This window comes from Anomaloglossus baeobatrachus, chromosome 1 (assembly GCF_048569485.1).
Source record: "Anomaloglossus baeobatrachus isolate aAnoBae1 chromosome 1, aAnoBae1.hap1, whole genome shotgun sequence".
Classification (NCBI taxonomy): domain Eukaryota; kingdom Metazoa; phylum Chordata; class Amphibia; order Anura; family Aromobatidae; genus Anomaloglossus; species Anomaloglossus baeobatrachus.
The window spans coordinates 255,703,801-255,992,158 of record NC_134353.1 but is presented as its reverse complement, the minus strand read 5'-3'; the positions used below and the strand labels follow the sequence as shown (position 1 = coordinate 255,992,158).

General features: G+C 45.9%; 1 protein-coding gene and 1 pseudogene across 1 annotated transcript; both read right to left on the bottom strand.

The window, feature by feature from the left end:
* Positions 1-168,810: 168,810 nt before the first annotated feature.
* Positions 168,811-169,379, bottom strand: LOC142296091 (iron-sulfur cluster co-chaperone protein HscB-like; the record flags this gene model as incomplete). Its single annotated transcript, XM_075339362.1, has 1 exon — positions 168,811-169,379. A coding segment is annotated over one exon (444 nt), but the record flags the coding sequence as incomplete, so codon positions are not given.
* Positions 169,380-169,381: 2 nt separating this feature from the next.
* Positions 169,382-171,027, bottom strand: LOC142296018 (heat shock cognate 71 kDa protein pseudogene; annotated as a pseudogene).
* Between the last annotated feature and the right edge of the window lie 117,331 nt (positions 171,028-288,358).

Here is a 288,358-nt window from a genome sequence, read left to right as displayed (position 1 = left end):
CCACCGCGCTGCTGTACACCGGACGGAGAAAGTGACTCGGGTCTCTATCAAGGCAGGTAAGTATATGGGACCCTGTGGAGAAATCCGCAACAATAATTGACATGCTGCAGATTTTTCCGCACGAAAATCCGCACGATTTCCGCTGCAGAAAAATCCGCAGCGTGGGCACAGTATTTCCCAAATGCCATAGAAATGGCTGGGAAGTAGCTGTGCTGCAGATTTTCGGGAAATCCGCGGCTTTTCCTCAGCGTGGGCACATAGCCTTATACTCCTGCATCACTCATTGGCCAACACAGAGTAATTATTCAGTAGCCCCATTTTGTTCCTGGGACTTGGGTGTGTGTTCAGTCATGAATCTATGGGTATAAATTATTTTAGATTGCATTTATTCCTGCCATCAGCACTATGGAATGGGTAGAGGGTTGGGGGTTTGCTATTTAAACTTCAGAGAAACAATTCCTATTGCCTTTTTTTTGCCACCTGACTTATATCTGTATTCTGTGCACCTGTTTGGTTCATCCTGATTTATCCCATTCTTTGACCTTGGCTAGTATACTGATGTTTCTCCAAACAATTTTGTATCTCCCACACTTCCTGGTTCTGATCTGGCTACCTAACTATTCTTATTGCCAGCCTGCACACTTAAACAGCAGCTGACTCTGTGGCCCAGCCTAGGGCACTGTGTGTTAGTACAAATCCCTGTACAGGGGTTAAAATATGAAGGTCAGGGAAACCACTGGGTTTTGGAAATGGAGTAACTGGCGCAAACACTGTTTTTGGTAGCCATTTTGAAGCTTCCACAAACATTGTTCGTGTAATACTCTGCTCATGATTAACTGGGCTAGTGAAACATTACCTGTGAATGCCTGCCATAAAGATGATATAATGTCATGCTGGCAAATCAAATGCCGCACCAGGGAACCCAAAAATTCAGAAAATTCATAAAGGTCCTGTCACAGCTGGAAAGCCCTGACATTGACCATGGATCTGGATTTCAAGAAACAATCCACTTATCTATGCAAGCAAAGATAAATGGAGACAGCCGGGCACTGCAGCCGCAGGTAGGTACACACAGATAGTAGTTCTACTGAATAACGGACTTCCAGCTGTCCACGGTGGTACTCAGCCAATGTTGCAGGAGAAGTCAGGTGACTCCAAAGAAGGAAGGAAGGCGGCGCTTCACAGTGGGGTTCTGCAGGTGCGCCGGACGATGGCTGTTTCGCACTGAGGCTAAGTGCTTCCACGGGTCCAAGCTTGGACCCGTGGAAGCACTTAGCCTCAGTGTGAAACGGCGCACCTGCACTCCTACCTCCCCACCTATGTATGGTAACTTTCATATGATTGCACATTAAAAATTGCAGAACCCCACTGTGAAGTGCCACCTTCCTTCTTTCTTTGGATTCAATCCACTTATCTATATTTACACATAATGTTTGGAGGGGAAAAACAGTTGAACAGTAATACAGTCTTTTGAATAAACGGACCAACTTATCAGTCAAGTTAACAGTCTGTTAAATTTATTCTCTATACTGTACTTTAATGAAGAAAATGTTTATCTCGTGCTTCAACCTCTCTGAAATATCTAACAGGAAATCCTCTTCATTTAAGCTAACAACCATATAATGTATGTCACTGTAGGATTTATGTTTAATGTGTACATCTATAGATATAGTTCACTTTAATGTCATTTCTATTTAAGCTGATAGAAAAAAAAATATTTTAGCTTATATAAAACAATACAAGGTATATAAGAACAGAAATATAATATCTAGGGCAACCGGCAACTGGTGAAGGCTTATTCATGATGAGTGCTTTCAACACCTTTCTATTGATACAAGTGGCATAAGAGTAACCTATTATGAACAAAGTTTTCAACACGGTGTTCCCTATGGATTGCCAAATAATATATTTCTATGTAAAAACGACTATGAGCTGCAGTGATATAACTTGCTCAGTCCAAGTGTTCTTAATTGAATATACAAAATAATAGAGATGAGCGAATCAATTCAATGTGAATCGAATTTTTGTCTAATTTTAAGAAATTTTATTGACATTTTACACATTGCAGAAGATTGAGCCAGAAAAGACTCACATAACCTCAGGCGCAGCCAAGTGGACTTTCTCATCATATCTTGCCGCTATCAAATGACATAGTATAGTACAGTCAATCATTAGAAATTCCTATAGCCTGTATACAAGCTGAGGCAGGAAATACAGCATCCATTTTAGGATGGTTTATATATATGAGTATTAGTGGGGAAGAAGTAGAGGATGTTGTGGAAAATATAGCATATCACTTTTCTTAGCCACATTAAGATGTTATCTCTGCCAGAGACACTGACAGTTTGAGTAAATGTTCTGTATAGTCCATATCTTCCACCATAACAATTATTGTTTTACAATTATTTTAATTCTGCTAATGACACCTGAATTTTGCCCCTTGGTCCCAGACTACAGCACTTTGAGGGCTAAGGAAGATATCTTATAACTGCTTCTTCCAGTTAATTTCTTGGATGAGGTGGACAACCAGCCTTTATACTTGGATTACATGGGGCAAGATGGGATGGTGGACATTTTTCAAATAGCCAAGCTTTGTTGATTACTGCATCAGCCATAGAGAGTAGGGGAATTGGTAATGTCAGCTGAGATGGAAGTGGTACTTTGAGTCTGGGACAATCAAAATATGGTAAGTAGGTAAGCGAGGAAGCCAGGTTCTCAGAATCTTTCTCACACCGAGGTAGCTATCAGCTGAGTCGGGGATGATGATTATGATTGTATGGTGGACAGAACCTGGGAACCATATTTAGATGATACAAAGTTAATACACAGTGGAACTGACGTCCAATCAAAAGACCTTCCAAGGGCAGATCTGTGTTTGTAGTCAGTTTAGCAGCAGAGGATGTCACAAGTGATATTGGTGGAGGAGGTTCAACAGCACTTGAAAGCTCTGGTAATGATGGTGGCGAGTAGTATGTCCAGTAATCTATGAAATATGTATTATTTACACATTGTGTGTATAGGTTCTGCAGTTAAAAAATAAGCAACGGACATCTGTCAGCGCATGGAATACCATCATTTGTTCATGTGGTTAAAGCAAGCTGGCCAGCAATATTAGAACGGTTCAAGCTTTTCTCCTACCCTTTCTGCTCCTGCTCATCTGTCTGGTAATCAAGCTGCAACCTCGTCATGTTTGGTTATTGTAATCAACACAATCATCATCTACTATTCTCCATTCTATTTCTTCTCATCTTCTATTGCATCATCAGATAGCCACATGTGTCTGCAGGAATTATGTGTCCAGTGACATGTTTGTGCGGAAACTCAACTCCAATATACAGTATCTAAAATCAGCAAGTGAAATGCATGCTCAATTGGGTTAAGATCTGGTGATTGACTTGGCCATTGCAGAATGTTCCACTTTTTTGCACTCATGAACTCCTGGGTAGCTTTGGCTGTATGCTTGGGGTCATTGTCCATCTGTACTATGAAGTACCGTCCGATCAACTTATCGGCATTTGGCTGAATCTGGGCTGAAAGTATATCCCTGTACACTTCAGAATTCATCCGGCTACTCTTGTCTGCTGTTATGTCATCAATAAACACAAGTGACCCAGTGCCATTGAAAGCCATGCATGCCCATGCCATCACGTTGCCTCCACCATGTTTTACAGAGGATGGGGTGTGCCTTGGATCATGTGCCGTTCCCTTTCTTCTCTAAACTTTTTTCTTCCCATCATTCTGGTACAGGTTGATCTTTGTCTCATCTGTCCATAGAATACTTTTCCAGAACTGAGCTGGCTTCATGAGGTGTTTTTCAGCAAATTTAACTCTGGCCTGTCTATTTTTGGAATTGATGAATGGTTTGCATCTAGATGTGAACCCTTTGTATTTACTTTCATGGAGTCTTCTCTTTACTGTTGACTTAGAGACAGATACACCTACTTCACTGAGAGTGTTCTGGACTTCAGTTGATGTTGTGAACGGGTTCTTCTTGACCAAAGAAAGTATGCGGCGATCATCCACCACTGTTGTCATCCGTGGACGCCCAGGCCTTTTTGAGTTCCCAAGCTCACCAGTCAATTCCTTTTTTCTCAGAATATACCCGACTGTTGATTTTGCTACTCCAAGCATGTCTGCTATCTCTCTGATGGATTTTTTCTTTTTTTTCAGCCTCAGGATGTTCTGCTTCACCTCAATTGAGAGTTCCTTAGACCGCATGTTGTCTGGTCACAGTAACAGCTTCCAAATGCAAAACCACACACCTGTAATCAACCCCAGACCTTTTAACTACTTCATTGATTACAGGTTAACGAGGGAGACGCCTTCAGAGTTAATTGCAGCCCTTAGAGTCCCTTGTCCAAATACTTTTGGTCGCTTGAAAAAGAGAAGGCTATGCATTACAGAGCTATGATTCCTAAACCCTTTCTCCGATTTGGATGTGAAAACTCTCATATTGCAGCTGGGAGTGTGCACTTTCAGCCCATATTATATATATAATTGTATTTCTGAACATGTTTTTGTAAACAGCTAAAATAACAAAACTTGTGTCACTGTCCAAATATTTCTGGACCTAACTGTATGCACCTCCACCCCATTCTACTCAATTGACACCTCATCATCCCCAATGGCAAATAAGCAGAGCTTCTTATCAAATATCACATTAGATGGCTCCTCGTCAAATACAACAATTCAACTTAGTAAGTGATAATACCAGAAACATAGCTGCCATGCATTTGGGAAAAGTTTACATATGCTCACTGCAAGGCATGTCCTCAATTTTATGCAGAAAAGGTGAAAAATGTGTTTAAATTAAAATTCACAGGGTTCCATTAATGTTCTTTACCATCATCATTTTAGTGATTACAAGCAATTTTGGGGATCAACTAGTGTTAATTTTCCTGGTAGAAAACTAAGTAGAATTGGTTCCCTGCACAGCAGTGAATATAAAAGGCAAGAACATTGTTTCCAAAGAAAAAGTTAATGGATTTCCATGGCTACAATTTTTCTTAACCATCATTCAAATATTTTGCAAAAATAAGGATTTTCTTTTTTTTGTAGGCCGCTTTACACGCGGCGAATTATCGTGCAATCACATGTGCGATCGCACCCGCCCCCATCGTTTGTGCAACACGGGCAATTTGTTGGCCGTGTCGCACAAAGTCAATAACCCCCGTCACACGTACTTACCTTCCAAATGACGTCGCTGTGGGCGGCGAACATCCTCTTCTTGAAAGGGGAGGGACGTTCGGCGTCACAGCAACGTCACTCAGCGGCCGCCCAATAGAAGCGGAGGGGCGGAGATGAGCGGGACGTAACATCCCGCCCACCTCCTTCCTTCCGCATTGCTGGCGGGACACAGGTAAGCTGCAGTTCATCATTCCCAGGGTGTCACACGGAGCGATGTGTGCTGCCTCAGGAACAATGAACAACCGGCGCGCAGAAGGACGTTCGATTTTTTGAAAATGAGCGACGTGTCAACGAGCAATGATAAGGTGAGTATTTTTGCTCGATCACAGTCGCTCGTAGCTGTCACACGCTACGATATGTCAAACGATACCGGATGTGCGTCACTAACAACGTGACCCCGACAACATATTGTTAGATATATCGTGGCGTGTAATGGGCCCTTTACTCCTGTCAAGAACTCTGCCCAATGCTGGGCACAAAAGCCAGATGTTTTTGCAAGAATAACATTCATGTATAGCTGTATTTGAATATTTCACAGCAAAGGACATAAATTCCGAAAAAAAAGCTCACCAGGAACAGCCATTAGCCAATAAGTGTCAAATTTCAAATGCACTCGCATAATGCAGTGAGTCCCTATGATAAAGGTTGGGGTAATGCAGGTGCAGAATACTGATGAGACAACCACTCACAGCCTACCAACTCATGGAGGGGGTGGTTGCTGGTATTAAACATGCACACTAATGAGGATTACATAGGTCGCCAGTCACACAGGTAACGTGCAATCCACAGTGTCTGGCTTACAGCCTATTGATGACACCCACACTATTAGATCAGTCGGGCTTCCCAGCACTATACCTGTGCATCCCACAGGACAGAACCCCAAAGGGCCTGGCTGTATTTTTCCAACAAAATGTACAAATCCATTTTTTTAGGGACCAGATCACATTTCAAGTGACTTTTGAGGGGCCTATATGACAGAAATTATAAAAATGACACAATTCTAAAAGCTGCATCCCTCACACTGCTCAAAATCACATTTCAGAAGTTCATTAACCCCTTATGTGGTTCACAGGAACTAAAGCAATGTGGAAGGATCCAAACTAATTTTTCTTACAAAATTATTATTTTAGCCCCAAATTTTGCATTTTCTCAAGGGTAGCAAGAGAAAATACACCATAAATTAATTTGCTGTGCAAATTCTCCAAAGTACACAGATATCCCATATGTGGTGGAAATCTACTGTTTTGGGGCACAGTAGGGCTAAGAATGGAAGAAGCACCATTTGAATTTTAGAGCACCTGAAATAGATAGCAGTCACCATATTGCTTTTGGAGATCCTCTGATGTGCCTAAACAATAGAACCATTCCACAAGTAGCTATATTTTGGGAACTAGACCCCTCAAGGAATTTATCTAGATGTTTGATGAGCACCTTGATCTCACAAGTATTTTACAGAATTTTATCACGTTAAGCCATTTTTATCACAAAATTGTTGCTTTAACCCCAAAGATTTTATTTTCACAAAGGTAACAGGAGATTATGCACCATAAAATTTGTTGTGAAATTTCTCCTGAGTATGCTGAAACCCCATATGTAATAGACTTGAGTGGTAACTTGTGTTTTCGTGGGTTGAGCGCATCAAGGTCCTGTGGCGGAACACACACACATGCGCGCGCACACAAACACACACACACACAGACTACAAATCGCATCCACACACTCACAACACCCAGCGATATCTCTTGCTTCTCGGCGGCGATACTGTGTGTACAGTGATCTTCCAGGACCTGCCGAGGATCACATGGCGGGAAGCATGTGGTATCTCCGGATGTTGTGAGTGTGTGAGCGCTTATGTGCGATATTGTGAGTGTGTGAGTGTATGCGATTGGATGTGTGCATGTGTGCTGTCTGGTGTGTGTGTGTGTGAGAATGTATGCTATCGGATCTGTGAGTGTCGGCAGGAGGCACAGGAGGACGGCGTGCAGCACAGCTTCTGGGACCACCCACAGGAGGGCACAGGGAGAAGTGGTATGTGTGTCTCTGTGTGTGTGTGTGTTTGTGGTCTGACGTGACTGTTCTGATGTGTTTCGGACAGACACAGGGGAGCACAGCTGCAGGGAGATCACAGGGATGAATGATGTGGAATGTGATGTGTGTGTGTGTGTGTGTGTGTGTGTGTGTGGTGTCAGCCAGACGCAGGGGAAGCATGCAGCGTACCTGTTGGGAGATCACAGGAAGATCTGGGAGCCATACAGACGCCCTGGGCTGGTAAGTATGACGATCCTGGGATGGGGGGGGGGTCTGTTTTTTGTTGGGGGTAAACTTACCCCCGACCAAGTCTCCTCGAGAATAAGACACCCCTTGAAAAAAGACCTAGCGCTTTTTTCAGGGCAAAAAAAAATATAAGACAGTGTCTTATTTTTGGGGAAACAGGGTACAATAAGGCAGCAAAGTTACTGTGGCCTCTGATTAGTGGTGTCCATCTTTTCAAATGTACACAAACTGTTGTGTACGGATTTCTGTGTACATCTTTTGATTCATAAAAAGATGGTTACCGCCAGACGGAAGGTCAAAGTAACTCCCAGTACCAAATTACTGTGAATTTTCAGTTGGGAATTTTGTCTGAATCATGTTTTTCAGTGATCTATACTTAATCCCTGGTGTAAACACGTAGAGCACAGAATAAATGTTAACCGCGCCTTACTGCGATCTTTGGGAGGCAGAATTAACAAATCAACAGCAGTTGAAGAATTGGCTTTATTACTATTTTCTACACTGCTCACTTTGAAGTAAAAGTGATAAGGCGCCTTATTTCCTCACGTCAATACAGTTAGAGCAATATAAGTTTGATATATTTTTTAGGTTTAGCTACTATCACACTGAAATATGCTTTTTAACAACATAAAAGTTTTTTGCATAACTGTAATTTGAAAGCTATACCATAGTTCTTTTTTATTTTCTGCTGACAGTCATGTGAGGGCTTGTTTTTTGCGGAATGAGTCAGAGTTTTTATTAATAGCATTTTGGTCCACATTAGTGATGAGCGAGTACTAAAAAGCTCGGGTGCTCGAAGCTCGGGCCGAGCCTCCCAAGATACTCGTGTACTCGGCCCGAGCAACGAGCCCAATGTTATCCTATGGGAGACCCGAGTATTTTTGTGAAATGACCCCCCGGCAGCATGGAGAAACCCTAAAAATGTCACAAAAGTCTCAGAAGAGTGCTCAAATGACATGGCAACAGCATGGGGAAGACCCCTTGAAGCATTTATCACTGAAAAGTCACAGCTGTGAACAATTTTGTCCGCGTTTTACGCCATTTTTACGGACTCACCAGAAAACCTTCCAAAATGACCCCAAAATGATTTTTCATGGCGGAAATGTTAAGGGCACATACCCAATAGTGAGATAGAGCTGGTGTATGTTACTTTTTGAGATTAATACATGAAAGATTTTACGTGAAAACATTGTGTGGCACTCCGATGTCCCTGAGAAGAGACGTACATGAAGGCCTCTTGAGTCTAATGTGCCCATTTTGAGGAAGTGAGTCTTTGTAGTATTTTCCTTTGCCAGGGCAGTCCAAAATTGTGAGGTTCACCAATGCCCCTGCATACAGACGTGCATGAGGGCCTGTAAACCTGAAGTGCCCATTGTAAGGAAGTGGGTCTATTGTAGTATAGCCCTTAGGCAGGGCAGCCAAAAATTGGGAGGCTCCACGTTGTCCCTGGGTAGGGACGTGCATGAGGGCCTGTAAACCTGAAGTGTCCATTGTCAGGAAGTGGGTGTATTATAGTATAGCCCTTAGGCAGGGCAGCCAAAAATTGGGAGGCTCCACGTTGTCCCTGGGTAGAGACGTGCATGAGGGCCTCAAAACATTAAGTGTCCATTGTCAGGAAGTGGGTGTATTATAGTATAGCCCTTAGGCAGGGCAGCCAAAAATTGGGAGGCTCCACGTTGTCCCTGGGTAGAGACGTGCATGAGGGCCTGTAAACCTGAAGTGCCCATTGGAAGGAAGTGGGTCTATTGTAGTATAGCCCTTTGGCAGGGCAGCCAAAAATTGGGAGGCTCCACGTTGTCCCTGGATAGAGACGTGCATGAGGGCCTCAAAACATTAAGTGTCCATTGTCAGGAAGTGGGTGTATTATAGTATAGCCCTTAGGCAGGGCAGCCAAAAATTGGGAGGCTCCACGTTGTCCCTGGGTAGAGACGTGCATGAGGGCCTCAAAACATTAAGTGTCCATTGTCAGGAAGTGGGTGTATTATAGTATAGCCCTTAGGCAGGGCAGCCAAAAATTGGGAGGCTCCACGTTGTCCCTGGGTAGAGACGTGCATGAGGGCCTGTAAACCTGAAGTGCCCATTGGAAGGAAGTGGGTCTATTGTAGTATAGCCCTTTGGCAGGGCAGCCAAAAATTGGGAGGCTCCACGTTGTCCCTGGATAGAGACGTGCATGAGGGCCTCAAAACATTAAGTGTCCATTGTCAGGAAGTGGGTGTATTATAGTATAGCCCTTAGGCAGGGCAGCCAAAAATTGGGAGGCTCCACGTTGTACCTGGGTAGAGACGTGCATGAGGGCCTCAAAACATTAAGTGTCCATTGTCAGGAAGTGGGTGTATTATAGTATAGCCCTTAGGCAGGGCAGCCAAAAATTGGGAGGCTCCACGTTGTCCCTGGGTAGAGACGTGCATGAGGGCCTGTAAACCTGAAGTGCCCATTGGAAGGAAGTGGGTCTATTGTAGTATAGCCCTTTGGCAGGGCAGCCAAAAATTGGGAGGCTCCACGTTGTCCCTGGATAGAGACGTGCATGAGGGCCTCAAGACATTAAGTGTCCATTGTCAGGAAGTGGGTGTATTATAGTATAGCCCTTAGGCAGGGCAGCCAAAAATTGGGAGGCTCCACGTTGTCCCTGGGTAGAGACGTGCATGAGGGCCTGTAAACCTGAAGTGCCCATTGGAAGGAAGTGGGTCTATTGTAGTATAGCCCTTTGGCAGGGCAGCCAAAAATTGGGAGGCTCCACGTTGTCCCTGGGTAGAGACGTGCATGAGGGCCTCAAAACATTGTTCCCATTGCAAACGAGCGGGTCTCCTGTCGTTGTAATTTTCATTCTGCAAAGAATGGGCGAAAAAATTTACCACTGGGGGTATACCTGAAACAAAGGCCTAAGTATTGCAATTTGTAACGGTCATCATGGTGGCGCATGAGGAGAAGGAGGAGCAGTCCAGCGATTATCCAAAGTCCAGAAGTGTGTACCCATGGGTGAGTGGAGGTACATGGCAAACTTTAAATTCCGCTCTCATTTGCTGGTGGTGTGGTGAAGTCTGGCCCAATCCAACCCTTGTTCATCTTGATCAGAGTCAGCCTGTCAGCATTTTCAGTTGACAGGCGGGTGCGTTTATCTGTAATGATTCCACCTGCGGCACTAAAAACACGCTCTGACAAAACGCTAGCGGCAGGGCAGGCCAGGACTTCCAAGGCGTAGAGAGCCAATTCATGCCACATGTCCAGCTTGGATACCCAATAATTGTAAGGCACAGAGGAATGTCGGAGTACAGTTGTTCGATCTGCAAGGTACTCCTTCAGCATCTGGGCAAACTTAGGATTTCTTGTGGCACTACCCCGCACCTCAGGGGCTGTGGTACGTGAGGGGCTGAGAAAACTGTCCCACATCTTAAAGACTGTTCCCCTACCTCTGGCGGATTGGACTTGTGCCTCTCTCGGCTGTACGCCTCGGTTGTCCAATGATTCCTGACCTATGCCGCTAGCGTTTTGTGAGGGGAATGCTTTGCCTACTTCCGTGACTATGGCCTTCCGGAACTGCTGCATTTTGGTTGACCTCTCCTCCACGGGAATAAGAGACAAAAAGTTCTCCTTGTAGCGTGGGTCTAACAGTGTTACCAACCAGTAATGATTGTCGGCCAAGATGTTCTTAACGCGAGGGTCACGAGACAGGCAGCTTACCATAAAGTCAGCCATGTGCGCCAGACTCTTAACAGCCAGGACTTCAGTAGCCTGACCAACAAGATGACTGAACATGCTGTCCTCCTCCTCCTCCTCCTCCTCATCTACCCTGTCTTCTGGCCAGCCACGCTGAACCGAGGATATGACTGGTGTGCATGTCATATCCTCAATTTGGCCGGATAGTTGCTCCATGTCTTCATCCTCCTCCTCGTCATAGTCCTCCACTGCACGTTGTGATGAGACGAGGCTGGGCTGTGTGTTATCACCCACACCCACTACTGTTTCTTGCTGCAACTCATCGCGCTCCGCCTGCAATGCATCATGTTTGTTTTTCAGCAGAGACCGTTTTAGAAGGCAGAGTAGCGGTATGGTGACGCTAATAATGGCGTCATCACCACTCACCATCTTGGTGGAGTCCTCAAAGTTTTGGAGGATGGTACATAGGTCTGACATCCATCTCCACTCCTCAGGTGTTATGTGTGGAATTTGAACCATTTCCCGACGGCTTAGGTGATGCAGGTACTCAACAACTGCCCTCTTCTGCTCACATATCCTGACCAACATGTGCAGAGTTGAATTCCAACGCGTGGGGACATCACACACCAGTCTGTGAGCCGGAAGATGCAAACTGCGCTGAAAGCCGGCAAGGCCGGCTGAAGCAGTAGGTGACTTTCGAAAATGTGCAGACAGGCGGCGAACTTTTACCAGCAGATCAGACAGCTCTGGGTATGACTTTAGAAACCGCTGAACCACGAGGTTGAGCACATGGGCCACGCATGGAACATGTGTCAGCTGGCCTCGCCTCAAAGCCGCCACCAGGTTCCGGCCATTGTCACACACGACCTTTCCTGGCTTTAGGTTCAGAGGTGTGAGCCAGTGATCTGCCTGCTGTTTCAGAGCTGTCCACAGCTCTTCTGCATTGTGGGGTTTGTCACCTATGCAGATTAGCTTCAGCACAGCCTGTTGCCGCTGTCCACGTGTCTGTGGTTAGGTGGACCTTGGGTGAAACAGCGTTGTTCAGGGCACGTGTAATGTTTTGTGACACGTGGTTATGCAACGCGGGGACGGCACACCGGGAGAAATAGTGGCGGCTGGGGACCGAGTAACGTGGGACAGCTGCCGCCATCAGGTCACGGAATGCTTCTGTCTCCACCAGCCTAAAAGGCAACATTTCCAGCGCAAGCAGTCGCGAAATGTTAGCATTTAGAACTGTGGCATGTGGGGTGTTGGCAGTGTATTTGCGCCTGCGTTCAAAGGTTTGCTGAATGGATAACTGAACGCTGCGCTGGGACAAGGACGTGCTTGATGATGGTGTTCTTTCTGCGTAGGCAACTGCAGGTGCAGGAGTGGAGGAGGCTTGTTCGCAGGCAGCATGGACAGGGGATTGGCTCGCATGCACAACCAGCGAAGACGTAGCAGTGACATCAGCAAGCACTGCTCCTCGACTCTGTTGTACTTCCCACAAAGTCGGGTGCTTGGCTGACATGTGCCTGATCATGCTGGTGGTGGTCAGGCTGCTAGTTTTGGTACCCCTGCTGATGCTGGCACGGCAGGTGTTGCAAATGGCCTTTTTAGAATCATCTGGATCCAACTTAAAAAACTGCCAGACTCGGGAAGACCTAACATTTGTACAGGCACCTTGTGTCGTCGTGTTGTTCCGGGGAACGGTTGCCTGACTTCTGCCTGGGGCCACCACCCTGCTTCTTACTGCCTGTTGTGATGCTACGCCTCCCTCCCCCTGTGCACTGCTGTCCTCGCTCTGCATATCCTCCTGCCAGGTTGGGTCAGTTACTGGATCATCCACCACGTCGTCTTCCTCTTCCGCACCCTGCTCCTCCTCCTGACTTCCTGACAATTGTGTCTCATCATCGTCCACCACTTGTTGAGACACATTGCCAACTTCGTGAGAACGTGGCTGCTCAAATATTTGGCCATCTGTACAGACGATCTCCTCATGACCCACTTCAATATGAGCTGGCGAGAGGCCAGAATGTGTGAATGGAAACGTGAACAGCTCTTCCGAGTGTCCAAGTGTGGGATCATTAATGTCCGAGGAGGACGTGTACTCAGCCTGGTGGTAGGAAGGAGGATCAGGTTCAGAAATGTGCGGTGCAGTATCACGGCTACTGACACTTGACCGTGTGGAAGACAGAGTGTTTGTGGTGGTGCCAATCTGACTGGAAGCATTATCTGCTATCCAACTAACAACCTGTTGACACTGGTCTTGGTTCAAGAGCGGTGTACTGCTGCGGTCCCCAAGAATTTGGGACAGGACGTGCGAGCGACTAGATGTGGCCCTTTGTTGTGGCGAAATTAGAGCTTGCCCACGACCTCGGCCTCTGCCTGCACCACCATCACGTCCACTTCCTTGTTCCTTGCCAATGCCCTTGCGCATTTTGCAATGCTGTGCTGACGTGTATTCACTACTTGTGCGTTATATCAAAGTTTGTGGAAATTGCACACAAGTGCACCTGTACACTGCCACCGACAGGCACACACGTGCGGTTTTAAAAACCAAGCACGGACGCAATAAGAACCTAACAGGTTTTTTTGGGGAGCGACAATTACAGACAAGTCAGACACTATCTGGACTGTTTTAGACTGTGTACACCAGCCCCAGATATGATGAAGGCTGGTATACGGTCACCACTAGGAATGGCTATATATACCCTGCCTGCCTGCCTGCCTGTATACTGGTACAATAGTCCTGACAAGGACTCTTCTGGTCACTAGCCTGTATTCAGACCTGGCTATACCCTGCCTGTATATAGCAACAATAGTCCTGAGAAGGACTCTGCTACTGTACTCCGACCTGGCTATACCCTGCCTGCCTGTATACAACTAGAATAGTCCTGAGAAGGACTTTTGGTCACACTGTTTGCAGCCCTGCAACTGAAAAAGCTATAAAGGGCCGCAAAGCTTTCCCTGAATCAGCGACACTCTCCCTGCACTCACTGTCTGGATAGCTGTGAGCAGAGCACAGCGCGCCGGCCGGTATAAAGGCTCGGTCACGCTGTGCAGGCCGGCCAATCACTGCAATTCCACAACTAACAGGGCTGTGGCATTGCAGTGGTCTGCCAGCCAATCCCTGCATGAGGGCTGGCTCTCAAAAGAGCACCAACATGCAGAAATGAAGACCACGAGTACAGCACGAGTATCGCGAGATTACTCGGTCCCCGCCGAGCAGCCCGAGTACAGCGATACTCGTGCGAGTACCGAGTAGTTACAAGCATGCTCGCTCATCACTAGTCCACATAATATTTTTTGATTGCTTTCTATTCTGCTTTTTGTGAGGAAGAATCAAGAAGAAACAGCAATTCAGGAATAGTTTTTTTATGCCATTTATCAAGTCATAAAAGTGCAGCTTTATTTTTTAGGTCAGTACGAACACAGCAATACAACATTTATTTTTTTTTACGTTTAATCGCTTTTACACCATAAAACTATTTTATAGAAAAATAAATAGTGTTGCTTTGCTGTAGTCTGAGAGCTATAGCTTTTTTATTTTTGTCACTGACGGACAGAGCTATATCATAGTTTGTTTGTTTTGCTGAACAAGATGACGTTTGATATAGAAGAGGTAATAGTTTCAGTATTTCTAGATTTTAAGTACTTTATTATTCCATTAGTAAATCTTCTTTAAGTTCATAGCCACTGTTAGTTTATCTAAAAATTCAAGGTTTTATTATTGTCTAGAATATTTTCTTATCTTATATGCAAGACTCTACATTTCTGTTTTTCTCAGACTTAAAGGTCATATGATCAACTGGTAAATTTCCACTAGAAGCATGTATGCAATATCATGTTGGTCTGTAAATGGTATAATTTATCTGTGCATTGGCTAATAAACAGAAACTGATCATGTTTTCATGAATGCAGGTCTTTTCTCCGAGCCGTCGATATTGAAGAGGCCTAAAGAAGTCTAATTCAGTTAGGACCTCACAGGTGATCCCATAAGCTGACTTTTGAGTCAGAGCAGAACAGCAACGTTCAATAATGATACCATTTTTATTTACAAGTGCCATTTCGATCATATTTTATGCCACTTTTTTGTCACCTGTATGATGAAAAGACAGTCTTTGTTATGTAGGGGTTAACTAGTTTACAGTTTTGAGGATCTGGTTGTTCTGTATGCAGCGATACTAAATATGTGTGGGGTTTTTTTTCTTAAGCATGCATACTTATTGGTATAATTCTTTTTTTCTTTTTTTTTGTTCTTTATTTTTTGAGTTTTTAAAAATATTTTTAGAATTTTGTTTCACTTTTTTACTTAGTTCCTGTATGTTACACTAACTTTTATTGCTCTGATTGCTGATATAATGCATTGCAATGCTGGTGCATTGCAATACATTATATCTGTCAGTGCTGCATTGACACAAGTCTCTAACATTATGCTCCTGGCATGATCTCTAAGGATCTTAGTAGCTCAGTGACCCAAAGGTCGTCATGATGACCTCAGGTGATCATGGCAATCAACAGACCCTCGCGATGACGTTGTAGGGGCACTGATGGTAGATGGGAGCGGGAGTGCACTTCTTCTCCCAGCCCCCTAAATGCTGCGATCGATATCTATTGGGGCATTTAGGGGGTTAAACAGCCAGTAACCACACAGGTACTATCCATAGCTGAGAGAGCCCAGGCTCGGCTGTCATTTAAGGTGAGCTCACGGCGGTGATCGCGTGTTTACAGCTTCTGCATGGTCACCAGGATGCACTGGTACGTCCACGGTTGGAAAGCCAGCCCCAAATTGGATAACTATGTCTAGGGTGATGGAGGGGTTAATGGACTTTCAATAAACGAAAATATAATATGGATGGTGAGTGCCACATTTTTCTTCATTGAATTTATAACTGTTTCTATTATTCAAAAGTGGAAAAGAAAGGCGACAAGCACACAGGGTGACGCTGAGCAGCATGTTAGTGCCAGGGGGTGAGATATTGCTCACCTGATGGAGTTATGATTGTCACAACTTCACTAACTCCTTCACGACCTATGACATACAGCTACATCATAGGTCCTTCCTTTGACGCAGGCTAGCACACCAAGCTCACATCTTTCCCAGCATGTCAACTAATCTGATTAGCCAACATGTGCCTGTAACAGCAGTGGGCAGATCAGAGATCACCCCTGCCGCTGTTAACTAGTTAAATCCCACTGTCAATCTCTGACAGCAAGATGTAATGCATGCCGGTGGGGAGTGCATCATTCCCTGCTCCCATGAAGCATAAAATGATTGTGGAGTGACGATGGGTTGTCATGACAGCCAGGGGTCAGCTGATGACTATGTCACTGTCATGATAACCTTCCTGTGAACACAGGATGCAAAGCCTGTGTTCATAGGAAGTCATCATTTCAGCATGACAGAGCAGTGCTAATGCATTGTCTGTACAGCACGAGATAGGAAGATCGCAGCTTCAAGTCCTCTAAGGCTATGTCCGCACGTTGCTTTTTACCTGCTTTTTTGCTGCTTTTTCAACTGCAGCGTTTAATGCCAAAATGGTTGTGTTCTGCTTTTCAAGCAAAGTCTATGGGAATTTGGGTTTCTTGTCCGCACTATGCAGTTCAAACTGCAGCCTTTTTGTTGCAGAACTTTGGTCAAAAACTCAGCTTTGCAGGGCAAAACCCAAATGGCAAAAACAATTGACATGTCAATTGTTTTTGCCATTTGGGTTTTGCACTGCAAAGCTGAGTTTTTGACCAAAGTTCTGCCACAAAAAGGCTGCAGTTTGAACTGCATAGTGCGGACAAGAAACCCAAATTCCCATAGACTTTGCTTGAAAAGCAGAACACAACCATTTTGGCATTAAACGCTGCAGTTGAAAAAGCAGCAAAAAAGCAGGTAAAAAGCAGGTAAAAAGCAACGTGCGCACATACCCTAAGGGGACTAGTAAATACAATAAAAAGTGGAAATTTAAAAAAAAATAATACAATACAAAAGTTCAAATCTCCCTCCCCTTTTGACCCATTGAAAATAAAACTATGAAAAAAGAAAATTACAGATATATGACCAGAATTGAGATTTTTGGCTGCTGCAACATTGCAATAAAATGCAGTGAGAGGCGATCAAAACATCACATCTACCAAAAAATGGTATTTGTTTAAAATTTCAGCTCAGGGTGCAAAAAATTAGCCATCACACAGCCACAGATCCTGAAAAATGAGAATTTATGGGTCTTGGAGAATGTGGACAAAATTGTCTCTTTTTTTGTTCACCAATTCAATAAAAAAAAAATGTTCGAGTTTAGTATCTACAGTATTGTCTGGTACTGACCTGGTGAATGATATTGCCAGGTTAGTTTTACCATATAGTGAATACAAATATTAAATAAAAAACAATTGTGGAATTGCCTTTTGTTTTTCAATTTTACCACACTTTGAATTTTTTCCATTTTCCAGTACACTGCATGGTAAAATTAATGGTCTATTACAAAAGTGCAACTTGTCTCACAAAAATAAGCCCTCATATGACTATATTGAAGGAAAAATAGAAAAAATGGCTCTTGGAAGAAAGGGAGAAAAAACTAAAAAGAGGAACAAAAAATCACCAGGTGGTGAAAGTTAAAAGCCTGTGTTAGGCCTGTTTCAGATGTTAGTTATTCTGGTACGTTTGTCCGTTTTTTTCTGGCATCACTGATGTCTCACTATGGTGTGATCCGTGAAACACGTGCCAGAAAAAAACGTGCATATAAAATAAAAATAATTTTTTCTCACCCGGCTCCAGCGACGCTCTGTGCAGCCTGTGCTGCCTGCTGCTTCTGATCCGGCTCATTACTGTCGTGCATATTCATGAATGCATGACACAGCCGACCCGGAAGCAGCTGTTGCGGGGGTCAGGGCCGGCCGGATGCTGCACCGCGGGAGCGTTCAGCACCAAGGAGTGCGGGAGCGGGCACAGGTGAGTTGATCTCTATGTGCAATCATGGACCATGGAGAACGGACCTCGGATTGCACTTAGACAACCCACGTGTGCCGTGAATCATGGCACATGGAGTGACACGCGTGTTTTACACGTCAGTGAAGAATGTCTGTTTTTCACTGACATGTGAAATCGGCCTGAAAATCAGCCACTGCAGTCATGCCAGCAGGTAGAAAATCCCCTTCTTCTGCATACAATTGATATAGGATAGAGGATAGGCGATTGGAGAAAACCGCACTGCTGTAGATGATGAGAGCTTCACACTCAAAGATTCAACTACAGAATTATAGTAATTTTGAAAAAGTGTTCCGTTCAAACCAGAAATACACAGATAAATCCAACTGCTTGAATCTACCCTGGAGTGTGGAACTTTCATCATCTACAACAGCGCGGTTATCTCCAAATGCGTATCCTATACCCTATATCTATTATTCAGAAGCAGAGTGCAACAAGATTAATTTGGCTACATCGGATGTTTACATTTTGTCATGACTGTAGCTGGACACTGACGGGGTTAAGTCTGATGGGAGGGGGTCTGCTCAGTTGTGCCTCGTTCTGGGGCTCACACTGCTTTATCATGGTGTGGATTCCTCCGGAACACTGCCAGTAATAGTTCCTGCTCTGCAGCATGCACAACTGGTTCTTGCGAGCTAGCCCTGATCCGTCCCGCTACCCAGCATTCCTCTTCCTGGCCTCCGTTTCTCTTGTACTATTTGTCTGCCGTGTCTACCTGACCCTGGTCCCGTTCTGTGTCTTGGTCTCCTCCCCCTCCTTGTACTCACTTGCTCTCCCTTGTTACACTTAAGTTTGCTGACTTCTCTTTCTGATGCTTGCGCCCTCTGGTGGGCTTTTGTCTAACTGCTCTTTTGAGTTCCATCTCTATTCAGCTTCTGCGCACCCTGGTGGAAGCCTGACACATTTTTGTCCTACTCAAGGCATTCGGATTGTGCCAAGCGATATTTTATTTACCTTGGTCTTTAGGATGGTCATATATTCTCATATATACATGAGAATATTCTTGCCCATGTAACACTAGAACAAAATAAGAGTTTTATTTGTAGTAGTCATGTGGAATAACCAGATATAGTCAGCCGTCAGACGTATTGTGTTCCAGTCTGCTATGCAGATGGCATGATGTCACATCTGTTCTTCACATCCAACTTTGCTGTATTAAATCAATGTATTTGAAGGTTTAGACAGGTGTTATTTAATAAGTCTCCTAATTGAAAAGCTATTTGGAAAAGTCCCTTTTTATTAACATGTGAATAAAGTACACCTTGGATATACCTTTGCATACTCATAAGCTAATGTTATTTTTACAAGATGTAAGTGTGCCATGCATGACTTAATAGCTCAACTTCAAATATCTTGGCATTATATCAAAGTAAAACAAATCTAAATGTAACCAAACAAGAATTCAGGGAAAACGACAAGTGATACATAGAAATATTCATGGCTTTTTAAGTCACGATTTACACATACACAGTGTTAAACCCAATAGCATTTATATTAATTTGGCACCTCTAATACCATGTTTCCCTGAAAATAAGACAGGGTCTTATATTATTTTGGCTCTGAAATATGCGCTTTTGATTAATTTCGGGGATGTCCTATATTTTTATTGCTGTACATTTCTCTATTTTCTTGCTGTAATCCCCAGAAAATGTATAATTGTGCGCTGGCTAGTTAAATGTATGCTAATGCAAAATGAATATTCACCCCTTCTCCCTCCCACCCTCTGTGTCAGCTTTAGTTATTGGGTGCAGTTATATTACATCCAATCACTGATGCCGCTGCAGAGGTATGGGCGGGGGAAGGGGAGAATATTAATCTTGCATTAACATAATTTTAACTAGCCAGTGTGTACGACTATAACCTTTCCATGGCTTACAGCAACACAATGGGCAATGGGGCAACATACAGCAATAAAAGTTACATATCCTGAAAGGGCTCCTAAACAATATTTAAGGATACTACTAGCGTGATGAACCGCAACTAGGGCTTATTTTTGGAGAAGGGCCTAGATTTAAAGGATACTCCAAAAAGGACAAAATATCCTGCTAGCATCTATTTTGGGGGTAAGTATTATTTTCTGGGAAACATAGTATGAGTCACTTTAAGTAAAAAAGGGAAAAAAATATCCATTTGAAATAAGATATTTTAGCAAGTTACTATAAATGTGTATTGTGGGAGTGATAAGATCAAAAGACGCTGCCTACTAGTGGAGAAGGCTGTGTTTATTGGCAATCAAGAAGATTAAATAACTAGCGGTAGAGCATGCAGGATAGGTGTCAGCATAAAAGCTAAATGGATACATACAAATTATAGAATCAATGATGTAGTGTTGTAAAGAAACATGAATTAATAGCATAGATGTCACAATGAGGAAATGTGTGGGTAATAACTGTTGAAGTCTAATCTGGCCGATGGTTTTTCAGGTCCTTGACAGTTGATAAAATGGGATGCATGCAGATGATCTCTACGTTAATCGCCCGCCAAATTCAATTTAATAGATTTCTCTCCTGGACCAATGGTAGTTGAATGAAATTTCCACCAACGTGATTTGAAAAGTTGTGCTTTTGTTCATCAGAGGATCCAACTTTTTAAAAGAATTTGGATTTCAGTTTGTCCACATTGGACCTCTGTAGCCAAAAGTGACGTTCACTATGCACTTATTGACTGCAAAGAATTGGAACCGGCTGAATCACTCTCTATTCATTTTGATTATTTGGATTATTATGAGAAAGGATACATTTCATCCAACAATAATTGGAGTTTTTTACGCTCATGTTTCCTCATTGTCACTTCTATATCAGTTACTAATAAGGGCTTGTGCGCACGTTGCGTAATTACATGTATTTTACATGCATTTACACTGCATATTGCACTGCAGTGTAAATGCATGCATCCTGCGTTCCCTGCACAATCTATGTAGATTGTGCATGATACGTGAGCACATTGCTTTTTTGAACGCAGCGATTTGGATGCTCAAATTTTGACCTAAATCCGTGCGTTCATAAAAGCAGCATATCAATTCTTAGTGCGCTTTGAATGCAGCTCCCACTCTGTTTATGGTGGAGGCAGCAGCCATAGCGCATGAAATCGGCTTTTTTTCTTCTGAAAAACTGCATCCATTATGCAGTGTTTCTGCAGCGATTTGAAGCTCACATGTGTTGTCAAATCCCTGCAGAATATTCAGCAGTTACATGCGAACAAGCCCTAATATTCCTTCTTCATTGCACTACGTCATCATTATTACTATTATTTGTGTATCCATTTAGGTTTTATGCTAGCACCTGTTCTGCTAGTTTTCATTATATCCTCATATATATGAATGAAGGAGGTATTCATTTTTATAATCAGCTTTTTTTGTTTGTGTTTTTGGCAGGGCACAGTGGAGCAGCTCGACATTTTTCATGAGGCAATTTAATTCTAATAGATTTGATATCAAATTAACACAATTTTTTGGACATAGACATTGAAGTATATACCAATCAATTTATTCAAATCGATGTGTTCCGTAAGCACACATTGGTAAACCCACTGTTGCATGCATCATCAAACAATAAGCCATCCACTGACCGGACAGTTCTTGAGGATGAAACAGATCTGTTAATCCGAACACAAATTCGAAGTTACATGCATTGATCTTAGAGGGTGCTTTCAGGATTGCGGTTATAGTAACTGATATATTAAAAGGAGGTACTTGAAGATTAAAAACACCCCCAGGGCACAGCAGCTTAAATATACCCCTAGAGTCAATAAACTAGATTTAAAAATAAGATTCATAGGGACATACAACCATGAATCGGAGACCATGAGACAGATTCTTATCAAACATTGGCCTGGGTTAATGATGGACTCCATTCTTGCTAACGTTCTACCAGACACTTCGCTCATGACCTCCAGACGTACCAGAAATCTTAGAGACATCCTTGTTAGAATCCACTATGTGCCCCACATACAATATCCCTTCACAACTAGGGGCCCTGTAGATTAATGCTTCCCATGTAGTCACTGCCTTGCCCGCACTAATGTCCTTCAAAGTGCCGCATTTTATTCTACTGATGGCAAAACAATATATCAAATTAAACATTACATATCATGTGGCACTTCATATGGGATTTACTTCGTCACCTGCTCATGTCCCCTGACCTATATTTGTCTCACATCACAGGAGCTCCGTATCAGGGTCCCTGAGCATGTTAGGGACATTAGCGCCAACAAGACAGTGGATCACACCCCGTTGCTAAAGACTATAGCATGTACTTTTAAGTCACATCACAGGTGTGACCCTATGTCTCTGAAAATTTTTGCCATTGAAATAATCCATGATGGGGTTAGGTGTGATAACTTGAAGAAAGGACTTGCTTAATGCAAGACAAGATAGCTTGCCACTCAGGGGAAAACGGTAACAAGACACTTAGTTTCATTTCATTCTTATAACTATTAGCATCATCAATAGCTACAATTTTATCTTCATCTATTTAAACATTTTAGCATTTGCTTTCTTTTGTGTTCCATTGACATCATCGCAATCAGCTTATTTTCCAAGATTTTTGTATTTATTAGATGCCTATTATCTGTGAATAGATGCAACTTGTGTTCCAGATACAGCCTGATGTGGAACAATGATTGAATTCTGGAGGCCCGACAAACAAGGACTATGTTCATTACCTTTGGAGCCGATAAAGAGCCATCCTTTGCTCATCATTTACTGTGATGGTCCATAAGTGCCGTGAAATTTGTAGCATTATGGTTAAATACGTCAACAAATATGGGTAATTCACTACTTATAGCATTTTGTTCCCTATTCCATGTCTATTACATGCCACTCATAGATTTGTGTCTTCATACAGGCATCTATACAACCATGTGCATGGCCGTGCAGACAATCCATCCCCCTCCAATAGTCTCACCATCTATACAGCTCGGCGTGTGCCCGGGAGCCATGTTTATGAGTCCCGCACATGGGCTGTTAGCCCTGATGGCCTGACTAACTATTGGGGAAGTTGTCAATCCTTCAGAGATGCGCCACCTGTGGTGGCACATGGCTACTTAAAGATTTTGTCACATGACCTGCCCGACGGCCTGTTTGTTGGTGAGGCGATGATTGCACACTCATGCGACGCCTGTGGTGACACATTGGCTAATTAAAATTCTGGTCACATGACCCACCTGACGGGTATTAAATTGCTGCATACCAAAAGGAGCAACAGCAACTTCTTCCCCCGATGAAGTGTATAGAAGAACTTGCAAAACATGCATCGGGGCTTGCTTTCTCCATGCTGGGACTATGCGCCTTGCCCTGCACTGAACTCTAACATGAACTCTAACATAGGTACACTCCTTACACTTAGGCGGGCTTTGCACACTACGACATCGCAGGTGCGATGTCGGTGGGGTCAAATTGAAAATGACATACTTCCGGCATTGCATGCGACGTCGTAGTGTGTAAAGGTTCGATGATACGATTAACGAGCGCAAAAGCGTCGTAATCGTATCATCGGTGCAGCGTCGGCGTAATCCATAATTACGCTGACGCGACGGTCCGATGTTGTTCCTCGCTCCTGCGGCAGCACACATCGCTGTGTGTGAAGCCGCAGGAGCGAGGAACATCTCCTACCGGCGTCACTGCGGCTTCCGTAGAATATGCGGAAGGAAGGAGGTGGGCGGGATGTTTACATCCCACTCATCTCCGCCCCTCCGCTCCGATTGGCCGCCTGCCGTGTGACATCGCAGTGACGCCGCACGACCCGCCCCCTTAATATGGAGGCGGGTTGCCGGCCAGAGCGACGGTCGCAGAGCAGGTGAGTGCATGTGAAGCCGGCGTAGCGATAATTTTCGCTACGCCAGCTTTCACAAGATATTGTACCTGCGACGGGGGCGGGGACTATCGCGTGCGACATCGCAGCATCGGCTTGTGATGTCGCAACATGCAAAGCCCGCCTTAAGCTATGGCTCTATTGGAGTATAAAGACATGTACCTACTCACTATTATCAGTGCGGGACTTAAGGGCGCTTTACACGCTACGATATCGTTAATGTTTTGTCGTTGGGGTCAAGTTGTTAGTGACGCACATCCGGCGTCATTAACGATATCGCAGCATGTGACACTGACCAGCGACCTTAAGTGACCTCAAAAATGGTGAAAATCGTTCACCATGGAGAGGTCGTCCCAAACTCAAAAATCGGTAAGGGTTGTTTATCCAGGTGGTTCATCGCTCATGCGGCAGCACACATCGCTAAGTGTGACACCGCAGGAGCGAGGAACGTCTCCTTACCTGCCGCCGGCCACAATGAGGAAGGAAGGAGGTGGGCGGGATGTTACGTCCTGCTCATCTCCGCCCCTCCGCTTTGATTGGCCGGCCGCTTAGTAACATTGCAGTGACTTCGCTGTGATGCCGAACGTCCCTCCCCCCTGAAGGAGGATTGTTCGGCAGTCACAGCGACGCCGCCGACCAGGTAAGTATGTGTGACGCTGCCATAGCGATAATGTTCGCTACGGCAGCGATCACAAACGCATGCGCGACGGGGGCGGGTACTTACACGCTCGCTATCGCTACAAATTGCTAGCGATATTGCTACCGTGTAAAGCCCCCTTTAGTTTGCATCATATATGTTAAAGGTTGTTGCATATTTGCATTGTATAACAGCTTTTGTGCACTTTTGCACTATTTATTTTTACAACTGTACTATCTAGTTTATGCATATTTATCTTTGGGATCAGGGTGTTATGCTCGCAGGATGAGCAGAGGATATAGCGGACCCACTGGGCCACAACACACATAATACCCAGAGGGGCTTGACTACAAACCCACACCAGGTTTCCACCAGATCCTCTAATGGTGAGGGTGTTACGCTGCAGGTGTGAGTCCGGGTAACACTTGGGAAGACTGATGCTGAGATGGCTGGCCCCAGGGTTATGGGAAAGACAGTCTCTGATGGTGGATAACAGTGGCCATGTGCACACTCATTTTTATACTCAGCTTTTAGTATTATATTCAGGTGGTATCAGATACTCCTATCCTGCTTCGGTGTCATTATTAGTAGCAGCCCAAGAATTTATACATATCAATATAACAATTCTCCTAACTGTCCATTCATGTATTCTCTGTTCATAAAACATAGAGTAAAGTGTTTAGAGGTAGTACAAAAAAAGAGAATTTAGGGTATCTAGTTAATAATAAATCAGAAATGTGTTCTCTTGTTTCTCCTTTTGGCAAATCTTAAAAAAAGATTCACACAAATGAATCAGCTATAATATTTCCACCAATCATATGAAAACATGAAGGTAGAAATCATTCTTATCTTTGAACAGAGGACCTTTTTTACTTTTATTTCTGAGTGGAGCTACAATGAGAGGAGAATGATAATGTCAGTGGTCAGAAGGCATATTCTTGTACAGAAACAAAAAAAGATCATTCTACAGTGCAAAAGGTTAAAGGGAAGGTGTCACTTTTTTATTTTTGTATTAATAATAGTGATTATGGAATCAAGTATTTTTAATACAAAAATTAAATTTCCTGTTTATTTAGTTTTTATTTAATTTTAGTTCTACTGAAGCACTAGCGACTGTCATGTTGGATTTGCTGTGAGTAATGACAGTTACTCACCTCATTTATAGTAAAAAAAAACTCCGGCACTCATTTATAGTGAAAAAAGAATTTTTGTTTATTTATTCCACATTCAGAATTTTATTTTTATGTTTCAGCTGATGCCTTCTTCATAAACTAGATGATGTACAAAAAAGTTCTAGGAATAACGTCAGACGTGCTTGATATCAATTTATATCTAATTGGAGCTCAATATAGTGACAAGCTCCGTATTATTAAAGGCTCAGGTAATCTGGTAAATTTCAGATTATAGATATCTCAGTTAGAGGCGATAGTTAAAACAATGTGCTGATATTTCCCAAGGGGAAGGTGATAATAATGCAGTATCGCTATGATGGTGGCTGTATAGCTGGTGGTCAGCGGTGAAGTGTCACTTCACACTTCACCGCTGACCACCGGCTATACAGCCACCATCAATGCGATACTGCATTATTATAACCTTCCCCTTGGAAAATATCAGCACATTGTTTTCACTATCGCCTCTAACTGAGATATCTATAATCTGAAATTTACCAGATTACCTGAGCCTTTAATAATACGGAGCCTGTCACTATATTGAGCTCCAATTAGATATAAATTGATATCAAGCACGTCTGACGTTCTTCCTAGAAACTTTTTTGTACATCATCTAGTTTATTTTGAACAAAGAGGAGGGAAGAAAAAACGGCACCAAAATTGTATACAAAAAGTGTTAAATTTTATTCACATAAAATATATGAGAATGCAACATTTGTCATAAGAATAATTTAATATCAAATAGAACAGAAAATAGAAAAAATGAGGAAACCTGGGGATGAGGAATGCAGGTGTGGGTAGAACACAAAAAGGGGAGAGGAGATGTAAAGTCCTACCCGTTGCCGTAACGGAACCCTGGGGGGGTGGTGTATCACTGAAGTGTATGAGTCCAAAAAATGGACCCCAGCCCCCCAAGGTAGTAAATAACCCAGATGACCCTCCACAGAGGATGTATAGTCAAAGATTGAAGTACATGACCAAAAAACAGGTAGACAAAGTACTTAGAAGAAGTATAAAGAGATAGTATCCACCAGAGTAGTCGTGAGGCAATAGAGAGGAGGCTGAAGCGTTGTGTGTAATGAATGATTATAGTCGTGAAGCCGAGAGGTGCCCAATAGCATATAAACGGCTAATAAAAAATACACACACACAATCAGGTCCTTTATGCCCGGACTAGTCGTGGAGCTGGAGAGGAAGGAAAATACACACACACAATCAGGTCCTTTATGCCCGGACTAGTCGTGGAGCTGGAGAGGAAGAAAAGAAAAATGTGGAAGGTCCCGTTAAGGGACATAAAAAAGAGGGCAGATATAAACAGTTAGAAGGGTGTGCAGCCCTTTTCACTTTTCCTCTGTTTTCACTCTCTTTTGACTCACATAACTACTGTGGGTCCAGAGACTTGCTTTTCCTCTCCCTCCTTGTTTTACCTTGGCCGTCATTGTGCTGTATTGCACCTCTCGGCTTCACGACTACTCCCTTTCTTGTACCTACTTGCCTCCTCTCTCTGCCACACGACCAGTCCACTTCTTGAGCTGGGCTGCACACCCTTCTAACTGTTTATATCTGCCCTCTTTTTTATGTCCCTTAACGGGACCTTCCACATTTTTCTTTTCTTCCTCTCCAGCTCCACGACTAGTCCGGGCATAAAGGACCTGATTGTGTGTGTGTATTTTCCTTCCTCTCCAGCTCCACGACTAGTCCGGGCATAAAGGACCTGATTGTGTGTGTGTATTTTTTATTAGCCGTTTATATGCTATTGGGCACCTCTCGGCTTCACGACTATAATCATTCATTACACACAACGCTTCAGCCTCCTCTCTATTGCCTCACGACTACTCTGGTGGATACTATCTCTTTATACTTCTTCTAAGTACTTTGTCTACCTGTTTTTTGGTCATGTACTTCAATCTTTGACTATACATCCTCTGTGGAGGGTCATCTGGGTTATTTACTACCTTGGGGGGCTGGGGTCCATTTTTTGGACTCATACACTTCAGTGATACACCACCCCCCCAGGGTTCCGTTACGGCAACGGGTAGGACTTTACATCTCCTCTCCCCTTTTTGTGTTCTACCCACACCTGCATTCCTCATCCCCAGGTTTCCTCATTTTTTCTATTTTCTGTTCTATTTGATATTAAATTATTCTTATGACAAATGTTGCATTCTCATATATTTTATGTGAATAAAATTTAACACTTTTTGTATACAATTTTGGTGCCGTTTTTTCTTCCCTCCTCTTTGTTCAAAATGCTCTTTGAAGTAGGCACCCCCCCCTGTGGGAACTCCAGGTTGTGTTTCCCCCAGTGATTATTGAATTAAGCCATGTATATGTTGTTTATAATCATCTAGTTTATGAAGAAGGCATCAGCCGAAATGTAAAAATAAAATTCTGAATGTGGAATAAACAAAAATTATTTTTTCACTATAAATAAGTGCCGGAGTTTTTTTACTATATGATGCTTGTTTCTCCTGAGCACCACTGACTCAGTGAGCCAGACCATTACTTGGACTACTCACCTCATTTATGGCAGCCACTGTGCATAAGAGATAGTTGCCGGAATGCGACCCTATACGTAACACAGAAACAGTGTCTGTTGTCATCTGGACAAGCCCCATGGGCTGTGCAGATCACAGCAGAGGGAGGAGATCAGTGCCATCTTTGTAGAGCTCACAGCATATGCTATGTGCTCCACTTCCCCCTGTCACCCGCCGAAATAGATGGGGTGAGTACCGGTGCCAGCTGAGTATATAGGGGGGCGGGATACAGTGAGGCATTGGGATACAGTCAATGGGGCATTGGGAAACAGTCAGGGGGGCATTGGGAAACAGGGGGGCATTGGAAAATAGTCAGTGGGAAACAGTCAGTGGGTCATTGGGATACAGTCAGTGGGGCTTTGGTAAACAGCCAGTGGGTCATTGGGATACCATGCAGCACGGGATATAGTGGAGCACTATGCAGCTGACCTTAGTGCCACTTTAGACATATTAGGATCACTTTGCAGCCACCAACAAAATGGCTCCGCACTGTGATCCTAAACTTCGTCTTCCTTATCCTTTGGAAACACCCAGATTGGGAGGGGGAGGTGACATCACACACAGGAGAGCAGATTGCACCCACTTTTACTGCTTTTGTAATGTGAGCTATTCCTACAGCAGGATTTCACCAGCTGCTCCCCCTAGTGTTTAAGAGTGGAAAATATCAAACTTAATTGTTTTTGTTTATATTTTTCTCAATTAAAACCAAATAATATTATTTAAACATAGCATTAAAACTTTAATACTTTACATTTTTCAGTTATTGATTTTTTTTTTTTAATGACACCTAAGAAGATCTAAGAATGCAATTAACCCTAGAACACAAACCTGGGGCCTCGCAAGCCTGCTAGGTTACTTATTTTCAATTGTAGATTTCTATGGTTCTAGGGTTAGGTTTTGCAACAATTAAGCATGCTAATTAGTTATTAATTATTTCAGAATATAGTTGTTCAGTGATTATCAGTGACCTTTCTGCATTGGGAACTATATCCATTCTAGGACAGCATCTTCGTGGAATCTGCTTACATGTCCTTCAGCTGCTCTGGTTTCCTCCCACACTCCAAAGACTTTATTATAGGTTGTAATGATGAAAAACTGCAGTTTGAGTAGGATATAAGATATGGAAATAAACAATAAATCAATCAATAAATAAATAAAACTTGGTTCTTGTACTAAACTAGGGGTGGGGAACCTCCGGCCCACGGGCCGCATGCCTATGACCTTTTCTGCGGCCTGCGGGCAGATTTCCGGGGGCGACAGTACTACGGCCACCGTCGCGGTATTACCGGCCCTTTAAATCTCCACATGCGCTGCTTGCGCACACCAATGAGCGCTCTCAGTGGCAAGTGCCACCATGCTCAGGACTTACTTTGTGGGCGGGTTTTACTTTGCGATTCCGTCCCACATCACCTTCACCACCTCCAGCATTGTGCCGCCCACTCTCCAGCGCTTGTGTGACATCCGTTGCACGGTGCTGTGTGCCGCCCGTTCCATGGCGCTGTGTGCCGCCCACTCCACGGCGCTCTGTGCTGCCTGCTGCATGGCGCTGTGTGCCGCCCGCTGTACGGCGCTGTGTGCCGCCTGCTGCACGGCGCTGTGTGCCGCCTGCTCCACGGCGCTGTGTGCCGCCCGCTCCCCACCCCTTCTCCGGGGCAGCATGCCCCCTCCACTGCTGTGTGCAGCCTCCCCAGTCTCCTCCTAGTGATGTCTGTGCCCTCCTAGTGATGTCTGTGCCCCCTTAGTGATGTCTGTGCCCCCCTTAGTGATATCTGTGTGCCACCCCCTCAGTGATATCTGTGTGCCCCCCCTCAATGATGTCTGTGTGCCCCCCCTCAGTGATGTCTGTGTGCCCCCCTCAGTGATGTCTGTGTGCCCCCCTCAGTGATGTCTGTGTGCCCCCCCTCAGTGAGGTCTGTGTGCCCCCCCTCAGTGAGGTCTGTGTGCCCCCCCTTAGTCATGTCTATGTGCCCCCCATTCGTGATGCCTGTGCCCCCCTAGTGATGCTTGTGCCCCCCCAGTGCTATCTGTGCCGCACAGCATGCTTATGCCTCCCAGTGAACTAGTAATGTCTGTACCCCAGCCCCTCTTGTCATGTATATGCCCCCAGCATCTCTTGTCATGTATATGCTCCCAGACCCTCTTGTCTTGGATATGCCCCTGCATCTCCTGTGATGTGTATGTCCCAACCCCTCCTGTGATATATACATCACATTGGAGATGCTAGGAGCATATACACATCACAAGAGGGGATGGAGCATATACATCACAGTGGAGACGCTGGGGGCATATACATCACACTGGAAATATTGGGGCCATACATATAACAGGAGAGGCTGGGGGCATATACATCACAGAAAGGGCTGGGGAATATACATCACAGAAGGAGCTGGGCACATAGATCTCACAGGAGGGGCTGGGCACATATACATCAAAGGAGAGGCTGAAAGCATATACATCACAGGAGGGGGCTGGGGGCATATACATGTCCTCAGCCCCTCGTGTGATGTATGTGCCCCCAGTGTCTCTAGTGATGTAGGTGTCTCCTGTGATGTACAGTATATACAGGAGTCCCAGCGTCTCCTATGTGATGTATATACAGCAGTCCCAGAGTCTCCTATGTGATGTACATACAGCAGTCCCAGCGTCTCCTATGTGATGTATATACAGCAGTCCCAGGGTATGTGATGTATATGCCAACAGCCCCTTCAGTCATCTATGTGTCTCCTGTGATTTATATACACCAGTCCCTCTGTCTGTTGTGTAATGTATATAGTCTACCAATCTTATTATCACAAATAGTTGCCTGCGCTCCAGACCGTGACAAACCTGGAAAAGAGAGAAGCAACATAAGTATCACCGAACATCACAGCCGCACAAAAGAGAAGCTGCTCCGGCCACCACAATAGAGGTGAGTTAATTAATTGTTTGACCAAATATAGCCGGTTCATTTTCACACTGATAATTTTGTGCTGCCTCCGAAGGTTGGCAGTAAAAAGATTCCCCTCCCCTGTATTAAACAATTTGCTGCTATCAGGTTTTCACTATTAGAGAACAAGCTAATCATGCTATGACCCAGAATTTATTTCTTTACTGTGTAGTTTGAGGAGTTTTCAGTTTTACAATTGAAACTCTAAAAGGCTCCTTAACATGGAGAGAAGTATGAGTTAACAATATGTCAAGCATATAGGGATATGTTTCCATTTTTTTATTTCACCTAAGTTTTTTGTGTTGCACCGATGCAATCTCTTTACCAAAGGCATAACTAGTGACCAGGCACTGGAACCTAATAGTCAGCAAGCCTTTGTCCATTACACAGGTATGTAAAATTTGGATTCATGATTTTCTTTTTTTAATTCAATGACTGACTTTCATTTTTTCTTATGCCATAATTTCAAAAAACACTTCTATAGTTAACCATCAAAAATGGATTTTGCACAAAAAGTGCATGAAGTTATGTGCAAGCGAGATGAACAAGAAAAATCTTTAATTTTAGCCAAAAATGTACACAATATTTTATTAACTTTTTGAACATTCATTCTGCAGTGTTATTGCAAATTAATTCTTGCACCTTTTCCTTTTCTCTTCAAAGCTTTTCTTGATACCTTTTCTCTTATTGAAAGCCTGCAGATCTTCTCTGTGAAGTATCCAGCAGTCCTCCATCATGTTCACGCTTCATCTAACTTTGTATCGTGGCTCCATCTCCTTGATATCCTGATGAAATCTTTCTCCTTGCTCTTTGCTAATGTGTCGCCCTGGGCAAGCCAGGGGACACAGGTCACACACCACCACACCCCACACTCCAGGTAGGCACATCTGCTAACCAGAAATCCTTGTTACCTTCCTCCAGGAGTCTGTTGATGCACACCAGGGGGTGGGCCAGGCGGTTGGCTCCGCCCACCGAGGAGCTCACAACTCTGGAGGCGGGAAAACCAGGCAGTCAGCTCAGGGACGAGCTTGAGTAAACAGTGAGATAGCCCCGGGCAGGGGAAGAGTGAAGCCCAGGGAGGGCAAGTGTAAACAACGAAGTGAAAGTAAGGAGAGAAGGAGGAGTAAAGGAGGAAAGCAAGTGAGGTGACAAGAAGGAAGGAAAGCCTGAGAGCCCAGCTTTGTGAAGGGCTAGAACAGCAAGGTCAGTGACTGTCCGGAGGGGGACCGTTTGGAAGTTCCTGGAAGGACCCCGTTGGCTGTGTGCCCGGTGGTCTGGAGCAGTGTTCCGAAAGACAGTCAGCACCAGGGCAGGGGCCTCTCGGACCCCGGCAAGGCTAGGAGTCGCCAAATTTGCCGAATCCGTCAGTGAAGGGGACGTAGATTCCCCCAACAACCAAGTCCCGATTGAAGGCAACAGTCCAACCTGTACAACAGAGGCACCGCCACCGCCAGGGCACCAGTCTCTGAGGGCCAGCGCCTGCGGGCAAAGTGTAGTGCTCCTCCGGCCCAGCTTGAAGCCGGGGAGCGGGTTACCGGTGGGGACCCATCGCAACCATCCGTACATACAGGTGCAAGGAAGAGGGACATCACCGTCACCTACCGGGGAAGCAAAGCAGCCGTCTGTGGGACCGTCCTACCAGCCGTTTGGTTTACCGTACAAACTGTGTCCAAGTCTCAGGCTGAGTGAGTACCATAGTGCCGCAAGGCACAGCGCTGCCCCCGCGTCCCTGCGCCCACCAGGCCCTGCACCTCACAAGCCATCACCGGGTCCCGGGATCACCAACCCCTACCCACGGAGGGGCAACACAACACCTGGCTGCTCCCCATCACCATCCCCGGGATCCCCGCATAGAGCAGCGGTGGTGCTACACATCACCACAACCGTGGGTGGCGTCACGGACATTATCCCAACACCCCAAACAACCCCCCTTTCACTCACGGGCGAGGAGTGTCGCTCGAGAAACCCCGGGATCCGGCCCACCGCTCGAGCCACCACTGAGCAGCTGCCGGACCCGAGCAGAAGGGGTGAGCGCGGTGTGCTGACACCCTCCTCCCCGCCCGCGACAACTTGGCGTCACGAACAGGATCTTACCGCTCTGCCGTCTGGTAGAGGTGCGCCTTGTTACCGCCGGAGGTATCCGGCAGAAAAATTTCAGAAGCCGCCATCTTTGGCGCGAAAAGTTCCCGCTCGAGCGTCTTCTCGAGCAGTAGAGGCGCGAAGGCCAGAACCCCGCCCCGAGAGAGGAGGGGCCGGAAAGAGCTAAGGGGGACGGAAACAAGATGTCTGCGCCTGACGGAGCCGCTGGAGGAGTGGTGGTCGCAGCCGCAGCGGCACCCGCGGATGGGAATGGGCCTGCCCAGGTCCCGGCCGTACCGGCGGGAGGTGCCGCGGCCCCCGCGCTTGCTCAGGTCATGCCGTTTTCCTTGCCCTATGCGCCCGGAGCTGCCTGGCTACCGCAGTATGACGGGAAACCGGATGCCTTACAGGCCTTCCGGAAAAAGCTTAACCCGTTGCTAGAGCTGTACCCCCTGACTGATAAGCAACGTGCAGCGATAGTGCTAGGCCAGTTAACTGGTGCGGCGGAGCAGGAAGCGGAGACCTGGGCCGAGGGGGACCGGCTCTCTGTAGCCACCATCTTCGAGAAGCTACAGACTGCCTTCGAGACCCGGACTGAAGCTGAGCTGAGGATGCAGTTTTACCAGTGCCGGCAACGAGCTGGGGATAGCATTCGGGACTATGCTCTACGTCTGCAGACCGCCCTCCGCACGCTGAAGCGGGTGAACTCTATTAATGAGGCGGATAGCAACAAGATGTTAGTGGAGCAATTTGCGCAGGGGATCAGATCCCCTGAGGATCGTAAACAACTCCGGCTGTGGGCCCTGGAACACCCTGATGTGGACTTTGCTGTGTTAAAGGAGCGGGCTATCAAAGCACTACAGCCCCCAGCTGCTGAAGTTCTGGAACCCGTCCCGTGGCCCGTCGAGACAGCTCCCGTTGTGGCGGCCCCAGCCAAGCCAACCTCCTTAATACCTGCAGCCTCGAGCAGCACAGTGGAAGAACTGGCAGCCCAGGTCCGTCGCCTGGACGGAGACCTTGCCAAGATCCTTGCTGCGCTACAACCTCTGACCAGATCTCAGCCTCCAGCACAGATACAGCTTGCTGACAGTCCCGAAGATGTTCCCTGGATGCAGCGGAGAAGCGCTAACAACCCGCGGAGCAGACCTCCAATCTGCTACAAGTGCCGTAAGCCGGGCCATTATTACCGACAGTGCCCGTTAAACGAGCAACCCCTGGGGCCCCGGGCCAATCCTCAGGAGTAGAACACCGTGGCCCCCCGGACTGGCGAGACCGATATGTCGGGGCCCGCCCTATCATCCCCGTGGCTGTGGACGGCATACCAGTGATGGCTCTCTTGGACACTGGATCACAGGTAACTACCATACCGTACACGTTGTATCAGCGATATTGGGCCACAGACGAGCTGGCGCCTCCAGACAATAGTATAAATTTGATTGCCGCTAATGGACTTCCATTGACCCAGGTGGGGTATAAACAGGTGGCTATGACAGTGGGGCAAGCTGAACTGCAACACCAGGGTATGATTGTGATCATGAATGAACCTAGTGATCATAACCCGAAAATAGTGCTGGGAACCAATGTGATGGAACACTGCATGGCTGATGTGTTGAACCTATTGCAACAGCTAGCCGCCACGGCGGCGGGGAGCCGGCAGAGGGCTGTGCAGCGTGAGATCCGCGCCCTGATGTACCGCCAGCATGTAAGCTCAACCGGAGGGGAGATTGGTGGAGTGCGAGTGATGGATGTTGCTCCATTGACTGTGCCCCCTAGGAGTGAGATGATGATCTGGTGTAGGGCAGCAGTAGGGCCTCAGGGGCGTGACTACCCTGCGATGATGGAGCCCATGCCTTCCGAGCACTGGCCCACTGTAGTAGCCGCCCGAGGGGTGGTAGATGTGAAGAAAGGGAGAGTGCCTGTGAGAGTGTTGAACTGTGGGGAGGAAGAAGTCAGGCTCCCCCGGTATGCCACCATTGCCAAGCTGCTCACCCTGGACCCTCACACTATCCAGGAAGCCAGTCCATCCACACTCCCACCTACCACCAGCACTTCCCCACCCCAGGGGGACACAAAGGAGTGGCACCAACAGCTACATGTGGGCACTGATGATACCCCTACACATCACAGGGCAGGGGTACACAGGGTGGTGCAGGAGTACGAACAGGTTTTCAGTAAGCACCCCCTAGACTTTGGGCAGATCAAGGGGGTCCAACACCACATTCCTACGGGTGAACATCCCCCCATCAAAGAGAGGTATAGACCTATTCCCCCTGCACATTACCAGTGTGCCAAAGATATGTTGAGGAATATGAAGGAGGCAGGGGTTATTCGGGACAGTTGTAGTCCCTGGGCCGCTCCGTTGGTACTGGTCAAGAAAAAGGATGGTACCATGCGGATGTGTGTGGACTACCGGAAGATCAACCAGATAACCCATAAAGATGCCTATCCATTGCCTCGTATTGAAGAATCTTTGGCTGCACTAAGAACTGCAAACTACTTCTCGACCCTTGACCTCACCAGCGGATACTGGCAAGTGGCCGTGGCCCCAGAGGACCGGGAGAAGACCGCCTTCACCACCCCGATGGGGCTCTGCGAATTCAATAGCATGCCGTTTGGGCTGTGCAATGCCCCCGGGACCTTCCAACGGCTGATGGAGTGCTGTCTGGGACATTTAAACTTCGAGACCGTCCTGCTGTATTTGGATGATGTGTTTGTTTATTCCCAGACGTATGAAGCCCATCTGGAGCACCTGGCCGAGGTGTTCGCGTCCCTTGCCAAGTACGGGATGAAGTTGAAGCCCTCAAAATGCCACCTGCTGAAACCCAGGGTGCAATATCTAGGGCATGTGGTGAGTGCGGATGGTGTCGCCCCCGACCCTGAGAAGATCACTGCCATCCAAAGCTGGCCGAGGCCCACTACAGTGAGGGAAGTAAGGCAGTTTCTGGGTCTGGTGGGGTACTATCGGCGCTTTATAAAGGGGTACACGAAGATGGCCGCCCCCATGCAAGATCTCCTCGTGGGACAGACCAAAGGTGGTAAACCCGTCGGAGCCCCACTGTTGTGGGAGGACAAGCATGAGGAGTCCTTTGGCCAGCTGAAGGCGGCCCTGACCGGAGAAGAGGTCCTGGCGTACCCTGACTACGGGCGCCCATTCATCCTCCACACGGACGCCAGTAACGTGGGGCTAGGAGCGGTCCTCTCCCAGGTCCAGGATGGAAAGGAGAAGGTGATTGCCTACGCCAGCCGAAAACTCCGGCCGACCGAAAGGAACCCTGAGAACTATAGCTCTTTCAAGCTCGAGCTACTGGCGTTGGTGTGGGCTATCACGGAGCGGTTCCGGCACTATTTGGCGGCAGCAAAGTTCACCGCATTCACGGACAACAATCCGCTGACTCACCTGAACACGGCCAAGTTGGGCGCGCTGGAGCAGCGGTGGGTAGCCCGGTTAGCCAACTATGATTTCACCATAAAGTACCGAGCTGGTCGTGTCAACATCAATGCAGATGCACTCTCCCGGATGCCCCATTTGTCAGAAGAGGGGTGTGAGGATGACGACCTCGAGGAGATTGAGTTGCCTGCGTTTCACCAGCCGCCTACTGAGAGGGTACAAGTATGTCAGCAAAGGGTGGATCTGGACCCGCGGCCCAGTCAAGAGTGGCAGGACGCCCAGGACCAAGCGCCGGCTGTCCGCCTTGTCAAGACTCTGGTGGAACAAGGCGCCATGGGAATGGACCCTAGCGCTCCAGCCGAAGCCCAACGCTTGTGGAAAGAGCGAAAACGGCTCTACCTACACCAAGGGAGGCTGTGCCGTGAGCTGATCAACCCAAAAACCCATGAGAAAATATGCCAGTTGATCGTTCCTCAAGCTGAGGTCGCTACTGTCCTGCGGGCATACCATGATGGTGCTGGCCACTTCGGGTGGAAAAAGCTGGAGATGCTGTTGAGGGAGCGGTTCTATTGGAGTGGGATGCGGGAATCGGTGTAAGCCTGGTGCCGAGAGTGCGGTCCTTGTACACTGAGGAGAAAGGACGAGGCTAGCCAGAGGGCACCATTACATCCCATCGTTACCCATCAGCCGCTGGAGCTGGTCGCCCTGGACCATGTCAAGCTCACCCCTAGCCGAAGTGGGTACACCTATGCATTGACCATGGTAGACCACTATTCAAGATTTATGGTGGTAGTCCCCGTTAAGGACCTAACTGGTCGAACCGCTGCTCGAGCGTTCCAGGCTTATTTCTGCCGACCCCATGGGTACCCCGAGAAGGTGCTGACAGACCAAGGCCCGGCTTTTGAAGCAGAAGTGTTTCACGAATTCTGCCAGTTGTACGGCTGCAAGAAGATTCGGACCACCCCGTACCACGCTCAAACCAACGGCATGTGCGAGAAAATGAACCACTTGGTCCTGGGACTCCTCAAGACGTTACCGCTGGAAGAACGGAACATATGGCCGGAAAAGCTACCTGACTTGGTCGACATGTACAATAACATTCCGTCCAGCTCAACGAAATGCACCCCAGCGTATTTGATGAGGGCTCGGCCTGGCCGCCTGCCGGTGGACCTGGAGATGGGGTTGGAAGCTCCGGAGGCACTCCCTTCAACGGCGGAGTGGGAAACTCGAAGGAGAGCACAGTACCGGCAAATCCAGGAGTATGTGGAGAAAAACCTCAGTTTAAGTCGAGAGCAGCAAGAGCACCGGTTCAACCAGAAGGCGCCCGCAGGTCCTTTCCAGCCAGGAGATGTGGTGCTGAAACGGAAGAGAAAAGCCCACAAGCTGGATGATCAGTGGGAGCAGGTCCCTTACGTCATACAACCCACAGAATGGGGAGATGGGAAGACCTACCAGATCAGTCATGACCAAGGGGGCACCCTGGCCACAGTTTCCCGGGACCATCTAAAGAAATGCCCCCCAGCGTTGAAGGCAGAGGCTGAAGTACCGGTTCCCCCACCAGTGGAAAAGGCGGCAGAGGTAATCCACACTGTGATGGGTGACTTCCCAGCAAACTGGCCTACACAGAACGGCGCGGTGATACTTCCAGTGATACTGTTCCCACAACCCGTGGATGAAGAAGTAGTGGAAGCGGTTAACCGTGAGCCAGAACCAGTGCCAGTGCCCAGGGATGAACCTGTACCCAACCCCCCTACACCTCCGCCTGCTCCACACTATAGCAGGGAGGAGGAACCGATTGTTCCCTCTACCCCACTGTCTAGCAACACTGACACCGGGCTCCGAAGGTCCACCCGTTCCAACCTAGGTAGACCCCCACTTAGGTACAGGGAGACCGTTCTATGAGTAAAAGGGGTCCGCAAATGTAAAAGAGTGTTGTTGTTTGGTTGAAAAGTTTGAAAGTTTGCAAAAGTTGAAAGATGATGAAAAATGATTACCGAGTTTTCACCTGATTCACCGTGTGATTAGCAACCGGCTGGAGCCGGCACCGTTGTCCCTGTGGGGACCGTTTAAAGTTTAAAAATGCATGGGAACTATCCATGGACAAGCCCGTGAACTTTGCAGGGCAACCACAAACGTTAGTGGATTGTAAATATGTTGGGTACCGTTACCGTTTCCGCATGCCGCCTCCGGAGAGGCAGGTTGGAGGGAGGGCCCTGAGCAGAGCAGGCCAGGGCCCAGCCACCAAAGGAACCGGTGGCTACCCTCTGGAGGGAAGGACAGATCCCGCTCGGGTACCGTATGCTGGACTGTGGGTCAAGGGGTGCTGCCTGGGTTTTAGGGGCAGCATCAGGGCCAGGTTACTTGGGTGGGAGAGAGCGGAAACCGTGACCGTATACCGTTGCAACGTTAAAAGTAAAATGTGCCTCCCGTCTTGGGAAGAATTTATTAAAAATGTTATGTATGTTATGTTTAACCCTGTTATCCCCTTTTTACAGAAAATAAAACCGGTGTAGGACGGCAGCCCGCGGACGGTCTGCGTTTTGCTAAGGGGGAATGTGTCGCCCTGGGCAAGCCAGGGGACACAGGTCACACACCACCACACCCCACACTCCAGGTAGGCACATCTGCTAACCAGAAATCCTTGTTGCCTTCCTCCAGGAGTCTGTTGATGCACACCAGGGGGTGGGCCAGGCGGTTGGCTCCACCCACCGAGGAGCTCACAACTCTGGAGGCGGGAAAACCAGGCAGTCAGCTCAGGGACGAGCTTGAGTAAACAGTGAGATAGCCCCGGGCAGGGGAAGAGTGAAGCCCAGGGAGGGCAAGTGTAAACAACGAAGTGAAAGTAAGGAGAGAAGGAGGAGTAAAGGAGGAAAGCAAGTGAGGTGACAAGAAGGAAGGAAAGCCTGAGAGCCCAGCTTTGTGAAGGGCTAGAACAGCAAGGTCAGTGACTGTCCGGAGGGGGACCGTTTGGAAGTTCCTGGAAGGACCCCGTTGGCTGTGTGCCCGGTGGTCTGGAGCAGTGTTCCGAAAGACAGTCAGCACCAGGGCAGGGGCCTCTCGGACCCCGGCAAGGCTAGGAGTCGCCAAATTTGCCGAATCCGTCAGTGAAGGGGACGTAGATTCCCCCAACAACCAAGTCCCGATTGAAGGCAACAGTCCAACCTGTACAACAGAGGCACCGCCACCGCCAGGGCACCAGTCTCTGAGGGCCAGCGCCTGCGGGCAAAGTGTAGTGCTCCTCCGGCCCAGCTTGAAGCCGGGGAGCGGGTTACCGGTGGGGACCCATCGCAACCATCCGTACATACAGGTGCAAGGAAGAGGGACATCACCGTCACCTACCGGGGAAGCAAAGCAGCCGTCTGTGGGACCGTCCTACCAGCCGTTTGGTTTACCGTACAAACTGTGTCCAAGTCTCAGGCTGAGTGAGTACCATAGTGCCGCAAGGCACAGCGCTGCCCCCGCGTCCCTGCGCCCACCAGGCCCTGCACCTCACAAGCCATCACCGGGTCCCGGGATCACCAACCCCTACCCACGGAGGGGCAACACAACACCTGGCTGCTCCCCATCACCATCCCCGGGATCCCCGCATAGAGCAGCGGTGGTGCTACACATCACCACAACCGTGGGTGGCGTCACGGACATTATCCCAACACCCCAAACAACCCCCCTTTCACTCACGGGCGAGGAGTGTCGCTCGAGAAACCCCTGGATCCGGCCCACCGCTCGAGCCACCACTGAGCAGCTGCCGGACCCGAGCAGAAGGGGTGAGCGCGGTATGCTGACACCCTCCTCCCCGCCCGCGACACTAACAGCACCAAGCTTTTCAGAAACCCAAAGGGGAATGTAAAAAATGTATCTTAAAATTCTTCAGACAATTCAACGCTTTGAAACATTTTAGCATGTTCTCCGCAATGGATTCACATTGTTGTTCCCTAGAAATTTCAGGACAACTACTATAACCCCTTCACGACCGCGGGCAGTAAAATTACGTCCTATTTTAACGTGACTTAACGACCAGGGACGTAATTTTACGGTCTAAACTTCATTTGATTGCCGTGGCCATAGCAACGGCATTCAAATGATGTCCCCTGCTGTTTCTTACAGCAGGGGACCTTTGCTTGACCCCAGAGGGGCTGGCATCGCCAACCCCCATCGACGATCGATGTGATTGGCTGTTCAAATCTGAACTGCCAACCACAACATTCGCACTGATTTCGGCAAAAATAATGCCCGAATTAGTGCGATACTGTGAGATCCGGCTATGAGATGCCGTAGCAGGTACAGCAGATCATAGGTGGATCTCAAACATGCCGCCCCAAGCCCCTGCAGCACTGATTGGAGCGATCGTGCTATGACGCGCAATCGCTCCAATCAGTGTGCAGTGGGGCGGTCTGATCTGCAGGTGGCCGCCCTCCCCAGGCCTGTGCTGGTCTGGGGAGCCTCCCCCAACATGTCTGCAGCGTGGAGTGGCTGGTACTTGTGGTACCACGCCACCACTGCCGCCGCTTTTGTCACCGCTTCTGCGCCTGCTCCACGTGAGTATTCCACTCCCTTTGCAGCCCGTGCGCGCTCCCGTTATGGCCCCTGCGCGCTCCCGTTATGGCCCCTGCGCGCTCCCGTGATGGCCCCTGCCCGTGCCCCCCACCGTCTGCCCCCCCACGCCCTGATCTGCCCCCCGACATCCCGATCTGCTCCCCCTGCGATCTGCCTGCCTCCTCTGTCATCTCTATTCTGCTTCCTTCCTTCCTTCCTTCTTTGCTTCTCCGGTATCCCCCTCTGCTCTCCCGCGCCCCCCTCTGCTCTCCCACTCCCCTTGACGTCCACTTACCTGCCTTCACCGGGTCGTCCGATTTCTTCACTGGCCCGATCACATCTGCCTCCATCTCTGGGTCCTTCTTCCTGGGTCTTCTGCTGATCTGTCCAACATCCTGCCTGCTGCTCCTGTACAGATGTCTATCTCGCTTGCCATCTGTTCCTCCTGCTACTCCTCTGGGTACTGTGAGTATAACTTTTTTTTTTCCCCTGTATCCTGTCCATTTTTGACCTCATCTGTCCGTGCGTCCCACCGAGCACTGATCACGGATGCAGATAACGGATCTGCATCCGTGGTCAATTTTTGGCGTGACTTTTTTTTTTTCCGCATCCCCAACGCGTTTTGTATCACGTCTGTCCGTGCGTCCCGCCAATCGCTGATCAGGGATGCAGATAACGGATCTGCATCCCTGCTCAATTTTTGGTGTGACTTTTTTCCGTATCCCCAACGCGTTTTGTATCGCATCCATCCGTGCGTCTCGCCGAGCGCTGATCAGGGATGCAGATAACGGATCTGCATCCCTGTTCAATTTTTGGCGTGACTGTTTCTTTTTTTCCGTATCGCCGACGCTTTTTGTATCTCATTCGAATGTGCGTCCTGCAGCGGCCGATCAGTGCACCGCGTCTGTGCGTTTGAAAAGTCAAATGGCGTTCCTTCTCTTCTGAGCCCCACCATGCGCCCAAACAATTTATTTCCACCACATATGAGGTATCTGCGTACTCAGGAAAAATTGTACAATACGTTTTATGGTGCAGTTTTTCCTGATACCGCTGTAAAAAAAAAAAAAAAAGCTACCTGGTTGATGCAAAAATTTTGCGGTAAAAAAAAAAAAAAAAAAAAAATTTCAAGGTTCAACGTTATCAACTTCTGTGGAGCCCCTGGGGGTGCAAAGGGCTCACCAAACATCTAGATAATTTCCTTGAGGGGATGGGGTCACTTGTGAGGGAGCTCCACTGTTTAGGCACCATAGGGGGTCTCCAAACATGACATGGCGTCCGCTAATGATTCCAACCAATTTTGCTGCCAAATGATGCGCTTTCTCTTCTGAGCCCTGCCATGCACCCAAACAATTACTTTCCACCACATATGAGGTATCGTCGTACTCAGGAGAAATTGCACAATACGTTTTATGGTACATTTTTTCCTGATACCCTTGTGAAAAAAAAGCTACGTGGTTCAAGTAACAGTTTTGTGGTGAAAAAAAAAAAATTGTATTCATGGCTCAACATTATCAACTTGTGTGGAGCCCCTTGGGGCTCGCAAAACATCTAGATAAATTCCTTGAGGGGTCTAGTTTCCAAAATGGGGTCACTTGTGGGGGAGCTCCATTGTTTAGGCACCTCAGGGGGTCTCCAAATGCAACATTACGTCAGCTAATGATTCCAACCAAATTTGCTGTCAAATGGTGCTCTTTCTCTTCTGAGCCCCGCCATGCGCCCAAACAATTACTTTCCACCACATATGAGGTATCGTCGTACTCAGGAAAAAATGCACTATGAATTTCATGGTGCATTTTTTACTGATACCCTTGTGAAAAAAAGCTACCTAGTTGAAGCAACAGTTTAGTGATAATTTTATTTTTTTCTTTTCACGGCTCAACGTTATAAACTTCTGTGAAGCCCCCAGGTGTTTAAAGTGCACACCAAACATCTAGAAAAATTATTTGAGGGCTCTAGTTTCCAAAATGAGGTCACTTTTGGGGGAGCTCCATTGTTTAGGTACCTCATTAGGTCTTCAAACCCGACATGGCGTCCGCTAATGAGTGCAGCTTATTTTGCACTCAAAAATTCAAATACCGCTCTTTGCCTTCCTAGTCCTCCCGTGTGCCCAAACATTTGATTTCCACCACATATGAGGTATCTGCATACTCAGAAGAAAATGCACAATACATTTTATGGTGCATTTTTTACTGATACCCTTGTGAAAAAAAAGCTACCTAGTTGAAGCAACAGTTTTGTGGTAAAAACTTTTTTTTTTCTTTTCACGGCTCAACGTTATAAACTTCTGTGAAGCCCCCAGGGGTTCAAAGTGCTCACCAAACATCTAGAAAAATTATTTGAGGGCTCTAGTTTCCAAAATGGGGTCACTTGTGGGGTAGCTCCATTGTTTAGGCACCTCAGGGGGTCTTCAAACCCGACATGACGTCCGCTAATGAGTGCAGCTAATTTTGTGTTCAAAAATTCAAATGGCGCTCCTTGCCTTCCGAGCTCCGCTGTGCGCCCAAACAATTGATTTTTACCACGTATGGGGTATCAGCGTACTCAGGAGAAAATGCACAATAAATTGTATGGTGCACTTTCTCTTTTCTCTTTTGTGAATATTTAAAATTTTATGGCTAAAGTAACATTTTTGTGTTAAAAAGTAAAATTTTCATTTTTTCCTTCCACATTGCTTTGGTTGCTGTGAAGCACTGAAAGGGTTAATAAACTTCTTGGATGTGGTTTTGAGCAGAGTGAGGGGTGCAGATTTTAGAATGGGGTCACTTTTGGTATTTTCTGTCACCTCGGCCTCTCAAAGTCACCTCAAATGTGATGTGGTCCCTAAAAAAAAATTCTTTTGTAAATTTTGTTGGAAAAATGAGAAATTGCTGATTAACTTTGACCCCTTCTAACTTTCTAACAAAAAAAAATTTTGTTTCGAAAATTGCGCTGATGTAAAGTAGACATGTGGGAAATGTTACTTAGTAACTATTTTGTGTGACATATTTCTCAGATTTATAGGCATACATTTTCAAAATTTGAAAATTGCAAAATTTTCAAAATTTTTGCAAAATTTCCTAAATTTTCACAAATAAACGCAAAAAATATCAGCCTAAATTTACCACTGACATGAAGTACAATATGTCACGAAAAAAAAAATTCAGAATCGCCAGAATCCGTTGAAGCGTTCCAGAGTTATAACCTGTCAAAGTGACACTGGTCAGAATTGCAAAAAATGGCCCGGTCATTAGGGTGTTTTAGTGGCCGGGGGTGAAGGGGTTAAAAAAAATCCTAAGCTGTTTTCTCAATATTTTGATTGTGTCATCCTTCATGAGTTTCTGAATATTCGGACCCAAAAAAAATGCCTTCTTTCATTTTTCCATCAGACAGTCCATGAAACCTGGTACACAGGTACCTAAAAGTCTCTCCTTTCTTTCACAAACTGCTTCATCAGTTCAAGCTTAATGTGGAGTGGTGGCAGGAGAATGTTAGTGGGAGTCACTAAACTTTCCACAACTACTTATTTGAGTCCAGGTTGCAAAGATGTTTTTGTTGGCCAACTTTTTGATAATTACTATCCTGGTTGTCCCATTGACAAAAAAGCATGGGTACTTTGAGTATCCTCCTTGCTGCCCAAGAAGCAGAGAGAACTTTCACATCACCATGTCTTGACCATCCTTTATCCTCATAGTTAATTTATTTGAGAATAAAGTCTAAACTCCTATCTTTCCTTCAAGTGCACGGCATGCCCTACAGGCACTGAAGCATACTTGCTGCCATTGTGCAGTATCACAGCTTTCAGACATTTTTTTTTTAAATGAATCAATAAAAAGTCTCCACTTGCTTACTTTATACTCAATAGTAAATTGTTCCTTCAGTCCAGGAACATCACTGCAATACACTACAGCATCATCTTGAGAAAAGTATGGAAGGAATTTCTTTTCTCTCCTTCTATACCATGAAGAACAGGTACCAGGAGCTAGTAGTTTCTTTTCCTTTAGTATAGAGCCTAAAAAGTCTGCAGAATGTTTAGGAAGGTCCAAGTCCCTGACTAAATCATTTAGTTGAAGCTGTGAAGATAGCTGTGGCTCGTTGAGCCTATAGAGTCAGTGTCCGTGGAAAAACTGTAACTGATTGAATTTTTTTCAATATTTATACTGAGTTCAATGATTGAAAATATATAAAAATCCCCTCTTACTTTTTAAACAATTGTAGACCTGTGTGATCAGAATAACAGAGCTTTCACTGACATATGATACTGGTTGGACCATGTTACAGATTTTGCATCTGAATCCAGAAGATTCAATTATACCAAAGATAATTAAAATGAAGGGTTCTTTATTTTTCACTACAGATCTCGTAAATTGCTAATTTCAATATATTTCTGTTAATATAAACTTTCCAAATAAATGAGTCTAGAAGTCATTGAATAAGACCACCATTCTTCAACAGCTGCTTTCTTTAGGCTCATTTAATGTTATGGAAAGTCTGAACACTCAGCTATATTTAACTGGTTTTATGTGCAAAATTCCATTCTACAGCTCGGAACGTGATGGAGACTAGGAGCACTTGCCTGTAAAACACTACACACTCCATGTTTGCATAAAACTTGTCACCAGCAATAAATTATAAAACTAACAAGAAAGGTGCTGAAAACACATAATCTGTGTCAAGCTGCAAGTTATAGCCTCCATACTGCTTGTGTTTATAAAGCAAATTAAATGCACTTAAATACATAGGTATGCAGAAAAAGTGTACGAATGTGGAATTGAGAGAAGCTGAAATCGAGAAGATTTCATTATTGAAGGCAATGAAACAGTTTAATTTAAGGACTGAAGATTTATTTATGTAATGTATGCACAAGGAGGAAGTGATGTTTTACAGGTCCCAGCGAAGAAAAGACAAGAAGCAGGGAAGATACTTCTATGAGAGCACCCATTACATGCACTGAAATAAGGACAGTGTTTGGTATTAAATAATAGTAACTCCTATTAGTTTGACTGGGTCGCATAAATTGCTTTTAGTCTTATTTGTCTATTAAAGGTCATGGGGCAATAATCTGCAATAGAGAGTTCTTAAAGGGAATCTGTCAGCAGATTTTACTACCTCATTGAGGGAAGCATGATATAGGCAAAGATAGCCTGAATTCAACAATGTATCACTTAGATTAGTGGCTGCAGCCATTCTGACATGGTGAAAGATTTGAGATTTTGCATGTAGCTGAGCTGAGATCTGCTCCCACCCACACCAGGATTTCAGTGTACATTTCCATAGACAGAAGCTGTTAATCACAGAAGGGTCTGAGTTGGACTACAACTTATGAGCTACTGAGACCCACTAATAATAAAGATAAGAGGCTTCAGCTAAACCTGGAGTCACACGAGTAACTTATGTATAACTCGTGTGAGTCTCGCATCGCATCACCTGACATGGCCTGCCACCCTCTGGACAGGAGGGGGTCAGTTGCATATATTTTTATGCAGCTGAGACTATTCTGTCCGGAAAGTGGAAGGTCGTGCCAGGTGATGGGATGCGAGACTCGCAACTGTGACTTCGGCCTACCATTGCAGGTAAACAAAAAATAAAGACTGAGATAACTCTGGGCTGTGCTGAATTTTCTCTTTTAATTCTTGCAGCATGTTGTCTTTAGATTACATTGCAGAAAACTGCTGAGAGTGTCCTTTTAAGAATGTTACCAGTGATCGGTTAGTGCTATCACAGCGTCTATCAGTCGACAAACAAGAAAAATGCAAATGCAATATTGGCTGATTGGATTGATTATGTGACTCATTAAATTATTGTTGATAACACATTGCCACATCTAAGCATAGAATTTAATTTATTAAACAAAATTAATAAATAGTGTAAATAGGGCATTAAGTCAAGCATCAACTACAACTAGGACATTGTGTTGGGTTTTTAATGATTCTGAGAGTTTAAGTAGATTGTCTTTGAATGTACCTTAAATCTAAAGAAGTGCCTGATGCACGCTGCCCATGGATTGGACAGCATGTATCAGATGTCAGGTTCCCTTTAAAGATATGTATCCATGTATTGGATTTGCATCTTAAAAATCCAACACATATTTTCATACAAAGTCCACAGCAAAAATCCTTCAGAACACCTCACTCAGTGTAATGTATCTGCGCAAGAATTATCCCCATCCAATGAGGCTAATCCATGCAAGGTCTTTTCAGTGCAGAATACATAGGAATAAATAGGATGTTACTTTTTCCCATGGATTTTATTTTTAGTGGATATGAATATGTGACGCCCTGGCAAAACCAGGTAGTCACAAAAGTTGTCCACGTGTTACCACCAAAAACCCACACCCAGGTACAACACACAACCATTAAAGCCTAGCCACCCCCTCATGATAATAAGGACACACTAGTGGGCGGGATCAGGCGGATGAGAATGCCCACCTAGGGGTCCTGAGGTGTTAGAGGCGGGAACACAACAGTTTAGTGGAGGAGGTGAAGGAGGAGAGAGTCTAGTTTACACCACAGTCAAGTGCAGACCGTGGAAGTGTGAGTTCAAGTCTGACAGCAGTGGAGTCAGGGGTAGGGGCCCTTGGACTACCCAGCTAGGTGGCAGACAGTGAACAGGGCCACAGGCGATGGAGATCCGGTCACGGGAGACATTAAGTGGACCGGGGCAGGGTCGTAGCCCACCGCTGCCGACAGCGGGAATCCGGTCCAGAGGCCATGCACAGACGGGGTGCCTGGACCCTAGGACGAGGAAGGTTGCATGCCCCTTATTAATCAACCAGCAGAGGACGAGGTTTCAGGCCTTGTTCTCCCGGAGCCCAGAGAGCAAAACGGAAGTCCAGTGCGGGGGATAGGGGTGTCCATCAGAACCCACAGAAATCCCAAGGGTCAGATTTCGCCGGCCACAGCTCCCAAACATACACAGTACCGAGAGTGGACTTCTCCCTTCCATGCAAAGTCGTCCGACAGAAGAGATAAAAGACAGAGTGCAGGAGGAAGGGACACCTGTTCACTAACCCAGGTGTGGGACCCGAATACACCCTCCAACGGCAGCCAGTCACTGGCAACTTGGTTTACCACTAGACTTGTGTGACATTACTGAACTGTGAGTACACCATTGACCCCCGTCCAACTCGGCACGCCACCTCGAGCAGTCATTACTCTCGTGTACCGACCACGGGCCCCGGGACTACGCGTCCCCTACCCATGGAGGGAATCACATCTTGCTGCCCTGCTACACCAGCCCCGGGCGCCCCATCACCAGGCAGCAGCGGTATCACCATCCCTCACCGCAACCCACGGGTGGTGTCACCCTCACAACAAACTCCCTGTAAATATTCCCCTTTACGACGGTTGTGAGAACGGGCGGTCGTGCGAGTCCGGGTCCGGTCACCACTCGAGCCGCAGCAGCGAACCCGGATCCGAGAGTGCCCAGAGAAGCGGCAGCGACCCCCGCCCGAAACAAATAGAGTAATGAAAACCCCATTCACCTGCAATAGCTGCAGATTTCATGAAGATTTCTTGCAGCATATTTAGCTGAAAAAAGTGTAAAAATCCAACATGTGTGAACTTGATCTAAAAGGGATGTCTGTCTATACAACTACTGTTTATGTTACAACATTAGCTAAAACTAAGCCGATTTGTAAAAGCAGCTCTTCTCGCAGACCTAGATCATTACATACAAATATTTTTTTTAATTCTAAAATGAAAATGAATATTTTTTTAAATATACTTTCAGCATCAAGTCCTCTTCTATTTACCTATCTCTGGTTGTAGTAATAAGGATGTTTAAGGTGGGCGTCCAGAATGTACAGTAAAATCTTATTACAGGTACAGTAGTTACCGAAGGTGCGTCCCTTAAAGAGCCATTTAACAGGGTGTTATTCATACGACCAGGAGAGGTTCTCATGGTAATTATTAAAGTTCCACAATGGATGACTGATAACAGAGAGCTTGAAAACTGTAAGGAACACAGAGTCTGCATAGTGGTGTTCAGAGTACCCACAGGGCCTTGTAAAAGTATTCATACCCTGTGAACTTTCCCACATTTTTCCACGTTACACCCACAAACATAAATGTGTTTTATTGAGATTTTATGTGATATCTACCTAAAGCAGCAAGTATTTGTGAAGTTTAAAGAAAATCTGTGAATTTTTACTTATTTAAAACATTTTAATCTGAAAATTGTGACATGACATTGTATTTAGCCCCCTGTAGTGTGATATCCCTAAGTAAAATCCTGACTGACCAATTGTCTCTAGTAGTCACCTAAGGCCCCTTTCACACATAATTTTTTGCCGTCAGCCACAATCCGTTGGCTCGACGATCAACGGATCCGTTGCAGATTGTGGAAAAAAGTATGCGATGGATCCGTTTTTCAATGCATCCGACTGGCTGGCTATTTCATACTAAATAAAATAAATTGGAGCATGCTCAGTTAAAAAAAAATGGAATCCGTCGCCGGATTCTGTAATTTAACGGATTAGGATGGATCCTGCACCCATAGACTTCCATTCTACCAAACAACGGACCGCGACAGATCCGTCGCTGTATTGTTTTTCGACGTAGATAAAAAACGTTACTTTGTCCGTTGTCTCCATCTGCCGGACAAACAATTTTCAACGGATCTTTCGACGGATGAAACGTGAGGCCGTCTGTCATAATCCGTCGCAAATACAAGTCAATAAGAAAAAAACGAATCCAGTGGCATCAGTCGCCGGATCCGTTTTTTTTTTCAAAATTTGACGTATTGTGACTGATGGCAAAAAACTAATGTGTGAAAGGGACCTAATTAGTAAATTGCGTCCAAATGTGTATAAATTATTCTCAGTATAACTACAGATATTCTGTGTCGGTCTCAGCGGTTTGTTTCAGTTGTTTCAAGACATTGTGGATCAAACAGCATCATAAAAACAAAGGAACACACCAGACAGGTCAGGGATAAAACTATGAAAAAGAATGAAGCAGGGTTTGATTTTAAATACAAATAGCTCATGCTCTGAACATCACATGCAGCAATCCATCATGCAAAAGTGGAAGGAGTATTGCACAACCACAGCTGTATTTGGCATTCATACTTCCCTAGGTACTGTAAGTGGTCATGTCCATTACTGACGAGTCAAACTATAAGTATGTGCACACAATATCTATTTAAGGCAGATCTACTCCGTAACATTCTTGACAGAGCACTCATTAAAGAATAAAAGATTGAACATTTGCACTTGATACACATAGGTTCGGTCTTTTGAGCTTCTTTTCGGTCTTTTGAACTTCTCTTCACAGCTTCAGGTTTTCAAAGCCACCAAGCGGTTAAAATAACTAACCTAACCATTTTTTTAGTCTGCTACCACTGTTGCTGACTTAATCTTAAAACAATTTCAATAAAAAATACAGCAGAAAAGAGACAAAAAAAAGTTGCTTTAGAACAAAAGATAAAGAAAAAAAAGATACCAGTGTGTCCTAAACTGTCTTTGGCCTGAAAATGTATAGGAATTTGCAGATGTCTAAAAGACATTGTGCACACATACCCTAAGGGGTACTTTGCACACTACGACATCGCAGGTGCGATGTCGGTGGGGTCATGTCGAAAGTGACGCACTTCCTGCATCGCTCTCGACGTCGTAGTGTGTAAATCCTAGATGATACGATCAACGAGCGCAAAATCGTCGTAATCGTATCATCGGTGTAGTGTCGGCGAATTCCATAATTATGCTGACGCGACGGTCCGATGTTGTTCCTCGTTCCTGCGGCAGCACACATTGCTGTGTGTAAAGTCGCAGGAGCGAGGAACATCTCCTACCTGCGTCACCGCGGCTCCCGTCGGCTATGCGGAAGGAAGGAGGTGGGCGGGATGTTTACATCCCACTCACCTCCGCCCCTCCGCTCCTATTGGCCGCCTGCCGTGTGACATCGCAGTGATGCCGCACGACTGGCCCCCTTAATAAGGAGGCGGTTTGCCGACCAGAGCGACGTCGCACGACAGTTGAGTGTATGTGAAGCAGCCGTAGCGATAATATTCGCTACAGCAGCTATCACAATGATATCGCAGCTGCGACGGGGGCGGGGACTATCGCGCTCGGCATCGCAGCATCGGCTTGCGATGTCGTAGTGTGCAAAGTACCCCAAAAGGGTACTTTGCACACTACGACATCGCAGGTGCGATGTCGGTGGGGTCAAATCGAAAGTGACGCACATCCGGCATCGCTGTCGACATTGAGGTATGTGAATCCTTTTTACTACGATTAACGAGTGCAAAAGCGTCGAAATTGTATGATCGGTGTAGCATCTGTCATTTCCATAATTTCAGAAGGACCGATGTTACAATGTTGTTCCTCATTCCTGCGGCAGCACACATCGCTGTGTTGAAGCCACAGGAACGAGAAACATCTCCTTACCTGCGTCCCGGCTGCAATGAGGAAGGAAGGAGGTGGGCGGGATGTTTACGTCTCGCTCATCTCCCCCCCCTGCTTCTATTGGCCGCCTGCTGTGTGACATCGCTGTGACGCCGCACGACCCGACCCCTTAGGAAGGAGGCGATTCGCCGGCCAGAGCGACGTTGCAGGTCAGGTAAGTGCATGTGAAGCTGCCGTAGCGATAATGTTCGCTACGGCAGCTATCACAAGATATCGCAGCTGGGACGGAGCCGGGGACTATCGCGCTCGGCATCGCTACCATCGGTTTGCGATGTTGTAGTGTGCAAAGTACCCCTTAGGCTATATCCGTATGTCTGCGTTCTGGCTTGACAACTTAATTGCAACATTTTGACAAATGTAAACACTGCGTTTGACAAAAAAACCCAGTCAAAACGCATTGCATTTTCGATGCGTTTTTGCCGCGTTTTAAACAGTGCGTTTTGAGATTGAGAAGTGGAAAATGCAACCAAAATACAATGAAGAAGTGACATGCTGCTTTTTTTAGGCAAGGATTTTGACAACTATTTGTCAAACAAAACGCTGCCTAAACAAAGCAATTTGCGGATGAAAATTCTGATTTCTCATAGACTATGCTGGGGAAGCAAAATGCATGCATTTTGTTATTGACACAATGCAGTTTAAAAAGCAACCAAAAAGCAACAAAAAAGCACACATGCGCACAGACCCTTATAGTTCACATACCGTTTAGACAGTGGTTAAGCTACACCTACACAGATTAAAGTTTGCCTAAGGCCGGCGTCACACTTGCGATTCGAAAATCGGACCGATTCTCATGCTAGAAAGTAGCATGAGCTCTGTCCGAGTGTTGATCCGTGTGCAATGCAACTGCAATGCGATTCTGTGATTTTTCTCTAGATTGTAGTCCGTGTGCAATCCGTGTGTGATCCATATGTGATCCATTTTTATTCTCAGCAGCTATGTCATCTGCCATTCAGCTCTGCTACATGGCCGCTGACAGCAGACACAGACAGAGCCGAGCAATCAGAATGAACTCGGATGAACTTCACCCGACTTCATTGTCATCCCGCGGCTTTGTCTGTATGTCATGGCCTGATTTTCGGTCACCAGTAAAGGTCTCACAGGTGACCACAAATCCCCTGAGTGAGTGAAGTTATTGCGTTATCAGTGGTGCCGTCACTGAGGTTACCCGCGGCCACAGCTGAAGTCCTCCACCTGAGATCTGTGGCCGCGGGTAACCTGAGTGACGTCATCGCTGATAGCGCGACTCACTTCAGTTGCTGCGGGGAGCTCACAGAGAGCGGTCGTGGTCTAAGGCGGGCTTTGCATGCTGCGACATCGGTAACAATGTGTTACCGACGCTGCAGCGATAGTCCCCGCCCCCGTTGCAGGTGTGATATCTTGTGATTGCTGCCGTAGCGAACATTATCGCTACGTCAGCTTCACATGCACTCACCTGCCCTGTGACGTTGCTCTGGCCAGCGAACCGCCTCCTTACCAAGGGGGCGGGTCGTGCGGCGTCATAGCGACGTCACATGGCAGGCAGCCAATGTAAGCGGAGAGGCGGAGATGAGTGGGACGTAAACATCCCGCCCACCTCCTTCCTTCCGCATAGCCGGCCGGGACGCAGGTAGGAAGTGTTCCTCGCTCCAGCGGCTTCACACACAGCGATGTGTGCTGCCTGCTGGAACGAGTAACAACATCGTACCTGTTAATGCAGCAGCATAATGGAAATGTCGGACCCTACACCGATGATACAATAACGACGCTTTTGCGCTCGTTAATCGTATGTAAAAGGCTTTACACACTACGATGTCGACAGTGACACCGGATGTGCGTCACTTTCGATTTGACCCCACCGACATCGCACCTGCGATATCGTAGTGTGCAAAGCCCGCCTAAGACCGCTCTCTGTCAGCTTCTGATGTAGCAGAGCTGAAAGCGTCGTGGGACCTCTGTGGATTACGTTGGACCTGGACGGGTATTTGGGGACTTGAATAAAGTGGTGAAAGAGGGTGGGGTTTTTTTTGTCATTTATTTCAAATAAAGGATTTTTGGGTGTATGTGTTAATTTTCTTTAACTTACAGGTTAATCATGGAAGGTATCTCGGGGAGACGCCTGCCATGATTAACCTAGGACTTAGTGGCAGCTATGGGCTGCTGCCATTAACTCCTTATTACCTCGATTGCCACCGCACCAGGGCAATTCGGGATGAGCCAGGTACAGTCCCGGGACTGTCGCATCTAATGGATGCAGCAATTCCGGGCGGCTGCTGGCTGATATTTTTAGGGTGGGGAGCTCCCCATAACATGGGGCTCCCCATCCTGACAATACCAGCATCCAGCCGTATGGCTTTACCTTGGCTGGTATGAAAATTGGGGGGGACTGCAAGCCGTTTTTTTTTAATTATTTATTTATTTAATTTACTGCACGATATGGACCCGCCTACCGGCAGCTGTGATTGGTTGCAGTGAGACAGCTGTCACTCAACGTGGGGGCTTCTCTGACTGCAGCCAATCATAGGTGCCGGTGGGTGGGGAAAGCAGTGAATACGTGATGGAATAATGAGCGGCCGGCTTTTTCAAAAGAGGAAAAGCCGCCGGAGCTTTGTGACAGCTGTGCAGCGCCGCGCAGGTGATCGGGGATCGGTCAGTATGAGAGAGGGGGTGGGAGAGACTGACAGAGAGAGAATAGAGACAGAGAGGGAGAGACCGGCTGACAGAGATTGACCGACATCGACATACCTCACTCATTTCCAGTGTTTTCTGCAACATGCGATAAATGTATTTAGAAAAACACATGTCAGTAGGATGGTGTGTGTTCCGTCCATGTGACATCCGTTTTTTTTCACGCACCCATAGACTTGCATTGTAGTGACTCGCGCGAGAAACTCTACAAATCGCAGCATGCTGCGATTTTTTTCTCAGTCCGATTTGAGCTGAGAAAAAATTAGCAGATCGGAGCTGCCTCATTGATTAACATTGGTCCGAGTGCAATGCGAGATTTTCTCGTATTGTACTCGTGCGAGTTAATCACAAGTGTGACGCCGGCCTAACCCAGAGATAGACAGGTTCGAACAACAGCCTGATGATTATCAGGGAGAGGAGGACCAAGCATGTCTAATTTCGGATTGCGAAACCACCAGAGATGTCTAGTAGTGACTCTCTCACAGAGAACACAAGAACACTTAAAGTGAGCGCTCTTGTGTATGGGAGAGTCAGGCAAGGTATCAGGCAGCTGAATGATGGGACAGTTGTACTTAGTGTATGGGGGCGTTGGTCAAATACCTGTTCGGCTGACATATGGCCTCATTGAGATAGCTATATTTTGAGTCTTGCACATAGACCATATAATGATCTACTATCAAGTCTAATAAATTAAATATTGCTACATCTACATGGCTACACCACCAGAACTACTGTTGGTACACAACCATATCACCAGAACCACCATCAGTACATGACTACAACACCAGAACCAACCTCAATTCACGACTATATCACCAGAATCACTGTCAGTACATGACTATGTCAACAGAGCCAACATCAATCCATGAATACATTGCCTAAACCACTGCTAGTATACGTCTACATCACCCAAACCATTGACAGCCCAACATACAATTGTATAGCAAGAAACTGCAGCTCCTAGTAGGTCTTTACCAGTGGTAATGAGATGCTAAAGGTACCGTCACACTAAACAACTTACCAGCGATCCCAACAATGATACAACCTGATAAGGATCGCTGGTAAGTTGCTAGGAGGTTGCTGGTGAGAGGTCACACAGTCAGACGCTCCAGCGATCCAACCAGCAACCTGACCTGGCAGGGATCGCTGGAGCATCGCTACACGGATTGCTGGTGAGCTGTCACCAGCAACCAGTGACCAGCCCCCAGCCAGCAGCGACGCACTGAAGCGATGCTGCGCTTGGTAACTAAGGTAAATATAGGGTAACCAACCCGATATTTACCTTGGTTACCAGCGCACGCAGCTACACGTGCAGAGAGCAGCGCACACCGCTTAGCGCTGGCTCCCTGCTCTCCTAGTTCCAGCAAACATCGGGTTAATTACACGATGTGTGCTGCAGCTACATGTGCACAGAGCAGGAGCCACGCACACTGCTTAGCGCTGGCTCCCTGCTCTCCTAGCTACAGCACACATCGGGTTTATTACCCGATGTGTACTCTGCTACACGTGCAAGGAGCAGGAGCCGGCACTGGCAGCGAGAGCGGCGGAGGCTGGTAACGAAGGTAAATATCGGGTAACCAAGGACAGAGCTTCTTGGTTACTCGATGTTTACCGTGGTTACCAGTGTCCGCAGAAGCCAGCTCCTGCTGCCTGCACATTTAGTTGTTGCTGTCTCGCTGTCACACACAGCGATCTGTGCTGCACAGCGGGACAGCAACAACTAAAAAATGGTCCAGGCCATTCAGCAACAACCAGCAACCTCACAGCAGGGGCCAGGTTGTTGCTGGATGTCACACACAGCAACATCACTAGCAACATCGCTGCTACGTCACAAAAGTTGTCCAGATGTTGCTAGCGGTGTTGCTTAGTGTGACAGGGCCTTAAGAGTTGTTGATATCAGCCATCATCAGACTGTGGCCATACAGGAACCACAATACTGATGATGTGCATTTAATATCACTATTAAACATTTAAAAAATACCTTAACTTTTGTGAGATAGCTGATATATTTTAGCTCCAGTAATTCTGAACACATGATATGGGTCTGGGTCCTGAAACACCATAGATTGGTCAAAAGGCTTCTTAGAAGTGCACGGCTTAGGAGACAGGACTATCACTTTCAGCTGCATTCATGATGTGCTGTGTGAACTCTTCTAAAAAGACTTTTCAACTGTGGTTAGTGAAAACGATCATTGATCTAACTTAACAGGCTATGAAATCCCACCATACACAAGCCAAATGTATGTTTGTTGGATGAAATGATTTTTCAGCTTACCTAGTGGGAGTCTGTCACCCAAATTCCAATTATATTGCACAAACGTTTATATAGGGGGATGTAGCCCCTACAAAAACCATACAGTTTAGCTTAAAAGGGTTGTCTGGTCTAGAATAAAAGTCTGAAGTCACTCATTATGACTGCAGACTTGTGAATATTCCCAGGACACTCATTGTGCCCTGCGAGGATTCACTGGTGTCTGCTCTGGGAACAATGGTCAAGTATGCGATATGCATACTCCTGGTCAGAACTCATTTAGTGAATGTAGCCTCACTCAATACACTTGTAATGAGTGAGGCTGCACCCTCTAGACAGGTTTTTGCTAGAAATATGCATATCGCATACTTGACTGCCGTTCCCAGAACAGACACTTGCGAATCCTCGTAGTGCACAGAGTGTGCGCTGGGAGAATTCCCAAGTCTGCAGTAACACAGAGTGACTGCAGACTGGCCTAAAATGACAAGTCTTTAAAAATAAACCCCCTAATGTGCAGTCTACAGCATTAGCCTCCTCATCCCCCCAATCCGCAGTATAGCATTGGCCTCTCTCTCTTCCCCCTAAACCCTAGTCTATGCCATTAGCCTTCCCACCCAATCCCCAGTCTATAGCATAAGCCTCTCCCTCCTTCCTAATCCCCAGTCTATAGCATTAGCCTATCCCTCCCCAATTCTCAGTCTATAGAATTAGCCTCCCCTTCCCCTCCTAATCCCCAGTTTATAGCATTAGCCTCTTCCTCCCCTCTAGGTCACCAGTCTATAGTATTAGCACAACTGTAAATCTACTAAGACATGGCCATTCAGCTAAACCGACTTCTAAAGCTAAGAGAGCACTAATTAGAGAAGCATCCAAGAGACCCATTGTCACTCTGAATTAGTTACAGAGATCCACAGCTCAGGTGGGAGAATCTGGCAGTAAGACAACTATTAGTCATATACTTCTCAAATATGGCTTTTATGGAAGAGTAACAAGCAGAAAGTATTTTTTTTTGTAAAAGCAAGCCATAAGAAGTTCTGTTTGCAGTTTGCCAAAAAACATGTATGGGACACAGCTAGCATGTGAAGAAGGGTACTCTGGTCAGATGCGACCAGAGTAGAACTTTTTGAACTAAATGCAAAACGCAATATGTGGCAGAAATCTAACACTGCCCATCAACCAGAAAACACCATCCCCATCATCAAACACGGTGGTAGCAGCATCATGCTGAAGAGATGTTTTTCTTCAGCAAGGACAGGAAAGCTTCAATTGGATAGAGCTAAATATAGGGTAAAACTGGAGAAAAACCTGTTAGAGGCTGGAAAAGACTTGAAACTGGGGCATAGGATTACCTTCCACCAGGATAACAACTATAAATATACAGCCAAAGCTGCAAAGGAGTGGTTTAAATCAAAGCAGATTTATGTGTATGACTGGCCTAGTCAAATTTCAGATCTAAATACCATTAAGAATCTAAGGTAAGATTTGAAAATTGCTGTTTACAGACGCTCGGTTGTGTTGCTGTCTCTGGCATTTGGTTCATTGACTATGTGCAAGGCATCATGAAATCTGAAGATTAACAAAGCTGGGTTAGCAAGCTGGGTTTGTGCTCTAGGTCATGGGTCTTCCAGCAAGACAATAAGCCCAAAAATTTCAGAACCACCCAGAAATGGAAACAAAGTGCTAGAGATTGATTTCAAACTACTGCGCTAACTCATACTGTACATAACAGGAATTGGATATGAAAAATAGAGAAAAATTAATACCTGATGAATGGGAAGTACAAGTGAGATGTAGAATAGAAAATTAGACCAAAATGGCTATAAAAACTTGTGTAGAAGGAAAAAAAGGGATAAATATTAAGTGTAAAACTGGGTGAAAAGTAATTAAAATTTACAAAATCCTGACCTGATATTGAAAATGGAAAAAGACGTCCTAAGCTAGATGTAGGTTTATTGGGTGAAGATGGTGCTGTATGGTCACAAAATAATAAAGCTGGACCTAATTATAGATACATGATGGTGTCACCTAGCAAGAGGTTCAATGCAGCGAAAAGGTACTGGGGAGGCAGAAAACGTTAATAGTCTGGCTGTTGGCCATGTGGATGACGGCGGATGGAGAAGCGCTGGAGGAATCAGCTGCGGGCAGCGAGCTGATCTGACAGGTGCTGGTGGGAGCCTCGTGTGAGCTGCAGCACACACAGCAGCAGTGGTAACTAAGCAATGTATTTATATGTATAAATACATGTGTGGTCAATACAAAGGACTGGCACTTCTCTTATGCCTTTCAAAGACAATACTAAGGACCAAGGGGCACTCACTGAGTGGAAGAAAGATGATTCCTGCAACTAAATAAGAAACGGTTCTTTATAGTTAGGGTATGTGCGCACGTTGCTTTTTACCTGCTTTTTACCTGCTTTTTTGCTGCTTTTTCTTCTGCGCTGTTTAATGCCAAAATGGATGTGTTCTTCTATTCAAGCAAAGTCTATGGGAATTTGGGTTTCTTGTTCACACTATGTTGTTCAAAATGCTGCCTTTTTGTGGCAGAACTTTGGTCAAAAACTCAGCTTTTCAAAGAAGCAACATGTCAATTGTTTTTGCCATTTGGGTTTTGCACTGCAAAGCTGAGTTTTTGACCAAAGTTCTGCCACAAAAAGGCAGCATTTTGAACAACATAGTGTGAACAAGAAACCCAAATTCCCATAGACTTTGCTTGAATAGAAGAACACATCCATTTTGGCATTAAACAGCGCAGAAGAAAAAGCAGCAAAAAAGCAGGTAAAAAGCAGGTAAAAAGCAACGTGCGCACATACCCTTATAGTAGTCAGACTGTGGAATGCCCTACCACATGAAGTAGTAATGGCTGACACTATAACAACTTTTAAAAAAAGGGCTGGATGTGCGGGAACTATAGACCAATATCATTGATCAATATAGATATTAAAATGTATGCCAAGCTCATTTCAAATAGACTGCAGCCACTTCTTCCCTGTCTGATTAGCACTGATCAAGTAGGATTTGTTAGAGGACGAGAATCAAGAGATAACACAATACGTGCAATATCCCTGATTGATAGAGTGCGGAGGACTGGATTACCCACATGCATCCTGTCGGTGGACTCAGAAAAGGCCTTTGACAGGGTGCACTGGGAGTTCATGTTCCAGGTCCTTGAGGCGGCAGGTCTGCAGCAAACAATGCTACATAGGATCTCAGCTTTATATACGAACCCCTCTGCTCAGATTAAGGTTAACGGGTATTTCCCATTCCTTTGACATCAAGAACGGAACGCTGCAGGGGTGCCCGTTGTCCCCCCTGCTCTATGTTCTCACAATGGAACACTTGGCTGTGGCAATAAGGTCCAACCAATCAATTAAAGGGGTCCCGGCTCCATGCAGGGAGGATAAACTACCTCTCTTCGCCGACCACTTGATGCTGTTCATAACAAATCCAGTAACGAGCCTACCGAACATTATGTTGGAACTTCATAGATTTGGCTCTCTGAGCAATTTTAAAATGAACATGCACAAGTCGGAGGTGCTTAATATTTCCCTTATGCACCAGGTGATCGATGAGCTTCGAGCGTTGTTCCCCTTTAGGTGGCAACGGAAATCATTGTCATATCTTGGCATTGACTTGACTGCTGATGTCTCATCCTTGTATGGAGCTAATATCCTTAAAGTTTTGGGGAAGATAGAGGCGGAGCTCCTGAAATGGAATAAGCTGCCAATATCCTGGTTAGGCAGGAGAAATGCCATAAAGATGGATATTCTGCCTCGCCTGTTATATTTTTTCCAGGCAATTCCCATACCCTTGCCAGCTTCCTTTTTTTCACGATTAAAAACGGCCATAACCAGATTCGTCTGGGCACACAGACGCCCTCGGCTGGCCTATAGAGTCCTGAACAAGCCTAGACTTGCGGGGTGGGGGGGGTAGGCCTTCCAGACCTCTAAAAATATCACCTTGCTTCATTGGGAACATGCCTTCTGGATCTCTACCATAACAAAACCTCTAAGCGCTGGGTAGAGGTGGAGATATCTCAAACAAACTGCGCCCCTCTCGTAGCGTTGTGGTCATCAGCCCCTTCGCACCCGTGCACTCAGGCCAGGCCGTTCCTCGTAAAGAGCTTGTCCTCATTTCTCAGGAGTTCGAACGCACTCCTGGGCATTTCCACTATACGTGGACCACTGACACCTTTACATAATAATTCTCTATTCCCGACAGATTTAACAGGCAACATATTTCTTCACATGTCCAGAGGCATGGTGTCCATTATGAGGGATCTAGTGTCCAATGTGGGTATGAGGCCCCTTCATTCTTTCTTTCCTGACAACCGCACTCCCGCAGGAGCTTGGTTTGGTTATGAGCAATTGAAGAGCTTTATTAACTCCCTTTCACCACAAACTAACTTTTATAGGCCCTTGACGCCCTTTGAGTCTCTGTGTCAGGGGGGATAGCCTCTGGAACACACCATTGCCCTGCTATACAAAATGTTCCAGATTGAGTTGTCTGGACGGGAGGACGATGCCCCTTTCTTCTTGAAATGGGAGGTGGATTTGGGGAGACCCCTCACGCGTGAGGAACGCTCAAAAATATTACTCTTTACCCACAAGTCGTCACTGGATGTAGCGTCACAGGAACGGGGCTACAAAATAGTTTCTAGGTAGTATCACTGCCCCTCCAGAATTCATTCCATGTTCCCATCTGTCTCTGAAGAATGCTGGAGATGCTCAAACGATAGAGGCTCATACATCCACATGGGGTGGTCTTGTCCTCTCATACAATATTTTTGGCTAGACGTGTTTGCCCTTCTGAATAAAGTGTCATCCACTAGGTTTGAGCCGACGCCGGAACTGGCTCTTCTATCCTTAAGCAATATCTCGATCGCCAACTTCAAGAGAAGCCTGTTAAGGCATTTTTTGACGGGGGCAAGGAGATAAATCCCAAGGTACTGGAGACAGACCAAAGTGCCCTCGCGGGCTGAACTGGTGGCCGAGATGAACCAGATCTATAGGATGGAGGAGCTGGTCGGCCAGGCGTCTGAATCGAGGGAGCGAGTGTTCAGGCTGTGGGCGCCGTGGATTATGTATAGAGAGACACCAGACCTGGTACTATGGCTTCAAGCTTCAGTTGGGGGCGTGAGACCTCTGTGATTATCCATTCCACAAAAACAAAAGTGCCGCGGGCTGCACACGACCCAGACGAGACATCTTCTTCGTCCTTCTTTTCTTTTCCCTCTCCCCCTACATTTCCTCTTTTCTCATCTTTCTTTCCTCTTTGTACAATTTATGTTATGTTTACATTGTTAGAAAGGATTGTCATCTCAGGGACTTTGTGCATCTACGTTGCCTCCCGTTTTTAAACAAGGCTGCATAAATTTTTGTATGGGGGTCGGATTGTTGGTCACCCAGTGGGCATCATCTCCAAAGCAAAGCTATTACATGGGTGATGATGGTCTGACCTGAAGTGTGTAATCAAAGGAATTATTATGCAAGTAGAAAAGTGTTGTATTACTTATTACCTCCAAGATTTGAGTTATTCTACTGTATATCATATGTTGCCTATCCTATAACTTGTAAACATGTTCTTTATTCAAATAAAATCTGATTTACACAAAAAAAAGGGCTGGATAATTTCCACAGTGCACACAACATTGTCGGTTATAAATGCTTTAGTGACAAAATATCAATGTCAAATCCTCCAGGCTGTGTGCGCTCCCAAACAGGGTGTAATTATTTCCTGTACAATTTTTTATTATTTTTACAAGAACAAATAACGCGTTTCGACAAACAAATGTCTTCCTCAGGTATATTGTGACAATATAGAATAGCCACCAGGAGTCTTCAGCATACCGTTTGGGAAGGAGAACTCTCCATTGAGATCTGAGGTCCTAAAGGATCGATAAGCAAGTTAACAAGGCTTGCTAAAGGTGAGTGTATGAAAATATAACATTCACCTACAAACTATCTATACAGCTACATTTAGATGGGTGCGCTTTTTGTTTTCTTTTCCCTTTCTCTTTGGTGAACACTTAGTGACAAAATATGTAATTGGTGGAGGAAGGTTGAATTAGATGGAACTAGGTCTTTTTTCAACCTATATAACTATGTAACTGTATGCTTGGCATTATTGTTCTGCTGCAGAAAAAATGTATAGCCAATCAGATGCCTCCCTGATGGTAATGCATGTTGGATTAGTATTTGCAGTATTTCTCAGCATTGAGTACACCAGTAATCTTGACCAGATCCTAATTCCATTTCCTGAAATGCAACCGTACACTTACAAGCAACTCCCACCGTGCTTCATGCTGCTTGCAGACATTCATAAAACCTTCAGCAAAGTTCCGTCTGTTACAACCAAATATTTCATATGTTGACTCATCAGTCCAGAGCACAAGCAAGGAGAGTCATAGCTTTATTAACCCCTATCAGATCCATTTCACCTTCCACGCTCATCTCTTTCCTTCAAATTGAACAATTGAACTAAGGTTGTGTGGCGCCCCTGAGGCCTCCGTCGCCACAGGTCATTGCACCCCATCCAGCGGTGTGATGCCCATTCTGGGTGAGGAAGAGAGTGAACTGCAGTCCCCTGGTAAATCCACACTACACCCATTGCTAGGAACACACTGGGACCAGGGAAAGTGGCAGACAATCCTCCCATGCTGCATGCTGGGAGGGGTCGTAAGACCCATCCCTGCTCCTATAGGGTAGAACAGGGCAATTGGGGAGGTGGGAGGAGCCATCTGAGAGCAGACACAGAGAGGAAGGTCAAGTTTAGTCAGTCTACCTCAGGGAGTGAGAGAGTGAGGAGCCAGCATGTAGTTGAAGAAGGAGAACGAGAGAAAGTGGGGAAGGAGGAGGAGGCCTGCTGGAGGCAGGCAAGGAGGAGAAGAGAAAGGAAAGGAAGCTCCAAGTCAGACAGGAGCTGAAAGAAAGAAAGAGACGCTTCCTGGTGAAGATCCTGGGACTCGGAGGGTCCAGGTGACACCACGCAGAGAACAGAAGGAGTCGCAGGGCCACGGGTAGTCTGTAGAGCTGTCCAGGGCAGTTTAGAGCTGCGGTGGCCTGTTCCACAAGAACATCGGTGGAGGGATCAAGCTGCAACAGGGGACGGTCCCTAGAAACCGGAGGAGTGCAAAGATCATCTCCAAACAGTAAAAACCGAGGCCCAGGGAATGTTGTAAACTCCCCGGGCCAGAACCCATAGCAGACCTTCCAGAAAAGGGGTAATCAGCCGACAGGTGACCCCCCAGCCTGGAAGCTGTAGTGGAGGCCAAGCCAGGTTCATCCTATCAAAGGCAAGGCTAAGGAAGACAGCAGAAGATAGAGACACTAAAGAGAAGGGTACCGGCTTTTACTCTCAGAATCACCCAGAAACGGTGGAGGTCCCTGACAGTGGTCCCAGCAGTCCAAGGGTCCCCGGTACCCGACAAGAATTGTGAGTAAAGAACTTGAACTGCACCCTTGGAGTGGTCTCTGTTATTTCAGCTGCGTAGACATTCACAAGCACCAACTGTGCCCCGGGCATTGCTCCACCTGTGGGGAGCAGTACCACCATTGCTGCCATATCATCACCCCGGAGGCCTTACACAGCAGCGGTGGCTTCATAGCCGCATACCACAGGTGGCGTCACGAACACAAACTTTATTCACCTAGCCACATATTCTACTGACACCCACCAGGGCCACGGAGCCGGGCCCAGCCACCACTGACTACCACCGGACTAGTCCGGCCCGGCACCGGGTGTCCCATAGCCCTGGGGTGGGTGAGTCAACTTTGGCGTCACGAACAGGATTTCGTGCCCGGTCCCACCGGGTACTGTGCGCCTGAAGAATCGTGAAACAGAATGTGTATTACAGCGAGAAATCGCCGCCATTAGCGCTGCTGAGAGTGGGAAGAAGGGGGGCGTGTCAGAAGAAAGGGCGCGAAGAGAAGCCCCGCCCCCTTATCCAAGAAAAGAGCGCGAAGCGGTGCCCGCCATAGAAGGCGGAAGAAGAAGAAATGGCGACCAGATAAGCTGGCCGGCTGGCAGAGAGAGTCTAAATGCCAGACCAGCAGATAAAGAAAATGTACCTTATCGCAAACGGAGTGATGCCGGTCGTGATGGGCTGGGCGCCAGTCTGGCGCCAGATGCTAGTGCAGCCTCCGGCCCCGCCTCCGAGAAGGGAAAGGGAGCAGCCGAGTGGCGTGGTCGAGCACCCGAGCAGTGTTCCAGTCAGCATTCCCCAGGTCGGCAGCATGGCGGAGGAGCTGCAGCAAAGTGCACCAGGGACCGGAAGAATGGATCCTGAGCTGAACTTGCTCCGGGAGGAAATGCGAGTACTGGCCCGGAGGCTGAGCAGCGTGGAAGTAGAAGCGGACCGGCAGAAAGAAACGCCGAGGGTGCCGGAGGATCTGGAGCGGTGGATGGATGCCGCGGAGCGGAAGCAGGGTGAGCAACCAGAAACCCCGACCAGTCCGGACCCAGGGTCCCGCCACGCGCCCCCGCTTAGCCCCTTCACTGACCCCCTGGCCTTCCCAGCCTACCCCGCGGACGCCCGGTGGGGCACCGGAGGCCTGCCTGAGACCCCCACAGACGGAGCTTGGGGAGAGGTGGATCCTGAACAGCTAGCGGGCCCCCTGCTGAGTCCCCCTGTGAGCCTCCTGGGAATGGCATCCCCAGGGGTGAATTGGGACGCAGTGCCCATTGAAAGCGGGGGACTGCAGCGGCCGCTGCTCCCCAAGGAGACTCCCCTGGCCAACGAACTAACGTGCCGGAGGCTGGTGGTAGAGTACCAGAGGGAGCGGGAACTCCGGGAGGAGAAACGGAGGGCCAGAGAAGCCGCTAATCTGGCCTCCAAAGAAGAGGTCAGGAAGGCCCTGAAGGGATCCGAGGGCCCAGTGCGACGGGGCCTAGTAGTGGACTTCCGACAAGCTGGCGGCTGGGGCTTCATCAGGGAGCCCGGTCTGGGCAAGGACGTGTTTGTGGCCCGAAGAGACATCGAGGAGCACCTGCCCAGAGGCCACCCAGGGAGAGATGCGAAGCTGGGTGATGTGGTAGAGTACACACGGCTGATGGGGAACCGTGGGTGGTACGCGCTGCATGTGCGAATCCTGAAGGAAGAAGTGGCCCCAGAAGAACCAGAGTGGCGCTGCACAATGCAAGCGCGCAGCCTCTCCCCTAGCAGCAGCACTACCTCAAGGCAGACCCAGGCCACAGAACTGAGCAGAGGTCCTGCGACAGCCACGCAAGAAACGCAGACCCGAATCTCCATGGCGTGTGTGATGCAGGGAGCCCGGCCAAAACAGGGCCCTAAAGACCACAGCAACAGCCCCCTGCAGACGAGCAGCCCTCTGCAGCAACGCCGTGCAACACCTGCAAGCAGCCCCACTCCAATCCAGGCTGCAGAACAGCGCAGAAGGTCGGGCACCAGCGCCCAGGGGACCCAGACGATGATATCGTCGGCGTACCTGCTGCCAGGAGCAATGCCGGAGTGGGACCCCCGCATCTACCCTCGTGAGTAAAGATGAAGAGATGCTGAACTTTATATAGCCCCTGTCTGCCCCTCATTCTTTTTGAAGATGTCCCTTGTGTTCTGCCCTAATGTTCTTTTTGAAGATGACACCCTTTCCTGCTGTACTGCCCCTCATGCTTTTCGAAGATGTCACCCCCATGTTTATATGTACCGGGCCACGGAACTGGAATGTGGTCCCCGGTGAATGTTTTTGTGTCATGTCTTACCAGGCCACTGGACTTAGTGGATGGTATGTTGTTTATGTGCCTTGCATTTAAAATGAAGCTGAACGAACTGCCAGGCTACTGGACTTGCTGTAGCCAAGAAATGTATATAGTTGCACCCGTTGTGCCCCCTACCAGAATTATGGGGGATGTGCCCGAACCGTGCAATGGACTGGAAGTGCACACGTGTTGTTTTTCAGCCTGAGGACGTGCTGGGATTCGCTGTGGGGGAGTGTGGCGCCCCTGAGGCCTCCGTCGCCACAGGTCATTGCACCCCATCCAGCGGTGTGATGCCCATTCTGGGTGAGGAAGAGAGTGAACTCCAGTCCCCTGGTAAATCCACACTACACCCATTGCTAGGAACACACTGGGACCAGGGAAAGTGGCAGACAATCCTCCCATGCTGCATGCTGGGAGGGGTCGTAAGACCCATCCCTGCTCCTATAGGGTAGAACAGGGCAATTGGGCAGGTGGGAGGAGCCATCTGAGAGCAGACACAGAGAGGAAGGTCAAGTTTAGTCAGTCTACCTCAGGGAGTGAGAGAGTGAGGAGCCAGCATGTAGTTGAAGAAGGAGAACGAGAGAAAGTGGGGAAGGAGGAGGAGGCCTGCTGGAGGCAGGCAAGGAGGAGAAGAGAAAGGAAAGGAAGCTCCAAGTCAGACAGGAGCTGAAAGAAAGAAAGAGACGCTTCCTGGTGAAGATCCTGGGACTCGGAGGGTCCAGGTGACATCACGCAGAGAACAGAAGGAGTCGCAGGGCCACGGGTAGTCTGTAGAGCTGTCCAGGGCAGTTTAGAGCTGCGGTGGCCTGTTCCACAAGAACATCGGTGGAGGGATCAAGCTGCAACAGGGGACGGTCCCTAGAAACCGGAGGAGTGCAAAGATCATCTCCAAACAGTAAAAACCGAGGCCCAGGGAATGTTGTAAACTCCCCGGGCCAGAACCCATAGCAGACCTTCCAGAAAAGGGGTAATCAGCCGACAGGTGACCCCCCAGCCTGGAAGCTGTAGTGGAGGCCAAGCCAGGTTCATCCTATCAAAGGCAAGGCTAAGGAAGACAACAGAAGATAGAGACACTAAAGAGAAGGATACCGGCTTTTACTCTCAGAATCACCCAGAAACGGTGGAGGTCCCTGACAGTGGTCCCAGCAGTCCAAGGGTCCCTGGGACCCGACAAGAATTGTGAGTAAAGAACTTGAACTGCACCCTTGGAGTGGTCTCTGTTATTTCAGCTGCGTAGACATTCACAAGCACCAACTGTGCCCCGGGCATTGCTCCACCTGTGGGGAGCAGTACCACCATTGCTGCCATATCATCACCCCGGAGGCCTTACACAGCAGCGGTGGCTTAAAAGCCGCATAGCACAGGTGGCGTCACGAACACAAACTTTATTCACCTAGCCACATATTCTACTGACACCCACCAGGGCCACGGAGCCGGGCCCAGCCACCACTGACTACCATCGGACTAGTCTGGCCCGGCACCGGGTGTCCCATAGCCCTGGGGTGGGCGAGTCAGTTGCATTTGTGGTCTCTCTTCCGTCTCGTTGGGTCCTTGCTTGTGCAAATCTCATTTGGGAGTGAAGAGGTCCAGAAACTCATGACTTTTAGTGGTTTCTGGAGATGTCCTGAGCAGTGTTCGAGGCTTCAGGTCACACCTCCTCAGCCACTTTGTCCCTTTTGACTCTGAGGCAGGGTGCGGAGCCCATGGCACTGTATTATTTAGGTTTTCACAACCTGTCTGTGGACATGGCTTTGGCTAAAGGAGCCCTGGTGGTGACCATCTGGCAGTGCTTGTCCAATTGTATTGAGGATGAATTTGCATACAGGTATCTTCCATCTTCCCTGGATGACATTGTACACCTGGCTACTAGGATTGAGATCCCTTTACATAAGCAAACAGATTCAACAATCGTCTAGTGTTCAGCAACCACCCAGGCTAGCAGCTATCTTCCTGTACCTCTTGCTGCCACAGGCCGCACCTTCTGATATTGAGCCAATGCAAGTCTAGCAGGCCCAACGTTCTGTACAAAAGTGACATCTAAGGAATAGAGAAAATATGTGCATTTACTGTGGAGGCAAAAGGGCATTTTGTCCATCCTTTGATTCTGGTAAAACGACAGCACTTTGGGTTGGTTGGAGAAATGACCCTAGGTGAGAATGCTTGCTCTACAAAATAATTGAATGAGGTTACCCTGTGAGGAGAGATGTCTCTTTCCACTGCAGCATATTTAGACTCCAGATTTGCTTACAACTTCACCTTTCAGAATTTTGTTAGTTAACTTCAACTCCCTAATCAATGGATAGATTAACTCCTTGCTATTGGCTGCATAAATGGGCTGCTTCTGGCGGAGCCTATCCAAGTCATCATGCTGCCAATCACGTTGCAGGTTGGAGCCTGGCATTTCAAAATATTTTGTTCTTCGTGCTATGCAGATCCATCAATTTGGTTCTCCTGTTCTCCTTGGCTGTGTCTTCACACGCTGGGTCCTTGGGACCATATTGTGGTACCAGCTGCCTTACCAAGGTAACTTTCCATCTTTAGCTTTTAATCTACCCACTAATTGCCTTGCCTTTGCAGATGTCTTCTTTAAAAAGGGGCTGAGGTCTCCCCACCTCATAGACCGTACAACTGTTCCAATGATATTCTGCATGGTGCCTCACCACCTTGGGGCTAGGTGTGTCCCCTTCACTGTCAGAGACCATGCCATATTGGAGTGCATCCAAGAGAACTTAGCTGAGTCCCAGAGGAAGTCTAATGCAGATAATAAGAGAGGACCTCCTGCTCTACCTCTGTCACTGAGGAGCCTACTGATAACATCCGTGCCCCTACCATTCTTGAAGGGTATCTTCATCGGTCTGGCAAAACTAGACAGGACATAAGGGGAGGTACCATCATGCCTCTGTCTTGCGAGGCTGGTAAGTACCACCCTACTCACCGTAAGCAATACTCTGCTTCTCCCCATGTCAATTCAACATGTGAGCTGCCCATTGCAATGTATCTGACTCTGCTATATCTTCCTTTTGCTGGAGTCTCCACCCAGCTGCAGTGAGGCTTGTCTAGACTCTGCAGGAGTTTAATCCCCTACCTCCTGAGAGTGTTGCTGCTCTGGCCCATCTCCTACCAGTAGTGGATTTATATGGCAGCTTTGCCCTCCAAACTTGGCCTGAGCTATGGTTCAAATTAGTGTTTTGTCTTGTTTCCTGTCAGGCTGCATTTCCATTTGTCTCTATTGATACCGACCAGGCTTGTGTACCCATGCACAGTATATCATGATCTCTCCACTCCTGATCCCAGTTATGTCTTTTGATCCTGTGCTGCCTGCCTCAACCTCAGACTGTCTGACTCCATCTTTGCCTGTGCCCTCAGTACTTGGTACTCCTTCCTTGACCCATCAATCAGTTGTTTCAGGTGCGGGCATTACCCTGCAAGTGGTACATTGCGACTGTCTACAGCTTAGTCTTTCCTTACCATCAGAGGCTCTAGTGAATACCAGGTTGTCACTTAGTTATGTCCCTCAAGGGTAAACCTGGAGAGTGGTGCGGTTTGTCCACACCCAATAACCTTACAAGATCTATAAGCCACCAATACAGATGTCAATAGAGCATGAAAAAAACATCATTGCAGTTATTGAAAATGTTAATCAAAATGATGCTAGCGTCATATTGGAATAGTTATTTTTAGTCCTAGACATCAAGTAGATATGTATATAGGATTGAATTGCTTCATGTTCTATATATCCACATTTTCAGTAGTGATTTCAAATTAATTCTAAAGAATGCAATTAACCAAATTCTCCAATTATCTTTTCCATCAATTCTGTCAGTCTTTGACTTGGAATCATGCCTTAAATGTTTATTTTTTTTTCTCCCTATCCCCAGTATAATTGCAGTAATTTAGAGCTATATATGCATAGCAACAATCTGAATATGTCTGGACGCAAGATAGTATCATCATCCTGTTACACACTTTTGATGTTAAGTTGAAAACCGGTAAAATTATGATTTAGGTATGTGCCTGTTTCCCACATTTAATGCTTGTTAACTTACCCTTCTCACGGATCCATTTTATAAAATAACTATATCCATGTGTTCTGTATAATTTTACTTATATGTGTTTTTAAGACATACCTTAGATTTTAGATGAATATTTTTTTAATTAAAATATAGTAGAATGTGAAAATTCCATATGTAGAGCAGATACCGGCAGAAATATATTGTATAATTGCAAGAAAACAATGACTCATCGCTCAAGCAGATGTATATAGTTTATATAATCTCTTGCATATCTGCTACAGGAATGTAAAGATATTAATACATTTTGGGAAGCTGCAAATTCCATAGAATAATTCAAAGAGAAGCTCTTTTCTGGTGCTGGCAATGCCACCATATTTTTCCCCTTTTGGGGTAAATAGGCCTGTTAGTGGCTTCCTTGCAGGAATGTGGGACTTGACACTAGATTGGTCCCTCAACTAATAATTATTGTTATTTTACTGTGCTCAAAATAGCTGCAGAAAACTATCTAGTAGTACTAGCTGCTCACTTCACAATAACAGCTGATCAAGGGAATCTCTACTGCAACTCTTTGGAGAAATTAGGTTTTAATAAAGCAGCGGAAAGGGGCAAACTGACGAGTATGACTAGTTATGGAGTTATGTCCCTACAAAAGTTTACAATTATAAAATAAAAGGAGTATCTCCTTGATAATTTTATTAATAATTTAATAATAACAACGCCTTTCTTTTCTACTTCCCCTAGTCGGTAGCATTCTGCACCACAATACATTTCAACTCCACATGCATCCAAGGATTCAGTTGAAAGCCATGTTGTTACCAGGGGACCTACTCCACATACGCGATCAGTTGACCCTGCTTAGAGGCTCACTGAGGACCAGGGGTCCACCGGAGGATTCCCTGCTGGTCAGTCTGACCCTGTATAGGCAATAAGCATTGGTATCTAAATCATGCTATCAGTGGATTGCACAGCATGAATCATCTTGCAAGTTATCTTTATTGACATAATTTATACGACTGCATGGTAAGTTATGTCACTTGAGAATGAAACAAGAAATAAATGGCTGTTTAAGAATATTCAATAACAGGATTGTTTAGTTGTTATGGTGTTCTGATGTAATAGGTATATCTAATACTTGATCTCCATCTCCGAAAACAACATTCCTTCTGGAAGACCCAGTGGCCTACATGCAGTCATGGCTGAAAGTGTTTGACACCATTGAAATAACAACACAAAGAAAACAAAGAACAAAAAGCAAATATGACTTAATTTTACACAAAACCCCCAAAATGACCCAGACAAATTTACATACCCACACATTTTGCAGAGTAATATCTCCCAGCTTTTATAAACGAGAAGATGGACTTGTATTGCTGTGACACATACCCAGTAATTATATCCTTATTAAAACCCTTTAGTGTTCTCACCAGTGATACCATTTTTATGACCGTTTTAAAGTATGATGGTTTCAAAAATGCCTCTAACCACACACACTGAGTATCCCACACATATACACATACAGCATGATGAGCCACTTACATAGTATCATACCTGTACAGCATGATTCCCCTAAAGTGCCAACCATAGTATGATATCACCATAGTCAATCACAAATACACACAGTATCATGGCCACCACACTGTATCGTGGCCCCCGCACAATATGATGACCCCAACAGCCCCCACTCAGTATCATGGCTTCTGCAGCTTTGTACCCAGTATGATGGCCCCCACATGCTCCACATAATATGATAGCCCCACAGCCCCCCAAACAGAATGTGAGTCCCAGCAGGCCACACACTAGATGTCAGGCGCCACAGAGAATGAGATGCCTTACATAAATAGGTCCCCTGCTGCTCCCCATTTAGTATGGAAGCCTTCACAGCATCCCCCACAAAGTATGAGATCGTCCACAGCCCCCCATTCAGTATATTGGGCCACACAGCCAATAACGCAGTATAATGGCTCTCACAGCTCCTCACACAGTATGAAGGCCATCACAGAATGAGGATCCCCACAGCACACCACTCAGTATGATGGCCTTATAGTCCTTCATAGAGTATAATGTACCACATAACTCCTGACTCAGCATAAGGGCCCTCACAGCCCCTCATTTAGAATGATGGCCAGCAAAGTCACCTACACTGAATGAGTCATCTAACAATAAAATACTCAGTTAGGGAACCCCCACAGTCCCCTGATGTGAGTACTGATGCTTCACACTTACAGGTGTGATGTACCAAGTCATTGTGACTGCAAGACATCGAGTCTCAGATTTACAGCCACAAGCAGAATGGTGAATCAGGAAGCTTTCAACTTCCCGATATCCTATTCTATTCAATGGTATCTGTGTCCTAAAGATGGGGATATTGCTGAAATTGTGATGATGGGGAAGAGCGCACCATCTCCCTGACTCATGGGCTTCATAGTGGTCAAGTGAGCTCCCACTATAGACGGTGCACCTGTGGTAAAGCCCATCAAGCGCTACGATATATTGGCGCTATAGAAATAAAACTTATTATTAACTTATTATTATCACATTTGTAGGTAACAAGGCAATGCAGTTGATTTCAATGCATATATCACAATTTTTAATTTCCCAATGTGGGACATCTGTAGTCAGCTTACATTAGGAGAACCATTCTTCTCAAAATAAATTATTGAAAGCAATCCCCCCTTTTGAGATAAATTTGTCACGAATCAAAAAGTCACTAATTGAGAGGTATTCAAGCCATAAAACTGACGACAATGCAATAATGAATGGGGCCCTTGATATTTTAGTCAATTAAATACAGAGTGATTATAAGGACTTCATGCACTAATATAACTTTTTATCTCCAGATTTAAAAAAAAATGATATTTATAGTATATATATATATATATATATATATATATATATATATATATATATAAATATTACTTCTTACCAGTGGGAAATGGAATACTGTCATGGTATGTAACCAAGTTAAGCCAAGTACAGTATAAACCATATTACAAAAAGCCATAAATTTTCTGTTAAAACGCCAAGTTTGTGTTGGAGGGAATATAGTGCAACCTGACCCTACTGTACTTAAGTAGTTTATTCAGATGTGTAACATTTTACTTTTCTTGTAAAATAAGGGAGATTGTCTTAAATGTCTGTTAACGTGGTCTTTATGGATCACTTCTATAATAGGTTCTGTCTATGTTTTCTTTTGATTAAGAAAGAAAAGCACACAACAGATTATAGAAAAACATTTACATGAGGGTGACATAAAATGATGATTTGCAATAAAATAAAACTACGACAGAAGACGTATTAATGGAAACTGTACAGCTGTTCTTGCAATTAGTTGCGTGAGCCTTAAAGGTTATTGGTTTTCTGAAAATGCACAGTAAGGTTTTTATTTTGCTTTACTTAAAGGTATTATTTTTAATTATATGAAAGTAGTTCAAGGGCAGGAGAAGGTCAGGTAAAAATATCTGTTTCCTTACAGTTTCCCACAGACATTACCTTATGTTTTCCTGCAGACGCTTCAAGAAGCCTTACGATTTTCTAACTTCCTGTTAAAGTCTCTTACAATTACGGTTTCTAAAAGAACAGGCGCATAAGGTATGTGCAAATGTCAGATTACATAATTCCATTAATGGTTACACATGATTCCATGCAAATATGGACAATTTAGCCTAGTAGACATTTGTATCCAGGTAGAAATGGTGGAATATAAGAATCTATTGACTATTGGATGAAGATTTGGGCTCTAGCCACCTAGTAAATGGAGGGTCATCACTATAGGTTGTAAAAAGATAGCAGTAGTACATGAGGCCTAATGTCTAAGCGGCCAAAAAACACTTCTGCATCAGTAGAAGATAAAAACCATATAAGACCATTTTACAGATGTTGTATTGGGTCTCAGGAGCTTTAAATAATACCTCTGCCCAAATAGATAGATTAGTCCTCACATCTGGTAAACCTTAATGTAAATCAGACAAAAGCAACTAGATAATTTTAAATAGAAAAATCTGGATTATTTAGCTTTGTTAAGTTGATAGACAATTCCAAAATGTAATTTTGATAAAGATTGATTGGAAGAGGAAATAAAATTCGGGAAAAACTGTAAACTACTAAATAAAAAAAAGATAAAGACAATCAAACATTGTCATCATATCTTTCAATAACAGAGTCCCAAACTTCATTAAATGTTTTTTTACACTTAAAAGAAGGGAATTTTGTTACTTACCGTAAATTCCTTTTCTTCTAGCTCTTATTGGGAGACCCAGACGATTGGGGTATAGCTACTGCCCTCCGGAGGCCACACAAAGCACTACACTAAAAAGTGCAAGGCCCCTCCCCTTCTGGCTATACCCCCCCGTGGTATCACGGGTTCTCCAGTTTTAGTGCCAAAGCAAGAAGGAGGAAGCCAATAACTGGTTTAAACAAATTAACTCCGAATAACGTCGGAGAACTGAAAAACCGTTCAACATGAACAACATGTGTACCCGCAAACAACCAAGAAATCCCGAAGGACAACAGGGCGGGTGCTGGGTCTCCCAATAAGAGCTAGAAGAAAAGGAATTTACGGTAAGTAACAAAATTCCCTTCTTCTTCAGCGCTCTATTGGGAGACCCAGACGATTGGGACGTCCAAAAGCTGTCCCTGGGTGGGTAAAGAGATACCTCATGTTAGAGCTGCAAAACAGCCCTCCCCTACGGGGATGTCACTGCCGCCTGCAGGACTCTTCTACCTAAGCTGGCATCCGCCGAAGCATAGGTATGCACCTGATAATGTTTGGTGAAAGTGTGCAGACTCGACCAGGTAGCTGCCTGGCACACCTGTTGAGCCGAAGCCTGGTGTCGTAGCGCCCAGGACGCACCCACGGCTCTGGTTGAATGGGCTTTCAGCCCTGAGAGAACCGGAAGCCCTGCAGAACGGTAGGCTTCCAGAATTGGTTCTTTGATCCATCGAGCCAGGGTGGCTTTAGAAGCCTGCAACCTCTTGCGCGTACCAGCGACAAGGGCATCGGAACGGCGTATGGGCGCCGTGCGGGAAATGTAGATTCTGAGTGCTCTCACCAGATCTAGCAAACGTAAACATTCTCATACCGGTGAACCGGATGAGTGCAAAAAGACGGTAAGGAGATATCCTGATTAAGATGAAACGAGGATACGACCTTAGGGAGAAACTCCGGAATGATGCGCAGCACTACCTTGTCCTGGTGAAAACACCAGGAAGGGAGCCTTGGATGACAGAGCTGCCAGCTCAGACACTCGCCGAAGCGATGTGATCGCAACGAGAAACGCCACCTTCTGTGACAGGCGAGAAAAGGAAACTTCCTTCAGAGGCTCGAAAGGCGGCTTCTGGAGAGCAACTAGAACCCTGTTCAGATCCCATGGATCTAACGGCCGCTTGTACGGGAGTACGATATGACAAACCCCCTGCGGGAACGTGCGCACCTTAGAAAGACGTGCTAGACGCTTCTGAAAAAACACGGATAGTGCTGAGACTTGCCCTTTGAGGGAGTCTAGCGACAAGCCCTTTTCTAACTCCTATTGTAGGAAGGAAAGAAAAGTAGGCAATGCAAATGGCCAGGGAGACACTCCCTGAGTAGAGCACCAGATTAAGAAAATCTTCCACGTTCTGTGGTAGATCTTAGCAGACGTGGGCTTCCTAGCCTGTCTCATGGTGGCAACGACCCCTTGGGATAATCCTGAAGACGCTAGGATCCAGGACACAAAGGCCACACAGTCAGGTTCAGGGCCGCAGAATTCCGATGGAGAAAACGGCCCTTGAGACAGTAAGTCTGGTCGGTCTGGTAGTGACCCCGGTCGGCCGACCGTGAGATGCCACAGATCCGGGTACCACGATCTCCTCGGCCAGTCTGGTGCGACGAGTATGACGCGGCTGCAATCGGATCTGATTTTTGCGCAGTACTCTGGGCAAGAGTGCCAGAGGTGGAAACACATATGTGAGCCGGAACTGCGACCAATCTTGCACTAAGGCGTCTGCCGCCAGAGCTCTGTGATCGCGCGATCGTGCCATAAATGCCGGGACCTTGTTGGTGTGCCGAGACGCCATTAGGTCGACGTCCGGCACCCCCCAGCGGCAACAGATTTCCTGAAACACGTCCGGGTGAAGGGACCATTCCCCCGCGTCCATGCCCTGGCGACTGAGGAAGTCTGCTTCCCAGTTTTCTACGCCCGGGATGTGAACTGCGGATATGGTGGATGCTGTGTCCTCCACCCACATGAGGATTCGCCGGACTTCCTGGAAGGCTGCTGACTGCGTGTCCCTCCTTGGTGGTTGATGTATGCCACCGCTGTGGAGATGTCCGACTGGATTCGGATCTGCTCTCTTTCTAGCCACTTCTGGAAAGCTAATAGGGTAAGATACCCTGCCCCGATTTCCAGAACATCGACCTGAAGGGTGGACTCCTTGCTGAGTCCACGTCCCCTGAGCCATGTGGCGGAGACAAACTGCTCCCCACCCTGACAGACTCGTATCTGTCGTGACCACTGCCCAGGATGGGGGCTATGACAATGAGGTGGGAATAAGCCACTATTGCAGAGAGTCCTCGGCCGTCAGGGAAAGGGAGACTTCCCGTCCAGGGAGGTTGACTGCCCATCCCATTGGCGGAGAATGTCCCATTGCCGTTGGCGCAGATGAAACTGCGCAAAGAGAACTGCCTCGATGGCTGCCACCATCTTCCTTAGGAAGTGCATGAGGCGCCTTAAGGGGTGCGACTGGCCTTGAAGGAGAGACTGCACCTCTGTCTGCAGTGAACGCTGCTGGTTCAGCGGAAGCTTCACTATGGCTGATAGAGTATGAAACTCCATGCCGAGATACGTTAGTGATTGAGTCGGAGACAGATTTGACCTTGCCAAATTGATGATCCACCCGAAAGTCTGGAGAGTCTCCAGCGTAACATTCAGGCTGCGTTGGCATGCCTCGAGGGAGGGTGCTTTGACGAGTAGATCGTCCAAGTACGGGATCACCGGGTGTCCCTGAGAGTGCAAGACTGCTACCACTGCTGCCATGACCTTGGTGAACACCCGTGGGGCTGTCGCCAGACTGAATGGCAGAGCTACGAACTGAAGATGTTCGTCTCCTATCACAAAACGTAGAAAACGTTGGTGCTCCGTAGCAATTGGCACGTGGAGATAGGCATCTTTGATGTCTGTTGAGGCAAGGAAGTCTCCTCGAGACATTGAGGCAATGACGGATCGGAGGGATCCCATCCGGAACCGCCTGGCGTTCGCATGCTCGTTGAGCAGTTTCAGGACCAGAACAGGACGGAAGGAACCGTCCATTTTTGGAGCCACAAAGAGATTGGAGTACAAACCCTCGCCCTCGTTCCTGAGGGGGACAGGGATCACCACTCCTTCTGCTCTTAGCGCGTCCACCGCCTGCAGCAGGGCATCTGCTCGGTGGAGAGGTGGGGCCGTTCTGAAGAATGGAGTCGGAGGACGAGAACAGAACACTGTCCTGTGCACGTGAGCACAATGTCCGTCACCCACCGGTCTGTGACCTGTGGCAGCTAAATGTCGCCAAAGGCGGGGGAGTCTGCCATCAACCGCGGATGCGGAGAGAGAGAGAGAGAGAGCTGAGAGTCCTGAGGAGACCGCCTTGGTAGCGGTTCCTCCGACTGCCTTCCTTGGGCGAGATTGAGCCCGGCCGGAATCTGAGCCCATCTGAGGTTTTGTAGCCCTTTTGCACGAGGACAATTGGGACCTGCCCGAGCTTGGGAAGGACCGAAACCTCGACTGTACTTTTAGGACAGTATTAACAGGGTAAGTCGCAGTGCAGACATTGCGGGGTTACGGACGCCTCTGCGGTACAGATGTCCCTGCTCAAGGTCAGCTGCGCAAGAACAGCTGAAAAGGTTAGGTTGCCAATACGGCTGTGGATGCCGGAGCAACCGACACGCCGATAGCCTCCTAGACAGATTTCAACCAGAGTCCATCTGTCTGTGAATGGCATCTTTAAGTGAAGCCCCATCTCCAGTGCAACTATGGCTCTATATGCAAGCCTGGAGATTGGAGAATCCACCTTTGGACCCTGGGTCCAGCGCTGACCACGTCAGGGGAAAAGGGATAACGTGTATCCTAAAAACGTTTGGAGAAGACGCTTATCTGGTAAGCGTGGTGGTCCTGGACTGCTTCTCTGAAGTCAGCGTGGCCAGAAAAAAACTCAATATCTGCGTGAGATACTGAAAAGGAACTTCTCCTGTTCGTCTCCTATCTCCACTGGGGGAGCTGAGGGAGAAAGATCCAACCTTCCATTGATGGACGGTATAGGATCATTCCGTATGGCGTTACCACCCGGTGTATCCGGATTGAGAGCGATGTCAGGCATACAGGCATAAAGTACAAAAGACCACTGCAGCACAAGCAATACAAGCAGCATAGAAGCCTGTGCCCTGGCACCCCTGCTCTTCTGCTGCTGTATACTAGTCATCTAGGGGAATATAGCCCAGAAGAGTGACCCTACAGTGCAATGTATAGCATACAAGCACAAGTACAAATGAACACTGCAGCACATGCAATACAAGCAGCATAGAAGCCTGTGCCCTGGCACCCCAGCTCTTCTGCTGCTGTAGACTAGTCATCTCGGGGAATATGGCCCAGAAGAGTGACCATACAGTGCTATGTATAGCATACAAGCACAAGTACAAATGCACACTGCAGCCCATGCAATACAAGCAGCATAGAAAAAAACCTGTGCCCCAGCACCCTTGGTTTTCTGCTGCTGTAGTCTAGCCATTCCAGGAGAATATAGCTAAGACTAGCGACTGTACAGTGCAATGTATAGCATATAAGCATAAACACAAATGAACACCTCAGTCGTGCAATACAAGCAGCCTAGAAAGCCTGTGCCTTAGCACACCTGCTTTCCTGCTGCTGATGTGTCGCTCCCCAAGCGGGCATATAGCGACCTATGCAGTAAAAAACAACACATGTACACACTGCAGTTATATCGTGGTCAGCACTATGTGTGCCTCTTACCGCCCGCCTATAAGCGGGTGTATGATCGCCACCGTCCTGCCTTGGTGCCGAAAGTCCGAGCTCGGACTGCAGTAATGGCTGCCGGCTTCTTCCCCAGCTCATGTGAGGAGGGGCGGGCCGTGGGCGTGCCCCCAAGGCAGAGCGGGAATCCGGCGTCCGACAGTGTGCAGTGAGAGGGCTGGAGCATGTAAAAAGGCTCCAGCCCTCGGCGCTGCTGATTGCTCAGCGCCTGTCCCCTTCCCTGAGTGACAGGGAGGGGGCGGGAACGAAGCGGCACTAGGCCGCAGAAGCCGGGGACTGGATTTATAAGCGCCGCCGCCGTAAAAGCGCGGTCGGCGCCCAGTCCCCGGCGAACTACAAGTCCCAGCCGCGCCGCCGCTCCCGGAGCGTCCGGCGCGGTAGTTCCCAAAACACAAAGTCACTCAGCAAAGCTGCAGTGACTGTAACCCTTTACTGTCCCCGGCGCACTAGCACACCCAGCAAGTCTGGAGTGTGCTGTGCCTGTGTGTACGGGGACACAGAGTACCTGTAATGGTGCAGGGCCATGTCCCTGAACGGTACTCCAGCTCCGTATCCAGCAGGTTCAAATGGGTCTGTGGATGGAGCCCGGCGTCAGAGCTTTGAGGCCGGCAGGATCCCACTTCCTCAGAGCCCCTCAGGGGGATGTGGAAGGAAAGCAGCATGTGGGCTCCAGCCTCCGTACCAGCAATAGGTACCTCAACCTTACAACACCATCAACGGGTGAGAAGGGAGCATGCTGGGGGCCCTATATGGGCCCTCTTTTCTTCCATCCGAAATAGTCAGCAGCTACTGCTGACTAAAATCTGTGGAGCTATGCGTGGATGTCTGACCTCCTTCGCACAAAGCTTGAAAACTGGAGAACCCGTGATACCACGGGGGGGTATAGCCAGAAGGGGAGGGGCCTTGCACTTTTTAGTGTAGTGCTTTGTGTGGCCTCCGGAGGGCAGTAGCTATACCCCAATCGTCTGGGTCTCCCAATAGAGCGCTGAAGAAAAATGGTTTCTAAACATCTGCAGTAATGTAAATTAACAAAATTAGACAGTACTCATCCTTCACATTTCCAGTGCTGAGCCTTTGTTGTTACTAATATCTCCGTGTTTTGGTTGCATTATTGATGTGAAAAGTGACAGTGCATGTCACTGATAGAGCAAGTCATGGAGCCAGCAGCTTGTGCGGTTTACATGAGCAGAGTCCATAAACTCAATGTTGGCTGCAGTGTTGTTGTGCATTCTCAACACAAAATCTGCAGTGTTGCTGTGCACTCTCAACACATGAGCTGCAGTGTTGCTGTGCACTCTCACACATGAGCTGCAGTGTTGCTGTGCACTCTCACCACATGAGCTGCAGTGCTGCTGTGCACTCTCAACACATGAGCTGCAGTGCTGCTGTACACTCTCAACACATGAGCTGCAGTGTTGCTGTGCACTCTCACACATGAGCTGCAGTGTTGCTGTGCACTCTCAACACATGAGCTGCAGTGCTGCTGTACACTCTCACCACATGAGCTGCAGTGTTGTTGTGCACTCTCAACACATGAGCTGCAGTGTTGTTGTGCAGTTTTCTGAACTCTCAACACAGGGCCACACAGGCAGGTGTAAGGGTGGAAAGTCAGAGCTGGACCCAGGGAGAGTGAATGCGATCTGGTTTTGCTATTTTTTTCATCACTGCTCTTGTTTGGGGATCATGTAAGAGTGAAAAATCCTTTTATCTGTCCATGTAATAACCTTTAATCAGGCAGAATATATACGGGAGTTTCTCCATCTATACATTTTTTTTGCCTATGGCCTTGTCCTATGGGAAAATGATAATCTCATGATAATCTCAACTGTTATTCATTCTAATCTGCATCCTCTCCACAGCGGTGATGTCACAATTATTGCTAAGTCATGTCAGCAAAGCTGGGAATAGAGATGGAAAGGAATCACTGAAGTATGGAGAGATGATTAACAGCTGTTTATTTTCACCTGTAGCAAGCCAACTGGTATAAAAATAGAACATTCAAACTCCAGTACTGGAAAGACCGGACCCGCTAGATGTGTTTCACACAACTTTAAATTTATTTCTTCATTAAAACGTCAGACCATAAGAAAAGGAAACCAATGCGTTTCAGCTTCAGTCTTAACCAAGGTAACGTCTAGTGGGTTCGGTCCTTCCAGAGCTGGAGTTTCTTTGTTTGATGAGTTGTCTGCCTTGCCAAGGTGTCCGTGCTGTGGATTTGAAACTTGGACCTTGGACCAGAGTCCTGGAGGTGAGCTGACAACTCTTGGTTTTTGCTTGGATTGGCATAAAAAAAGCATTACACGTCATATGTTCAGTATGTAAATAACCTGACTTGTTACAACTTCTTGATATCTTGAAACTCGCAAACCCAATGCCTTACCTCAACCTTGTAAAAACACTTCTAATACTTTCTAATGTATGATGGGCTCTCCTTAGTAGCACCCACTATTTATGGGGGCTCCCTTAATAGCACTTACTATTTATGGGGGCCTCCGTTACAGCCCCCACAAGGCAGGGTTAGTAGATCTACTATTTTTGCAGGGCCCCCTCACATTATGGCCATAACTTAATCATACACTCACCTTACCCCAGCAAGTCCAATACTAGACAGTGGCAGGACCCAGGCAGAGGAATGCAGTGATATCATTGCACCAGGACTCGTGTCCTGTGCTTATCGTGGAGAGATGATGTCATCACATCACTCCTCTCTGGACTAAAGCAACCTACAACCTACAGAGCGGCAGTGCAGAAAAATCAAGTCTTCCTGCCCTGCCTCAGAGTTTAACTGTACGTGCGCACACCGATACTGTTAAAAGTAGCATAGCTTTGGATGGACCCCTTAGAGAGAAAGGCCAAGGGTGACTGCACCCCCGTTAGCTACACTACTCAGAACAACCCTTTAAAACCCCCTTCACAGGTACGTGTTTCTAGTACATGTGGCATCCATTTTTTTCATGGATACCATATGTACCCAATATGTCCTATAGTGGCGCTCAAAGCCCATGTTTTCACATGGACCATGTGTCTGTGTAAACCACAGGGAGATATGTCAGTTTTTTTCCGGCAGCACAGATGACAAGGGACAATACAAGTCTATGTGTCAATGTAAACACATACAACACACGGATTCAATCCATGTGACATCCGTGTGCTATGCATGTTTAACATTTAAAAGTATAGAAGAAGCTTTGTAATTTCATTTTCTACAAACAGACCAGAAAAACATGGATGGCACGATGATTGAACAAGGATGACACACATTTTTAAAAACATACACACAAAAGGGTGATAAAAATGAACCTAATTGTTTTTAAATTGATGTGTGAAGGGGGCCTAAAGATGTATTTTACAGAAGAACCACGATCAAGGCATAGGCTGAAACACATCGTTCCCCCCGCCCCTATATTTTATTTCTGTATGTCTTACCACCTGACATTTTTAATGTAGCAAATAAATGTAACGTTTTATGAAATATGTCTACCTGGTCCGATCATTCCAGCACTGGAAGTTTTTGTTCTGTGGAGTTTCTGTCATGCCAAAGCATTGGAGTGGCGGATTTGGAACTGGAATCTGTATCCAGGAGGTGGGATGACACAGTTTGTTTTTTCTTGCATGAAAAGATGTATTTTAGCTCAATCTGTCCAAGGCACTTACCTGAAAGGTAAGAACATATAAAAGGTAGAAGACACGAGAAGACTCGAAGAATGAAATATTGGGAAAAGCACAAAAATGAATCATAGTTTGGACTTTGGATTTATGAAGATTAGATGAGCTTAGAACAGATGATGAGAGATTGGGAGATGAGGTGGAATGTGTGAAGCAGGACATGATCTTAGAAATCACTCAAAATGTTATTTCAATAAATCTAAACTACTAACAGACCAAGGTTTCATGGATTTCCCAAAAGGTGTAAATTTTTACATGAAGTTAAAAAAGTTAATCCACATTCACAGCTCCCCTGGTAGAATAAGTCATACTATCCTGTAAAGATTTATGAAAGTAATGTTTATATAAGACATTCTTACCAGGTTTTCTCCAAGTAATAGTCACATATCATGTCCAATTTACAAAGTATCTCAACATGAAAATATGATTATTCAGATCGCATTGTTTCATCTTTCTGAAATATATATAACATTCCTACCATCTGCTTGGTGTTATTTGCAAACGTCCAATAACACTTTATTAACTGAATACTCTGCTTCAATGTTAAAATAGCAACCATTGAAAAATATGTCAGTGACTGTTTAACCCCATATAGCATATGGTATACATGTAGATCCAAATAGCGACATCACTTAAGACAGGTAGATGTTAATGTATGTCCTCCTTTTGCCTTTGGGAGTTAATATCATTTACAGAAAGTCCTCAGTAAAGATAAAAAAAGCATTGTCAAAGGTTGTCCTAACAAAGTGAAATATGCTTACATGTTCTTACAATAGTAAGTTATAGAAAGGACCAGTATGATCCAATTAGGATGCCCCAATCTCTAATTTCTAAAAAGTTTGGGTACGTTGTGGATAGTCTCATGGTTGTGCAGCACCATTATAAAAATCATATCCAGTAAGTCAACTAGTCGTTTACAAAATAAATGTTTAGCCATTTTTTAGGCATGTGACCATTGTTGTGATGAAAAAATGGTGTGAAATTCAGATTGCCATTTAGTCATCACTTTCAATTAGTAAAGTCTCCTTTAAAAGCAACTTATTTCCTTCAGTTTCAGTGTTACAAAATAAAAAAAAAAAATCTGTTAGTGTTCTTGGGAAATTCTATATAACTATTTTGAGGTAAGATCTTATTTGGAGATATTTCTGGAAAGAATGGAGAGTTAAATATATACAGGTTGTTTAAAGATTGGATACATTTACTCTATTTGGATGAGGTTAAGAAATCATGAATTACAAGTTCAAGAAATATGACAGTTGGCTATTGATCACTATAGCTGGTTTAGGGTCATTGATTCATTTTGAAGAGATGCCCATGTGACAATTGAATCTTAGACTTGTAACCTGTAAACTATAGACCAAAGGTGCAAGTAGGAGATCTCGTAATGTTGAACATGAATAGACATGTCAGAAAAACAAAATAAATAAATTTTATTATATATAAATACCGTATTGTTCGCTTTATAAGACACACTTTTGTTCCCCCAAATATTGGGGGAAAGTAGGGGGTGCGTCTTATAATCCGAATATACGGGAGGGGGGGTGTATATATATATATATATATATATATATATATATATACACACACACACACACAGAGTCCAGTGGAGGTGCGGGCAGCTCTGGAGCGGTGTTGGGGGCTGCTGGGGGCAGGAAAAGCTGGGAGCGGCAGCGTTTGATCTCCTGCTCCCGCTCATATAATATGCACAGCCGCTGTCCATCAGAAGCGTGGTGCTGAAACTGCACCGCGGCGATGGGCTGGGGGAACTGCACATATTATATCTGCCTGTGCTTACCTTTGATTGCACAGGATCCCCCCTCCACCTGTGTTAGCTATAGCCTCCCATGCTGCTGCCCATAGTAAAATAATAAACTCTTTACTCACCTCCTCCAGAGTCTGCCTGGTCTCCCTCCTGCTGCTGTGATTAGGCACGCAGAGATATCTCTCTGCTGTCCTGATCACATGACCTGCACTAGAACCAGGAAGTAGGAAGTGCAGGAGACAGGAGGAGCTCAACCCCGAGGAGGGAGACACAAGACAAGACAGTGCTGCAGAAGGTAAGGAAAGAGTTTTTTTTACTAAAAGCAGCAACATGGGGGCGATATGTAACAGAGGGTAATGTCTGCCTGCCCCAATGGGCCTGTCTGCCTGCCCCAATGGGCCTGTCTGCCTGCCCCAGTGGGCCTGTCTGCCTGCCCCAGTGGGCCTGTCTGCCTGCCCCAGTGGGCCTGTCTGCCTGCCCCAGTGGGCCTGTCTGCCTGCCACAGTGGGCCTGTCTGCCAGCCACAGTGGGCCTGTCTGCCAGCCACAGTGGGCCTGTCTGCCAGCCACAGTGGGCCTGTCTGCCTGCCACAGTGGGCCTGTCTGCCTGCCACAGTGGGCCTGTCTGCTTGCCACAGTGGCCCTGTCTGCCTGCTAGAGTGGGCCTGTGTGCCAGCCACAGTGGGCCTGTGTGCCAGCTACAGGGGGCCTGTGTGCCAGCCACAGTGGGCCTGTGTGCCAGCCAGAGTGGGCCTGTGTGCCAGCCACAGGGGCCATGTGCCAGCCATAGAGGATGTGTGCCAGCCATAGGGGAAATGTGGCATCACTGGGGGACGTGTTCAATATAAGGTGGCCATATCCAGATTAAGGGGGCTAATTTTAGGATGAGGGGGCTATGAGGGACATATACCCTATATTATTTGTTAGACGGACACTGGCATTATAAGACGGACCCCATTTATTAAAAAATTCTCTATTCCTTCACCAAATTTGGGGGTGCGTCTTATAATCAGGTGCGTCTTATAAAGCGAAAAATACGGTATATATATATATATATATATATACACATACATATATACTGTGTGCAGACTTATTAGGAAAATGAGTATTTTGATCACATCATAATTTTTATACATGTTGTCCTACTCCTAGCTGTATAGGCTTGCGAGCCAACTACCAATTAAGTAAATCGGGTGATGTTCATCTCTGTAATGAGGAGGGGTGCGGTGTAATGACATCAACATCCTATATAACGGGTGCATACTTATTAGGCAACTTCCTTTCCTTTGGCAAAATGGGTCAGAAGAGAGATTTGACGTGCTCTGAAAAGTCCAAAATTGTGAGATGTCTTGCAGAGGGATGCAGCAGTATTGAAATTGCCAAACTTTTGAAGCGTGAACTGAACAATCAAGCGTTTCATGGCAAATAGCCAAGAAGCGTGTTGGGCAAAAAGGCGCAAAATAACTGCCCATGAATTGAGGAAAATCAAGTATGAAGCTGCCAAGATGCCATTTGCCACCAGTTTGGCCATATTTCAGAGCTGCAACATTACTGGAGTATCAAAAAGCACAAGGTGTGCCATACTCAGGGACATGGCCAAGATAATGAAGGCTAAAAAACGACCACCTTTGAACAAGAAACATAAGATAAAATGTCAAGACTGGGCAAAGAAATATCTTACGAATGATTTTTCAAAGGTTTTATGGACTGATGAAATGAGAGTGACTGTTGATGGGCCAGATGGATGGGCCAGAGGCTGATCAGTAAAGGGCAGAGAGCTCCACTCTGGCTCAGACGCCAGCAAGTTGGAGGTGGGGTACTGGCATGGGCTGGCATCATGAAAGATGAACTTGTGGGACCTTTTCGGGTTGAGGATGGAGTAAAGCTCAACTCCCAGACCTACTACCAGTTTCTGAAAGACAGCTCCTTCAAGCAGTGGTACAGGAAGAAGTCGGTATCATTAAAAAAAAACATGATTTTCATGCAGGGCAATGCTCCATCACATGCATCCAACTACTCCACAGCGTGGCTGGCCAGTAAAGGTCTAAAAGATGAAAATATAATGACATTGGCCCCCTTGTTCACCTGATCTGAACCCCATAGAGAACCTGTGGTCCCTCATAAAATGTGAGATCCACAGGGAGGGAAACAGTACACTTCTCGGAACAGTGTCTGGGAGGCTGTGGTGGCTGCTGCATGCAATGTTAATCGTAAACAGATCAAGCAACTGACAGAATCTATGGATGGTAGGCTGTTGAGTGTCATCATAAAGAAAGGTGGCTATATTGGTCACTAATGTTTGGGGGTTTTGTGTTTGCATGTCAGAAATGTTTATTTCTAAATTGTGTGCAGTTATACAGTTATATTGGTTTACCTTGTGAAAACAAACAAGTGAGATGGGAATATATTTGGTTTTTATTAAGTTGCCTAATAATTCTGCACAGTAATAGTTGCCCGCACAAACAGATATCCTCCTAAGATAGCCAAATCTAAAAAAAAACACCACTCCAACTTCCAAAAATATTAAGCTTTGATATTTATGAGTCTTTTGGTTGATCATAGTTGAACATAGTTGTTGATCAATAATGAAAAAAATCCTCTAAAACACACACACACACACATACTATGGATATATATAGTTCTGTATCTGTAACTGGCATAATACAATGTTGAGTTTAGAGTCCTGATGAAGGACGCTTGATTTCAGAAATTCGTTGACTGAATAAACAATAGCACTATCTCTTTGTGGGGCTGAGGCAGCTGTTCTCTTCAACATGTGATACAGTAATTGTGACTTTTCAAAATCCAATAAGGTGAACCTTATTCTATTTTGATCCCCCTGTGTTTACAGGTAAGACCATATTGCGCTTTGTCTTCTCCAGCCCTTGCTTAGCTATATGAATCACTGCATAAGAGAAATTATTGTATTGAATGTAGTTAAAGGCTGCCTGTCAGCTGCACAGCTTTATGTATGGAAAAAGTAGTGTGGCTGTATAGTAACTTTTGCTCTAATAAAAATATCTTTTCTTTGATAGATCCACTATATTATTTATAAGAAATCAGCATCAAAGCCATTTGTCAGTTATCCTGGAAGCACACTGTGGACATGTCCATACAATTTGAAGAACCTGCTGAAGTATATTCAGTTGCAAGTGGTTTTTCTGCTCTTTACATCATTCAGTGCATTAATTCTGGTGGCAGAAGACATAGCAGAAATTCTTAGAGTAGATCTAAAAACAAAATTATGAAAAATAAATGAATTGCTAAAAGTATTGAATAGCTTTTTCCTGGAATGCCTTTTGGAAACAAAATGCTATAATCATTTTTAGTACTATGTATTATTTTTCAGTATGGCGTCAAGTCACTTGGTTTGGAAAAGTTAAGTTCTTAAATATTGTCTGATTTACAATTCATTGGTGTGGTCAATAGTAATGAAAAAAAATGCCAAATGGGTTTACCTAAACTATTGTAAAAACAATCTAATTACTGTTCACTATTCCAGTGCTTGTATCTGAGTAGTTTGATATTTTTATTAAGCTAGTTGAGTTTTCTGTAAAATTTCAGACAAGATGCAGAAGTTTTATTTTATTTGATCTAGTTGACATATTTCTTAGCAGTTCTGAAATTCTCTAAACTATATAATGCATATATTTGTGTTTCATATGATTGTCTGAGCTCTCACATATACATCTCTTTAGTCTATCGGAAAAGTCAGGTAATTGTAGCTCATTTCATAACTAGGTGTTTACTTTGGGATTTCCTCCTACTAGGAAGCTGCTAATGCTGTTTTTATCATAAGTAATCCTTTTCAACTGAATTTGCCTTTCATGTTCTATTGTTAATTAGGGGACAGGATTTTATCAGCTTTAGTGCGATACATGAAACCAGTGAAGACATCTGTGGACATCATTTCATATATATAATTGAAAACCTGATCATTGACGCATAATATTTATTACACAGGTCGCTGTGTCGAGCAGCGACCTGGCCCCTGCTGTGAAATTGCTGATCGTTACACACTGTTCTGGTTCATTTTTTGCTCGTTTGTCTCCCGCTGTGCAACACACATCGGCGTTTTTGACGGCGGGAGACCAACGAGCACCGACTCTGTGTAAGCAGCGTACGCTGGTAACCAGAGTAAATATCGGGTAACTAAGCAAAGCGCTTTGCTTGGTTACCCGATATTTACCCTGGTTACGAGCGTAGCCCACACCACTTAGCGCTGGCTCCCTACACACGTAGCCAGGGTAAATATCGGGTAACTAAGCAAAGCACTTTGCTTAGTAACCCGATGTGTACCATAGCTATATATACAGGGAGCCAGCGCTGGCAGCCTGTAAACGGTGTACGCTGGTAACCAGGGTAAATATTGGGTAACCAAGCAAAACGCTTTGCTTAGTTACCCGATATTTACCCTGGTTACCAAGCGCAGCATCATTACACGAGTCGCTGGTGGCTGGTCGCTGGGGAGATCTGCCTGATTGACAGCTCACCAGCGACCATGCAGCGACGCACCAGCAATCCTGACCAGGTCGTATTGTGGTCAGAATCGTTGGTACGTTGTTCAGAGAGACGGTACCCTTAGCAGGAACTGTAGTGATGTGTTAATTGCATTGTTCTGGTATCTCATAACAATATTGTGTTTTAGCTGCCGAAGGCTTCTTGTGACCATTTTTTTCTACTTTACATTGTAGTATCACATCAAATGAATAAGATCTTGTTCATAAAAAAAAGGTCCAGTGCATGTTTTCACCTTAAAGGGAACCAATCAACAGGATTTCCATATATAAGCTAAAGCCAGTGCTATACTGGCACTATCAGGCTAATTCTATACATACCTGTAGTGGGCAGCTCGGATGTATAGGTTTTGAAATCCAAGAAAGTAAAGTTTATAAAATCATCAGCTTCTTGAGTGACAGCAGCTGAGGATCAGATAATATCTGGGGGTATTCATACTTATCCCCTCCCCCTGTTAAAATTAGCATAAGCATTATAGAATCAACCTAGCAGGACCTGTGTGAGGTCATACCCGTGTGACCAGAATGGGTGGGGCCTCAGCCAACACAGCTTATACCAGCTGGTCACATGGGTATGACCTCACCACAGGTCCTGCAAGTAAAAGTTACATTGATTGTATAATACTTATGCTATTCTATCAGCGGTAGGGTATAACTATGAATTCCCCCCAGATATTATCTGCTCCTCAGCTGCTGTCACTCAAAAAGCTGATGATTTTACAAACTTTACTTTTTTGAATTTCAAAACCTATACATCTGAGCTGACCACTAACGGTATGTAGAGAATCAGCCTGATAGTGCTAGTATAGCACTGGCTTTAGGTTATATACAAAAATCCTGGTGATTGGTTCCCTTTAAATTAATTCTATATGCCCTAATAAGTTACAAGAACTAATGATGATACAATAAGGCCTGTTTCACACGTCCGTGATTTTGGTACGCATGTGCTAGTTTTTATATGTACCAGAATCACTGTCATATGCAGACTCATTATAATCAATGGGTCTGCACACAGATCAGTGATTTTTCACTGACCGTGTCTCCATGCAGCGTACACGCGTGTCCGTTATTGCCGCACGGAGGCAAGTCCGTTTTTTTCTGTCATCACTGATGTCCCACGGACCACACTATAATGTGATCCATGAAACATGTACCAGAAAAACACAAGCATTGAAATTAAAAAACATTTTTAACTCACCTTCTCCAGCACTGCTTGTCTCCGGCCTCTGCTTTCTCCATTAAAAGGGAAACAGATTATGCATTTCAGATCCAACAGATCCTTACTCATATCTTATATGAGTAAGGATCTGTTGGATCCGAAACGCATTATCTTGAGTTTTGGCTTAAACCGTGAGGAAGGCGGATAGTACCGCTAAACGCGTCGTCCGTTTCCACATGCGACTTGTATATACTACATGTCAGGAATTTATTGCTGGATCCACTACATTGTTTGTATATATATATATATATATATATATATATATACGCAGACCAAAAGTTTGGACACACCTTCTCATCTCTAGAACAACTGTTAAGAGGAGACTTTGTGCAGCAGGCCTTCATGGTAAAATAGCTGCTAGGAAACCACTGCTAAGGACAGGCAACAAGCAGAAGAGACTTGTTTGGGCTAAAGAACACAAGGAATGGACATTAGACCAGTGGATATCTGTGCTTTGATCTGATGAGTCCAAATTTGAGATCTTTGGATCCAACCACCATGTCTTTGTAGAAAAGGTGAACGGATGGACTCTACATGGCTGGTTCCCACCGTGAAGCATGGAGATGGAGGTGTGATGGTGTGGGAGTGCTTTGCTGGTGACACTGTTGGGGGATTTAATAAAAATTGAAGGCATACAGAACCAGCATACCTACCACAGCATCTTGCAGCGGCATGCTATTCCATCCGGTTTGCATTTAGTTGGACCATAATTTATTTTTCAACAGGACAATGACCCCAAACACACCTCCAGGCTGTGTAAGGGCTATTTGACTAAGAAGGAGAGTGATGGGGTGCTACGCCAGATGACCTGGTCTCCACAGTCACCAGACCTGAACCCAATCGAGATGGTTTGGGGTGAGCTGGACCGCAGAGTGAAGGCAAAAGGGTCAACAAGTGCTAAGCATCTGTGGGAACTCCTTCAAGACTGTTGGAAAACCATTTCCGGTGACTACCTCTTGAAGCTCATCAAGAGAATGCCAAGAGTGTGCAAAGTAGTAATGAAAGCAAAAGGTGGCTATTTTGAAGAACCTAGAATATAAGACATATTTTCAGTTGTTTCACACTTTTTTAAGTATTTCATTCAACATGTTTTAATTCATAGTTTTGATGCCTGCAATGTGAATCTACAATTTCCAGAGTCCTGAAAATAAAGAAAACTCTTTGAATGTCAAGGGGTGTCCAAACTTTTGGTCTGTATTGTATATATCTCTATATATAAGAGCCGTTGTGATTACTCACTAATCCCGCCCCACGCACATTACCATACATGGCTCCCCCGCAACCATTACCACACACGGCTCTGCCACCCCCACGCCCATTACCACATGGGGCTCCACCCCCCTCACATTACACACACAGCTCTGCTACATCCACACTCTAAAACCCTCCTGACCCCACACAAACTTGACCTCATCCAGCACCATGACAACCAGCACAGCAGAGTCCTGCATACACTGAGGAATTGATCATGTGACCCCCTGACTCCTCCCCTCCATGTGCAATGTAGTGTCACGGTGATTAACCTGTCACAATGTTTAACCCTTACACTGCCAGCTTTCTGGGAAAGCCGCCAATATTCAAGGCTGCAGTGGAGTGCCACAGTGATTAATCTCTTACACCCCCAGCTGTATACAGCTAGATGTATACAGATTGGGGGGCTGTATACCCTTTGGGGGAGCTATATACCCTTTGGGGGAGGACAGCTGGATACAATTGGGGGGAGGGTAGCTGTATACTCTTGGGGGAGAGCTGTATACTCTTGGGGGGAGAGCTGTATACCCTTGGGGGGAGAGCTGTATACCTTTGGTGAAACGAGCTGTATACCCTTGGGGAAAAGAGCTGTATACCCTTGGGGAGAAGAACTGTATGCCTTTGGTGAAAACAGCTATATACCCTTTGGGAAAAGAGCTGTATACCCTTGGGGAGAAGAGCTATATACCCTTGGGGAGAAGAGCTGTATTCCCTTGGAGGGAGGGAAGCTATATACCCTTGGAGGGAGGGGGGCTATATACTATTGGAGGGAGGGGAGCTATATACCCTTTGAGGGAGGGGAGCTGTATACCCTTGGAGGGAGATGAGCTGTATACCCTTGGGGGAGGAGAGCTGTACACCCTTGAGGGTTTGAGGGGGCAGCTGTATACCCACAACAGAGTTCTGCATACACTGAGGAGCTGATCATAATGGGCATGCCGAGCACTAGCTGGCTGGCAACAGCTAGTATATATATATATATATATATATATATATATATATATATATATGACTATTCTGTATATATATTTATTTTTAATTAGCCTCCTTAGAGTATTTGAACCTGTCAAGTAAAAAACTATTAACCTGCAGGTATGGAATTATTCTACAGGTTAATAGCGTTCTGAAGCTGGCTGATGCCCGCACTGAGAGCTCCGCTTTTGGGAGGAAACAAAATTCATTCCTCCTGGCAGCTACTAGTGTTGCTATGCTCTGTGCATAGTGAGCGGTAATTTTAACTACACCCTGGCACTGGCTGACAGCCAGCTCAGCATTAGAACTCCAAAAATGCTCAACTGTTTTCTAAACTCTCATATAAATACAAGGTTAGAGCCATGCATGTGTGGCCACCTTTCCATTTATAGAAGCTTGGGACAGGGGTCGTTTGGATATGTATATGCCATAAATATCTGAGATGGGAATATCACTTTAACTGCAGATTTGTCAAGAGTTAATACCAGCAAACAATAACACAACTTGTAACAAAGGCACACAAAGATAAGAATACAAGTATTAGTGCTAATATTCACTTGGTTGCATTGCTTGTTTAGTTTGAAATTTGGGCTTTTGTCATCCTTTAACAGTATAGGTAAAGCTATGACTTACCTACTTTGGACACATCATACGAAGAGAGCAATCACTGGAGAAGGACATAATGGTCAGAAGAATAGGAGGAACAAGGCAAAAAGGAAGGCTAGTAATCCAATGGCTTGATACCATCAAGATTATAGTTGAGAAGACTCTGGTGGACCTATCTAGGCTGCACAAGAACAATCTTCCTACAGAGTGTTCATCCATCAAGTCACCATGGCTTAAGATCAAGCTGAAAGCCATTAACCCCCCCGAAAAAAACTATAGGAATTCACATAATTGCTGTAAAGTGTAGCTAAGGCTATGATTACACAGCAACATAAAGGTTGAGATGTTGAATTGCAACATCACCTATAATGCTATTCTATGGCATCACGTTGCGATTTGTGACCTACCACGACCGCGATGTAGAATCTCTACAGTTTCCAAATGTTTTTGATTTTTCCTTGACAGTTGTTGGCGATTTGTCTGTTTTACTGCAAAATCTTAGCTCTAAAATAGTTGCACAACAGCAAAGTGCAGACAAGCCTCAGGATAGCTGTCGCAGGGCTCATTTTGCCATCTATTCCCATCCTAACTGAAATATTTTAAAGAAGTGAAGATGAATTTAAGATTAATAAAACTTTTTTTGACAATGTTTATGTAGAGAAAATGGTATACATGACGTTCTCCCCATCTGTTTGTCGGGTTCCCAGTATACACAAGTTAATGTGCTCATTTCCCAATCAGAAAGTACTTTAAAGAAAAGCAGAAAGCCCATGAAGCTGTCACACTTTTTTTGGCATTGGAACATTCATTTCATTTACAGCTTTTCTCAGGGGAGCTGAAAGATGAGCTGCAGATAAGAAGCAATAGAGGAAATGATGGAATGCCTTGGCTGTTTGTTTCCTCATTCTACAGCCCTCTGGGATTAACACTGACTGATTAACCTCTTGTAAATATGCAGTCCATGCTATACTGTCAAAAGGCACATGGTTTCAGATTTTCATTTGCCAGTAAAAGGAACAAAAAGGAGCGTAATGAAATGGATCTCATGTCCCCTTAAACACTTCTAGGGCGTGTGCTGGAGATTAAGTCACTTATTCCAATAAGGAGATTAAATATCTTGCTTTTCCTATAAGGAGGAAAACTTGGGTCTTGTGTAAATGTCGATAAATACTAGGCCAACAATGATAAATGATGACTTCGAAGCTGCTGTAACTCAATGTTCAAAGTGTAAATATTCAGCGGCGTTAGATGAAGAAACAGTAAAATACAATGTGATGTTTACTACTTATTTATTTATTATTGCTTATATAACGCCAACACATTCTGCAGTGGTGTACTAGGATTCTCACTTTGCTTTAGTTTGTGTCCTTTACATTTAGTACAAGTCCTTCACCTTTAGTACATGTCCTTTCCCTTTAATAGGTGTCCTTTACCTTTAGTACGTCTCCTTTACCTTTAGTACGTCTCCTTTACCTTTAGTACGTGTCCTCTACCTTTAGTACGTGTCCTCTACCTTTAGTACGTGTCCTCTACCTTTAGTACGTGTCCTCTACCTTTAGTACGTGTCCTCTACCTTTAGTACGTGTCCTCTACCTTTAGTACGTGTCCTCCACCTTTAGTAAGTGTCCTTTACCTTTAGTATGTGTCCTTTACCTTTAGTACATGTCCTTTACCTTTAAGTACGTGTTTTAATTAGACTCATCTAAATCAACCATCTTAATCGCAAATACATATTGGACCAGTTTCATAGGAAATTATTTACCATATGTTTTTGGAGTTTGAGACACCTACATGATCAATGTCAGCTCCTGGCATCCTAATAATATAGTTAATTTTGCTGAACAATGCCTTGTTTGACCGGACAATTTCCTTTTAGCAGCCACAGATCAATGGCCAACAATGGGCTGCTCATACAAAGGGGATCTCTGTTCAAGCTTATAGAGGAGGTCCAAGCAGAAGGCCCCTTTAATGATATCTATATGCCCATAGAGGGCATATAGAGATACAGTGGCATGTAAAAGTGTGGGCACCCCTGGTCAAAATTACTGTCATTGTGAACAGTTAAGCAAGTTGAAGATGAAATGATCTCTCAAAGGCATAAAGATAACACATTTCCTATTTATATTAGGCACAAAAAAAAAATATATTTTCATCTTTTACATTTTAAAATGACCAAAAAAGGAAAATTGGACGATTCAAAGGCTTGGGCACCTTGCATGACTTTTTATAGCCAGCTAAGAGTCTAATTTCTTATTTGATAACTCTTCCATGAAGGCCATATTTGTCCAGGTGTTTCTGAACAGTAGAACAATCTACCACAACCCCAGAATCTACTAAATCTTGCTGAAGCTCTTTTGCAGTAAGGCGGTGGTTCTGGTTTGCCTCTCCAGCAATCCTATGAGCTCACTCACTCACAGAAATTTTGGTTGGTCTTCCAGACCTTATCTTGACCTCCACTCTTTATCTTCTTCTCCTCTGTTAGACTCTACCATTTTAATTTCAGAGTTTGTTTTATTTTTATTTTTTCACTAGGCTTATTAGTCCCGCAAGGGGACATGAACAGGTGATGCTTTAAACGCATAAATAATGCACCTTACTACTTAGGTACTACAGTTCAGTATGGCAGCAGCTTGTGATTTGCTAAAGTGCTGAGATTCTAGCTTGCTCTTTTCACAGCTTATGGAAGCAAGTGCGTAGAGTATATAGTGTGTATAACCGCTCCTTCTGCAGGTGGTACTGGCACATCTCCTGTGTCCTTGCCATTCCAGCGAGATAAATGCATGCCTGATTGTGAAAGCAATGACAATCTGGATGTACAATTAAGTCCATTTGTGGAAAGAGGTTTAAGGGAATCTGTCAGTAGCTTTTTGCTATGCAATCTGAAGACAGCATGTTGTAAGAGTTAAAACACAGAATTCAGCGATGTGTTTCTTATTACACGGTATGGTGTTGTTTACTTTTAATGAAGGTTTTATCACTAGTTTATTAACACTGCTGGATTATAGTGCATGAGCTGTGTCCAACGATGCTCTCTCCTGTGATAAGCAGCTTGCCTTCAATAGCCTATATAAATAGATAGCTTGATGTGGGCAGAGTTAGCTTTCTCACCTGTGCTACAGCTAAGAACTGATTGTGTCACAACTGCTGTAACCAGTAAAATAAGTCACAAACCTTTTTCAATTCAGGGTCTCTTTTCTTACATGATGCTGCTCTTAGATGAGGCAGCAAAAACCTGGTGACATATTACCTTTAACCCCTTTATAACTTTGCATATACTGGTACATCCTAGGTTGTGTCTCTTACTTTGATGCAAGATTGAACGTCGAGCCCTCATCTTTCCCTGTACATGTCGGCTGATCTGCTCTCATCTGGTAACCAGTTAAGTCCTGCATTCATCTCTGACAGCGAGATTTAACACCATTCTCTGCTTTCATCGGCACTGCTGTGACGCCATTGCAGGGCTCCGAAGGGTTTTCATGACAGCTGGGGGGTCTGCTGATGACACCTGTGTCGGTCATGATCCTCTTCCTGTGAACGCTGGCTGTGAGCCGCATTCACAGGAGATTGTGATTTCTGCTGTGCAGAGCAGTGCGGATGCCCTACTCTGTACAACACAAGCAATAGGATGATAGCAGCATCAAGTCCCCTAAGAGGACTAGTGATAGGACTAGTAAGTACAATAAAAAGTTTAAAAAGACATTTTTAAAAATATGAAAAATATAAAAAAACAAAAGTTCAAATTTCCCCTCTTTTGTCCTTTGCAAAGATTAATTTGCCCAATTTCTCGATTAAGGTAATCTACTCTGATGAGTCTAATTTTCAACTTTGCCCAACACCTGGTCGTCTACTGGTTAGACGGAGACCTGGAGAGGCGTACAAGCCACAGTGTCTTGCACCCACTGTGAAATTCGGTGGAGGATCGGTGATGATCTGGGGATACTTCAGCAAGGCTGGAATTGGGCAGATTAAACTTTGCAAAGGACGTATGAATCAAGCTGCATACAAGGTTATCCTGGAAAAACATTTGCTTCTTTCTACTCAGGCAATGTTCCTCAACTCTGAGGACTGGTTTTTCCAGCAGGACAATGAACAATGCCACACAGTTAGGTCAATCAATGTGTGGATGAAGGACCATCACATCAAAACCCTGTCATGGCCAGCCCAATCTCCAGACCTGAACCCCATTGAAAACCTCTGGAATGTAATCAAGAGAAAGATGGATAGTGACAAGCCATCAAACAAAGAAGAACTGCTTACATTTTTGCACCAGGTTTGGCATAAGGTCATCCAAAAGAAGGGTGAAAGACTGGTGGAAAGCATGCCAAGACGCATGAAAGCTGTGATTAAAAATGATGGTTATTCCACAAAATATTGATTTCTGAACTCCTCCTGAGATAAAACATTAGTATTGTTGTTTCTAAATGATTTTGAACTTGTTTTCTTTGCATTATTTGAGGTCTGAAAACAATGCATTTTTTTGTTATTTTGACCTTTTCTCATTTTCAGAAAGTAAATACAAAATGTATTGCTTGGAAATTCGGAGACATGTTGTCAGTAGTTTATAGAATAAAAAAAAAACAACTTACATATTACTCAAAAATAAAGAGAAAAATCAGGAAAACTGAAAATGTTGCAGTGGTCTCTTAATTTTTGCCAGAGCTGTATATACCTCATAAACAATGAATTCTTTCATATTGTCGATTAAAAAAAAAACATTTTATTCTTATTAAAAAAAATTGTATTCTTATTTATTCCATGGAAATAAAATTGAGCTTTTATTGAACAATGTCTTTCTAAATGAAGTCCAAACCTTTATTATGATTCTGTATTAATAGCGTCACATGAGTTCTTCCCTGTTCGTAGTATTTTACATTTCTACCTCAGCCCCAATAAGCTTGAGATGCATGGTTAATACAGGACTTGAGTAACTGCATAATCAGTCCCGATCTTCTGCTTCTTGTCTTAGGACGGCGTCACACGCTACGATATATTGGGCGATATGTCGTCGGGGTCACGGATTCCGTGACGCACATCCGGCATCGTTAGAGATATTGTAGCGTGTGACAGCTACGAACGACTGAACGAGCATAAATACTCACCTTATCATTGCTTGTTGACACGTCATTCATTTTCATAATGTTGTTCCTCCTTCTGCGCGCCGGTTGTTCATCGTTCCCGAGGCAGCACACATCGCTCCGTGTGACACCCCGGGAACGACGAACACAGCTTACCTGCGTCCCGCCGGCAATGCGGAAGGAAGGAGGTGGGCGGGATGTTACGTCCCACTCATCTCTGCGCCTCCGCTTCTATTGGGTGGCCGCTGTGTGACGTCGCTGTGACGCCGAACGTCTCTCCCCCTTCAGGAAGAGGATGTTCGCCGCCCACAGCGACGTCGTTAGGGAGGTAAGTACGTGTGACGGAGGTTTAACGACTTTGTGCGACACGGGCAATGAATTGCCCGTGACGCACAAATGACGAGGCGGGTGCGATCGCTCATGCGATCGCACGATAAATCGGTGCGTGTAACGCTGCCCTTAGGGAATACATTGACCCTATATTTACAAATGTGGTTCCCTGATGCGGATATTTAAGACTTTGGCACTTTATAATGGATACTCTGTGATGCGGAAAGCCCGCAGGCTTTTGAAATACGTCGGATTTTTTGCCTCTGCGCTCCCTGTACAGGTGATCCCAGACTGTCATATAGTGACATTACTGCTTTCTCCCTGCTCGTGTTAGTTGACAGTAAGTTGCCGATTGGAACTTCTGTCACTTGCACACCAGTCACATACCTCTTCTCAGCTGTCTCAAAGCAACACCACTTTGAGCACCACGTGCGGTGACCGACTCTAGAGCAAAATCACCCATTCCCTGGCACCAGTATCCTAAAGGTATTTAAACACACTTAACACCCTTTGTATCTATTCACTCCATATATTGGTACAACCTTCAATCGTCTCTTACTCCCCACAGGGCTCAGCTAAGCATGAGATTGTTCTGACCCTTTCCTTGATCAGAAACCTCTCCTTGCCTGACTTACCCCAGGTGTTAGCCCCTTCAAAACCCTCCTGCATCATACAGTGTAGTTTAAATCCTTTAATGTATGAAGAACATATCTTTATTATTTATTAAATATTTTTTATTTATTATAATATTTGCAGCACCATCATTTAGGGTTACCTATTCTGCCTTACAGGAAGTACTTCTAAGACAATGCCCTTTAAGGCTTCCCTGTTTGACTACGTATCAAATACCATTTTAAACGGAAGTGTTGTTTTTTAACCTTCTTTGTCACTAACGGTCAGATTATTTCAAACTACCACGATTGTCTGTCTTCAAAAACATTTACCGTAGTTTTCGGACTATAAGACGCACCCTGGTTTTAGAGGAGGAAAATAGGAAAATAACATTTTAAGCAAAAAATGTGGTCATGACACACTTATGGGGCGAGGATCTGCTGCTGACACTGTTATGGGGGTAATGTCCCCAAATTCTCTGCTAAAGTACCCCATCCTGGTAATGATCCTCCTGCCTTGTATATGATCCCCATCCTTGTATATATGTGCCCCATCCTGGTATATATGTGCCCCATCCTGGTATTTATTCCTATCCTGCTATATACAGCCATCATGGTATATATTCCCATCCTGCTATAAACCACCATCATGCTATAGCCCCATCCTGTAACATAGCGCCATCCTGGTACATGCCCTTATCTAGCTATATACCCCCATCCATCCTGCTATATACCCCCATCCATCCTGTTATATACCCCCATCCATCCTGCTAAATACCTCCATCCTGCTATATTGCCTGTATTTGTGGCACACAACAAAAATAAACGTTTATACTCACCTTTCCTCACTCCATGCAGCATCGCTCCTCCTCCTGTCAGTGCCGGCAGCAGCAAAGCTGAAGTGTGGAGCCATGACCGTTGTCTGCAGCATCGCTCGTCCTCCTGTCTGCCTGTCAGCTGACCTGTGTAGAGACTAGCGGTGCACACAGCGATGATGTCATCGCTATGCTCACCATTTTCTACACAGATCAGCTGGCCGGCAGACAAGAGGAGATCGCGATGCTGCAGGGGAATGGTGACGGGTGAGTATACTTATTCACTGCCCCCGCGCTGATGATGATGCGCGGGGAGCAGTGAATACAGCCGCACATGATCACTCCAGGCTGTAGTTCCCAGGGGTGATCATGTGGGCCGGCTGTAAATTATGCAAGGAGGTGTGCCGCCCCCGTGCCATCAGCCGAGCTGCTCGGATCTGGATCCACAGTGTGGCTCGAGGGATTCTACCAGACCCGGGGGTCGCGCGGACACTTCAAATAAAAGGGGACGTATTTGTACGGGATGTGCCGTAAACTGTCTGTGATGCCACACACGGTGTGCGGTGAGGTGTGGCACCACCACTGCTGTCGTGGGGTACGCGGGGGCGATGGGATGGCAGCTGGATGTTAACCCCTCCGTGGGTAGGGATGGACGCCCCAGGGCCCAGTGTCTCTATGCCGAGGATGGTGACTGCAGGGGCTGGCGCACCCGGTCAGACCGGAGGATGTTAGTTTACTCACGATTAAATGAATCACACAAGTCAAATGGTAAACCAAGGTGCTGGTGGCCGGCCGCTGCGGTTGGGTTTATCTGGTCCCACACCCAGGCTGATGGTCTGTGTCACTTTCCTCTGCACTCTGTGTTTTTGTGTTGTGGACTTCCCGGTGTGAAACACGTGAGTCCGCTTCCGGTCCTTTGGTTGGGAGCCTTGCCCGCTGACGCTCGCCCGTGGGATCTACCAGGCCCTGGCGGATGCCCTATCCCCCGCGGTGGGCTGTTGTCTGCTTTTGCGACTTTGGTTGGGACAGGACCTATAATCCTGCCCTCATTTGGTTAATTAGCTAGGCTGTTGGTTCCGGTCCTGGCTTCAGGGTCCAAGTACCCCCTCAGTGTACGGTTTCCAGGTCGGTTCTCCGGTGTCGGTACCAGCGGGCTCCAACCCTGTCCCGGTTCACCTCGGATCTTCGGCAGCCGTCTTCCCATCTCCTGTCAGACACGGACCACCATCTGCCACCTAGTCAGTATGCCGGGGCTCCAACCCCAACGCCTTTACTTTCTGAACTTCAGCTTCACCTCCTCACTACTCCTCTCTACTTGAACTTCAGACTAAACTACTGCTTTTCCCACCCCGGGTTCTCCAGACCCCCTAGGTGGGCATTCTTCATCTGCCTGGTCCCGCCCACTAGTGTGCCTTTTCTACCCTGGGGGGGTGACTAGGGTAACCCTGTGTGGTATGGTGTTATGCGGGGGCCTATCTGTGTGACTACCTGGTTTTGCCAGGGCGTCACACCCCCCACCCATCATCCCGCCCACCTGTCAGCGCCGGCTTCAGCACTGAGAGATGATGGGCAGGAGGATGGACGTGCATATGAAATGAGCAGGCCCATGTGGTCACGGCAGGCTGCCACAGCCTGCTCGTGCCCCCAATGACTCGCGCCACCGCAGCACCCTCATTTCCCGCAGCCACATTCAGACTATAAGACGCACCCCCCACTTTCCCCCAACATTTGGGGAAAAAAAGTGCGTCTTATAGTCCGAAAAATACGGTAGTTTTATTTGTCTTATTTTCATTTTTATTTACACTAGGCATTTGTGTATACATATATTAGTAGAACGTAAACCACCCAAGATGCATCATTAAGGGCTACCAGGCAAGTCCACATTCCTACCCCTCCTCTCCATTTTAGCCCCTTAGTTTTGGAAGTGCGGTAGACCCCATATTCATTCAAATTATTATTATTTTTTTTGTTTACAAACTTCTGAGTTTTTATTCCCAGCAATTAAATAAAAAACTATATATGTGTGGTATCTATGTATCTGTACTCATACTGACCTGGGAAATCATATTGCCAGGTCAGTTTTACCATGTAATGAACATGGTAAATGGTAAAAAAAAAAAAAATAAAATAAAATAAACAATTGTGGACACTTTAAGGTGAAATGAATGTCTGTCAAAGATACAACTCGACCCACAAAAAAGAAGCCCTCATACGGCTATATTGACAGAAAATAAAAAAGATGGCTCTTGGAAGAAGGGGACAAAAAATGGAAAATCGCAAGGTGGTGAAGGTATTAAAGAATATAAGAAAGCTTCAAGAATAGTAAGTAAGCCAGATGATAAAAATGATAATGAGTAGAACCTGCCTCTGACCAAATATAGGTATGTGGCGCCCCTGCAGCTTCAGGCGCCACAGGGTACTGCACCTCACTTGAGGTGAAGTATTCATCGTGGATACGAAGGAGGTCGTCACCAGTAACAACCAGAACTACACTCAACCAACAAATAACACAGGGGTTCTGTCACTGGGACACAGGCTAGGGTAGCCATCACGAGGTATGGCACCTCATTCCCACTAGTACAGGAACCCAAGAGGCGGGGCACCCACAGGGGATGTTAGGAGCCATCTGACACACAATAGGCAGTCAGCACTGGACAGTGTCTGTGTGAGAGCGAATTCAGGAGGAGAGGATCAGGCAGAGATATGAACAGTTTGGGGCCCGTGGTCTAGAGCTTGGAGGTTCAACCCGGGATCTTAGGAAAAGAAGGGGAATTCTAGGTTTCACGGGGAGTGCAGAAAGCACCCATGACCCGTTCCATGGCCCAGGAGCTGGAGGTGGAGGGAAACCGTTGAAGGTGACGCACAGAGGGAAACACTGGCCTTGACCTCCGAAGTGTCCCAAATCGGCTGAGGCCCATCACAGCGTAGCCCGGTGCGCCAAGAGCAGTATGTGTCCAGTGAGTAAAACAACTTGAACTGCATTGCCTGTGTCGTCCCGTTACTGCCGGCACCCTCACCATCGCGCCACAGAGACTACTGTGACGCCCTGGGCAAGCCAGGGGTCACAGGTCATAACACCACACGCACCCCACATTCCCTGCAAGAACACCAAGGTCAGACCAGAAACCCTTGTTGCCTTCCTCTAGGGGCTGATGTCCACACCAGGGGGTGGAGCCAGGTGGTTGGTCTCCACCCACCGAGGAGTTCACAGCCCTGGAGGTGGGAAAACCAGGAAGATTAGAGTGAGAGCTTGAAGTAGAAGGAGTAAACAGTTGCAGTTAGCTCAGGGAAGAGCTTGAGAAAACAGTGGAGTTGTAGTGAGAGAAGGAGAAAGAGAGAAAAGTGACAGCAAGAAGCCTGAAGTTGGTCCGGGTGTGTGCCCCGGACTGAGACAGCAAGGTTGACAGACGGCGGTGACCGTCTGCAGGAGAGATTGCTCGGAGGTTGCCGAAAGGACCGTGGACGGGTGGTGGCCCGGCGGTACCGGAGCGGTATACAAAGAACAGTCAGCACCAGGGCAGGGGCCTTTCGGATCCCGGCAAGGCTAGGAGTCGCCATAATTTGCCAAATCCGTCAGTGAAGGGGACCACTGGGTCTCCCAACAATCAAGTCCCGATTGAAGGCAACAGTCCGACCGTTAAGGGGAGACACTGCCACCGCCAAGGCACCAGTTTCCCAGGGCCAGCGCCTGCGGGCAAGAGAGGGGCTCCTCTGGCCCATATCCAAGTCGGGGAGCGGGTTACCGGTGGGAATCCATCGCTACCAACATTGAACATAGGTGCAGGGAAGGGACTGTCACCGTTAACTGCAGGGAACATCACCACCGCAGCCGTCCGAGGGAACCGTCCAACCAGCCGTTTGTTTACCGAGAACTTTGTCATCATCTTTTGGCTGAGTGAGTACCTCCGTGCCGTGCGGCACAGCGCTGCCCCCTGCGCCCCTGCACCTCCACAGGCCCCATAGCCCGCCTGTCCACCATCCCAATCCCATCACTGGGCCCCGGGACAACCAACCCCCCTACCCACGGAGGGGAGAACTAACAACTTTGCTGCTCCCTGTCACCGCTCCTGGGATTCCCATACAGAGCAGCGGTGGTGCCCCTACAATCACCACAACCGTGGGTGGCGTCATGGACAATAAACTATCCCAACAACCAAACCCCCTTTCACTCACGGGCGAGGAGCGCTGCTCGAGTCCCCGGGATCCGGCCCATCGCTCGAGCCACTGAGCAGCAGCAGGCCGCAGCAGCAGCGGCAGCCGGACCCGAGCAGTGGGAGAGCGCAGCGTCCCCTCCTCCGCCCGCGACACTACTACCGCCAACGTTCTCCCTGGGGCCTAGCTTTACCTGTGGAGAACTGCAACACCCGAGCTGCATCATCATCCGCCCCAGCAGAGAAAGCCCCCGCAGCGGCAGCTAATAACTGGCCGCACACCACTGGTGGCGTCATGAACAATTACCCCCATCATCCCCATCATCCGGTCATGAAACCGGGCAATGCTACCACAGTGTCCCAGGAGAAGAACAGCGGCCTGGTAACAAGTAGCCCCTGACCCTGTGGGCGCATCAGGTATACTGCTCTTTGAATTCATCTTACATTGTACAGGTGCCGGAGTATGTACTTTTTATTGCTAATGTTCAGCGAATAGATCATTCTCAGATTTAAAGAGAACGTGTAAGATGATTCATGCTGCAGAAACCCAGGGCACTATGAATGGCAGCCTGGTTGCATAGTTACGACCACTAACAACTAACGGTCACTATAGATTAGGCACATACAGGTACACACACTACTCACATATTAGACACATGAAGGACATACCACTCACATACTGGCCACATGCAGAACATAGGCTGCTGAGAAATTAGATGCATACAGCACGCACAGCTTACACCTTCTACACATGCAGCACACACTGATCATGACACATTGAATACGCACACAGTGTTTACATATTAGACCCAAGCAGTACACATCACTAACGCATTAGACACATGCAGCACACATCATTTACACATTAGACACATGCAGTACACACCGATCACACATTAGACACATGCATCACACATCATTTACATATAGGACACATGTAGCGCTATGTTCACATACCCGTTTAAGAGTTTTGTTTGTCTGTTCTGTTTCAGGAACATTCTAAAAGAATTCAAGGCCAAGTGATTCATAACTTAGGCAAACAGAAGCAGCGGAGCCCCTTGTTAATTTTGGAATCCATCTGGTTTTTGTTTTGTGTCAGTTTTTAAAAAAGAAGAAAAAACACAGAATGCAGTACTTTTTTCCATTTTAAAGGACTGACACATAACGGAATCCAGTTGACCCCCACATTAATCAATGAGGTCCCTTTGCTTCCGTTTTCATCAATTATGCAATAGATCTGTTTTGGGCATGGATTAGGCTTGCTAGTTCCTCAAATTAAATAGAAATGATACTCACTAATGGACATGTGAACACAGGCAAAAGCATATTGATGCATATCAGTTAAATGCAGAAAACACATGCTAATTACAGGAGCATGTCATATTGTGCATATTATTGTTGATCACACCATGAACAAATGCTAGTTGAGTTCTCTACATGGGCATGGAGACAAAAGTGCTCTGGTCAGATGAGACCAAAATAGAACATTTTGGGATAAATTCAAAGCATCATGTCTGGGGGAGACTAACACTGCACATCACCCTGAAAACACCATCCCTACTATCATACAAGGTGGTGGCAGCATCATGTTGTGAGACTGCCTTTCTTCAGCATGAAAAGGAAAGCTGGTCAGAGTTGATGGGAAGAAGGATGGAGCTAAATCCAGGGCTATTCTGGAGGTGTGACGACATGGGCCCTGAGCGTATGGGGGACCACGTGTCAGGTAGCGGGATTAAAGCACGCCGTAGCAATTTGTCACTTTAACAGTCCATATGGTTTATTAACAGCTCCATAAACCATACCAGGTCACATAACACAAAAGATGCCGTTCCTTGGCTTTCTCAGCAAAGACTAACACATATCATACAGTCAAAACACTGTTGGATTTCCCACACAGGTCTTCCTGGCCTTGTCAGTATTCAGACAGACACTGGTTTCAACCCTGTTTATCTTTCTCTGAAGGTAGCTAGTGTCCTTACCAGGTCCCCCCTGGCTCCAGCCAGGCTTTACACATGGACTTTCCAGCCCATACCTTCTCCAGCATGTATCCTTAGCAGAGCTAACACCTTGCTTCTGCTCTCAGACTGCAGCACACACACTCTTCCTGTCTCAGAAACACAGGATTGCTTTAACCCTTGGAGCCACACTCACAGGTGGTAAGGAGTGTTCAAGGCCTCACACACCCTTCCCAGCAGACAACCATGAGGCTATGTGCGTACGTTGCGTACTGTCCCTGCAGAAATTTCTGCAGCAATTTGAACAGCACACGTGCGCTTCAAATCGCTGCAGAAAGAGTCCGTAACGAAAAAAAAAAGCCTATTTCATGCGCTCCGAGTGCAGCCAACGACTCTGCATGTAATGCAAATCCGTGGAACCACAGGTCCCAGCAATATTCACATTGCAGAGCACGAACACTTCTGCAAAACATACCGGCCATTTACAATGCAGTCGGTTGATGCCTCACAGAGGAAAACCTGTTAGAGGCTGAAAAGACTGGAGACTGGGGCATATGTTCATCTTCCAGCAGGACAATGTCCCTAAACACACTGCCAGAGCTACAACATAATTTCTTACAACAAAGCATATTCATGTGTTTGATTGGCTCAAAGTCAAGACTTAAATGCAATTGAGAATCTGTGGCAAGACATGAAAATTGCTGTTCACAGACACTGTCCATCCAATTACACTGAGCTAGAACTATTTTGTAAAGGAGCATGGACAAACATTTCAGCTTCTAGATGTGCAAAGGTGGTAGAGACATACCCCAAAAACTTGCAGCATTGATTGGCGTGAAAAGTAGTCCTATAAAGTATTGGGGTTGAATAGAAATGCAAGTCACAATTATCAGATTTATATTTTTAAGATATTTATAAAATCATGCATCAATTATTTTATGCTTCACAAATACTTTCTACTTTGTGTTGGTATATCACATAAAATCCCATAAAAATTAAGTTCAGTTTGTGGGTGTAATGTGACTAAAAGTGCAATAGTTCATAGGGTATGAACACTTTTATAAGGCACTATATTAATGCACTGTGCAAGTGCCCTAGAACACACCAGTCACATTTTGCCCCAGAAAAAATGCATTCTGTGTGCATCTTTGACAATCAAAATATTTTTCTAGTGCCCCTATAACAATAAGTGCTCACATTACATTTAATAATGTCTGCTGAGATCCCCCTGTGCAGTTTCCTTATATGCAGTATTACATCCTCAGTATTCTCCTACACATAGTATGTTGTCCTCATAGCTACCTTCAACATAGTTGTTACACACTTGGCAATACAGAGATCATTCAGAGATCCTCAATGAACTTCTGGAGTGAGTTTGCTGCACTGAAAGTAAAGGGGATGAATAATATTGCACGCCCCCCTTATCAGTTATTTATTTTTTTTAAAAAAGTTTAAAATAAACAATAAATATCGTTCACCTTTACATTTGTGTCCTACTGGTTGTTGATTCTTCACCATAACATTAACATTTTTATCTTTATGTTTGAAGCCTGAAATGTGGGAAAAGGTTGAAAAATTCAAGGGAGCCGAATACTTTCGCAAGGCACTGTAGTAACCATTACAGCCGAGACAGGTGTGTAGACCCAGTGGACCATGGATCCTGGGCCTAATCTGGAGGGGCATGACAAAGCGGCTACCTGGTCTTCTTTAGAGCCTCTGGTGATGAGGGTAGGCTTATGCTGCAAGTAGTCATCAGGTGCCTCTCCAAGGCAGTCTCTGAGTCTGCAGTAACTGATCTGAATAGCAGCTGGTGAGACAGAGTTGGCGCCACAAGCTAGAGTCTGGACTGGTAGCATGCGCAACAGAGTCGGAGGCACAGTTTTGAGTCTGGACTGGTAGCAAACAAGATTTAGTCAAAGTCAGAGGCTGGAGTCTAGACTGGTACACAGTATGATTGCCTCAACAGTCCTCTCACACACAGTATGACTGACCTCACAGTATGATCCCCCAATGCCACTCTTCATAGAATGATTGTCCCTACAGTCCCCCCATACACAGTATGTTGCCACTACAATCCCTTACAAATTCTGACTAAAATAATAAATTACTCAATTAGCCTAATTTCCCCTATACATTACTCCACTCAGTGCTAGCATGTGAAATATTTTACTGTCAAGTATTTCATGGAAGAGACTTCTAAAATAGGAATCACGAGCACAGGGGCACCATAGAACTCTGTGTCTATCTAAGAAAATGCCTTTATATATACGTAGCTCCTTATTTTCTTTCGAAAGATTCAAACACATAAGCAGTAGCTTGGCAGAAAAATATTCAAGGGGAATCTGTCACTCCTTTGACCATTTTAAATTGTTAATATTGGCATACAGGTTATAGAATGCTGAAAGAAGTCCTACCTGTCTGTCTCGTATCAGATACCTTGTTGTGGATAAATTATCTTTTATCACTTTATATAAATGAGCTCTTCCAGGCTATGGGGCAGATGGTGGCTGGAAGATAACTCCGCCTTCAGAGGGTATTTTAATTAAAAGGGTGTTACCAGTGTAAGACAAGTAACTGACATAGAACAGGAGAAATTAAATTTGACTTCTTGCAAAAACATTTTTGCAGCTCACTGAGCTCTGCTTCATTGCAACAATATTGCTACACTGTCTGCCTGTGACATTGAGGCTGAAGCTGAGAGGAACCTGCAGAAGTGTCAGGAAGGCTGCAGACACATTAGCGTATGGTGTCCAATGCGAGAGCATTGATGCGATATGCTAATGACCCCCAGGTCAGACTCTGCTGCGAGTATGAGCCGAGTGTCATGCGACTGTGTCCTGATCTTGCGATTGGGTCACAGCTGCGAAGCTGAGGGTGGGCGCTGCTGAGGAGAGGGAGGGGTTAATCCCCTCATCTACTCCATTGTCAGCCTGTGCGTATATCGCACTGCACTGGGTGTTCTGCCTTCGTCCACGTGTGAGCTGTGTGGACTCCGGCATACAGCTAACCTTCATCCACTGTTTCAATAAACAGACTCTGTTGCCTTTAAGTCTTTATTTATTAAATGATGATGGATAGGTGGATGATCATAAGAAATGGATGATTGATTGGTAAAAACTATAACAAAAGATACAAATCCATATCAGTACAGGCATATCACAAATAACAGAATGACATACATAGTAGTACTGGTATTTACAGAATCTGCATAACATAGAGAGCAATGCATATGACTGAACACAACATTTACACTGCTGAAGCTGCCCTACACCTGCTCTGCATGTATCACAGCCTATGCAATCTGAGTAGATCCACTGCCACTTCACAGTGCCTACATAACAACTGTACACATATTCCAATACAAATATGTAGTCTAGTACAATGATTCCTACCGGGATCCATTAGTCAGGAGGAACGATTGAAGAAAAGGTACTGGAGCCAACCATAGCACCTCTGAATCCTATGGAGGCATCAAGACATCTGCGTCTCCAACTCAGTAAGGGAAGGGAAAAAGGGGCAGTCCAAGGAAGTATCTTTTCCTTAAAGCAACAGGCTCAAAACCACAGAAATACTGTAGAGAGGTATGAGGAAAACATAAGAAAGCCAACAGTGACCTCTTGTGGGCAACAAACGATATTACCCTTATCCTATTTAATGAATAGGAGACAGAACACTCCCCGCTTGGCGTTAACCAATGCCACTATTGGACTCCTGAGGGGATAACAACAACACAAGTTCAGTGACTGGTCTGGTGAACAGTTTGTTCTCTCCGAGCTTGCTCACTCTGACCTCTACCTTGCGTACTCTCCCATCCTTGCTGGGAAAGGGTTTGGTGACTAGGGCGAGTGGCCACTCATTTCGGTGTGATTGACTGTCCTTTACAAGTACCACATCGCCAAGTCTGATGTTTGGATGGTCTTTCTGCCATTTTGTTCTGGTTTGCAGAGTGGAGAGATATTGTTTCCTCCATCTGTCCCAAAAGGCATTGGACACGTTTTGTACTTGCCTCCATTGTCTTCTGTAGAGGTCTTTCTCGGTGAATTCTCCAGGTGGAGCTCCTGGGACACAGGTTTTCTGTGTAAGTAACATGGCAGGAGTAAGAACTGTTGAGTCTCCAGAATCTCCAGAAAGAGCTGTCAATGGCCTAGCATTCATGATAGCTGTAACTTCGGCCAAGAACGTAGTCAAGCTTTCGTGGGTAAGTCTGGTGTTTGCTTGCAAGAGGATAGAATCTAGAATCTTGCGTGCAATTCCTATCATTCTTTCCCAGGTGCCTCCCATGTGCGAAGAGTGTGGCGGGTTGAAGGTCCAGGTGCATCCTTGCTCACCTAGGTACCTCTCTACATTTGTAATGTCTAGATTGGAAGGGATTTGGAGTTCTCTTGCTGCTCCAATAAAGTTCGTGCCTCTATCAGAACGAATGTGCTTCACAGGGCCTCTGATAGCGATGAAGCGTCGAAGTGCATTTATGAAACTTGAAGTGTCCATAGATTCTATTACTTCGATATGAACAGCTCTGACAGACAAACAGGTGAATAGAACTGCCCAACACTTTGCTTCGGCATGGACCTTCCTAGTGCGTCTTGTAGCTACGGACAAGGGGCCGAACACATCCAGTCCAACGTTGGTGAAAGGGGGTTCAGTACTGAGCCTGTCAGGTGGAAGATTAGCCATCTTCTGGTTTTGAAACATGCCACGAAGTTTGCGACACGTAACGCAGTTGAAGATGAGTTTGCTCACGCTTCTCTTCGCTCCGACTATCCATAGTCCAGCCGTTCGTAGACTCCCTTCGGTAAACAAACGACCTTGATGTCTCACCAAGATGTGATGATGTTGAATAAGCAAGGTTGTGACATGATGACGTCCGGGAATTATTACCGAGTGTTTCTCTGAGACTTCTACCTTAGCTTCTTGAATGCGGCCACCTATTCTCAGCAGCCCATCTTTGTCAATGAACGGGTCGAGTTTCCTCAACGCACTGTCTCTTGGAATGGGTAGTCCTTTGTCGAGATTGTCTATCTCCTTGTTGTAGGCTTCATTTTGTACAACATGGAGTATTGTAATCTTGGCTTTCTCTAGGTTGGGAGCAGTAAACGCATGCTTGCAGTGATGCCAACCTTTACTGCATCTCTGATTTGTTGGTAGTTCGGACTTGTAAAACTGAGTCACGTGTAGTAAAAAAGCGATGGCTCTAACAAGTGAGTTCCAGGTTGAGAATCTACTGAACCGATGAGATCCGAGGTGACGTCCTGAAACCACTGTATGAAGAGCTGACACTTGAGGACGAAGGTCTTCATCGACATCTGGATCCACCAGTTCGAATGTATCGGGCCTGCTGGTGTAGGATGTTGTTCGGTACAGGAAGGCAGGGCCTGTGAACCATGTAGTGTCCTTAAGGTGACTTGGTGCAACGGATCTAGTCGCATGGTCGGCGGGATTGTGATGAGTAGATACGTAATGCCACTGATCAGGGCGAGTTGATCTTCTTATTCTCAATACCCGGTTGCTGACGTAGACATAGAAGCGTCGTGTTTCGTTGCAGATGTATCCTAGTACCAACTTGCTGTCAGTGTAGAACTCTGCATCTTTGATCTCCTGATTCATTCCATCTGAGATAAGTTCAGCCAGCTCTACTGCAAGGACGGCAGCACAGAGTTCCAGTCTAGGTATCGTGTGTTCACGGAGTGGCGCCAGTTTTGTCCGACTCATGACGAACCCAATATGGATCTGTTCATTCACATCGGTGGTTTTAAGGTATACTACTGCTGCGATTGCTTTGACTGATGCATCGCAGAAGATACAAAGTCTTTGAGATTTGACTTCTGTGGATGGCACAGGAGCGTATGGTCGGTTCACATGAAGATCGGTCAAGGCCTCTAGAGACTTCCTCCACTCTGCCCACAGGTCTGCTTTTTCTGCCGGAAGTGGATCATCCCAATCAGATGTCTCTTGGGTGAAGTCTCTTAGCATCATTTTACCTTGGACGGTAACTGGAGCTACGAATCCCAGAGGATCGTACAAACTATTCACAAAGGAAAGGACACCTCTACGTGTGAAGGATTTTTCTTCTTTGTTGATCTGAAAGGTGAAGGCATCTGTCTTCAAGTCCCAAAGTAGTCCTAGGCTCCGTTGCATGGGAAGAGAGTCGATGCTCAGGTCTATGCCCTTCAGATCACTGGAATAGTCTTGAGAGGGAAAGGCTTCCATCAGTTCTCGGCTATTGGATGCAATCTTATGCAACCTTAAGTTGGACTGAGCGAGCATTTCTTGAGCTCTTTTTAGAAGACTGATTGCTGCCTCGTTTGTGGGTGTGGATTTTAAGCAGTCGTCTACGTAGAAATCCTTTTCCACAAAGGATCTAACATCCGACCCGTACTTCTCTTCACCTACTTTGGCGGAATTCCTGAGACCGTAGATAGCCACGGCAGGGGAAGGACTGTTCCCGAAGATATGTACCCTCATCCGGTACTCTATGATGTCTTTATCTGGGTCGTTGTCACGGTACCAGAAGAACCTCAGGTAGTTTCTGTGTTCCTTTTTGACGAGAAAGCAGTGGAACATCTGTTGGATGTCAGCCATAAATGCCACCGTATCTCTGCGGAAACAGAGTAGAACTTCTAAGAGTCTGTTGTTGAGGTCTGGACCAGATAGTAGGACATCATTCAACGAGACGTCTTCGCACTTGGCACTTGAGTCGAACACCACTCTTATTTGGCCTGGCTTTTTAGGATGGTACACTCCGAAGATGGGTAAGTACCAGCGTTCCTCGGAGTCTTGTAGTGTAGGTGCGATCTCTGCATGGTTATTTCGGAATATCTTCTCCATGAAGGTAAAGAAATGTTCTCTCATCTCGGGAGACTTCTTGAGCTTGTGTCTGAAGGAGACAAATCGACTGTAGACCTGTTCCCTGTTGTTGGGTAGGCGTTGTCTCCGTGGTCGGAATGGTAAGGGTGCCACCCAGCTGTTCGACTTGTCTTTGGTTATTTCTTGGTCCATGATATCCAAGAACATCCTGTCTTCTATGGACATTGCTGTTTTGCTGTCCTCTTTGGTCCTGTGGAAGACTGTACAGCCTATGTGGTCTTGTTCGCCCTCACAAGCGTGGTCTTCGTTGGAAGGAACTGCGAAAGGACATGGCAGAGGAGTACTGCTTGGTAATTCCTTTACCAACAGACTGTTGTGACATGGTCGGAATAAAGACGGACGTCCATTTTCTAGTGTGTTGGTGAGCATACTGTTGACTGAGGCTGGCTTGTGTGCTCCTCCTAGACAGACATCTCCTATTACGACCCATCCTAGGTCAAGTCTCTGCGCATATGGAGCGTTCTGGGAGCCGTTAATGGACTCTCTAGCCTTATGCACACGTAGCATGTCTCTTCCAAGGAGTAAGGCTATTGGAGCTTCTGAGTCCAGTTTTGGAATCAGGTGAGCTATACGCTTCAGATGGGGGTGATGAGCTGCTACCTCTGACGAAGGTATCTCGGACCTGTTGTCAGGAATCTGGTTGCACTCCAGTATGGTGGGTAATGATAGGCAGGTCTGGCCATCTATGGATTCCACCTTGTATCCGGTTGCCTTCCTCCCCGCCGTCTCAACGGTGCCTGAACATGTCTTCAAGGAGTAGGGAGAACCGGGGCCCGCAATGTTGAAACTGCTGAAGAAGATGGACTTGGCAAGAGATCTGTTGCTCTGGTCGTCCAAGATCGCATAGATCTTAATTGCTTTGTCCCTGCGGCCTGCTGGGTAGACTCTGACAAGGCAGATTTTCGAACAGGACCTTCCTCCTGTGAGTCCTTTACAGATCTCCGTACATTGAGAGGTAACCACCGTGGTGTCTTCATCAGTGTTCTTCTGTTTTCCATCGTGTTCTTCTGCTTGCGGCAACACTCGTGTAGGTGGTCCAGGGTGTAAGGCTGTATTGTGATCCGTGCTGTCACATTCTGCACATTTCACGCTAGCTTCGCAGTTCCTGGCCATGTGCGATGTTGCAGCACAGCATTTGAAGCAGATGTTGTGTTCCTTGAGGAAGCCTTTGCGATCCTCTAGAGACTTCTCCCTGAAGGCTCTGCATTTTAGTAGAGGATGTGGTTTCCGGTGTAGAGGACACTGTTTACTGATATCCTGGGGTTTGTTCTCTTCTGGAGGATGCTTACTCTCTTTGTGAGCAGGACCTGAGGAGACAATGTTAGTTTTGTGGACTGCCACGGCTGTCCTACTGGGTTTGACACCGGGGGCAGTGGTACACGACAGAGTAAAATCAAAACTAGGGTCATTTCTGATTTTAGCTTGCTGAGCTACAAAATCTACAAATACAACAAAAGGAGGGAATGGCACGTTATGTGTTTGCTTATACCGTGAACCGTGTGAGACCCACTTTTCTTGTAGATTGTAAGGAAGTTTTTGCACTATCGGATTGACACCCCTAGCGGTATCCAAGAATGCCAATCCGGGCAAATCTCCTTCCTCTTGGGCAACCTGTAACTCCACTAACAGATCACTTAGCTCTCTTAGCCTTTGAAAGCCTTTGGGTCCTATCTTAGGGAAGTCATCAATTCTTTTAAACAAAGCATTTTCAATAACTTCTATGGACCCATAGCATTCATCAAGTCTCTTCCACACCAAGTGTAGACCTTTGGGTGGGTTTTTAATGTTAATGTCTCTTAGTCTTTTGGCGTGTTCTACCGATTCACTACCAAGCCATTTTACCAGGAGGTCTAACTCCTCACTACAAGAAAGGTCCAAACCTCTTATGGTGTTCTGGAACGAGGCTCGCCACGACCTATAATTCTCGGCACGATCATTGAACTTTACAAGTCCTTTTGTGACCAGATCTCGACGAGCAAAGAACTTTGCAAAGTCCATGGTGGCTTGGTCAGTGCTGGTGCGAGCCGGTGTATGGTCATGTCTATTGTGTGGTGTATCACCATACCTGTAGGGTGTTTCCGCCTTCGGAAAGTCAGCATAGTACCTCCCCGGAGAGAAAGGTGTCTCTTTGTGGTAAAATGGTAGTTGTATCTTCCGCTCTGTGGGATAGTAGTTTTGGTGAACCTCCTCGTGCTGTAAGTGGTGTAATTCGAGGTTGGATGGCTAGCAGTCTGCGTAGTCTGTTCGGTGAAGCACATCTGAGCTGTCATCTATCCTGGAGTATTGGTAGATGTATTCTGCGACGCGCTGTGCTGGATCCTGCTGGTTTAGGTCCGGCCCAAGAACATCGCTACGTCTTCCTTCGGGTTGCTCTGCCGCTTCCAGGAACTCTGCCTTGGCTATTGCGGCCGCTGTCTCCTTTTCTACGGCAAGTCTTTCTAAAGTCAGTTGCAGACGTGCATTCTCTGCTTCTTGTTCTGATTGCAGATGTGCACTCTCTGTCTGTTTTAGTTTGAGTTGCATTTCCTGTTCAGCGAAGGAGGACCTCACTTTAGCTGCTTCGGCCTCAGCGCGGGCGACGGCAGCAAGCTCCCTAATTGAGGATTTAGTAGAGCTTGCCCGTGACCTTGTCTTCAGGGAAGACGCTCGGCTGACAGACATTGTGCACTTGGCTGCAGACTATTTTAGCGGGAAACAGAGTCTATTTGCGGACGGCCTTCCGCGTGGTGGAGAGTGGAATGGTGGTTTCTGGCGTACTGCGGTCTAGTCACTGCGGCTGTATGGTGGCTGCTGCGACATCCATATGCGGTACAGCGTGGATGTTAGCGGTCCCGTACTACAGCCTGCGACCGGCTATCTTTACTGGAGCTGGACTGCGCTCTTGTTCTATGTAGCTGTATGGCGGCTGCTGTAATACCCGTGTGCCGTGTAGCGTGGGTGTTAGCTGTCCCGTACAGTTCATACAATCGCTGCCTGCGACCAGCAGCCCGTTTTTACTGTTCTGCCTTCGTCCACGTGTGAGCTGTGTGGACTCCGGCATACAGCTAACCTTCATCCACTGTTTCAATAAACAGACTCTGTTGCCTTTAAGTCTTTATTTATTAAATGATGATGGATAGGTGGATGATCATAAGAAATGGATGATTGATTGGTAAAAACTATAACAAAAGATACAAATCCATATCAGTACAGGCATATCACAAATAACAGAATGACATACATAGTAGTACTGGTATTTACAGAATCTGCATAACATAGAGAGCAATGCATATGACTGAACACAACATTTACACTGCTGAAGCTGCCCTACACCTGCTCTGCATGTATCACAGCCTATGCAATCTGAGTAGATCCACTGCCACTTCACAGTGCCTACATAACAACTGTACACATATTCCAACACAAATATGTAGTCTAGTACAATGATTCCTACCGGGATCCATTAGTCAGGAGGAACGATTGAAGAAAAGGTACTGGAGCCAACCATAGCACCTCTGAATCCTATGGAGGCATCAAGACATCTGCGTCTCCAACTCAGTAAGGGAAGGGAAAAAGGGGCAGTCCAAGGAAGTATCTTTTCCTTAAAGCAACAGGCTCAAAACCACAGAAATACTGTAGAGAGGTATGAGGAAAACATAAGAAAGCCAACAGTGACCTCTTGTGGGCAACAAACGATATTACCCTTATCCTATTTAATGAATAGGAGACAGAACACTGGGTTAACATCCGAGTAAAGTCTGATGTATCTCTTGCATCCATTCACTTGAATGGGTGCGAGTGATATGGTTCTTGCAGAAAATCATATTCAGCTCTGCAGTGATAGCAGAGAGCAGCCATTGCACATCACACTGGCAACGCCCCTTTTATTTAAAATAATCTCTGGATGCGGAGTTATCTTTGAGGCAGCATCCACCCCATACCCTAGAAGAGTTCATTTACATAAAGTGACAAAAGATGATATTTCAACAACTAAGCATCTGATAATAGTCATACAGGTATGACATTTTTCACTCTAAAACAGAAGTCCATAAAGTAGAAAACCACGGCATACATCATCCAAAATCCAGAAAGTGCTTTTATTCCATAAAACGTGCAGGTAAGATAGCGGGGAAGAGAGAGCCGGGTGCAGGCCCCCCAAGGACAACGGCCGTTTTGCACCTTGAGTGCTTCTATGGGTCCAATTGGACCCGTAGAAGCACACAAGGTACGAAATGGACGTTGTCCTTGGGGGGTGTTACGAATCGGCGCCGCCATAGCCGCAAGCAGCCTGCTGTGGTTCCTGTTGCGCCCAGGCGACGGCTGCCGTTCTTGGCCGTGCCTCGGGTCGTCCAGTTGGCTGTTCCTTCCACCACGTCTAAGTGTGGAGAGGCGGCTAGTGCACATGCGTGCGCCGATTTACCCCAGCCAGAGTTTAAGCCCAGTGTTTTGCCTAGTGAGCATGCTCAGTCTGATTGTATTATGTCTGAGACTAAGTCCTCAGTTCAGGCTACTGAGCATGCTCCCACAATTAACCCTAACAGCCTCTTTGCACAGGTACTTGGACTTCATGCTGTGTCTAAGTTCTGGGATGTGCCTACTGAGCATGCTCAAACTGATAGTCTGCTTTCTGAGCCTGTTGCTCAGACTACTGGGCTTGCTCAGGCACTTAGTGCACCAGAGGCTAGGTCCGGTAAGGACCTCACTGAGCATGTCCGTGAGGTGGCAGGCCCTGTTGACTGGTGAAGTGTTTGGGGCGTGGCTGCCATGAGGTCATCAATGACGTGGCGGTGTCGGATAGGTCGCATGTGACGTCACTGATGACATGGCACTCTGCTATTGGACCTTGGTGGTTCCACACTGGGTTTGGGGCGGACCCAGGTTATAAAAGGGGCTGGAGACAACATGGAGGTGCGCAGTCTTCACTTTTGCTCAGTCAGAGCACACCTCCATGTTAGAGCCTCATTGCGGCATAAGCCTATGTTGGGAAGCGGTAGGTAGGGTTAGGCGAACGGTGCCTGTCACGCCAAGATTCGTGGCTCGGCACATCAGGGTCAGGCGCCGTGCTTCCCTCCTGCCGTTCCAGTCTTGCTATAGCAGCCCAGTGGTGTTAACTGGGCTGCGGCTGCTGTGCTTCCTGTCCGATTGTGCCCCCTACGCACACGGACAACGCACCTGCTGCGCCACCTGTCCGATTGTGCCCCCTACGCACACGGACAACACACCTGCTGCGCCACCTGTCCGATTGTGCCCCCTACGCACACGGACAACGCACCTGCTGCGCCACCTGTCCGGCTGTGCCCCCTATGCGCACGGACGGCTTACTCCAGGACCCCTGTGGAGTTAACAGGGTGTTCCTTATCCTCCTCGGCTTCCCAGTCAACGCTACTGGGGTACCCATCTGGCCTGACGTGTCCTACACACACGTGGCCAGTCGAGTGGTGGCCAGAAACGCTAATCAGAGGACCGCTTGGCCTGACGTGTCCTACACACGTGGCCGACAGGGCGCTTTCGTGGCGGTCTTCCGGTCAATGCTACCTGGTTACCACCTGGCCTGACGTGTTTCCTGCACATGTGGTTGGTGTAGCGCTAGGTGCACCAAAACGCTAATCGGGTTGTCGTCCGGTCTGACGTGTCCCAACACACGTGACCGGTTCCCAGAGTTCCTGGGTTATCTCAGAGCCATCCAGCTCTATAGTCTCCGCCTAACCCTCAGGTGCCAGCAGCTCCTTTGTCATCTGGAGCACGGTGGGCCCCGACTGGCGATTAGGATATATACCCCCTGGTCCTAATCTGCCGCCCCCCCCGTAACAGTAAGACTGCGCCAGGGTCTGGCTGGCATGGCGGAGATGAAGCAGCTACGTCAGTTCATGCTGCAGCTTGATGCCAGAGTGAGGGCTCTGGAGAAGTCTGCTCTTGCTGCTGATATGGATGATGTGGTGGCTCAAGCGGCTGCAATGGTGTCAGTCACCAAGCCTACTCCAACCCTCCCTCACCTCTCGCTGCCCAACAAGTTTACGGGGAACAGCAAGGCATGAAGGGGATTCGTGAACCACTGCTCAGTCCATCTAGAGCTGTTGGCTGCACGGTTTCCTACAGAGAGGTCGAAGGTGGGGTTTATCATCTCCTTGCTCTCTGATAGAGCACTGGAGTGGGCTACACCATTGTGGGAGAGGAATGACCCTGTAGTACAGGACTCTAAGGAGTTTTTGGAGTCCTTGCGACAAGTGTTCCTGGGGCCTCAGGTCACTCACGACTCGGCCCTACAGCTACTGACTTTGGAGCAGGGGCATACCTCCTCAAGTCAATATGCTGTGAGTTTCAGGACACTTGCTGCAGAACTGGGGTGGTCAGAGAGGACTCTCATTCCACTGTTCTGGAGGGGATTAGCCTCGCACGTGAAGGACGCATTAGCGTCGCGTGAGGTACAAACTACCCTTGAGGGCCTCATGACTCTGGCTACCCGCATTGACCTGCGGACCTCCAAACGTCAGCTGGAGCGCAGGTCAGAGGGTTGTTCAGCCACTGTAGTGGTCTCTCCTACTGCACCTCCCTTAGAGGACATCTCTGTCCCTATGGACATCGCTAGGGTTGGTGTTGCTAGGTCTTTGAGTCGCAAGGGCATTTCCTGTTTCGCTTGTGGGCAGTATGGTCATTATGCCAACCGTTGCCCAAAGCGTCAGGGTAAGCGACCGCGATTGGTGACCATAGCTGAAGGTAGACTGGACTCTGCGTCATCCATTAGGGTGACGTTTCCCGCGTCCATTTCCTTTAAGGGGTCAACATGGTCCACAAGGGCAAGTGTGGACACAGGTGCTGGGGATAGTTTCATCTCCTCCTCTTTTGCCCGGCGGCATGCCATCCCACTGGTGCAAATGCCAAGGCCAGTGAGAGTCCGTGTATTGGATGGGTCCTTATTGCGCAAGGTAATTCACCAGCGGACAGTGCCCATTACCCTTGCCATGCCATCTGGGCATAGGGAGACCATTTCATTTCTGGTTCTCCCTAAGGGTGCAGATGATATTCTGCTGGGTATTCCTTGGTTGAAGCAACATTCCCCACATATCGACTGGTCGTCTGGCGTGATTACGCGGTGGAGCGAGTCTTGTAGCTCCCACTGCATGTCTCCATCTTCCGCCCGTCGCTCAGTGGTATCTGTGGCGACTATAGACCATTCGAGTGGGAGGGCCGCTAGAGGGGGGGCTACTGTTACGAACCGGCGCCGCCATAGCCGCAAGCAGCCTGCTGTGGTTCCTGTTGCGCCCAGGCGCCGGCTGCCGTTCTTGGCCGTGCCTCGGGTCGTCCAGTTGGCTGTTCCTTCCACCACGTCTAAGTGTGGAGAGGCGGCTAGTGCACATGCGTGCGCCGATTTACCCCAGCCAGAGTTTAAGCCCAGTGTTTTGCCTAGTGAGCATGCTCAGCCTGATTGTGTTATGTCTGAGACTAAGTCCTCAGTTCAGGCTACTGAGCATGCTCCCACAATTAACCCTAACAGCCTCTTTGCACAGGTACTTGGACTTCGTGCTGTGTCTAAGTTCTGGGATGTGCCTACTGAGCATGCTCAAACTGATAGTCTGCTTTCTGAGCCTGTTGCTCAGGCTACTGGGCATGCTCAGGCACTTAGTGCACCAGAGGCTAGGTCCGGTAAGGACCTCACTGAGCATGTCCGTGAGGTGGCAGGCCCTGATAGGGCAGAGGGTGTCAGGTGTCCTGATGACGTGGCAACTCCGGACTGGCTCGCAGAGGCCCGCCCCTATGATCTGGCACCTCAGTATTGGTCGTCAGACGATGACTGGTGAAGTGTTTGGGGCGTGGCTGCCATGAGGTCATCAATGACGTGGCGGTTCTGGATAGGTCGCATGTGACGTCACTGATGACATGGCACTCTGCTATTGGACCTTGGTGGTTCCACCCTGGGTTTGGGGCGGACCCAGGTTATAAAAGGGGCTGGAGACAACATGGAGGTGCGCAGTCTTCACTTTTGCTCAGTCAGAGCACACCTCCATGTTAGAGCCTCATTGCGGCATAAGCCTATGTTGGGAAGTGGTAGGTAGGGTTAGGCGAACGGTGCCTGTCACGCCAAGATTCGTGGCTCGGCACATCAGGGTCAGGCGCCGTGCTTCCCTCCTGCCGTTCCAGTCTTGCTATAGCAGCCCAGTGGCGTTAACTGGGCTGCGGCTGCTGTGCTTCCTGTCCGATTGTGCCCCCTACTCACACGGACAACGCACCTGCTGCGCCACCTGTCCGATTGTGCCCCCTACGCACACGGACAACGCACCTGCTGCGCCACCTGTCCCGCTGTGCCCCCTACGCGCACGGACAGCGTACTCCAGGACCCCTGTGGAGTTAACAGGGTGTTCCTTATCCTCCTCGGCTTCCCGGTCAACGCTACTGGGGTACCCATCTGGCCTGACGTGTCCTACACACACGTGGCCAGTCGAGTGGTGGCCAGAAACGCTTATCGGAGGACCGCTCGGCCTGACGTGTCCTACACACGTGGCCGACAGGGCGCTTTTGTGGCGGTCTTCCGGTCAACGCTACCTGGTTACCACCTGGCCTGACGTGTTTCCTGCACACGTGGTTGGTGTAGCGCTAGGTGCACCAAAACGCTAATCGGGTTGTCGTCCGGTCTGACGTGTCCCAACACACGTGACCGGTTCCCAGAGTTCCTGGGTTATTTCAGAGCCATCCAGCTCTATAGTCTCCGCCTAACCCTCAGGTGCCAGCAGCTCCTTTGTCATCTGGAGCACGGTGGGCCCCGACTGGCGATTAGGATATATACCCCCTGGTCCTAATCTCATCGCACCTCCTGGATTTGTGGTTTTTTAGCGCAGCATTGAACCCGTTTTTCTTCATCCACCCTGTGATCTACATATTAATAGTTTAGATAGGTCAAATATGGTGACAAATTCCCTTTAAAGCACCACTGCGTTTTTTTTTTATTTATTTCACTGGTAGAATGGTGCTTTAAATTTAAGTCTCCTGCCCCTAGTCTTATACTCACCCTCCGGAGTCACTATCGGTGTCTACTCAGACATGCAATTATATGTGAAATCTGCACTGCAGCTTCAGTAACAGAAGAGATCAGTAACTTATACTATTATATTAGTGTGCGTTTATTTTCCCCGTGAAAATCTGATGGACACAGAACAGGCATACAAGAGAGTATTCTGCAACTTATGTTTGGCTTGATAAAAGTAAATAAGAAGGCTTCGTAATGTGAAATGACGTGAGATCAATTTAAAGTGGGGTAGATGAGGGAATCCCGGAGGTTTTCTATTAGTGACTTTTCCCCTCCTCAGGTAATGACATATTGAGTGGAGTACCAGTCCCAGGTTTTCAACTTCAGTTTTTATCCTTTGAGAATAATTGAAAGTGAGAATATGGTTTTCATCGTTCCAGCTTGTTAAGGGACTTCAACAGGAAAATAAAGATTTCTGCTGCACCACGGCTGTGCCGCCCATTCCAGATAATGTTGCTTTAGCATGTTCCCAATATCAGATTGCCAGAAAGATATTGTTGACATATTAAGATCAACAATGTCTAGACATAAATGAAAACATATTATTAATGATAACATCGTAATGAAACACATCCCTCCTATAGGACTGAACCTGATATGTAACAAAAAGACATATTGCTTAGATCTGTTCTTCCCACAAAGTGAAATACACTTACATACTGATACATGTACATTGTTCACACAAGTTTGCATCACTAGGTATTGTTATATACACTTGATTTTCTAACTCATTCTGTTTCCACCAAACTTTGATGTCCACTTTAAACACACAAAACAAGAGATCTACTAAGCAAACTGCGCCGAATTCTACAACAATTGGCAACCAATAAGATGATGGACATTCCATGCACCCCATTTTTTTGCTTTGATTTAGACAAGAAGAGGTGTGAATTGTTACAAAGGAACCACAAGACTTGTGATGATTTCATTTGAAAATTATGCCATTTCGGGGTCAAAACGCATAGTGACAAAAAAACCTTCTTATTAACCGTGGCAAGAGGAGATTCTTCTGTCTTAACGTGTTTCTGTCCACCTTTGCTGAAGTTTGTCTGTTGGATTTTCTCCCCCAGCTACAGGGCAGCAGCAACTGAAATCCGAAATGCATACAGTGCTTGTATCTCACACAACCACCTCAGTTGAGCGGCACCGATTAATTCAGTGTCATCCTTCATTAGGGTTTTACTCTATGTGTAGGTTTTGTTCCCTCCTTTAGTTTTCTTCATATATTACATCTAGACTTACATAGTTGTTGAGTACATAAAAGATATGTCTATCGAGTTATAGCTATAAACACATTTTTGCAAATCCCATTTGGCTTAGAATTGCAAATTTAAATCTGCGATCTAAGAGGTAAGTTTTCTCCTTTTGGAGAGTAACATGCCAGTATGAGGAGACTTCAATGACTTGCATGCTCTTTAACAAACCTTGCCATAAGGGATACCAGAATCTCAATTTGCAGACATGGTGTTTCAGGGTATTGTCCCTCGTCAGTGCAAAGTATGACATCTGATTTGGCTAGGTGAGAGTCTAAGACTGGGATCTAAGGGGTAAGTTTTCTCCTTGTGGAGAGTGATATGCCAGTATGAGGAGAGTTCATTGCCTTACATGCCCCTATGAGAAATTAAATTTTCAAATTCAAACCTGACAATTTATATTAAAGGGAACATAAAGGTCCAAATGAGACAACTTTCTTAAACCGCTCCAGTTCAGCTGAAACCACACGTTTTGCTCCCCCTCAGCTGCTTCTGCACAGTAAGGCTCTCAGTGAATTTACATATTTCCACAAGACAGGGAAAATGTGTAGAAGAGGACAGCACTTTGTGCAATATTTTGGGATGAGGACCATCTACCCTGCTGCGGTTACCAAGGAGCTCCTCACTGAGGCAGAGTGAGAGCTGCTATGGAGAACCCGCATGATTATGTCTAGCACAAATCCAAAATGCATTTCAAATTCACAATCTTGTTTCAAATGCAGAATAAGTTATAAAAAAAACCTAGTAAGGGAAATACGGCACTCCTTTTTATTTATTTGGTGGTGCTCAGGTAGGGTTCCAATCCTATTATGCAAAAAAAAAAAAAAAAAAGACCCGGCACTCAAATCATGATGTTGTGGTGAACAAACCTATTTAATGGTGGCTCAACAGATGAGTGTAAAACATAACGTTTCGGTCCACAGGACCTTTTTCAACCATACACTTAATCCGGGAGCCCGGTGAGCAAAGAGGACGGACACTGTTGATGTGGCTATGTATTGCAGTGAAGAGGCGCTCTTCCTTAGATAGATTTGTTCAACGCAACATCGTGATTTGAGTGCCAGGTCTTTTCTTTTTTTTATAAAAAAAACACTATTATTTTTGTGTACTAACATAAGAAATATGTGAATTAAGGACATTTTTGATAAACTCCATACATTCAGCTTCAGAATTATTGACAGTCCCTCAAAAAAGTTGTCAAACTCTTTCTGTAAAATAAACAATTCTTACAGCTCAAATATTCATTAAAAATTAGGACAAATAGTTCACAATGTTTTCTAAATATGCCATTTAATCTTGAAAAAATCTTTATTTCAATATTAAACACTGGAATCAACTTTATTCAACACAATAATACTAAACATGAACTCGTCAGCACTGTGATAGGAGAGGAATGCCGGTAATGTCATTAGGTTGGCGCTGCAGCATTTACCCCATCTCTTTACTGGAGAACATTAAACCTGTAGATCAAGTAAATAAAAATTCTAAAGAAGTGACCAAGGTATTTGCTTTACCTTTCACTATTTCAATATTATTCTTTACCAGCCATTAAAGTTGGTTTCCTCCACATCTTACTATGCAATAATCAGCTGTGTTTGCATTAGATTGTGTGAGCTAATTTATGGCACTGAATGTGCCTCCATCTATGTTGGTTAACAAACAGTGAGAAAATAACTTTCTCTTCTATGCATTCTACATCTGCTTTTTCATGCAATTGTATGGACACAAAACTAATGCTATGGTTAAAAAAAATACAATTATTCATTGCTCAGTAAATAAATGGACATGGTGGTCTCCAAAGAGTGAGGTGTATCGGTCACGTTCTTTAGGTAGAATGGATTTAAATTGGATCATGGCTGGTGGAATATAGTTTATATCATTTTTCGCATCACTTCTAAATGATCTTACAACAGACTACAACATTAACAAAAAAAAGGTTAGAGAGTAGGGATGGGTGGACTCGTGGAAGTTCTGGTTCAATGGGTTCAGCAGGAAGTTAGTTAACCGTTTGGTCCGGATTTGACCCAAGATGACCCCAGGCAGCAAAAGGAAGCAAAATTTGGGTAAGAGCAGGAGAATCGCCTTGCAAACAAATGTGAATGAGAATAAATAAAAAATAAAAAAAATAAAGTGGGGTTTCCCCTATTTTTGATAGTCAGCCCTCAACTATCTGCTTTAACTTGGCTGGTTATTAAAAATAGGGGAAACCCCACTTCATTGTTTTTATTTATTCCCATCCACATTTATGACGCAAACATTTACCTATTCTGAATATCAAAATGAGGGGGACCTCATGTAATTTTGTTTAATTTAATTATTTATTTGGTTAATAGAAAGCAGTACACTCTATCTATCTCTATCTATTTATCTATCTATCTGTATCAGCTATTTCTATCTATCTAGCTGTCATATTTGCACATCTATAATACACAAGAATTATTAATTTCTTGAATGCTTTTTATTCTGGTATATGTCACATAGATGGCACATGTACACACGAATGGCCCAACACAGTCAAAATGGATCCTGCCACATGTGCGTTTTTGGGTAAGGAGATAATTCTGTGTAAGGGGGCTGTATGGGTGGGAACATCATACTGTGTATGGCGGCTGTGTGGGGACATCTTTCTCTATGGAAGCCATGTGGGGACATAATATTTTGTCAGGAGGCTGTGTGGGAACATTATTTTGAGTGGGTGGCTGTGTGGATACATAACGCTATGTAGTCAAGCTTTGACATCATACTGTGTAGGGAGTGTGTGGATATATACTGATTTAGTCCAGTGTGTGGATATCAAACTATGTGTGGTGACTGAGTGGCATCATATTGTGTTGGCAGCTGTAGAGCAAAATACAAAGGCTGAATAACAGAGGCAGTATGATTTACTGCTTTATATAAACTTTGTAAAAAAACAATAAACTATATGGCTTTTATCACCTGTTTCAAGTAAGAATAATTCTTACAATTAAGGCTATCATACTTTGCACTGATGAGGGACAATACACTGAAACTCGGTGTCTGCGAATTGAGAATCTGATTTGGTTTATATATACTAAGTCCTCTAGGAACATCAATATTGAGTTTTAGGAATGCTACTTCCGATAGGTGGCACTAAAGTTCGAGTCCTCTTCCTCTCTGAAGAGGCAATTTGCATATTCAATTCCCAGAGAAGCATACAAGGCTCTTAAAGGGAAGGTATCGTCAAAAAAAAAATAATAATAACTGAAAAAATGTAAAGTAATAATGTTTAAATGTTTTGTTTAAATATTATTATTTTTAATTGTGCAAAATATAAAAAAAAAAATTAAAAAGTTTGATATTTTCCACTGTTAAACAGTAGGGGGAGCAGCTTCTGAAATCCTACTGAATTTCCACTGTATAAAAAGCTCAGATTACAGCCTGCCGTAAAGTGGGCGGAGTCTGCTCTCCTGTGTGTGATGGCACACCTCCCCTCTCCTAATCTGAGTTTTTACAACAGATAACAGAGAATGACACAATGCACAGCCATTTTCCTGGTGACCAGAAATGTCTAAAGTGTCACCAAGGACAGCAGGAGTATCACACAGGATAGGATTAGATACACGGCTCTGCAGACAGTATCACACAGGATAGGATTAGATACACAGCTCAGAAGACAGTATCACACAGGAGAGGATTAGATACACAGCTGTGCAGACAGTATCACACAGGAGAGGATTAGATACATAGCTCAGCAGACAGTATCACAGGGGAGGATTAGATACACAGCTCAGCAGACAGTATCACACAGGATAGGATTAGATACACAGCTCAGCAGACAGTATCACACAGGATAGGATTAGATACACAGCTCAGCAGACAGAATCACAAAGGATAGGATTAGATACACAGCTCAGCAGACAGTATAACACAGAATAGGATTAGATACACAGCCCTGCAGACAGTATCACAGGATAGGATTAGATACACGGCTCAGCAGATAGTATCACACAGGAGTATTAGATACACGGCTAAGCAGACAGTATCACACCGGACATGATTAGATACACAGCTCAGCAGACAGTATGACACGATAGAATTGGATACACGGCTCTGCAGACAGTATCATACAGGATAGGATTAGATACACAGCCGTGCAGACCATATCACACAGCAGAGGATTAGATACACAGCTTTGCAGACATCACACAGGATAGGATTAGATACATAGCTGAGCAGACAGTATCACACAATAGGATTAGATACACAGCCCTGCAGACAGTATCACACGATAGGATTAGATACACAGCCATGCAGACAAAATTACACGATAGGATTAGATACACAGCTCAGCAGACAGTATCACACAGGAGAGGATTAGATACACAGCCCTGCAGACAGTATCAGACAACATAGGATTAGATACACGGCTCAGCAGACAGTATCACATGACAGGATTAGATACACAGCTCAGCAGACAGTATCACACTACAGGATTAGATACACAGCCGTACAGACAGTATCACCGGTACACACACAGGTACTCACATGCAGTGGCGCGCGTGCACACACACACACACACACACACAATCACCCCTGATGGGGACCTTGTGCTACACACACACACACACACACACACAATCACCCCTGATGGGGACCTTGTGCTACACACACACACACAATCACCTCTGATGGGGACCTTGTGCCACACACACACACACACAATCTCCCCTGATGGGGACCTTGTGCTACACACACACACACACACACACACACACACACTCACCCCTGATGGGGACCTTGTGCCACACACACACACACAATCACCCCTGATGGGGACCTTGTGCTACACACACACACACACACACACACAATCACCCCTGATGGGGACCTTGTGCTACACACACACACACACACACACAATCACCCCTGATGGGGACCTTGTGCTACACACACACACACACACACACAATCACCCCTGATGGGGACCTTGTGCCACACACACACACACACACAATCACCCCTGATGGGGACCTTGTGCTACACACACACACACACACACACACAATCACCCCTGATGGGGACCTTGTGCCACACACACACACACACACACACACACACACACAATCACCCCTGATGGGGACCTTGTGCTACACACACACACACAATCACCCCTGATGGGGACCTTGTGCTACACACACACACACACACAATCACCCCTGATGGGGACCTTGTGCCACACACACACACACACAATCACACACACACACACACACACACACACAATCACCCCTGATGGGGACCTTGTGCTACACACACACACACACACACACACACACATCACCCCTGATGGGGACCTTGTACTACACACACACACACACACAATCACCCCTGATGGGGACCTTGTGCCACACACACACAATCACCCCTGATGGGGACCTTGTGCCACACACACACACACACACACACACAATCACCCCTGATGGGGACCTTGTACTACACACACACACACACACACACAATCACTCCTGATGGGGACCTTGTGCCACACACACACACACAATCACCCCTGATGGGGACTTTGTGCTACACACACACACACACACACACATACACAATCACCCCTGATGGGGACCTTGTGCCACACACACACACACACAATCATCCCTGATGGGGACCTTGTGCTACACACACACACACACACACACACAATCACCCCTGATGGGGACCTTGTTCTACACACACACACACACACAATCACCCCTGATGGGGACCTTGTGCCACACACACACAATCACCCCTGATGGGGACCTTGTGCCACACACACACACACACACACACACAATCACCCCTGATGGGGACCTTGTGCTACACACACACACACACACACACACAATCACCCCTGATGGGGACCTTGTGACACACACACACACACACACACACACTGTTACAGGGGGCTGTCTGATAATAACCGAAAGGAGTATCAGACAGTCAGGGTCCACCGTGCAAAGACTTTGCTGCAGACTATGGCAGAGTGCAATACCTCTGTTAACTCACAGAAGGATATAATAAGTAAGTAAAGCAATTCCTCCCTTACTTGGAGGGTGTGTGGAATGATCTCTGTTAATAATCACAGAGACAAAGGCAATGTGTGCGAAATGGCACCTACCTAGGTCCGCTCTTCTAGTGGTGCAAAAGAGACGAACAGCAGCATAAGCCGCACAAAGCTCCTACCTGCGTTCGCTCCACTAGTGTGCGAGGACACGAACCACTAGATATGGCACCTGCCTAGGTCCGCTCTTCTAGTGGTGCAAAAGAGACGAACAGCAGCGTAAGCCGCACAAAGCTCCTACCTCTGTTCGCTCCCCTAGTGTGCGAGGATACGAACAACTGCCAGACGCAGTATAAGGAATGTTACCCTAGCGGCAACGTCCACCTACGAGTAGAATCACAAGGCCCAGCCAGACCATGTGCCTCAGGCACCTGCCTATGTCCGCTCCCCTAAGAGGTAAGGATACGGACAGCAGCCGAAGCTGTAAGGTATAAGAACGCTACCCTGCCGGTAGCGCTCACCTAGCATAGACAGAGGAATGCCTAGAGGAACGCGCACAGAGCGTCTACTCATATGCATGAACCAAGAGGACTGAGCACCATGCGGCGTGTGTCAGGGTCTTATATAGACTCTGTGCCTCATCCAAGATGGAGGACACCAGAGCCAATCCGCTGCCAGAACGACAGGAGTGACGTCATGCTGGCCTATCACCGAGCAAGACGTCACAAGCACATGACCAGCGACCAATCGGCATAGAAGGTGTCAGAGACATGTGACCTCGTGTCAGCGATGATGTCACCCGCACATGTGCAATGGCTCCAAGATTGGACTTAGTCTCCGGCGCTCGCACATGTGCAGTAGCAAGAAATCTGGACTTAGTCTCCAGCGCTCGCACATGTGCAGTAGCAAGAAATCTGGACTTAGTCTCCAGCGCTCGCACATGTGCAGTAGCAAGAAATCTGGACTTAGTCTCCAGCGCTCGCACATGTGCAGTAGCAAGAAATCTGGACATAGTCTCCAGTGCTCGCAGCAACCGTAACAGTACCTCCCCCTCAAGGGCCCCCCTCCCGGCGACGCAGGTAATCGGCAACTAAGTCGGGAGCATAGACAGCCTCCTCAGGCTCCCAAGAGCGATGTTCCGGGCCATAGCCCTCCCAATCTATCAAGAAGAACCTGCGCCCTCTAACCATCTTAGAACCAACTATGGCTCGTACCTCATAGCTAGAGCGAGAGGAATCAGAGGCAGGAGAGTGCACTTCACGAGCGTGAGGTAAAATAGCCGGCTTTAGCAGTGAGACATGGAATTTGTCATGAATCCTAAGATGGACAGGTAACTTCAATTGATAGACTACAGGATTTACCTGTCGAAGAACCTCATAAGGACCCAGGAAGCGAGGAGCAAATTTGACAGAGCTCACTCTAAGTCTCACGTGTTTTGCAGAGAGCCACACAAAGTCCCCTGGAGAAAAGACAGGAGCCGGGCGACGAAACCGATCGGACACCGTCTTCATACGGTCCTTAGCTGCTTGGATCGACTCTTGAGTCCGATCCCAAACCTCTCTGGCATTAGTTGCCCAGTCGGCCACAAGAGGAGGAGGTGCAGCAGCGGGAAACGGTACCGGTACCCTAGGGTGTTGCCCATTATTGAGTACGAACGGTGTCTGCCCAGTGGCCTCAGCCAGCGAATTGTTAAGGGCAAATTCTGCCCAGGGTAGGAGGGAGGACCAGTTATCGTGGTTCTCAGCAACAAAGTGTCGAAGGTATATAATCATAGATTGATTGGTACGTTCAACCAAACCATTAGTCTCCGGATGGTATGCCGAAGAGAGATTCAACTCAATTTGCAGAAGGCTACAAAGATCTCGCCAGAAACGGGAAGTAAATTGCGGGCCTCTATCACAAATGATACGATCTGGCATCCCGTGAAGCCTAAAGACATGCTTGAGGAATAGTTTGGCTAGTACCCTGGAAGATGGGATTCTCGATAACGGTACGAGATGAACCATCCGGGAGAAATGGTCCGTAATGACCCACACAAATCTATGTCCCTGTGAACATGGAAGATCACCCACAAAGTCCATGCCTACCACCTCCCATGGTCTATCTGGCACTGGTAAAGGATGCAAGAGCCCAGCCGGTCTCTGCCGTAATGGACGGTTGCGAGCACACGAGTAGCAGGAACCGACATATCTCTTGACGTGGCTGGCTATGTGTGGCCACCAATACCACCTCTCCAGTAACTCTCGTGTCCGCCTAATACCAAAATGCCCACCCACCTTTGAGGTGTGGGCCCATGACAGTATATCATTCTGTCGATCAGGCGGAACAAAGGTCTTGCCCGGTGGGATTTGGTCTAACGTCACAGGGGAGAGCGTATGAAAAACCCTGGAGGGAAGGATAAGACGAGGTTCGTCAATCTCTTCCTGGGTAGAAAGCATAGAGCGAGACAGGGCGTCTGCCTTGTTATTCTTACTCCCAGACAGATAGTTGATGGAGAAGTGAAAGCGGGAGAAAAACAAGGACCAGCGGGCTTGGCGAGGATTCAGACGCTGAGCGGTTTGTAAGTACGTCAGATTCTTATGGTCTGTATAGACCTGGAAAGGATGTTTCGCTCCTTCCAGCAAGTGACGCCACTCCTCCAAGGCTAATCTCAAGGCGAGCAGTTCCCTATCCCCAATGGTATAGTTTCTCTCTGCCGGTGAAAAGGTTTTAGCAAAGAAGAAACACGGCCTTTTTCTACCTGCACCGTTCTTTTGATACAAGACCGCACCAGCACCCACTGAAGAGGCATCAACCTCTAAGAGGAAGGGCTTATTCTCATCGGGTCTTTGAAGAACGGGAGCAGTTGAAAAGTGTCTTTTTACTGCCTCAAAAGCCAGAGATGTCTCAGTAGACCAGGCTTTGGGATTAGCACCTTTCTTAGTCAAGGCCACCAAAGGGGCCACCAAAGTAGAAAAATGGGGTATGAACTGCCTGTAATAATTTATGAATCCTAAGAAGCGTTGCACCGCCTTCAAGGAATGAGGTTCGGACCATTGCAGGACAGCAGAGAGCTTCGCAGGATCCATAGCCAGACCCTCTTGTGAGATAATGTAACCCAAAAAAGGCAATGAGGACTGCTCGAATACACATTTCTCGAGTTTAGCAAACAATGAGTGCTCCCTTAAACGGGAAAGGACACGAACGACATCCTGACGATGAGTCTCCAGATCAGGAGAAAAAATCAGGATGTCGTCCAGATACACCACTACTGAGGATAACAGTAAATCCCTGAACACATCGTTTACGAAGTCCTGAAATACTGCGGGTGCATTACATAACCCAAAAGGCATGACGAGGTATTCATAGTGACCGTCTCGGGTGTTAAAAGCGGTCTTCCATTCGTCACCCTTTCGAATGCGTACCAAGTTATACGCACCCCGCAGATCCAACTTCGTACAAACTTGAGCTCCTCTCAGTCTGTCAAAGAGCTCCGAAATTAAAGGTAATGGGTATTTGTTCTTTATTGTGATTGCGTTGAGACCCCTGTAATCTATGCAGGGACGCAAATCACCCTCTTTCTTCCGAACAAAGAAAAACCCAGCTCCCGCGGGAGAGACAGACTTACGAATGAACCCCTTCTCTAAACTCTCTCTTATATAGGTCGACATGGCCTCCGACTCAGGTATCGACAGGGGGTAAACCCTGCCTTTAGGTGCAACCGAACCTGGGATAAGGTCTATGGCACAGTCATACGGCCTATGGGGTGGAAGAACCTCAGCACCCTGTTTGGAGAACACGTCAGCGAAATCCAAATAGGGTGTAGGTATGGGAGAGAGATCAGTTGATGCAACCGCAACGACCTTAGGTGGTAAGGGAAGACATCGGGACTGACATTTCGAACCTCAACTAATAATGCTGTCAGACTCCCAGTCAATGTGAGGAGCATGAGTCCGAAGCCATGGAAGACCCAGAAGGACGTCGTCTATACCCTCAGGCAAAACAAGAAAAGAAATCTCCTCTATGTGACCCTGAGACAGGGAAAGGCGCAAGAGAACTGTCCTCAATGTAATGGAGTCAGACAACATAGTTCCATTAACAACACGGACAGGAATAGGCGCCTCTAACATGATAGAGGGAATATTGTGTCCCTTTACAAATCCTGAGGACACAAAAATCCCGTCAGCTCCGGAATCCACAAAAGCCATAATAGGCCATGTATTCTCAGATAACGAGAGCTGACCTGGGATACAACACTTAGAGGGTGCAGAAGACGTCTCTAGTAACCCCCCTCTAATGGTTACTAGGCCAGGGAGTTTCCCTGACGACTAGGACACTTGTTGGCATAGTGCCCAGCCTGACGACATACGTAACATATAGGAGGACCAGACTTGCGTAGTCTGGAGAACGTATGACCTAACTCCATAGGAGTGGGAGATGTTTCAGATGCTGAGGAAGATGGTAGTGGACCCTCAACAACTGGAATAGCCCGATGCTTAGGGCGTGAGGAAGAGACCTCGAGTCTACGTTCCTTATGGCGTACATCGATCCTCGTTGCTACTGTGATCAAGTCCTCCAGAGAAGCAGGGACCTCACGAGTAGCAAGGGCATCCTTGACATAGCCTGCCAACCCTCTCCAGAAGATAGGAATCAACACCTTCTCTGGCCAATCTAGTTCTGCCACCAGAGTTCTAAAAGCAATGGCATAAGAACTAGTGGATAACGAACCCTGAGATAGATCTAACAGTCTCAGGGCCGCATCATGGGTAACCTGCGGACCCATGAATACCGCCTTAAGAGCATCAAGAAAGTCTTGATGTCTCAGAGTAACCACATCAGAGCGCTCCCATAGGGGAGTCGCCCATTCTAAGGCTTTGTCCTGAAGTAAGGAGATGATAAAGCCTACTCTGGACCTCTCCGTAGAGAAGCGAGAAGAGTTGACCTCTAGGTGTATCTGACACTGACTAATGAAACCACGACATGATCTGGCATCGCCAGAATATCTGTTTGGCAGAGCAAGTCGAGGATCATGTGCAGATGTCACCATGGTCTGAGGTTTATCCTCTATACTCTTGAGCCGTGACTCAAGTACTTGTATGTAACGGTGTAACTGCTGATATTCTGCCATAACTGCCAGACCCTTGGCTCAGTCCTAATGTTACGGGGGGCTGTCGGATAATAACCGAAAGGAGTATCAGACAGTCAGGGTCCACCGTGCAAAGACTTTGCTGCAGACTATGGCAGAGTGCAATACCTCTGTTAACTCACAGAAGGATATAATAAGTAAGTAAAGCAATTCCTCCCTTACTTGGAGGGTGTGTGGAATGATCTCTGTTAATAATCACAGAGACAAAGGCAATGTGTGCGAAATGGCACCTACCTAGGTCCGCTCTTCTAGTGGTGCAAAAGAGACGAACAGCAGCATAAGCCGCACAAAGCTCCTACCTGCGTTCGCTCCACTAGTGTGCGAGGACTCGAACCACTAGATATGGCACCTGCCTAGGTCCGCTCTTCTAGTGGTGCAAAAGAGACGAACAGCAGTGTAAGCCGCACAAAGCTCCTACCTCTGTTCGCTCCCCTAGTGTGCGAGGATACGAACAACTGCCAGACGCAGTATAAGGAATGTTACCCTAGCGGCAACGTCCACCTACGAGTAGAATCACAAGGCCCAGCCAGACCATGTGCCTCAGGCACCTGCCTATGTCCGCTCCCCTAAGAGGTAAGGATACGGACAGCAGCCGAAGCTGTAAGGTATAAGAACGCTACCCTGCCGGTAGCGCTCACCTAGCATAGACAGAGGAATGCCTAGAGGAACGCGCACAGAGCGTCTACTCATATGCATGAACCAAGAGGACTGAGCACCATGCGGCGTGTGTCAGGGTCTTATATAGACTCTGTGCCTCATCCAAGATGGAGGACACCAGAGCCAATCCGCTGCCAGAACGACAGGAGTGACGTCATGCTGGCCTATCACCGAGCAAGACGTCACAAGCACATGACCAGCGACCAATCGGCATAGAAGGTGTCAGAGACATGTGACCTCGTGTCAGCGATGATGTCACCCGCACATGTGCAATGGCTCCAAGATTGGACTTAGTCTCCGGCGCTCGCACATGTGCAGTAGCAAGAAATCTGGACTTAGTCTCCAGCGCTCGCACATGTGCAGTAGCAAGAAATCTGGACTTAGTCTCCAGCGCTCGCACATGTGCAGTAGCAAGAAATCTGGACTTAGTCTCCAGCGCTCGCACATGTGCAGTAGCAAGAAATCTGGACATAGTCTCCAGTGCTCGCAGCAACCGTAACACACACAATCACCCCTGATGGGGACCTTGTGCTTCACATACACACACACACACACACACACATACACAATCACCCCTGATGGGGACCTTGTGCCACACACACACACAATCACCCCTGATGGGGACCTTGTGCTACACACACACACCTTTCACATCATTCCTCCCTGTGACCTCTGGTGGACGCTCCAGGCAGCTGTGCTGCATGCCATCCTCCCCTGCGTCCGGCCGACATTTCACACATCCGATCGCATACACTCACACATCCGATCGCATACACTCACACATCCGATCGCATACACTCACACATCCGATCACATACTCACACATCCGATCGCATACACACACACACACTCACGATATCGCACATACCTGCACAATTGCGCGCACACACTCACAACATCGGGAGATATCACATGCTTCCCATGTGATCCTCTCGCAGGTCCTGGAAGCTCACTGCACAGCATCGCAAGCGCCGACACACACTCACAATCACCCCTGATGGGGACCTTGTGACACACACACACAGCAGCGGCGGCGGGCAGAGCTGGGGGAGCTGCGGCAGCGGGCAGAGCGGGGACTTGGGAGAACGGAGGGAGGGGGGTATCATTGGAGACGGTAACGGCGGGGGGGAGGGGCGGCGTCAGTAGCTGGGGCAGAGCAGGGGCTGGGGAGAACGGAGGGATGGGATGTCATCGGAGACAGTAACGAGGGGAGGGAAGGCGGCCCGTACTCACACATCCCGGTGGGTGACAAAGGTAAAGTGGAGCAAACAGCACACGCTGTGAGCTCCACAATAATGGCGCTGAACTCCTGCCTCTGTTGTGTTCTGGACAGCCCAGGGGGCGCGTCCAGGTCACAGCAGACGCCCACTTTAACGTACTTCATGTGGTCGGAGCCCGACTATCAGAGTCTATGCACAGGGGCTGCCATAAAGGAAGTAGTTACTGTCGTTACACACACAGCAAATCCAGCATGGCAGCCCCCAGTGCCTCCAGTAAAATAAGAATTACATAAAAACTAAATAAGCAGCGATTTTCATTTTGTATTAGAAATACTTGATTTCATAATCACTATTTTTAATACAAAAATAAAAAAACGCAAAACCTTCCCTTTAAGCCTCCTCATCCAGGCATGCCTGACCTGGTATGTCACTCTCTATAAGGATAAACCTTCCCCCTTAGATAATAAGTATTAGCAATAATAACTAGTCAAAATAATTAATTCTGGTCAATTTAAAGGGAACCTGTCATGTCAAAAAATGCTATTAATCTGCAGATATGGAGTTAAATCTATAGGTTAATAACGTTCTAAAGCTATTGGGAGAAAGTGAACTTTATTCAGTCATAAAGGCACAGCCAGTCCAGCTTCAGTCATCGCTCAGTATATAGTACATGGTGGCTGTAAGAATGCTCCTGCACCGATTGCCAGCTGGCTTAGCAATGACGGAATAAATTTCATTTTCTCCCGGTAGCTGAGCTTTCAGTCCGTACCTGCACGGCTTTAGAATGCTATTAACAAGCAGATTATCCCCATATCTGCCAGTTAATAGTGTTTGGAGACATGAAATGTTCTCTTTAAGTAATAAAAATATATGTAAAACAATAATAATAAGTAGAATGAAGGTCACCCTGTTGGTGTGGCCCTCCACAACACCACAACAGTCACATTATCTCATGTGGCTCCCTGGGAAAATTAATTGTCCACTCCAGGTCTCGAGCTTTGATGTCCTCTCACTATCTGAAAGGAAGCCTACCATGCACATTGAAAACGGTATCTGATCATAATGTTAAAGTGCGGAAAAGGGCTGATCAGGCTGATCAGATTGATAAAAATTGAATACAGTTTGAATACAGTGGGGAAAAAAAGTATTTAGTCAGCCACCAATTGTGCAAGTTCTCCCGCTTAAAAAATATGAGAGAGGCTTGTAATTGACATCATAGGTAGACCACAACTATGAGACAAAATGAGAAAACAAATCCAGAAATTCACCGTGTCTGATTTGGCAAGATTTATTTTGCAACTTATGGTGGAAAATAAGTATTTGGTCACCTAAAAACATGCAAGATTTCTGGCTCTCACAGACCTGTAACTTCATCTTTAAGAGGCTCCTCTGCCCTCCTCTCATTACCTGTAGTAATGGCACCTGTTTGAACTTGTTATCAGTATAAAAGACACCTGTCCACAACCTCAAACAGTCACCCTCCTTATGGTGAAGACCACTGTCCATTTCTATGGGAAATTTTTCAGCAAAACTTCCATTTTATATATTGAAATCCTTGGTGTCTCTATGCATATGAAGCATGTATGTGTCTCTTTTCAGTCATTTACAGTTTACTCTGTATGACTGCATGAAAAGATAGCTGTCAATCAATGAGTTGGAGCACCCACTGGACTCACATAGAAACACTATGATTTCAATAGATCAAATGCAACTTATATGTTTTTTTAAAAAATTATATATAATTCAGCTCAGCTTCTCAATTCTCTATACCATATGACCACAGCTTGGGCTATATGAACAAAGTGTCACATTTCCTTTAAATGACTCATAAATGACTGCTGAATTCCCTGCTTAGGTTTTTAAACAAGCTATGATAGTGGATCCTGATTCACTATGCTTTATCATGTGGTGTGATAGCTGCAAATCATTATAGTTCGGTTAGGTTTGAAGACACATCATGTTCGAATTCACTAGGATCTGTGAATTTCATATACAGTGACTTGTGAAAGTATCTGGCTCCCTTGAATTTTTCAACCTTTTCCCACATTTCAAGCTTCAAACATAAAGATAAAAATGTTAATGTTATGGTGAAGAATCAACAAGTGGGACAAAATTGTGAAGCTAAACAAAATGTATTACTTATTTTAAATTTTTGTAAAAAATAAAAAACTGAAAAGTGGGGCGTGCAATATTATTCGTCCCCTTTAAGTTAATACTTTATAGCGCCACCTTTTGCTGCGATTACAGCTGCAAGTCGCTTAGGGTATGTCTCTATCAGTTTTGCACATCGAGAGACTGAAATTCTTGCCCATTCTTCCTTTGCAAATAGCTGGAGTTGAGTGAGGTTGGATGGAGAGCGTTTGTGAACAGCAGTTTTCAGTTCTTTCCACAGATTCTCGATGGTATTAAGGTCTGGACTTTGACTTGGCCATTCTAACACCTGTATACGTTTATTTGTGAACCATTCTATTGTACATTTTGCTTTATGTTTTGGATCATTGTCTTGTTGAAAGACAAATCTCCGTCTCAGTCTCAGGTCTTTTGCAGACTCCAACCGGTTTTCTTCAAGAATGGTCCTGTATTTGGCTCCACCCATCTTCTCATCAATTTTAACCATCTTTCCTGTCCCTGCTGAAGAAAAGCAGGCCCAAATCATGATGCTGTCATCACCATGTTTGACAGTGGGGATGGTGTGTTCAGGGTGATGAGCTGTGTTGCTTTTACGCTAAACATATCGTTTGGCATTGTGCCCAAAAAGTTAGATTTTGGTTTCATCTGACCAGTGCACCTTCTTTCACATGTTTGGTGTCTCTCAGGTGGCTTGAGGCAAACTTTAAACAACACTTTTTATGGATATCATTGAGAAATGGCTTTCTCCTTGCCACTCTTCCATAAAGGCCAGATTTGTGCAGTGTACGACTGATTGTTGTCCTATGGACAGACATTCCCACCTCAGCTGTAGATCTCTGCAGTTCATCCAGAGTGATCATGGGCCTGTTGGCTGCATCTCTGATCAGTCTTTTCCTTGTTTGAGATGGAATTTTTGATGGACGGCCGGGTCTTGGTAGATTTGCAGTGGTATGATAGTCCTTCTATAGCAATATGATCGCTTCCACAGTGCTTCTTGGGATATTTAAAGTAGTGGAAAACTTTTTGCAACCAAATCCAGCTTAAAACTTCTCCATGACAGTATCACGGACCTGCCTGTTGTGTTCCTTGGTCTTCATGATGCTATCTGCACTTTAAACAGAACACTGAGACTATCACAGAGCAGGTGCACCTATACAAAGACTTGATTACACACACGTGGCTTATTTTTATCATCATCAGTCATTTAGGACAACATTGGATCATTCAGAAGATCCTCAATGAACTTTTGGAGTGAGTTTGCTGCACTGAAAGTAAAGGGGATGAATAATATTGCACGCCCCAATTTTCAGTTTTATATTTTTTACAAAAATTTAAAATAAGCAATAAATTTCGTTCAACTTCACAATTGTGTCCCACTTGTTGTTAATTCTTCACCATAACATTAAAATCATTATCTTTATGTTTTAAACTTGAAATGTGAGAAAAGGTTGAAAAATTCAAGGGAGCCGAATACTTTCACAAGGCACTGTATTTCTACATACATTGGATTTGCATTGAATTGAGTCACTCTTCTCTGCTTCAGAGCTATGAACTTATGTGAATACTCACTGTACAGCACCGTGGAATATGTTGATGCTATATTAACAAAGAAATTTTGTGTAGAAAGTAATGGTGCAGCTCACTGGAGGAGGCATGTTTGTCTAATTAGCTCAGAAACCTGTGGTAATTAAACTGCGTATTCCAACATAATGATAAATAGTAAGGAGGCAATATTTTTAAGAATTACATACTCCGCTCAAATTGTATTTTCTTCATCAGCACATCTCTTGGATATTTCCAAGATGGATTGTTTACTTTGCTTTTATGAGGCTTCAACATTTTTTACTTTACATTGAAAGTCTATCCTTAAGCATCATTTTTATATCTCAATAATGTAGATTTTGTTTTAACAATTACAGTTCTATTTTCTATATAGAACGCCAAATCATTTGTTTGGCTTTAAAGTTAAAAGATACAATTTTTATTATCTGCAGCCAGGTCTAGGGAGAGCCGATTTGCTTACTGAATACTATATGGTAAAAATCGAAATGTGCTCCATCTAGTAGTGCTGCAAACACTCCAGCACTCAAAAAATATGGAAAAAAAAACTTCTGGAATATAAAACTATTAATATCCAGTGATCCAAAGTAAATGTGGAAAATACACTACAAAGAAATTATAGCTCTGGATTTGAAATTGAAACGTTCCAGGCTCGCTAACGGTGTATTGAAGAAAAAAATTAAATCTAAAAAAGACATGACATTAAAAGTTTGACTTCTATTTAACTAACAGACATATAAAATAATCTTGTCCACGCACATCTTTTCGAAAACAGAATTTTGGACCTAAATAGAATATAATATTCAAACATGGAGTAGCATTTTAAGCATAAACGATGGTTTGTTTACCCACATCTGCACAGAAGACAATATGTAGGCAGTCCATACATTAAAGACATTATCTACTACTTTAACATTGATGGCTTATCCTTAGGAAATTTCATCAATATCAGATCGACAGTGGTCTGACACACCGCACCTCCACTAATCAGCTATTATCTGTGCCGGCAGTGGCAGCAGGCAGCCACAAATGCTTACTTACAGAGCTACCTGATCTTCTGAGATTGGCCATTGTTGGGTACTGCATATCTGCCTCCTATTTATATGAATGTGTGATGCACCCACGGGGTCGGGGGTTACTCGTCGCTGTGCCGCGATGCTTCTCCTGGGATGCCGCAGTGGCCTTGCCGGTTTCCGTGATCCCGGGTGTCAATAAAATGACTGGGGATGGGGATGATGGGAGAAGTTGTTTGTGACACCACCTGTGGTGTGCTGCCAATATGAGCTGCCGCTGTGAGACTTCTCTGCTGGGGAGGATGACTACGCAGCTCGAATGGTTCAGCTCTCCACAGGCAGAGCTGTGGCCCCAGGGAGGATGATGGTGGTGGTAGTCTCAAGGTCTCTTTACTCACTGCTCACATATGCAGCCGTTGGAAAGTGACGTTCGCCACTGTGATGGGTTCTAGCCGATCCCGGATACTTCGGAGGTTATGACTGGCGGTCCCTTCTGTTAGTCTCTTTTCAATGGTCTCCCTCCACCTCAATTCCTGGGCTGTGGAATGGGTCACAGGTGCCTGCTGCACTCCCTGCAAACTCTGGGATTCCCTTTATCTTCCTAAGAACTCGGGTTGAGCCTCCAGCTCCAGACCACGGGCCCCGAACTATTCATTGTCTGCTGCTCTTTCCAAGTGCAACCTCACACGGACACTGTCTGGTGCTGAATGCCTATGATGTGTCAGATGGCTCCTAACTTCCCCTTGTGGAAGCCCTTCTTCCCGGGTTCCTGACTAGTGGGCATGAGGTCCTATACCTCGTGATGGCTACCCCAGCTCCTACCCTAACCCAGTCCCAGTGACAGAACCCCCATGTTTGTGTTGGTTATGTGGTTGTGGTTGTTACCAGGGACGACCTCTTCCGCATCCAAGATGAATACTGCACCTTAAGTGAGGTGCAGTACCCTCCGGCGCCTGAAGCCGCAGGGGTGCCACATGTGCAGTATCCAGGCATAGCTACTATCAGGAGATAGGGCAGCTCAGAACTAAGCATTTCCAGTTATCTGATACTGCAGCCTGTTGTCACTGTCGTCTCTCAGCTACATGAGATGAGTGACAGGTTCTGGGCCTGAGTCTCACTTTTCCTGGTGAGACTGCAGATGTAAATGTAGTTTTCTTTCCTTCAGCAGTCAGAGAGTTAATGTCTGTGTTCCTTGACAGCAATCAGGCCATTACCTTACCCAGGTGTTTCCAGTTTGGGACCACGCCCAGTCCCTTTATATACACTCTGCCTCCAGCAGAGGGTACCGATTACTCTCATTGGGATGCTGACTTTGGAGCTAAAAGGAGCTGTTTGAAACCTTATCTTGAAGTTGCTGTGGTGGCTGCAGTCTTGGTTCTGACTGCAGTAGTCTGTTGTTGTGTTTCCCGCAGTCTGTTCCTTTCCCGGTTTGTTGTTTTAGCGCAGCGGTGGGGCTACCATCCTGCACCTGCCCATTCCCTATCCAGAGACCATTGTAGGGTCATCGCAGGGCTTCAAGCTCCGGCTCGGTGACAGAAGAGGAACCTGTATAGGGACTGGCTATGAGTCCAGGGTGCAGTGGCAGGTAAGTGGAGGAGGTGTCCATCTTCCCTCTCTCTAGCGCTAGGGCCCACCATTGTTAAAGTGTCCCTTCTATACCCCTTGTTTGTTGTGGTGTTACCTCTGTAGTTGTGTGTTTCGCTTCCTTTGTCCGCGCCATGACCCCGCCACAGAGAACAGCTGATAGGAAGGGATGGGGGGGTTTCAGACCACAGAAGATCAGACATTGATACCCTATTAATGTAAAAATAGTGGGCAACCTCTTTAATGTCTTAATGTCTTCTGCAATATTCTCCATTATTTGTTTTCAGAATACAATTTAGGTGTATTATACATTACAAATTTTTATCACTTAGAGCAGTTATATCACAATGTTTACTGTAAAGTAAAGTGAAACTATCAGTACAAAATCACCTATTTAAATTAGTTTTCTTAAAAAAATCTATTTAAAGAAATGGCAATTATTTCTTAGAAATATATGTATTAAAAATTAAAAACTTGCACTGGTCACTGTGGCAATTTAGACTTTAAACTTCTATCTCTAATGAGCATGTGGAAAGGTCATTGTGAAAGGAAGCAAGGTCAGCCTAGGAGCATGGACAGCTGTGATAGTGTCTATTTTCAATTGTTTATCCTGTGTTTACAGCTGTGTATATAGGCATTACCTATATTATTTATTTATTTGTTATTATATAACTTGTTTTTTGGTTGTTTTTTACTGCACTATTCTAAGTCCTGTTGTGTATAAATATGTGACTCTTCAGATTTTGTGTTATACCATGCCTGATGAAGAGACCTGAGTAGTCTCGAAAGCTTGCAATTATTACCATCTTTTCAGTTAGCCATTAAAAGGTATCAACTAGTGATGAGCGAGTACTAAAAAGCTCGGGTGCTCGAGGCTCGGGCCGAGCATCCCAAGATACTCGTGTACTCGGCCCGAGCACCGAGCCCAATGTTATCCTATGGGAGACCCGAGTATTTTTCTGAAATGACCCCCGGCAGCATGTAGAAACCCTAAAAATGTCACAAAAGTCTCAGAAGAGTGCTCAAATGACATGGCAACAGCATGGGGAAGACCCCTTGAAGCATTTATCACTCAAAAGTCACAGCTGTGAACAATTTTGTCCGCGTTTTACGCCATTTTTACGGACTCACCAGAAAACCTTCCAAAATGACACCAAAATGAATTTTCATGGCGGAAATGTTAAGGGCACATACCCAATAGTGAGATAGAGCTGGTGTATGTTACTTTTTGAGATTAATACATGAAAGATTTTACGTAAAACATTGTGTGGCACTCCGATGTCCAAAACGCACGTTTTGTGCTTTTTACTAGCGATGTCGGTCATTTTTTTTTTTCATTCTATCTCCCGTCGGTCGGTCTCGCTCTGTCGGTCTCTCTCTGTCTTGTCTGTCCCCCTCTCACAGTCTGTCGGTCATTCTCCCCCCTCTCTCTTACTTACCGTTCCCCGATCACTGCCGCGGCGCTGCACGACTGTTCACTAAACTCCGGTGGCTTTTCCTCTTTTGAAAAAGCCGGAGATTAAACAATCTCATATTCCCTACTTTCCTGCTTTTCGGCGCCTATGATTGGTTGCAGTGAGACACGCCCCCACGCTGAGTGACAGGTGTCTCACTGCACCCAAACACAGCAGCCGGTGTGTGTGTGTGTATACTGTGCACTGAAATAAATAATTAAATAATTAAAAAAAACGGCGTGCGGTCCCCCCAATTTTAATACCAGCCAGATAAAGCCATACGGCTGAAGGCTGGTATTCTCAGGATGGGGAGCTCCACGTTATGGGGAGCCCCCCACCCTAACAATATCAGTCAGCAGCCGCCCAGAATTGCCGCATACATTAGATGCGACAGTTCTGGGACTGTACCCGGCTCTTCCCGATTTACCCTAGTGTGTTGGCAAATCGGGGTAATAAGGAGTTAATGGCAGCCCATAGCTGCCACTAAATCCTAGATTAATCATGTCAGGCGTCTCCCCGAGATTCCTTCCATGATTAATCTGTAAATTACAGTTAAAAAACACACACCCGAAAAATCCTTTATTAGAAATAAAAAACACTAACAAAGTCCCTCATCACCAATTTATTAACCCCGACAAACCCTCCATGTCCGGCGTAATCCACGGACCTCCAGCGTCGCGTCCAGCTGTGCTGCATGAAGGTGACAGGAGCTGCAGAATACACCGCCGCTCCGGTCAGCTTCACACAGCTAATGAAGGGAATAGCGCGATCAGCTGAGCTGTCACTGAGGTTACCTGGATGCAGCGGTGGATGCAGCGGTGGCCGCGGGTAACCTCAGTGACAGCTCAGCTGATCGCGCTACTCACCGCCGCTCCGGTCAGCTCCATGCAGCAATTGAGGTGAGTAGCGCGATCAGCTGCTGTCACTGAGGTTAATCGCGGCACCGCTGGATCCAGCGGTGGCTGTGAGTTACCTGACTGACAGCAGCTGATCGCGCTACTCACCTCAGTTGCTGTGTGAAGCTGACCGGAGCGGCGGTGTATTCTGCAGCTCCTGTCACCTGAATGTAGCAGAGCTGGATGCGACGCTGGAGGACTGTGGAGTACGCCGGACATGGAGGGTTTGTCGGGGTTAATAAATTGGTGATGAGGGACTTTGTTAGTGTTTTTTATTTCTAATAAAGGATTTTTCGGGTGTGTGTGTTTTTTAACTGTAATTTACAGATTAATCATGGAAGGAATCTCGGGGAGACGCCTGACATGATTAATCTAGGATTTAGTGGCAGCTATGGGCTGCCATTAACTCCTTATTACCCCGATTTGCCAACACACTAGGGTAAATCGGGAAGAGCCGGGTACAGTCCCAGAACTGTCGCATCTAATGTATGCGGCAATTCTGGGCAGCTGCTGACTGATATTTTTAGGGTGGGGGGCTCCCCATAATGTGGAGCTCCCCATCCTGAGAATACCAGCCTTCAGCTGTATGGCTTTATCCGGCTGGTATTAAAATTGGGGGGGACCGCACGCCGTTTTTTTTAATTATTTATTTATTTATTTTACTGCACAGTATACACACGCCCACCGGCTGCTGTGATTGGGTGCAGTGAGACACCTGTCACTCAGCGTGGGGCGTGTCTCACTGCAACCAATCATAGGCGCCTGTGGGCGTGGAAAGCATGGAATATGAGATGGCTGTGTGCAGAGCACAGCGCGCCCGCCGGTATAAAGGCTCGGTCACGCTGTGCAGGCCGGCCAATCACTGCAATTCCACAACTAACAGGGCTGTGGCATTGCAGTGGTCTGCCAGCCAATCCCTGCATGAGGGCTGGCTCTCAAAAGAGCGCCAACATGCAGGGATGAAGACCACGAGAACAGCACGAGTATCGCGAGATTACTCGGTACCCGCCGAGTAGCCCGAGTACAGTGATACTCGTGCGAGTACCGAGTAGTAACAAGCATACTCGCTCATCACTAGTATCAACCACTGAGGACTCTCAGTTCTTTTAAACAATTTTTTTAGCCATTACCTTTCATTGTAATACTGTCTCTGGTGATAAGCAATTTGTTGAAAACTCTTCTTGAAAGCACAAGTACAAGTCTAAAAAGCCCTAATGGCCAGTGTGAAAAATGCAAGTTTACACCTTTTTCACATTTTCCCATTTTAATATAGATTGTGATTAGAGGTTCGGAAACTAAACTTAACCCGAACTTGAACTCGAACAACAAACCTGACAAAAGTCAATAAGGACCCAAATTTCTATGCTGTAAAATAGCTGTAAAATAGTTGTAATAAAGGCCTGAGAGCTGCAAAAAGAAGCAAAATGAGGGCAAGAGCAGGACAGTTATACATACAGAGTTTTCCAGAAGATATCACAGCAGTCAGACTTTTTTCTGGTCCCACTCATTAAAATTCATGAATATTCACTGTTTCCCTCTGTATCCACTGATCCGACCCTTTTTTTGACAATCAGCCCGAGTCAAACAGACAACTATGGGCTGCAACCTTCAGCGGTCTGCTTCAACTTGGCTGGTTATCACAAATAGAGGGAATCCCACTCAGTTTTTAAAATTATTTAAATAAATAATTTTTAATATGATGTATGGTCCCCCATTTTTTATAACCAGCCGAGGTAAAGCTGACAGCTGGGGGCTGGTATTATCAGGATGGGAAAAGCCATGTTTTTTTGCTCCTCCAAGCCTGAAAATAGCAGCTGCTGCCACCCCAGCATTGGCGCATCACATTAGATGGTGCTTAATCCAGTTCATCCTGATTACTCTGATGTGGTGGCAATTGGGGAATTATATGTTCACAAATCACAGCTGCCACCAAGCTCTAGGTTATTAATGGGCAGGTAACTATGAGACACCCCCATTACTAACCTGTAAGTCAAAATAAATAAACATCAATACACAGAAAAATTGTTTATTTGAAATAAAAAACACAGACACTCTCTTTCACCCCTTTATTAACCCCTAAAACACCTGTAGGTCAGACATAGTCCACATGACATCCCACAATGATCCTTGGTTCTGCTACATGCAGAGGCAGTGACAGGAAATGTCAATGATGACTTCAGCCTCCAAAAAACACTAAGGGCAGTAGGGCCCTCCCAGCTGTGAAAAGTGGTGACGTCAGTCAGGTCACCAGAGTTAACAGCCAGAGGCTCCCATGCTGCCCTCTATGAACTCAGATAAACTCGCTGCTGGATTGTCTGTCAAATTGCGGACTGGACTGTCAGATTGCTAAAGAGCAGTCCGGTAATCCATCAATGAGTTCAGCTGAGGTCACAGAGGGTAGTGTGGGAACATCCAGCTGTGAATTCCGTTGAACTCACTGCCGGATTGCTGAACTGCTCTACCACTGTGTCCCTGAATCCAACAGTCCAGCCATCCAGCATCAAGTTCAACTCAGGTCACAGTTAGTGGCTCACACAGATAATACCATGGGACAAAGTAGCTTTGAACTTAGTTGAACTCACTGATGGATTGCTGGACTGTCGGATTGTGGGACACGGTGACACAGCAGTTCAGCATTCTGACAGTTCAGTTGAGGTCACAGCTCTATGTTCCCACGCTACCCTCTGTGAACTCACTGCCAGATTGCCTTACTGTCGTATTATGGGACACAATGGAAGAGCAGTCCAGCAATCCGGCAGTGAGTTCAACTGAGTTCACACAGGGTCGTCACTGGATGAGAACCATGTATGGGCCCTGGATAAGCGACATTTTTACAAGGATGAGCCCAGGATGACAACATATATACCACAATGAGCTTAGAATTGGATACATATATACCAAGATGGAAGATGTATACTAGAATGTGGATCATATATACCAGAATGAGAAACATTTATACCAGGATGGGAACAAATACACCAAAATAGGGACCATGAATACCAGGATGGGGACATATCTACCTGGATGGGGGACATATATACCAGTGTGGGGAGATATATACCAGGATGGGAGACATATATACTAGGATGGTGGACATTAATAGATAATAAAGGGCAAAGGGGGCGATTTGTATGTCTTTATAGGATTTCAAATGCTACAGGTGCCCATACATCTGACCAGTGTGCGGGGAGGGAGTCCCAGGTCCAAATTTTGCCATAGCACTTTAGTTGCTAATGATTTCACCTCTGGTGTGGTTACTTGTGAAAGCCAAATTGGTATTCTACCTGTTTAAAAAAAAGGAACTCTTTCCGTTGTCAGGGAATCATTCCAGAGGGGACTCTACTATACCAGAGGTGACATTAATGGAATAATGTTACAATCATTAAGAGGCACGACCAGTTGGGGTGCTCTCGATGCTCACAATAACAAAATGTTAGTAGGTTTCCAGTGGCATGAACACACAAGTAACCAAATGTAGAAATAAGGACTGGCAATCTACGGTCATCATTTTCTATTCAATGGGAGTATTCCTTTAGACTCTACTAGTGTATTTACTACAAAGAAGAAGTCATCAGCTCACCAATAGGTATAGGAGTCCATGGATTCTAAAGATATTTCCTCTTTGCTCAGATAGCCAAGACAGACAACCGTGGATAGATGTAACAGGAAATTGAAACAGGTGAAATTCGACACTGGTATCATAAAACGACTTCTATATTTAGGCTAACCTACAGTCAGAACAGTTAAAATGGATCCAAAGAACACATAACACCTTATACATTTTGAACACCGGGTTCTTAATCATTTTAACTATTGTGGCTTTATGTTAGCCTAAATAAACAAATGTTTTTATGATACAGGTGCCGGATTTCACCTGTTTCCATTTGATGTTTACTACAGTCATAAAGGATAGTTCATACAAAAAAATGTTGGAGCATTTTAAATTACACTTTTACTTATACCTATTCATATTGGGTTTTTTATACGCTATTATTTGTTTTTGTTTCCACTTATCATACAGTGGAATATCATGGGGGGTGGGCACAGTGCTTGCAGAATGGGAATATAATTTCATGTTTCCACTGCAGGCAATCATCACATTAGACAGCTGAACAGGTTTTTACTTTGAGACTAGTATTATGCCTGTAAGTAAACACCTCGGTTTCTTATGACAGATTCCCTTTATTTTTTCATTAACATCCTCTGTTAGAAGACAGAACACATGCCAGTTGGGTCATTTAAATATAGAGCCCCAGTGATAAGATAGTACTGTATATACTTTTTATGGAGAGCTTAATGTTCTTTTAAACATCCTCCTAAACTGTCCACTACAATTGGTCACACATGGTTCGAATCTCTGTCCCATTCCTTACATTCTACTATACATGGCAGCAAAGTGACTCCTGCTCTTTGGCAATCCAGGATGGAAGTGGCCTCTTTTCACCAGCACTGGACACAAAACATTGATGTTCTGAGGAACTTTTTTTAAAAATGACACCATCAAATTAAACATCAATATCTAGAAACAAGATTATGTAAAAGAGAACAATTTAAGTTGAAGAATTGTTGTTTTGTGTGCTCTGTTACTGTACTTTCTGGTTTGTAAGATGTTCTTTTTTCCCCCAAAGCTGTGGGAAAAATAGGGATGTATCTTACAAACCGCATTTGGCTTACTGGGGCAGCAGTGGTGGCACAGGGTTGGCAATACGGAGGGCTTGGAGGGGGTGTCACTGCAGTGGAGCGAATCAGGAGGGTCAGTGTGCGGCAGTGGAGGGTTGGCAATACTGCAGGCACGTGGGGTGTCACAGAGGCGGGCACCATACTGCAGGCTCGTGGGGTGTCACAGAGGTGGGAACCATTGCTCTGCTGGCGGGCTTGGAAGATGGAGTGTCGTGGCTCAAAAGGTGTGCGGCAGCGGAGGGTCTGTGATACTGTGGGCTCATGGGGTGTCGCGGCGGCGGGCACCATTGATCTGTGGGCTACTTTGCATTGCCAGCGGTTGACAAGATGGACTTCAAAAAATGGCTGCAGAGGTCAATCTGCTCACACTCCACCTCCGGGGCCATTTTCTTGAAGTCCATTGGGTCAATGGCCACTGTGACACCCCACAAGCCTGCAGTATCGCTGACCCTCTGCACACTGACCCTCTTGAGCCGCAACACCCCTTCCTTCAAGCCCACAGCATCACTGACCCTTCTGAACCGCGACACCCCCTCCTCTGAGCCCTCAGCATCGCCTACCCTGCCTCCTGTGACCTTCATGAGCCACTCCACCACTGCCGCTCCCCCCTGGAGAGCTAATATAAGAGGCACTAACATTATGGTACGGACCCTCATTTTAACAGTAAAATTGTTTTTCCTATTTTCCTCCTTCAAATTTGGGGTGCATCTTATAATCCGGTACGTCTTATAAAATGAAAAATATGGTATATGGATAATTTACAATATGAGTCTAGCACTCTTTAATATGCCCTTATATTATTATAATTATATTATATTATATTATTAATAATATTATATTATTATTTCTTATAAAGAGACTTCAACAAGCAAACATATCACATTAAATAACAGAAGAGTCAAAACTATAAAGTCCAACACAGTGTGGCACGTCTCTGCATTACCCATTTTGTGCTATTTAAGTAATTGCTTGTCCAGATACATCTAATCATACTTCAGAGCTCAGAGCATTTATAGAAAGCAAACCAGGTACCATGGTTCCAATCTGGAAGACAAGCATATTTTGTGTTGTATCTGGTTGTTATCATGTCTTGGCCACTGATTAAAGATCCTGAGATCATTTGACAAGATACAAAGAAACAGCCCATTGCTCTTTTAATCACAGCAAGAATGTACTATTCATCAGTGTGCGTGTGTCCATGTATCAAATCCAGGATTAACAATCATGCCTCTTGCAAAGATTCTAAACTTGTGTCTTGTGCTTTTTCTAAACTAATCGCAATCCTCAGCATTTAACATCACACAGGGACCTACATTTTTTCAAGTGCTGAATTTCGCCTGCCAATACACAGAATCTACATGGTCCATGTGCATTTATTTACCCAGCTGGGATACAATCTTTTAAGCCTTCTTTCATTTGTAAATGAGAAGCTTCTTTCTTGTGTAATAAAAACATCCATAGTCAATAAAAGGATTCTTGACCTAAATTACTTCACACTTTTTTCTGCCACATACTTTCTCAATGGTGATAATTCCGCTCCCATACAAGTAAGCCCTTTAGATGTTCAGCTATTTTGTGCTGTAATACTATGCTGCGTTGCCAGCCACCATGTAATATGGTCTGCAGACAGGCATGAGAAAGCTCAAAGGAAGAGATCAATAAAATCCAGATGAATCCAATATTGCTTCAGAGGAGAGTTAAGAAAGTCCAGCCATAAGACTTTTAACCGAACCCTTATCCTGGATTCCGTAGGGAATTCCAGTGCTTAGCATATTTGTCACAGTCATAATAAGGGCTGGAATATAGGGCATGAAGCATATATAGTTAAGGCATTCTGGTTTATGTCAAGTGATTATGAATTATACGGAAATGGTCTGTATAACTACTTGGAAAATGTTGGGCTGGTATTGTTCAAAGATGACATGCAATAATGTAATAGTCAAAGAAAAGCTTTAGGAAAAATCAGAAAGAGATACAAATTATAGGATTGCTGGAACAAATGGACGTAATGTAGAGGGTAAGGAGCAAATGTGGAGGCATTTTAAGAAAGGCTGATTGAAAACTAGAATTATAGTTAAAAATACCTTAGCAAAATACAATATGATAAATTATCATTGTGAAAGATTAACGGAATACTTTGTGCAACACCGGTCAAGATCAGTGCTGTGTAAATTTCCTCATCTCCCAGATTCCCTGCCACAACCTTTGATTCACCATCCAGGTATGATTTCATCTTTGAGGCATGCGTGGGCATGGATGATGCCAGCCCAGCAAATTATAAGCAGATATTCCAGAGGGTAAAGATATTCACTACCTGTCCACAGACCAAAAACACTGACCTGAACCATGGCCTGGAGCTGCACAAAGCAATGCACTCATTTCTCATCATTATTGTAATTATTTTGATATTCTGGTATAAAAACATTGATTGCTTTTCCTTAGGCCAAGTTCACACGGATCACACTAAGACCAATGTTGTTCTATGGGGCTGTGCACATGTCGAAGAAAAAAAAAAAACACTGCATGCACTATTTGCATCCAGAAATCAGCTTGCACTCAGCCATGCAAGTCAATTGGTCCATGGAAAAGATTGAGCCCTGTCTAAAAAAGGAAGCAAAATGGTTAATACATACCAGTCTCACAGCTGTAGGACTACTTCCGAGTCTGATTATTATCTCTCATGTATATTTACTGCTAGCTGTGACAGTGTCTGTGACTGACTGCAGTCAGACTGCCAGCGTGCCGGTGTCTCTGACTAATTCCCCTCACAGTAGCTGTATGTTTGCCCGAGCAAAGTGTAAAAATAAATAAATAAATATATAAATATAATAGCGTGCGGCCCCCTGTATGTTGATACCCAGTGCAGATAATGCATACAGGAATAGGCTTCAGCCCCCAGCTGTAAGTGATATCTTGGCTGTGTATAAAAGTATGAGGGGCTCCATGAGGCTTTTTTGTAAATATTTAAATAAATACATTTAAAAACTGGCATATGGTCCCCCCAATTTTGATAAAGTCGACAGTTGGGGGCTGGTATTCTTAGCTTATTGAGCCCCCAGCCTAGAAATAGCAATCTGCAGCTGTCCAAAATTGTCACATCCATTAGATGTGACAATTCTGGCACTTTACCCTCCTCATTCAGATTACCCTGGTGCGGTGGCAATAGGGGTAAAATAAGGGGTTAATGACAACTCACAGTTTCCACTAAGCCCTAGATTAGTAATGGAAGAGGTCTGTGAAACCCCCTTTTACTAATCCTGTAAGTGAAAAGAAATAAACACAAACACCAAAAAATTCATTATTTGAAATCAGATACAAAAAACACCCTCTTTCACCCCATTATTAACCCCCAAAACACCCGGGTCTGCCGTAATCTACACGAGGTCCCACAATGATCCTGGCTCTGCTCCATACTAAACTCTAAGCACAGAATATGACTGCCCAATGCAGCTTAAGGCAGATACTGACTGAGCTACAGCTGTGAGAGGGGACGTTACTGAGTTTGTGTGGTCACAGCTGGAGGTTTCATGTCACCTGTAATTGCAGGTAAATTCACTTCAGGTGAACTGATTGAACTCCGTGACCTCACCTCAGGTGAACTAAGTCCAATCAGATCTGAATCTCCTGGCAGAAAACTATATATTTTTTTTCCAAGAGATAAAGATTTGATGCTGAAATTTATACACCAAATTTGTTCACCAAATCTGCAACTTCTGGCAAAAAAATGCATCAATATCCCATCGAAACCGCATCATGTTTAGATGAGATTTTTTTGGCAGAAGATTCCGATTTGGTGCAGTAATTTGGTGTATAAATTTCAGCACCAAATCTGCATCTCTTGGGAAAAAATGCACCAACACAGTTTTGACACCGTTTAGGTGCAGTTTTCTGCTAGGAGATGCAAATTTGGTGCAGAAATCTCATGCAGACATTTCAGCACCAAATAAAGCTGTCGGATTAATCATGGCTTTACCTTATGAGGTCCACATGTCATGTTTTAAAGTTATTTATTTAAATAATTAAAAAAAACGCATTTGGGCCCCCTTATTTTGATACACAACCAAGATTGGCACATGGCTGGGGGCTGCAGCCTGTAGTTTTCTGCTTTATCTGTGCTGGTTATTAATATTCATCGGACCCTGCGCCATTTTTTTTTTTTCATTTATTTATTTTTACTCTACATTGGGGGCCCAGATAGCATTTGTGATTCCAACCAATCACAGTCACTGTCGAACAGGCGTGGTCTGACTGCAATCAATCAGAGATGTCGAGACTGCCAGTGGGCAGTGGAAGCAATGAATATGTATGAGGGTTAATGAATGGAACCGGAAGCAATGTCACAGCCACACGGGAGACTTGGTATGTATAACAATCCTGTTTTATTCCTTATCTTCTTTCTTTTGCAGGCCCCCTAGCCCTTACTAACACCAGCCCCCCTAACCCTTACTAACACATAAGATTTGCCTCCCATTTAATTCAATTGTGTTCGGATATGTTCATCAAATTGTTCATTGAACTGTTTGTTGAACTGTTCGGCAAACACCAAGAAAGTCGGTGAACCCAAACTGAACTTGAGAGGTACACTCATCTCTACTGTCGACCACTCCTTCCTACTACAGTCCTCTCTTCCCTTAGTGTCGGAGGCCTTGTCTTCACCTGGATCTCCTCAAACCTTTACAATTTTTTACAATATTAGTACTAATATCAGGTGGGCTTCCTCTTACTGCCGATACTATTTTTGGTTTTATTTATTTATTAAATCCCTTCCCTCATCTACTATGAATATACTCCTGTGATCTACTGCACTTTTTGTTTTTTTTCTTGTACTTATATATATATATATATATATATGATCCACAATGAAGAGATGAAAGGTCGCACTCCAAAGGTCGAATAAAATATTTTTCTTTTTATTCCACGATCACATCAGGGGTACAGGTAGTGAGGGAGGATGAGGGTGTGCCACGTCGGACGTGGCACACCCTCATCCTCCCTCACTACCTGTACCCCTGATGTGATCGTGGAATAAAAAGAAAAATATTTTATTCGACCTTTGGAGTGCGACCTTTCATCTCTTCATTGTGGATCTTGTATCGCCTTTGCTTTGGGACACGCACCCAGGTCTCCACCTGCCTGAAAGCACAGCTTTGTCAGCCATACAGGGATCGGCGGTGCCCGGTATCCTCCACTCAGCTATATATATATATATATATATATTTCTCCTCTATGCAGCATCTCTCCTATGGGCTCCCTAGTAGAGTTGAGCGCGGTTCGTGGTTCGTGGTTCTCCAGTTCGCGGCTCGAGTGATTTTGGGGCATGTTCTAGATCGAACTAGAACTCGAGCTTTTTGCAAAAGCTCGATAGTTCTAGATACGTTCGAGAACGGTTCTAGCAGCAAAAAGCAGGGCTTTTTACAGCTACAGTGTGCAGGAGCCATCGCTGGCAGCCTGCCACAAGCTGGTAACCAAGATAAACATCGGGTATCCAAGCAAAGCGCTTTGGTTAGTAACCCGATGTTTATCTTAGTTACGTGCAGGAAGCCCACACTTTCCCGCTCAGCTCGCTCCGCCCCCTCCTGCCCGCGGCATGTACACATACATACACAAACACACACACACACACACATCCCCCCCCCCATCCCCCCCCATCCCCCCCCGCCCGCCCGCCCGCTCGCTCGCTCGCTCGGCTTACCTGCGGTGATGAAGTCCCGCCATCCCGACCTCAGCGCTGTCACTGTCCTCCATGGCCGCCGCTTGTCACATCACCTATCGCTTCCGACCCGAGACTGACTAGCGGTGACGTCACGGACCTCTCGCGATACTTGCTGTGAAGGCGCCGGTCATTGACCTCAGTGACAGGGGCTGTCAGTGTGCTGGAGATCAGCGCAGGTAATGTACCTCGCTGACAGCAGCACTTGTCACCCCCCTGCAGTGACCTGGGCTGACCCATTGATGTTAGCTCAGGTCACTGCACTGCTCTCCCAGTCAATGGGGAACATCCTGCTCTTCATTGACTGGGACAGTGTGGATCGTCATGGCAACCCCTTGGATTACACCAGACCTGGATTTGTTTTTCAATCTAATAAATTGGTTAAAGAGGGAATGTTTTGGGGAGTGTTTTTTCAAATAAAAATGTGTTTGTCGTCTATTTTTTTTTATTACTGACTGGGTTGGTGATGTCGGGTATCTGATAGACGCCTGACCTCACCAACCCCAGGGCTTGATGCCAGGTGACATTACACATCTGGTATTAACCCCAAATATTACCCCGTTTGCCACCGCACCAGGGCGCGGGATGAGCTGGGGCGAAGCACCAGGATTGGCGCATCTAATGGATGCGCCACTTCTGGGGCGGCTGCGGCCTGCTATTTTTAGGCTGGGGAGATTCCAATAACCATGGACCTCCCTAGTCTGAGAATATCAGGCCCCAGCTGTCTGCTTTACCTTGGCTGGTGATCCAATTTTGGGGGACCCCTACGTGTTTTTTTTTTTAATTATTTATTTAATTTAAAATAACAGCGTGGGGTGCCCTCAGTTTTGGATTACCAGCCAAGGTGAGGTTGCCAGCTGTGGTCTGCAGGCTGCAGCCGTCTGCTTTACCCTAGCTGGCTACAAAACTAGGGGGAACCCTATGTCATTTTTTTTTCATTTTTTTGGCTAAATACAAAGCTAAGCACCCCTTAGTGCCACATGAAAGGTACCAAAGGGTGTTCCACTTTTTCTCCATTTTTTTCTCCACTTTCTCTCCACTTTTTCTCCACTTTTTCTCCATTTTTTTCTCCACTTTTTCTCCACTTTTTCTCCACTTTTTCTCCACTTTTTCTCCACTTTTTCTCCTCTTAATCTCCACTTTTTCTCCTCTTATGCTCCACTTTTTCTCCACTTTTTCTCCACTTTTTCTCCACTTTTTTCTCCACTTTTTCTCCTCTTATGCTCCACTTTTTCTCCACTTTTTCTCCACTTTTTCTCCTCTTATGCTCCACTTTTTCTCCACTTTTTCTCCACGTTCTCTCCACTTTTTTCTCCACTTTTTCTCCACTTTTTCTCCACTTTTTCTCCACTTTTTCTCCACTTTTTCTCCACTTATGCTCCACTTTTTCTCCACTTTTTCTCCACTTTTTCTCCACTTTTTTCTCCACTTTTTCTCCTCTTATGCTCCACTTTTTCTCCACTTTTTCTCCACGTTCTCTCCACTTTTTTCTCCACTTTTTCTCCTCTTATGCTCCACTTTTTCTCCACTTTTTCTCCACTTTTTCTCCACTTTTTCTCCACTTTTTCTCCACTTTTTCTCCACTTTTTCTCCACTTTTTTCTCCACTTTTTCTCCTCTTATGCTCCACTTTTTCTCCACTTTTTCTCCACTTTTTCTCCACTTTTTCTCCACTTTTTCTCCTCTTATGCTCCACTTTTTCTTCACTTTTTTCTCCACTTTTTCTCCTCTTATGCTCCACTTTTTCTCCACTTTTTCTCCACTTTTTCTCCACTTTTTCTCCTCTTTTTCTCCACTTTTTCTCCTCTTATGCTCCACTTTTTCTCCACTTTTTCTTCACTTTTTTCTCCACTTTTTCTCCTCTTATGCTCCACTTTTTCTCCACTTTTTCTCCACTTTTTCTCCTCTTAATCTCCACTTTTTCTCCTCTTATGCTCCACTTTTTCTCCACTTTTTTCTCCACTTTTTCTCCTCTTAATCTCCACTTTTTCTCCACTTTTTCTCCACTTTTTCTCCACTTTTTTCTCCACTTTTTCTCCACTTTTTCTCCTCTTATGTTCCACTTATTCTCCACTTTTTCTCCACTTTTTCTCTACTTTTTCTATGGTCGGTCTACCCATTAGCTCTGCCATGCATAGTGTAGCTCTACACCTACTGCACATGTTACTTTATGATTGACATCTCTTTCGTACCAGAGCTGTCTAAGTCTACTCTGACCCCATATTTGTCATTACTATATTGTCCTTGTACTGTATTATGACATTTGTATCATGTGTTTCATTTCTTGCTGTGTTGCAATTTTTTTGCTGCATCCCAATTGTACCTCTACATTGTTCGAGTTTATGTTATTGTTCTCTCACTCTTATGTGATACTGATTATTGTCATTTTTCATGATTACATGCAGATAAGTCCAATCTGACGAAGGCTCAGGCCGAAACGTCATTTGTAACTTGTTTTGGACAAAAACATATATGCTTATGAAAAAAAAATTTTCTTAATACGGACCAATAAAGAGTGATTTTGCATTACTATCCATTGTGACTTACTGACTTAGTCTGGGAGATATAGAGTGCCGAGGTTACTCACTAATTTTATCTATTATTACCTCTGAGCACCTATATACCAGTGAGCAGAGCTTCCTCTACAGTAGTTCTCCTGATTAGGCATGCCCTTACCTCATGAGCAGGGCATTGCAGCTTTGGTAGCAACCATTACGACATGGACTCTGCTGCTGTGGACCCGGGGAGAGTGAGTGCAGATTCATTGCACCCACACTCCTTACATGAAGGGTCCGCACTCCTAGAAAATGGGGGATACGTTCCCTGAGTGTCTCCCCCCCATATTCTAGACGGTCCAGAGTCGTCGTGGGACCCCTTTATTTTTTTTCTTACAATAAATTGGTGAAAGAGGAAATGTTTTGGGGACTGTTTTTTCAAATAAATTTCTTTTGTCGATTTTTTGTTTTTGTTAGTACTGACAGTTTATGATGTTGGGTATCTAATAGACGCCATGACATCACAAACTGCTGGGCTTGATCTCAGGTGACTTTACAGCTAGTATCAACCCGATTTATTACCCCGTTTGCCACTGCACCAGGGCACGGGATGAGCTGGGGTGAAGCGCCAGGATTGGCGCATCTAGTGGATGCGCCACGTCTGGGGTGCCTGCGGCCTGCTATTTTTAGGCTGTGAAGGCCCAATAACTATGGACCTTCCCACCCTGAGAATACCAGACCACAGCTGTCCGCTTTACCTTGGCTGGTGATCCAATTTGGGGGGTCCCCTACTTTTATTGTGTAATTATTAATATTTATAAAATAATTATAAAAAAGAGCCTGAGGGGACCTCCACATTGGATCCCCAACCACGGTAAAGCTGCCAGCTGTGGTTTTCAGGCTACAGCCGTCTGCTTTACCCTAGCTGGCTATCAAAAATGGGGGGACCCAACGTAATTTTTTTTTTTTAACTATTTTTTAAATAGAAAAAATTAATGGGCTTCCCTGTATTTTGATTGCCAACCAAGGTAACGGCAGGCAGATGGGGGTGGCAACCCATAGCTGTCTGCTTTATCTGCGCTGAGAATCAAAAATACCGCGGAGCGCTACGTCATTTTTTTAAAGATTTATTTTTACAGCACTGTGATGTCCAGCAATCAAAATACAGGGAAGCCCATTTTATTTTTAGTTATTTAAATAAATAATTAAAAAAAATATATGTTAGCTCCCACTGCATTTTTTGTATTGCTAGCTAAGGGTAATCCAAGCAGCTACTGGCTGCTAACCCCCACTGCTTGGTGTTACCTTCACTGGCAATGGAAAATCCAGGGAAGCATTTTTTTTTTTTTTTTTTTTGCCAAAAAGCTACAAAAAAAGGACGTGAGCTTCGCCATATTTTTGTATGCTAGCCAGGTATAGCAGGCAGGTGCTGGAAGAGTTGGATACAGCGCCAGAAGATGGCGCTTCTATGAAAATGCCATTTTCTGAGGTGGCTGCAGACTGCAATTCGCAGCAGTGGGGCCCAGAAAGCTCAGGCCAACCGGTGGTGCGGATTCCAATCCCCAGCTGCCTAGTTGTACCTGGCTGGACACAAAAATGGGGCAAAGCCTACGTCATTTGTTTTCTAATTATTTCATGAAATTCATGAAATAATAAAAAAAGGGCTTCCCTTTATTTTTGGTTCCCAGCCGGGTACAAATAGGCAACTGGGGGTTGGGGGCAGCCGTACCTGCCTGCTGTACCTGGCTAGCATACAAAAATATGGCGAAGCCACATAATTTTTTCAGGGGGCAAAAAACTTCTGCATACAGTCCTGGATGGAGTATGCTGAGCCTTATAGTTCTGCAGCTGCTGTCTGTCTGTATGGAGAAGAGCAGACAGCAGCTGCAGAACTACAAGGCTCAGCATACTCCATCCAGGACTGTATGCAGAAGTTTTTTGCCCACCAAAAAAATGACGTGGGCTTCGCCATATTTTTGTATGCTAGCCAGGTACAGCTGGCAGCCACGGGCTGCCTCCAACCCCCAGTTGCCTATTTGTACCCGGCTGGGAACCAAAAATATAGGGAAGCCCGTTTTTTTTAATTATTTCACTTATTTCATGAAATAATTAAAAAACAAATGACGTGGGCTTCGCCCTATTTTTGTGTCCAGCCGGGTACAACTAGGCAGCTGGGGATTGGAATCCGCAGCACAGGTTAGCCCGAGGTTTGTGGGCGCCTCTGCTGCGGATTTCAGTCCGCAGCCGTCCCAGAAAATGGCGCTCTCATAGAAGCGCCATCATCTGGCGCTGTATCCAACTCTTCCAACAGCCCTGGAGCCGGGTGGCTTGTTGGGTAATCATGAGTTAATACTGGCTTTGTTTTACCAGCCAGTATTAAGCCAGAGATTCTTAATGTCAGGCACGTTTGACCCGGCCATTAAGAATCTCCAATAAAGGGTTAAAAAAAGACACCACACAGAGAAAAAATACTTTAATAGAAATAAATACACAGACACATTAGAGACTCCATCTTTATTACCCCTGTCAGCCCTCCACGATCCTGCTCTTCTGTCTTCTTTCTTTCTAGTGTAGTAGTAGTGACGATTGTAGTGAGGAAGGATGAGATTCACCAGCTCATCACTTGGGGCTGGGGAACCTCCATCCTAACTACAATGCTCACTACAATCGGGAAGCAGCGTGCAGCCTTCACTCCGTGAGTGATCACTGCTGGCTGCTAGCGGTAACGCTGACAGACGCGTTACCATAGCAACGGTGCTCTCGGAGCCGCGGTTAGCGGTGACGTCACCGCTAACTGCGTTGCTATGGCAACGGTGATCTCCGTTAATGACCGGCTGTGTCAGCCGGTCCCTAACGGAACGGGGAGTCGACCGTGTGCTAGAGCATGTCGCCGGTACACGGCGATACACATATGTGCACCGTGTACCGGAGAGATGCACTCGCAGGTCCTACATGACGTGTCATAGTCATGTGACCAGTCTGTAGCCAATGAGATAATAGCCACGTGACTGGTCACATGGCTATTTTGACGTCACGATAGGTCCTGCTTCTCTGCTGGCAGTGCAGGTCACCGGGAGGATTCAGCGATCATCGGATGGAATAGCGGCAGGAGACAGAGTGCAGAAGGGATCGCGAGGACCGGTAAGTGTTATGGCAATGTTTATTAACTGTTTGTGTACATTTATAATGCATTTTTATGTGTTTGTGATTGCCTCCCATTATAGCCTATTGGTTCTAGTTCGGTTCGTCGAACGTTCGACGAGCCGAACTCGAGCCAGACCCCCCGTTCGGCGAACCGCCTCGAGCCGAACCGCGACCGGTTCGCTCATCTCTACTCCCTAGATATGCAATTGACTAGCATCTGCACTGGAGTTACCTTGCAGGACATGCGCATAAGCATTATTTCCCACGGTCTGGACTTTCTTGACCTGTCTTCTATCAGCGCTCTGTTATGCTACTCGCTCCTGAGCCCTGAATATAACACAAATTTTCCTTTTTCTCTGTGGTGATGTTTCTACAAGTTTTAACATTTTTTATTGCTCTTAATAAAGGTTTTTACCTATTTTTAATGTTTTTCCGGTTAGCGCTATTTTTTATTAATTGTGAATGTCACTTCAGGTTTTTTAATACACATAGACCCTATCCTTTTAATATTATTATTATTATTATTATTATTTATTTATAGAGCACCATTAATTCCATGGTGCTGTACATGAGAAGGGGGTTACATACAAAATACGTATACAAGTTACAGTAGACAGACTAGTACAGAGGGAAGAGGGCCCTACCCTTGCGGGCTTACATTCTATAGGATTATGGAGAGGAGACAATAGGTGGGGTGTAGGTCAGGCGGCAGCTCTGCACGGTGGTCGGGCGGCAGCTCCGCACGGTGGTCGGGCGGCAGCTCCGCACGGTGGTCGGGCGGCAGCTCCGCACGGTGGTCGGGCGGCAGCTCCGCACGGTGGTCGGGCGGCAGCTCCGCACGGTGGTCGGGCGGCAGCTCCGCACGGTGGTCGGGCGGCAGCGAGTTCATTGTAGATTGTAGGTATTTCGGAACAGGTGCGTTTTCAGGTTCCGTTTGAAGTTTGCAAGGGTAGGGGATAGTCTGACGTGTTGAGGCAGCGAGTTCCAGGAGACTGGGGATGCTCGGGAGAAGTCTTGGAGTCGGTTGTGTGAGGAGCGAATGAGAGAGGAGGAGAGGAGGAGATCTTGGGAGGACCGGAGGTGACGTGTTGGAGTGTAGTGGGAGAGTAGTTCGGAGATGTACGGAGGGGAAAGATTATGCACAGCTTTGTAGGTCAGTGTTAGAAGTTTGAATTGGATACGGTGGAAGATTGGAAGCCAGTGGAGGGACATGCAGAGAGGAGAAGCGGGGTGGTATTGAGGAGAGAGGTGGATAAGTCGGGCAGCAGAGTTAAGGATGGACTGGAGAGGGGCAAGCGTGTTGGCAGGGAGGCCACAGAGGAGGATGTTACAGTAGTCGAGGCGGGAGATTATGAGGGCATGCACTAGCATTTTAGTTGATTGCAAATTGAGGAAAGGGCGGATTCTGGAAATATTTTTGAGTTGAAGACGGCAGGAGGTGGTGAGGGATTGGATGTGTGGTATGAAGGATAAGGCAGAGTCAAAGGTCACTCCGAGGCAGCGAACTTTGGGTACTGGCGAGAGCGTGGTGTTATTTATTGTAATAGATAGATCAGGTGGAGAGTGTAGGTGAGACGGAGGAAAGATGATTAGTTCAGTTTTGGCCACATTGAGCTTTAGGAAGCGAGAGGAGAAGAAGGAGGATATAGCAGATAGACATTTCGGGATTTTGGACAGCAGAGATGTGACATCTGGGCCAGAGAGGTAGATCTGGGTGTCGTCGGCATATAGGTGGTATTGGAAGCCATGGGACTTTATGAGTTGTCCCAGGCCAAATGTGTAGATAGAGAAAAGTAGGGGTCCTAGGACAGAGCCTTGAGGGACGCCAACAGAGAGATGGTGGGATGAAGAGGTTGTGTGGGAGTGGGAGACACTAAAAGTGCGATTTGAGAGGTATGAAGAGATCCAAGAGAGGGCAAGATCTCTGACACCAAGGGAAGAGAGGGTCTGTAATAGGAGGGAGTGGTCAACGGTATCGAAGGCTGAGGACAGGTCTAGGAGTAGGAGTATAGAGAAGTGCTTGTTCGCTTTGGCAGTAAGCAAGTCATTTGTGATTTTAGTCAGGGCAGTTTCGGTGGAGTGATGTGGACGGAAGCCGGACTGTAGGTTGTCAAAGAGAGCGTTAGAGGAGAGGTGGGAGGAAAGTTCAGCATGGACATGCTGTTCCAGGAGTTTTGAGGCAAGTGGGAGTAGTGATATGGGGCGGTAGCTGGTAGTAGAGGTTGGATCGAGGGAAGGTTTCTTTAGGATAGGTGTGACTGTTGCATGTTTAAAGGCAGAGGGGAAGGTTCCAGTCGTTAAAGATAGGTTGAAGAGATGGGTTAAAGCTGGAATAAGGATGGTGGTGAGGTTGGGAAGGAGGTGGGATGGCATGGGGTCAAGTGCGCAGGTGGTGAGGTGCGCTTTTGAGAGCAGACGTGCAAGCTCTCCTTCGGTGATGGTGGGGAGGAAGTTTATGGGGGAGGGGCAGTGGTCAGCTACATGAAGGGGTTGTGGTGGCTGAGCAGAGAAGACTTGCCTTATTAGGTCGATTTTTTCTTGGAAATAGGTGGCAAAGTCTTCTGCAGAAATGAGGGAGGTTGGAGGGGGCAGTGGTGGGCGAAGGAGGGAGTTGAAAGTGTTGAATAACTGTTTGGGGTTGTGTGTTAGAGAGGATATGAGGTTTCTGAAGTAATCGTGTTTAGTGGAGGTGAGGACTGAACGAAATGTGTGAATTGCATTTTTGAATGTGGTGAAGTCTTCCTGGGAGTGCGTTTTCTTCCACCGCCGCTCTGCAGCCCTAGACCTTTGCCTAAGTTTTTTAGTGAGGCTGTTGTGCCAGGGCTGTCTATTGATTCGTCTCACTCTGCCATGCACAAGGGGAGCGACTGAATCAATGGCTGATGTGAGGGTGGTGTTGTAGAAAGTGGTGGCGCTGTCTGTGTCGTGGAGGGACGATATGGAGGACAGTGGGAGGATAGAGTCGGCGAGGGTGTGCATGTTGAGGTGTGCAAGGTTTCTGCGGGGATGTGCTAGGTGCTGGACAGGGGGGGTAGGTGAGGAGGACAGGGCTGAAAAGGTCAGAAGATGGTGGTCAGATAGGGGGAGGGGGGAAGTTGTGAAGTCAGAAAGGGGACAGAGGCGGGTGAAGATGAGGTCTAGTGTGTTTCCATCTTTGTGGGTGGCAGAGGTGGACCACTGAGTTAAGCCAAAAGACGAAGCAAGGGAGAGGAGTTTGGAAGCAGCTTGTTGGCGAGTGTCAGTGGGGATGTTGAAGTCACCCATGATGATGGTGGGAATGTCAGCAGAGAGAAAGTGTAGAAGCCAGGCAGAGAAGTGGTCGAGGAAGGCAGTGGTGGCGCCCGGGGGTCTGTATATGACAGCCACTTGGAGGTTGGAGGGAGAATAGATTCGGACAGAGTGCACTTCAAAGGAAGGCAGGTCGAGGGAGGGTAGAGGTGGGATTGTGGTGAAGTTGTAGTTGTTAGAAAGAAGGAGGCCCACTCCTCCACCTTGTCTATTGCCAGGGCGAGGAGTGTGGGAGAAGTGCAGGCCACCGTAGCATAGTGCAGCTGGGGAGGCAGAGTTGGATGGTGTCAGCCATGTTTCGGTGATGCCTAGAAAGGATAGATTGCTGGAGGTAAAGAGATCATGAATGATGTGCAGTTTATTACACACTGAACGGGCATTCCAGAGCGCTCCTGAGAGAGGGGGCGGCAGAGTGGGTGAGAGGGGAATAGTTTTTATGTTGGATAGATTGCGGTAGTTACTATTATGTGGAGAGTGGTGGGTGGGTGATAAAGAGGGGTGTACCATCCACGGGGGGCCAGGATTGGGGGCTATGTCACCAGCAGTGAGAAGGAGTAGAGAAAGGGAGAGCAGGTGGGAGAAGGAGAGTGGACGGCATGGTCTGCGCGATATTAGGAGCGACCTGAGGTTCAGGAGTAGGTCAGCAGATGAGGACAGATGAGAAGGCAGGAGGGAGGGGGAGATGAATATTTGTTTAGAGGGAGCTGGGGTGTGGGGATAGCGAAGGAGAGTGAGGAGGAGAGGGGCAAAGACTGTGAGGGCATAGGTGAACATGGTGGGAGTAGTGTGGTAAGTATATGATTTAACAAGTAAGTTGTGTCAGTGGGAAGCTTGGTTAGAAAGAGCTGAAGTTTACCTTCTGGTCATGTCTGGTTCATTTCTGGTATATTTCTGACACTTATGAGGCACTTATCCAGAGGCACGCACACAGACCACGGTCATAGACCTAGTGCAGTACTTATATACATGTCTCATTGACCCAGATGAACATCAGCTGACCAGCAGGGGTGAGGCACATGAAAGAATTACAAACAGGTAGGAAGCACTCAAAGAAGAGAAAAAAAAAAAAAAAAAAATACAGACAGGATTTAACTAATTATACAACATGAAAACAGCAGGTTAGCATACCAAAGCAAAGGGACTTTAAATGTATATGCAGGTGAGGAGATTAAAGTCAAACAGGAAATTCAGATGCATAGAACAACTGGACGGTCATACCAAAGCAAAGGGACTTTAAATGTATATGCAGGTGAGGAGATTAAAGTCAAACAGGAAATTCAGATGCATAGAACAACTGGACGGTCATACCAAAGCAAAGGGACTTTAAATGTATATGCAGGTGAGGAGATTAAAGTCAAACAGGAAATTCAGATGCATAGAACAACTGGACGGTCATACCTGTGAATGAGACAGATGGATTGTCAGAATCAGAGATGAATGGGGACCATGGAGAGTTAGGCCATAGAATTACATTTCATTTCTGGTATATTTCTGACACTTATGAGGCACTTATCCAGAGGCACGCACACAGACTACACATAGATCTCATACCATACACTCCTCATTTGACACATTTGATTCTTTTATTTCCTACACATCTTTCACAGAATATGGAATAGCCAGTTTCACTAATAACACTGACTTTGAGGTTTTAAGGAATCCACCCAATGTGGGTTCTAGTGTAATGTTCACACCTAGAAAAGGTTTTTTGTTTTTTTTTTCTCTTTATATAATAATTTCTGTTTTCTTTTTTTCTTTTCAAAATAATTTGTCACTCCTATAACTTTTATATTCGTTATTCATTATTATCTATTAGTCTATATGTGAATTTGAGTTCTACTAAATATCTGTTATGTCACTGAATCAGTGGTTCCTCCCACTGGTTTTTTTTTTTTTTTCTTTCATCTAATGGGCGGTGCTCTCTGTTATCAGCTGTATATATATGTATGACATCTTCATTTATGCTATACTATGTTGATGCACTGGTCCTGAAGAAGAGGTATATCCTCGAAATGCGTAGACCGATGGAATAAAAGAATACGTTTATAACATCAACGTGCTACATCTTCATTTTGGCTGATGCGCGGCATTAACCCCCTCTTCACTCTGATTTGTATGCACATCCTTGTGGGGCTGCAGCAGACGCCTTCATCCTATGCTCTATCAGTGGTTGTGACTATCACAACCTTTTCAGGTGAGTGTATTTTTCCTGCTCTACCTCACTGATCTGTTGGTATTACACTATCAGCGCTCCTTATTTTTCAGTTCAAACCTTTACAATGGCCCTTTTACTGTCTCCCATTCCCATATTACATTTTCCTCCCTTCCGCTCTCTCGGTTGGTGTCCTTCAAGGCTCTGTCTTGGGACCCTTATTCTTCTCCATCTATACTTTTGCCCCGGGAAAACTCATAATGTCCCAGGGCTTCCAATACCATCTATATGCTGATGACACTCACATCTAGTCTCTGGCCCAGACCTCACCTCGTTGCTGTCAAAAATCTTGCCTATTGGCCATATCCTCCTTCTTTTCCTCTTGCTTCCTAAAGCTCAATGTGGACAAAACTGAATTAATCATATTTCCACCATCTCATTTATCTTCCTTAAATGATCTATGTATTACAATAAATGACACCATGCTCTCTCCATTATCTGCATTCCGATGCCTTGGTTTAACCCTCGATTCTATCTTGTACTTCAAACCGCACATCCAAGCTCTCACTACCTTCTGATGCCTCCAACTCAAAGATATTTCTTGAATACATCCTTCCCTAAACTCCCAATCTATGGAAATGCTAGTACATGCCCTTATCTTTTCCCTCTTTGGCAACTGCAACATCCTCCTCTGTGGCTTCCCTGCTAATACTCTCGCACCTCTTTAGTCTGTCCTTATCTCTGCTCCCTGACTAATCCATCTCTCTTCTCACTACTTCTCTGTTTCTACCCCCTACAAACCCCTTCATTCTCTCCCAATTCCCCAATGAATCCAATTAAAACTGCTAACATTAACTAATCTATGAATCAGTATTTAACAGTTCTTTCAATTTTACTTCTGTCGGGATTTGTCCAGCGTCAAATAGGTTGTGTGGATCAGTGTTCCCCAACTCCAGTCCTCAAGGCCCACCAACAGTGAAAGTTTTCAGAATTTCCATAGTATTTCACAGGTGATAAGTTAATCATCTGCATTGGAGATGATTCCAACACCTGTTCAATACTAAGGAAATCCTGAAAACATGGACTGTTGGTGGACCTTGAGGATTGGAGTTGGGAAATACTAGTGTAGAGGTATAATAGAGTTTTGTAGCACAGTAGGTAAGTTCTCATTTTATGTAAGTATGATGGAGAGAAAGAGGTCTCTGACCTGTAATAAGGCAGAAGAATTTGGTGCACATGCTTTCTTTATGTGGGACAATGACCAAATTTTGAATGTGGCTATAGTAAATGGATTTGTAATGTAGCAACAGTGAGGCCTTTCAGGAAGGGAGAATATAAACTGATCATTTTTGAAATGTCCGTGATTAGAGGCTGAAAATGTTGTTTGTTTAAGTCTTTAAAGCTGGCACCTAAAAAGTGACACCTAAAAAGGTGACACCTAAAAAGTGACACTTAAAAATACTGACACCTAAAAAGTGCAAAATAGAGGAAGACCAATCAAGGAGAGGGTTAGCAGCTAATTGGGACTTTGTAATGTTGAGTACTTGAGACTTGCTCATGTTTGTCATGAAGCTAGATAAATCTCCAAAGTTTCCGATATTGCTGGCAGAGCTTCAGAGGGGTTAGATATAAGCAGAAGCAAATTGTCTGCATATGCTGCAGCGTTCTGCTCTTTTTCCCCACATCTCACCCCTCTAGCCTCTCATCTGTTCTCAATCTTTGAAATAACGTTTACATCGTGAGAATGAAGTAGAGGACAGAGAGGACATCCTTGTCGGGTACCATTGTTGATATTTTAAGGAAGGAGAGCGGTGATCATTTACTAGGACACACGCTGATGTGTTGCTATACATAGAAAACACAGATGAGATTTATTGTTCTGGAATTCATTTCTATTATTTTTATCCATCATTATGCGCAATAAATTAAATATTTCATGTCTTTATGCCATGTGCATTCCAGACTTTTAATATTTCTACTACACTGATTTGTATTTTTCTTTAATGTGACTAGACTAATTGTAGGAAGCCATCATCTAACCTACAATATCAATTCTAATCACAACTTTAATTTCACAGTAGTTTAAGCAATTTTCCCAGTAAATGTTGGGTTCTATTGTAGCCTAAATAAATGTTTAAGCAATTTTCCCAGTAAATGTTGGGTTCTACTGTGCCTCATTATAAGCATTAGCATATATAATGTTTTACTGTGTTTCAATGACACCATGCAAAATAAGTCAATGTTGTTTTTACTTCTGGTCATGATTAGAACTATGCGTGTGTGCATTGGAATCTCTCCAGTGGATGTAAATTAATGTTCAAGGACCCAGGTTTATATACAAAGTTCAATAGAAAAGGTTCAAGCATCCGTAAATTTAAAATCTTTTGGAGACCACCCTTGCAATTAAATTTCTTGCTTAAAATAACACATATAAATATATCTGGCCTGTTATAGACAAAGCCTCTCTATGATGGAGTGCGACTAGAAGGTGCGTCCAAAAGGCCGTGTCCATGGCAAACTGTGGTGACCGTACCACAGAGATCGCTCACAGTATGACATCTGACTACACAAAGGCACTGTCTATAAGCAGCAGGAGTGCCGAGATCATGGCACCATTTTCTTCTTCACTTGATCCAGTATGTTTGAATAGTATTTCATCTTGGTTAGCAGCATTTTCGCATCTTCGAGATCACCTTTCTCAAAAGCGCGTCTAACATTTTCAGTCAATGACTGGCATTTATCTTGTACAAAAGCCCCAATTTCCTCAATTTCTGCCTCGTTTTTTAGGTCATTAAGTTTCTCATTGATTTCTAAAATGTCAAACAGAAATGGTGCATCCACGCCTCCTTCTGTACCTTCTGAAATTGTGATGCCATGAAGACTTAACAGATATATACCCCTGCTCAGTGGTGATAACAAGGTGTTGTAGGCTTTGTTAACCAGTGACGACTGCTTTTCAGATATATCCCGTTCACGCTGTGACTTCTGACTGAAGTAATCTGGGTGCAGTAATCGCTGGAGAATTCGGTATTTCCTCTGCAGCTCCTGGACTCCAGGGCCTCCTGGACCATGCGCTCGATGTCTTCCTTGCTGAGACGACCTTTGTCGTTGGTAATGGTGATCTTGTTCTCCTTGCCGGTGCTCTTGTCCACCGCAGACACGTTCAGGATACCATTGGCATCAATGTCGAATGTGACCTCAATCTGAGGAACGCCACGAGGAGCTGGAGGAATGCCGGTCAACTCGAACTTGCCCAGAAGGTTGTTGTCCTTTGTCATGGCCCTTTCACCTTCATAGACCTGGATCAGGACACCAGGCTGGTTGTCGGAGTAGGTGGTGAAGGTCTGAGTCTGCTTGGTGGGAATGGTGGTGTTACGCTTGATCAGGACAGTCATGACGCCGCCAGCAGTCTCAATACCCAGAGACAGAGGGGTGACATCGAGCAGAAGGAGGTCCTGCACGTTCTCTGATTTATCTCCAGACAAGATGGCCGCCTGCACAGCTGCACCATAGGCCACGGCCTCGTCTGGGTTGATGCTCTTGTTCAGCTCCTTCCCGTTAAAGAAGTCCTGCAGCAGCTTCTGGATCTTGGGGATACGTGTGGAGCCGCCGACCAGCACAATGTCGTGGATCTGGGACTTGTCGAGTTTGGCATCGCGGAGAGCCTTCTCTACTGGGTCCAGGGTTCCTCTGAAGAGATCGGCGTTCAGCTCTTCGAAGCGAGCTCTGGTGATTGAGGTGTAGAAGTCGATGCCCTCGTACAGGGAGTCGATCTCGATGCTTGCCTGTGTGCTGGAGGACAGGGTGCGCTTTGCACGCTCGCAGGCAGTGCGGAGACGGCGAACAGCTCTTTTGTTGTCAATGATGTCCTTCTTGTGCTTCCTCTTGAATTCGGCCACAAAGTGATTGACCATTCTGTTATCGAAATCTTCGCCGCCCAAATGAGTGTCGCCAGCGGTTGACTTCACTTCAAAGATACCGTCTTCAATGGTCAGGATGGACACATCGAAAGTGCCGCCACCCAGATCAAAGATCAGCACGTTCCTTTCTGCACCAACCTTTTTGTCCAATCCATAGGCGATGGCGGCAGCGGTCGGCTCGTTAATGATACGCAGGACATTGAGGCCAGAAATTGTGCCGGCATCCTTTGTCGCCTGACGCTGGGAATCATTGAAGTAGGCGGGGACGGTGATCACAGCATTGGTCACAGTCTTGCCGAGGTAAGCTTCTGCAATCTCCTTCATCTTTGTCAACACCATGGAGGAGATTTCTTCTGGGTAGAAGGACTTGCACTCTCCTTTGTACTCCACTTGGACCTTGGGTCTGCCGCTGTCACTTATTACATTGAACGGCCAGTGCTTCATGTCAGACTGCACAACGGAGTCTTCAAACCTGCGGCCGATCAGTCGCTTGGCATCAAAAACTGTGTTGGTGGGGTTCATGGCGACTTGATTCTTGGCAGCATCACCGATCAGCCTCTCTGTGTCGGTGAAGGCCACGTAGCTGGGAGTGGTCCTATTGCCCTGGTCATTGGCAATAATTTCCACCTTGCCATGCTGGAAGACGCCCACGCAGGAGTAGGTGGTGCCAAGATCGATGCCGACTGCTGGTCCCTTAGACATGGTTTCTGCACTGCGGTTATCCTTTGCCGGTTTCTGCTGAGCTGCTCGCCGTCTCCGAGCTGCGTGCTGGTGAAATGAGCCAAACTGCTAGAAATAGCCTGCAATGTTATTTTCTCCAAAAAGCCCTTCTGTACTCGCTCACTGTAACTCTGCTCATGTTCAGTCAAATCATTCAAGTCCTATTAGGTGTCTTTGCTTATAAAATGGTCTTAAAGGGAGCCTGTCACCAGATTTGTCTCCTGTAACCTGCGACCACCACCACTGAGCCCTAATATACAGCATTCTAGAATACTGTATAGAAGAGCGAGCCCAGGATGGTCTGTAGAACAAATACCTTATATTATACTCGCCTGGTGTGGTCGGGTCCAATGGGCGTTGCTGGACTCAGTTTGACACTACCTAGCTTCTTACGATCATCATCCTCCATCCCTGCTTTGTGTGGATGACGTGTCCTGAGTCATCCACATTGAGGCCTCCTTTGCACTGCTACACACGCACACTTCTCTCTGCCCTGCCAAGAGCAAAGCAAAAAGTACTGTAATGCGCAGGCTTGGGGAAAGGTCAAAGAATGTCCACCCATGTGCACTGCAATACTTTGCTCTGTCGTTGGCAGTGCGCGTGTGCAGGAGCGCATTGGAGGCCTCGATGTGGATGATGTGGGACGGGTCATCTACATGGAACAGGAAAGGAGGATGGCGATGGATGGAAGATAGGAGGCGACTGACCAAGACCAGCCATGCACATTGGACTCGACCACTCTGCAGGGGAGTATAATAAAAGCTTTTTTTTACATTATACAGAGTGGCCTGGGCTCTTATACACAGTGTGCAAGAATGCTGTGTATGATAGCTTACTGGTGGTGGCCGCAGCTTATATGGGACAAATTTGGTGACAAGTTCCATTTTAATAACAGAACTTATAACCATATGCTAAATCTTCGCCTAAAATTACCTGACTTTTCTGATCATGTAATGAATATGGTAGCTGACTGATATAAAGGGGTGCATTGGCAGCGATAATTCATTGAGCAGTGAGGAGCGCTGACGACGTTGTGTCTCCATATCCCTGCCCGGTCACGTGCACGATCGAGCTGATGGATAACTTTCTTCCGGCTGGGAGGGACATGCCACTGTAGGTCAGTGGGTCGAAGAGAAGCCGCTGGGACCAGCCATCTGGACTAGTGATCCGAAACGCGTTGTCCCAGCCGGCCTTTCCAAAGTAGGTTCTCTTAAACACTGCAGTGTTTCAGAGTGAAACAGCTGAAGTAACAGCCAGTGACTGAGTCACGCTCTGTGATATCAGCATGATCAGCTGTCAGATTCACTGTAAGTGGACGCACGTAACAGATTCATATGACATACTTCACGTATTCTCCATTAACAATAAAAGGAGAAGAGAAGTTGGTAAACGTAAGATTTAATGTATAAGCTAACATAAAAGTGAGATGGTGAAGCAGGACGGGAGGGGTATGTAAACATCCAGGACATGGTGCAAGCTTCTTCTCAAGGGGGCGCAAACATCTGAAATTAACGGTAAATTGAGCGATTGTGGAAAATAAATTCTTGTAATCTTAACAAGTGGAGAGGGAACTGCTGATTATATAATAGATACTGAAGTCAATTGACCAGGTTATAAAAATATGTTATGTAGACTATATGCTGGACTGAGAACTCCGGATCAGTTCATGTGTGGCATCACAATTTTATTGCTTGCATACCAGCCTATGTGCATTGACCTGTGTATTTGCAGGAAGGACAGACTAGTTGTTGTCAAAGGCCGAGGCCACACGGGGATTTGTGCGAGTGCTCACATGACACTAGTCACACACTCGCAGCACAGCGGGAGCCGAGTATCATGCGAGTGTCATGCGACTGATCAGATAGTGCGATCAGACCACAGTTGCGGAGGGGGAAGCCGGGGCAGAGGAGGAGGAGGGAGGGATTTATCTCCTCTGATACGAGAATTGCACTTTTCTCGCATTACACCGATGTAATGCGAGAGCAGTGCGATGTTTCTCTCGTCCCATAGACTTCAATAGGTGTAAGTGAAACAGGATCATATTGCACCTGCAGCATGCTGCAACTGTTTTCTCGGTCCGAGTAGGGCTGAGAAAATAATCGCTCATGGGAGCAGCCCCATAGAGCAATATTGGTCCGAGTGGAATGCGATTTTTTTCTTTTCGCACTCCACTCGCACCGTTTTTCTCGCCGTGTGTCCTAGGCCAAACTGTGACTTTTCAGCTTTTGTGAAATTGCAACTCCTGTGCTCCTATCCAGGAGGGTCGGGATGTTGTATTTTCACAACAGCTGGAATAACCTCACAATAGGCTGCATCTGTAGTCATAGATATCCAGTAATGTGTATTAGCAGGCTCAGGGCACAGTTCATAGTTGTGGACCACCATTTGCTTTTGTAACTGTTTTTAATAGTTTGAAATGTGTCTTGCGAGGACCAGATTGTCACCAGCCATGTGGGAAGCCGGCTTAATGGTGAATAACAATAATATTGAATAATGACTTAATATTAAATTAATTCTAACTATGTTGACCTAAAAAAAAAAATTAACGTTTGAAACTCTACTGATAGGATTTAAAGAAGAGAGCCCTTCAAGTAAAATGAGTTAACCAGGATTATGATATTCATGACATCTCCTTAGAATTGGTCAATATATTAGCAGAGGTCTGTCACTTAACCAGCTGGAACAATACAGCTCTGTATACTGTGTAGTAGTGGTTCTGCGTCTGGAGCTCAACTATTATTGATATATTTTGGACGTGAGCTGTAGAACAAAAACTACACAGTGTACAGAAATGTGCTGCTCCGTTTTCCTACATTGTGTACCTCTAGACATACAGGACCTTTTAACAGCTTATTGGTGGTCATGCCAGGTGTCAGACCACAACCAATCTGATATTGATGACCTAACCATAGAGTAGGTCGATAGCATAGTCTTGGACAACCACCTCCAAGTATTTATAGTTCTACTCCACAAACAGATGACTGATTATTGCTGCTCTTGAAGGCCACAATATGTTTTAGCATTACAACAAATAAATTGGATATCAAAGCAGGTTAAAAAGATACTTTAACCTAAAGAGGTTTTGTAACAATCAATAATTTGAAGTCACAAAATGACAATCACCAGTTTTATCTACCATCACCATCACTAGCTCTTCTTGCCAATGTTTGGTTACTTGGCTGTTTTGATGATGTTCTGTGTTGATGCGTGAACATTGAAGTCAGTTCTTTACTCTCATCAGTTTCTTTCCACAATCTGTTTAAAAGGCTGGAGGGGAAAAAAGCACAATAGGGTCTTACCCAAAAACAGAATGAAAATAAATAAGGGAATATATTCACCTTATGAAGTTGTGTATCACACAACTAGATATAAAGCCTGTAACCAGCTGCTGCACAGTCCACTTGCTAGGAAAACCCAAAAGCTGCTCAGGAACACTGTAAAATGTGGATCTACCACTGCACTGCTGGAGATATGACATACGCCCAGGAGAGTATAATGCAAGGTGGTTAAATTCAATGCGTTTCGAAGTGTACCCCACTTCTTCATCAGGAAATCCACCAGAATGACCATGGAAGATGTAAAGTAGATGTGTATTTTACATAATTTTTGAAACATACATTTTTTGGGGGTAGGAAGTTGGAAAGGATAAAAGTTTATCAGCAATTTATCAGTTTTCTAACAACATTTAAAAAACCTATATTTTTAAAGACCACATCACATTTGAAATGACTTTAAGGGACCGATATGACAGAAAATATCCAAAAGTGACACAATTTTTAAAACTGCACCTCTTAAGGTACTCAAAATCACATTACATAGTTACTTAGGTTGAAAAAGACCTAGGTCCATCTAGTTCAACTTTCCTCCACCAGTTCTACATTCAAGAAGTTTATTAACCCTTTAGGTGCTTCACAAGAATTAAAGCAATATAGGTGCAAAAAAATAAAAGTTTACTTTTTCCACACTAAAATGGTGCTGTAGCCCCAAATTGTGCATTTACAAAAGAGTAACAGGAGAAAATAGGCAATACAATTTGTTGTGTAACTTCTCTTGAGTATATCAATACCCTATATGTGGTGGAAAACTACAGTGTAGCTGGATTTGATACTGCCTAAACAGTAGAAACCTCCAACAAGTGACCCCATTTTGGAAACTAGACCGCTTTAGGAATTTAACTAGATATATTATAAGCGCCTTGAACCCTCAGGTGCTTCACAAAATTTTATAACGTTGAGCCATAAAAATAAAAAATAAAACCCGGGCACACTCAATCAAGAAAAGAGGATAAATGTCTTTTGATTTGCTTTTATTTCATGCAAAGTTATGAAAAAAAGATCATATGCCGTGACGTTTCGGCCAAACATAGGCCTTTAACAAACAAATGATCTGGACAACAAAAGAAGAAACACACTGTAAGTACAGTACAAAGTATAATGAATTTGTTACATACATGTAAATACATTCTTTACTATGCATGAAAAGAAGAATAAGGTTGTCATACATGTTAAGGAGAAAAACAAAAATATGTAAACGACTCTGAAGTAGTAGTAACCGCTTGTTTGATTCATATGTCACGAGATGTAACCTAATAAGATGTACATACCTAGTGGCGTATGCAGGAAGTAAGGGTGATGAACAACAGGTTCATAGGTTGAGAATTGAGAAACAGGGTATATACCTGAGGCAAAGGACAATAGTGTCAAATGAGTTACCCTAGTATAGATAATTAAAACAGTGATTAGCAAGAGGAGCTGAACCAGAGTGTAAACAGGTTTATCAGAATAAGTATAGAGCTGAAAGTAAATCTGGAGATAAGAGGGGAAATACCTTTGCTAGTGCTCCAGTCAGGAGCTGTCTCATAACATGGTCAGATGCAATATTGTTAGATCACGACCTATCAGATAGTACAAAGGGTAAGGTGAACACATAATACAGAACTGTGGTCCTAGTTCCTCAACTGAGGTATAGTCCTGACGCTAATAAGGTTGGTATAACCCACCAAAAAGGACACAAGTCGCTGGAGGATATGGAGTAGAACTCCAGGGGATGCATACAATGTGATACATAAATGTGACCTAAAATAGGTATTACAAACATGTAATAATAGCAAGTAGACAGAGAGTATAATATCTGGCACAAACCTTATACTGTGATTTGAACAAAGAAAAGGGTATTGGGACCCTATATATTCCCATACAGGAAAAACACTGGAGGTAAAAGAAAAGACTTGCTTAGATTAGCATTCAGTGAATGAGGGGATGTATCAGGGATTATGCTCCTATAGAGTACCTGGTGAGCTATATGCCAAGGGGTTAGCCTCTAGTTCCTGGGTGGATTACAGTGGTGGTTCCCGTGGGGAGCAGAGGAGTCCGGTGAGTCCAGGTGTAGAGCGTGGTAGCAGACCACGTGGAGTCCTGTGTGACCGCTGTGTCCGGCCGCCGCCATTTAAAGCCCCAGTGGGAGGGCTGAGTGTGGGGAGGAAAGCAGGAAGTCCTGCTTGTGAACCGCTTCGCCGCCCGTGGAACGCACGCCAGAGCATGCGCAGAGGAGTCGCATCAGAGGTAACCCCCGCGCATGCGTGGCTCGCGATCCACAGACGGCGCTGGGAGGTGAGGGAAGTGCATCCCTATGTGTGGCGGGCGCGTGCGCGGACCGGCTGCAATAGCGATCATGACCGCGCACGCACGTGCCCACACACAGAGTATGTGATAAAGCAGGGATTCTTCCATAGACGCAATCGGTGAGGACATTCTGTGGGAGGGATTACTGTGCCTTTTTCCTTTGTTTTCCCTAGGCACAGTAATCCCTCCCACAGAATGTCCTCACCGATTGCGTCTATGGGAGAATCCCTGCTTCATCACATACTCTGTGTGTGGGCACGTGGGTGCGCGGTCACGATCGCTACTGCGGCCGGTCCGCGCACGCGCCCGCCACACATAGGGATGCACTTCCCTCACCTCCCAGCGTCGTCTGTGGATCGCGAGCCGCGCATGCGCGGGGGATACCTCTGATGCGACTCCTCTGCGCATGCGCTGGCGTGCGTTCCACGGGCGGCGAAGCGGTTCACAAGCAGGACTTCCTGCTTTCCTCCCCACACTCAGCCCTCCCACTGGGGCTTTAAATGGCGGCGGCCGGACACAGCGGTCACACAGGACTCCACGTGGTCTGCTACCACGCTCTACACCCGGACTCACTGGACTCCTCTGCGCCCCACGGGAACCACTGTAATCCACCCAGGAACTAGAGGCTAACCCCTTGGCATATAGCTCACCAGGTACTCTATAGGAGCATAATCCCTGATACATCCCCTCATTCACTGCATGCTAATCTAAGCAAGTCTTTTCTTTTACCTCCAGTGTTTTTCCTGTATGGGAATATATAGGGTCCCAATACCCTTTTCTTTGTTCAAATCACAGTATAAGGTTTGTGCCAGATATTATACCCTCTGTCTACTTGCTATTATTACATGTTTGTAATACCTATTTTAGGTCACATTTATGTATCACATTGTATGCATCCCCTGGAGTTCTACTCCATATCCTCCAGCGACCTGTGTCCTTTTTGGTGGGTTATACCAACCTTATTAGCGTCAGGACTATACCTCAGTTGAGGAACTAGGACCACAGTTCTGTATTATGTGTTCACCTTACCCTTTGTACCATCTGATAGGTCGTGATCTAACAATATTGCATCTGACCATGTTATGAGACAGCTCCTGACTGGAGCACTAGCAAAGGTATTTCCCCTCTTATCTCCAGATTTACTTTCAGCTCTATACTTATTCTGATAAACCTGTTTACACTCTGGTTCAGCTCCTCTTGCTAATCACTGTTTTAATTATCTATACTAGGGTAACTCATTTGACACTATTGTCCTTTGCCTCAGGTATATACCCTGTTTCTCAATTCTCAACCTATGAACCTGTTGTTCATCACCCTTACTTCCTGCATACGCCACTAGGTATGTACATCTTATTAGGTTACACCTCGTGACATATGAATCAAACAAGCGGTTACTACTACTTCAGAGTCGTTTACATATTTTTGTTTTTCTCCTTAACATGTATGACAACCTTATTCTTCTTTTCATGCATAGTAAAGAATGTATTTACATGTATGTAACAAATTCATTATACTTTGTACTGTACTTACAGTGTGTTTCTTCTTTTGTTGTCCAGATCATTTGTTTGATAAAGGCCTATGTTTGGCCGAAACGTCACGGCATATGATCTTTTTTTCATAACTTTGCATGAAATAAAAGCAAATCAAAAGCCATTTATCCTCTTTTCTTGATTGAGTGTGCACGGGTTTATCTTCTGAATTTGACTCTATTTTTCCCGGAGGCACCCGGATTTATACTGTTGAGCCAGATTCTACCGTACACAAATAAAAATAAAAAATAACATTTTTCCTCAAAAATGTGGCTTTAGCTCCAAACTTTTTATTTTCACAAGAGTAGCAGGAAAAAATGCACCATAAATTTGTTATGCAATTTCTGCGGAGTATGCTGATGTCCCTTATGTGGTGGAAAAGTACTGTTTGGGCACACGACAGGGCTTGGAAGGGAAAGAGCACCATTTGCCTTTTCGAATGCCAAATTGGCTGGAATTGAAAGCGGACTCTATGTCGACGTCCATAAACAGTGTAAACCTCTACAAGTGACCCCCATTTTGGAAGCTAAACCCCTCAAGGAATTTATCTAGATGTGTTGTGAACACCTTGAACCCACATGTGCTTCACAGAATTGTATAGCGTTGAGCCATGAAATTAAAAAAACAATTTTTCCCACAAAAATGTTGCCTTAGCCCCAATTTGTTTTACTTTCACAAGGATAAAGGAAGAAAATGTATTATATTGTTTCTTGTGCAATTCATTTGGAGTACAATAATACCTCATTTCTGGGGGAAAGCTTCTGTTTGGGTGCTGTAATGATGTGGGGCCCCGAGTGTATGGGGGCCACACGTCAGGTATCGGGATTAACGCACACCGGAACAATTTGTCTCTTTAACAGACCCTATGGTTTATTAACAGCTCAAATAAACCATGCTAGGTCCCAAAACAGAAAGATGCCTTGCCTTGGCTTTATCCTCAAAGTCCAGCACATAACATAAAGTCCACACGCTCTTGGACTTCCTCACACGTGTCACTGACCCTTGTCAGTACTTGGCTTTATCCTTAAAGTCCAAACACGTGTCACTGACCCTTGTCAGTACTTGGCTTTATCCTTATAGTCCAATCCGGGTTACCTTCCTCTGAAGGCGGCTAGTGTCCTTACCAAGTTCCCCTGGCTCCAGCAAGGCTTTGCACATGGACCTAAAAGCCCCTTTCCTTCAGGAGAAGGTCTCTTGAACAGAGCAAAACACCCTGCTTCTGCTCTCCCCGTCTCCAGTATACACACTGGAAGTCTAGAGCCAGTCTCTATCTAGACTGCCCTAGACACACTCCACCTAGGTTCAGAGACAGGATTGCTTTAACCCCTGGAGCCACACCCACAGGTGGTAAGGAGTGTGTAATCAGCATCACACACCCTTCCATGGCTCTGCATGTAATGCAATCCTATGGAACCACAGGTCTCAGCCAACTTCACATTGCAGAGCACCCATGCTTCTGCAAAACATACCGGCCCTTTGTAATACAGCCGGTTGAAACGTCACAGTGCATTGCAAGACTTGGAAGATAAGGAGCACTATTCGAACACAGATTTAGCAGCAACAGTCTACTGAATGTGCCATTTTGCATTTGAAGGGGCGCTATGGTGCCAAAATAGCAAAAACTACCCACATGTGACCCCATTATGGAAAGTACACTTCTTGTGGAATTGGTCTAAAGGTGTAGTAACTATTAAGAATGCACAGGGGATTCACAGAATTGTGCAACATTGGGGTGCAGAAATTAATAGTTAAATTGTTTCCACTTAATAATTTTAACCCCAAGTTTTTCATTTTCAAATGGGCTATTGGAGGAAATAGACCACATAATGTATTACACAATTTTTTCTTAATTCGCTAATATGCTATATGTGGTTAGAAATTACTTTTCAGGCACAGTGCAATGCTCAGAATGGAAAGAGTCTTATATTGAAATGCAGATTTTGTTTGAATGGTAATGTCACTTTGGCAGAGCAGAGTCTGTAAGGCTTCAGAACATCACAACCCTCTATATGTGACCAAATTTTACAAAATGCACGCACCCCTAAGTGAATGCATCTAGCTATGGATGGTTTCCAGAAGAAGACATGCAGTCGAAGTTGAAGAGTAAAAACCGCAAAAAAGCCATGGTAGTGCCCAATACATTATAGTGCCCAATAGATTGTGCCCTGCTTGTGTTTCTCGAACCACAAACTGGTAAAATCAATGAGATCTTCTCACTATGTTAATGTCAAATATGTGGATGCTAACTGTAGTTTAGGCACATTGTGGGGATTTGGATTTAGGAGTACAGATTTTGCTAGATTACTTTTAGTGGGACCCATGTTGCTTTTCCAGAGCCTTTATGCTGTCAATAACTTGGACACCCTCTCTATATATATTTGTTTTCAGGTGCTGTACCCAAGTAGGGACTTGTTTTTTTGTGGGTTATATTGAAATTTTTATTGGCTGCAATTTTGGGTACAGAACATTTTGGATCAGTTCACATATATCAAGTGCTGTAGACTGAGCACTTACATCACAGTTTCCATCTAAACATCAGACACGTGATTCAGATGACGTCACACTTGATTCCTTTTGGTTTCTTAAGCCCGCTATACACGCTTCAATATATCTCACAATCCGTCGTTGGGGTCAAGTTGTAAGTGACGCACATCCGGCATCGTTTGTGAGGTGTCTGCGTGTGACATCTACGTGCGATCAGGATTGAACGCAAAACCGTTGATCGCAAACACATCGTATCTTTGTCTAGAATTGAGCGTTTTGTTGCACGAACCTAGTCAATTGTAACGTGTGACATCCCTCATACGATTTTGGTGTCTAATCCTATGTGCGCAGCTTAAAAAAGGTCCGCTTCAGAGCGCAGCTGAAAAGCTGCGTTCTGAAGCGCCTCACAATGTCTGTTATTCAGTAATCTCTGTCAGTCGGTCACTATCTCTGTCCCTCACTCTCTGTCCATGTCAGTCTATCCCTCTCCCCCCCCTCTCTCATACTCACTGATCCCCGATCCCCGGCGCGGCGCTGCACAGCATTCACACTGCTCCGGCGGCTTTTACTATTTTGAAAAAGCCGGCCGCCCATTAAACAATCTCGTATTCCCTGCTTTCCCCGCCCACCGGCGCCTATGATTGGTTACAGTGAGACACGCCCCCACGCTGAGTGACAGGTGTCACACTGCACCCAATCACAGCAGCCGGTGGGCGTGTCTATACTGTGCAGTGAAATAAATAATTAAATAATTAAAAAAAACGGTGTGCGGTCCCCCCTAATTTTAAAACCATCCAGATAAAGCCATACGTCTGAAGGCTGGTATTCTCAGGATGGGGAGCTCCATGTTATGGGGAGCCCCCAAGCCTAACAATATCAGCCAACAGCCGCCCAGAATTGCCACATACATTAGATGCGACAGTTCTGGGACTGTACCCGGCTCTTCCCGATTTGCCCTGGTGCGTTGGCAAATCGGGGTAATAAGGAGTTATTGGCAGCCCATAGCTGCCAATAAGTCCTAGATTAATCATGTCAGGCGTCTATGAGATACCTTCCATGATTAATCTGTAAGTTACAGTAAATAAACACACACACACGAAAAAATCCTTTATTAGAAATAAAAAACACAAACATATACCCTGGTTAACCACTTTAATCAGGCCAAAAAAGCCCTCCATGTCCGGCGTAATCCAGGATGGTCCAGCGTCGCTTCCAGCGCTGCTGCATGGAGGTGACCGGAGCTGCAGCAGACACAGCCACTCCTGTCACCTCCACACAGCAACTGAAGACAGCCGCTCGATCAGTTGAGCTGTCACTGAGGTTACCCGCGGCCACCGCTGGATCCAGTGGTGGCCGCGGGTAACCTCAGTGACAGCTCAGCTGATCGCGCGGCTGTCTTCAGTTGCTGTGTGGAGGTGACAGGAGTGGCTGTGTCTGCTGCAGCTCCGGTCACCTCCATGCAGCACCGCTGGAAGCGACGCTGGACCATCCTGGATTACATCAGTGATTTTTCACTGACCGTCTCTCCGTGCGGTGTACAGGGGTGTCCGTTTTTTTCTGGCATCACTGATGTCCCACGGACCACACTATGGTGTGATCCATGAAACACGTACCAGAAAAACACAGACATTGAAAATATAAAGCATTTTCAACTCACCCGGCTCCAGCGATGCTCTGTGCAGCCTCTGCTGTCTGCAGCTTCCTGGCTGGCTCATTATGGCATGTATATTCATTTATGCAGCCAGAGCTGACCCGGAAGCAGCTGCAGAGGTGACACAGCGGCGGCCGTATGCTGCAGAACTGGAGACTTCAGCACCACGGACAGCAGGAGCAGGGACAGGTGAGTATATGTCCATATGTGATCACGGAGTACGTATCACGGATTGCACATGGACAACCCATATGTGCCATGAATCATGGCACACGGAGGGACATATGCATTTTTAAAACGTTAGTGAAAAACATCTGTGTTTTTCACTGACGTGTGAAACAGGTGTGAAGCCCCATTACCTTCAGGTCGCCTCAGGGTCTTCAGGGACTTCATGTGCTGGGATTCTTCTGATAACAGGCAGGCCAGGTTAACTTCAATGGGAATCGTGACGCCACTCTCAGCAATTGAGGTCAGGGGGTGACCGCCACTGCAGTTTAGGGAGCGCCTGGGGCTGATGGTAGATGCAGTCAGTTGTTGTGGCCTCCCGAGAGGGAGGCTGGCCCCAGGGCCCAGTGTAAGTGTGTAGCACACCCAAACAGCAATGTCTTTCAGGGTTTTTACTCACTTTTCTGATGGTAACGTCAGACAACCCAGGCGATGCTATGATGACCCAGGTGGAACCAGGTATCTCTCCTGCTGATGTAGGGGTGACTGCTGACTCGCCTTTCTAGCCCTTCTTGTTTGGGGTGACTCCTACTTGTAGTACTGCGGGGATCACCCAGGCAAATCGCAACTGCTGTTCTCCCCTTTCTGGCCCGTTTGCTGGCAGCATGGGCCAAGGTTAAGATGGCTCCAAGCTCAATCCTCCTTATGGGCCCCCTCATTGCTGCTGATGCTGTGGACTCCAGTACCCTCACCAGCAGGTGTAGCAGGCCAAGTAAATGGGCTCCTGCTCTAGGGACCTGTTAACCTGTGCGGGTTTGGTCTACTGGTAGTCCCCTTACTCAGCCACCTCTTCACTAGGTGGATTTCAGGCAGCACTACTGGGTAGCCACTCTCCCCCGCCAGCAGCCACTACAGGTGCAGGGTCTGACGGTGTCCTGCTCTTCTGCTCTACACCTCAGACACGGCTCCTCCACTCCTACTCCTCTGGCTACCACTGCACACTCCAGTCCCACTACCCACCACTAGCTTGGATGTGAGGGCCACACCCCCTCCCTGAGTCTGCCCAGGGGTCCCCTCTAAGCTGTGTGTGTGTCCTGGTTATTAAGTATCTGTGTTTGTCCACACCCAAATCAGCCTTTGGGATTACCTGTTTTGTACTGACCCAGGCGTGGGTGCAGTACTCAGTGGCGCCTGACCAGGTCAGGGGGGCCACACAGACCTTAAATAGGAAGAGACCAGCTGGAGATGGTAATTAGCAACCCAGCTCTCAGAAGAGTTGCACACTGCTCCAAAAAGGATTAAGTCCTGCATGGCTGGGAGCAGTGAAACTATTCAGCCAGTGCCCAACCGAGCTGAGCACTTAACAGAGCCCAGGCTGCACGTTGGACTCTGCAATGAGAGCAGAGTCTGACGCCGTAGTAGTAATCTGCGTGTGCAGAACCAGACAGCACATGACAGCTGAACAGAGAAGGTTATTAGTACTTCTATGTATAGCAGAAATGATGACTGCCTATGATGCCAAACACAGCCGGCATCCACAGGAAGTTCATCATAACAAACACAGGGTTTATCAGCTGACCCCTGAGTGTCATAACAAACCATTGGGAACATGCGATCATGTCCCGGGTCGTCGATAGGAGTGGGGAATGACGTGCTCCCCACCTGCAGTCCCACTGTGAGAGATTGACAGCGAGACTTAACAGTCCATCCCTGTTAGAAGCACAGATCAGCAGTCATGTGCAGGGAAAAATGCAGGCTCAGCATGCGAACCCATATCAAAACAAGGGACATGACATATGATGTACATATACGTCAAGTCGTGAAGGGGTTAAGGGTATGAGCACACATTTTGTTTTTGAAGCTGTTTTTTTTTTTAAGCAAAAACCACAACTTTGACAGGTAAAGCAGAGTTTAAAACACATGATTCTTTGACACGTTTTTGAGCCTTTTACTTACATATCTTTTCCCATTTATTTCAACGAGTTAAAAAAAATTGCAAAAACACTTAAGAAATTTACATGCTGCACATGTGGAAACGTGGAAAAAACTGCTTTGATGATCTACAAGGAAAAAATAAGCAGCATGAGCTTGAGATTTTATAACTTTCATTCACTTTACTGGTACTGTAACACCAAAACCACACAGAGTGTGAACAAGCCTATGTTGTGTAACAAACGAGCTGAATAGATACACTCAATGATTTCTTATTTTACTGATATCCAAAAGAAAACACCAATATTATGCATAGTAGTCATATGATGACATTCTTGCCTCTGTATATTGTCATTTTCATAGCCCATCTCTACCTAAGGCTTTGGTAATGTAAATGTAATGACTAGGGATGATCGAATACCGCAAATATTTGTCAACGCCCATATTCGCCGAATAGGTCACCACTATTCGACGATTTGCAAATGTTCGAAGCGCAATGTAAGTCTATGGGAAACCCGTATAGCAACTATTCAGGCTTCCCATAGACTAAAGGCCCCGTTACACGCGTCGATTTATCGTTCGATCGCATGTGCATGAGCAATCGCACCCGCCCCCATCATTTGTGTGTCACGGGCAATTTGTTGCCCATGTCGCACAAAGTCAGTCACCCCTGTCACACGTACTTACCTCCCGAACGCTCTCGCTGTGGGAGGCGAACATCCTGTTCCTGAAGGGGGAGGGACGTTTGGCGTCACAGCAACGTCACACAGTGGGCGCCCAATAGAAGCAGAGGGGCGGAGATGAGCGGGACGTAACATCCCGCCCACCTCCTTCCTTCCTCATTGGCAGAGGACGCAGGTAGGCTGTGTTCGTCGTTCCCAATGTGTGTTGCCTCAGGAACGATGAACAACCTGCATCCAGCAATTTGACCGATATTTTGAAAATGAGCGACGTGTCAATGAGCAACGATAGGGTGAAAATTTTTGCTCGTTAACAGTCGCTCGTAGCTATCACACGCTACGATATGTCAAACGATGCCGGATGTGCGTCACCAAATCCGTGACCCCGACGACATATCGCCCAATATATCGTAGTGTGTAACGGGGCATTTACATTGCGCATCGAATATTCGCATAGCGGTGAACTATTTGTCAGATATTCGAGAAGCCGAATATTGCCAAATATTTGTGATATTCGATCATCCCTGGTAATGACCCATCAAACGTGTTAGTAAGTCTAACTTAGGTAATTAGACAAAAGGAAGATCACAAAGATTCAGCTTTTTGCTTTAAACCTTACTGACAGTACATAGTTTTTTTTTGCTTCTTTTTCATAAATCCTGTTTTACATAAGGGGTTAATACTGTTATACAATAATTAATACCAACTTCTTCAGCGCTTTGTTAGTCACTGTGCTATTTAGGTATCAGATTAGTGAGCGCGATTACATAACTAATTGCCTGACTAACTGGTGATGGATATGTTCCATTAGGATTTACTGCTCTATGGTTTTAATTTTTCTCTCGGTCCCCGCAGAGATTATGTTTACTGACTGTAATAGCTGGTGAAAGGCGGCTTGTCCAACATGGCAGCAAGCTATTTATGAGCTAAAGATTGGTGTTCAAAGCTTGCATTCATTATTTGCTTTCGTCTGTAAAAGTGGTTAGGGACCAGTGCTCGGAAGTCTAATACTATATTAAATAATTTTTTAATTCCTGTGGAAACTATTCTTTTAAGCATCAATGAAAGCAGGATATAAATCATATATTTATTAACATTATGTGCTGACTGGTGTTTCTAGTTGGTTTTAAAAGAGTTTACATAAAAGAATGGCTAAGCGTAATTCAAAGCAAGAAATTACATATTAGCTTAGACCAGCTTTTTTTCAAGCTTGGGCTCTTAGGAGAAGCAAATATTTTATGGGTTTTTAGAATGATTTGTAGAATTCTAGAAATAGCTACCACTGAGATGAATGCACACTTTACATTATTGAAAAGCCAGAATTGTTTTCTCATTGAAGTGCCATACATGCACAAGGCCAGTAAACAGGCCCTTAAGAGTGTTATACATGTCTTTTCGAATCAGTTAGAAACTTTCCAGCATTGTGATTTACTGCAAATTTATTCAATGTAAATTAAATTAGCAAATTTGAATTTCAAAAGATCCATTCATCTCCAGTACCATATTATAAAACTGAGATCTACTACCCATAGACAACATCTGATTGATAGATCTGTGAGCAATACAAGGCCAATACCCGAGTGTCAGAAGCTAGGATAAGGCCAAATTGATGAAGATAGATGGATCGTTGACCTGGTGGAACTGTCACAACACAAGTAAGAAGTGGTTGTATTGTAGCATGAGAATACATGAAGTGAGTCTGGCAGACCTTAATGGGTATGGCATGTAGGCAATAAGAGTACAGGCTGCTTTGCAAATCTGCAAACTACACATCACTGGAGAAGGGCCAAGTCCATCTGTAAGGAACAATTCCACAGCTCATTGATCTATTACATCATACATATTTCACCATCACACTCAAAGACTGTAAAAAAAAGTACCGTATTTTTCGGATTATAAGACGCACCTTTCCTCCCAAAAATTTGGGAGGAAAATGAGGGGTGCATCTTAAAATCCGAATGTAGCTTACCGGGTGCTGCCGGCACTGGTCAGTACGACACTGTTGTGTGCATCAGGCGACGCCACTCTGCTCAACTCTGTGCGCGGCTGCTCTGTTCTGCTCGGCTCTGTGCACGGCTGCTTTGGTCTGTTCGGCTCTGTGTGCGGATGCCCTGTTGTGCACGGCTCTGTGTGCGGCTGCTCTGGTCTGCTCGGCTCTGTGCGCGGCTGCTCTGGTCTGCTCGGCTCTGTGCACGGCTGCTTTGGTCTGTTCGGCTCTGTGTGCGGATGCCCTGTTGTGCACGGCTCTGTGTGCGGCTGCTCTGGTCTGCTCGGCTCTGTGCGCGGCTGCTCTGGTCTGCTCGGCTCTGTGCGCGGCTGCTCTGGTCTGCTCGGCTCTGTGCACGGCTGCTTTGGTCTGCTCGGCTCTGTGTGCGGCTGCTCTGTTCTGCTCGGCTCTGTGCGCAGCTGCTCTGGTCTGCACCGGCCCCGCATAGAGGAGAGCGGCGTCACCGGCCCCACATGGAGGAAAGCGGCGTCACTGGCCCCACACAGAGGAGAGACCGCAGTGAGTATCTGGGCCTCCCTCTGTAACATTGCCAGCATCACCGTACTGCAGTACCGGCCCTGCCTTCTGTGACCCCCGCTCCGCTGCTGCCCCTCTCCCTGGTAAGACGCTACCAGATTATAAAACGGACCCCATATTTTTTTTCCACCTTTTTTTTTCCTCCAAATATGGGGTGCTTCTTATAATCCGGTGTATCTTATAAAACGAAAAATACGGTAGTTAGTTTTAGGGCTAAGGGGCAATGTTTCTCCTCGTGGACAGTGCCAAGCCAACATAAGAAGACTTATAGGTCATGCAATGCTCCTCTTGGATATTAAATATGCAAATAGCCACTTGAGAGAGGAAGACGACTCTGACTGTGTCAATCCTAAAAAAATAAATCGACTCTTGCCACATGACTTAGAATCAGAATAAATATGCATATTTAAATTCCCAGAGGAGCATGGCATGGCCTACAAGTCTTATTATACCTGCTTGGCACTATTTACAAGGAGAAACAATCTCTATTATCTCTATTAGACGCCCAGTCATAGAATTTTATGATTACTACATTTAATAGGTGGTATCAGAGTTCAAGTCATTTTACTCTTTTAAAGGGTACAGTATTTGCATATTTAAACTCCCTGAGGCACATTGCATGGCCTATAAGTCACACTACGCTGGCTTGACACTCTCCACAAGGAGAACCATTCCCCCTTTGACACCCAGTAAGAGGCCTCTCACCTAGCCAAATCATATCTCCTACTTTGCACAGGGAAGGGACAAACCCCCAGAAACCAGAGTTGCCAACAAACCAGAAATTTATGAACAGTCCTTCAAATAGGGTACTTTTTTACCTGTCCATAAAGAAAATTTGATTAGTCATTGATTTTAATGAAGCTGAAGAAACTTATTGTAGTGCCTGGTTCCAGCGCAGCATCCCTGCAAATCCCCGCTTCAAGGCTCCAGTGGGGGTGCCCTTCCTCACACCTGCCTCCCTGCTCCATGTGCTCTGTGCTTGTCCCAAGCTCTGCCGTGGCCCCCACCTACTTCCAGGCCACACATAGGCCATGTGGGAATCCCCATAGGGTGTGTGCGGCCACGCACCCTTTTTTAAAAGGTAAGCTCACCCTGGAAGGTATTTAAGATCACATCCCCTTAAAGGAGGTGCCTGAGCAACATTGCCTACTAGTTAGTGCGTTGCTAGTTCTCAGGTACCATTACGCTACTGTGTCTAGTTCTGGTAATTGTGTCCTAGTACCAGTCTCGTGTTCTTAACCTGTGTCTTACCCTAGAGCCTGCTCTCTACCACCACCTCTGTGCTGCCACCTCTGACCCACCCCCTCCGTGCTGCCACATCTGAGCCATCCCCTCTGTGCTGCTACGTCTGAGCCACCACCTCCGTGCTATCACATCTGAGACATCACCTCTGTGCTGCCAAGTGCGAGTTACCATCTCCATTCTCCCACATCTGAGCACACCAGCATTAGACATTAAGAAACTTTTACCAGTCCGTAAGAGCCAATCTCCACTGGTTCCTGGCAGTGATGCATTTAGGCCTCCTATTGCTGTGCTAGACAGCCCCTGTATAGGGGTTCACTACTGGTTGCTCCTAGAGGGGAGTCCATTGTACGGCCCAGTGGGTCCAGTCCCGGACGCTCACCACCCCTCAGCGACCGTAACACTTATACACATAATTTGTCTGAAATTACACTGGTCAAATTTTTTTTTTCTGTATCTGGTTTGAAAATGGGTGGTTCAACTATTTTGTGGGTGCTGATTTCAGAGGAAAAGTTGGATTCTTTCTATCACGTCACATTGAATAGATGCACAGCATTTTAAGAAAGATGATAAGAAACTGTTAGGCCTTCTTAAAAGCTACATTATCACTGTCATAAAGTCATAATGATGATTCAATGTCATAACAATAGCAATAGCAGTTAAATTATACACTTTCAGCTTAATTGCTATCAAAATCCAAATTTTAATGTCATGTTGTTTGGGCAAAAAGGACTGATGAGGCTTTCCATTTTGTATGTAGTCTCATCTGTCTCCCTGCACAACATGCAGCAGTAGTCACCCATCATTGCAGGATTCCAGCGTCCTTGGTAGCATTTCTCCATGGTAAGAATGTCCTGGTGAAAACAGTCACCTTGTTCGTCACTAACAGAACCCAAGCTTTCTGGAAAAAAGTCAAGGTGCGAATGTAAAAAATGAATTTTCAATGACATTCTACAGCCCATTTCTTTGTAGTTTTGCAATAACTTATTGACTATATCAACATAGTCATCATCTTTATTGTTACCCAAGAAGCCATCAACAATTGCTTTGAAGGAGGACCATGCAGATGACTCATGCTTCTTGAGTTTTGACTTTAACGTTTCTTCTTTTTGAAATTTCATGATTTGAGGTCCAATGAATATACATTCCTTTAACTTAGCTGCACTCAATTTTGGAAACATAGTAACCAAATGATTGAAAGCCTGACCCTTTTTATCAAGAGCTTTTACAAAGTTCTTGATCAACCCCAGCTTTATATGTAGAGGCGGCAGAATTATTTTGCTTGGATCAACCAGTGGGATATATTTGACATTCTCTTTTCCAGGAATGTACAATTTCCTCACAGGCCATTTCTTAACAGTAATTTCCTCACAGCCCATTCCTTGACAGTGTAGTGGTTTTTGGTGTCTCGGCTGTCCCACAGACACAAAAAGCAGCAGAATTTAGTAAAACCACCCTGTAAACCTAAAAGCAGAGCAAAAACTTTTAAATCACAGCAAATCTGCCATTCATGATCTTTATATTTCACAATTTGTTTTTGTTTGCTCTTGTTGTAAACTTTCCACACACAAAGCAGAAGTTATCAGTTTGAATTATACAACAACTACAACGTTGAGCACTTGCCATTTTGCTATTTTGCTGTAATTAAATAAAGGCCGCTTTACACGCTGCGACATCGCTAAAGCGACTTCGTGACGCACATCTGGCCGCGTTAGTGATGTCTTTGTGTGTGACAGCTATGTGCGATCGAAGATCGTCGCAAACACGTACAAAATCGCTAATCGTTGACATGCTCCTGTATTCCCAATTATCGTTGCTGCTGCAGGTATGATGTTGTTCGTCGTTCCTGCGGCAGCACACATCGCTATATGTGACACCGCAGGAACGAGGAACCTCACCTTACCTGCGGCCACCGGCAATGAGGAAGGAAGGAGGTGGGCAGGATTTTCGTCCCGCTCATCTCCACCCCTCTGCTTCGATTGGGTGGCCGCTTAGTGACGTTGCTGTGACGCAGAATGAGCCGCCCCCTTAGAAAGGTCACAGCGCCGGTCACAGCGACGTCGCTAGGCAGGTAAGTAGTCTGATGGGTCCGCGCAATCTTGTGCTCCACGGGCAGTGATTTGCCCGTGACGCACAAACGATGGGGGCGGGTACGCACGCTAGCGATTTCGCTAGCGAGAACGCAGCGTGTAAAGTGACCTTAAGACAAGAATTTCAAAAGGGCCTCCCCAACACTAATAAATACACCAGAACTCTATGATTGCACTTTTATATACCGTTCAGACATTTCACTCATTACCAAGATTTACATATCATTGCGCAATACCATTTCATTGAGCAATACCACGGAAGCCCGCTAAATCACATTACGCAATATCAATCATATAGGACGCCTGCCCTCTTGTTACTGTTTATACCTTTTTACACTGGATATTATACCAAAATGAATACTATCACATGTTTAGTTGGTGATTCAATCATTTCAAACAAAAAAAAATAAAAGAGGGATTGCGGTGACAAAGCAAGTACACAAACTACATTTCAGAAATTTGTAATATCCGCAATATCTAAGAAATCTTATGTGATACACCATTTCTGACGGTATATTTGGAATCTGGAGGCAAAAATACATATGATTTGGTAAATTACAAACCAAATGCAATTTTGTTGTTGACCAGTGTTATCATTATTTTACAGTTTACAGTGAATGCAGCTGATGGCTTTATATCAGAACTGCAGGCTGTAGGCAAGTATCACTTAGAATCATAATAATTTATTATGGTTTTCCAAAGTGTCCAAAAAAATATTCTCTGTCTGTTTATGTGCTCTTAGGGGTACTTTGCATGTTGCGATATCGCTACTGCGATGTCATCTGGGTCAAATCGAAAGTGACGCACATCCGGCGCCAGTAACGACGTTGCAACATGTAAAGCCTAGATGCACCGATAAACGATCGCAAAAGGGTCGTAAATCGGTGATCTGTGTACTGTTGGTCATTTTCATAATTTCGCTGCAGCGACAGGTACGATGTTGTTCCTCGTTCCTGCGGCAGCACACATCGCTGTGTATGAAGCCGCAGGAGCGAGGAACTTCTCCTTACCTGCCTCCACCGGCTATGCGGAAGGAAGGAGGTGGGCGGGATGTTTACGTCCCGCTCATCTCCGCCCCTCCGCTTCTATTGGCTGCCTGCCGTGTGATGTCACTCCTAAGGAAAGAGGTGGGTCGCCGGCCAGAGCGACGTCGCAGGGCAGGTAAGTGTGTGAAGCTGCCGTAGCGATAATGTTCGCTACGGCAGCTATCACAAGATATCGCATCTGCGACAGGGGCGGGGACTATCGCGCTCAGCATCGCTACAATTGGCTAGTGATGTCGCAGCGTGCAAAGTACCCCTTACTCTCATAACAAGGTATTTGGAAGTTATTTTTAAGAAGCTCCTGTGTCATATCAGTGTCTTGTTGTTCATCCAGTTGCCCATCGAACCACCAGGGAGGACTAGGTCTTTGGCTCCACTTCCTACAACTTTACAGAATAATCTTATGAAGTAGGCCAAGCTAAAATAGAGGTTAGTTCTTCTAAACAAGAACAAAATTTGCATCAGATTACTTTTCCATCCTCAAATGAATTCTTGATCACACAAATTCATACCTCTGGCTTATAAACTACCCAAACTAATGGCATCAAGGATGCTGCGAATCTCATTTAGGTAATCTGTTGGATTAACCAGTGTACATTCATAATTGAACCATCTTATATTTTAATGTATCTGTTCATTACTAGCCACTGTTACAACCACTGATAAAAAGAGATATTTCACTTATAAAAAATGAAGAAAAAAATGCACAAAGTGCAAATGAATAAAGTCTGCCAAAAATTGTTTTAGTTAAGTCATATTAAGCATCTGTGAGACATTCTCAAATGGAAGGTGTAGAGGTGCAAAGTATCTAACATCCACTAGCTCAGTGATGTCGTCCGGAAGACTGGAAGAGGATTCCAGTGGCTCCTGTGAAGCTCTAGTGAACTCCACACCCAAGAAAGTAATGCTTGAAAATATTGGTGGCCAAACAAAAAATCAACACTTTGGCCATTTTTACTTAAGGGTGTACTCATTTTTGTTGTCAATGGTTTAGACATTAACGGCTGTGTGTTGAGTTATTTAGAGGGCACACCAAAGTTACACTGTTATACAAGCTTTACATTATATCAAAGTGTCATATCTTCAGTGTTGTCCCATGAAAAATATATAATAAAATATTTACAAAAATGTGGGTTGTGTACTCACTTTTGTGATATACTGTATATTTGTAAGTCATGTCTTAGAACTTTCTGATGAATAGATTATTTTAGATAATAAAATTAGCTCATTACACTGTGCAACAATGATTTTGCTACTGACAGAAAAAAAATGGGATTTATACTAAGTTGAATGCGCTGATCCCAAATAGGAACTCCGAATTTGCCTGGCACGTATAGATTTCAAGTTATGCATGCAAAGCCTATATTCACTCATTATAATATTAATGCATTCAATTATATTGTAAATATTCGTGAGGACATGCGTGGATATGTCTTGACTCGCTCAAACAGGTCTATCGGCTGATGTCAGCTGCAAGTATATAAGGCAAGCTGGACAGAGTTTGTAAAAGAGATCGGATGTTATAATTATAGCAGTTTATAATCGTAAGGTGGATAGACATGAATGTGTTAACGATCCGAACAATTTCTGCTACACATGTGGCGAATACACTACTCATGATCAGCACAAGAATCTCACAAGGCGAGTGCTTCTTGCTTACAAGTATTACTTTGTCAAATTGGAGGTCAAGATAAAAGCTGGGCACCTCATATTTGTTGCACTGTGTGTTACACTGGACTAACGGGGAAACAACAAAGAGCCAGCACCAATGTGCACCAAGGCATCAAATATTCCAAACTGCATTATAAAATTTTTTTTTTTTTTTTTTTTGAGATTTTTGGCAAAAAATTGCAATTTCTTGAGCTGCTTCGCCACGTCACGGCAAATCTCATTTGAAGCAGTCCTACACTAAAATATTTTTATAAAATGTGCCATGCGGCCTCACATATAAATAGCAGAACTGCTCTCAGCAGCACTCACCTGGTCTATTGCAGTCCCGTACCCATGACTGAGTCATGGCTGTGGGCGGGACAGGTCCAAGCAAATGCTGCATGAAGTATATATATAGCCTGTGGACAAAGCCTGATGACCCAATGTGAACAGTCACCAAACGCCAAAATCTATACAGATGGAATACATCCCAAATTGGGGTGCATAGCAAGGTGGAGGTCAACCACCGACCAATTCAACAAAGAAACAACAAAGAGCCAGCACCAATGTGCACCAAGGCATCAAATATTCCAAACTGCATTATAAAAATTTTTTTTTTTTTTTGAGATTTTTGGCAAAAAATTGCAATTTCTTGAGCTGCTTCGCCACGTCACGGCAAATCTCATTTGAAGCAGTCCTACACTAAAATATTTTTATAAAATGTGCCATGCGGCCTCACATATAAATAGCAGAACTGCTCTCAGCAGCACTCACCTGGTCTATTGCAGTCCCGTACCCATGACTGAGTCATGGCTGTGGGCGGGACAGGTCCAAGCAAATGCTGCATGAAGTATATATATAGCCTGTGGACAAAGCCTGATGACCCAATGTGAACAGTCACCAAACGCCAAAATCTATACAGATGGAATACATCCCAAATTGGGGTGCATAGCAAGGTGGAGGTCAACCACCGACCAATTCAACAAAGAAACAACAAAGAGCCAGCACCAATGTGCACCAAGGCATCAAATATTCCAAACTGCATTATAAAAATTTTTTTTTTTTTTTTTTTTTTTTTGAGATTTTTGGCAAAAAATTGCAATTTCTTGAGCTGCTTCGCCACGTCACGGCAAATCTCATTTGAAGCAGTCCTACACTAAAATATTTTTATAAAATGTGCCATGCGGCCTCACATATAAATAGCAGAACTGCTCTCAGCAGCACTCACCTGGTCTATTGCAGTCCCGTACCCATGACTGAGTCATGGCTGTGGGCGGGACAGGTCCAAGCAAATGCTGCATGAAGTATATATATAGCCTGTGGACAAAGCCTGATGACCCAATGTGAACAGTCACCAAACGCCAAAATCTATACAGATGGAATACATCCCAAATTGGGGTGCATAGCAAGGTGGAGGTCAACCACCGACCAATTCAACAAAGAAACAACAAAGAGCCAGCACCAATGTGCACCAAGGCATCAAATATTCCAAACTGCATTATAAAAATTTTTTTTTTTTTTTTTTTTTTTTGAGATTTTTGGCAAAAAATTGCAATTTCTTGAGCTGCTTCGCCACGTCACGGCAAATCTCATTTGAAGCAGTCCTACACTAAAATATTTTTATAAAATGTGCCATGCGGCCTCACATATAAATAGCAGAACTGCTCTCAGCAGCACTCACCTGGTCTATTGCAGTCCCGTACCCATGACTGAGTCATGGCTGTGGGCGGGACAGGTCCAAGCAAATGCTGCATGAAGTATATATATAGCCTGTGGACAAAGCCTGATGACCCAATGTGAACAGTCACCAAACGCCAAAATCTATACAGATGGAATACATCCCAAATTGGGGTGCATAGCAAGGTGGAGGTCAACCACCGACCAATTCAACAAAGAAACAACAAAGAGCCAGCACCAATGTGCACCAAGGCATCAAATATTCCAAACTGCATTATAAAAATTTTTTTTTTTGAGATTTTTGGCAAAAAATTGCAATTTCTTGAGCTGCTTCGCCACGTCACGGCAAATCTCATTTGAAGCAGTCCTACACTAAAATATTTTTATAAAATGTGCCATGCGGCCTCACATATAAATAGCAGAACTGCTCTCAGCAGCACTCACCTGGTCTATTGCAGTCCCGTACCCATGACTGAGTCATGGCTGTGGGCGGGACAGGTCCAAGCAAATGCTGCATGAAGTATATATATAGCCTGTGGACAAAGCCTGATGACCCAATGTGAACAGTCACCAAACGCCAAAATCTATACAGATGGAATACATCCCAAATTGGGGTGCATAGCAAGGTGGAGGTCAACCACCGACCAATTCAACAAAGAAACAACAAAGAGCCAGCACCAATGTGCACCAAGGCATCAAATATTCCAAACTGCATTATAAAAATTTTTTTTTTTTTTTTTTTTTTTTGAGATTTTTGGCAAAAAATTGCAATTTCTTGAGCTGCTTCGCCACGTCACGGCAAATCTCATTTGAAGCAGTCCTACACTAAAATATTTTTATAAAATGTGCCATGCGGCCTCACATATAAATAGCAGAACTGCTCTCAGCAGCACTCACCTGGTCTATTGCAGTCCCGTACCCATGACTGAGTCATGGCTGTGGGCGGGACAGGTCCAAGCAAATGCTGCATGAAGTATATATATAGCCTGTGGACAAAGCCTGATGACCCAATGTGAACAGTCACCAAACGCCAAAATCTATACAGATGGAATACATCCCAAATTGGGGTGCATAGCAAGGTGGAGGTCAACCACCGACCAATTCAACAAAGAAACAACAAAGAGCCAGCACCAATGTGCACCAAGGCATCAAATATTCCAAACTGCATTATAAAAATTTTTTTTTTTTTTTTTTTTTTTTGAGATTTTTGGCAAAAAATTGCAATTTCTTGAGCTGCTTCGCCACGTCACGGCAAATCTCATTTGAAGCAGTCCTACACTAAAATATTTTTATAAAATGTGCCATGCGGCCTCACATATAAATAGCAGAACTGCTCTCAGCAGCACTCACCTGGTCTATTGCAGTCCCGTACCCATGACTGAGTCATGGCTGTGGGCGGGACAGGTCCAAGCAAATGCTGCATGAAGTATATATATAGCCTGTGGACAAAGCCTGATGACCCAATGTGAACAGTCACCAAACGCCAAAATCTATACAGATGGAATACATCCCAAATTGGGGTGCATAGCAAGGTGGAGGTCAACCACCGACCAATTCAACAAAGAAACAACAAAGAGCCAGCACCAATGTGCACCAAGGCATCAAATATTCCAAACTGCATTATAAAAATTTTTTTTTTTTTTTTTTTTTTTTTTTTTGAGATTTTTGGCAAAAAATTGCAATTTCTTGAGCTGCTTCGCCACGTCACGGCAAATCTCATTTGAAGCAGTCCTACACTAAAATATTTTTATAAAATGTGCCATGCGGCCTCACATATAAATAGCAGAACTGCTCTCAGCAGCACTCACCTGGTCTATTGCAGTCCCGTACCCATGACTGAGTCATGGCTGTGGGCGGGACAGGTCCAAGCAAATGCTGCATGAAGTATATATATAGCCTGTGGACAAAGCCTGATGACCCAATGTGAACAGTCACCAAACGCCAAAATCTATACAGATGGAATACATCCCAAATTGGGGTGCATAGCAAGGTGGAGGTCAACCACCGACCAATTCAACAAAGAAACAACAAAGAGCCAGCACCAATGTGCACCAAGGCATCAAATATTCCAAACTGCATTATAAAATTTTTTTTTTTTTTTTTTTGAGATTTTTGGCAAAAAATTGCAATTTCTTGAGCTGCTTCGCCACGTCACGGCAAATCTCATTTGAAGCAGTCCTACACTAAAATATTTTTATAAAATGTGCCATGCGGCCTCACATATAAATAGCAGAACTGCTCTCAGCAGCACTCACCTGGTCTATTGCAGTCCCGTACCCATGACTGAGTCATGGCTGTGGGCGGGACAGGTCCAAGCAAATGCTGCATGAAGTATATATATAGCCTGTGGACAAAGCCTGATGACCCAATGTGAACAGTCACCAAACGCCAAAATCTATACAGATGGAATACATCCCAAATTGGGGTGCATAGCAAGGTGGAGGTCAACCACCGACCAATTCAACAAAGAAACAACAAAGAGCCAGCACCAATGTGCACCAAGGCATCAAATATTCCAAACTGCATTATAAAATTTTTTTTTTTTTTTTTTTTTTTTTTTTTTGAGATTTTTGGCAAAAAATTGCAATTTCTTGAGCTGCTTCGCCACGTCACGGCAAATCTCATTTGAAGCAGTCCTACACTAAAATATTTTTATAAAATGTGCCATGCGGCCTCACATATAAATAGCAGAACTGCTCTCAGCAGCACTCACCTGGTCTATTGCAGTCCCGTACCCATGACTGAGTCATGGCTGTGGGCGGGACAGGTCCAAGCAAATGCTGCATGAAGTATATATATAGCCTGTGGACAAAGCCTGATGACCCAATGTGAACAGTCACCAAACGCCAAAATCTATACAGATGGAATACATCCCAAATTGGGGTGCAACGGGGACTACTGCTGGTTTTTGCAACGGAATAATATGACCGCTCACAAACGCAAAAGCAGATGCCTGAAGCACTTCTGACAGTATTGTGGGCTTTGACCAAGTAAGATGTTAAGACAGAATTACAGAACTTCTTGTAATTTTCTTTTTCCATGACATTTTTCATAAACTATTTACTGCAAAAACTTTGATGTTGATTAGGTTATTGCAACTCGTTCTGTACAAATTTATTCAGTGCTTTCAAATTACTTCATATATTTGTGCAAACTTAACCTCTTACTGGTTACGTCCTGCCTTATGTCGGTATACTCACTGCCGGCTGCCGCGGAGCCGATGGTTGCCATGGTAGCACAAGGTCATGTGATGACTTCTGTAGCTATCATGAGTCACTTCCTCTTACACCCGGCAGATTGCCCTGTAGTAAAGCAGCCTTTCTGCAGATCTCAGCTGTGCAACTGTGATCTCCAGAAAGGAGCAAGTGATCAGACTGCTAATCCTTATAGTTCGCTAGGTGGACTAGTAAAATAAAAAAAATTAAAAGAAAAGTTTTAAAAAATGTCAAAAACCCCGCCAAAAAACTAAAAGCTGAAATCACCTTCCATTCGCCACATTGAAAATTAAAAGGTTAAAAAAAAAATCAAAAATATACACATTTGGTACCACCGAGCTCTTAAATACCCAACCTGTCAAAATATAAAATCAATTAACCTGATTGGTAAACGGCGTAGCGGAAAAAAAATTCCAAAGCCAAAATTAAGTTTTTTAGTCACCAACATTTTGCTCACAATGCAATAAGAGGCGATCAAAACATAGCGTCTGCGCAAAAATGGTACCATGAAAAACATCAACTCGAGATGCCATAAGCCATCACCGAGCCCCAGATCCCAAAAAATGAGAACGCTATGGTTTTTGGAAAATGGCGCAAAAAGTGCGCCACTTTTTTTAGACAAACGTCTTAATTTTTTTAACCCATTAGATTACAGTAAACCTATACATGATTGGTGTCTACAAATTCTTACCAACCTGAGGCCTCACACCAATACACCAGTTTTACCATATAGTGAATATGGTGAATAAAATACCCCCCAAAAAATCGTGCAATCACACTTCTTTTTCAATTTTTCCGCACTTGGAATTTTTTTTTGCTGTTTTCCAGCAGACTATATGGCAAAATTTATGGTTTCATTTAAAATTAAAACTCATTCCACAAAAAATAAGCCCTCATATGGCAAGATTGATGGAAAATTAAAAAAGGTTACAGCTCTCGGAAGAAGGAGAGCAAAAAAACAAAAAACGGAAAAACGGGAAATTGCCCGGGAATCAATGGATTAAATATAACAAAATTTCCTGAAGTGTTACAACAATTCTGACTTCGGATTTGGAATATGCACACTCTATTTTTTGTTGCGCACTGTTATTAAGCGAACACAAATGAGAAACTGAAGATAAGGGACCCCTCCCTGTAATTACAGGCCTGACATTAAGTCATACTCAGTTAAAATCAATAAAAGATGCAAATCGTTGCCAAGCTTTCCTCTTAGGTTTGAATAAATTACTGGCTATGATGAGCTGCTGACATGTGGTTTATGATTACATTCGCGGAAGAGAAAATCTGTATCGGACTTTTCTTCTGATCAATAATTCTGATGCCTTGGAATTTCTTTCCGGTGCTACAAATGTTCCCTCAGATAGAGTTACAAAGACACATTACTGTTAAAAAATCAGTCAATACAAGGAAAGGTGACTAAATGTGTTTTTTTTTTGTATGTCCATATACATGGGATAAATTGAATGAAGACGTCAAAGGTTAAAAGTAGCCCAGCACTCATTTATCCTTTCACTTGATATCTAAAAGCAAAGAGATTTAGTTAGTGTGAAGTGTAGTGCATAAGGACAAACTTTTCTGCAGGTTAATAGCATTATGATTTTGTAAGTTTGCCCACTGACAAAGACATGAACAGTCTATAATTTTAAGGATAAGTTAAAATATAAAGATAAAATATTGAAAATAAAATCCAGAAAATGACATTGTTTAAATTACATACATTTATTTGTATTTTACAGTGTATATTTTGAAGCAGTCACTTGGCAACTTGGAGCTTCAGCTCCCTCCATAAGTTTTCTATAGGATAAAGCTTTGGAGATTGGCTAGACTACTCCATGACTTTAATGTTCTTCTTTTTGAGCCACTCCTTTGTTGCCTTGGCTGTATGTTTTGGGTCATTGTTGTCCTGGAAGACCGAGCCACGACTCATTTTTAATGTCCTGGCCGAGGGAAGGAGGTTGTCACTCAGGATTTTACGATACATGGCTCCAAATCCTTTGTCCCATTGATGCAGTGAAGTAGTCCTTTGCCCTTAGCAGAGAAACACTCCCAAAACATAATGTTTCCACCTCCATTCTTGACAGTGGGGATGGTATTCTTTGGGACATAGGCAGCATTTCTCTTCCTCCAAACATGGCGAGTTGAGTTAATGCTAAAGAGCTCAATTTTTGTCTCATCTGACCACAGCACCTTCTCCCAATCACTCTCAGAATCATCCAGGTGTTCATTGGCAACCCTCAGATGGACCTGCACATGTGCCTTCTTGAGCAGTGGGACTTTGCGTTCAGTGCAGGATTTTAAGCCATTATGGCGTAATGTGTTACCAATGGTTTTCTTGGTGACAGTGATCCCAGCTGCCTTGAGATCATTAACAAGTTACCCCCATGTAGTTTTAAGATGATCTCTCACCTTCTCATGAACCTGGATACCCCACAAGGTGAGATTTTGCATGGAGTCTCAGATTGATGTTGATTGACACTTATTTTATATTTCTTCCACTTTCTTACTATTGCACCAACAGTTGTCTCCTTCTCACCCAGTGTCTTACTTATGATTTTGTAGCCCATGCCAGACTTCTGCAGGTCTATAATTTTGTACCTGACAGCCTTAGAAAGCTCTTTGGTCTTGACCATGTTGTAGAGGTTAGAGTCTAACTGATTGAGTCTGTGGACAGGAGTCTTTTATACAGGTGACAATTTAAGACAACTGTCTTTAAAGGGAACCTAGAAATATCAAAAAACTGACCCGCACATCCAACAAATGTGAACAGGTGCTAACTGAAAAAACATAGTAACTACAAATGCAAACAGTTGCACACTGAAAAAAGCCAAAAATTTACAAGGGAAAATATGGCACTGCATTACTGCAAAAGAGAGATATTTAGTTTATGTATTGGCCAATGCATGTAAGCCCGGAGACCAACGCAAGGTATATCTCTGTAATCCGGGAACCTAACTTAAATGCCACTATCTAGGTTAAAAACATCCTTATCTGGGCAAAATGCCACTATTTGGACTACAAACCTCCATGTATGGGCTGCTAGGCTCCTGCTACAATGGTTATGAACACAGCCAGGTCTTAGGACGGAGTGCTCAGTCAGAAAAAGACTCACTAGAAATATCTAAAAACTGACCCGCACATCCAACAAATGTGAACAGGTGCTAACTGAAAAAAACATAGTAACTATAAATGCAAACAGTTGCACACTGAATAAAGCCAAAAATTTACAAGGGAAAATATGGCACTGCATTACTGCAAAAGAGAGATATTTAGTTTATGTATTGGCCAATGCATGTAAGCCCGGAGACCAATGGCAAGGTATATCTCTGTAATCCGGGAACCTAACTTAAATGCCACTATCTAGGTTAAAAACATCCTTATCTGGGCAAAATGCCACTACTGCAAAAGAGAGATATTTAGTTTAAAAAACTGACCCGCAGTTACTCTCTTTTGCAGTAATGCAGTGCCATATTTTCCCTTGTAAATTTTTGGCTTTTTTCAGTGTGCAACTGTTTGCATTTATAGTTACTATGTTTTTTCAGTTAGCACCTGTTCACATTTGTTGGATGTGTGGGTCAGTTTTTTGATATTTCTAGTGAGTCTTTTTCTGACTGAGCACTCTGCCCTAAGACCTGGCTGTGTTCATAACCACTGTAGCAGGAGCCTAGCAGCCCATACATGGAGGTTTGTAGTCCAAATAGTGGCATTTTGCCCAGATAAGGATGTTTTTAACCTAGATAGTGGCATTTAAGTTAGGTTCCCGGATTACAGAGATATACCTTGCCGTTGGTTTCCGGGCTTACATGCATTGGCCAATACATAAACTAAATATCTCTCTTTTGCAGTAATGCAGTGCCATATTTTCCCTTGTAAATTTTTGGCTTTTTTCAGTGTGCAACTGTTTGCATTTATAGTTACTATGTTTTTTCAGTAGCACCTGTTCACATTTGTTGGATGTGCGGGTCAGTTTTTTGATATTTCTAGTGAGTCTTTTTTCTGACTGAGCACTCCGCCCTAAGACCTGGCTGTGTTCATAACCATTGTAGCAGGAGCCTAGCAGCCCATACATGGAGGTTTGTAGTCCAAATAGTGGCATTTTGCCCAGATAAGGATGTTTTTAACCTAGATAGTGGCATTTAAGTTAGGTTCCCGGATTACAGAGATATACAGTTAGGTCCAGAAATATTTGGACAGTGACACAAGTTTTGTTATTTTAGCTGTTTACAAAAACATGTTCAGAAATACAATTATATATATAATATGGGCTGAAAGTGCACACTCCCAGCTGCAATATGAGAGTTTTCACATCCAAATCGGAGAAAGGGTTTAGGAATCATAGCTCTGTAATGCACAGCCTCCTCTTTTTAAAGGGACCAAAAGTAATTGGACAAGGGACTCTAAGGGCTGCAATTAACTCTGAAGGCGTCTCCCTCGTTAACCTGTAATCAATGAAGTAGTTAAAAGGTCTGGGGTTGATTACAGGTGTGTGGTTTTGCATTTGGAAGCTGTTGCTGTGACCAGACAACATGTGGTCTAAGAAACTCTCAATTGAGGTGAAGCAGAACATCCTGAGGCTGAAAAAAAAGAAAACATCCATCAGAGAGATAGCAGACATGCTTGGAGTAGCAAAATCAACAGTCGAGTACATTCTGAGAAAAAAGGAATTGACTGGTGAGCTTGGGAACTCAAAAAGGCCTGGGCGTCCACGGATGACAACAGTGGTGGATGATCGCCGCATACTTTCTTTGGTGAAGAAGAACCCGTTCACAACATCAACTGAAGTCCAGAACACTCTCAGTGAAGTAGGTGTATCTGTCTCTAAGTCAACAGTAAAGAGAAGACTCCATGAAAGTAAATACAAAGGGTTCACATCTAGATGTAAACCATTCATCAATTCCAAAAATAGACAGGCCAGAGTTAAATTTGCTGAAAAACACCTCATGAAGCCAGCTCAGTTCTGGAAAAGTATTCTATGGACAGATGAGACAAAGATCAACCTGTACCAGAATGATGGGAAGAAAAAAGTTTGGAGAAGAAAAGGAACGGCACATGATCCAAGGCACACCACATCCTCTGAAAAACATGGTGGAGGCAACGTGATGGCATGGGCATGCATGGCTTTCAATGGCACTGGGTCACTTGTGTTTATTGATGACATAACAGCAGACAAGAGTAGCCGGATGAATTCTGAAGTGTACCGGGATATACTTTCAGCCCAGATTCAGCCAAATGCCGCAAAGTTGATCGGACGGCGCTTCATAGTACAGATGGACAATGACCCCAAGCATACAGCCAAAGCTACCCAGGAGTTCATGAGTGCAAAAAAGTGGAACATTCTGCAATGGCCAAGTCAATCACCAGATCTTAACCCAATTGAGCATGCATTTCACTTGCTCAAATCCAGACTTAAGACGGAAAGACCCACAAACAAGCAAGACCTGAAGTCTGCGGCTGTAAAGGCCTGGCAAAGCATTAAGAAGGAGGAAACCCAGCGTTTGGTGATGTCCATGGGTTCCAGACTTAAGGCAGTGATTGCCTCCAAAGGATTCGCAACAAAATATTGAAAATAAAAATATTTTGTTTGGGTTTGGTTTATTTGTCCAATTACTTTTGACCTCCTAAAATGTGGAGTGTTTGTAAAGAAATGTGTACAATTCCTACAATTTCTATCAGATATTTTTGTTCAAACCTTCAAATTAAACGTTACAATCTGCACTTGAATTCTGTTGTAGAGGTTTTATTTCAAATCCAATGTGGTGGCATGCAGAGCCCAACTCGCGAAAATTGTATCACTGTCCAAATATTTCTGGACCTAACTGTACCTTGCCGTTGGTCTCCGGGCTTACATGCATTGGCCAATACATAAACTAAATATCTCTCTTTTGCAGTAATGCAGTGCCATATTTTCCCTTGTAAATTTTTGGCTTTTTTCAGTGTGCAACTGTTTGCATTTATAGTTTAAAGGGAACCTGTCATCAGAAATTTAGCTTTAAACCTAAAAGTTTCCCCCTCTGCAGCTCGTGGGCTGCATTCTAGCAAGGTTTCAGTACTTTTTGTGCCCCCTTTGAAACCAAATTAAACACTTTATAAAGTTGTACCTTTTTGTCTGCAATTCTTGTAAATTAACCATGGGGGTGGGCTCTCTTGCTTCCGTTGCTGTCCCTCCTGCAGATTGACGCCATCACCCATTGCTCTATTTCATATCTCAGGACGCCGCCCACTGCGCCCGAGGTCCCGTGCACGCGAGGACCGCTGGTGACGTGGTCGCAGTCACGAGATTATGGGCGGTGCTGTGATTGCATCGCAAGTGCCCGCCCATAATCTCTTGACCGCGATCTCCCCTCTGCCTCCAGCGTTCTGTGCAAGCGCTGGCCAGATGACCTGACGTCACCTTTCCCATCTTACCCGGCAGCAGGAAATAGATGGGAGGAGAGGAGCAGGCCACCACAGCATACGAGGAGACGCGGAGAGGATCTGAGCGATGTACACAGTAAAAAAAACATGTAAAATCAAACAAAGACACACATTGTCTTCTGAAAAGTGAAAAGCACTAAACGTTTGTTGGTTTTTTTTTGTAACCTGTGCTGTGCTGCTCCGCTCCTCCCATCTATTTCCTGCTGCAGGGCAGGATGGGAAGGAGGTGACGTCGGGTCATCTTCCAGCGCTTGCGCAGAACGCTGGAGGCAGAGGTGAGATCGCGGTCACGAGATTATGGGCGGGCACTTGCGATGCAATCACAGCGCCGCCCATAATCTCATGCCTGCGACCACATCACCAGCGGTCCTCTCGTGCACGGGACCTCGGGCGCAGTGGGCGGCGTCCTGAGATATGAAATGGAGCAATAGGGGACGGCGTCAATCTGCAGGAGGGACAGTAACGGACGCAAGAGACCCCGCCCCCATGGATAATTTACAAGAATTGCAGACAAAAAGGAACAACTTTATAAAGTGTTTAATTTGGTTTCAAAGGGGGCACAAAAAGTACAGGAACCTTGCTAGAATGCAGCCCACGAGCTGCAGAGGGGGAAACTTTTAGGTTTAAAGCTAAATTTCTGATGACAGGTTCCCTTTAATGCAGGTAAGTTGATTAGGAGCGTCTAAGGCTAGGGCCCCACTTTGCTTTTTACCTGCTTTTTACCTGCTTTTTGAACTGCAGCGTTTAATGTCAAAATGGATGTGTTCTGCTTTTCAAGCTTAGTCTATGGGAATTTGGGTTTCTAAACCGCACTATGCAGTTCAAACTACAGGCTTTTTGTGGCAGAAATTTGGGCAAAAGCTCTGCTTTGCAGTTCTAAACGCAAATGGCAAAAACAATTGACATGTCAATTGTTTTTGCCATTTGCGTTTAAAACTGCAAAGCAGAGTTTTTGCCCAAATTTCTGCCACAAAAAGGCTGCAGTTTGAACTGCATAGTGCGGTTTAGAAACCCAAATTCCCATAGACTTAGGCAGGCTTTGCACACTACGACATTGCAGGTGCGATGTCGGTGGGGTCAAATTGAAAATGACGTACTTCCGGCATCGCATGCGACATCGTAGTGTGTAAAGGCTCAATGATACGATTAACGAGCGCAAAAGCGTCATAATCGTATCATCGGTGCAGCGTCGGCCTAATCCATAATTACGCTGATGCGACGGTCCGATGTTGTTCCTCGCTCCTGCGGCAGCACACATCGCTGTGTGTGAAGCCACAGGAGTGAGGAACATCTCCTACCGGCGTCACCACAGCTTCCGTAGAATATGCGGAAGGAAGGAGGTGGGCGGGATGTTTACATCCCACTCATCTCCGCCCCTCCGCTCCGATTGGCCGCCTGCCGCGTGACGTCGCAGTGACGCCGCACGACCCGCCCCCTTAATAAGGAGGCGGGTCGCCGGCCAGAGCGATGGTCGCAGGGCAGGTGAGTGCATGTGAAGCTGGCGTAGCGATAATTTTCGCTACGCCAGCTTTCACAAGATATTGTACCTGCGACGGGGGCGGGGACTATCGCGTGCGACATTGCAGCAGCGGCTTGCGATGTCGCAACGTGCAAAGCCCGCCTAAGCTTGAAAAGCAGAACACATCCATTTTGACATTAAACGCTGCAGTTGAAAAAGCAGGTAAAAAGCAAAGTGGGGGCCTAGCCTAAGTGTTGTATAGGAGCCATAACTCTTAATGGTTGGTAGGGGATCAAATAGTTAATTCTCTCTGTAAAAGAATTTATAGAATTTATATAATATGATTTCTGGATTTTATTTTGGATATTCTATCTCTCACTGTTAAAATTAACCTACCTTAAAAAATTATAGACTATTCATATCTTTGCCAGTGGTCATATCAGCAAGGGATCAAATACTTATTTCCCTCACTGTAAAAGAGCCGGCTATCAGTCACTGCAGGGGGTGAAGTTACAGTCGCTGCTTACTATACACTGAGCAGTGACGAAACCTACGCTGGTGCCACCCGTTTGAATGCAGTAAGAAATGTTCATGTCTTCTTTATATCAAGGGTACAAGTGCGGGCACCAAGCAGGTTCAGAATGCTATTAACCTGCAGATTAACCCCATATCTGCAAATTAACAGGTTTTTCTTCTCATGGCAGGTTCCCTTTAATATAGTAAATATTATTAATAATTATTCCCACCTCATCAGTTAATAATAGCAGGTGTTGTGATAGACAATGAAAAAGTAACCTCTACAGATATTACAAGAGAGACAACTACTTTCATTCTATTGACAGCAATTTTTCAGCCATTGAAATGTGTAGTTGAAAACAAATTACAGGAAGTGTAACTAGTATTGAACTTAGTGCAAAAAAAATTAAAGCACCACTAAGGAATGCTCACTATATATTCACATGGGGTGCTTTTATTATGACACAAGTGAAATTACGGTGGGTCCAGAATGCCAGGAAGCCTGATCTTGGGCATATACCCTTATTACACTAATCTTCCTCTAAACTGTTTTCAAGAAGACATTATTTCTCCAAGGTAGATAGATATATGTACATATATATTATATATTTTGTGACCACTCTTTGACTTAAAACAGCGTGAAAGCATCAAGGTACACTTACACACATTTTTGAAGGAACTTAGCTGGGAGGGTATTGAAAACATCTTGGAGAAATAATCACAGATCTTCTTTAGATGTAGCCTTGCACAAATTGTTCTGTTTCTTCAAGACAGATTAAATTATATTAAAATAAGAGGCTTTGTTTGTGCCATATCATCACGTCAGGACTCCTTGCTCATCATCTTTATGTCTTGCTCACACTGGAGTATAAGATGAAGGAGTGCAATACAAGAAAATCTCACATTGATTTTGGACCAATTTTAGTCAATGATGGAAGTCGGATCTGTGAGTTATTCCTCAGCTCATATCGGACTGAGTAAAAAAAACCTGGCATGCTACGATTGGCAGTGTGTCTCAGATTACGTGAACCCGTACAAGTCTATGGTGCATGTGATCCATTGAACTGCAGTGATAGTCTCTTCTCCTGCAGGAGAAATGGATCACAGTGAATGAGACTCGCCTGACGCTCACAGCAGACATGGAGCGGAGTGTTATATCGCATCCGATGCCCTCGCAGATGCTATTCACTAATGTGAGTGAGACCTTACACTGAAGGTAATTCTTAATGATTTTGACTGAATGTTTGAGGTCTTTGTATTGTTGCAAAATAACTTTAATAAATTTAATCCCTCACAGTATTGCATGATGGTAAGGTATCTGCCTGTATTTCTCAACTTTGAGGACACAAAGAAATAGCAGCCTTGAGGACTGTAGACATAGTTGTCAGTCAAGGAGCTTAGTGCAACAGATGAAAGACATATGCTTATTTCCTTCAAAATCCCACTGTCCAGAAGTGGCATCTGCTCAAAATTGGCAGTAACCAGTTAGACCCAGATACACCTATCTACTGTTTGGTTAAGTCTGGCCTGAAGTGGTCTTCATGGAAGAATTTTAGCTAAAAGCCATACATTTGACATGGAAGTAAGAACGAGTGACTCAGCTATGCCCAAAAATATAGGAACCATTGTGCAGAAAAATGGCAGCAGATACTTTGGACTTTGACTGGACTGCAGAGCGACACAATGAAAGTATCTACAGGCAACAGTGAAGCATGATGGAGGTTCCTTGCACGTTTGGGACTGCATTACAGTTGGGAATTTGGTCATCATGACCCAATGACTTTTTCTCTACCGGAAACTGCAGCAATTATCGAACAGGTGAAATGGAGGAGCCAGATTTTTATTTTTACATTTTGACGAAACTTTACACCTGTCATTTTGCTAAATTCGTGTAGAAGTGAATTGGAAAATATGCATTTTGGTAAATACAAATTCCTGTAAAATTTGAGTAGAATTTAATCACCCTCAAATTTATTTGCTAATCTTTAGTTGTTATACTCTAGAGTTAACTGCTCCATGCTTATCTGTAAGCCATGATTTATATTTCTACAAAGCTAAGCAAAAGTGTTTTACATAAAATTCCCATTTTATTTAGTAGACATTTTGCTAAGCCCTATAATTACTTTTTTTATATATAAGGAGAACCTGTTATCGGCATCATTCATGTTAAACTAACGGTATGTCTATAATGGCGTTGTTATATTGATTTAACAAATACCTTCGGCGTAGAAATCTGTATCATGGGTTTTGTTAAATCATCATTACAAGTTTTGGATTTCCGTGCAGTTTTGGCCATTATGCCCATACCTTCAGCTTACCATTCATGATCCTCATGACAGGTTCTCTTTAACAGACTCTTGAGAAACTGCTGTATCTCTAGTATTCAAGCAAATTTCTTCCCAGTCAATTAATTTTATATTAGGGCATCAATGTTGGACACCCATAACAGAAACATATATACAATAGGATGTCAGCCGCCTTTTTAATGATCTAATACATTTTCAGCATGAACTCTGTTTTTCTGTCATATAATGGAATAGAAAAATTGAATTCCTAGTGTGAATCTAGCTTTTGCTGTCCAGCCAAGAAACAAGGTTGTAATTTTTGACTTCTAGTACAGCAATAGTATAGTATGAGTATGGACAAGCAGATTATTTTTCCAGAGATAGAAAAACTTGGCTGTTTTGTTTCAGAATTGTAGTGAATGGAGCTGCGCTGCCCACCACACATACAACCCATGGCACTGTTTGGTGGAAAGAAGCCATGCTTTCTAAACCCAGACCACGTCTTCAATTTCATTGTACAAAATAAAAAGTTAAGTATAATATTCAGTTAGTCACAGAGTGCAAAGTACAAATGCACTTAAATTAGTTAAATGGTGGGTTAGATACATCCCACATTAATTTTTACTACTACTGGTATAGGGTGACAATTAAATGACCTCTTAAAGGGAACCTGTCATCAGAAATTTCGCCCAAAAGCTAAAAGATTCCCCCTCTGCAGCTCCTGGGCTGCATTCTAGGAAGGTCCCTGTTATTATTGTGCCCCATGTGAGACCAAAATAAAGCCTTTATAAAGTTCTACCTTTTTGTATGCAGCTTCTGTAAATGTGTCACGGGGGCGGGCTCTCTGCCATCCGTTATTCTGCCTCCTGGTCCTGTATGCCGCCCCCATCGCTCCTTTCCATATCTGATGCACCGCCCACTGCTCCAGCCATCCCCGCGCATGCCCAGTGCCAGTCTCACAGGACTGAGCAGTGTGACCGCTGGTGACGTGTGCGCAGGCAAGTGATTATGGGCGGGACTGTGACTGTTATCAGCAAGTACCCGCCCATAATCTCGTGAGCGCGCAAACCTCTCCAGCATTCACACTGAGCTCAGTGTAGATGCTAGACTGTATGGGCTGCTTCCAGGGATGACGTCCCTTTGTCATGTGATAGGGGCGTGTTCGAAATGACGTCATGCGGAAGCCGGCCAATAGAAGCGGAGGGGCGGAGATGAGCGGGACGTAAACATCCAGCCCGCCAGCAATGCGTAGGTAAGATCTGTTCATCGTTCCTGAGATGTCACACACTGCGGTGTGTGCTACCCCGGGTACGATGAACTACCTGACGTTCAATTTTTAGGAAATGAACGACGTGCATGCGCTGAACGTTTTACCGTTCAATCACAATCACACGTAGCTGTTACATGCTACAATGTAACTTACGATGCCGGATGTGCGTCACTTACGATGTGACCCCGCCGACACATTGTAAGATATATTGTAGCATGTAAAGCGCCCTTTAAGGCCCTGTCACACACAGAGATAAATCTTTGGCAGATCTGTGGTTGCAGTGAAATCATGGACATATTGTTCCATTTGTACACAGCCACAAACCTGGCACTGATTGTCCACAATTTCACTGCAACCACAGATCTGCTGCAGATTTATCTCTGTGTGTAAAGGGCCTTAAAGTAGCTTTTCTACAGATCTCAGCTGTGTAGCTGTGATCTGGAGAAATGGAAGAACAATCAGACTGCTGATCGTTATATTCCCCTAAGGGGGCTAGTAAAATAAAAAGTTAAAAAAGTTTTTAAAAAATAAAAAAATAAAAAAACCTAAAACTTCAAATCACCCCTCTTTGGCCCAAAATGGTACCAATTAAAATGTTAGCTCGAGCTGCAAAAATAAGCCATCATTGAGCCATAGATCCCGAAAAATGAGAACGCTATGGGTTTCGGAAAATGTGTGCCACTTGATTTTTTAACCCCTTAGATAAAAGTAAAGCTATACATGTCTGGTTTCTACAAACTCGTACCGACCTGAGACATCACACTGACACATTTTATCATATAGGGAACATGGTGAATAAAATATCCCAAAAACTATTGTGCGATCACACTTTTTTTGCAGTTTTTATGCGCTTGAAATTTTTTTGCTGCTTTCCAGTACACTATATGGTAAAAGCTATAATTTAATTTAAAAGTACAGCTCATCCCTTATATGGCAAGATTGATGGAACAATAAAAAACTTACCACAAGAGGTAGTAATGGTAGATACTATAACAGCTTTCAAAAAAGGGCTGGGTGATTTCCTCAGTACACAAAACATTGTTGGTTATAAATGACTTAGTGACCAAATGTAGAACTGGTGGAGGAAGGTTGAACTAGATGGACCTAGGTCTTTTTTCAACCTTAGTAACTATGTAACTATGTTATGACTCTTTGAAGAAGGGGAACAAAAAAATTGCCTGGGGCTGAAGGGGTTAAAAATTACACTGGCTTTTCCAAAAAGCAATATGCTACCAAAGTGTACACCAGCATATTGCTGTCATGGCCGTGTCCCTACATCTAGAGACTTGTGACAGGATCAGTGCCAGAGTCTCTCTTTGTCATCTGAGACTCCTCACATTAAACGTAATCCCTTTCCTTTGGTGCTGAAAGGGTTAATGTCAGTTTTACTTTCCAGCAGCTTCTGACTCCTGGCTTCAGGTGCTTATGGTTGGTGACCACTCTCTTCCCCTATATATGGTCACATTTCCCAGTAGATGGTGTCGGTTATTCTGAATTCCTTCTGAAGCTAGGCATTGAGGTGGAAGGAGCTGCTGGAGCCCTTGTTGTGTGAAGCGGTGCAGGCTGCAGTTCTGGTGTCTGACTACAGCTATAAAGCTAGGATTTATCCTTTGCTGATTTCCTTGTCGGTCTTACCTTACCCTTTCGTTTTATTAGTGCAGTGATGAGACTAGCGATCCTCACCTGCCAGCTCACTAGCTAGGGTTACTAAAGGCTCTCTCAGGGCCTCAGGCATCCTGCTCGGCAACAGGTGTGGAAACTGAATAGGGACTGGCTAGGAGTGCAGGGTGCAGTTGTAGGTCAGTGCAGGAGGTGTTCTATCATCATCTTCCCTAGCACCAGGGTCCATTGTTGTTAAAGTGTCTCCTTTGTCCCCCTTGTTTGTTGTGGTGGACCCCTTGCTTGTTGTGCAACTCGCCATGCACTGGCCCTTCCCCATGTGTGACATAATAACTGACCCCTTTACTGGGAGATGCGACCATATATATTGGAAGGAAGTGGTCACAAACCAGAAGCACCTGAGGCAGTGACAATTGCAATAAGTTATAAGCTGTCACTATAATTAGACAATTATTTTAATTACAGTTTTATTCACAGAATTGTTTTTGTGGAAACATTTTTTTGAATTCATTGATTCAGGTTTCTAAAGAGAATGTATCTTTAGAGAGTGACCTATTGTTTCATTTAGATTTTATGCTAATTGTATTTAAAAAATGTTTTTCAATTTTCCATATCAATATTTAAAAAAAAAAAAAAATCAACAACCAAGAAATTTTCCCTTTTTCATACTGACAACTAATGCGGGCGTCACACGATATGATCTATCGCGCGATCACACGAGCGATCGTACCCGCCCCCGTTGTTTGTGCGTCACAGGCAAATCGCTGCTCGTGTCGCACAAAGTCGTTTAACCCCCATCACACATACTTACCTGCTGAGTGATGTCACTGCGACGTCACACAGCGGCCGCCCCATAGAAGCGGAGGGGCGGAGATGAGTGGGATGTAAACATCCCGCCCACCTCATTCCTTTTGCATTGCCGACGGAATGCAGGTAAGGAGATGTTCGTCGTTCCCGAGGTGTCACAGGGAGCGATGTGTGCTGCCTCGGGTATGATGAACAATCTGTGCAAATAAGATTAAACGATTTTTTAAAAATGAGCGACGTGTACATGATACACGATTTACAACCGATTAAGAGTCGCTCTTAGGTGTCACACGAGACGACGTCGTGAACGATGCCGGATGTGCGTCACGAAAACCGTGACCCCGATGACATATCGCACGATAGATCGTCTCGTGTGACGCCCGCATTAGTCTTATACTAGACTTAGGGGTACTTTGCACGCTGCGACATTGCAAGCCGCTGTTGCGATGCCGAGCGCGATAGTCCCCGCCCCCGTCACAGCTGCGATATCCTTGTGATAGCTGCCGTAGCGAACATTATCGCTACGGCAGCTTAATATAGACTCACCTGTCCTGGGACGCCGCTCTGGCCAGCGACCCGCCTCCTTATTAAGGGGGCGGGTCGTACGGCGTCTCTGCGAAGTCACACGGCAGGTGGCCAATAGGAGTGGAGGGGCGGAGATGAGTGGGCTGTAAACATCCCGCCCACCTCCTTCCTTCCGCATAGCTGGCGTGAGCCGCGGTGACGCCGGTAGGAGATGTTCCTCGCTCCTGCGGCTTCACACACAGCGATGTGTGCTGCTGCTGGAGCGAGGAACAACATCGGACCATCAACGTAATTATGCATTACGCCGATGCTACACCGATGATACGATTATGACGCTTTTGCGCTCGTTAATCGTATCATCTAGGCTTTACACACTACGATGTCGCCTGCGATGCCGGATGTGCGGCACTTTCTATTTGACCCCACCGGCTGCGATGTCGTAGTGTGCAAAGTACCCCTAACACTCTCGTTTATGTGTAGAAGACTTTTCAGCAGTCTCATTATGATCACAGTCAGAATTGAGTTGAAAGGCAACACCTCTATACCCAACAGATAACACAAGACTCAGCATTCACAATAGGTGATGTCACAGCTCACTTCCTTCCTTGACAATTACATTTGCCCAAATTATAGTTTGGTCAAATAATGCTTCTTTACAAATAGTGTGTGAGTCGTACTATTAGGCCCTGTGCGCACTTACCGTTTTTTCCCGCGGATTTCCTGCGGTTTTGCTGCATGTTTTGCTGCAGAAAATGTTCATAACATCTCTGCAGTGAATCACCAACAAAACCTATGGAAAAAAAAATGCTGTGCGCACTATGCGGAATTTGACAGCTGCATGTTTTACTGCAAGATTCCCGCAGCAAAAACAATTGCATGTCACTTCTTTTCCGCACGTCGCTGTGGGATTTCACTCCATTGACTGCGATGTAATCGTGAAATCCCGCAGGGAATAACGAAGGCAGCAAATTCTGTGTGGTTCATTGCATTTTCCTGCGTTATTCCCTGCAGTATTTCGTGGTTTACCTGCGGTAATGTACATCGCTTGCCTGCGGTTTGCAGGGAAGTGATGTCATTATGACAGGAAGAGGAAGCGGAGCAGAGAGTAAACACACAGAGATCACACACATTAAGCCAGCTTTACACCTTACAATTAGGTCTGCGATCTCGTATGCGATGTGACACGCCCAGGTCGCATATGCGATCTAATGAGATTGCACGTAGGTCGTTCATTTGCTGTCACACGAGCGTTAGTAGTCTATGTTAAATTGATCAATTTTGTGTGCGATCCTTTAGATCATGTGTTCTGTGACGTATGCATTGGGCACCTTTTTTTTTTTTATTTATTGTCTTGACAAGCGTGTGTAATGTGTAGGGATGCGTTTTTACTATGTCATCTGCCATTCAGCTCTGCTACATGGCCGCTGACAGCAGACACAGACAGCCATGTAGCAGCGGTGAATGGCAGATGACAGCAGACACAGACAGAGCCGCACTGTCAGAATGAACTCGGGTGAACTTCACCCGACTTCATTGTGATGCTGCGGCTCTGTCTGTGTCACGTACTGATTAGCGGTCACCAGTGAAGGACTCAACGGTGACCGATAATCCCCTGAGTGACTGAAGTTAGCAGCCCTCTCTCATACTCACCGATCCCCGATCCCCGGCGCTGCACGGCATTCACACTGCTCCGGCGGCTTTTACTGTTTTGAAAAAGCCGGCCGCCCATTAAACAATCTCGTATTCCCTGCTTACCCCGCCCACCGGCGCCTATGATTGGTTACAGTGAGACACGCCCCCCACGCTGAGTGACAGGTGCCACACTGCCCCCAATCACAGCAGCCGGTGGGCGTGTCTATACTGTGTAGTGAAATAAATAATTAAATAATTAAAAAAAACGGCGTGCGGTCCCCCCCAATTTTAAAACCAGCCAGATCAAGCCATACGGCTGAAGGCTGGTATTCTCAGGATGGGGAGCTCCACGTTATGGGGAGCCCCCCAGCCTAACAATATCAGCCAACAGCCGAGCAGAATTGCCGCATACATTATATGCGACAGTTCTGGGACTGTACCCGGCTCTTCCCGATTTGCCCTGGTGCGTTGGCAAATCGGGGTAATAAGGAGTTATTGGCAGCCCATAGCTGCCAATAAGTCCTAGATTAATCATGTCAGGCGTCTATGAGACACCCTCCATGATTAATCTGTAAATTACAGTAAATAAACACACACACCCGAAAAAATCCTTTATTGGAAATAAAAAACACACACACATTCCCTGGTTCACCACTTTAATCAGCCCCAAAAAGCCCTCCTTGTCCGGCGGAAGCCAGGATGATCCAGCGTCGCATCCAGCGCTGCTGCATGGAGGTGACCGGAGCTGCAGCACACACAGCCGCTCCGGTCACCTCCACACAGCAAATGAAGACAGCCGGCGATCAGCTGAGCTGTCACTGAGGTTACCCGCTGTCACTGGATACAGCGGTGGATGCAGCGGTGGCCGCGGGTAACCTCAGTGACAGCTCAGCTGATCGCGCGGCTGTCTTCATTTGCTGTATGGAGGTGACCGGAGCGGCTGTGTCTGCTGCAGCTCCGGTCACCTCCATGCAGCAGCGCTGGATGCGACGCTGGATAATCCTGGATTACGCCGGACAAGGAGGGCTTTTTGGGGCTGATTAAAGTGGTGAACCAGGGAATGTGTGTGTGTTTTTTATTTCCAATAAAGGATTTTTTCGGGTGTGTGTGTTTATTTACTGTAATTTACAGATTAATCATGGAGGGTGTCTCATAGACGCCTGACATGATTAATGTAGGACTTATTGGCAGCTATGGGCTGCCAATAACTCCTTATTACCCCGATTTGCCAACGCACCAGGGCAAATCGGGAAGAGCCGGGTACAGTCCCAGAACTGTCGCATATAATGTATGCGGCAATTCTGGGCGGCTGTTGGCTGATATTGTTAGGGTGGGGGGCTCCCCATAACGTGGAGCTCCCCATCCTGAGAATACCAGCCTTCAGCCGTATGGCTTTATCTGGCTGGTTTTAAAATTGGGGGGGACCGCACGCCGTTTTTTTTAATTATTTAATTATTTATTTCACTACACAGTATAGACACGCCCACCGGCTGCTGTGATTGGGTGCAGTGTGACACCTGTCACTCAGCGCGGGGGGCGTGTCTCACTGTAACCAATCATAGGCGCCGGTGGGCGGGGTAAGCAGGGAATACGAGATTGTTTAATGGGCGGCCGGCTTTTTCAAAACAGTAAAAGCCTCCGGAGCAGTGTGAATGCCGTGCAGCGCCGGGGATCGGGGATCGGTGAGTATATGAGAGAGGGGGATAGACTGACATGGACAGAGAGTGAGGGACAGAGATAGTGACGGACTGACAGAGATTAGTGCATGACAGACATTGTGAGGCGCTTCAGAACGCAGCTTTTCAGCTGCGCTCTGAAGCAGACCTTTTTTAAGCTGCGGTGCAGAGCGCACACCTGCGCACATAGCATCAGCCACCAAAATCGTATGAGGGATGTCACACGTTACAATTCACTAGTTTCGTACTACCAAACGTCCAATGTATGAGGAATAAACGACGTGTATGCGATCACCGTATTTTCGTTCAATATCGATCGCATGTAGGTTTCACACGCAAATACATCACGAACGATGCCGGATGTGCATCACTTACAACTTGACCCCGACGACGGATTGAAAGATCTATTGAAGTGTGCAAAGCAGGCTTAACAGACACACACAGACATCACAGACATAGAACACAGACACAGACACAGACATATAGAATACACATAGAAAGCAAACGGAAATATAGAAAAAAAAACACGTGGGCTCCGCTGTATATTTACCGTCCAGCCGAGGTAAGCACACAGCGGCGGCCCGGTATTCTCAGGCTGGGAAGGGCGAGGGGCAGGGTTAATGTCCCCCACCTCCCTCCCACCTCCCACAGCTGAGAATATCAGCCGCAGCTGCCCCGGGACTGTCGTATGCATTATGCGACAGTACTGGAGTGTCCCCGGCTCTTCTAGATGCCGTGATGCGGTAGCGATCCAGGTAATGAGGAGTTAATGGCGGCGGATCGCCGCCACTAAGTCCAGGCTCGATCATGGCAGCTTCTATGAGACAGCTGACATGATCAACCCGTAAGTAAAGTGAATAAACACACACACCGAAAAATCCTTTATTTTAAATAAAACACAAATAAGCCTCGTTCACCTGTTTATTAACCCCTCCCGAAACACACCACTCCGGCGTAATCCACTTCCTGCAATGCTTGCATCCAGCCGTGACTGACACTGACACAGCGCTGAATGAAGCCTTGCAGCGAGACAGCAGAGGTAACCACAGGTCATTTCCCACGGCCGGTAATGTGAACTCACATTACCGCTTGGGAGAAATGCAGCGTGTGCTCACAGGGACTGTATCTATCTATTCACTATCTATCTATTCTTCTATCTATTTTTCTATCTGTCTATTTCTCTATCTATCTCAGAATGAAATGACTTTTTTTTTTTTTTCAATGTGCTTTATTGCATTGAATGCAATAAAGCACATGTACCAACCCGCACGCGGCAAAACCGCGGCAATACCACAAACATTATTGCGGTAAAACCGCAGCAAACTGCGGCAAACCGCATGCGGTTTTCGGGTGCGGTTTGCCGCGTTTTTTTTACCGCGGGTGCGGTAATCTTTGAATGCCTGCGGAATTTTCTTGAGAAAATTCCATTTTCCAGTGCGCACAAAGCCTTACTGTTAATACCTGATGAAAACAACAGGATCTAGGACTCAACTGTTATGCGGGTGTCAGACGAGACGATCTATCGTGCGATGTGTCATCGGGGTCACGGTTTTCGTGACGCACATCCGGCATCGTTCACGACATCGTCTCGTGTGACACCTACGTGCGACTCCAAATCGGTTATAAATCGTGGATCATGTACTCGTCGCTCATTTTTAAAAAAATTGTTTAATCTTATTTGTGCAAGTTGTTCATCGTTCCCGGGGCAGCCCACGTTGCTCCGTGTGACACCCCGGGAATGATGAACACAGCTTACCTGCGTCCCGCGGCACCCACCGGCTATAAGGAAGGAATGAGGTGGGCGGGATATTTACGTCCCGCTCATCTCCACCCCTCCGCCTCTATTGGCTGGCGACTGTGTGACGTCGCTGTGACGCCGAACGTCCCTCCCCCTTCAGGAAGAGGATGTTTGCCGCCTACAGCGAGATCGCTCAGCAGGTAAGTACGTGTGACGGCGGTTTAACGACTTTGTGCGACACGGGCAGCGATTTGCCCGTGACGCACAAAGGACGGGGGCGGGTACGATCGCTCGTGAAATCGCACGATAGATTGTACCGTGTGAAGCCCGCATTAGGCCTAATGACCAAAGTGTAAATTGCAAGATTTTATTATTTTTGTGGAACATTAGTAAAATTGTAGAATTTTGGTATTAACATAATCATAACCAGTTAACATGTCATTTATACCCCCCCCCCTCAAAATTCCTCCCCCTAAAATTATGTTCAGTATAAACATGTACCCCAAATAATGTTTTTAAAGCACTTGGTTCCACAAAAATACAAATCCTTATTTGGTGCACTGGAGAATACAAATTTGGATTCGCAAAGACAAAAAAAACTGCCGCATCCTTATGGTTCAAAAAAGTGCATGTCTTGAAGGATCTAATAAAAAATAAAAATAAAATATTCAATGGAATAAACAATGTAAATCAGCTCTGAGAAAAATATTCACAAGGAGTGGTTTGCATATGTTCTCAATAGGTAGGAGAGAGGAAGCTGCTGCTAGACTCCTCTAGTGACTGCAAATATCCCAGAAAAAATGTAATGGATAATTAGAATTCCACTGCCAAATCTTCACCACCTCTAACATTTGCCATTTCATTAGAAAGTATGGCTCAGCAGAAGATGTAGATTGCTTGAATATATTATCACTTAGACCCTCTCTACACTGTTTTCTGCAGTATATTCTGAGGTTTCAACTGATTCTGCTAGTTTTGCGCACATCTAAATAAATCCACATTTTCAGAAATTGAAAGGTGCTATTGACATAAGATTGTCAACAGATATCATAACATCCCATCCAATACACAAGGGTTAAAAAAAATCGTTGACGTGTTCAATACTTATTTTTCCTGCTGTATGTAAGCATGCTGAAAGCATAAGTGTGGAAAAATATAGAGGTAAGTGACGCGCCAGCGGGGTCTTGGGGAATTACTTGTCACCAGGCCGGTTCTGGGGGTTTGGGTTGCCACAGTGGAGTGGCCCGGCTCTGTGATCCCACGGTGTCAACCAAAATGATGGGGGCGGTGATTGTGATGAAGTAGTTGTCTTTCGTGATGCCACCTCTGGTATGCGGCTAGGAGGGGAGCTGCGCAAGGTCTCTCTCTGCTGGAGCAGATGGTAACACAGCTTGGATGTTGCAGTTCTCTACAGGCAGAGCTAGGCCCCAGTGAGAATGTTGAGAGTAGTTGTCCACTCCAGTGTGGGAAGCGTGGGGCGCTGGAAGAAACGGACACAGCAGTTGTAGTTTAAGGTGTTTACTCACTGAGTTTCTCCTGAAGTTGGACTGCCAGACTCCGCTGTGATGGGCTCCAGATGATCCCGGATAGTTTTGGGGTGGGGACCAGAGGGATGTGTAGTGCCCCTGACTATATCAGGGTGCTACAAGGAACTGCATCCTGTCCTCCAGGGTGCAGGGCCCAACCCCCATGGTTCCAGGTTCCTAATAACTGGTGTCACACCATCAGCACTACAAATCCCAACCACACCTCACATCAAACCTGTCAGACACACCAGTGGGATGGTCAAGCTGGAGTAGGGCCACCCACCTAGGGGTCAGGCAGACTGTGAGGGACGTTCCAGTGAGTTCAGAGGAGTCGAGGAGTTGAGAGTAGCCCTCAAAGAGTGAGGAGCTTGGAGTAGTAGCTCCCAGGGAGCGAGACCAAGGTTGGGTCACAGACGGTGGTCCGGGACCACAGGAATCAGGGACTGGTGACAGTGACATTGGAAAGGGTGCGACAGACAAAAGGGTGCTTTACATGCTGTGACATCGCTAACGATATATCGTCGGGGTCACGGTGTTTGTGACGCACATCCGGCGTTGTTAGCGACATCGCAGCATGTAACACCTCTGAGCGACCTAAAACGATCGCAAAAGAGGTAAAAATCGTTGGCATTAGAGAGGTCGCTCCAACACTAAAACTCGTTGACAGGTGAGTAGCAGGGTTGTTTGTCGTTCCTGCGGCAGCACACATCGCTATGTGTGACACCGCAGGACCGAGGAAACTCACCGTACCTGCGTCCCACTGGCAATGAGGAAGGAAGGAGGTGGGCGGGATGTTTGGCCCGCTCATCTCCATCCCTCTTCTGCTATTGGGCGGCCACTTAGTGATGTCGCTATGACGCCAAATGAACCGCCCCCTTAGAAAGGAGGTGGTTTGCCGGTCACAGCGACATCGCTAGGCAGGTAAGTAGTGTGACGGTGTGTTAGCGATGTTGTGTGCCACAGGCAGCGATTTTCCCGTGTCGCACAACCGATGGGGGCGGGTACGCTCGCTAGCGATATCGGTACTGATATCACAGCATGTAAAGTACCCTATAGTCTAGGAGGACTGTCGGCATCAGAACCCCAAAAGAACTGACTGGTACCGAGCACGACGGAATACAGGACCCTAGGTCGGGAGCAGGTTCATCCGTCCTGATAATTAACCTGGGAGGGAGAGTATTTTCATGAACTTCCCTAAGAGCTCAGAAATTGAAGGAATCAGCAGAACGCAGGGGATATGGTTCTCCATAAAAAGCAGCCCAATTGAAATCCCAAGTGCCAGCCATCAAGAGCACAGCTGCCCTACACACAGGTAGTGGGGCCTCAACAGCTTCATGCCAAGGGGCCACAACAGACAACTAAAATTGTGCACGGAGGCAGGGTCTGGACTATCAAGTGACACCGGTCGGAGCGGACACCTGGACGGGCTCCCTTGTAGAGACTGTGATGCACAGAGACTTTGGTTTATCTTCAGTGTGAGTGTCTGCTTTATAATCCTCATCCTGCACCACAACTACCCACAGTGAGTACTCTATTCCCCTGCACCCTGCACTCGAAAATATCCCAAACCATTACCTCAGAGGCCGGGGCCTTCCCTACCTGTGGAGGGACCGACACCTTGCTGCTCCACACCATCTGCCCCGGTACTCCTTCCAGCAGCAGCGGTACTCCTATTACCGCAACCCGCAGGTGGCGTCACGAACGTCTCCCCTGTAAATATCTCCCTTCCAAGGATCGGAGTGTTAGCTGAGCCCGGGTCCGGACCCCTCGAGCCACGACCACCCCGGATCCGAGAACCACGATCTGCGCCAGGGTGGCACAGATAGTTTGTGAGTCCTTCCTCCCTGCACTCTGTTGTGTGAGTCCCTGCGACTTGAAGCTACACAATGACCTGAGTCCTTGGGGTTGCTATGTTCCTCTTCCCATCTAGCAGGCAGCGCAAGTCCATAATGGGCCGCCCTATGGTCAAAGCTCCAGGCTCTATATGCTGCTTTGTCCCGGGCACTGGTGTGGGCCAGAAAACTTGAAATCCTCTGCCTGGCAGATTCTACTGGCAGGTCGTGAAGTGGCCACCAACCTAGGACTCCGCACCCTGGGATGTGTGCCGGTCCTGAGGGAGCTCTTAGCTCTCCCCTCAGCGACTGTGTTCTCCTGCATCTCACTTCATTCCCAGTGGTATCAAATCTCTTTTGTGTGTGTGTGGTTCCTCTCTCCCCAGATCAGTCTCCCTGCCTACTCGAGCCCAAGAGATAGTGGGTAGGAGGCTCCAGATGATATGGTGACCATCCTAAATGACCCTACCCTAACCCTATCCCAGTGAGTGGGCAACTGGCTTATGTGTGGTGGTGGATATTGTGAACCTGCACTGACCTCCTCCTTACCCGGGATGAATACCGCACCTCTGGTGAGATGCAATACCCTGTGGCGACTGAAGCCTCAGGGACTCCACATAAGCATGAACTATGAACAGTTGTACTGTTGCTCTTACCTTCTGGTCAATTCTCAGACATTTTTGGTATATATTTAATGTGCACTGAAAAAGCTGCATGCCTCCCTGGCCTCTGTAGATGTTAGACTGTATGGGCTGCATTTTAACACGCCTCTATCACGTGACAGAAATTACTCATACCTGGAAGGAGCCTATATAGTCTAGCATCTACAGATGCCAGGCAGCAGGCAGGGGCGGGAATAGATAGCAAAACCCAACCTACATATTAGCTATTCGGCAGCTGCTGCCAATCAAAAAGCTGTACATTTCTGTAACTTTACTTGCCTGTACTTCAAAAACTATACATCCAATCTGACAGCTAAAGTTATGAATAGAATCAGCCTGATAGTGCTAGTATAACACTGACTTTAGGTTATATAGGAAAATCCCGGTGATTGGTTTGCTTTAAAATAGTGCGTAAATGTCACCACTGTCCAATAGTTTCCTCCAGGAATGTTAGAAGAAGATGATGGCTATGAACCCTCTCCATACACCCACTCCCGATGAGCACTGTATATTTAACATACTTGCCGTTAAAGAGTATAACAGTTAACATTATCAAGTATTGGAAACATGTGTTTGCTTTTATTTATCTCAAATCTCACACTTAGAGAATAATAACAGAGAGAGGTAGCGGAACGGGGCTTTTAAAGATGAGATTTGATGTATCTTGTGCTTGCTGGTCCTGAGGAAGGGAGCTGAGCCTCCTGAAACGCGTAGACCTATGCCAAAATAAAAATACATTAATTCAAGATTACATCTGGGATCTTTGGCGCGGTTTTTAAAAGCCCCGTTCCGCTACCTCTCTCTGTTATCTGCCGCTTGGGGTACTGCTGCCGTGATCCACATACATGCTGCTACAGGAGTTGTGCCTGTCACAACCCTGATTGGTGAGTAGGATTACTCTTCTTTACCCCCTGGTTATCAGGGTAAGACCCTATGCGCTTTCTTTTCCACAGGTCTTTTGCCTTTGTGACTTAGAGAATAATAATATAGTTAATTTATGATCCCTGCAGTTCCTGCATGCTTTACATGGTATTCATAGTCCCAATAACAATTACCATTGCCCCTAAATAGTACAAAGGTGGCTGCAAAATGCCAATGTGGCCATTTTTGGTCCTTGGAGAAGTAAAGATATTGCATGAATTCTTATAATTTTGAAGATGTCACTTTTTTATCATCATGTTATGGAATTTATATAGGAGTATTAAGAGTAATCAATGATGCCAGCCTCTAGACTGGATCATGAAAAATCGTATTGATCGCCTCTATATGAGGCAGCATGACACTATACATTCAATGAAATGGAAACAAATGAGCAGCTTTTCTCTTCTTTTAGTGATCTTCATTCCTTTCCCTCCTAGCTTTTGAAAGGACTGTGGATTTATTGATTTCTTTTACAGCAGATCACATAACATCCTGAAGCAGTCGCAGACCATGTGCAATGTACAGAGAGATAAAGTAAACAAAGAATAAAAAGTTACAGCTTCCCCCTTAAGATTGCACTGTGACGGCATGCTGTGTGGCCATATGTGACCAGGCACAATTCTGCAACTGACTTTTCTTCCTAAGAAGGCCCCATGAACACTTCAAATATTATTTTAACAATATAGGTTACATTTCAGAAATTAAGCATTGGATTTATGAGATCACAACATGCTACGACTATATATTATTTTGCTTGTCTTCCTTCAAGTATATAAAACACATTTTGTAATTTAGTGGGCATTTGACTCAAATTGCCTTAAATTTCTGTTTAAGTGCTTCCCCACTAAGCAAATAACCAAGAAGGTCCTCATGTCAACTTCAAAGGTGAAACTGGAATTTCAGTGATTTGTCTGAGAAAAAAAAAATACCAGACATTGCTATACGCAGGGAAGAAGATGGAAATATCTAACATTTAATAAACGGTAGAGAAATGTACATCTAGATCACTTCTCCAGCCTCCATGCCTTCTTACAGCATGCTGAGCACAACACTCCGAGTGGTCCATGTATAACATAGATATATTAATAATAACATGATAAACTAGACATGAGCGGATCAATCTGTAGAGGATCAAATTCACATTGAACTTTCCGAAATTTGCAAGACAGAAATTCGAACACTTTCAAATGCATTTTGCAAAAAAAACCAAACCTGACCGACACCATTTCTCAAGATGTTGAATCATCAAATGGCAGCTGCGTGGGCTTCCTAATAATGCCCTGCGACTATGGCATGTTATGCATTAGCATACCTTGTACAGTAGTCATCAGTACCTGGGGCATCACAGATCAGCGGTTCCCAGTGGAGCACAGTTTATCAGTTTCCATCTCTATAGTCACTGGGTAAATCTCTTTCTCATGTAGAGTGTAAGCTCTTATGCTCAGCAGGATCATCTCTCTCTTTCCTCTAAAGCGTAAGCTCTTATGGCCAGTGGGATTTTCTCTTTCCTATAAAATTTAAGCTATTATGGCAAGCAGGGTTCTCTCTCACCTGTAAAATGTACTGTAAGCTCTTATGGACAGCAGAGTCCTATATCTCCTGTAGAGTATAAACTCTTATAGTCAGCGGGATCCTATCACTCTCTTGTAGAATGTTAGCTATTATGGTCAGTGGCTCCTCTCTCTCTTTTGTAGAGTGTAAGCTCTTATGGTCAGTGGGTCCTCTCTCTCTCTCCTGTGGAGTGTAAGCTCTTATGGTCAGTGGGATCCTCTCTCTCCTGTAGAGCCTAAACTATTATGGTCAGCGGGATCCTCTTTCTCCTGTAGAGCCTAAGCCATTATGGTCAGTGGGATCCTCTTTCTCCTATAGAGTGTAAGCTCTTATAGTCAGAGGGATCCTCTCTCTCTCATATCTAAAATGTAATCTCTTACGGTCAGTGGGTTCTCTCTCCCTCTCTCTTGCCTATAAATTAGAAGGTCTTATAGTCAGCATTTTCATCTGTTTCTCACCTGTAAAGTGTAAGCTCTTGTAGTCAGTGAGGTCTCCTCTCCCTTGTGTGTATTTTCAGCGCAATGAAAAATTTTCAACTCTTGAAATTCAAGCAAATTTATTTGTTGCAGGTTAATTTTTTGGGGAAAATTTGGCAAAGTTGGATAAGTTGAATTTCAAAACATTTGTTCTTCTCTAAGACCAACCTTTTTCCAATTGTACACTATGTCATTTTTTTTTTGGCATGCTGACCTAAGCAAGTACTGCCTTAAATGCATGGCTCTGGGATCCTATGAGCCCCGGAGCTATGAACACAGTCATCCATATAGGGTTGCAGTCAGTGAAAATATGATTCAATAGCAAACCTTTAAAAATGCATAAAGAGATGGACAAGAGCTTCATTAGCTTCACTTTCTGAGTAGATTTTAGGTCCAACAGGTCTGACTCCTATAAAGATTATTAAATGGTGATCTAGCATATCAATATGCCCTCACTTTGGAAGTTGGGAAACCCCTTGACAAAATGGAAAAGATTTGACACACATTTTCACATTCTTCTTTTAGGTTAGGACCCCAATGGAACACCTGTAGCAGGGTCTGCACTCACTATAGACAGACTCCACTTTTACAGGATTTATGTATATATGATTAATCCAAATGGCTTAATAAATAGAGAAAAACAGGGAATTTTGAAGAGTAGTGTTTCCTAAGCTTTTCTTTTACCACTTCCCAGTACTGCAATTGCATCAAGTTCACCTAGATAAATTATTATTATTATTATTATTATTATTTATTTTTATAGCGCCATTTATTCCATGGCGCTTTACAGTGAAAGAGGGTATACATACAACAATCATTAACAGTACATAACAGACTGGTATAGGAGGAGAGAGGACCCTGCCCGCGAGGGCTCACAGTCTATAGGGAATGGGTGATGGTACAATACGTAAGGACAGAGCTGGTTGTGCAGTGGTGTACTGGACTGAGGGTTATTGTAGGTTGTAGGCTTGTTGGAAGAGATGGGTCTTCAGGTTCCTCTTGAAGCTTTCCACGGTAGTGGAGAGTCTGATATGCTGAGGTAGAGCGTTCCAGAGGGGAGGCATGGGAGAAATCTTGTACGCGATTGTGGGAAGAGGAGATAAGAGAGGAGTAGAGAAGGAGATCTTGTGAGGATCTGAGGTTGCGTGCGGGTAGGTACCGGGAGACTAGGTCACAGATGTAAGGAGGAGACAGGTTGTGGATGGCTTTGTATGTCATGGTTAATGTTTTGAACTGGAGTCGTTGGGCGATGGGAAGCCAGTGAAGGGATTGGCAGAGTGGCGAGGCTGGGGAATAGCGAGGGGAGAGGTGGATTAAGTGGGCCGCAGAGTTTAGGATAGATTGGAGGGGTGCAAGAGTGTTGGAAGGGAGGCCAGAGAGCAGGAGGTTGCAGTAGTCAAGGCAGGAGATGATGAGGGCATGCACTAATGTTTTTGCTGAATCTTGGTTAAGGAAAACACGGATCCGGGAGATATTTTTGAGTTGTAGTCTGCATGAGGTGAAGAGGGCTTGGATGTGTGGCTTGAAGGATAGAGCAGAGTCGAGGGTTACTCCAAGGCAACGAGCTTGTGAGACTGGGGAGAGTGAGCAACCATCAAGTTTGATGGAAAGGCTTCTTGGAGGGGATGAGTGAGGAGGAGGAAAGACAATGAATTCTGTTTTGTCCATGTTAAGCTTTAGGAATCGCGCAGAGTAGAAGGATGAAATAGCAGACAGACATTGTGGAATTTTGGTTAGTAGAGAGGTAATGTCAGGTCCAGAGAGGTAGTTCTGCGTATCATCAGCGTAGAGATGATACTGAAAGCCGGGGCACTCTAAGAGCTGTCCCAGGCCGAAGGTGTAGATGAAGAACAGCAGGGGTCCAAGAACTGAGCCTTGGGGGACACCGACAGATAGGGGGCGAGATGAGGAAGTGGTGTGAGAATGGGAGACGCTGAAAGTTCGGTTGGTTAGGTATGAGGAGATCCAAGATAGGGCCAAGTCTGTGATGCCCAGAGATGAGAGAATCTGTAGTAGGAGGGAATGGTCTACTGTGCCGAAGGCAGAGGACAGGTCCAGGAGGAGGAGGATAGAGTAGTGTCGCTTAGCTTTGGCAATTAGTAGATCATTGGTGACTTTGGTTAGGGCAGTTTCAGTAGAGTGATGAGGTCGGAAGCCAGATTGTAGCTGGTCAAAGAGGGAGCAGGAGGAGACGTATGAGGACAATTCAAGATGGACATGCTGTTCCAGTAGTTTTGAGGCATAGGGGAGAAGGGATATGGGGCAATAGTTTGACACAGAGGATGGGTCAAGGGAGGGCTTTTTGAGGGTGGGTGTAATGGAGGCATGCTTAAAGCATGAGGGGAATACACCACTTGTTAGTGATAGGTTGAAGAGATGGGTTAGGGCTGGGATGAGGACTGCGGTGATTTTGGGGATGAGGTGCGATGGGAGCGGGTCAAGTGCACAGGTGGTTAGATGTCATCTTGAGAGTAGAGTGGAAAGATGATCTTCTGTCATGGGGGAGAAGCTGGATTTGGAGGACGAGGGCTGAGTAGCGATGATGAGGGGCTGTGGTGATTGTGGGCCAAAGCTTGCCCGGATGTTGTCAATCTTCTGCTTGAAGAAAGAGACAAAGTCTTCAGCTGAGATGAGAGGAGAGGGAGGTGATGCTGGAGGACGGAGGAGAGAATTGAAAGTGTTGAATAGCTGTTTAGGGTTGTGAGAGAGAGAGGATATGAGGGATGAGAAGTATGAGACTCTATATGCAATGAAGTGCTCAGTGGAATGAGACTTCTTCCATCTGCGCTCAGCAATTCTGGAAGCCCGTCTCAGTGGTGAGATTGGCAACATACTATGATATGGCGTTAGGACGAGTCTCTCCCTTATCTAGTTGATATCATGACACATATTGTGATATTTAAATATCAAATAAAAAAGGAAAACTTATATGGAGTATCGATTTTTTTCTTTTACATTTTATTTTTAGATTGAGAGCTTATAATGATGCTGTCTAATTCATAATTCTCCAAAATATTCACGCTTCAGTGGTGTGTAGCAGATAGTCGCAACCCTCCCTAATGTTTCATGCTATTTGTTGTGACAATAATGTGTTTTAGGTACTAAGTATGTTGTAAATGTATTTGGTAAAATTACTGCTGCTAGTGAAGTAAAGGTCCCCTCTGTAGCAGAGCCTTGACCATGTAGTGGCTGGCTCCACCTAGCAGTCAGGTAAGAGCAGAGGTAGATTAGATGTTAGATAAGATAGGGGAGGAGTGACAGATGGCCAGTGGGTTGATTAGAGACAAGCCTTTTGACATCAGTTCTGACAAAAAGGTTCGAGGAGTAAAGATGTGGCATGGTGTCAGGAATTCTGAGGTAACTCCTTAAGGCCTAGGCTCACCCCGGTGGGCCCAAAAAAGTCGTGCAACTTGACAACCACCGAGGCCCAGAAGTGGACAGAGGTGAGAAGAAGTGTGGGGGAACAGAGACACAGGTGCCCGGCAGCTTGCAGACGAGATCGAAAATAATGGGGATAGGTTGAGTGAGGGTACCCTAAAATATATTAAATGCAGAACTGTCAGGAGAGAGGCCATGTCTGTCATAGCAATGAAAGGAATAAACTATTCAATTTTGGTTTGCCAAGAGAACTCTGGCGTCACGTGTTTGTCCACTTCATCTACGACGTGTTCCAGCTGGGGGGGATTGATGTCAACCTCAAGAAAACAGTAAGTGTCACACACCCCGCCCGAAGTCATTCACATGCTTACTCTCTCTGGCAAAGGAGTGCGGAGCCCCTACGGCCCGACATTTGTACCATCCTTCTGTTACAGTTTTGATTTTGGGGAGCTGTGCCTGGAGTTGAGAAGTATGTCATGAACTCAACTATAACTGTGGACTTAGGGCACAAATTAATTTAATTATAACGGTGAGGCAAGGAACCACTGACCTTTGCTTTTCCACTCTGTCTATATAAAGCCTAAAGGTCCTGCAAGAACCTTTGGGTCATGTAACCTGAAAATATCAAGTGAATTAAAGGCATGAAGTTCAGAGACCAGTCCAGTTCAGGAGCAGAAAGGATATATGTGACAGGCAGTTATGCCTGTGTATAGTAGGAGCATCATACTGCATGTGGGGGCCTTTGGGGGCATCATACTTTGTGTTGAGTAGCATGTGAGTGAGCTGTGTGGGCATCATACGCCATGTAGTGCTGGAGGAGCATCATACTGTGTATATGTGGGATATCATGTTGTGTGTGTGGAGAGGGGGGAATGTGGGAACATTTTGTACAAATTGCTAATTAAATTTCAGAAACTGTGTTCAATACTTTTCTCCTGTGTCATTTCTCTATTACACATCACTAAATTTATGTACTTTTATGGTTTGATTTCTTTGCCTGTGTGGATTGGATGGGTTGTTACTGATGTCTGGTGAGAATTTCATGTAAATAGCACCTTTAAAAATATAGCTACTTAGAAAATTGGTGAAGTGTTCAATACTTATTTCACCCGCTGGGGTTATCCACGTAAAATAAAGAAATAAATATTCTCATCTTCCATCTGTTTTATTTCTTCATTATTCTCTGACACTAAAAATGAACATAGAAAGTAAAAGAAATTAAATCTGATTATTAAAGCATATCTGTTATCGGGGCAGCATAAAACAGGTCAGTGAGTTAAAGGAGTTCACATCAGGTCAATTCACCTGAGGTCACAGCTGGAGTACTGTGGGAACTCCAGCTGTGACTTCAGGTGAAGTCTTGAACTCAATGCTAGATTATCGGATATGGCGATGTGCACACATTCAGTATTTTGTTGAAAATATTTCTGCACAAATCTGCATCTTCTGGCAAAAAGCCGCACCAATACCGCCTGTGTTTTGATGTGGTATTGATACATTACTGAACATGTGCACATTGCCTAATCTGGTAATCCTGTATTGACTTCAATGACTTCACCTGAGATGAGGTCACTGAGTTCAATAAGTTCACCTCAGGTCAGTTCACCTGAGGTCAAAGCTGGGGTACAGTGGGAACCCCAGCTGTGACCTCAGGTAAACTCATTGATATTATTGCTCCCAGCTGAGGCTTCAGTGTGTACCTGATGTCGCAGTGCTCGGTTACGTTTTATAATGTGACAACGCACTGCAGCCTCAGGATGCAGCATAGCCAGGATTGTTGTGGGACCTCCTGTGGATTACATCGAACTTGGAGGGGCATTTTTGAGGTTCATAAATTGAAGTAATAGGGGTTTTGTTTTTAAATAAAGGATTTTTCTCTGTTTTGTTTTTATTTTGACTTACAGGGTTAGTAGAGGGAGGTCTTATAGACCTCTCCACATTACTAACCTTGGGCTTGATGACAACTGAGATTTTGTGGACAAATCACAGTTGTCATTAACCCCTTATATTACCCTGTTTGCCAGCGCACCAGGTCAATCGGGATGAGCCAGGTAAAGTGCCGGAATTGTCACATCTTATTGATGCGACAATTCTGTATTGACTTCAATGACTTCACCTGAGATGAGGTCACTGAGTTCAATAAGTTCACCTCAGGTCAGTTCACCTGAGATCAAAGCTGGGGTACAGTGGGAACCCCAGCTGTGACCTCAGGTAAACTCATTGGTATTATTGCTCCCAGCTGAGGCTTCAGTGTGTACCTGATGCCGCAGTGCTCGGTTATGTTTTATAATGTGACAACGCACTGCAGCCTCAGGATGCAGCATAGCCAGGATTGTTGTGGGACCTCATGTGGATTACATCGAACTTGGAGGGGCATTTTTGAGGTTCATAAATTGGAGTAATAGGGGTTTTGTTTTTAAATAAAGGATTTTTCTCTATGTTTTGTTTTTATTTTGACTTACAGGGTTAGTAGTGGGAGGTCTTATAGACCTCTCCACATTACTAACCTTGGGCTTGATGACAACTGAGATTTTGTGGACAAATCACAGTTGTCATTAACCCCTTATATTACCCTGTTTGCCAGCGCACCAGGTCAATCGGGATGAGCCAGGTAAAGTGCCAGAATTGTCACATATTATTGATGCGACAATTCTGGAGCTTCTGCTGGCTGCTGTTTTTAGGCTGGGGGGCTCAATAACCATGGGCTTCTCCAGCCTGAATATACCAGCCCACAGTTGTCAGCTTTATCTTGGCTGGGTATCAAAACTGGGGCGACCTCACAATGTTTTTTTTTATTATTATTTATTTATTTATTTAAATAATTTAAACAATATATGAGGTACCTTGTATTTTAAGACACAGCCAAGATAACAAAGACAGCTGGGGGCTGCAGCCTGTAGCTGTCTGCTTTATATGTGCTGCATAGCAAAATACATGGAAATCTATGACACTTTTTCTAATTAATAATTTATTTTTATCCTCTACTTCATGATCCACACAGCTGGTATGAGGGCAACCAATCACAGAAGCTGACACAGAGGGTGGGGGAAGCAGTACTGTAATCGATCACAGACACTGTTACAGAGGGTGGGTGAGGGAAGCAGTGCATATTCTTGAACTTATGCATACTCTTGAACATATTCTTGAAATAATTGGACCAGGAAGCAGTGTGACAGTCATAGGGAAACTCAGTATTATTCTCCTGCTTTCATTGACCACACATTTTTATTTTTTTTCCTCTATGCTTCCTATTCACAGTAATGCCAGTAGCAAAGATAGCTACAGCGTTACTGTCACTGGCAGGCAATCACCGCATGTTTAGTGGCTGAAAATCAAGTGCCAAATATGTGGGATAGTGGACTCGAAACTCATGAGGCAAGGACCAAAATACTCGATGAGTAACGGATATCGCAAATAGCGTGATATTCGTGCGAGTATTGAATAGTGCCAAATATATTCATTCATCATTAGTGACAACTAGTGAAGAGCGAGTATTACCATGGCCGCATGCTCACAACTCATAACGAGTAGTTGGATGCTCGGATAGGAGCGACTCGAGTACCCAAGTATAAAGTAAGTCAATTGGAAACTCAAGTATTTTTCCAGGAAATCTGCAGGACTTCCATTATATTCGGGTACTCGAGTTGTGCCCATGCAAGTACCGAGCACCCGAGCATGGTAGTGCTTGCTCATCACTAGAGATGAGCGAACCGGTCGCGGTTCTGCTCGAGGTCGGTTCGCCGAACGGGGGTCCCGTTCGAGTTCGGTTCGTCGAACGTTCGACGAACCGAACTCGAACCAATAGGCTATAATGGGAGGCAATCACAAACACATAAAAATGCATTATAAATGTACACAAACAGTTAATAAACATTGCCATAACTCTTACCGGTCCTCGCGATCCCTTCTGCACTCTGTCTCCTGCCGCTATTCCATCCGATGATCGCTGAATCCTCCCGGTGACGGCACTGCCAGCAGAGATGCAGGACCTATCGTGACGTCAAAATAGCCATGTGACCAGTCACGTGGCTATTATCTCATTGGCTACAGACTGGTCACATGACTATGACGCGTCATGTAGGACCTGCGAGTGCATCTCTCCAGTACACGGTGCACATATGTGTATCGCCGTGTACCGGCGACATGCTCTAGCACACGGTCGACTCCCCGTTCCGTTAGGGACCGGCTGACACAGCCGGTCATTAACGGAGATCACCGTTGCCATAGCAACGCAGTTAGCGGTGGCGTCACCACTAACCGCGGCTCCGAGAGCACCGTTGCTATGGTAACGCGTCTGTCAGCGTTACCGCTGTTACCGCTGACAGCCAGCACTGATCACTCACGGAGTGAAGGCTGCACGCTGCTTCCCAATTGTAGTGAGGATTGTAGTGAGGATGAGGTTCCCCAGCCCCAAGTGATGAGCTGGTGAACCTCATCCTCACTATAATCGTCACTACTACTACACTAGTGAGGATTGTAGTGAGGATGAGGTTCCCCAGCCCCAAGTGATGAGCTGGGGAACCTCATCCTCACTACAATCGTCACTACTACTACACTAGAAAGAAAGAAGACAGAAGAGCAGGATCGTGGAGGGCTGACAGGGGTTAATAAAGATGGAGTCTCTAATGTGTCTGTGTATTTATTTCTATTAAAGTATTTTTTCTCTGTGTGGTGTTTTTTTAACCCTTTATTGGAGATTCTTAATGGCCGGGTCAAACGTGCCTGACATTAAGAATCTCTGGCTTAATACTGGCTAGTAAAACAAAGCCAGTATTAACTCATGATTACCCAACAAGCCACCCGGCTCCAGGGCTGTTAGAAGAGTTGGATACAGCGCCAGATGATGGCGCTTCTATGAGAGCGCCATTTTCTGGGACGGCTGCGGACTGAAATCCGCAGCAGAGGCGCCCAGAAACCTCGGGCTAACCTGTGCTGCGGATTCCAATCCCCAGCTGCCTAGTTGTACCCGGCTGGACACAAAAATGGGGCGAAGCCCACGTCATTTGTTTTTTAATTATTTCATGAAATAAGTGAAATAATTAAAAAAAAACGGGCTTCCCTATATTTTTGGTTCCCAGCCGGGTACAAATAGGCAACTGGGGGTTGGAGGCAGCCCGTGGCTGCCTGCTGTACCTGGCTAGCATACAAAAATAAGGCGAAGCCCACGTCATTTTTTTGGTGGGCAAAAAAATTCTGCATACAGTCCTGGATGGAGTATGCTGAGCCTTGTAGTTCTGCAGCTGCTGTCTGCTCTTCTCCATACAGACAGACAGCAGCTGCAGAACTACAAGGCTCAGCATACTCCATCCAGGACTGTATGCAGAAGTTTTTTGCCCCCTGAAAAAATTATGTGGGCTTCGCCATATTTTTGTATGCTAGCCAGGTACAGCAGGCAGGTACGGCTGCCCCCAACCCCCAGATGCCTATTTGTACCCGGCTGGGAACCAAAAATAAAGGGAAGCCCTTTTTTTATTGTTTCATGAATTTCATGAAATAATTAGAAAACAAATGACGTAGGATTCGCCCCATTTTTGTGTCCAGCCAGGTACAACTAGGCAGCTGGGGATTGGAATCCGCAGCACGGGTTGGCCTGAGCTTTCTGGGCCCCACTGCTGCGAATTGCAGTCTGCAGCTGCCTCAGAAAATGGAATTTTCATAGAAGCGCCATCTTCTGGCGCTGTATCCAACTCTTCCAGCACCTGCCTGCTATACCTGGCTAGCATACAAAAATATGGCGAAGCTCACGTCCTTTTTTTGTAGTTTTTTGGCAAAAAAAAAAAAAAATGCTTCCCTGGATTTTCCATTGCCAGTGAAGGTAACACCAAGCAGTGGGGGTTAGCAGCCAGTAGCTGCTTGGATTACCCTTAGCTAGCAATACAAAAAATGCAGCGGGAGCCCTAATATATTTTTTTTAATTATTTATTTAAATAACTAAAAATAAAATGGGCTTCCCTGTATTTTGATTGCTGGACATCACAGTGCTGTAAAAATAAATCTTTAAAAAAAATGACGTAGCGCTCCGCGGTATTTTTGATTCTAAGCGCAGATAAAGCAGACAGCTATGGGTTGCCACCCCCATCTGCCTGCCGTTACCTTGGTTGGCAATCAAAATACAGGGAAGCCCATTAATTTTTTCTATTTAAAAAACAGTTAAAAAAAAAAATGACGTTGGGTCCCCCCATTTTTGATAGCCAGCTAGGGTAAAGCAGACGGCTGTAGCCTGAAAACCACAGCTGGCAGCTTTACCGTGGTTGGGGATCCAATGTGGAGGTCCCCTCAGGCTCTTTTTTATAATTATTTTATAAATATTAATAATTACACAATAAAAGTAGGGTCCCCCCCAAATTGGATCACCAGCCAAGGTAAAGCGGACAGCTGTGGTCTGGTATTCTCAGGGTGGGAAGGTCCATAGTTATTGGGCCTTCACAGCCTAAAAATACAGGCCGCAGGCACCCCAGACGTGGCGCATCCACTAGATGCGCCAATCCTGGCGCTTCACCCCAGCTCATCCCGTGCCCTGGTGCAGTGGCAAACGGGGTGTGAGGTAGCGTCGTCGGCTGCGCTGCAGAAGACACGGGATCCAGGCACCAAGGTTCACAGCACACGGTTTATTATCCAAAGAAAAAGTCCACAATAGTACATATGTGCCTTTCCGGCAGAGAACTCAGGGAGATGTGATCACTCCCTCACACCCGGCACACCTGCCCTCGTTCCTGTTTCCTTTTAACCCTTCCTTAAGCCTGTAGGGAAACAGCATTAACCCTGGAGTGGAGTTACTTCCTATCATGGAGTGAGCACAACCGGGGCGAGACATACCGGCCGTCATAGATAACCCCGGTCACAGTCTCACATACCCCCCCCCCTCAGTTCAAGCGAGCGGGGTTGAACTCCTGCCATCAAACACGGGCCGCGGGACAAGGCATCGGCATTGCCCTGCAACCTACCGGCCCGGTGTTCAACCGTAAACCGGAAGTTCTGCAGAGAAAGGAACCACCGGGTAACCCGGGCATTCCGTTCCTTGGCGTACCTCATCCAGACCAGTGGAGAGTGATCCGTCACCAAGCGAAACTGACGTCCCAGCAGGTAATAGCGTAGGGACTCCAAGGCCCACTTGATCGCCAGGCACTCCTTCTCCACTACGCTATAATTCCGCTCGGGAGGGGTGAGCTTCCTACTTAAGAAGGTGACGGGGTGTTCCTCCCCCTGAACCACCTGAGACAGCACTGCCCCCAGGCCGACCTCCGAGGCGTCAGTCTGTACTATGAACTCCTTCCGGAAATCAGGGTGTACAAGAACGGGCTGTCCGCACACGACCCCCTTCAGGGCCCGGAAGGAGTCCTCGGCCTGTGGAGTCCAGCGCACCATGACGGACTTCTTGCCTTTGAGAAGGTCCGTCAAGGGGGCTGATAGTCCCGCAAAATCTTTTACAAACCTCCTGTAGTACCCCACGATACCCAGGAAGGCCCTAACCTGCTTCGTGGTCAGGGGTCTAGGCCACTTCTGGATCGCCTCAACCTTGTTAATTTGGGGCTTAATCACTCCTTGGCCTATCACGTAGCCCAAGTAGCGGGCTTCTGTGAGTCCCAATGCACATTTCTTGGGATTGGCTGTCAATCCGGCTGTTCGAAGCGCGTCCACCACCGCTTGTACCTGTTCCAAGTGGGTCTGCCAATCGGAGCTGTAAATAATGATGTCATCCAGGTACGCTGATGCATACGCCTGGTGGGGTTCCAGCACTAAGTCCATCAACCTCTGGAACGTGGCCGGAGCGCCATGTAACCCAAAAGGCAAGACAACATAGTGGAAGAGACCCTCCGGCGTAAAAAAAGCGGTTTTCTCCTTGGCGGACTCCGTTAGTGGCACCTGCCAGTACCCCTTGGTCAGGTCGAGCGTGGTAAAATATCGCGCCTGTCCAAGCCTATCAATCAGCTCATCCACCCGGGGCATGGGGTAGAGATCGAACTTGGATATTTCGTTCAATCTCCTAAAGTCATTGCAGAACCTTAAGGAGCCATCGGGTTTTGGTATTAGGACAATCGGACTAGCCCATTCACTCCGGGATTTTTCGATGACCCCCAGGCGTAGCATTGTCTTCACTAGAGATGAGCGAACCGGTCGCGGTTCGGCTCGAGGTCGGTTCGCCGAACGGGGGTCCCGTTCGAGTTCGGTTCGTCGAACGTTCGACGAACCGAACTCGAACGTATAGGCTATAATGGGAGGCAATCACAAACACATAAAAATGCATGATAAATGTACACAAACAGTTAATAAACATTGCCATAACACTTACCGGTCCTCGCGATCCCTTCTGCACTCTGTCTCCTGCCGCTATTCCATCCGATGATCGCTGAATCCTCCCGGTGACCTGCACTGCCAGCAGAGAAGCAGGACCTATCGTGACGTCAAAATAGCCATGTGAACAGTCACGTGGCTATTATCTCATTGGCTACAGACTGGTCACATGACTATGACACGTCATGTAGGACCTGCGAGTGCATCTCTCCGGTACACGGTGCACATATGTGTATCGCCGTGTACCGGCGACATGCTCTAGCACACGGTCGACTCCCCGTTCCGTTAGGGACCGGCTGACACAGCCGGTCATTAACGGAGATCACCGTTGCCATAGCAACGCAGTTAGCGGTGACGTCACCGCTAACCGCGGCTCCGAGAGCACCGTTGCTATGGTAACGCGTCTGTCAGCGTTACCGCTAGCAGCCAGCACTGATCACTCACAGAGTGAAGGCTGCACGATTGTAGTGAGCATTGTAGTGAGGATGGAGGTTCCCCAGCCCCAAGTGATGCCCCTCACTACAATCGTCACTACTACTACACTAGAAAGAAAGCAGACAGAAGAGCAGGGTCGTGGAGGGCTGACAGGGGGTAATAAAGATGGAGTCTCTAATGTGTCTGTGTATTTATTTCTATTAAAGTATTTTTTCTCTGTGTGGTGTCTTTTTTTTAACCCTTTATTGGAGATTCTTAATGGCCGGGTCAAACGTGCCTGACATTAAGAATCTCTGGCTTAATACTGGCTGGTAAAACAAAGCCAGTATTAACTCATGATTACCCAACAAGCCACCCGGCTCCAGGGCTGTTGGAAGAGTTGGATACAGCGCCAGATGATGGCGCTTCTATGAGAGCGCCATTTTCTGGGACGGCTGCGGACTGAAATCCGCAGCAGAGGCGCCCACAAACCTCGGGCTAACCTGTGCTGCGGATTCCAATCCCCAGCTGCCTAGTTGTACCCGGCTGGACACAAAAATAGGGCGAAGCCCACGTCATTTGTTTTTTAATTATTTCATGAAATAAGTGAAATAATTAAAAAAAAAACGGGCTTCCCTATATTTTTGGTTCCCAGCCGGGTACAAATAGGCAACTGGGGGTTGGAGGCAGCCCGTGGCTGCCTGCTGTACCTGGCTAGCATACAAAAATATGGCGAAGCCCACGTCATTTTTTTGCTGGGCAAAAAACTTCTGCATACAGTCCTGGATGGAGTATGCTGAGCCTTGTAGTTCTGCAGCTGCTGTCTGCTCTTCTCCATACAGACAGACAGCAGCTGCAGAACTACAAGGCTCAGCATACTCCATCCAGGACTGTATGCAGAAGTTTTTTGCCCCCTGAAAAAATTATGTGGGCTTCGCCATATTTTTGTATGCTAGCCAGGTACAGCAGGCAGGTACGGCTGCCCCCAACCCCCAGTTGCCTATTTGTACCCGGCTGGGAACCAAAAATAAAGGGAAGCCCTTTTTATATTATTTCATGAATTTCATGAAATAATTAGAAAACAAATGACGTAGGCTTTGCCCCATTTTTGTGTCCAGCCAGGTGCAACTAGGCAGCTGGGGATTGGAATCCGCACCACCGGTTGGCCTGAGCTTTCTGGGCCCCACTGCTGCGAATTGCAGTCTGCAGCCGGCTCAGAAAATGGCACTTTCATAGAAGCGCCATCTTCTGGCGCTATATCCAACTCTTCCAGCACCTGCCTGCTATACCTGGCTAGCATACAAAAATATGGCGAAGCTCACGTCCTTTTTTTGTAGTTTTTTGGCAAAAAAAATAAAAAATGCTTCCCTGGATTTTCCATTGCCAGTGAAGGTAACACCAAGCAGTGGGGGTTAGCAGCCAGTAGCTGCTTGGATTACCCTTAGCTAGCAATACAAAAAATGCAGCGGGAGCCCATATATATTTTTTTTAATTATTTATTTAAATAACTAAAAATAAAATGGGCTTCCCTGTATTTTGATTGCTGGACATCACAGTGCTGTAAAAATAAATCTTTAAAAAAATGACGTAGCGCTCCGCGGTATTTTTGATTCTCAGCGCAGATAAAGCAGACAGCTATGGGTTGCCACCCCCATCTGCCTGCCGTTACCTTGGTTGGCAATCAAAATACAGGGAAGCCCATTAATTTTTTCTATTTAAAAAATAGTTAAAAAAAAAAAATTACGTTGGGTCCCCCCATTTTTGATAGCCAGCTAGGGTAAAGCAGACGGCTGTAGCCTGAAAACCACAGCTGGCAGCTTTACCGTGGTTGGGGATCCAATGTGGAGGTCCCCTCAGGCTCTTTTTTATAATAATTATTTTATAAATATTAATAATTACACAATAAAAGTAAGGTCCCCCCCAAATTGGATCACCAGCCAAGGTAAAGCGGACAGCTGTGGTCTGGTATTCTCAGGGTGGGAAGGTCCATAGTTATTGGGCCTTCACAGCCTAAAAATAGCAGGCCGCAGGCACCCCAGACGTGGCGCATCCACTAGATGCGCCAATCCTGGCGCTTCACCCCAGCTCATCCCGTGCCCTGGTGCAGTGGCAAACGGGGTAATAAATTGGGTTGATACTAGCTGTAAAGTCACCTGAGATCAAGCCCAGCAGTTTGTGATGTCATGGCGTCTATTAGATACCCAACATCATAAACTGTCAGTACTAACAAAAACAAAAAATCGACAAAAGAAATTTATTTGAAAAAACAGTCCCCAAAACATTTCCTCTTTCACCAATTTATTGTAAGAAAAAAAATAAAGGGGTCCCACGACGACTCTGGACCGTCTAGAATATGGGGGGGAGACACTCAGGGAACGTATCCCCCATTTTCTAGGAGTGCGGACCCTTCATGTGAGGAGTGTGGGTGCAATGAATCTGCACTCACTCTCCCCGGGTCCACAGCAGCAGAGTCCATGTCGTAATGGTTGCTACCAAAGCTGCAATGCCCTGCTCATGAGGTAAGGGCATGCCTAATCAGGAGAACTACTGTAGAGGAAGCTCTGCTCACTGGTATATAGGTGCTCAGAGGTAATAATAGATAAAATTAGTGAGTAACCTCGGCACTCTATATCTCCCAGACTAAGTCAGTAAGTCACAATGGATAGTAATGCAAAATCACTCTTTATTGGTCCGTATTAAGAAATTTTTTTTTTCATAAGCATATATGTTTTTGTCCAAAACAAGTTACAAATGACGTTTCGGCCTGAGCCTTCGTCAGATTGGACTTATCTGCATGTAATCATGAAAAATGACAATAATCAGTATCACATAAGAGTGAGAGAACAATAACATAAACTCGAACAATGTAGAGGTACAATTGGGATGCAGCAAAAAAATTGCAACACAGCAAGAAATGAAACACATGATACAAATGTCATAATACAGTACAAGGACAATATAGTAATGACAAATATGGGGTCAGAGTAGGCTTAGACAGCTCTGGTACGAAAGAGATGTCAATCATAAAGTAACATGTGCAGTAGGTGTAGAGCTACAGTATGCATGGCAGAGCTAATGGGTAGACTGACCATAGAAAAAGAACGGAGAAAAAGTGGAGAAAAAGTGGAGCATAAGAGGAGAAAAAGTGGACAAAAAGTGGAGAAAAAAGTGGAGAAAAAAGTGGAGAAAAAGTGGAGAAAAAGTGGAGAAAAAGTGGAGAAAAAGTGGAGAAAAAGTGGAGCATAAAAGGAGAAAAAGTGGAGAAAAAGTGGAGAAAAAAGTGGAGAAAAAAGTGGAGAAAAAGTGGAGAAAAAGTGGAGCATAAGAGGAGAAAAAGTGGAGAAAAAAGTGGAGAAAAAGTGGAGAAAAAGTGGAGAAAAAGTGGAGAAAAAGTGGAGAAAAAGTGGAGCATAAGAGGAGAAAAAGTGGAGAAAAAGTGGAGAAAAAAGTGGAGAAAAAAGTGGAGAAAAAAGTGGAGAAAAAGTGGAGAAAAAGTGGAGCATAAGAGGAGAAAAAGTGGAGAAAAAAGTGGAGAAAAAGTGGAGAAAAAGTGGAGAAAAAGTGGAGAAAAAGTGGAGCATAAGAGGAGAAAAAGTGGAGATTAAGAGGAGAAAAAGTGGAGAAAAAGTGGAGCATAAGAGGAGAAAAAGTGGAGCATAAGAGGAGAAAAAGTGGAGAAAAAGTGGAGAAAAAAGTGGAGAAAAAGTGGAGCATAAGAGGAGAAAAAGTGGAGAAAAAGTGGAGAAAAAGTGGAGAAAAAGTGGAGCATAAGAGGAGAAAAAGTGGAGATTAAGAGGAGAAAAAGTAGAGAAAAAGTGGAGCATAAGAGGAGAAAAAGTGGAGCATAAGAGGAGAAAAAGTGGAGAAAAACTGGAGAAAAAGTGGAGAAAAAGTGGAGAAAAAGTGGAGCATAAGAGGAGAAAAAGTGGAGAAAAAGTGGAGAAAAAAGTGGAGAAAAAGTGGAGCATAAGAGGAGAAAAAGTGGAGAAAAGGTGGAGCATAAGAGGAGAAAAAGTGGAGAAAAAGTGGAGAAAAAGTGGAGAAAAAGTGGAGAAAAAGTGGAGCATAAGAGGAGAAAAAGTAGAGAAAAAGTGGAGAAAAAAGTGGAGAAAAAAGTGGAGAAAAAGTGGAGAAAAAGTGGAGAAAAAGTGGAGCATAAGAGGAGAAAAAGTGGAGAAAAAAGTGGAGAAAAAGTGGAGAAAAAGTGGAGAAAAAGTGGAGAAAAATTGGAGCATAAGAGGAGAAAAAGTGGAGAAAAAGTGGAGAAAAAAGTGGAGAAAAAAGTGGAGAAAAAAGTGGAGAAAAAGTGGAGAAAAAGTGGAGAAAAAGTGGAGCATAAGAGGAGAAAAAGTGGAGAAAAAAGTGGAGAAAAAGTGGAGAAAAAGTGGAGAAAAAGTGGAGAAAAAGTGGAGCATAAGAGGAGAAAAAGTGGAGATTAAGAGGAGAAAAAGTGGAGAAAAAGTGGAGCATAAGAGGAGAAAAAGTGGAGCATAAGAGGAGAAAAAGTGGAGAAAAAGTGGAGAAAAAAGTGGAGAAAAAGTGGAGCATAAGAGGAGAAAAAGTGGAGAAAAAGTGGAGAAAAAGTGGAGAAAAAGTGGAGCATAAGAGGAGAAAAAGTGGAGATTAAGAGGAGAAAAAGTAGAGAAAAAGTGGAGCATAAGAGGAGAAAAAGTGGAGCATAAGAGGAGAAAAAGTGGAGAAAAAAGTGGAGAAAAACTGGAGAAAAAGTGGAGAAAAAGTGGAGAAAAAGTGGAGCATAAGAGGAGAAAAAGTGGAGAAAAAGTGGAGAAAAAAGTGGATAAAAAAGTGGAGAAAAAGTGGAGAAAAAGTGGAGCATAAGAGGAGAAAAAGTGGAGAAAAGGTGGAGCATAAGAGGAGAAAAAGTGGAGAAAAAGTGGAGAAAAAGTGGAGAAAAAGTGGAGAAAAAGTGGAGCATAAGAGGAGAAAAAGTGGAGAAAAAAGTGGAGAAAAAGTGGAGCATAAGAGGAGAAAAAGTGGAGAAAAAAGTGGAGAAAAAGTGGAGCATAAGAGGAGAAAAAGTGGAGAAAAAGTGGAGAAAAAGTGGAGAAAAAGTGGAGCATAAGAGGAGAAAAAGTGGAGAAAAAAGTGGAGAAAAAGTGGAGCATAAGAGGAGAAAAAGTGGAGAAAAAAGTGGAGAAAAAGTGGAGCATAAGAGGAGAAAAAGTGGAGCATAAGAGGAGAAAAAGTGGAGAAAAAGTGGAGAAAAAGTGGAGAAAAAGTGGAGATTAAGAGGAGAAAAAGTGGAGCATAAGAGGAGAAAAAGTGGAGAAAAAGTGGAGCATAAGAGGAGAAAAAGTGGAGAAAAAGTGGAGCATAAGAGGAGAAAAAGTGGAGAAAAAAGTGGAGAAAAAGTGGAGAAAAAGTGGAGCATAAGAGGAGAAAAAGTGGAGAAAAAGTGGAGAAAAAGTGGAGAATAAGAGGAGAAAAAGTGGAGAAAAAGTGGAGAAGAAGAGGAGAAAAAGTGGAGAATAAGTGGAGAAAAAAATGGAGAAAAAGTGGAGAAAAAGTGGAGAAAAAGTGGAGAAAAAAATGGAGAAAAAGTGGAACACCCTTTGGTACCTTTCATGTGGCACTAAGGGGTGCTTAGCTTTGTATTTAGCCAAAAAAATGAAAAAAAAATGACGTAGGGTTCCCCCTAGTTTTGTAGCCAGCTAGGGTAAAGCAGACGGCTGCAGCCTGCAGACCACAGCTGGCAACCTCACCTTGGCTGGTAATCCAAAACTGAGGGCACCCCACGCTGTTATTTTAAATTAAATAAATAATTAAAAAAAAACACGTAGGGGTCCCCCAAAATTGGATCACCAGCCAAGGTAAAGCAGACAGCTGGGGCCTGATATTCTCAGACTAGGGAGGTCCATGGTTATTGGAATCTCCCCAGCCTAAAAATAGCAGGCCGCAGCCGCCCCAGAAGTGGCGCATCCATTAGATGCGCCAATCCTGGTGCTTCGCCCCAGCTCATCCCGCGCCCTGGTGCGGTGGCAAACCGGGTAATATATGGGGTTAATACCAGATGTGTAATGTCACCTGGCATCAAGCCCTGGGGTTGGTGAGGTCAGGCGTCTATCAGATACCCGACATCACCAACCCAGTCAGTAATAAAAAAAAATAGACGACAAACACATTTTTATTTGAAAAAACACTCCCCAAAACATTCCTTTAACCAATTTATTAGATTGAAAAACAAATCCAGGTCTGCTGTAATCCAAGGGGTTGCCATGACGATCCACACTGTCCCAGTCAATGAAGAGCAGGATGTTCCCCATTGGCTGGGAGAGCAGTGCAGTGACCTGAGCTAACATCAATGGGTCAGCCCAGGTCACTGCAGGGGATGACAAGTGCTGCTGTCAGCGAGGTACATTACCTGCGCTGATCTCCAGCACACTGACAGCCCCTGTCACTGAGGTCAATGACCGGCGCCTTCACAGCAAGTATCGCGAGAGGTCCGTGACGTCACCGCTAGTCAGTCTCGGGTCGGAAGCGAGAGGTGATGTGACAAGCGGCGGCCATGGAGGACAGTGACAGCGCTGAGGTCGGGATGGCGGGACTTCATCACCGCAGGTAAGCCGAGCGGGGGGGGGGGATGTGTGTGTGTGTGTGTGTGTGTGTATGTATGTGTACATGCCGCAGGCAGGAGGGGGCGGAGTGAGCTTGAGCTGAGCGGGAAAGTGTGGGCTTCCTGCACGTAACTAAGATAAACATCGGGTTACTAACCAAAGCGCTTTGCTTGGATACCCGATGTTTATCTTGGTTACCAGCTTGTGGCAGGCTGCCAGCGATGGCTCCTGCACACTGTAGCTGTAAAAAGCCCTGCTTTTTGCTGCTAGAACCGTTCTCGAACATATCTAGAACTATCGAGCTTTTAGCAAAAAGCTCGAGTTCTAGTTCGATCTCGAACAGCCCAAAAATCACTCGAACCTAGAACTGGAGAACCACGAACCACGAACCGCGCTCAACTCTAGTCTTCACTTCCTCTGATATAGCTTGTCTTCGAGCCTCCGGCACACGGTATGACTTCAGGCGTACCTTCAGGTGAGGCTCGGTGACAATGTCATGTCGTATCAGACTGGTCCTACCCGGCAACTCGGAGAAGACATCGGGGTTCTGCTGAACCAGCCGTCTGGCCTCTCGCCTCTGTTGCTTGGTGAGGGCTTCTCCAATCCTTACTTCCGGTTCGTCCTCTCCGGGGGTGGCTGGAGCCGGATGTGAACGACCCGAAGAGGAGGGAGGTGGGGAAAAAACAGCCATCAGGCTTTCCCGTTCCTGCCAAGGTTTTAATAGGTTGACATGGTATATTTGTTCAGGTTTCCGCCTACCGGGCTGCAATACTTTATAGTTGACCACCCCGACTCTTTCCTTTATCTCGTAGGGGCCTTGCCACTGAGCCAGGAATTTACTCTCCGCCGTGGGCATTAATACCAACACCCGATCCCCGGGTTTAAAGGTCCGCACGGTGGCTTGTCTATTGTAGCGGCCGCTTTACGCGGCCTGAGCCTCCTGTAAATGCTCCTTCACAATTGGCATGGCCGCGCTTATGCGGTTCTGCATTCCTAAAATGTGTTCGATCACACTTTTATGGGGGGTGGGCTCCTGCTCCCAGGTTTCTTTTGCCAGGTCCAACAATCCCCGGGGATGTCGCCCGTATAACAATTCAAAAGCCGAAAACCCCGTGGATGCCTGTGGCACCTCTCGTATGGCAAACATCAAATAGGGAAGCATCATATCCCAGTCTTTCCCGTCTTTGGAAATCACCCTTCTTAGCATGGTTTTCAGGGTTTTATTGAATCGTTCCACTAAACCATCCGTCTGAGGATGATACACAGACGTACGCAACTGCTTGATCTGGAGTAGCCGGCATAGCTCTTTGGTCACTTTAGACATGAATGGGGTCCCCTGATCCGTAAGGATCTCCTTGGGCAACCCCACCCGGCAGAACACCGCAAACAACTCCCGAGCTATAAGCTTTGCTGCAGTATGTCTGAGAGGTATCGCCTCTGGATACCGGGTGGCATAGTCAACGATCACTAGGATATGCTGGTGCCCTCGAGCAGACTTTACGAGGGGCCCCACCAGATCCATCCCTATCCGTTCAAAAGGGACTTCTATAATGGGTAACGGTACCAACGGACTGCAAAAGTGGGTCAGTGGTGCGGTAAGCTGACACTCCGGGCAGGTTTCGCAGAACCGTTTTACCTCCCCAAAGACCCCGGGCCAATAGAACCTTTGCAATATTCGCTCCTGCGTTTTCTTGACCCCTAGGTGGCCACTCATCAGGTGTTTATGAGCCAAGTCGAGGACCCGCCGGCGATACGGCTGGGGCACCACCAACTGCTCTACCCCCACGCCCCGTATTTCATCTACCCGGTAGAGTAAATCCTGCTTAAGAGCGAAATGGGGGTATCTTACCTGGGCACCAGGCAGCTGTGCCACCCCGTCAACTACTGTCACCCGACTCCGGGCATGTATTAATGTAGGGTCCTGGAGTTGGGCTGTCCCAAACGTATCCGGGGACGCCTCCAACTCCGGGATGGGCTCGACCGTCTCAGCCTCTCCTGCCAATACCTCTAGGGGCGACCTATCAGGTTCACATCCTGTCCCTATCATGGGGACCCCTACGGCAGGCGTCCCGGATTCAGGATTGTAGGGCTCAGGTCCCGGACTGACCAATATCTGAGGGGACTTAGGAGGTCCCTTCCATAAAGTCCAAAAATAGGGCAGATCCCTTCCTAGGATCACATCATAGGGAAGAGTATTAATAAGTCCCACCTCATGTTGCACCTGACCGCAAGGTGCTGTGATGGTGACTATCCCCGTGGGATAGTCTCGGCGGTCCCCATGTATGCAAACCACCCCCACGGTACGTCCTGTGGCCTTTACTTTAGCCCTTAGGGTTGATCGCACAAGTGTCACTAAGCTTCCGGAATCCAACAAGCCTGTAACCGGACATCCATTCACCTGTATTTGGCACAAGTGGGGCTCAGTCTCTGGGTAGACCAGGTCAGCGGTACACACCACCTGAGCATACATTGAACCCCGCCGGGTAACCCCACAATCCATGGGCTCCGTGGTGAGTGGACACTGGGCTTCCATATGTCCCACCCGCTGGCACCGCCAACATCTAATAGGGAATGACACCCCCTTGACGAGTTGTCGTTTAGGGTACATAGTTTTCCGGACCTCAGGGACGGAGGGTGCGGCCTCAGACGGGACGGTAGCGGACTCCCGCACCGGTGTCAGCGGTGGGTCCTTGGCCCTAGGCTTGGAGGGGTTGGACCGACAGGCGGTACGCAAAGTCTCAGTGTCCCGTATCAAGTCCTGCGTAGCCACATGCCGCTCTACCAGGCATACTAATTGGTCCAGGGTACTTGGGTCGCCCTGTCCAACCCACCGTTGAATGGTGACGGGTAAAGTGCGTACAAAACGGTCAACAACTACCCTTTCTACCATTTGCGCCGGGCTCAGAGTGTCAGGCTGCAACCACTTTTTTACGAGATGCAACAAGTCATAGGCCTGGGAGCGTACGGGTTTGGCTTCCTCATAGAACCACTGACTTACCCGCTGAGCCCGTACATATGTATTCACCCCCATCCGAGCAAGTATTTCGGCTTTCAGGGCATATTCTAAGGCGTCCTCGGTACAGAGGTCCAGATATGCTTTTTGGGGCTCCCCCGTCAGATAGGGCGACAATACCTCAGCCCACTGGGGGGTCGGCAGTTTTTCCCGCTCGGCCACCCGCTCAAACACCGCCAGGAACGCTTCCACATCATCCCCCGGGGTCATCTTTTGCAACGCTTGTCTCACCGCTTTCCGGACGCTGCCGTCGTCACCCGGTCCTGGGGTTGTTGCTGCCGGTCCGGCCCGGATCGACTTGGCCAGGAGAACCATCTGTTCTTGGTGCCTTTTTTCCTGCAATTGCAAGGCTTGCTGCTGACGTGCATTGGCATGATCCATCTGTTCTTGGAGTTTTTTTTCCTGCACTTGCAAGGATTGGAGCAGGTGTGCATTGGTCTGTTGCTGCTGTTCATTAGCCTGTTGTTGCTGTGCATTAGCCTGTTGTTGCTGTGCATTAGCCTGAGCCAAATGCTTTAGTATGTCCTCCATGGCGTCGCCGGGTTTGGGCTGTAGTATAGCCGCTCAAATCCAGGACATGCGCAGCTGGGTCACCAGGGATGGATGCTACACCTCACCGGCTGTCATGCCCGCCGATTCTCCACCATATGTGAGGTAGCGTCGTCGGCTGCGCTGCAGAAGACACGGGATCCAGGCACCAAGGTTCACAGCACACGGTTTATTATCCAAAGAAAAAGTCCACAATAGTACATATGTGCCTTTCCGGCAGAGAACTCAGGGAGATGTGATCACTCCCTCACACCCGGCACACCTGCCCTCGTTCCTGTTTCCTTTTAACCCTTCCTTAAGCCTGTAGGGAAACAGCATTAACCCTGGAGTGGAGTTACTTCCTATCATGGAGTGAGCACAACCGGGGCGAGACATACCGGCCGTCATAGATAACCCCGGTCACAGTCTCACAGGGTAATAAATCGGGTTGATACTAGCTGTAAAGTAACCTGAGATCAAGCCCAGCAGTTTGTGATGTCACGGCGTCTATTAGATACTCAACATCATAAACTGTCAGTACTAACAAAAAAAAAAAAATCGACAAAAGAAATTTATTTGAAAAAACAGTCCCCAAAACATTTCCTCTTTCACTAATTTATTGTAAGAAAAAAAATAAAGGGGTCCCACGACGACTCTGGACCGTCTAGAATATGGGGGGGAGACACTCAGGGAACGTATCCCCCATTTTCTAGGAGTGCGGACCCTTTAATGTGAGGAGTGTGGGTGCAATGAATCTGCACTCACTCTTCTCGGGTCCACAGCAGCAGAGTCCATGTCGTAATGGTTGCTACCAAAGCTGCAATGCCCTGCTCATGAGGTAAGGGCATGCCTAATCAGGAGAACTACTGTAGAGGAAGCTCTGCTCACTGGTATATAGGTGCTCAGAGGTAATAATAGATAAAATTAGTGAGTAACCTCGGCACTCTAAATCTCCCAGACTAAGTCAGTAAGTCACAACGGATAGTAATGCAAAATCACTCTTTATTGGTCCGTATTAAGAAAATTTTTTTTTTCATAAGCATATATGTTTTTGTCCAAAACAAGTTACAAATGACGTTTCGGCCTGAGCCTTCGTCAGATTGGACTTATCTGCATGTAATCATGAAAAATGACAATAATCAGTACCACATAAGAGTGAGAGAACAATAACATAAACTCGAACAATGTAGAGGTACAATTGGGATGCAGCAAAAAAATTGCAACACAGCAAGAAATGAAACACATGATACAAATGTCATAATACAGTACAAGGACAATATAGTAATGACAAATATGGGGTCAGAGTAGGCTTAGACAGCTCTGGTACGAAAGAGATGTCAATCATAAAGTAACATGTGCAGTAGGTGTAGAGCTACAGTATGAATGGCAGAGCTAATGGGTAGACCGACCATAGAAAAAGAACGGAGAAAAAATGGAGAAAAAGTGGAGAAAAAGTGGAGAATAAGTGGAGAAAAAGTGGAGAAAAAGTGGAGAAAAAGTGGAGAAAAAATGGAGAAAAAATGGAGAAAAAGTGGAGAAAAAGTGGAGAAAAAGTGGAGAAAAAATGGAGAAAAAGTGAAGAAAAAGTGGAGAAAAAGTGGAGAAAAAGTGGAGAAAAAGTGGAGAAAAAATGGAGAAAAAGTGGAGAAAAAGTGGAGAAAAAGTGGAGAAAAAGTGGAGAAAAAATGGAGAAAAAGTGGAGAAAAAGTGGAGAAAATTGGATCACCAGCCAAGGTAAAGCAGACAGCTGGGGCCTGATATTCTCAGACTAGGGAGGTCCATGGTTATTGGACTCTCCCCAGCCTAAAAATAGCAGGCCGCAGCCGCCCCAGAAGTGGCGCATCCATTAGATGCGCCAATCCTGGTGCTTCGCCCCAGCTCATCCCGCGCCCTGGTGCGGTGGCAAACGGGGTAATATATGGGGTTAATACCAGATGTGTAATGTCACCTGGCATCAAGCCCTGGGGTTGGTGAGGTCAGGCGTCTATCAGATACCCGACATCACCAACCCAGTCAGTAATAAAAAAAATAGACGACAACCACATTTTTATTTGAAAAAACACTCCCCAAAACATTCCCTCTTTAACCAATTTATTAGAATGAAAAACAAATCCAGGTCTGGTGTAATCCAAGGTGTTGCCATGACGATCCACACTGTCCCAGTCAATTAAGAGCAGGATGTTCCCCATTGGCTGGGAGAGCAGTGCAGTGACCTGAGCTAACATCAATGGGTCAGGCCAGGTCACTGCAGGGCATGACAAGTGCTGCTGTCAGCGAGGTACATTACCTGTGCTGATCTCCTGCACTGCTGACAGCGCCTGTCACTGAGTTCAATGACCGGCGCCTTCACACCAAGTATCGCGAGAGGCCCGTGACGTCAACGCTAGTCAGTCTCGGGTCGGAAGCGAGAGAAGGTGATGTGACAAGCGGCGGCCACGGAGGACAGTGACAGCGCTGAGGTCGGGATGGCGGGACTTCATCACCGCAGGTAAGCCGAGCGGGACCATGTGTGTGTGTGTGTGTGTGTGTGTACATGCCGTGGGCAGGAGGGGGCGGAGCGAGCTGAGCGGGGAAGTGTGGGCTTTCTGCACGTAACTAGGATAAACATTGGGTTACTAACCAAAGGGCTTTGGTTGGATACCCGATGTTTACCAGCTTCTGGCAGGCTGCCAGCGATGGCTCCTGCACACTGTAGCTGTAAAAAGCCCTGCTTTTTGCTGCTAGAACCGTTCTCGAACGTATCTAGAACTATCGAGCTTTTGTAAAAAGCTCGAGTTCTAGTTCGATATCGAACAGCCCCCAAAATCACTCGAGCCTAGAACTGGAGAACCTCGAACCTAGAACCGCGCTCAACTCTACTCATCACTAGTGAACCAAAAGTGTGCCAACTCCTTAAAATCACGTAGTATTTGAAAATCCTGTTGATTAGTGATGAGCGAGTACTAAAAAGCTCGGGTGCTCGAAGCTCGGGCCGAGCCTCCCAAGATACTCGTGTACTCGGCCCGAGCAACGAGCCCAATGTTATCCTATGGGAGACCCGAGTATTTTTGTGAAATGACCTCCCGGCAGCATGGAGAAACCCTAAAAATGTCACAAAAGTCTCAGAAGAGTGCTCAAATGACATGGCAACAGCATGGGGAAGACCCCTTGAAGCATTTATCACTCAAAAGTCACAGCTGTGAACAATTTTGTCCGCGTTTTACGCCATTTTTACGGACTCACCAGAAAACCTTCCAAAATGACCCCAAAATGATTTTTCATGGCGGAAATGTTAAGGGCACATACCCAATAGTGAGATAGATCTGGTGTATGTTACTTTTTGAGATCAATACATGAAAGATTTTACGTGAAAACATTGTGTGGCACTCCGATGTCCCTGAGAAGAGACGTACATGAAGGCCTCTTGAGTCTAATGTGCCCATTTTGAGGAAGTGAGTCTTTGTAGTATTTTCCTTTGCCAGGGCAGTCCTAAATTGTGAGGTTCACCAATGCCCCTGCATACAGACGTGCATGAGGGCCTCAAAACATTAAGTGTCCATTGTCAGGAAGTGGGTGTATTATAGTATAGCCCTTAGGCAGGGCAGCCAAAAATTGGGAGGCTCCACATTGTCCCTGGGTAGAGACGTGCATGATGGCCTTTAAACCTGAAGTGCCCATTGTAAGGAAGTGGGTCTATTTCAGTATAGCCCTTTGCCAGGGCAGCCAAAAATTGGGAGGCTCCACATTGTCCCTGGGTAGAGACGTGCATGAGGGCCTCAAAACATTAAGTGTCCATTTTAAGGAAGTGGGTGTATTTCAGTATAGCCCTTAGGCAGGGCAGCCAAAAATTGGGAGGCTCCACATTGTCCCTGGGTAGAGACGTGCATGAGGGCCTCAAAACATTAAGTGTCCATTTTAAGGAAGTGGGTGTATTTCAGTATAGCCCTTAGGCAGGGCAGCCAAAAATTGGGAGGCTCCACATTGTCCCTGGATAGAGACGTGCATGATGGCCTTTAAACCTGAAGTGCCCATTGTAAGGAAGTGGGTCTATTTCAGTATAGCCCTTTGCCAGGGCAGCCAAAAATTGGGAGGCTCCACATTGTCCCTGGGTAGAGACGTGCATGAGGGCCTCAAAACATTAAGTGTCCATTTTAAGGAAGTGGGTGTATTTCAGTATAGCCCTTAGGCAGGGCAGCCAAAAATTGGGAGGCTCCACATTGTCCCTGGATAGAGACGTGCATGATGGCCTTTAAACCTGAAGTGCCCATTGTAAGGAAGTGGGTCTATTTCAGTATAGCCCTTTGCCAGGGCAGCCAAAAATTGGGAGGCTCCACATTGTCCCTGGGTAGAGACGTGCATGAGGGCCTCAAAACATTAAGTGTCCATTTTAAGGAAGTGGGTGTATTTCAGTATAGCCCTTAGGCAGGGCAGCCAAAAATTGGGAGGCTCCACATTGTCCCTGGATAGAGACGTGCATGATGGCCTTTAAACCTGAAGTGCCCATTGTAAGGAATTGGGTCTATTTCAGTATAGCCCTTTGCCAGGGCAGCCAAAAATTGGGAGGCTCCACATTGTCCCTGGGTAGAGACGTGCATGAGGGCCTCAAAACATTAAGTGTCCATTTTAAGGAAGTGGGTGTATTTCAGTATAGCCCTTAGGCAGGGCAGCCAAAAATTGGGAGGCTACACGTTGTCCCTGGGTAGAGACGTGCATGAGGGCCTCAAAACATTAAGTGTCCATTTTAAGGAAGTGGGTGTATTTCAGTATAGCCCTTAGGCAGGGCAGCCAAAAATTGGGAGGCTCCACATTGTCCCTGGGTAGAGACGTGCATGATGGCCTTTAAACCTGAAGTGCCCATTGTAAGGAAGTGGGTCTATTTCAGTATAGCCCTTTGCCAGGGCAGCCAAAAATTGGGAGGCTCCACATTGTCCCTGGGTAGAGACGTGCATGAGGGCCTCAAAACATTAAGTGTCCATTGTCAGGAAGTGGGTGTATTATAGTATAGCCCTTAGGCAGGGCAGCCAAAAATTGGGAGGCTCCACATTGTCCCTGGGTAGAGACGTGCATGAGGGCCTCAAAACATTAAGTGTCCATTTTAAGGAAGTGGGTGTATTATAGTATAGCCCTTAGGCAGGGCAGCCAAAAATTGGGAGGCTACACGTTGTCCCTGGGTAGAGACGTGCATGAGGGCCTCAAAACATTAAGTGTCCATTTTAAGGAAGTGGGTGTATTTCAGTATAGCCCTTAGGCAGGGCAGCCAAAAATTGGGAGGCTACACGTTGTCCCTGGGTAGAGACGTGCATGAGGGCCTCAAAACATTGTTCCCATTGCAAAGGAGCGGGTCTCCTGTCGTTGTAATGTCCATTCTGCAAAGAATGGGCGAAAAAATTTACCACTGGGGGTATACCTGAAACAAAGACCTAACTATTGTAACGGTCATCATGATGGCGCATGAGGAGAAGGAGGAGCAGTCCAGCGATTATCCAAAGTCGAGAAGTGTACCCATGGGTGAGTGGAGGTACATGGCAAACTTTAAATTCCGCTCTCATTTGCTGGTGGTGTGGTGAAGTCTGGCCCAATCCAACCCTTGTTCATCTTTATCAGAGTCAGCCTGTCAGCATTTTCAGTTGACAGGCGGGTGCGTTTATCTGTAATGATTCCACCTGCGGCACTAAAAACACGCTCTGACAAAACGCTAGCAGCAGGGCAGGCCAGGACTTCCAAGGCGTAGAGAGCCAATTCATGCCACGTGTCCAGCTTGGATACCCAATAATTGTAAGGCACAGAGGAATGTCGGAGTACAGTTGTTCGATCTGCAAGGTACTCCTTCAGCATCTGGGCAAACTTAGGATTTCTTGTGGCACTACCCCGCACCTCAGGGGCTGTGGTACGTGAGGGGCTGAGAAAACTGTCCCACATCTTAAAGACTGTTCCCCTACCTCTGGCGGATTGGACTTGTGCCTCTCTCGGCTGTACGCCTCGGTTGTCCACTGATTCCTGACCTATGCCGCTAGCGTTTTGTGAGGGGAATGCTTTGCCTACTTCCGTGAGTATGGCCTTCCGAAACTGCTGCATTTTGGTTGACCTCTCATCCACGGGAATAAGAGACAAAAAGTTCTCCTTGTAGCGTGGGTCTAACAGTGTTACCAACCAGTAATGATTGTCGGCCAAGATGTTCTTAACGCGAGGGTCACGAGACAGGCAGCTTACCATAAAGTCAGCCATGTGCGCCAGACTCTTAACAGCCAGGACTTCAGTAGCCTGACCAACAAGATGACTGAACATGCTGTCCTCCTCCTCCTCCTCCTCCTCCTCCTCCTCATCTACCCTGTCCTCTGGCCAGCCACGCTGAATCGAGGATATGACTGGTGTGCATGTCATATCCTCAATTTGGCCGGAGAGTTGCTCCATGTCTTCATCCTCCTCCTCGTCATAGTCCTCCACTGCACGTTGTGATGAGACGAGGCTGGGCTGTGTGTTATCACCCACACCCACTACTGTTTCTTGCTGCAACTCATCGCGCTCCGCCTGCAATGCATCATGTTTGTTTTTCAAAAGGGACCGTTTTAGAAGGCAGAGTAGCGGTATGGTGACGCTAATAATGGCGTCATCACCACTCACCATCTTGGTGGAGTCCTCAAAGTTTTGGAGGATGGTACATAGGTCTGACATCCATCTCCACTCCTCAGGTGTTATGTGTGGAGTTTGACCCATTTCCCGACGGCTTAGGTGATGCAGGTACTCAACAACTGCCCTCTTCTGCTCACATATCCTGACCAACATGTGCAGAGTTGAATTCCAACGCGTGGGGACATCACACACCAGTCTGTGAGCCGGAAGATGCAAACGGCGCTGAAAGCCGGCAAGGCCGGCTGAAGCAGTAGGTGACTTTCGAAAATGTGCAGACAGGCGGCGAACTTTTACCAGCAGATCAGACAGCTCTGGGTATGACTTTATAAACCGCTGAACCACGAGGTTGAGCACATGGGCCACGCATGGAACATGTGTCAGCTGGCCTCGCCTCAAAGCCGCCACCAGGTTCCGGCCATTGTCACAAACGACCTTTCCTGGCTTTAGGTTCAGAGGTGTGAGCCAGTGATCTGCCTGCTGTTTCAGAGCTGTCCACAGCTCTTCTGCATTGTGGGGTTTGTCACCTATGCAGATTAGCTTCAGCACAGCCTGTTGCCGCTTCGCCGAGGCAGTGCTGCAGTGCTTCCAGCTTGTGACTGGTGTGGAGGGCACAGTGGATGAGGATGCGCAGGAGGAGGAGGAGGCTGAAGAGCATGACATTCCGGAGCTGTAGAGTGTGGGTGAAACACTGACTGAGGTAGGGCCTGCAAACCTTGGTGTGGGAAGGACGTGTTCCGTCCCTCGCTCAGACTGGGTCCCAGCTTCCACAATATTAACCCAGTGTGCCGTCAACGAGATGTAGCGGCCTTGCCCACAAGCACTTGTCCACGTGTCTGTGGTTAGGTGGACTTTGGGTGAAACAGCGTTGTTCAGGGCACGTGTGATGTTTTGTGACACGTGGTTATGCAACGCGGGGACGGCACACCGGGAGAAATAGTGGCGGCTGGGGACCGAGTAACGTGGGACAGCTGCCGCCATCAGGTCACGGAATGCTTCTGTCTCCACCAGCCTAAAAGGCAACATTTCCAGCGCAAGCAGTCGCGAAATGTTAGCATTTAGAACTGTGGCATGTGGGGTGTTGGCAGTGTATTTGCGCCTGCGTTCAAAGGTTTGCTGAATGGATAACTGAACGCTGCGCTGGGACAAGGACGTGCTTGATGATGGTGTTCTTTCTGCGTAGGCAACTGCAGGTGCAGGAGTGGAGGAGGCTTGTTCGCAGGCAGCATGGACAGAGGATTGGCTCGCATGCACAACCAGCGAAGACGTAGCAGTGACATCAGCAAGCACTGCTCCTCGACTCTGTTGTACTTCCCACAAAGTCGGGTGCTTGGCTGACATGTGCCTGATCATGCTGGTGGTGGTCAGGCTGCTAGTTTTGGTACCCCTGCTGATGCTGGCACGGCAGGTGTTGCAAATGGCCTTTTTTGAATCATCTGGATCCAACTTAAAAAACTGCCAGACTCGTGAAGACCTAACATTTGTACAGGCACCTTGTGTCGTCGTGTTGTTACGGGGAACGGTTGCCTGACTTCTGCCTGGGACCACCACCCTGCTTCTTACTGCCTGTTGTGATGCTACGCCTCCCTCCCCCTGTGCACTGCTGTCCTCGCTCTGCATATCCTCCTGCCAGGTTGGGTCAGTTACTGGATCATCCACCACGTCGTCTTCCTCTTCCGCACCCTGCTCCTCCTCCTGACTTGCTGACAATTGTGTCTCATCATCGTCCACCACTTGTTGAGACACGTTGCCAACTTCGTGAGAACGTGGCTGCTCAAATATTTGGCTATCTGTACAGACGATCTCCTCATGACCCACTTCAATATGAGCTGGCGAGAGGCCAGAATGTGTGAATGGAAACGTGAACAGCTCTTCCGAGTGTCCAAGTGTGGGATCATTAATGTCCGAGGAGGACGTGTACTCAGCCTGGTGGTAGGAAGGAGGATCAGGTTCAGAAATGTGCGGTGCAGTATCACGGCTACTGACACTTGACCGTGTGGAAGACAGAGTGTTTGTGGTGGTGCCAATCTGACTGGAAGCATTATCCGCTATCCAACTAACAACCTGTTGACACTGGTCTTGGTTCAAGAGCGGTGTACTGCTGCGGTCCCCAAGAATTTGGGACAGGACGTGCGAGCGACTAGATGTGGCCCTTTGTTGTGGCGAAATTAGAGCTTGCCCACGACCTCGGCCTCTGCCTGCACCACCATCACGTCCACTTCCTTGTTCCTTGCCAATGCCCTTGCGCATTTTGCAATGCTGTGCACTGCTGACGTGTATATTCACTACTTGTGCGTTATATCAAAGTTTCTGGAAATTGCACACCAGTGCACCTGTACGCTGCCACCAACAGGCACACACGTGCGGTTTTAAAAACCAAGCACGGACGCAATAATAACCTAACACAGGTTTTAGGAGCAAAAATTAAGAACTCTGACACTATCAGCCACTGCTGACTGACGTGTATTATACACTACACTTGTGCGTTATATAATAGTTTGGTAAACGCACACCAGTGCACCTGTACGCTGCCACCAACAGGCACACACGTGCGGTTTTAAAAACCAAGCACGGACGCAATAATAACCTAACACAGGTTTTAGGAGCAAAAATTAAGAACTCTGACACTATCAGCCACTGCTGACTGACGTGTATTATACACTACACTTGTGCGTTATATAATAGTTTGGTAAACGCACACCAGTGCACCTGTACGCTGCCACCAACAGGCACACACGTGCGGTTTTAAAAACCAAGCACGGACGCAATAATAACCTAACACAGGTTTTAGGAGCAAAAATTAAGAACTCTGACACTATCAGCCACTGCTGACTGACGTGTATTATACACTACACTTGTGCGTTATATAATAGTTTGGTAAACGCACACCAGTGCACCTGTACGCTGCCACCAACAGGCACACACGTGCGGTTTTAAAAACCAAGCACGGACGCAATAATAACCTAACACAGGTTTTAGGAGCAAAAATTAAGAACTCTGACACTATCAGCCACTGCTGACTGACGTGTATTATACACTACACTTGTGCGTTATATAATAGTTTGGTAAACGCACACCAGTGCACCTGTACGCTGCCACCAACAGGCACACACGTGCGGTTTTAAAAACCAAGCACGGACGCAATAATAACCTAACACAGGTTTTAGGAGCAAAAATTAAGAACTCTGACACTATCAGCCACTGCTGACTGACGTGTATTATACACTACACTTGTGCGTTATATAATAGTTTGGTAAACGCACACCAGTGCACCTGTACGCTGCCACCAACAGGCACACACGTGCGGTTTTAAAAACCAAGCACGGACGCAATAATAACCTAACACAGGTTTTAGGAGCAAAAATTAAGAACTCTGACACTATCAGCCACTGCTGACTGACGTGTATTATACACTACACTTGTGCGTTATATAATAGTTTGGTAAACGCACACCAGTGCACCTGTACGCTGCCACCAACAGGCACACACGTGCGGTTTTAAAAACCAAGCACGGACGCAATAATAACCTAACACAGGTTTTAGGAGCAAAAATTAAGAACTCTGACACTATCAGCCACTGCTGACTGACGTGTATTATACACTACACTTGTGCGTTATATAATAGTTTGGTAAACGCACACCAGTGCACCTGTACGCTGCCACCAACAGGCACACACGTGCGGTTTTAAAAACCAAGCACGGACGCAATAATAACCTAACACAGGTTTTAGGAGCAAAAATTAAGAACTCTGACACTATCAGCCACTGCTGACTGACGTGTATTATACACTACACTTGTGCGTTATATAATAGTTTGGTAAACGCACACCAGTGCACCTGTACGCTGCCACCAACAGGCACACACGTGCGGTTTTAAAAACCAAGCACGGACGCAATAATAACCTACTAACAGGTTTTTTTGGGGAGCGACAATTACAGTACAGACAAGTCAGACACTATCTGGACTGTTTTACACTGTGTACACCAGCCCCAGATATGAAGGCTGGTATACGGTCACCACTACCCTGCCTGCCTGCCTGCCTGTATACTGCTACAATAGTCCTGACAAGGACTCTTTTGGTCACTAGCCTGTATTCAGACCTGGCTATACCCTGCCTGTATATAGCAACAATAGTCCTGAGAAGGACTCTGCTACTGTACTCCGACCTGGCTATACCCTGCCTGCCTGTATACAACTAGAATAGTCCTGAGAAGGACTTTTGGTCACACTGTTTGCAGCCCTGCAACTGAAAAAGCTATAAAGGGCCGCAAAGCTTTCCCTGAATCAGCGACACTCTCCCTACACTCACTGTCAGAATAGCTGTGAGCAGAGCACAGCGCGCCGGCCGATATAAAGGCTCGGTGACGCTGTGCAGGCCGGCCAATCACTGCAATTCCACAACTAACAGGGCTGTGGCATTGCAGTGGTCTGCCAGCCAATCCCTGCATGAGGGCTGGCTCTCAAAAGAGCGCCAACATGCAGAAATGAAGACCACGAGTAAAGCACGAGTATCGCGAGATTACTCGGTCCCCGCCGAGCAGCCCGAGTACAGTGATACTCGTGCGAGTACCGAGTAGTGACAAGCATGCTCGCTCATCACTACTGTTGATATTTCAAACTGCCAATGGTTGTCAGTATATATTTTCTGCAGTTTATTTTCTGTGCATGGGCCAGCTATGATATGTACTTTGGTTAATTTATATTTTAATTGTATCTAACTTTTGTGCATGTTACAAGTAGAAAGCTCCTGGAGGGTTCTTGCGGAGGGCAGGATGTCACTAACAGATTCCATATTGAGCTTTATTAGTAAACTTTGAAGAAGGTTGGTTTCTTATCTCATTTAAACCAAAAAAACTATACCATAAAAAGGCATGCCATTTTACTGAAATCATTTCATATGATCCCTGTTAAGATCTCCTTGGAGCTCCGTGATAACCTAGTTTTATAACAATTGTAACAAAAGAAATATATCGGAAACATTTGGTGCTCATTTGTTGAGGGTGTATAGAAAAAAGCTACTTTCAGGTTTTCTATTTGTGTTGATATAGATGTTTCTTAAAAACATAATTGTACACATGGGGCTTAATATTTCAATAGTGCACTCCCTCCCAATGAAAAAAATAGAACAAATAATCCCAAGTAGTAGTGATAAATATTTTAAAATTGTTAACATTTTAAATTTTTTTAAAATTAATGGGAGATGAGTCTCGTTAAAGACAGAGAGTGCTCATGGGTCCAGTATATTAATGAGCCATATTTAATCTCTTCCCAACTAAGTCTGATTGACTCTTTCAGTGTCCCTGCTCCCCACTGCTGCTGAAATCTCACACTGATCAGTATAAGTTGCAGATTTCAGGCAAAGAAAGCAGAGGTGTGGACATTTTCATTGATACATTGCTCTAGTAGATTCATAAAATGCAGTAAGTGGCTTGCATCATATTAAACTTAAAAAACTAAATCAGGAACAGCACTATACAGTTAGGTGTTGCACATCTAGAACATATCCTACATCTGTATTTCATCACTTTCTCTTTGTTAGCATACAATTCAATTTTCAACAGTATTTTGAATATATTTGCTTGGTGCCTTTTTTATTACAGTTATGTGTGTCTGTCTTTTCTGTAATTTTTTGTTTGTCTGTCCTGCACTTTGTGCTCAATTCTATAGATAAACTCAGTTAAAGGGAACCTGTGCCCTCCAACTTAGCAGCATTCTTTAGCGCTACAAGCGTGGCGAGTGTGTTCAGACAAACTGATGTCTGACACACAATGAAAAATACACAACAACACCACAAATAAGGAGGGAACACCGGAAATACGATTATAATGGTGGGCCCTGGCACCAGTGAGAGGGTTGATCGGACACCTCCTATCCTCACCGGTAGCTGTCCCTACTCTCCTAGCCAGTCCCTATACAGTCTCCGCATCTGTCACTGATCAGCACCCTGAGACCCTGGGAAACCTGATGGATGCCTCCTGATTATTGAGAGGTCAGTGAGGTTCACCAATTGCACCACTGCACTAATAAGACAAGAGGGCAAGGGAGACAAACAAGGGATAAACAACCAAAATGGAGACAATATGATATCAGCATGAATCCAGCTCCTTCCACCCAGGCAGCCACAATACAAATGGTTTTGTAGCAAAGATTACTAGGAAACCTAGCTACTTAAAGACATAGGGGTGTGGCTACAGAGCAGCTGCAGCTGACTTGCACTGCTGGAAAGCTGCTAGCAGCATAACTGACATTAACTTTTCAGAACCAAAAGAAATGAAACAACATTTAAATGTAAAGTCCCAAATGGAGATGAACAACTCCAGTCCTAAAGCTGTCATTAGTCTCCAAAAACAGGGAGACGACCGTGACACATTCACATCTGTATGACTAAATTCTTTGCCTAACCAGCCCTGTATAATGTTATTCACTTAACTGAATGTTTTTGGTTTTTTTTAAAGTATTTTTAAGCACCACTTTTCCTTTTCTAATTGGACCTTGAGTATTTGATGGGGTGTTATTTCTCCAGACTACTCAGCCCTTTTTTCATGTCATAATGGTCTTATTTCATGAGCTGGCATCATCACTAGCTCCTGGAAATTTTTTGCATGTGCTCAGCTCACTTACGAGCACTGCGCTTCTGAAGCCGAGTGTTCGCAAGTGTCAAGCCATGCTTCAACCGGACCGATTGAAGCGTAGCTTGGCATGTGCAAAATGACCATCGTCCAGATGTTCCCTGCTCCCCCTTCCCTGCACCCCGCAACTTGTTGATCTTATGGATTTAAAATAAAGAATTGTGGACACAAATGGTGAGTGCTCCTGCTTGAATTCCTTTTGTTTTGTATTCATAGGCTTGCTATGTTCAAAAATAACAACATTAAGTGTAATTATTCACCAGTTTTTAAGTGCAACCTCTTCACCACCGCAATTGCCACAGCTAATAACTGAGCTCAGTGGACACACCAATTTAGATGCTGCAAGATCGATGTTATTGGTGACAGCAGTCATGTGCTGTCATTGTGATGCCTTCGCTGCAGCTATGCCAACAAAAACTGAGGGGAGCAGTGGAGCAAGAAAGCTGAAGTAATTTTCAGTGAGAAAGGGTTTATTGAGATGAGTGTAATATAGGTATGTCTTCTGTCTGTGTGCAACACAAACTACAACTGTAGCGTGTGACGCCCTGGCAAAACCAGGTAGTTACAGAAAGAGTTAATCCTCCTTGGCAGCTACACAATCCCCACACAGATATGCACCAGCCAATCAGGCCCTACTCACCCCCTCCCCAGGAAAAAGGGAGGGAGCGAGAAGAGCTAAGGGAGAGAGAGAGGAATCAGGTTTCAGTTTGTGTTTAGGCAGTGGAGAGCTGACAGGTGAGGCTTGGAGCTCCCTGGAGAGAAGGTGGTAGCCAGGGTTGGAGCCCTGGACTACCGGACTAGGTGGCTGTGAGGGACACAGGCGACAGCCGGTGCTGAGAGAGGGATCAGAGCTGGAAGCCGTTCAAACAGACTAGTCCAGACAAGAAAGAGACAGACAGAGAGTGTGGAAAGAAGGGTCCTGGCTGTACCTCTGTGTGTGGGACCCGAAGACACACGCCAAAGGTGACCGGCCATTTGGCAAGTTGATTGACAAAACAGACTCTGTGTTTCCTGACCCTACACATGAAAGCAGCCTCATCCAACACCAGGACAACCGAACTGTAAGTGTGCTGATCCCTGCAAGCCCTGCCACCACCACAACTCCCAATTGGGCCCTGGGACTACAACTCCCTTACCCATGGAGGGTATCCCACCTTGCTGCCCCACACCATCAGTCCCGGGCACGGTCCCCAGAGGCAGCGGCGGTGCCACCATCTCATCACCGCAACCCACGGGTGGCATCACAGACAATCTCCCTTTACATATTCCCCTTTTGTTGTGGAGCCTGGGATCACAGACCGGGTCACGCCACCATGATACCTCTAGAAGCGACCCCATTGGCCCAGTTCTGAATACCCCCTATCCCTGGGCAACACATTTTTGGCATCACAAATAGGATTCTTACCCCATCCGTGACCTGGATGACGTGCGCCTTGTAATTATTATTATTATTATTATTATTATTTATTTATAGAGCACCATTAATTCCATGGTGCTGTACATGAGAAGGGGGTTACATACAAAATACGTATACAAGTTACAGTAGACAGACTAGTACAGAGGGAAGAGGGCCCTACCCTTGCGGGCTTACATTCTATAGGATTATGGGGAGGAGACAATAGGTGGGGTGTAGGTCAGGCGGCGGCTCCGCACGGTGGTCGGGCGGCAGCTCCGCACGGTGGTCGGGCGGCAGCTCCGCACGGTGGTCGGGCGGCAGCTCCGCACGGTGGTCGGGCGGCAGCTCCGCACGGTGGTCGGGCGGCAGCGAGTTCATTGTAGATTGTAGGCATTTCTGAACAGATGAGTTTTCAGGTTCCGTTTGAAGTTTTCAAGGGTAGGGGATAGTCTGACGTGTTGAGGCAGCGAGTTCCAGGAGACTGGGGATGCTCGGGAGAAGTCTTGGAGTCGGTTGCGTGAGGAGCGAATGAGAGAGGAGGAGAGGAGGAGATCTTGGGAGGACCGGAGGTGACGTGTTGGAGTGTAGTGGGAGAGTAGTTCGGAGATGTACGGAGGGGAAAGATTATGCACAGCTTTGTAGGTCAGTGTTAGAAGTTTGAATTGGATACGGTGGAAGATTGGAAGCCAGTGGAGGGACATGCAGAGGGGAGATGCGGGGTGGTATTGAGGAGAGAGGTGGATAAGTCGGGCAGCAGAGTTAAGGATGGACTGGAGAGGGGCGAGCGTGTTGGCAGGGAGGCCACAGAGGAGGATGTTACAGTAGTCGAGGCGGGAGATTATGAGGGCATGCACTAGCATTTTAGTAGATTGCAAATTGAGGAAAGGGCGGATTCTGGAAATATTTTTGAGTTGAAGACGGCAGGAGGTGGTGAGGGACTGGATGTGTGGTATGAAGGATAAGGCAGAGTCAAAGGTCACTCCGAGGCAGCGAACTTTGGGTACTGGCGAGAGCGTGGTGTTATTTATTGTAATAGATAGATCAGGTGGAGAGTGTAGGTGAGACGGAGGAAAGATGATTAGTTCAGTTTTGGCCACATTGAGCTTTAGGAAGCGAGAGGAGAAGAAGGAGGATATAGCAGATAGACATTTCGGGATTTTGGACAGCAGAGATGTGGCATCTGGGCCAGAGAGGTAGATCTGGGTGTCGTCGGCATATAGGTGGTATTGGAAGCCATGGGACTTTATGAGTTGTCCTAGGCCAAATGTGTAGATAGAGAAAAGTAGGGGTCCTAGGACAGAGCCTTGAGGGACGCCAACAGAGAGATGGTGGGATGAAGAGGTTGTGTGAGAGTGGGAGACACTGAAAGTGCGATTTGAGAGGTATGAAGAGATCCAAGAGAGGGCAAGATCTCTGACACCAAGGGAAGAGAGGGTCTGTAATAGGAGGGAGTGGTCAACGGTATCGAAGGCTGAGGACAGGTCTAGGAGTAGGAGTATAGAGAAGTGTTTGTTCGCTTTGGCAGTAAGCAAGTCATTTGTGATTTTAGTCAGGGCAGTTTCGGTAGAGTGATGTGGACGGAAGCCGGACTGTAGGTTGTCAAAGAGAGCGTTAGAGGAGAGGTGGGAGGAAAGTTCAGCATGGACATGCTGTTCCAGGAGTTTTGAGGCAAGTGGGAGTAGTGATATGGGGCGATAGCTGGTAGTAGAGGTTGGATCGAGGGAAGGTTTCTTTAGGATAGGTGTGACTGTTGCATGTTTAAAGGCAGAGGGGAAGGTTCCAGTCGTTAAAGATAGGTTGAAGAGGTGGGTTAAGGCTGGAGTAAGGATGGTGGTGAGGTTGGGAAGGAGGTGGGATGGCATGGGGTCAAGTGCGCAGGTGGTGAGGTGTGCTTTTGAGAGAAGACGTGCAAGCTCTCCTTCGGTGATGGTGGGGAGGAAGTTTATGGGAGAGGGGCAGTGGTCAGCTACATGAAGGGGTTGTGGTGGCTGAGCAGAGAAGACTTGCCTTATTAGGTCGATTTTTTCTTGGAAATAGGTGGCAAAGTCTTCTGCAGAAATGAGGGAGGTTGGAGGGGGCAGTGGTGGGCGAAGGAGGGAGTTGAAAGTGTTGAATAACTGTTTGGGGTTGTGTGTTAGAGAGGATATGAGGTTTCTGAAGTAATCGTGTTTAGCAGAGGTGAGGACTGAGCGAAATGTGTGAATTGCATTTTTGAATGTGGTGAAGTCTTCCTGGGAGTGCGTTTTCTTCCACCGCCGCTCTGCAGCCCTAGACCTTTGCCGAAGTTTTTTAGTGAGGCTGTTGTGCCAGGGCTGTCTATTGATTCGTCTCACTCTGCCATGCACAAGGGGAGCGACTGAATCAATAGCTGATGTGAGGGTGGTGTTGTAGAAAGTGGTGGCGCTGTCTGTGTCGTGGAGGGACGATATGGAGGACAGTGGGAGGATAGAGTCGGCGAGGGTGTGCATGTTGAGGTGTGCAAGGTTTCTGCGGGGATGTGCTAGGTGCTGGACAGGGGGGGTAGGTGAGGAGGACAGGGCTGAAAAGGTCAGAAGATGGTGGTCAGATAGGGGGAGGGGGGAAGTTGTGAAGTCAGAAAGGGGACAGAGGCGGGTGAAGATAAGGTCTAGTGTGTGTCCATCTTTGTGGGTGGCAGAGGTGGACCACTGAGTTAAGCCAAACGACGAAGCAAGGGAGAGGAGTTTGGAAGCAGCTTGTTGGCGAGTGTCAGTGGGGATGTTGAAGTCACCCATGATGATGGTGGGAATGTCAGCAGAGAGAAAGTGTAGAAGCCAGGCAGAAAAGTGGTCGAGGAAGGCAGTGGTGGCGCCCGGGGGTCTGTATATGACAGCCACTTGGAGGTTGGAGGGAGAATAGATTCGGACAGAGTGCACTTCAAAGGAAGGCAGGTCGAGGGAGGGTAGAGGTGGGATTGGATTAAAGCTGCAGTTGTTAGAAAGAAGGAGGCCCACTCCTCCACCTTGTCTATTGCCAGGGCGAGGAGTGTGGGAGAAGTGCAGGCCACCGTAGCATAGTGCAGCTGGGGAGGCAGAGTTGGATGGTGTCAGCCATGTTTCGGTGATGCCCAGAAAGGATAGATTGCTAGAGGTAAAGAGGTCGTGAATGAAGTGCAGTTTATTACACACTGAACGGGCATTCCAGAGCGCTCCTGAGAGAGGGGGCGGCGGAGTCGGTGAGAGGGGAATAGTTTTTATGTTGGATAGATTGCGGTAGTTACTATTATGTGGAGAGTGGTGGGTGGGTGATAAAGAGGGGTGTACCATCCATGGGGGGCCAGGATTGGGGGCTATGTCACCAGCAGTGAGAAGGAGTAGAGAAAGGGAGAGCAGGTGGGAGAAGGAGAGTGGACGGCATGGTCTGCGCGATACTAGAAGCGATCTGAGGTTCAGGAATAGGTCAGCAGATGAGGACAGATGAGAAGGCAGGAGGGACGGGGAGATGAATATTTGCTTAGAGGGTGCTGGGGTGTGGGGATAGCGAAGGAGAGTGAGGAGGAGAGGGGCAAAGACTGTGAGGGCATAGGTGAACATGGTGGGAGTAGTGTGGTAAGTATATGATTTAACAAGTAAGTTGTGTCAGTGGGAAGCTTGGTTAGAAAGAGCTGAAGTTTACCTTCTGGTCATGTCTGGTTCATTTCTGGTATATTTCTGACACTTATGAGGCACTTATCCAGAGGCACGCACACAGACCACGGTCATAGACCTAGTGCAGTACTTATATACATGTCTCATTGACCCAGATGAACATCAGCAAAAGCAAAGGGACTTTAAATGTATATGCAGGTGAGGAGATTAAAGTCAAAGCAGGAAATTCAGATGCATAGAACAACTGGACGGTCATACCAAAAGCAAAGGGACTTTAAATGTATATGCAGGTGAGGAGATTAAAGTCAAAGCAGGAAATTCAGATGCATAGAACAACTGGACGGTCATACCAAAAGCAAAGGGACTTTAAATGTATATGCAGGTGAGGAGATTAAAGTCAAAGCAGGAAATTCAGATGCATAGAACAACTGGACGGTCATACCTGTGAATGAGACAGATGGATTGTCAGAATCAGAGATGAATGGGGACCATGGAGAGTTAGGCCATAGAATTACATTTCATTTCTGGTATATTTCTGACACTTATGAGGCACTTATCCAGAGGCACGCACACAGGCTTGGAGCTCCCTGGAGAGAAGGTGGTAGCCAGGGTTGGAGCCCTGGACTACCGGACTAGGTGGCTGTGAGGGACACAGGCGACAGCCGGTGCTGAGAGAGGGATCAGAGCTGGAAGCCGTTCAAACAGACTAGTCCAGACAAGAAAGAGACAGACAGAGAGTGTGGAAAGAAGGGTCCTGGCTGTACCTCTGTGTGTGGGACCCGAAGACACACGCCAAAGGTGACCGGCCATTTGGCAAGTTGATTGACAAAACAGACTCTGTGTTTCCTGACCCTACACATGAAAGCAGCCTCATCCAACACCAGGACAACCGAACTGTAAGTGTGCTGATCCCTGCAAGCCCTGCCACCACCACAACTCCCAATTGGGCCCTGGGACTACAACTCCCTTACCCATGGAGGGTATCCCACCTTGCTGCCCCACACCATCAGTCCCGGGCACGGTCCCCAGAGGCAGCGGCGGTGCCACCATCTCATCACCGCAACCCACGGGTGGCATCACAGACAATCTCCCTTTACATATTCCCCTTTTGTTGTGGAGCCTGGGATCACAGACCGGGTCACGCCACCATGATACCTCTAGAAGCGACCCCATTGGCCCAGTTCTGAATACCCCCTATCCCTGGGCAACACATTTTTGGCATCACAAATAGGATTCTTACCCCATCCGTGACCTGGATGACGTGCGCCTTGTAATCCGTGAACTGTTTGAAAACTTTTGACCTGACGCCATCTTGCCCACCATTTTTGGTGCCAAAACAATAGCACCATCTTCTTCCCGAAAACAGCACGAAGTTGAAGCCCTGCCCCCTGCGAACACATCCAGAAGGAGTGCTCGCAAAAGACCAAGGGGGGCGGGCAGAGAAGCGGTGGCATGTAACCGGAACTGTATAGTGTAGGGACGCCAGGACTCTGCAAAATTCCGTTCCTGGACACAAGAGCGGCAAGATGTCACAGCAGGCTGCAACCCCGATGACATCCCATCCGGCCCCGAGCCAGGCTGCAACCCCGATGACATCTCACCCGGCCCCGAGCATGGCCGCAACGGTGATAATGTTGGCTCCGGCAGTCCGCCCGGCCACAACGGTGATGACGTCGGCTCCGGCAGTCCGCCCAGCAACAACGACGGCAGCACCCATCCTGAAATCGCCCCCAGCTGCATCGCCAGCCACTCCCAAATGCCCCGTCCCGGCTGTGGAGCAGCCGGAGTGCACCTGCAGAGAGGAGGAGCAGGTCACTGAGTGATGGGGCCCTCAGCAGTTAGCGAGGCCGATTGTAGCTGGTGCCGAGAGCATCCGAGTGGGCCTGACTCCTGAACAGGAGGCAGAGCACGGAACCCGTGCCCTGTACTGGGAGTGGCGGCAGCAGCAGCAGTGGTAGCAGAACATGGACGGCTACCCGCAAGTTTAAAGAATGACTGTGTTATGGACTGTCGCCCCTGTTGAACATCCTCAAGTTCCCGGAGGAGGCCATCTGCACAGCAGGTGGGGGGTGGCAGCATAGTTACAGGTTAAGCAAACGCACCTCCCGATGTGGGAAGATTAGGGTTGTAATGTGTTAACTTTTTCTTTTCCTGTTAAAAAAACGTCAGTGGCCGGACAGCCCACGGATGGGCTGTATTCAACCAAAGGGGAGTGGGATGCCCTGGCAAAACCAGGTAGTCACAGAAAGAGTTAATCCTCCTTGGCAGCTACACAATCCCCACACAGATGTGTACCAGCCAATCAGGCCCTACTCAACACCTCCCAAGGAAAAAGGGAGGGAGTGAGAGGAGCTAAGGGAGAGAGAAAGGAGTCAGGTTTCAGTTTGTGTTTAGGCAGTGGAGAGCTGACAAGGGAGGCTTGGAGCTCCCTGGAAAGAAGGTGGTAGCCGGGGTTAGAGCCCTGGACTACCGGACTAGGCGGCCGTAAGGGCCACAGGTGACGGAGATCTGGTCGCGGGGATCCTGACGTGACTGGGACAGGGTTGTAGCCTGCCGGTTCTGGGAGAGGGACCAGACAAGTCCAGACAAGAAAGAGACACACAGAGAGTGTGGAAAGAAGGGCCCTGGCTGTACATCTGGGTGTGGGACCTGAAGACACCCGCCAAAGGTGACCGGCCATTTGGCAAGTTGATTGACAAAACAGACTCTGTGTTTCCTGACCCTACACATGAAAGCAGCCTCATCCAACACCAGGACAATTGAACTGTAAGTGTGCTGATCCCTGCAAGCCCTGCCACCACCACAACTCCCAATTGGGCCTCGGGACTACAACTCACCTACCTGTGGAGGGGATCCCACCTTGCTGCCCCACACCATCAGTCCCGGGCACGGTCATCAGAGGCAGCGGAGGTGCCACCATCTCATCACCGTAACCCACAGGTGGCGTCACAGACAATCTCCCATTACATATTCCCCTTTTGTTGTGGAGCCTGGGATCACAGACTGGGTCACGCCACCGTGATACGTCTAGAAGCGACCCCATTGGCCCGGTTCTGAGTACCCCCTATCCCCGAGCGATACATAGCACATGCAATCACATTATAGCTTGTGCGCCAGTTCACATGGATGATGTTCCATATGGACCAATACACTATGTGGAAAAAATCACAACATTCATTAGTCTGGTCTGAATTATGGACCAGATGAGTGCATATAAATAGCACACAGTTCATGCACTTGTCCATGTGAATGAGCCCACGGAGCAGCACAAGGAGCTGAAACCAACCCTAAACTAATTTTCTCAGTTATTAACTGGGCAATCTTGTAAGGTAAAAAAGTAAAACCCTTAAAAACTCCTTTAACTTAGGCTGTAATCTACACCTACATACTCATGTCAATAATTGGAAAAATTATGTATTTGTAATTTTTTTATACAGTTAGGTCCAGAAATATTTGGACAGTGACACAATTTTCGCGAGTTGGGCTCTGCATGCCACCACATTGGATTTGAAATGAAACCTCTACAACAGAATTCAAGTGCAGATTGTAACGTTTAATTTGAAGGTTTGAACAAAAATATCTGATAGAAATTTTAGGAATTTTACACATTTCTTTACAAACACTCCACATTTTAGGAGGTCAAAAGTAATTGGACAAATAAACCAAACCCAAACAAAATATTTTTATTTTCAATATTTTGTTGCGAATCCTTTGGAGGCAATCACTGCCTTAAGTCTGGAACCCATGGACATCACCAAACGCTGGGTTTCCTCCTTCTTAATGCTTTGCCAGGCCTCTACAGCCGCAGCCTTCAGGTCTTGCTTGTTTGTGGGTCTTTCCGTCTTAAGTCTGGATTTGAGCAAGTGAAATGCATGCTCAATTGGGTTAAGATCTGGTGATTGACTTGGCCATTGCAGAATGTTCCACTTTTTTGCACTCATGAACTCCTGGGTAGCTTTGGCTGTATGCTTGGGGTCATTGTCCATCTGTACTATGAAGGGCCGTCCGATCAACTTTGCGGCATTTGGCTGAATCTGGGCTGAAAGTATATCCTGGTACACTTCAGAATTCATCCGGCTACTCTTGTCTGCTGTTATGTCATCAATAAACACAAGTGACCCAGTGCCATTGAAAGCCATGCATGCCCATGCCATCACGTTGCCTCCACCATGTTTTACAGAGGATGTGGTGTGCCTTGGATCATGTGCCGTTCCCTTTCTTCTCCAAACTTTTGTCTTCCCATCATTCTGGTACAGGTTGATCTTTGTCTCATCTGTCCATAGAATACTTTTCCAGAACTGAGCTGGCTTCATGAGGTGTTTTTCAGCATATTTAACTCTGGCCTGTCTATTTTTGGAATTGATGAATGGTTTGCATCTAGATGTGAACCCTTTGTATTTACTTTCATGGAGTCTTCTCTTTACTGTTGACTTAGAGACAGATACACCTACTTCACTGAGAGTGTTCTGGACTTCAGTTGATGTTGTGAACGGGTTCTTCTTCACCAAAGAAAGTATGCGGCGATCATCCACCACTGTTGTCATCCGTGGACGCACAGGCCTTTTTGAGTTCCCAAGCTCACCAGTCAATTCCTTTTTTCTCAGAATGTACCCGACTGTTGATTTTGCTACTCCAAGCATGTCTGCTATCTCTCTGATGGATTTTTTCTTTTTTTTCAGCCTCAGGATGTTCTGCTTCACCTCAATTGAGAGTTCCTTAGACCGCATGTTGTCTGGTCACAGCAACAGCTTCCAAATGCAAAACCACACACCTGTAATCAACCCCAGACCTTTTAACTACTTCATTAATTGCAGGTTAACGAGGGAGACACCTTCAGAATTAATTGCAGCCCTTAAGGCTGCTTTACACCAGACAATCTATCGTGCGATAGATCGTCGGGGTCACGGATTTTGTGACGCACATCCGGCATCGCTGGCGATGCCGGCCTGTGTGACACCTCCTAGCGACGCAGTATCGCTCACAAATTGTGAGTTGGGTACTGCTCGCTAGGTTCCATAATATCGTTTCATTTAGTTGACCATCGTTTCCGTGGTAGCACATGCCGCTCCGTGTGACACCACGGGAACGATGAGCAGCTCACCTGCCTCCCGCAGCCGCCGCCGGCTCTATGTGGAAGGAAGGAGGTGGGCGGGATGTTTACGTCCCGCTCATCTCCGCCCCTCCCCTTCTATTGGCCGGCGGCCGTGTGACGTCGCTGTGACGCCGAACGTCCCTCCCACTCCAGGAAGTGGACGTTCGCTGCCCACAGCGAGGTCGCACGAGAGGTAAGTATGTGTGACGGGGATTACTAACTTTGTGCGACACGGGCAGCGATTTGCCCGTGACGCAAAAAGGACGGGGGCAGGTACGATCGATTGTGAAATCGCACAATCGGTCGTACCGTGTAAAGCAGGCTTTAGAGTCCCTTGTCCAATTACTTTTGGTCCCTTGAAAAAGAGGAGGCTATGCATTACAGAGCTATGATTCCTAAACCCTTTCTCCGATTTGGATGTGAAAACTCTCATATTGCAGCTGGGAGTGTGCACTCTCAGCCCATATTATATATATAATTGTATTTCTGAACATGTTTTTGTAAACAGCTAAAATAACAAAACTTGTGTCACTGTCCAAATATTTCTGGCCCTGACTGTACGCTTGGTTGAGCAGTCCTTGAAGGCATAATTTTATTAACTCTTTTAATGACTAAATGGTTCAAACAGGTGAAATACATAAGCCAATTCCACTTTCTTCTCTTTCACATTCTTGGTATTAAAATGAGCAAGGAGAGATTAAGAAATCTAAATTAAAATCAGAAATAAAACAGACTGTGTGCTTGCCAAGATTAAGGATCTTGTGGTTTATCTCACATCATGTCAGGGCTCCTAATGTTGACAGAAAAACAATTTGTAAGATGGCCTTTTTCAGAAATTACTAATTAGCTTTCCTCGGACAAGTGTTTCACAAACTCAATGACCTTTTCCAACGTTAATCTCTTCGGCCAAGTAATTTTAATTTTGCTGCCAGACCTGATGTATTTTCATAATAAACAAGCCCCTTATTTCATAGCTGTCTATTCATGAAGTCTCCACACAGCCATTCCCATGTTTAACAGGTGAAAGTGATTAAATCTTCTCAATGGGGCATGTGGTTCAGTGTCCAGTGTGATTTAAACTAGATGAAAGATTGACATTGGTAAATTAAGTGTCCACATGTCATTATATAAAACTGGTCGTTAAATTCTATGTAGGACGTTAAGAGGACAGAAGTAGCCTCTTTTTATAGTATACGATTGTAAGGATCCAACGCCACAGAAAAGGACAAATCAGGGGAACGCAAACAACAGACATTTATTTTACCCAAGCAAAAAGATGGCGCCTGAAATATTCATTCAGAGCAAAGTGCAGTAGGTGATTATCTGAAACAGGTTAATTTATAGAAAGAGATTCAACTAAACAAATGCACAAAGTATTATAATTTACATTTTATTACTTATACTAACCACTAGGTATCGTAAATGTTGTCTCGGTCTCAATTTCTCTGTCAGGGACGCATCAATTTCACCCTTAAATAGGTGGTTCACTATTAATCTGCAGTAGTGGCCACATCCCTGTAAAACTGATAGGGAAGGCTTCTTCTAAATACCTTGTTCAGCCAATTCTACCTCTGAGCGGTGCTATTGCGGTCTGCTCATCCCCATGAAGTGACACCCCCCAGGCTCCATGACCTTTGAGATCCGGTGATGTCACGTCAATTTTCAGTTGACCCGACATCACCGAGGCCAGTCCCAGTCTTCCTGAGTGACTGGTCTGTGGGCGTTTTTGCCGCTTGTCACAGCCCAGCGTCACAGCCCAGCATCACAGCCCAGCATCGCTCCTGCTTGCGGTGCTCTACAGTGAGGGAAAGAGCACGCGACATGCTGGGCTGTGATGAGTGGTGAAACATCGCCCACAGACCGGTCACTCAGGAAGACTGAGGCCGGCCTCGTTAACGTCAGGTCTGCTGGAAGTTGACATGACATCACCAGATCTCAGAGGTCACGGAGCCCCGGGGTCACTTCATGAGGATGAGCTGACCACAATAGCGCTGCTCAGAGACAGAATTGGCTGAACAAGGTATTTAGAAAAAGCCTTCCCTATCAGTTTTACAGGGATGTGGCCACTACTGCAGAGTAGTGAACCCCCCCTTTAACTAATAACACAGGTAAACAGTACACAGGCCCTTATGGCTTCATGGCACAATCCTCTAGGCCAGAAGTCCTAGTGAATAATTTTCCTCAATTAGTACCTCAGGTTCCTTCTGTAGTCAGTGTTTGGTATGTCATCTTTGTGGTTCTTGTGTAGTTGGTGTTTGGTATTCAGGTTCTTTCTGTAGATGGTGGCTGCTCACATGACCACTCCCTTCTGACTCTTGGCACCAAATCCTCCCCTTCTAGGCAATACCAAGATTTTATAACTGCGCCACAACTACCACCTTACCCAGTGTCTCTTCTAAACTCTTCCCTTGAGCAGACACACTACTAATTAGTTACTGTTAGTTCTGTTTAATCAGCAGATAGTGGTATCCACTTCCAGATGTGCCCTAACAGCTCTTTTAGTACTAAGTGACCTAGAGCTTAATAATAATAATAATAATAATAATAATAATAAGTTTTATTTCTATAGCGCCAACATATTCCGCAGCGCTTTACAATTAAGAGGGGACATGTACAGACAATATGAGACAATACAAATAACAAAATTAAGATACCAGGAGGAGTGAGGGCCCTGCCCGTAAGCTTACAGTCTATGAGGAAATAGGGGAGACACAAAAGGTGAATGGGGGGAATGGGGGGGGGCTTACACTTGGGCTTACATTGCTTAGGATTATTTATATTTGTAGTAAATATTCCAGTGAGTCTATACTTACCACAGTGATGATGGTTGCCGAATGGGCCAGACTTGTGATCCTGAGGAGGGCAGGACACCTTCTCGCTATGGTTCCAATGAGAAGTGAACACAATGGAGTCTGATGGGGTAAACTCTCAGCAAGCTCTGCAACAGAAATAACAAATTAATATTTAGTAGGCAACCTTATGATTGAAAAATTGTTTTATCTGCTGATCATCTCAGATATTGATTGTGAGCCTCCTTAATGGACTATTCTATGGACTTATATGAGAAAAAATATTCATGATTATTTTAACAATGGTTTTTCTCAGTATCCAAATGATCCTCCAACATTTTTTTATTTCTTATTTTTATGATTTTTTTATCTGTCCATTTACTGTTTTGTTTTTTATTGCTTATTCAGGTATTATGTAGTGACTTAAGGTTCACATATTAGTCTTATGTTTCGACAAAATACCTTTCAGCAGTCATAGGTTTGCCCTAATTTTTATTTAATTTCAATTTTAGTTTTATTTTCCTAAGATCATTCAGTTTAGCACTTCACTTCCCATTCATTTTATTTTTTTCCTTCTAGTTACATTCACCATAATCATTATCCTTCATCTTATATTCACTATCTTTTCATTTATACTGTACAACCTCTATTATTATGATCACACATGAAGCCACACACAGTACTTTCTACTGAAATACTGCTTTCTGCATACTTATTTAGACATGAACGAGTGAGTGCGCATGCTCTGGAGCGCAACCTCTGACATATCTGAGTCATGGTCACTCAAGGACGCTTTGCGCTGGGGCCAGCTCTATGATGGCAGCCTGAGCATGTGCTCCAAGACTGTGAAGAGGATCTCTCCATTAGGCATGAAGCGCTTATGATGTACGCGCCGAGATGGAGCTATGTTATATCCAGCCTACAATCACGCTGGTCACATTAGACACGCATTGATCCATCCCGTGTCACACCTTTGCATTGAGACATACCCATTGGCTCACATCTCTGTAAATACAGTCCTCCCCCTCCCAAACACACACTCCTGAAAAAGACATCACGAAACATGCGTTGAGGTGGTGGGAACAGATGCACACTGACATACCTCATGAAATATATACTTAATTAGTTTCTTTTCAAATGCAATGCTACGAAAAACCATATCACTGTGATTGCACTAGTCACTATATTTAAACAGTCTGTTAGCAACCACAATACTGCTATTGCTCTGGTCACTTTGATTAAACAGTCTGTAACAGATTCTGTTTTGCCATTACATTGCCCTGACTTTTTATACCCCTAAGGTAAATAGATTTTCTATACATCTCTATATATACAATTTTATGTGACCTAATGATTCTGTTAAAGCATCATGCTCCTATATATGAGCATATTTATATTCTCCTTATATAATGCTGAATGATTTGAAAGCCTATACACTTTATAATACTGTGTTCAATTATTTAAAGGGCCAGACAACAAATAATTAAGCAGCATGCTTTTCAAGATATACATTGAAAACTGTTTCCTAACTCTTTATATCTTATACACTTGTATATTAGAAAATCTATTTTAAATTCATTCTTGATAGGTTGTTTCTTTCCTTTTTCCTTACTACTTCCTTAGGTTATGTATGTATACACCTGTTCCTCTCACTGTGGCCTTTTGCATATTTACTCTTGTCTTACTCTGTTAACATTTTAAGATTTTTTTCAATGAAAATTATATGTTTACACTTAAATCCTGTTGTTCTCATGTCTCTACATAGGATAAACACTTCTGTGATACATACCTCCCATTGACTACATGTCCGACAGCCATCTTACAGTGCATGCAGTCATTCTGTGCGCATTGAATACAACTGTTCCCATCCACATATCTCCTATTTACACAGAACGATTTGCTGCTAAGAATGATGATTTTTAAGCAATCTACATACATAATTGCTAGTTGTGTCTGTAACCCTATTCCGGCATGCACCGCGGCGCTGTCAGTTGCGCAGGCGCAGTTCGAACTACATGAACTGCCCTTGCGCAGGTAGCGGTGACATTACCACTCTTCCCACACATGCAATGCATGTATACACTGAACACAGACATAACACATACTGTATGTCTTCACACACAAACACACACCTAGATACTCACCTGTCCCCAGCGATGCGGTCCCCGGAACTTAAGTCCCCAGCATTGCTCCTGCTTCCAGATCTTCAGTGCAGTGAATATTAAGTGAGTATAATGAGCGGCAGTCAGGAGCGGGAGGCAGCAGAGCCGAAGACAGCACCACTGGATACAGGTGAATATAGAAGATCTTTTTATTTAAAAGATCCGTGTTTTCTCCGGGGGGAGGAAGGCGGGGCAAGAGAGAGAGAGAATACACAAACACACATATACACAGAAGACACGTACACACACATGTACAGCCATATACACACACATATACACAGACGACACGTACACACAGCATACAGCCATTTACACACACATGTACACAGACAACACGTACACACAGCATACAGCCATATACACACACATGTACACAGATGACATGTACACACAGCGTACAGCCATATACACACACATATACACAGATGACATGTACACAGTGTACAGCCATATACACATATATACACAGACGACATGTACACACAGCGTACAGCATATTGTCACGCTCCCCGGGTCCCCTGCGCTGCTCCCCGGCTCACCTGTCACGCTCCCCGGCTCCCCTGCCTCGCTTCCCGGTTCCTCGGTCCGGTCACCGCCGCTCCCCGCTCTCCAGCATCCATTGCCGGCGCGTCCCCGGCGTCCTGGTCCCCGCTCCCGGCGCCCGTCGGCTTCTCAGCCCCAGCCCGGCTCTGCTGCTTCCTCCTCTCAGCTTCCTGCTCTGGCTTCTGGCACTCGGGCCGCGCGCATGCGCATTAGGGCGCGCGCGCGGTCATTGACCCTTTCTTAAAGGGCCAGCGTCCATTAACAGGAAATGATGCACACAGGTACAGGGTATAAAGGGGTTTAATGTCCAAGTGGGCGGGGCCTGATCTTCGTGTTTCTCAAGCTAGGAGTCAGGTCTCCTTGTGTTCCTGTGAGATACTCACCCCTCTCTCTTCTAGAGCCGAGCCTGCCTCGCCATCCGGTCCTGCCGAATCCCGAACCCCGAACGCTGCCTATCTGCCATCCTGACAGTCCGTACCATCTCGGATCCCTGCGGTGACCCGTCATCTCGCTCCAAAGGTTCCGGACCCCGCCTGACATCTTCTCGGCTTCCGAACCTGAGCTCCGTCACCCGGACTACCATCAGTGACTCCGTGGTCCCAGGGACTTCTCCGTTATACTCTTGTGCACGGACTGTTCTGCTGCCTATAGTGCTCCAGCTACCGGACCCCTTACCATCATCAAGGAGTTCGGCCCAGTGGATCCACCTCCTGGGTCTGCCCGTCTACCTGGCCCTAACACATATGCACACATATGTACACAGATGACACATACACACAGCATACAGCCATATACACACATGTACACAGATGACAGTACACACAGTGTACAGCCATATGCACACACATATACACAGACAACATGTACACAAAGTGTATAGCCATATAAACACATGTACACAGACAACACGTACACACAGCATACAGCCATACACACACACATGTAAACAGATGACATGTACACTAGAGTTGAGCGCGGTTCGTGGTTCGTGGTTCTCCAGTTCTAGGCTCGAGTGATTTTGGGGCATGTTCTAGATCGAACTAGAACTCGAGCTTTTTGCAAAAGCTCGATAGTTCTAGAAACGTTCGAGAACGGTTCTAGCAGCCAAAAAACAGCTAAATCATAGCTTGGTTTCTGCTGTAATAGTGTAAGTCACTCTGTGAATCAAACTATTATCACATTTCAGTGTATAGTGTGCGTGAACAGCGCCTTCAGATCACTGCTGTTTCTATAATGGCGATCGCCATTTTTTTTTTTTTTCTTGTCTTCCTTCCCTAAGCGCGCGCGTCTTGTGGGGCGGGCCAGCATGTCAGCCAATCACAGACACACACACAGCTAAGTGGACTTTGAGCCAGAGAAGCAACGGCATGTGTGATAGGATCTGCATGTCACATGTCCTTGCATTATAAAACCGGACATTTTCTTCACGAACGCCATTATCTGCCTTCTGCGTCTTTGGTGTCAGACATCAGTGTCGCAGCTCCGTCCTCCTGAGTCCTATAGCCGATACAGCTGTATGCGCTGCATACACAGCGTTAGACAGCTTAGGGAGAGCACTTTCTAGCAGTCCTTTTAAGGGCTCAAAGCGGCAGGGTCAGAGCCATAAGTGACAGGTCCTGCAAACAGCGACAGCGTCTGTGTAGCCCAGGTCAGGGATTTCCTCCCTGCATTTCACCATTAGGAGGGAATAGAAAGGCAGGCTTCCATTCCTCTACCCAGAGCACCACAATCCTGCCACTGTACCCTCTTGTCCTCTGCACACTCCAACTCATTCTAACTAAGCCATTATACTAGCAAACACTCAGTGTACCTAGTGGCATCCTATCTGTGGCTATTGGACTTTGCTATAGTCCCACTAGTGCAAAGACATTTGCAGAGCACGTCTGCCTGCATTGCACACTACAACTCATTGTTACTAAGCCATTATACTAGCAAACACTCAGTGTACCTAGTGGCATCCTATACGTGGCTATTGGACTTTGCAATAGTCCCACTAGTGCAAAGACATTTGCAGAGCACATCTGCCTGCATTGCACACTCCAACTTTTTTAAACTAAGCAATTTTACTAGCAAACACTCAGTGTACCTAGTGGCATCCTAAAAGTGGCTATTGGACTTTGCTATAGTCCCACTAGTGCAAAGACATTAGCAGAGCACATCTGCCTGCATTGCACACTCCAACTTTTTTAAACTAAGCAATTTTACTAGCAAACACTCAGTGTACCTAGTGGCATCCTATACGTGGCTATTGGACTTTGCTATAGTCCCACTAGTGCAAAGACATTTGCAGAGCACGTCTGCCTGCATTGCACACTACAACTCATTGTTACTAAGCCATTATACTAGCAAACACTCAGTGTACCTAGTGGCATCCTATACGTGGCTATTGGACTTTGCTATAGTCCCACTAGTGCAAAGACATTTGCAGAGCACATCTGCCTGCATTGCACACTCCAACTTTTTTAAACTAAGCAATTTTACTAGCAAACACTCAGTGTACCTAGTGGCATCCTATACGTGGCTATTGGACTTTGCTATAGTCCCACTAGTGCAAAGACATTTGCAGAGCACGTCTGCCTGCATTGCACACTACAACTCATTGTTACTAAGCCATTATACTAGCAAACACTCAGTGTACCTAGTGGCATCCTAAACGTGGCTATTGGACTTTGCTATAGTCCCACTAGTGCAAAGACATTTGCAGAGCACGTCTGCCTGCATTGCACACTACAACTCATTGTTACTAAGCCATTATACTAGCAAACACTCAGTGTACCTAGTGGCATCCTATACGTGGCTATTGTACTTTTGTCAATTCACAGTATTGGAACGTTATTTGCAGCACGTCTGCCTGCATTGCACACTCTAACTTTTTTAAACTCAGCCATTATACTAGCAAACACTCAGTGTACCTAGTTGTATCGTAAACGTGGCTTTTGTACTTTTGTCTATTCACAGTATTGGAACGTTATTTGCAGCACGTCTGCCTGCATTGCACACTCTAACTTTTTTAAACTCAGCCATTATACTAGCAAACACACAGTGTACCTAGTTGTATCCTAAACGTGGCTTTTGTACTTTTGTCTATTCACAGTATTGGAACGTTATTTGCAGCACGTCTGCCTGCATTGCACACTTTAACTTTTTTAAACTCAGCCATTATACTAGCAAACACTCACTGTACCTAGTTGTATCCTAAACGTGGCTATTGTACTTTTGTCAATTCACAGTATTGGAACGTTATTTGCAGCACGTCTGCCTGCATTGCACACTCTAACTTTTTTAAACTCAGCCATTATACTAGCAAACACTCACTGTACCTAGTTGTATCCTAAACGTGGCTATTGGACTTTTGTCAATTCACAGTATTGGAACGTTATTTGCAGCACGTCTGCCTGCATTGCACACTCTAACTTTTTTAAACTCAGCCATTATACTAGCAAACACACAGTGTACCTAGTTGTATCCTAAACGTGGCTTTTGTACTTTTGTCTATTCACAGTATTGGAACGTTATTTGCAGCACGTCTGCCTGCATTGCACACTCTAACTTTTTTAAACTCAGCCATTATACTAGCAAACACTCACTGTACCTAGTTGTATCCTAAACGTGGCTATTGTACTTTTGTCTATTCACACTACTGCAAATCTATGTGCAGCACCTCTGCATGACAACCTCGTGCTCTGTTTTTAATAAGCTATAATGATAGCACAAAATACTGCCATTTTGTGGCATCATAGAACTGGCTGTTGTATTCCATTAGTGCCCCACTGGTGACAAGCTATTTCTAGCACCTCTACATCACACCCTCATGCACATTTTGCTACGCTAATGTTATAGTAAACTCATGGAATTCATTGCTGCATTTCATAATTCGGAGGGATAGAAAGTCAGGCTTCCTTTAGCTTTTCCTTCTGTTCATAGACAGCATCTCCAAGAGCAATTTCCCCTCCACGTCTAAGTGTGGAGAGGCAGCAAGTGCGCATGCGTGTGCCGATGTACCCCAGCTGCAGCATAATTACAGTGTTTCGCCTAGTGAGTATGCTCAGCCTGACTGTGCCATTCCTGACGCTAAGTCTTCATTTCGGGATACAGCGCATGCTCCCACACTAAGTGTGAAAAGCCTCTTTGCACAGGTGCTTGCATTCCGTGCCGGGTCTAAGTCCTGTTTTGTGCCTAGACACCATGCTAAAGCTGATAGTCTTTTTTCAGAGACTGTATTTCATGCTACTGAGCATGCTCAGGCACTTCCTGCATCAGAGACTAGGTCCGGTAATGAACTCTTTGGCCCTGGCCCTGATGTGGGGGTCCCATATAGACCACAGGGCATCAGGTGTCCTCCCAAATGGCTTGCAGAGGCCCACACCTATGACTTGTCATCGTATTATTGATGGTCAGACGATGACTGGTGAGGTGTTTGGGTCATGGCAGCCATGAGGTCATCATTGAAGTTGCGTTTCCAAATAGGACGCTAGTTATGCCACTCATGACGTGTCACTCTACTTTTGTCTATAGGAGGTGCATTGTGGTTCACCATGGTTTGGGGCGGACCCAGGTTATCAAAGGGGCTGGAGCCAACAAGGAGGTGCACAGTCTTCTATTATGCTCCGAAAGAGCACACCTCCATGTGTTGAACCCATTGCGGCTTTAGGCCAGAGGTAGGCAGGGATAGGGTGGTGGATGCAGGCCACCACCACAGTTGGTAACGCAGAACGGTTAAGACCAGCTCCTGTCCTAACAGTCCTGCTTGTGCAGCCCAGTGGCATTAACAGGCCTGCTGCTGCTGATGCGCCTGCTGTCCACAGGTGTGGCCCCTACGCACACGGTCAGCGTACTCAATGGCCCCTGTGTTGTTAACAGGGAGTTCCTGGGCTGGGTGGGCATGTGGACCCTGTGACGCTAACAGGGCTCACAGTCTCCAGATCCGAATGGCGTCTAACTCGGTTCAGGCTACTATTAGTTTCATAGCCACACAGCTCTGTATCCTCCACCAAACCTTCCAGTTGCCAACCTCTCCTTTTCCAACTGGGAGCACGGTGGACACTGACTGCTGATGGGGATATATACCTTTCTCTTTCTTTTCTTATTAATTTTCGTTATATAGCGGTCACAGATTATATACCACTTTATCCAAATCTGCCAGTCCCACTGTAACAGATGTTGTTTCTTCAGCAAATGTTACAGTTGCTTAACCACCAAATCCACGGACCAAAATTTTTTTCCCCTTTCCAACACACCTGTTCCCCTTTCCAACAGCATCTGTCCTTTTCCAACTCATTTTGGGATATGACCAAAAGTGCAACTGTGCAGGGACACCGTACTCAACGCCATCTCAGCACAGCAGCCATCCCTCGGTCCCTCCGATGTGGACAAGTAAAAGACCATTTCCTCCTATCCATGACAAAGCGTTGAGATTCACTCTGTGCAGCACTGGTGTTTAGTGGAAAAGTAGATCTAAGATTGCGTACCACATTCTGCAGATACTCCTGTATACGTGCGTCTATTTCTATGGCAGGAATTAGTTCGGCAAATTTTGTCTTGTACCGGGGATCTAACAGTGTGGCAACCCAGTATTCTGGATTACTTTGAATTCGTACAATCCGAGGGTCATGTTGTAGGTAGTGCAGCAAGAATCCGCTCATGTGTCTTGTGCATCCAGGAGGACCAAGTCCTTGGTGTGTTGGTGGCAGAGAGGTGAGAATCGTGCATACTTCCTCTGTCCTCTACCCACAACCTCGCACAACCGAAATGTGAGCAAGCTCTCACTCATCTGCTGAGTCTTCCATGCCGATCGCCAGTTCGTCCTCCATTTCTTCATGGGCTCCTGCACTTTCATCAACACTTTTTTTGCTGATACTATGCGCCCTTGTTAATCCCTCTCCCTCACCATGACTGCCGCATAGGTGCCGCTGACCATCTGGACCTCGTAGATCTTGTTATCCCTTCCGCATATGACTCCTCCTGTACTTCCTCCCCTTCCTCTTGTCCCAACACCTGACTCTGAATAATAATTACAGTGTGCTCCATCATGTAGATGACCAGAATTGTCACCCTGAGAATGACATTGCCAGTGCTAAACATCTTCGTCGACATTTCAAAACTGTGTAGCAGGGTGCATAGGTCCTTTATCTGACACCACTCCAGCAGCGTGATCTGCACCACCTCTGGATCAAGTTATCCCAGGCTATATGTCTTACCGTATTTCAGCAGGGCTCTGCGGTGCTGCCACACACGCTGCAACATGTGCAGATTCCAATTCCTGCGTGTCGGAACATCGCATTTCCGGCGTTTAACTGCCAGACCCTAAGACTTCCGGAGTGATGAAAGTTGTTGAGCTGCTGTGTGTGCACGATGGAAGTGAGCACATAGTGAGCGTGCCCGCTGCACAAGTCCATGTAGGCCGTGATGGTGTTTTAAAAATTGCTGGAGAATTCGGTTCAACACGTGAGCCATACAAGGCACGTGTGTCACATTGCCCTGACGATGGCCCACAGCCAGGTTTGCATCATTGCCGCACACGGCTGTTAAGTCACCAACGTAGTCCGCTCCGTCAATTTGTACTCCGGTTGCCAGGTGACAACGTGTTCCTTTCATGAATAGTGCTGATGATGGGAGAGTAGTCGATGCCAGCGGCGCAGGTGGACGCAGGTTATGCTCACCCACTGGGCTGCATTACCTTGACAGATGCAGAATCTCTGGCTGAATGTAGCTGGTGGGTATCTCACAGATGAAATACCATCATTCAGCTACAACCAATGGGAAGACACCACACCCTTTTTTATGCCCATCCTGTCTGCAGACCACTGCCAGACATAGCTATGAACCTCTGGTTAATTTTACCCCCAGTTCAGTTTTATGATTTTGTGTGCTTGTTACCTGACTACTTTTCCTGCTTGCTGTTTATGTACCTTGTTGGCCGATACGCATTTCACCTCTGCTTGTTTTCTGATTAAGTCCTGGCCGTCCCATTCTGTTCCTGTTCCTCAATTAATGTTTTGACCCTGCCTGACTACTATTCTCTGGAATAGCGGTGTGACTCACATTTCCCATACATTTCAAAGTAAAACTTTGACTGCCTGATGGCATTGAGCTCTGCTACCAGCATAGTAAGGAGGTGTGTGGTAGTCCTTGTGCGCAGTTGCAAGGAAGGGTGGCCTGACCACACAGGGTTTGCGCCAAGGTAGAGGACCCACACGAGGTTGAAGAGGCAGAAGCAGTGTATTAACTTCTACATACAGAACAAGGATTGAAACAACTCGTGGGGACGGCAAGACTTGTACAGCAGACCCTTCTCCATCTCTCACCATAGTTTGCCAGTGCCCAGTCAGTGACATGTAATGACCCTGTCTATGCTTACTGGTCCAAGTATCTGTGTTGAAATGCACCCTGTCGCACACAGATTTTCTCAAGGAAGTGGTGATGATGTTGTGTGCGACATGCTGGTGTAGCGCGGGCATGCTTTTCTTGGAGAAGCAGTGGTGATTGGGCATCTGGTACTGGGGCACAGCGACAGACATAAGGTCTGTAAAATCCTGTGTGTCCACTACGCGTAAAGGCAGCATTTCGGTAGCCAACAGCTTACAGAGGGATAGAGTCAACCACTTAGCTTTGTCATGGGTCGCAGTAAGTGGCCTTTTATTTGACCACATCTGAGGGACAGAGATCTGGCTGCTGTCTGTAGACGGTGTTGAGTAGGGTGTCCCTGGAAAAATGCAGGTTTGTGAGAAAAGTGCAGGCGGAGACATGATGTTGCCTTCATCTTGCCTTCAGATCTGTTCATCTTGTATCATTTTTAAAAAACACAGCAAGCAAGGGTTACTCCAAGCGGAGTCTACCTTTTTTCCCAAAATTGGGCACACAGACACCCCATCAGTGGCAGCACTTGTGCCCTAGTTGCAAACAGGATATTTTGATTTGCATCAAGCACATTCCAAATCCACAAGCATTTACTCTCCCCAGGATGACACAGGGGTAGTAAATTCCTTCTGGATCCATGACTTGTTCATTTTGATGAACGTCAGTCTGTCCACATTGTCACTGGACAGACGCGTGCGCTTATCTGTCAGCACACACCCAGCAGCACTGAAGACACGTTCAGAGACAACGCTGGCAGCTGGACACGACAAAATCTCCAAGGCGTAACTGGAGAGCTCTGTCAATTTTTCTAGATTTGAAGCCCAAAAGGAGCAAGGCTCCATTTGCAAAGTCATTGCATCGATGTTCATTTGGAGATACTCCTGTATCATCCTCTCCATCCGTTGACTATGTGTCAGACTTGTTGTCTCTGGTGGCCTTGCAAAGGAGGGTCTAAAAAAATTATGAAAAGATTCCATAAAATTGCTGTTACCAGCACCAGATACGGTCCTACTGGTACGGGTAGACTGTTGAAGATGACGAGGCCGTCCCATGTTTGTCAAGTTACAACTGGGAGAATCACTCCCTTCACCTGCACGGTTGTTTGGTGGAAAAGCCGAGCTAAGATCGAGTAACAGCTTATGCTGATACTCCTGCATACGTGCGTCCCTTTCTATGGGTGGAATTATGTCACAAAATTTGGACTTGTCCCGGGGATCTAATAGTGTGGCAAGCCAGTAGTCATCATCACTTCTAATTTTGACAATACGAGGGTCATGTTGGAGGTAGTGCAACAAGAAGGCACTCATGTGTCTTGCGCAGCCATGCGGACCAAGTCCACGCTGTGTTTGTGGCATAGAGGTGCTAACCGTTCTTTCTTCCTCTGTCATCTCCCCCCAACCTCTTTCAACTGAAATTTGACCAAGGTCCCCCTCATCTGCTGAGTCTTCCATGTCCATGGACAGTTCGTCCTCCATATCTTCATGTCCTCCTGCACCTTCCTCAACATGTCGCCTGCTACCATGCGCCCTTGTTGATCCCTGTCCCCCATGGTCCCATGCCTGCCGCGTTGGTGATGATGAACGTCTGGACCTTGGTGATGTTGTTGTGTCTTGCGCATATGAATCCTCCTGTAGTTCCTCCCCTTCCTGTTGTCCCACCCCCTGACTACGAATAGTGTTTAGCGTGTGCTCCAGCATGTAAATGACTGTAATCGTCATGCTGATAATGGCATTGTCAGCGCTAAACATATTCGTCGCCATGTCGAAACTGTGCAGAAGGGTGCATAGGTCCTTGATCTGAGATCACTCCATCAGGGTGATCTGCCCCACTTCTGCATCTCGTTGGCCCAGGCTATACATCATGACGTATTGCACCAGGGCTCGCCGGTGCTGCCACAGTCGCTGTAACATGTGGAGAGTTGAATTCCAGCGTGTCGCCACATCGCATTTCAGGCGATGAACCGGCAGGCCGAAAGACTTCTGGAGCGATGCAAGTCGCTCTGCTGCGGCGCTTGAACGGCGGAAGTGAGCTGACAGTTTTCGTGCCCTGTTCAGAAGGCCATCTAGGCCGGGATAGTGTGTTAAAAATTGCTGGACGACAAGGTTCAACACGTGAGCCATACAAGGTACGTGTGTCACCTTGCCCAGGCGAAGGGCCGCACCCAGGTTTGCAGCATTGTCGCACACGGCCTTACCAGGCTGCAGGTTGAGTGGAGACAACCATTTATTAAACTCGGACCGCAGAGCTGACCACAACTCCTCAGCTGTGTGACTCTTATTCCCAAGACATGTCAAGCTAAAGACCGCCTGATGCCGTTGCGCTCTGCTGCCAGCATAGTAATGAGGGGTGCGTGATTCCTTCTGCGCAGTGAGAACGCTGGTGGCCTGACCAGGCAGGCTTGGGGCGGAGGTGGAGGACACAGATGAGGTGGAGGATGCAGAAGCTGTGGCGGAACTTGGACAGACATAGAATTGACACACAAGTCGTGGGGACGGCAAGACTTTTGCAGCAGACCCTTCACCATCTATCACCATAGTTACCCAGTGCCCAGTCAGCGACATGTAACGTCCCTGTCCATGCTTACTGGTCCAAGTATCGGTGGTGAAATGCACCCGTTCACACACAGAGTTTCTCAAGGAAGCGGTGATGTTGTGTGCGACATGCTGGTGTAGCGCGGGCACACCTTTCTTAGAGAAGTAGTGGCGACTAGGCATCTGGTACTGGGGCACAGCGACAGATATAAGGTCTCTAAAATCCTGTGTGTCCACTAGGCGGAAAGGCAGCATTTCTGTAGCCAACAGCTTACAGAGGGATAGAGTCAACCTCTTCGCTTTGTCATGGGTCGCAGGAAGTGGCCTTTTATTTGACCACATCTGAGGGACAGAGATCTGGCTGCTGTGTGTAGACGGTGTTGAGTAGGGTGTCCCTGGAAAAATGCAGCTTTGTGAGGAAAGTGCAGGCGGAGACATGATGTTGCCTTCATCCAAAGTTGGTGCTATCGATGTCTGAGAGAGCTGTACACACTCACTTGTTTCCCCTTCCAAACCAACTGACGACCTACCAAGCAAACTGCCTGTTGCGGTTACAGTGGTGGAAGTTGTGGGTGGAAAAACAGGTGTGACAGCTGTCCCCACAGTCCTAGAAGATGACGAGCGCGCGGATGCCCTGGAAGGGGCAGGCGGTGGATGGTTGGCTCCACTAGGCCGCATTGCAGCACGGTGAGCTTCCCACCAGGCCATATGATATTTATTCATGTGACGATTCATGGAAGAAGTTGTCAAACTGCTGAGGTTTTGACCTCTACTAAGATAACCATGCCAAATGTTACAGATCACATAATTTGGCCGATCTTTTTTTATGTCAAAAAAGGACCAGGCTAGGCAAGGCTTAGAGGCCATGCGACCTGTTGATCCACCCCGAATAATGCTCAGAGGCAGAGTGGTGGCTGAGGATGCAGTTGTAGACGTGCTACCAGTGCTCCGACTGTGTCCAGGAAGGCGCCAGGTTACTTCGACGTCGGTTGCATCCTCCTCCACCGCCTCTATTGACCTCCTCGAGTGTCTGACTGTGGGTTGACAGTAGGTGGGATCTAGAACTTCATCATCAATTGTTGTGTTTGCACTCCCCTCCCCCTCAGACCGAGTTTCTTCTTGCCCTGACCGAATATTTAAGTTGTCATCCCAATCGGGTATCTGCGTCTCATCTTCATCAGTATGTTCCTCATTGCCTATAACCACAGTTGTTGGAAAGGCAGCATTTTGGTAGCCAACAGTTTGCATATGATGAAAGTCAACCTCCAAGCCATGTCATGCCCTTCTAAAAGCATGTAAAACACAGCGAGGGGACTCCAACCACAGTCTCCCTCGTTGCCACTAACTGGGCCACACACACCCCACTTGACTGGCATCGGTTGAGCCCCCTTTTGAAAAAGAAAAAGATGCTTTGCATGAAGCACTCTCAAAAATACGCGTGCCTTTCCCGTCCCCTGGCTGACCCAGGGGAAGAAAAGTCCTCTGAGAGCCATGACTTGTTCATCTTGGTTCTTTTAGAAACACAGCGAGGGGACTCCAACCACAGTCTCCCTCGTTGCCACTAACTGGGCCACACACACCCCACTTGACTGGCATCGGTTGAGCCCCCTTTTGAAAAAGAAAAAGATGCTTTGCATGAAGCACTCTCAAAAATACGCGTGCCTTTCCCGTCCCCTGGCTGACCCAGGGGAAGAAAAGTCCTCTGAGAGCCATGACTTGTTCATCTTGGTTCTTTTAGAAACACAGCGAGGGGACTCCAACCACAGTCTCCCTCGTTGCCACTAACTGGGCCACACACACCCCACTTGACTGGCATCGGTTGAGCCCCCTTTTGAAAAAGAAAAAGATGCTTTGCATGAAGCACTCTCAAAAATACGCGTGCCTTTCCCGTCCCCTGGCTGACCCAGGGGAAGAAAAGTCCTCTGAGAGCCATGACTTGTTCATCTTGGTTCTTTTAGAAACACAGCGAGGGGACTCCAACCACAGTCTCCCTCGTTGCCACTAACTGGGCCACACACACCCCACTTGACTGGCATCGGTTGAGCCCCCTTTTGAAAAAGAAAAAGA